The sequence below is a fragment of the Sus scrofa genome, chromosome 5 (assembly GCF_054392235.1).
Source record: "Sus scrofa isolate SSC_HxYL_T2T_F1_AM1 chromosome 5, Sscrofa_HxYL_maternal_Yorkshire_Landrace_v2.0, whole genome shotgun sequence".
NCBI classification, from domain to species: domain Eukaryota; kingdom Metazoa; phylum Chordata; class Mammalia; order Artiodactyla; family Suidae; genus Sus; species Sus scrofa.
This window is the reverse complement of record NC_139387.1, coordinates 84,679,599-84,929,582: the sequence shown is the minus strand read 5'-3', so window position 1 is coordinate 84,929,582 and position 249,984 is coordinate 84,679,599. Positions and strand designations below refer to the sequence as shown.

General features: G+C 42.2%; 2 protein-coding genes, 1 long non-coding RNA gene and 1 pseudogene across 13 annotated transcripts; 1 reads left to right on the top strand and 3 right to left on the bottom strand.

The window, feature by feature from the left end:
- Positions 1-36,037: 36,037 nt before the first annotated feature.
- On the bottom strand, positions 36,038-237,812 carry PCED1B (PC-esterase domain containing 1B). 10 transcript variants are annotated; one of them, XM_084957264.1, is made up of 5 exons: positions 237,708-237,812; positions 209,263-209,341; positions 207,061-207,133; positions 101,683-101,801; positions 88,720-90,353 (listed from the first exon to the last, which is right to left on the bottom strand). In XM_084957264.1, exon 5 carries the CDS (start codon positions 90,298-90,300, stop codon positions 89,002-89,004), a length of 1,299 nt encoding a protein of 432 aa, XP_084813390.1. In that variant the 5' UTR covers positions 90,301-90,353; positions 101,683-101,801; positions 207,061-207,133; positions 209,263-209,341; positions 237,708-237,812; the 3' UTR covers positions 88,720-89,001. The 10 variants fall into 10 exon arrangements, 8 of the variants coding, with proteins under 8 accessions (XP_084813390.1, XP_084813392.1, XP_084813391.1 ...); XM_084957266.1 differs by lacking the exon at positions 237,708-237,812 and adding an exon at positions 236,781-236,890; XM_084957265.1 differs by lacking the exon at positions 237,708-237,812 and adding an exon at positions 212,479-212,530.
- On the bottom strand, positions 114,074-246,775 carry LOC100626841 (uncharacterized). Of its 2 annotated transcripts, none has more exon segments than NR_045016.1 (4): positions 114,074-115,119; positions 207,061-207,133; positions 209,263-209,341; positions 246,694-246,775. It is a non-coding gene; the product is annotated as an uncharacterized LOC100626841 (long non-coding RNA).
- Positions 123,297-124,077, bottom strand: LOC146403495 (ribonuclease MRP subunit p24 pseudogene; annotated as a pseudogene).
- On the top strand, positions 237,571-240,836 carry AMIGO2 (adhesion molecule with Ig like domain 2). Its single transcript, XM_005664161.4, has 2 exons — positions 237,571-237,972; positions 238,321-240,836. Exon 2 carries the CDS (start codon positions 238,384-238,386, stop codon positions 239,947-239,949), a length of 1,566 nt encoding a protein of 521 aa, XP_005664218.3. The 5' UTR covers positions 237,571-237,972; positions 238,321-238,383; the 3' UTR covers positions 239,950-240,836.
- Positions 246,776-249,984: the final 3,209 nt, after the last annotated feature.

Below are 249,984 nucleotides of genomic sequence, written 5' to 3'. Positions count from 1 at the left end.
GCCTTAGGCTAGTTTCGATTATTTCACTGAATTCTCCCTGCAGCTCTATCTATGGTGCCAATGTTATTACCCCACCCCACCCACTTTTCCAAGGAAGGAAATGATCAGAGATGTAGAGCAGTTAATTAGCTTTAAGGACAGAGTGGGATATACGAACCATGTCTGATACACTGGCAGCTTATATTTCCACCTTACGCTGTATCTTGAAGGTGTGTCACTTCACCCCAAGTTGAAACAGTTTGAAAAAAGATTGCACTCTACCAGTATTCTTTTTACATAGGATGCAGATGGCTGCATCCATGGGCGTAATATCTAGTACGTGGCCTCAAAACAAAAGCCAGGAGAAAGGGAGAAACATGTATAGGGAGCCAGAGACAGAGGAAAGTGGATGGCAAAATAGTCTGTCTATTTGGTGTTAGATGAGGCATGAAAGTGAAATTTTTATATAATCATTGTGATATTTCTGGATATCCATCCCTAAAGGCCTGGTGAAAATATCCTGATGATATATGAGAATTCCCATTGTTTTCTGGGTGAAGGCTGTTCCAAAGATTCAGCCCCATCAAGGAAAGAAAGAAGAAAAGAAGGTAGACAAGTTAAATGAACAGGGTAGGGTGTCTCGACCTCAGCATTAATAATCTCTGGGGCTGTGTTATGGGTTGAATTCTCCCCTCAAAATTCACATGTTGACGTCCTAACCCTTAGGACTGAAGCATGTGACTTTATTTGGAGACAGGGTCTTTATAGAGGTAATCAAGTTAAAATGAGGTCATTAGGGTACCCTAATCCAACAGGACTGGTCACTCAGAAAAAGGGGAAATTTGAACCCAGAGATCCACAGAGAGGGAAGACAATTAAAGAGACCGAAGGTGGCCATTGGCAAGCCAAGGGCACATGCTTCCCTCACAGCTTCCAACGGAAGGAACGTTGCCATGTTTTTTTGTTTTGTTTCGTTTTTTTGTTTTTTTTTAGGACTTTTAGATTGCATTTATTTTTTAAATTTATTTTTTATTTTTTTTATTTTTTTATTTTCCCACTGTGCAGCAAGGGGATCAAGTTATCCTTACATGTATACATTACAATTACATTTTTTTCCCCACCCTTTGTTCTGTTGCAACATGAGTATCTAGACAAAGTTCTCAATGCTATTCAGCAGGATCTCCTTGTAAATCTATTCTAAGTTGTGTCTGATAAGCCCAAGCTCCCGATCCCTCCCACTCCCTCCCCCTCCCATCAGGCAGCCACAAGTCTCTTCTCCAAGTCTATGATTTTCTTTTCTGAGGAGATGTTCATTTGTGCTGCCATGTTTTCAGACTTCCAACCTCCCGAACTGAGAGAGGACGCATCTCTGCTGTTTAAGGCACCCAATCTGTGGCCCTTCAGTACTGCAGCCCCAGCAAAGGAACAGTGTCTGATAACTTTGTTGTGAGGGGCTGGCCTGTGTTTTGTAGGATGTTTAGCAACTCCCTGGCCTCTATCCGCTCGGTGCCACTAGCAACTCTTTCCCTCACTGGTGATGACCCAGACTGTCTACCACCACGACCAAATGTCCAAGGCGGGCGGGAGGGTGGCACAACCAGACTAGACTCGCTGGGCCTTGAGGCAGTTGTTGGTCTAAGACAGCAGAGGCACAGCCACTGTCGATGTCACATCGCTCTGCCAGCCCTGGTGATGTCCCAAGCAGAGCAATGTACTTCGTTTGGAACATTTAACTTCATCTGAACAAGGACCACTCCCAAAGTGTGCTATATAAGAGAGGAAAATTCTCGTCAGCTGGAGATCTAGAAAATATTTTTTTAATCCTTCAGTCATCCTTAAGGAAAACATGAGCTTTCCTGTTTTTTTTTTTTTTTTTAAGGGCCACACCTAAGGAAGTTCCCAAGCTGGGGGTTGAATCAGAGCTGCAGCTGCCGGCCTACACGACAGCCACAGCAACACAGGAGCCAAGCCATGTCTGCAATCCAGTGGCAACCCCGGATCCTTAACCCACTGAGCAAGGCCAGGGATGGAACCCGCATCCTCATGGATGCTAGTCAGGTTCTTAAACCCCCTGAGCTACAACAGGAACTCCTCCTATGGGATTTCCTTCTTAAATGTGGACAGTGTTTCTTCTGATGACGAGGAGTTTATAGATGTCCCTTTTTTGTAGAAGTGCGAAGCCTTGCCATTCTACGGGAGCAATCAAAGAAGGAAAAATGATGCTCTGGTGCTATCAAAAGAAAAAAAAAAAAATGCAGAATTCCTGTTGTGGCTCAGCTGGTTAAGGACCTGATGTTGTCTTTGTGAGGATGCAGGATCAATCCCTGGCCTCACTCACTGGGTTAAGGACCCAGCCTTCCAGTGTTGCCACAGATGCAGATCGGATTCAGTGTTGCTGGGGCTGTGGTGTAGGCTGAAGCTGCAGCGCTGATTCCACCCCTGGCCTAGGAATTCCATAAACCGAAGGTAGGGCTGTAAAAAGAAAAAAAAACAAGGAAACAAAAGAAGAAAGGAAGGGCAGCAGGGAGGGAGGAAGAAAAAAAGAAAGAAGAAGGAAGGAAGGAAGGAAAGAAAGAAAGAAAGGAAGGAAGGAAGGAAGGAAGGAAGGAAGGAAGGAAGGAAAGAAGAAAGAAAGAGAGAGAGAAAGAAAGAAAGAAAGAAAAGCCCTGTCTCAGTCTGAAGGCTATAGAAGAGGAGTCTAAGGGGGCAGTAGAAAGTTAACTAAGTATTTTAATAAACTAGCTCAGAGGCTTTGATTATGTCACTATTTATTCACATGTGAGTAGCTAGTTGTAATTAATGGAGTGGAACAAAAACCAATGGCAGCAGGCGTCCTGATGATGTGGCTAAATCCCTTTTACATCCTTTAATTCTAGAGGGATTCTAAAAGGGCACATCTTTAGAGCTGCCGTAATTATAGTTTTCTCACCGCCTGAACTGTTTGTGATGGCACTGCTGCAAGCTATATCCAGGTGATGAATTTTTTCCAACAGGTCAATGCATCATTTTAAACAACAGAAAACTCTTTCTCTTTTGCTAAGAGTTTAAGTGTGTTGACAAAGTCTCGATTAGAAATCTCTGAGAGAACCTTTCCAATAGGATTTCCACCTACAAATTTAATTAACTGCAAGACTTGCTGGATGGCACTAGTTCATAATTGATCAGGCATTATTTGGTTTTTCTTCCTTTTTCTTTTTGGCCGCATCTGTGGCAGGAGGAAGTTCCTGAGCCAGGAATTGAACCCACGCTGCAGCACTGACCCAGGCCAGAGCAGCAACAAGGTTGGATCCTTAACCCACTGAGATGCCAGGGAACTCCAGTTTTTCTTTTTTCTCATATTTTAAATGTCTTTGCTTCTTTCTCTCATCACATGTACACATACACTGTATTTCTCTACATCTGTGTAAATGTTTTATCATGACTTAAAACTGGAAGTAACTAAAAAGACAGAGCCATCTCAATTCCCTCTGGCTCTTTGGCTCCCATATGTGGCCTTGAGTGACCCTCAGCTTGTCGTCCCCATCACTTCTCCACTTGGTGAAAGCTAAGGGTCATTGGAGTAGGAGAGAGAAAACACGATTCAGTTTTTCTTTTTTGTCCTCCCAAGTTTATAGCAATGTTATTCACAGTAACCAAAGTGTGGAGGCAACCCACCGTCTATTGATGGACAAGTGGATAAACAAAATGTGCTGAAATACAATGGAATATTATTCAGCCATAAAAAGGAGGGGTTCTGGAACATTCTACAACATGGATGAACCTTGAGGACATAAGCTAAGTGAAATAAACAAGTCACAAAAGGACAGATGCCCAACAAGCACATGAAAAAATGCTCAGCATCACTGATTATTACAGAAATGCAAATCAAAACTACTATGAGGTACCACCTCACAATGGTCAGAGTGGCCATCATTAATAAGTCCACAAATAACAAATGCTGGAGAGGGGGTGGAGAAAAGGGAACCCTCCAGCGCTGTTGGTGGGAATGTAAATTGGCACAACCACTATGGAGAACAGTATGGAGGTACCTTAGAAAACTATATATCGAACTACCACATGACTCAGAAATCCCACTCCTGGGGATATATCCAGACAAAACTTTCCTTGAAAAAGACACAGGCAGAGTTCTCATCGTGGCTCAGTGGTTAACGAATCCAACTAGGAACCATGAGGTTGTGGGTTCGATCCCTGGCCTCAATAAGTGGGTTAAGGATCCGGCATTGCTGTGAGCTGTGGTGTAAGTCGCAGACGTGGCTCGGGTCCCGAGTTGCTGTGGCTGTGGCGTAGGCCAGTGGCTACAGCTCCGATTAGACTCCTAGCCTGGGAACCTCCATATGTTGCTGGTGCAGCCCTAGAAAAGACAAAAGACAAAAAAGACACATGCACTCTCATGTTTATTGCAGCACTATTCACAATAGCCAAGACATGGAAACCATCTAAATGTCCATTGACAGATGAATGGATTAGGACGATGTGGTATATATACACAATGGGATAGTACTCAGCCATTGAAAAAAAAAAACTGAAATAGTGCCATTTGTGGCAACATGGATGGAACTAGAGACTCTCATACTGAGTGAAGTAAGTCAGAAAGAGAAAGACAAATGCCATATGATATCACTTATATCTGGAATCTAATATATGGCACCAGTGAACCTTTCCACAGAAAAGAAAATCATGGACATGGAGAACAGACTTGTGGTTGCCAAGGGGGATGGGGAGGGAGTTGGATGGACTGGGAATCTGGGGTTAATAGATGCAAACTATTGCCTTTGGAATGGATAAGCAATGAGATCCTGCTGTATAGCACTGGGAACTATATCTAGTCACTTCTGATGGAGCATGATAATGTGAGAAAAAGAATGTATATATGTATGCGTGACTGGGTCACCTTGCTGCATAGTAGAAAATTGGCAGAACACTGTAAACCAGCTATAATGGAAAAAAGTAAAAATTATTTTAAAAAGGACAGATGCTATATGATTCCACTTGTATGAAGTGTCTAGAGTAGTCAAATTCATAAAACAGAAAGTAGATTGTGGTTGCCGGAGATGGGGGCAGGGGAAAGTGAGGAGTTCCATTTAATGGACATAGAGTTTCAGCTTTGTAAGATGAAAAAGTTTTGGAGACTAGGTTATACAACAATATGAATATACTTAATGTTACTTAATTGTACACTTAAAAATGATGAAGAGTACCTTTAATGTTATTTACACTTTAACCACAATTAAAAATGAAAATTAAAAAAAAAAAAAAAAGAAGACACTAGTGCAAAGTAGCCAAAGCTAAAAATATTTGTGTTCCACTTCTGACTCTGTAAAACTCTGTTGCACTACAAGGAAGTGAAAAATTCAAAAACCCCAAACTCAACAACAGCCAAAGGGGCGTACAGAGACCCCACCCTCTCCTTTTCCTCTTCATTTTCAAAATGGTGGAGTTCAGCATCTAGAGGCTTCTAGAATACAAGTCCTTTCGAAGGGGTGGGATGACAGGATTTTTCTTCTTGCCTTCGGGTTATTCTGTATTTTCTTATGTTTCCATGGTGATAATGGATGACCTTTATCAGTGGAGGGGGAAGGGCTGATTCTCTGCTAAAAAACCCATGGTATGCAAACCTCTGAGACGCCCGGTTATCATTGGTTCACACAGTTCCAGGAGGGTGACGTAGCCCTGTTGTTGTTTCCTCTGTGCCCTCAGCCAACCCCAGGAAGGATCTGGCCCCGCCACGTGGCTGCTCTGGTGCTAGGAAAATAAGAAGACCTAGAGAAGGCAAATGCCTTTCCCCAAGGTCCAAACCAGCCATCATCAGGTTAGGATGAAAAATTAGGTCTTGCCACCTGCATTCCAGTGCCCTGTGCCCCACTTCACTATGTCTCTGAATCTGAAGGGTTTGGTGTACAACTGGGGCCATGGTTATGTGTCACTCGGTGTCATTTACACCAGGGTTTCTCCAAAATCAGCACTACAGATATTTGGGGGCCAGATAATTCTTTGTGGAAGAGGGCTGTCCTATGTGTGTTGGACACTTAGCAGCATCCCTGGCCTCTTTCTACTGTTTGCCAGTAGCACCTCAGCGCCCCCCCCCCCCATGTGACAACCAAAAATGTCTCCAGACATTGCCAAATGTCCCCGCGGGGCGGGGAGGGAGCAGAGGAGGAGACACCGTCATCGGGTTGCTCAGCCTTATTCATACTGTGTTGCTGCTATTGACGAAAAGTCAAGGAACAACTGAAGTTAAGAAGAAAAAAAGGGGAATTTTATTGGAGCCAAACTGAGGATTATAACCCAGGAGACGGACTTTCAGAACGCTCTGAGAACTGTTCTGCCGGGTAGAGGGTCCAAGGCACAGTCAGACACATTTTTGAGACAAAGGATCGTATCAAAATGGGATGCTGAGGAAGTTCCCATTGCGGCTCAGTGGTAAGGAGCCCGACTAATATCCATGAGGATGCAGGTTCAATCCCTGGCCCGGCTCAGTGGGTTAAGGATCCAGCATTGCCGTGAGCTGTGGTATAGGCTGCAGACGTGGCTCGGATCCTGTGTTGCTGCGGGCTGTGGTGTAGGCCAGCAGCTGCAGCTCTGATTTAACCCCTAGCCTGGGAACTTCCATATGCTGCCGACGAGACCCTAAAAAGCCAAAAAAAGAAATACTGGTAGTTGCCATACAGGATACAGAGTCCAGGTAAACAGGTACAAAGCCAGCAGCAAGTCACCATGACCCCCGACAAAGATGGGGAAGAATACTGTTCTTTTAAGAAGTTACATTGCTAGTGTCAGAAGAAAGGGGACCAAAAGATAGTTCTAATTTTTTTTCTTTTTAAGGCTGAACCCACAGCACATGGAAGTTCCTGGGGTAGGGGTCGGATTCGAACGGGAGCTGCAGCTGCTGGACTACACCACAGCCACAGCAATGCCTACACCACAGCTGTTGCAACACTGAATCCTTAACCCGCTGATCAAGGCCAGGGATCAAATGCACATCCTCACGGACACTATGTAGGGTCCTTAACCCTCTGAGCCACGATGGGAACTCAGGAAAAAAGATCTTTATGGTCGAGCAGGCACTCTTGTCTTTGAGGAGCTTTGGTTACTGTGCAGATGCACGCTACACGTTCTGGGGTGGGGTGGCGGGGAGAAGGCCCCAATAGACCCGCAGAAAGAATTTTATGTTAAATTTTTCTTATCCTGCCTTAAAATACAAATTTTATTTCATTGCTGCTAAGAGAAATCCTGGGTGGCCGGGGTGGTTTTGCTTGTTTTACTGAAACCTGTCTCCAGCCTCATCCTTAGCCAAGCTTCTCAGTGACCCACTTGCTTTCCTGGTGCCTGTGCCTTGTCCTGAGTCCTTGCTGCCTTGCACGGGGCCTTGCCCATTTCTCTCTCCCCAGCTCAGAGCAGGTCCCCTATCTGGATGCCCCTTGTGTTGGAAGCAAAGATGGCCCCCTTGTGGGGCAGGGTGGGGTGGGGAGAGCGTAATGAGCAGCCGAGCCAGTGCTGCATTTGCACCAGAAAATCTGGGTGTGGAGTTCCCGCTGTGGCACAATGGGACTGGAGTCTCTGAAGCACCCAAGACACAGGTTCCACTCCTGGCCCAGCACAGTGGGTTAAAGGATCTGGTGTTGCCACAGCTGTGACGTAGGTCGCAACTTTGGCTGATTTGATCCCTGGCCTGGGAACTCCATATGCTACCCCGTGGCCAACAATGGAAAAAGGAAAAAAAATAAAAACAAAAAAACAAACCCAGGCTTGAACCCTTTCCTCCTCTGATGCATCCTACCTTGTAAGACTGTCGTGAGAACAAGATGTGAGGATGTATGTAAGGATCCGGCGTTGCCGTGAGCTGTGGTGTAGGTCGCAGACGCGGCTCAGATCCTGCATTGCTGTGGCTCTGGCGTAGGCTGGAGGCGACAGCTCCGATTCAACCCCTAGCCTGGGAACCTCCATATACCTCGGGAGCGGCCCAAGAAATAGTAAAAAGACAAAAAAAAAAAAAAAAAAAAAAAACCTGTAATCTCTTCACGCAGAAATAGCAGTTAACACTTTAACATAGATGCTGCGAGAACTCATTAAAAACGAAAGGCACTCATGATTGTAATTACAATTTTGTAAAAGCAGTTGTTGATGAGGTGGAGAAAGGGGAGAGTCTGAGGGCAGCAGGTTGACCTGGTGGGAGAGGGAGCTGAGGGGGGACAGTGGACCTATCTTCTCAGAAGCCTCCAATCTGGCAATGAGTTGAAAAATCAGTTAAAGCAGTCAGTTAAAGCAGGGAAACAGTGCAAATGGAAAACGCTTTGAATATTTTATTAAAGTAAGCTGTATTAAAAAAAAATTAAATGTACCCTCATTTGACGATTTGCCCAAGGCGCGCAAAAGTTCCCAGGGAGGGACTGAACCTGCACCACAGCAGTGACCCAAGCCAGAGCAGGATCCTTAACTGCTGGGCCACAAGGGAACTCTTCATTTGACAATATCTTGAAAGGACAAAGGCTCTTCTTTAAGGATGTGACAGCTGATGGGAGTTCTGTGCAGAATTTGAAAACGTAAAAACTGACACACTGGTCAGTGGTTTCCAGTCTGAACATCTTTAAAGTAAGAAGAGAACTCAGAGAGTTGGGAACCGCTCTGAGTTCAGAATTCGTCTGGATGAAACAAAATTTCCCAGCTTTTTATCATTTGTCTTGCCTATGCCAGACTTTAAGAGTTTGCTTTTGTTTTGTTTTTTTTTTTAAGCTACTTTCCCTTTATTGTTTATTAGAAGCATTCCGTTTGGATTTTATACAAAACAATTCTCTTCCTCCCTCCTATTTCCTTAGTTTACAAAAACAAGTGAAGCTGGCCAAACCGGTTTGGGGACAAACAGATCTGACTCATGGTGAACCTTATTTGTGGGGACGGAAGTGGCCCAATGATCCTGAGTCCTGCCTCCTGGACACAAGGGCTCACTGGCATCAGACAGAATGTTTAACGGAGGGAAAGGCACACACTGGCCAATGCAGCTTTGAAGATTTCGAATACACTGAAAATACCGAAAAATGATTCTGTCCGGGAGGAGGCTTTTGCTACAAGAAACAGAAACCCTGACTCAACTGCTTTTTTAAAAAATAAGGAGATTAATTATCTCAAATAACAGGAAGTTTTGGAGTAAGATGGGCTTCAAGGTTGGTTGATTCAGGGATTTAACGGTGTCCTGGGGGCCCCACATCATCCCCACCTCTCGGTACTGCTAGCCACAGCCTCAGCATCACAACTGGGGCCTGGTCAGCAGCTGGCGTTTCAGGTTTTCTTTCTTGCTCAGCGGGTGTTAGAAACGAGGAGTCCCCCAGAATCAGGCCCTTCCCTTCCATCCAACTGGCCCAACTTGAGCCCCACGCCCACCCCAGACTTCGTAATAACCATCATCAGAAGGATGGCATATGCTGGTTTAGAAGGTCAGCATCGCGTGCTGGAGCTGCAAATGGGTTCCGTTTCTCATTCCCGTGAATCCCAGGAGCTGGGCGAACACGTGAACAGAACTGGGTTCTGTTACGGAAGAGGAAGGAGGGAGGATACTGGAGAGCGGCAGTGATTGCTACGAGAAGCTTCCTCCTGAACCGGCTCACATCCAAGTTATCAAAGGCTTCCCTTTTGCCGAATCCAAGCACCTGCTTCTTTTCTCCGTCCCTCGGCACTTTTTTCAACCTGTCACGTTCTTCTCTCAGCCTTAGAGCACAATCTCTCCTGGGTGGATTTTCCTCCGAAAACACTCGTGTCTCCCATGCTCTTCTCTGAGCACGCTTGTGCTCGATTTGGGCCCTTATACTCTTCTTCTTCTTTTTTTTTTTTTTTAATAATTATTTATTTATTTTATAATTTTTTTTTTTATTTTCCCACTGTACAGCAAGGGAGTCAGGTTATCCTTACATGTATACATTACAATTACATTTTTTCCCCCACCCTTTCTTCTGTTGCAACATGAGTATCTAGACAAAGTTCTCAATGCTATTCAGCAGGATCTCCTTGTAAATCTATTCTAAGTTGTGGGCCCTTATACTCTTCTTCCTTTTCTTCTCTTCTTGTCTTTCCCCAACCTCCCCCTCTCTCTTCCATCCACATGCATTGGCTCCAGTGTACCTGTTCTCCCCAGTTTAATTTTTTTTTTTTTTTTTTTTTTTTTTTTTTTTTTTTTTTGTCTTTTTAGGGCCACACCCCAGGCACATGGAAGTTCTCAGGTTAGGGGTCCAATCAGAGCTGTAGCTGCCGGCCTACACCACAGCCACTGACAACACAGGATCCAAGCCTCGTCTGTGACCTATACCACAGCTCAGGCAACTGGGGATCCTTAACCCACAGAGCAAGATCAGGGATGGAACCTGCGTCCTCATGGAACCTGATACCAGTCAGGTTCATTTCCACAGAGCCTCAAGCGGAATTCCTCCCCACAATTTAAAAGTCAGTCATTGGCAGGTTATCCACAGGCTTGGAGCTTTGAGTCTGTGGTGCCCACTGGCTGCTTGCGCCCTCTATCCGTATGGATGTCTCATAGCATCTCCAATCCAATACACCCCGGGAAACAGAATGTTTGGTCCCTCCCCACCCTCTGTCTATCAAACCTGTTTCTCTTCTATTGGTCACCACCTTAGTGGGAGGAGCCATTTTAGTGAGAGGCACCTTCTTAGTGAGAGGGCTGTACACAGCTGCTACATTCTTAGTTCCTTTTGTCCCAGGCCACTCCCATCACATACTCCATCAGCAAGTCTTGTCATTTCTTCCCCAAGACAGTTTAAATCTGTCCTCTTTCCTCCATCTTCAGCTGCAACCATCTCATTGAACTACAATGATAATCTGATACTGCTTCTTTTGCCCTCTGCACAGAGGCCAGAGTAATCTTCTAAAAATGTTAAGTCAGATCATCTCATGCTCATGCATAAAACCCTTCAGTGGCTTCCTGTTGTGGGCAGAACAAAATCTAGATACCTTATCATGGTCTAAGTGGTCTTACTCAATCCGGTCTTGACCTCTCTCTGATTTCATCCCGGCTTTAGGCACCTGGACCCTTTTCTTGCCGGTGAAAGTGCAGACTCACTCCCTCTCAGGGTGCTTCAACTTGCTCTGCTCCCTGACTTTTGCATAATTGGATCTTTGCTGTCACTCAGGTCTCAGCTTAAAGTTCCTTGTCACAGAAGCCTTCCCTGATGGGACAGTCTGAATTAGCACATTGCTCCCCATCACTCTCTACTTTTAACCTTATTCCATTTTTGTTCTAGAATGTATGGCTAGTGACATTACCTTTTCCCTTGGTTGGTCGTTTTCTCTCTCCTTCCCATTCATACTAGCCTATTGCCATCCAGGAGCAGGGCACTTTGTCTTATTTGCTACAGTGGCCTCCACACCTAGAATAATAGAGCAAATAATAATAAGGACTTAAAGAGTGAATAACTTAAGTTATTTGATGTATACCCTACTTTCCAAAAGGAATAATCCCTTGGGAATGGTCAATAGAGGTCACAGGACGAGCAGCCCACTTTTCTTTGAGTTATCACTTAATTATTTAGCAAATATTTATTGCCAGATTGTGTCCTAAGTCCTGGAGGAAACCACATGAAGAAAGACTCAGACCTGCCTTCAAGAACTCATAGGTTAGTGGGTGGCGGCAGACTAAAAATTTAGAAAGTTGCAGTTTGACACATGCAAGGAGAGAGGGAAGCAAAGGATGGTATTGGAACCCAAGGAGAGCACCTAGTCCAGAAGGTTGAGGTCAAGGAAGGCTTCCTGGTAGAAATGCTGTCTCAGGTGAGTCTTAAGGATAGGAGTCAGCCAGGTGAAGAAGGGATGGAAGGTGGGAATGAACACTCTAGCAGAGGGTGAAACAGAGGTACAGAGGCCTGGGGACACCATGAGGGAAAGGGAAGAACGTTAGAAGGACTGGAGATTGAGTTTGAGGAGGGCCGGAGGAGGGCCTGCAAAGCTACCAGACTGGACAGGTAAGTGCCCATATCATAAAAGGCCTTGCAACAACAACCACAGCTGTGGACATTTAGTGAGAGCTTGCTGTGCGCTAGACGCAGAATGAAGTACAGCACACGTGTTATCTCATCTAATCTCCATGACAACCCTGTGTCATGGTCCTATCATGGCCTTCATTTCACTGATGGGGAATTAAGTTACTCTCCTGGGGACAAGCAGAGTAAATAGTGGAGTCAGCACTGAAGCCCGTGGAAGCATATTACAAATGCTTTCAACACGAGCCCTGGATCTCTTGTGATATCTCAATTTTTCTCTGGTTCTTAGTGTCCTCATTGGTAGAATGGAGCTGATGGCAGTGCCCCTACTGTGGCTGAAATTTGGCCTCTGTCTACTGGTGGCCGAATAGAGACACAGAAACAGAGTTTTCTGCAGAAGAGGAAAAAAACAAAAACAAAACAGCTTTCATTGTTTTGCCAGGCAAAGGAGACCACGGCAGGCTATGCCTTAAAGACTGTGCCCTCCATTGGGAAGAATTGCGGGGGAGTTTTATAGGAAAAAGGAGACAAACAGATTTTCAGATAGGAATCCGGATTGGGACAAACATGCATTCTTCTTTCTTTGGGGGAATCTTAGTCATCAAAGCTGACATCGGGAGATCTCGGCATGTTTACAACGGTGGTCTCCTGGGTTATTGCCCAGACTAATAGTACTTGTGAAAAGGGCATATTGATCGAAATTAGAACAAACTAGGAAAGTTCCTGAAAAACATCATGTGCTAATAATCTTTAACACACAGGCAATTGTGTCCTGGGCACCTAATCTCTAGTTTATAGGTGATTGTGTTTAGGGTTAAGCCAGGCAGAAGGAGGACAGACTCTAAGGTGTTCAATTTTAGAGTATTCATTTCTAAAAGAAGCACAAGGAATATAACTTTTCTCTTAGGTGTAACTTTCCTATTAGGTATAAGACGCCTACATCAAAATGCGTCTCCCTTGAGAGGGAACCAGGACCCTGCCCCAAGGCTGTGCTATTGTTTCTTGACTGTGCCTCCCTCGTCTTTGCGTCCCCTTCCTTCCCTGATCAGCGACTGTCTGAACCTGCCCCTTGGAACTTGGGGAAGGTCATGGAGGCTGAATGAGGCCCATTTTCTAAGAACAAGAAATGGGGGGCACAGAGAGGCTTTTGTGCCCAGGAGCCTCACAGGGCCCTGCTTGGTTACACTACCATGTGGAGTTTGTGAGGATTCAATGGGGAAATTCATGCACCGAATCTGACTTAGTAACAACTCAGTAAATATGAGCTCATACCATTCTTTCTTTTTGGAATGTTCATAGAGAAAGACTACTATTTAAATCTAGGTATTTTTCCCTGGCACTGGAATCAGGACTTGACATTTTCCGAATATGTGGCTCTCTTCTTTCTTTGTGATTGGTGACTAGTTTTACTCATTTGTACATTTTGTGAAGAATGTCTAACTTTGATCTTTTTTTTTTTTTGTATTTAATATTTTTCTCTCTCTCTTTTTTTTTCTTTGCCACTGCCAGCAGCATGTGGAAGTTTCTGCCATGGCAGTGACCCAAGGCACAGCAGTGACAATGCCAGCTCCTTAACCTGCTAAGCCACTAGGGAACTCCTCCAACATCTTTTTAGATTCAGGTCGACAGGTGAAAATATTTGACACTTGCATGAAAAAATTAATAGTTTAAATTTGGGGAGTTTTTTTAAATCATAAAGTAATGCATGCCCAAACTGAAAAAAAATTCTAACAAGACAATAGGGTGTAACATGAAATGTAAAGACCTTTTACCTACACCCTCATATATAATGTAATTTTAACTGAACATAATTACAGCTATTATTTCTCTTTTCCTGGAAATTTGTATGTATCTAAATCCATATATGTAAATATATAGAGATAAATATAGTTCTTGGAATTTTCACTTATGATATACTGTATTCTACCTTTTTTTCCCTTGAAATAATTTAGATATTTTTTATTGTATCATTTCAGATAACTGTATCAATTCCTCTGAACAGCTACGTAGTATTCCATTTTATAGGACCTCTGTAGTTTATTTAGTCCTCTCTTCATGTGTATTTAAATTTTATCTTTTTTATTATTATGACAAGCTATATTATTGTGCTGTCTTTGTTATATTAGCACAATATATATTTGTTTCTGTGGGAAAAATTCCTAGAAGGAGAATTGCTGAATTAAGAGAATGCACTTTTTAAATTGTAATAGTTATTGCCAAACTGCTTTCCAAAGAAGCTGCAGAAATTTACATTCCATTAGCAATATGTGAGAATTCGTGTTTCCTATACCCTGAGTACGAGCAAAAATTTATTTTTGCCACTAGACGAAGTGAAAAATGGTATCTTCTTTCAACTTACATTTCTTTGATTACTTAAGAAGCTGAAGAAACCTTTTTATGTTTATTGTCTAGTTGCTTTTTTTTTTTGCACATACTATCTTTTGACCCTTTTTCCATTGAATTATTCATTTTGTTCTTACTAATTCTTAGATCTCGTTGTATAACAAAGAGGTCAGCTCCCTTCCTGTTATGTATATTGCAAACATTTCTTTCCACCGTGTGGTTTGTCACTTGACTTTGGGTACAGTATTCTTTGTCTCACAGGTTTAACTTGCATGTAAATAGCTCGATCTTGTCTAATAGGACTCCTGACCTTCCTGCCATCAAAATTATGAAAAAAGGTTGCCACTGATTTTTCTAACCTTGTTACTATTTGCTTCACATTTAAGTTATTGATCTACTTAGATATTATTTGGGCATAAGAAGTGAGGTACTTCAGCCTTTCTTCCCCTAATGGCTTGTCTGCCACAATGACATTTCTGACTTATTCACGTTCTCACGTTGACCTAAAATACCATTTTATTTATATTCTAAATTCTCCAATGTACCTGGGTCTATCTATATGATCTCTCTTTTCCACTAACATCTTTGTTATTTCCTGTACTTTCTCTACAGTGTCTTTCTGTATTTCCTGTGATTTCTCTACCCATGAAATGTCTTCATGTTGGTTGGGTAAAGTGAGTTCTCACTCATTATACTGTTTACAGTGGTACTGGCTCTTCTTATGCCTTTATTATTCCGCTTTAGCTTTGTATCATGTTGTTGGATTCTCCAAAAAGTCCTCCTGTATTTTGATTGACGTTACAGTTGCTTCAGGGAGAGTAAGCTATGTTGTTTCATTTACACCATCTTCTTTTATGTCCCAATATTGATCAGGTTAGGCTGGACTATGCGGCAGGAATAGTCAAATCTCTAAATCTCAGGGGATTAATTCTACACAGTTTTGTTTCTTACTCATACAAATTCCAATGCAGATCAGCAGCTATCCAGGTTGGGGTCCTCCCTACAGCGACTTAACCGTCCAAGCTATTTTAAGCTCATAGCTTTGCTGTCTCAACCTGAGGCCTCCCTGGGCTGAGGAAGAGATGGTTAATGCTCCACCATTATCCATGTTCTCCCTCGAATTTCCAGCCCCCTGGTAAAGCTGGAGGACTGATTCCAGCTAATGGGAAATTGATCCCCGCAGTCTCCTTCCTTGCTGGCCAATTGCTGAGGCCGCAAGTTGAGGCGACAGAGCCCGAGACAGACCCCTTCTCAACAACTGAGTCACTTTATGGGAGGCGGTTGCCCTGGAGACTCACCTGGCTCGCATGAGACCCGGTGTGCCTTCCAAGTAACATGTATTGTATTTAGGTCACTGAGACTCTTCGGGTAAAGGGCTGCTCCAGTAAAACAAACAAAAGGTCTTGTCCTGACTGATACAGAAATGGATACCAAAAGGGATATGCAGCTGAAGGAAAAAAAAAAAAAAACCTTAAAATAAGGGCTTAGCAATCAGGTGGTAACAAGGAGGAAACTGATGTCAGAGGCTGGAAAGAAGGCAAAACATTTGGTAAGATGTGTCTTGGGATTCCCTTGAAGGCAGATCGTTTACCTTTTGAACTTGTAGTTCGGGGGGAAATGTTGGAAAACAGAACATTCATTCTTTTTTTTTCTCCCTTGCCACACCTGTGGCGTATGGAAGTTCCTGGGCCAAGGATTGAACCTGTGCCACAGATGTGACCTACACCACGACTGCAGTAACTCTGGATCCTTAACGCACTGTGCCACAGGGAATTTCCTGAACCTTAACTCTATATGTGGTTGCTACTTATTGTATATGGCAAAGTATTGAAAGAGGGTGAGATGGTGAGACAGAGTCAGAAAGGGTTGGCAAAAAAAAAAGAAAAAAGAAAAGCAAAGGCATGAAGCTCATATCAGAAGTCCCTCAAAGAGAATGTTAAATATCGTTCCTTTCTCATAGAAACATCTAGAAGCAGATGGATGGGGCTTACTGTGTGTTTGAGAGAGTTGTGAAGTAGTGACAAAGAAGCCATGAGCCTGAACTAAAAAACCTAAGACCTAAGGCCCCAACCTCCATTCTAGGCAGGAAATGGGCTATGAAAGCTGTACACTTGTGTCGAGGCAACACCCACAATACCCTCTTCAGGTGTGACTGAGAAGGTAATAGCACAGGAAGGACTGATCAGAGGAAGCCAAGTCCCCAGGAAGCTCTGGGGTTGCCCCACTCCTTGGAAAATGGCCCCGGAAGTTGAGTCTCTATCCATGGCCCTGTCACCTGTCAGAGGTGCTTGAGCCAGCATAGGGTGGTTGTCTTAAATTTCACTCATCAGAGTCGGTCAGGTGTTTGAGACTGGGACTGACGTGTTAATTCCAAGGTAATAAGAACTACGGCTAGTGTGGGGATGGCCGTCTCTCATCCATCCGGTGTGCCAAAGATTCTATAGAGAAATCCGATCCTTTTTTTTAAAGGAAAAAAAAAGGCTTCTTATGCAGAAGCAGAGATCAGCAAACAAACAAACCATATTTATAGGGCGAGAAGAGAAAGAGAGAGAGAGAAATATGCATCTGCTTGTGTTCTTGGGAGTTTCTAGTCTTCCTGGCCATCCCTGGTTCAAGTCCCCTTGAGGACCAGCTGCGTTTCAGTGGGTTCCCGAAGACAGCCCTATGTCATTACAGTCCCTCCCCTTTTCTTGTCCAAGTTTGATTGAATTGGTTTCTATTTCTTAAAATCAAAAAGGACTGTGACGGAGGAAGTTACCAAACCTCATCACAGAAAAACATCTCCAGGAAAGGACCGCCCCTTCCTTCCTGCTCTATTAGTTATAAGTGTGGTCACAGCCATGGCAGTGAGAGTTCTCAGCACGGTCAGATTTCAAAGTCATCATAAGAGAAGAAGGGGAGCTGGAAAATTGGCCTTTACTTCCACCCCCATCTACACTGGCTTTTTTTTTTTTTTCTTTCTTTTTAGGGCCGCACCTGTGGCACATGGAGGTTCCCAGGTTAGCGGTCCAATTGGAGCTGAAGCTGCCAGCCTACGCCACAGCCATAGCAACGTGGGATCCAAGCTGCGTCATCGACCTATACCACAGCCCACAGCAAAGCCAGGTCCCCGACCCACTGAGTGACGACAGGGGTCAAACCTACATCCTCATGGTTACTAGTCAGATTCGTTTCTACCGCACCACAATGGGAACTCCTATTCAGCAACTTTTAATCACACTCCAAAATCCAAAATCCTTATCACAGTGTACAAAGCCTTCTCTGATCTATTCCTTGGTCACCTCTGAATCATCTCACTTTTTTATCCTTATTCACAGCACGCCACCTACACTGCATCCTTACATTTCCTCCAGCAGGCTTCTCTTTCAGGAACTTTTTTTTCTTTTTCTTTTTAGGGCTGCACGCTTGGCATATGAAAGTTCCCAGTCTAGGGGTCAAATCAGAGCTGCTTCTGATCTGAATGCCAGATCCATGCCACATCTGCAACCTACAAAGCTTGCAGCAACAGATCCTTAACCCACTGAGTGAGCCCAGGGATTGAACCCATGTCCTCATGGATACTAGTTGGGTTCTTAACCCATTGAGCCACACGGGAATTCCTATTTCAGGGACTTTGCACTTGCTGTTCCCTCTGTCTAGAACTCTAGACTTACAGGTTTTCACAAGGCTTACTCCTCAGGTCACTTGAATGTCACCTCCCCAGGGAGACTGTCCCTGGATACCTTAGCATTTCAGAGTGACATCTGTCATTTTCTAGTAGAACTTTACTCTGCTTTATTTATTTGTTTCATGGGACTAAATACCTGGCCCTATGCTGTGTATCTATTTGTTTAGTAATTTGTGTCCACCGTTAAAATGTGGGCTTCACGAGGTAGGGAATCAAACTTTTTTTTACTCTAATGTCCTTAGCACCCAGAACATCATCTGGTAAATAGTTGCTGCTCAAACATTATACTTAAATTACTAAATACTGAATGAGTGAGTGAATTGATGAACAGAACAAAGTGAAAGCTTGAGCCAGTGTTTGCATTAGTATGAATAGGAAAAGTGAGTTCTGCAAGGCAAACCCAGGGAAGTGACTCAAATGCTGGCATGGATCCATTTCCCACGGGCAGCAAACTGTCCTGGGCAGCCAGAGGTGAGGCTCTGATTCATCATCTTCTTGGCTTCTTATGATAAACTTTTAGAAAAACACAAAGCAACTGGTTTCTTTGTTCTTTAATATAAAACCTGTCATGCTTAGTAGGCGACATGGAAATTCCTTTCTTCATCATGGATCATTTGAACTTTGCCAGAAAATCACTTATGCTGCTGCTATCTATGCTGGTACCATTCTATAACTAAGGATGGTAGATGATGTCAACTTCCCTGCTTTCCATTGGACAGAATTATGATACATCCTGTCCTTCCTTACCCAATAAACCAGCGGCGGTATTCAGTGATACGGTCAAGACAAGAACCCAGCAGTCCTGAAATGTAACTGAGCTCCATTGTCAGAGTATTCACAGTTGATGAAATCTCACAGATCCTGCAAGTATACTTAGTTATTAAATATTCTTTGTTAAGTATATGTATAGGTCTTGTTGACTGTTTGGTATGTCTTCTAAAATCCAGGGCAAACTATATTTTCGAAGGAAATTTCTATTCCTTTTGCAAATGAAATTTTATTTTTATTGTATAATATGTTTTAATTGTAGACATCTTAGAATATACAGTTAGACAAACAAAAGACCATTGAAAACACCTATAATTCTACTACACAATTAACATTTATTTGTATAGCTTCCAGTTCTGAGAATTCATCAAAGAGATGAGCTTCACCTTCTTTTTTCTTTTTTTTTTTTTTTTTGTCCTTCTCTCTTTTTAGGGCCGCACCTGAGGCATATGGAGGTTCCCAGGCTAGAGGTCGAATTGGAGCTGTAGCCACCAACCTATTCCAGGGCCACAGCAATGCGGGATCCAAGCCGCATCTGCAACTCACAGCACAGCTCATGGCAACGCCGGATCCTTAACCACTGAGTGAGGCCCGGGATTGAACCTGCATCCTCATGGATGACAGTCAGGTTCGTTAATGGCTGAGCCACGATGGGAACCCCGAGCTTCACCTTCTTGTACTGAGAAGATCTTCTTGAAAACATATGGGCTGTATGCAAAACTAATGCTATTGGATAAATGCCTTTTATCAGCATATTTCTTAGACAATAACATCAAATCTACCATTCACAAAAGTTCTGCCACTTGAAGGTTGTTTTAACCGTTTTTCTTTTTGAGACAACCAAAGAAAAAATTGATGTAGGTTGAAGCTTCAGCTCAGATTCAGTCCCTGGCTTGGGGAATTTCCATATGCCCTGGGTACGGCTGAAAAAGAAAATAAAATTAAAAAATAAAGGAGGAATTGGTGCTCCCTCCCCACCCCTTACCCCATCCTCTCCAGAACTTCCAGAAATATGCAAAAAGACATGCAAAGACTCAGAGGCAGCCAATCACCAAACCACAGGGAGACCTCTGTGACTAAAAAAAATGATAGAAAGAGAGTGAGTTCTTAGATTCGGTCTACTGATGCGTATAGAGACAGTTACAAACAGGGGTGGTGGATATATCGGAAGAGAATTATCAAACTGTGGTGTTCCAGTCACAGAACACAGAATTAATTCTGCAATTCTTCTTTCTGTAATTCTGATCCATCCTTTTTAGAGCCCTTCTTTGCTCACACTTTAAAGGTCAGCAATCTCCACAGTTCTTCTCTTGGTCTTGGCTCTCTTTTGTTCTTCCCAGAAGATCCTGCTGTTTCTCAAAGGGTCTGATCTGCCTCCACCCCTTTTCCCTCCACAGAGGACACTCCATCTCCTGTCTTCTCAGGGCTATGCTTTCTTCCATCAGGGTTCTGCTCAGACATAACCTCTTCAGAGGAGCTTTCTCTGATCCCTTACTCTCCTTCATTTTCTTTGAGAGCACTAATGGTATCTGGCATCGTGTGCTGTTTTATTTATTGTGGGTCTCCTTCCCACTAGGATGTACGTTCTGTGATGTGCAAAACTTTGTCTTCTGTTCACTGATGCATCAATATTCAGCCATCTAAGTAATGTTACCAGTATAAAGTAGATACTAAATATTAAGCTAATGGATAGCTAGGTGGATGAGTACATGAATTAATGATAGAATGAACTCATACTGTCCATGGATTCAGCTCTACCCAATGTGCTGATAACTCCAAAATCTGTACTTCCCGTCTTCACTCTCTTGAGTACGAGATCCACTTATGCAGCCTAGTGTGGGTCATCTGTGCTTGAGTGTGATCTAGACACACTCAAACTAAACATGACCCCAACAGAACTCATCAACTCTCCATAACCTAAACTTGCCATTCTTTTATGTTCCTTTTTTTATGAATGGCTCCAAGTTGCCCAAACCAGGAACCTAAGAATCATGCTCTATTGGTTCCTCTCTCTTATTCTCACATCCAATCATTAAATCCTTTTAATCCTACCCCTTTGTTTCAATGCCCATCCTGTGCAGCCCCACGAACATTGTACCATCCACAGGTTTATCCTTTATTTCCTGCATTATTGCCTAACTACTTGCCCTACCGCCAATCTTGTCTCCCCACCAATTCATACTCCACCCTGCTACCAGGGAAATCTTTCAATTGTACTCAATATTCTCCAGTGGCTCCTCTTTGCTGTGGAATAGTGCTCAAGCTTCTAGGCATGGCTTACAAAGCCATTTAAGAATCAGTCCTTCTCTAACTCCTAAAATTTATTTCTTGCCATTTCTTCTTTCATCTCCATCTTGCTCTGACACCGTCACTCACACTAACAATGTTGCACTTGCACAATGATCATGTGCAAAACATATTTGGAATAAATATTTCTGGTCACATTCTCAAAGAAGTATTTTTTCCTTGGTTATGCAGGGTCTTCATGTTTCTAGGTAAAGAGGGCGTCCTTAGAGACAGAATATCTGTCGATGACCTCACTTCTGGCTAAGACCTTTTCTGGAAAGGGTACAGTTGTATCTTCTGAAGGAGCCTCTACAGATGTGTGAAAGGAGAACTCGTTTTGTTTTCAAGTTCAATATTTCTAGATAAGAGGTAAGCCTTCAGTTTGTAGTCAGAGGATCCTCCTGACACTGAGAATTCCCCCAGTCACTGGGCCCGCCTCTGGAAGTGTTTCCATAAAGAGATGTCATGGGTATTTTTACAATGGTTTAAAGAACTTTTAAGTAGAATAGAGAATCTAATTATTCTTTACAAATTTCAACGGAATAACTAGAATCCATGCCTAGAAGCTACCATCATGCCTGCTCATTCCTTGGGCACAATGAAAGGGATATATTTCTGGAAATCCAAGCTGTCCAACAAAGGAATGGTCTGCTTGGACAGGTAATGATTTAGCCATCATCGAGGTCATTCAAATCTAGCATAACTATCCACTCTATGGTTATTAGACATTTCAAAGGAATCATACATCAGAGCAGGTGTTAAACCAAATGAGCATGGATGTCCCTTCCCTACTGATATTCTTATTTGTCTCTGAGTCAAAGGATAATTACACAATCTTCCATTTTGCTTTGGTTGTGTGGACCTAGACTTTGGATAACAGATGGGAAAACAGACTTTGAAACTAAAAGCCCAGGAATTATAGTGCCTATTTTTATTAGGTGGTTTTGTATAATCCTAAGATTAAAAAAAACTACTTTGAAGAAACTTGTTTGTGGAATAAATTTCATCACAGTGAGTATTGTCATGGTAAAATATTTTCATACCAGTATATTGTCAAACAAATGATGAGCCACTATTATGAACACTTTTCAATATGTTATCTAATTTAGATCCTTTCTTGAAGTTTTTTGGAATTTGATAAGAACACTTTTTTCCCCCGTGACATTCTGTTGGTTTGATTCTATGTAATGAGCAGTTGGTTGTGTCTAGATTTTTAAAGCTCCAAGTTTCAAAATACAGATTATAGAGCAGCTTTAAATTAATTTAAAGATTCAAGCACTGAAAAGTTATGTATAATATTAGTCAGGGTCCATTTAGGAAAAGAGAAATCATTTAGATAGTTCAAACAGAGGGCACATAACACAAATATTGGTTACAAGGACGTTGAAAAAGTTGGAGGAGTGAGAAAAAAGAATTGGGTTACTCAAAGATTAGTAATCACAGGAAACCAATTTCTCTCTGAACCAGTGCCACCATGACTCCAGAGCCTGGAGCAAAAATTCCAGAGCTGGCCTGCTGGGCTCTGTGAGGCCACTACCAGGAGCTGAAGCCACTGTCCCCTCACCCATGCTGTTGACACTGCTGCTATAGCTGCTGCCACTGTCATCCCAAACTGACACCCAAGAAGGGAAGAGTCACTCCCCGCCTCCTCTTCTCTGCTGAGTTCCCCTAGTACTGCCCATTGACTGAATCCAATGGGAAGCCAGGAAACACGGGGTCCTGGAAAGCACGGTTGGCAGGATCCCAGCCCTTTACAATCCAGAGCAGAGCAAAGCTGGCCCAAATAACCAGAGATGGATCAACATTGCCCTAATTTTCAAAGATGGGATAAAAGTGATTTATTTTATTTTATTTATTTTTTCCTTTTTTGGCTGCGTCTTCAGCATATGGAAGTTCCTGGGCCAGGGATCGAATCTAAGCCACATGGACAACCTATGCCACAGCTTCTGCAATGCCGGATCCTTAATTCATTGTGCCATAGCAGGAACTCCTAAGAGTGAAGAGCAAAGAAGTTAGATTGGCACCAACTTCTAGCAAGATTCTAGAATGGGTGGCCAAGTGATTGTTTATGAGTCTGTACATAGGGGAGGGATAGCTAATAAAAGCCCGTTGGGGACTACTGATCTATTGTATTCACTACCTCTGAAAACTAGATCATAGCAAGGGCCACATTTTAGCAATTCAGAAAATTGCAAATGTGAGCTTTATTAGGGTATAAACATCCAAGAAACTTGTCCCAAATCAGAAAGAACAAATATTTTAGATGAGCATATCGCTTGTTCTATTAAGGTCCATGCATTTGCTACATATCACAGATGGGGAAGACTTTATTGATCTGAAAGGACACAGAGATCTTTTAGTCTTGGTGAGGGCAGCTGGGATGCAGAACCACTGAGTGCTGGTCTGAGGTCACACAGCTGGTAAATTGCAGAAGGGGATCTGCAGTCCAGACCTCTCAGCTCATGGTCCATGCTTTCCTGGCACCACTCCCCAAAGAGGTCTAAATGCATTACACAGCTTCGTACCATATTTGCAAGGATGATTGTTACCATTCCTGTAGGGATGGAAGATTCACAAGGAATATTCCAAATGCTCATTCCCTGGATGCTATGTTTCCAAAGGCAAGAGTCTGTGAAGCACTGCAGGAGTGAGGAACAGGGCTGAGGAGTGTCCTTGACACTCCTGGGCCCAGTGTCCTGGGCACCCTTGAGACCACTGGGCTCCCTGGTCTGCATATCCTCTTTCTAGTTTAAGCTAGAAACTGTTTTGCTCTTGTTTTGTTTTGTTTTTTTTAGGGGTGCACCTGCTGCATATGGAAGCTCCCAGGCTAGTGGTTGGCTCAGATGGAGCTGCAGTGGCCAGCCTGCACCACAGCTACAGCAATATGGGATCTGAGCTGCATCTGCAACTTACACCACAGCTCACAGCAATGCTGGATCCTCAGCCAAGGCCAGAGATTGAACCCAAGTCCTCATGGATACTGGTCAGATTCTTAACCCACTGAGCCACAATGGGAACTCCTAGAAATTGTGTTTCAAAACTAACTTTGACAGTAAAAATACAGCTTCCCAGATTTATTAACTCTTACCTGACTACATTTAAGCATCCTCTGGCTCACCTCCAGGAAAATTTAATGAGATCAAAAAGAAATATGAAAAGAAAAATGACTCTGCCCACAGAATAACTATGTAAGGTGTGGCAGGTCTCATGGTCTCTGTTGCAAACTATCAGCACTGCCGTTGCAGCCTGAAATCAGCTTTAGCCAATAGGTAAAAGGAGGAGTGTGGCTGTGTTCCAATAAAACTTTATTTGCAAAATGAAGGGGGTGGGGAAGGAATGCGGTTGTAGTCTGCTCATCCCTGGGCTACAGGGTCTAAGGCACCAGATAATAAATATCACTTCTACTTAAATGCCCAACAGACTTTCAAACCAAAAAAGCCTGGTGACATTTATTAATTTTTTACGTCACTTTGAATATTGAGTCATTCAAAGCCAACATTGAATGCGACATTTCTTTAATGTGAATATTTATCATATTTGTTTTAAATGATGGATGAAATCTTTGCTGTTTGCTCATCTGCTGTCTTTCTTAGTGGCTCTGCATTACAATAGGAAAAAATCTAGATGCAAAAAGAGCCCTGGATGAGCCTCCCAGAGTCCAGAGTCACACAACTGATGGCAGTGCTAGGTCAATAGTTGACTCACAGATGATAAGTATCTTTCCAACTTAGATATTCTGCCATCTCTAAAACTGTGCAGATTAGTAGCAGGGTAATTTCACCTGAATAAATTACTGGAATATTTTATTATCTAAGTACTTGCTAAATCTTCTAAAGAATTATTTAAGATTAAGCAATTTTTTAATGAAAGAAAAAATTTTTTATTTTGGTGTGTGTGTTAGTATGTGTTTAACCACTGAATAGAAGTATCATTTCTTTAGATGGCCAATAATAACATATTCAATAAGCTTTCGAAGCTGATAAATTAACTCAATTACAGCTCTTTTTCTTAGAGATTTTTTTCAGAGTTGTGTTTCTTACAAAAGAAGATACCCACTTTATATATTTGTCTTAGTTATGATGATAAGGTAATTTGAAATTTTATCTCTAATGATAGAGGTATTACCTCTATGATAATATGCAAATTCATTATTATATCATTCCTTAGAGTCTTCGGCCCAATTTCTTTATGATGACATATCATATTAGATGTTGGAGCTCAACTTTAGAGAAGAGATAGCATTGACACCTTAAAAGTTATTTTGAACTCAAAGTCAGTTTCTGACTTTATTTAGTAATAATGGCAGTACTGTAGTACCTGCTATTATGGTGACAGCTAACATTTACTGAGCTCTAACTCATATAAAGACACCATGCTAAATACTACACATATCTTATCTCATTTAACCCCCAAAATAGCCTAATAATGGAGGTATAATTTTACAGGTGAGGAAACTGAAGTCAGAAGAGGCAATATAACTTACTTAAAGTTAAAGGGCTCGAACTCAGTTTGGCATGATAGCAAAGTCATGGCTTTTAACTACTGTGTCAGTGAGTCTTAAAGAATAGTTCCAGAGTTCCCTTCATGGCTCAGCAGTTAACAGACACGACTAGGACCCACGAGGTTGCGGGTTCAGTCCCTGGCCTTGCTCAGTGGGTTAAGGATCCGGCGTTGCCATGAGCCATGGTATAGATCACAGACATGGCTTGGATCCTGCGTTGCTGTGGTTGTGTTGTAGGCCAGCAGCTACAGCTCTGCTTGGACCCCTAGCCTGGGAACCTCCATATGCCAAGGGTGCAGCCCTAAGAAAACAAACAAACAAAAGAACCGTCCCTAGTGAGGTAGATAAATGTATCTTTCCCTCTCTCTCCCACTAAATGCCCCTGCAAACCCTGTACGGGGATATAAAACAAGCACAGGCAGCCTCTGAGAGGTGGCAAGAAGACTGCTAAGAGACCTCGAATCCAAGGAACAGTATAACAGTACGTTTCCTGGGTTTTCTTTTTTGCCTCATATATCTCAGACTTGGAGCTGAAGAAGTTGGCAACCCAGAAATGCCAATGAGTGTGGCCAAAAAAAGCCCCAGCAGATGCCCGCTCTCTCCAGCCAAAGGAACAGCCTAGCAAGATGGCAACCTTGGAGGCAATAACTGCTCTACTCCAGCCAAACACCAGAGCAAATCTGCGGCTCCACTTCCACCCACGCCAGTAGGCGGAGGAGGGAGCTAGACATCCACCCTGGAGAGGCTTTCCCCAGAAGCCCGGATCTCTGGGTCAGGGTGGTGTCCGAATGGAGGGGAAAGTCATTCATCCCCAAGGGTGGGGAGCAGGGCGGGAGGTAACGGGGCTCCTCCTGCGGTGACCATGGAGATGGGCACCGAGCCTGACCTTCCAGCTTCCTCTGGCAAGAATGAGGCCTCCCTTCCCATCCTCACGGGGAGTCTCCAAGGAGACTAGTGGAAGGGCAGGATTCTCCCACTGCCCAGCAGTAGTGAGACTCCCCACATCCCGCCACCATGTCACGGAGCTGTGAGAGGAGCAGTGAGGAAGACCCCTGGTGCTGCCCACCCAGAGAAGGACCGTCAGGCCTGGCCAATGAGGAGTCAAACTCCCATCTGCAGCCAGCGGTGAAGATGAGCCCCACTCCAGGGTCAACAAAGGACAAGTGGGACCCCGCCTGGCAGTGAGGAGGAGGTCCCCCTTCTTCCCCTGCCAAAGCCGTGCCCCAGGAAGCCAGAGCCAGCCAAGGCGTCACCAAGATCAGAGTCTCCTAACAGAACGCCCCAAATGTCCAGGATTCGATTGAAAAAATCCCTCCTCCTACCAAGAACGAGGAAATTTCATTTCAAAGTAAATGAAAAAAGACAATCAATAGATGCCCGACACCAAGATGACGGAGACGTTGGAATCATCTGGCAAAGATTTAAAGAAGTCATCATCATCATTTTTCTGTGGCTTGTTTCGCTCAACGAACTGCTCTCCAGGGAGGCCTTTCCCAGGAAGGAGAGTGAAAAGAAAACGAGGCCCATGTGCACACGTTTGTCCTTGTGTTTCCCTCGAATGTCTTGAAGAACTTGGACAACTGTCTGAAATACCGCATCCAAAATGGTCCCTAATGTAATGATCAGAATTTCTCTGAATCTATTAACTAACTCTCTTAATAACTTAGAATGTGTGTTATAGAGGCGGTGGTTGGAAGCTATTTCACGGTGTCCCATATACTGACTTTTACTTAATCGACACCTCATTTCACACAGTATTCCTTTCTTATTGCCGCCAATCTCTTCTTCTGATTTTTTTTAAAGCCAAAAGCAAAATTTAACTACACAGCCATACCCCTGAGATTTCCAATCATAGTGTCGACAAGTTTTCTTCCTCTGTTTTTATTTTTTTTGTTGTTGTTGCTTGTTTATTTTTTTGTCTATGCCTTCTACTTATAGAGATGAATTAATAAGAACTCTTTTATCTTTTAGGAATATTTATTATTATCACTAACAGTCTTTTCTTTTCCTTTCCGGTTTTGTATCTTTTCCCTACATCTTCCTTAATCTGTAATCTTGCTTTCTCTTTCTCTTTTCTTATTTCTGCCATGGGATTTGCTCACACTATTTTCCCGTCACCACCCTGGAAACCTATTATTATTTATTATTATTTTTATTTCTTGCCCTTGGGAATGAAAAAGATAGATTTCAACACCAAAGTAAACTTTTTCCTTTTTCTGAATTGCCCCAGAACTAGAGGTTTCACAGAGTTCCCATCATGGCTCAGCAGTTAACGAACCCAACCAGCATCCATGCAGACGCAGGTGGGATCCCTGGCCTTGCTCAGTGGGTTAAAGATCTGGTGTTGCCATGAGCTGTGGTGTAGGTCACAGATGCAGGTCAGATCCTGCAATTGCTGTGGCTGTGGCATGGGCCAGGAGCTACAGCTCTGATTCGACCCCTAGCCAGGGAACCGCAAAATAAATAAATAAATATTAAAAAAAAAAAAAAAAAAAAACTAGAAGTTCACATCAAGTGCCTTACAGGGTAGAAATTTCATTTTTTTTTAAACTGAATTGAAGGATGCTGGATTATACAGAACCTTCTTTCCTATTCTCAAGTACTTATTGAGAGGATCCTTCTGAACAGGAAGGCAATTTAGAAATATCCGGGGATACCATGAGGTCTCTAAGGAGTCGTGCAGCAGGGAGTCGGCTGTGTAACACGTGGGTCCAGCAACCACCATGGGCACTGAAGTGTGCTGGGCAGTGCTGGCTGCAGCTTAAGTGCTCTTGTCCTTCGTTTTCCTGACGAGGCAGCCTCAGCTCTGAGGCAGTCCTGGGCGACCCGTCCTCTCCCGGGCTGTGAGGGCTCTCCTGCTCTTGAGATCTGAATTTATTCCCTCCAATGCCAATCCAATCAGCCTAAGGAGAAGGAATCTCACTTTAGGATCTAGAGAGTTTCTGGAAACCTAGGGCAGGGTTAGAGCTCCTCCAGGATCGAGGCATCTCGCTCACCTAGGGGAGGGGCAGTGAGAAAGAGAAGATGAGCTGAAAAAAGATGGAGCGATTCTTTTAAAGTACTAGTGTTCTCTGAGGATATTCACTTGTTTGCTTGTTACATCCTGGCAATACTTTTCAATGAAGCTGAACATTTGCGGTGGAGGAAAAAGTGGCTCCCTCACAATTCAGCCTGAGCCAGATGGGGACTTTCTATTCTCCTCGCAGTAGAGTCTGTGGGAGCTGCTCTGGAATTGTAAGAATTATGGTATCTGGGGGCTTGAAAGAGCAATGGGGTGATGAGCGAGAACCCAAAGATTATGCCTCGGTTCCAACGTGACCCTAATTTACTTTGTGACATTAGGCAAATATGATCATTTTTTGGTCACTTTAAAATGTTTTGGTTGTTTGTAAAATGAAGGCATTGGTGTAAATTAGTGGTTCTCAGTTTGAGAGTATGAAATCTCTTTTTTTTTTTGCCTTTTAAAAAAAATTTTTTTTTTAAGGCCACACCTGTGGCAAATGGAGGTTCCCAGGCTAGGGGTCTACTTGGAGCTACAGCTGCTGGCCTACACCACAGCCATAGCAATGCCGGGTCCTTAGCCCACTGAGCGAGGCCAGGGATCAAACCCACAACCTCATGGTTCCTAGTCACATTTGTTTCTGCTGTACCATGATGGGACTCCTGAAATAGCTTCCTAATTTCAAAAAGTTATGGATATCATATGTTAAGGGTAGCAAATTTGTTGCCCATTGAAAGAAAAAAAAAAGAAAACAGAAGTATATTTTGGTTCCAAGACTTGGAATGACTCCAGTCTCTGGGTGCAAATGCTGCAGCCTAGAAGCAGTGGCCTAGCTGACTTTGAGGTCTCTTCTGGCTCTAATACTCTGGGATTCAGGTCAGGAGAGTTTGGACCCCTTTGAAAACATTCATTTATTCAAGAGGAAAGCTGACATTAAATATTACCGGACCCAAGGGCAGCACTAGAAGTTTTTGAGAGAGAGGAATGAAGGTAGATTTCAGGGTCTAAGACTCAAGAGTTGAGAGAGAAGGTGGAAGGAAGGATAGATACTAATAGGAGGCGCTGGGGAGCCCTGATGGGGAGCCGGGTTACATCATGTGGCTGTTACATGGCCATCTCAGCCTTTCGAAAGCCAATGTTGCGGTTGGAGCAGCCCTTGCAGCTCTTGCTGTGGTTGAAGATGCCCTTCAGCAACAGCCATTGGGAAACGGAAAGAATAAAAGCGTCTTACTCACAAGCCCGAGAAATCACGCAGCACACCTGAGGTCACATAGGGAGGTCACAGTAGGGAGAGAGTGCCCGAGGGCCTGGCGTTCTGCTTTTATTGGGGTTGAGGGTGGGGGGCCTAGAGTTTTGAAGGCTCACTCTTTACTGGTGAATTTATTTATTTCTTTAGTCTTTTTAGGGCTGCACCCACAGCATATGGAGGTTCCCAGGCTAGGGGTCTAATTGGAGCTGCAGCTGCTGGTCTACACCACAGCCACAGCAATGCCAGATCCCAGCTGTGTCTTTGACTTACACCACAGCTCATAGCAACACCGGATCCTTAACCCACTGAGCGGCAAGGCCAGAGATCAAACCTTTGTCCTTGGAGATCCTAGTTGGGCTCGTTAGCGCTGAGCCACAAGAATGCCATACTGGTGAATTGAAAACTCCTTAAGCACAGAATTTAAAGCAGGGGAAGAGAAGAAAAACAAAAACCAAAAAACAAGTAGCCCCAAACGGTCAGTTACTGAAATCAACCAAGATCTCTAAATCAAAGGAGGTTGGGAGGGGGAGGCAGCCAGGCTCTTTATCTAGCCAGTGGCTGGAAATGTATTTATTCAAGACAACCGCCTTTGGAGTGAATGCCTTTTAGAAATAGATGCCTTGGCAAACAAAGTTAAGTCAAACACTTGCATTGCAAAAAAGGAAAAAAACCCTAACTGTCAGGGCTCACCCTACAGGCTCATACCAGAAAGAGGGTCAGAAGCCAGGATCCCCAACAAAACGAAGCAGAGAAAGCAATCTTGACTCCCAGGCAAGATGGACCAACTTTACTGACCTTAAACAAATATGTAATAACATTAAAAAATAAAGTAATATAATAATGTAATATAATTAATTGTACATTCTATTAAATAGTATTTGCATATAAAATTATCAGGACAGTGCAGAGTATACGGCAGGCTCGTTTCTCCTTTCCTTAATCACAATAACTGTTGATGTGTTCCTTAAAGCCTGCTAGTTAAACTTCCCTAAAGATTAGTTCTGATTGAGTTGACATCAAGAATTTACTGGCAATGTTTGGGGATGAGTCCTGTGATGTATGTACAAGAGAGATGCCCGCAGAAAAATACATCCTTGTAGCTTGTCCTAACACTGTCCCTTTTTAGTATTTTCAATACTTTGTATGCTTCATATAAAAAAAGAGATTGATTCTCAAAGACATTCTGCCTTAGAGCACTCTTCCTGAAGTTTTAAGGAGCTCTGAACTTGACACTTTATATTTTCCAGAGCTAAACACAGATTTGGGTATTAGGTTGAGGGTATCAGGTCACATTGCTACCCAAAGAGTCATCGAACTGCAATGAGAAGCAAGCAGGCAAGTACGGAAAATTCTCGAGGGTGTTTAAACGTTATTAATTCTCAGGGTTTTTAAAGGTTATTAATATTTTAATTCCCATTTTCTAGCAAGCATTTCCTTAGAAGAATTAGAAATTCCCTCTATTCCTCTATCAAACTCAAGTAGCAGCTCTAAGGAAAACATACAGGAGTTCCCACTGAGGCTCAGCGGGTTAAGAATACAACTAGTCTCTGTGAAAATGTGGGTTGGATCCCTGGCCTTGCTCAGTGGGTTAAGGTTCCAGTGCTGCTGCAAGCTGTGGTGTAGGTCGCAGATGTGGCTCGAATCTGGTGTTGCTGTTGCTGTGGCTGTGGCGTAGGTCTCTGCTGCAGCTCGGATTCGACCCCTAGCCCAGGAACTTCCCTATAGCACAGGTGCAGCTGTTAAAAAAAAAAAAAAAGAAAAGAAAAGAAAGAAAGAAAACAGAAAAGAAAAGAAAAAAGAAAAACATAGAGCTTAGAAGAAAGTGTTGGCCCAAATTTGAATCCAACATAACAAATATATGGTAGTGTTTAGAGTAGCTCACACAACGTAAGGAAGACAAACCCTTTCCGGTTCTCCTTGAGGTTGGGGAAGGGTACTGACAGAGGCATTGTATTTCTTTTTAAAAATGAATCAAATTGCATCGCTTGATTCTTCGGTGAATAATGATCATATATTCATGTGTTGTGAGAAGTGTTCTGTTTTCGGTTTTCAGAATCAACCTCCAGACAAAGCATGTTTAAAGGACAAAATGCGCAGTGGCTCAGCAGAAATGAATCTGACTAGTATCTGCGAGGACTCAGGTTCCATCCCCGGCCTCGCTCAGTGGGTTAAGGATGTGGCGTTGCCGTGAGCTGTGGTGTAGGTTGCAGATGCGGCTCGGATCTGGCATTGCTATGGCTCTGGTGTAGGCTGGGGGCTGCAACTCCAATTCGACCCCTAGCCTGGGAACCTCTGTATGCTACAGGCGTGGCTCTTTAAAAAAAAGGACAAAAAAAAAAAAAAAAAAAAAAAAGTACAAAACGTAAATGTTTCGCTGAACCACAATGGGAATTCCACCTTTCCTTTGTGTCTTCTTCAATTTCTCTCACCAATGTTTTGTAGTTTTCAAGGTAGAGAGCGGCAAGTCTTGAAGCTTAGGTTTGGTGCTCAGACGTTGCCACTTCCACAATGTCCTATTGAAGGAAGTTCAAAGCCATCTCAGATTTAAGGGGACTGGATCACTTGGTCGGAAGAACGGCCCCTTATTATGTGTACTGTTTCAGTGGGAAAAACTGTAAGTAGGGAAGGAGAGTGGTAAGCAAGTTTCACCTTTCCTTTACACCATTCTGTTTTGTTTGAATTTTTAAAATCATGTACAAATACACATGACTTCTATACAATAATGATAATAATGACAATAATACTAAAATATGACTTCAGATTTTTTCCTGCGTTAAAGTTACACTCCAGGATAATAATCTGACATTTGGAAGGACCCATGATTTTGAATTATGATGCCTAATTCAGGGTAGGCCTTCAAATTTCATCTAACTGTAAGGCCAGATAAGGGCAGGTTTCATGAAACCCCCAGCATGGAGCTTGGCACATGATAAGTGCTTAATAAGTATTTATTGAATCTGAAACTAGATGAGAAAATGGGGGCAAAAGATGCATGTATCAGGGGAAAATAACCTTAAAATCTGTTCTATTAATTCATTGTATGTAATCAGCTTTTATCATGGCAACTTGGATCTTAATGGGCAAGAAAATGTATTTGATTTAATTCCCATGCACTCGCAGGCCTAGGCTGTTGGATGAAATAACAGCATGTCCATTGCTATAAGCAGCAGCATCTGGGAATTATAACCTAGGGCAGAATCAAGGGGATCCTTAAACTCTATTTCTACAAGACACCAGTTAATTAAAGAAATCATGTGTCTTTACAAATACCAAGGATGCTCCTGGACTCTTTCAAATGGGACCTTAGCGAAGCACCCAGAGGAGCTATTTAAACAAACAAACAAAAAATACCCTTTCTTTAGTATCTACAATACACATTAGTAAGAAACAGAAAGTCAGCTCTTAGTTTTGTTTAATAGGCCCCATACTCAGTTTTGACTGGCACTCTTACTGGTTCTTCTGTTTCCCCATATCAAAAACCTGATAAATAAAAAAGGGTAAGAATACCCTTGAGAAATTCTTGCAGATTCCTTGCTGGCTGATTTTCAGTCTAGAATGTATTTCTCTAAATCCTACTTATTAAGAAATTGTACAAAGAGGCTGATTATTTATTTAATGACCATTTTGAAAACATCTTGACCCTTCCCAGGAAGGTCAAAGAGTAGCCTATTATTTGGATGCCTAATTGAACTGGACAAAGGAAATTGCTTTCATCATTTTTACTTTGCCCTTCCTAATTGGATCGAATGTCAACTTTCCATGCAATGTTCCCTGACACACACTCAGGTTCCTTAATGCAACCAGATTAGATCAGTCTGCATCTGTCTCCCTGGTACCCTGGGACTGCATGCACTTTGGATACATATTTATTTTGTGAATTTCATTTCCATGTTAATTAGAATGTAGGTTCCTGGAATTTTCATTCTGCATCTGATAATCTTCTTACAGTCAGCATGATGGAAACAGCTGCATGCTGTTTACTTTATGAAAGATGATGTTCCTTGCTCAGATGACACTGGATATTTACTTTCTAGATCAAAGATTATGCCTCAGCTTCTTCTTACAGATTTATCAGAATATGTTAATTGATTGAGAACTTTCAATAATCCTTATTAGGTCATTGTAGTTTTCTGAAGGCATAATGAACAAAAATTATCGGGAAATCAAATTTAGTAACATGAAGCTCATTTCTTCTTCTGTTATAGACTCTGCTCTTTCTCCAAGCAGATTTTTTTTTTTTAAGATTAACGATTTTTCTAATTACAAAGGTTATACAGGTCAAGTGAAGAAAATCTGAAAAATAGACAATCCCACTCTTCTTAAACTTTGGCGGCTTTCTTTTCATATGCATATAGTAGATTTTTGTAAGATATTAGTACTCTGAATAGATATCAGTCCAAAAATGTTTTTTTTTTTTTTTTAACCAGCCTTCCTTCTAACTGAATCAAGAATTTATTACATTAAAAAAAAGCGACTTATTCAATCCAACATTAAACCTGTACTAAACAATTTACTATGTGCCACCTACTTGCCTCTCTCTGGGATGGGTGGGAAGGGCACATAAATAAAAATAAATAAATAAATAAGACACATCTTTGCTTTGAAAAAGCTTATAAACTGCAGGGAGAAAATGGTAAAAAAAATAATAATAATTATTATAAGGCCTAGTGTGATGACAATATTAAGCAATTGCTGAGCACTACTTGTGCAGCCAGTACCTTTTATTCCTCATACAGCTCTACCACGTAGGGACTAGTACTCGCCCCCTTTTATAGATGAGGACATTCAGGCTGAGACATGTTGTTAAGTACAGTGCTCTGAATCACACAGCTAGTCAGCGGCAGGACTGGGATTTGAATCCAACAATGTGGTTTCAGCTACGTTCTCCATCACTGTACCCTCCCATAGGAGAGTATTTCAATGATCACATTTCTTCCATTTATAGAAATGCATAAAACTCTCACATAGTTTTCTTGACGTGAGCTCCATAGCATCTGTCCAGTGTTCCTCACGCTAACCTTCTTAAGTGGAAGGACCACCAGTGGAAAATTCATTCTTGATCTTATAGGTCCATGAAAGAGGCCCTATCATTACGGCAATGGAAAGGATAAGAAAGTCAAATAGTTTGGTATTTTGCCACACTCAATGTCTGGGATAATTTTCTCTGAGATTATAGAGAGTGAGTGAAGCCCACGAGATAACTCCTTCAGTGTCTGAAGACTTAAAATCCAAAAGGTAGCTGATGCATTTGAATCTATATAAGTTGGAAGTCATGTTTGGGTGTATAACTAAAATTTCAGATAAGAGTGGCTTTTAAAATATGAATGTTTATTTATTTATATTTTGTTACATAATAAGGAGATTAAGGTGAGCATCCAGGGGTGGTCTGATGGTTCTTTGAAATTATCAAGGACTTGGCTTCCTCTATCCTTTCTCCTAGTCATCGTGTGCTTGTGGTCACAGGTGAGCTGCTAGAGCTCCAGCCATCACATTCAGGTTCCAGGTAGGAAGAAAAGGAAAGGCAAAGGAGAATAAAGGGCCTAAGACAAGTGATTGAGTTCCCTTTAAATAGCTGTCCCAGAAGTCCTAGTTTTAGAATATAAGTGGTTATTTGCACAGATGAATGAATGAATGTTCTATTTCTGGTCCTTTTTTTTTTTTTTCTTTCTTTTTTCTTTTAGAGCTGAACCCACGGTATATGGAGGTTCCCAGGCTAGAGTCCAATTGGAGCTGTAGCCTCTGGCCTATGCCACAGTCACAGCCTCAGCAACTTGGAGTCTGAGCTGTGTCTGCAACCTACACCACAGCTCACGGGTAATGCCAGATCCTTAACCCACTGAGCAAGACCAGGGATTGAACCCACATCCTCATGGATGCTAGTCGGGTTCATTAACCGCTGAGCCATGAAGGGAACTCATCCAGTCTCTTCTTTATGAAGGTTAGAGGAGTTCCCTTGGAGGAGCAGTGGAGACGAATCTGGCTAGGAACCATTAGGTTGCGGTTCCATTCCTGGTCTCGCTCAGTGGGTTAAGGATCTGGCATTGCTGTGGCTGTGGTGTAGGCCTGCAGCTGTAGCTCTGATTCGAACCCTAGCCTGGGAACCTCCACATACCACAAGTGCAGACCTAAAAAAAATGGTTAGAATGTGGTACCCTGGACAGATCCTGTGGAGTACTTGGCTCTGGAATAAGAGCTAGAGTCTTTCTTTTTCAAATGAGTGTATATATTCATAATATTGTTCCTAGAATTAAGACTCTGAGACAAATTTTATAATAATATTAAATGTTGAATAAAACATTGAACACATACAATAAATCAAGTAAATTCTATGAAGAAAATCAAGTAGGAGAGTTCCCAGTTGTGGCTCAGTGGAAAGGAACCCAGCCAGTATCCATGAGGTTGCAGGTTCTATCCCTGGCCTCGCTCAGTGGGTTAAGGATCCTGCATTGCCCTGAGGTGCAGTGCAGGATTCAAATGCCGCTTGGATCTGCCCTTGCTGTGGCTGTGGTGTAGGCCAGCATCTGCAACTCCGATTTTCCACTCCTAGCACGGCCCTAAAAAGACAAAAAGAAAAAGCAAAAAAAGAAAATCAAGCAGGGTTCAGGGTACCTAGTGCATTTGACATCCTGAGCAAATCATTTTTTTTTAACAATGCTCCTCCTTTACCTGTCAAAATTATTATAGGAAAAGTTACATTTAATGATCGAAAAATGACACATGCAGCAGGCAGCCTCTAAGGAGACCTGCCAGGCTGCCTGCCTTCTAGCTGGGTGATCCCCTCCCCTTGAGTTGGGCGGGGTTTGTGACTTGCTGCTAACCAATAGGATAAGGCAAAGGCGATGGGATGGGATTCCTGTATGTAAGATGACATTACCCATGGTAACCCATCTTGCTGGGGAGGCTCCCTCTCCTGTTAGCTTGGAGGAAGCAAGGGTTATGTTGGGAGGTCCACATGGCAAGGAGTGGAGGGCAACCTCCGGCCTGGCCAACATCCAGCAGGAGACTAAGACCCTCTGTCCAACATCGCATGAGGAAATGAAACGCCCACATGAGCAGGCATCCTTCCCAGCCTAACCTCAGCGGACACCTGGATTGCAGCCATGGGGGCCCTGAGCTGGAGAGCCCAGGCCAGCCATGCCCTCATTCCTAACCCGCGGACACTATGAGATAATAAATATGTGTTCCTGTAGGCTGCTCAGTTCATGGTAATATACTTATACTGCAATAGATAATACAAAACACATGTTATCAATAGTCGTAAAAGAGCAGGTGATGACATTTTTGCCTTGTCGAACTTCATATTTATAATCATGCTAGTAAAAAAGGATAAATACATAAAAGTAAAATAAACACCTAAAAGGTAAAAAAGGAAAATGGATTAAAAATGCAAAAATATTAATGTGTTTTTTCGAAAAATAGGAAATATTCGTCATCGGAGGAATGAATAGATAATTTTATTTCCGTTTTAAGCCTTAACTTCTGCAAATTTGTCAATGGCTTCCTCAAAATAGATCTCTTTTGCATATTCATGTTCGATACAGTCTAGCTGGATTTGTCAATTTATCAGGGCCCATAGTCGATCCTTCCAGAGGAATACATCCATATTGCAGGGGTTGGGATGGCTTGCTGCGAACCAGGGCCTCCTGAAGGGTGAGCAGCTTCTGTGAAGGAATGGACACAGAGCCAGCGTTTGTGTGGGACTGCTCGTTTATTGATTGAATCAACCAAGCTTATATACAATCTGTATTTTCCCTTGGCATACGTCATGCGCCATACATCTGGTGATATTTTTTAACTTTCCACTCGGTCAGATGTTACCTTTTGATCTGGTACATGACCAGGTACATTTGGGAACACAAACAATGCTCTTTTTTGTACTTTCCACTTGACTTTTCAGAATTAGATGTGCTCGTGTTAATGATTTAACTTTGTGGGTTACAAAAGCACGAACTTATTAACTTTATAATTAAAAATATTTTTGTGTGCCTAAAACCTAAGGCCAAACTATATTCTATTAGTAAAGGTTACTCAAACATACCAAAGGTTATTCTGATTCTTATAGAACTAGAAACCACAGCATTGACACTTGTTAGGGTTGGGCCGATAGGCCTGGCATAGCAAGATGCAATCGACTGAAGGTAGGTAATTTCCTGACCTGTGTTCAATTACATGGTGCAAACCGCACAAGTTTTTCTATAACTAAGGCCCAATATCTACCCTATTCATCAACTCGTCCCTAGCATGGAAAAGAACCACCTGCTGGAGCATGGAGAGACCTGTGCCTCCAGCCTCTATTATGCCTCCAGGATTCTTTCACAGGTTAAACAGTAACAGCCCAAACATGAAAGCTTTCTATTAGGGTCTCCATAGAAAAAAAGGGAGGGAACTCAGAAGTGAATGATGATCACAGGACAAGGGGACAGTAGGAATTTGTGGGTAAGCACCAGGCCTGACGTTTACCCCCCTGGGGTCTTTTTTTGGGGAACTTTATTGGACAGCAATTTCCCAGCTCTCGCAGTTTTTATTAACCGCATAAGCAGACAGAGAAGAAGAAGCAGGACTGTTGCTCTCCCGGACGTGCTGTGCAGTCTGGGGTCCTCAGTCTCCTGGACTTTGTTGGCAGGCAGACCTGCACAAACGGCTCCCAGCAGCTAGCTACACCCAAAGCAAGCTCGATGACTCTGAGCTATGACAAATTTACTTACAAGCAAGATGTATAGTCCTGTCTACTTGCGTCAGCAGACAACTGTATAGCTTAGAGTTCTCTGAATTAACTTCCAGGTAGAATACCACGTCCAAGTACTTTATTTATTTATTTATTTATTTAGTCTTTTTAGAGCCCCACCCTTAGCGTATGGAAGTTCCCAGGCTGGGGGTCGAATTGGAGCTATAGTTGCCAGCCTATGCCACAGCCACATGGGATCTGAGCCGCAACTGCAACCTACACCACAGCTCAAGACAATGCCGGATCCCCTACCCACTGAGCAAGGCCAAGGATCGAACACACGTCTTGGTGAATTTTAGTCGGGTTTGTTACCTCTGAGCCACAACAGGAACTCCGCCACGTCCAAGTACTTTAAAATGGAACACTATGTTTGTTAAAGAATAAGCAGTTAAGGAGTTTCTGCTGTGGCACAACGGGTTAAGGATCTGGCATTGCCGCAGCAGCCGCAGCTGTAGCTCAGATTTGATTCCTGGCCTGGGAACTTCCATATGCTGTGGGTACAACCCCCCCCAAAAAAAGTAACTAAAATGTGCTAATTTGAAGTGTGTATTACAGATTTTTATAACAGTAATTGTGGCCATTGTCTAGAATTTAGACCAAGGAAAGGTTTGTTTGTTTTTTTCTGGGAAGAGTAAACACAGACGTTTAGAATTCCTAGTACATTTAAAAATAAAAAGCAGATGGAATCTGAGTCCCTTTTATTATTGTTGGTCTGTGCTTGGGGCACACTTGGCCCCAAACTCAGGGCATCACAGTAAAGGAGATAAGGAAAAATGAAACTCCACTGTGTGGGGGGTTTCCAGGAAAAAGCCCTCCGATGGGGCTGAGCAGGCATCTAGGGAGGAGAGGGAGAAGCCCTGCTACTGAGGGGATTCCAGCAAGTACAAAAGTTCGGTGCCCGCAAGGCAGCTGGTGTATTCAAGGACCAGCGAGAGACCAGGGTACTGCAGCAGGAACGAGAGCTGGAAGAGGCGAGGGGTTAGAGAAGCAGCCGGTCCGCAGCAGGAAGGGACGGCAGGACTGCTTGGGACATCTGGGTGGGACCTGTTTCCTTCACAAGCCTTCACGTGGGGTGGTCTGAGCTCGGCCTGATGAAACTACGCTGGATTTCCAGTAGGAAAGCCTCATTTGCATCAAATATTTTCCACTTATAGAACTCCCTTTTGGTTGTGGCACAGTGGATATGAATCTGACTAGTATCCATGAGGATGTGAGTTCAGTTCCTGCCCTTGCTCAGTGGGTTAAGGATCCAGTGTTGCCGTGAGCTGTGGTGTAGGTCGCAGACGGGGCTCGGATCCCTCACTGCTGAGACTGGGGTGTAGGCCAGCAGTTGTAGCTCCAATTAGGCCCCTAGCCTGGGAATTTCCATAAGCCAAGGAGGCAGTCTTAAAAAGCAGCAACCACCACCACCACAAATCAAAAACAAAAATAAAAACAAAACCACCTCACGTTCCCAGCATAGAAAATGAGGATAATAAAACCAGTCTTGTAGGGCTAATGTACTTATTAAGTGAATTAAGATAACATCTGAGCAAGTCCTTTGTAATCTGTAATGCACCCTGATAGGGACCACTCTGGTATTTAAGCATTCAAGCATCAGGGATGCTTAGGGATGTTCTAAGCTGAGTGCCCTGGACCCTGCCCTCCTCTTTCTTAACTACCTTATCCACTGATTTCCCCCAGCAATTCCACACATCGGCTCCCCTTGAAGCAGGAGGCCTTGGTGAACAGAACCAGGCAGGCAGGCTTCTCGTCAGTGTGACAGGAGATGCATAACCGCCCACAGGGATAACGTTTAACCAAGCTAAACAGTAGAAGATAACCTTCATTTGCAAATCTGATGAGCTAAATTACAGGGTTCGGCTCTAACAGAGGTGGGGAACAAAGCTCAAGATCACTCTTGCCACAGCTAAGATTAGCAGCTGGAAAATAACGTGCATCTATAAAATGAGGGTGTCAAAGATACCCCAGTTTTGCATGGTGTATCTTCAGCCCGTAGAAAGGGAGATATTGTCCTCCCAGAGGTCAGGCCAGATGGACGTATCTGAGTGGTTGCCACATACCAGACCAGGCTACTGTGACAGCATTTGTTGAAATTACTGATAAAGGCCTTTGAAAAATATTTGCTTGCTCAAAGGAAAATGTGAGCCGTCTTTCCATTCTTTTCCTTTTCCATAGATCAGAAGAAAGTGTTCTTGCTTGAAGAAAGAGTCCCTTATAGAAAGCAAGTAGGGAAGATAGGGACAGAAGGAATAACTGTAGGAGTAAGAAGTTGTCCCAGGTTCCCTTCATGGCGCAGCGGAAACAAATCTGACTAGGAACCATGAGGTTTCGGGTTCGATCCCTGACCTCGCTCAGTGGGTTAAGGATGGGGTGTTGCTGTGAGCTATGGTGTATGTAGGTCGAAGACGTGGCTCGGATCCCGCCTTGCTATGGCTCTGGCATAGGCCAGCGGCTGTAGCTCTGATTTGACTCCTAGCCTGGGAACCTCCATATGCCTCAAGTGCAACCCTAAAAAGGGGAAAAAAAAAAAAAAAAAAAAAAAAGAGGCTGTCCCAGGAGAGAAGGAACAGCTTCTCCCTCATGTTTCCACGGGCTATTTACTTCTGCGTCATGGTCAATAATTTCTCAGGGTTCTTGGCTTCCAACAGACTTGTGTTTGAAACCTTGTATGCCATTGACTTGTGGGGGCCTGGGACCTGTTAAACTTAACGTGTCTGCCTTTCCGTCTTCTCATTTGGTAAGAAAAGATAACAAGAGAGTCTGCAGAGTTCCTGTGGTGGCTCAGTGGTTTAAGAACCAGACATCGTGTCCGTGAGGACGCGGGTTTGATCCCCGGCCCCGCTCAGTGGGTTAGGGATCCGGTGTTGCCATGAGCTGTGGTGCAGGTCGCAGATGTGGCTTGGATCCCAAGTTGCTGTGGCTGTGGCCAGCAGCTGCTGCTCTCCTTTGACCCCTAGCCTGGGAACTGCCATATGGCATATGAGTGGCTGGGGGAAAAAAAAAAAAAAAGTCTACTAGGTAGAACTGTGATGAGGACTAAATGAGAAAATGTATGTTGAGTGCAGTGCTGGGCATATTGTAGGTATTCAATCAATTCTGGCCATTTGCAATGTTATTGGAGGGAAATTACATGAAAGTTTTATCAGAGAGAAAAAGCGAAAGAATGAGGGAAAATGGTCAACTTTAAGAAACATGCTTAAGTTCCTAGGATTTGTCTAACATTCACCCGTTGTAATGCTTAATCTATGTGAACTGCTTTTTTTAAAGGAGCTTTTTTTTTTCTTTCTTTCTTTTTTGGCACATGGAAGTTCCCAGGCCAGGGATGTACACTGAGCCACAGCTGCAACCCATACCACAGCAGTGTCAACACCAGTTCCTTCACTTGCTAGGCCACCAGGGAACCCCCAAAGGAGCTCTTTCAGAATACACTTGATTTAAATGTCTTAATATGTTAAGAGTCAGTATAATGTGAATTATTATTTAATAATTTTATATCATGAAATTAAATCACAGTATTAATATTTTAATGCAAACGCTTTAAAATATTAACAATAGAAGTACTTATTTTCAGGACAGTAGAATCATCTTTATCTGGAACCATGAGTAAATGAAGCGTTCACACAACGTAAGTGAAATTTCCAAATTACTAAAACCAAACCCTGAAATGTCAAAACTTAAAAAATGTTTTCTAAATGTATATTATGTAATTTTATCGATTATGTATTAAATGTGTGCATATGCATGCATATATATAACATTTCAGATGGCCTTATTGACTGATTTTTCTTATTCCTGGTATTTCTTACTGACTTGGCTTCATTGATCTGAACATCATTGCTGCACCATATGCTAAAATATGAATTGCCCTCAGGAGCTAGCAAAGCTCATAAAATAGAAACTCACCAATCTAACTAGCTTTGCACTGAAAAAGTTTTTCAAAAATTACAGTTAGAGTTCCTTTTTTAATACTTTAGGGGAAGAAAAACTTTCCCTCTACCCTCTTTAGGTCCCTGACTGGGCCTGAAAATTAAACTGACAGATTAACAGGAGAAAAGCAGACAACTTTATTTAATGTAAATTTTAAGTGACATAGGGGCCTTCATAAGGAAATGAAGACCTGAAGAAAAGGTTAAGCTTGAGCATTTTTTAAAATTTTATTATTTTTTTCTTCTTATGGCTGCACCCATGGCATATGGAAGTTCCTGGGCCATGGCCAGGAATCTGAGCCGCAGCTGAAACCTATGCCACAGCTCTGGCAATGCTGGATCTTTAGCCCACTGTGCTGGGCTGGGGATCAAATTTGCACCTCTGCAGTGACCCGAGCCACTGCAGTTGGATTCTTAACCCACTGTGCCACAGCAGGAACTCCAGTGGGTTTTTTTTTTTTTTTTTTCCCCTTTCTTTTTTCTTTCTTTTTTTGCTCCCTAGTTCCCGAGCAATCCTGCAGCAGTGACAGGGATGGGGGCCTAAACTCTGAGGAATAGAGAATTGTCTTTCCAAGTGAAGGACCTAAGGTCTCAAAAAGTTGTTGTTTTTCTTCATTCTTTTTCTCTTTCCACTCCCCTCTCATCTGTGCCAAATCTGGTACGGTCATGGCAAGTGCATGGAAGAAGAGAGTAAACAAAGCCCCAGGTTTCTGGCCTAAAGACTGAAAGGGGGAAGCCTAAAGAACTTGAAAGCACCAGGAAGATTATAAAGAGAAGAGTTTGGGAATATAAGTCCATAAAAGTTCTTTATGAAATCCCAGGCTTACCTCTGAACATGCATCCAATCCTAAATACCACCAGAGACTTTGAGAACTGAACTAAGGGACAGACCTCTGTCCAGATCCTAGACTGGCTGCTACTTGGTGCATCTGCAGGATGTATCTGAACAGCACAGCAAAGGCTTTGAAAGGAAAACTGATTGTGAGACCTACACCAAAAGAACTTCCAGTCTTAACCATTTGAGTCAATTGTCTGACTAAAATAAAAATATTAACATAGGATTTTGGAGTTCCTGTTGTGGCTCAGTGGTAATGAACCCACTAGGATCCATGAGGATGTGGGTTCCATCCCTGGCCCCGTTCAGTGGGTTAAGGATCATGGCATTGCTGTGAACTGTGGTAAAGATTGCAGATGCCACCTCGGATCCACATTGCTGTGGCTGTGGCATAGCAGCTCCTATTTGACCCCTAGCCTGAGAATTTCCATATGCTGCCAGTGTATCCCTAAAAAGGCAAAAGCAAACAAATAAGCGAAACATAGGATTTAGGAAAGACACAGAGTCTCATAGCACAACATTCAAAAAGTCCAGCATACAATCCAAAATTACTAAGCATATGAAGTCAGGAAAATTTCAACTCACATGGGAAAAGTGAGTAGACATCAAAGTCAAGAAGGCCCAGATGTTGAAAGTATCTGACAAAGACTTGAAAGCATATATTTTAAAATGCTCCAAGCAATAAAGGCAAACGATCTTGAAATGAATGAAAACAGAAGGTCTCCCCAAAGAAACAGAAAATATTAATTACCAATTACCTGATGCATAGCACAGTGAACTATATATCTAGTCTCTTGGGAGAGACCATGATGGAAGATAATATAAGAAAGGGAATGTATATAACTATGTAAGATGGAGTCACTTTGCTTTGCAGCAGAAATTTGTACAACATTGTAACTGACTATCATTTTTTTAAAAAGACTAAAAAAAAAAAATTAAATGGAAATTCTAGAACAGAAAAATAGAATAAGCAGAAAAGAAAATCTCACTGGATAGATTTAATGTAATGGCAGCAACAGAAGAAAGAGCCAAAGAGTCAGTGGAATGGAAGATAGATCAATAGAAATGATCTATCTATTGCAGTTCTCTTGTGGTCCAGCAGATTAAGGGTCCAGTGCTGTCACTGTAGCAGCTTGGGTTGCTGCTGTTGTGCAGGTTTGATCCCTGGCCAGGGAACTTTCACATGTTGCAGGCTCGGCCAAAAAAATTTATCTATTTATACAACAGAAAAAAAAAAAAAAGAAAGAAAGAAAGAAAGAAAGAAAAAGAACAGAGGCTCAGGGACGTCACTGTCCTCAGAGACAATGCCAAAAGCTCTAACATTTATGTCATCAGAGTCCCAGAAGAACAGGAGAAAGAGTATGGCACAGAAAAAAAAGCTTGAAAAAAAAAAAAAATCAGAGCGGAAAACTTTCTAAATTTAGCAAATGACATAAATGGCATAGATTCAAAAAGCTCAGAGAATTCCAAGTGGAATAAATGCAATGAAGTCAATCGCACTGCCGAAAAATTAAGACAATGAAACAAAATGCTGAAAGTGAGCGGAGAAAAATAGAGGAACAACAATTTGAATGACTGTGGATTTCTCATCAGAAATCATAGAAGCTAAAAGGAAGTAGCACATTTTAAAAATGCTAAAAGGGGAAGTTCCTGCTATGGCGCAGTGGGTTAATGATCTGGCTTGACTCTCTAGTGGCACCAGTTTGATCCCGGACCCAGTGTAGTGGGTTAAGGATCTGGCAGTGTGCCGCTGTGGCATAGGTTACAGCTGTGGCTCAGATTCAGTCCCTGGCCTGGGAACTCCCATACGCCGTGGGTGTGGCTTGGGGTGTGAGTTGGGAAAGAACCTAGAAATCTATGTAGAGAAAATGTCCTCCAGAAAGGAAGGTGAAATAAAAACATTCTCAGATGAAGGAAAATTATAGAATGTATTGCTTAGCAGAGGGACTCTGATACCTGAAAGAAACTTGGAACTCCAGGACAAAAAAAGCACAACATAAATAAATACCTAGGTAAATATAATAAACTGAGTTCCTTAAAAAGTGTTTGAAATTTGAAAGTAAAAATTCTGAAACTGTCTGACTGATTTGAAGGTACACTGATATAATACATAAGAAAGTACCGATGAAAAAGGCAGGGACATAAAGGGACCTAAAAGATGGTAAGATTTCCACATTCCATGAGCAGTGATAAAATACTAATTCTTTTTTTTTTTGGTCAATTCTTGGGCCGCTCCCACGGCATATGGAGGTTCCCAGGCTAGGGGTCAAATTGGAGCTGTAACCGCCAGCCTACGACAGAGACACAGCAACACGGGATCTGAGCCGCATCTGCGACCTACACCACAGCTCACGGCAACGCCGGTTCGATAACCCACTGAGCAAGGCCAGGGATCGAACCCGCAACCTCATGGTTCCTAGTGGGATTCGTTAACCACTGCGCCACAACAGGAACTCCATTTTTTTTTTTAAAATACTAATTCTAAATAGACTGTCAAGGAAGTTCTCCTGTGGCACAGGAGGTTAAGGATCTGGCATTGTGGCAGCTGTGGCAAAGGTCACAACTGTGGTGCAAGTTCAAGTCCATATGCCATGGGCACGGCCGTAAATAAATACATAAATGAATAAACGGGCTGTCAAAACATAAGTATGTATATTGTAAGCCCTAACGCAACACTTAAGAAGCATACAAAGAAATATAGAAAAAAAATCAGAGTAGACAAATTAAAATGGAATACTGTAAAATATTCAAATAGCTCAAGAGAAGGCAGAAAAGAAGAAAAAGAGAAGCAAAAAACAGAAGGAATAAGTAGATAATAAATATTAAAATAGTTTGCCTAGGGAGCTCCCATTATGGCCCAGTGGTAATGAACCCAACAAGTATCCATGAGGATGCGGGTTCGATCCTTGGCCCCACTCGGTGGGTTAAGGATCCGGCATTGCCATGAACTGCAGTGCAGGTCTCAGACACAGCTTGGATCTGGCATTGCTGTGGCTGTGGAATAGGCCAGCATCTGTAGCTGTGATTTGACCCCTAGCCTGGGAAATTCCATATGCCGCAGGTGTGGCCAAACAAAACAAAACAAAAAAAACTGTACCTAAATTCAAACATATCAATATCTACATTAAATACAAAGGATCTAAATCAGAGGTTGGCAAACTTTTGCTGTAAAATGGAAGAATATATTTTAGCCTTTGTGGACCTGTTTGTCACAACTACTCAACTCTCCCATTGTAGCACAAAGGCAGCCATGGATGAAATGAGAATAAATGTTTTGTTGGTGTTCCAAATATACCTTATTTACAAAAAATCAAACAAACAAACAAAAAAACAGACAGTGGACTGCATTTGGTCCACGGACTGTAGTTTAGTTAACTCCTGTCTTAAACAGATCAATTAAAAGACAGAGGTTATGAAACTAATTAAATAATCATGGCCAGATTGTATGCTGTCTACAATAAACTCATTTCCAATATAATGGCATAGGTAGGCAAAAAGTAAGAGGATGGGGACAGTTATATCATGCAAATACTAGTCAAAAGGGAGCTGAGGTGGCTATATTAGTATCAAGCAAGCAACTTCAGAGCAAAAAATCTACCAGGGATAAATAGGGACCATAATGCTAAGTAGAACAACTCACCAAGAGATACAATGATCTTCGATGTATATGAATCTCACAACAGAGCTTCAAAGGACACGAAGCAAAGCCTTGGAGAACTGAAAGAACAGATCTATGAATGCACAATTATAGTCAGAGATTTAAACATATCTTTCCTAATAACTCGGGATTATTATAGAGAAATTACAAAGGATACAGAACACCTGAACAAAATTATCAACTAATTGTGTCGAATTGACATTTATAGAAGCACTACCTGACAGAAATATTAGCAACTCAGCAAACTGAATCCAGCAATACTGAAAAAGAACAACACACCAGGACCAAGCAGGGTTCATCAGAGGCATGCAAAGCTGATTCAGTATTAAATTGAATCATTATATTCCACTATCTTAACATTGTTTTCAAGGGTATTTGGTTTTGGGTTTGGTTTTGTCTTGGTGGAGAATGTGGGCAACGATGTTTTCAAGTGTCTTTGGAACATTCATGAAGACGGACGATAGTCTGAGTGACAAGAGACCACAACTACTTTTTAAAAACTGAAATCACAAAGAGTATGTTCTCTGACAATAATATAATAAAACTAGAAATAAATAGGAGAAAGATAACAAGAAAATCCCCAAATACTTGGAAGTTAAATAATACACTTAAAAATGAATCACAGGTCAAGAGAAAATCTTGAGGAAAATTAGGGACTATTTAAAACTGAACAAAAGTGGAGTTCCCCCGTGGCTCAGTGGGTTAACAATCTGGCATTGTCACTGCAGTGACTCAGATCGCTGCTGTGGTGCAGGTTCAATCCCTAGCCCGGGGAACTTCCACATGCCATGGGCGGAGCCAAAAAAATAAAAATAAATAAAAATGAAACTGAATAAAAGTAAAAATACAACATAACAAAAAGTGTGGGGTGAAGATTAAGCAGTACTTAGACGGGAGTTACAGCACTAAATGCTTATATCAAAAAAGAGATAACTTATTTCAATAATCTAAGCTTCCCCCTTAGGAAACTAAAAACGAGCAAAATGAACACAGAACAAGCAAAAGGAAGAAAATAATGACAATAGAGGCAGAAATCAATAAAACTGAAATAAAAAATAGAGAAAAAAATGAAACAAAAAGCCGACTCTTTGGAAAGATCAATAAAATTAATAAATGTCTATCAATATTATTAACCCCCCCAAAGAAAGAAGACACAAATTACCAGTGTTGACTAGTGAACTGGGTTGAATAGCATCCCTCCCGAATTGTGTGCACGCAGAATCTCAGAATATGGTCTTGTTTGGAAATAGAATCTTTGCAAATGTCATTATTTAGAGTAAATCAGTCACCACAGATTAGAATGGGTTCTAAATCCAATGACTGGTGTTCTGATAGGAAGGCCACGTGAACAACAGGGACACTCAGGGAAGATGCAAAGTGCGAACAGAGGCAGAGATTGGAGCGACACGTCTGCAAACTCAGACAGATGGAGGGTTGCCCGCAACCACCAGAAGCCTTGGGAGAGACATGGAATAGCTGTTCCTTTCATGCCTCCACCGCACCTGCTGACACCTTGGTTTCATACTTCTAGGCTTCTGACCTGGGAGAGAATAAATTTCAGTTTTAGGCCACCCAATTTGTGATCATTTGTTAAGGTAACCTTAGAAAACTACTCTAAGCCGGCAAGAGAAAATAGGAGTGAAGTTTAGAGAAAAAGCCTGCACTGGAGGTACAACCTCATGCATTGAAACCACGTAGATACTATTTGGAGCCATGAAATTCAATTTCAAGTAAAATGATATAAAGAGGCAGGAGAAGAGGACTGAATACTGAGCCCTTCATATTCTGAGTTTGAAAAGATGAAGAGGAACCAGGGAAGGAAAGTGACCCATGCAGCAGGAGGAAAAGCATGAGTGTGGTATCCTAACGTTAAAGAAAGTCTTTTTAGATGGAAAGCCATCAGCTGAATCAAGCAAGACGGAAAATCAAAATTTAGCATTAAATGGATTAATACAGTAGTCCTTTGGCACATTTCACCAAGAGAGTTTTGTTGGAGTGCTGGCAAAGAGAGCCTGATGTGGAGTGGATTTAGGGTAGAATGTGGGAAAGAAATCCCAAAGGGTGATTGTAAACAAGATAAGCAGCAAAACAATGTCATTTTGCTTTTCTTTAAAAAAAAAAAAAGTGTACAAAATAGGGCTTATGGAAGAATAACTGGGGTCATGAGAGGGTTATTTTAAAATGGGGAGAGGAGTTCCCGTTGTGGCACAATGGGGATCAGCATGTCTCTGTAGCGCCAGAACACAGGTTCGATCCCCTGCCCCGCACAATGGGTTAAAGGATCCTGTGCTGCCATATGGTCTATAAATTGAGTTTAATTAACGTATATTGAATTTATTTTGATATTGAATATAAAATAAGAATCTAAGTGGATTTTTCCCCCAGGAATTGACCATTTGTTCCACATGACTTATTGAGTAAGCTTTCTCCCCCTTCCTCTGCCTCATTTTTCACAATAAAAATTCTGTGATTTTTTTTCTGAGCTGTTTGTTCCATCAGTCTGAATAAGCTCAAATCCATCCTGTATTGATTTAATTATTGTGGCCATTGAAAGGGTTCAGACCATGCCACCCCAAAATATACTACTTTAGCACATTGATTATTATTATTATTATTATTTTTGCCTTTCATTCGGAGCTATAGCCACCAGCCTACCCCACAGCCACAGCAACGCGGGATCCGAGCTGCATCTGCGACCTACACCACAGCTCACAGCAACGCCAGATCCTTAACCCACTAAGGCCAGGGATCGAACCCGCGTCCTCATGGATGCTAGTTGGGTTCATTAACTGCTGAGCCACGACAGGAACTCTCCACATTGCTTATTTTGAGGAAAGGTACTCAAGAAAGGCAGATGCAGGAGGGGTTCTGTGCCAGCTCCCTTTCTACCTAAAAACAGGCCATAAAATTTCCCAGGAGAATGGTACCATCAGTGTACCAGGAAGAGAAGACCATTCTCCCAGGAGACAGAAAGCCAACACCAGAATGGATCTGTGGAAATACTCCCGATCTTCCATTAGTTTCCCCCATGTATTTTCTGGCTGCTTTTCTTTCTTTTTTTCTTAAATTGTACTTGCAGTATGCAGAAGTTCCCAGGCCAGGGATGGAAGCTGCACCACAGCAGTGACAATACCAGATCCTTAACCCTCTGAGCCACCAGGGAACTCTCTGGTCACTTTCTCACAGTTTACTGGCCCTAGCCCCAAACTCCTTTGTCTTGTCATTTACCCACAAATTCTTGTTTCTTCATTTAAAAGTCCATCAAGCCTCAGTCCTAATTGTTTCTTTTTTCTTATGAGACTCCCACATGCATGTAAAAATAGTAAATACGATTTGTATGGTTTTTTTCCTTTTTATGCCAGTTTAATTCTCAGGCCCAGGCACAGAACCTAAGAGGGTGGGTGAAAGTTTTTCCTCCCCTGTGCGCTGTAATATACTCTGTATGTTAGTTCCGACCATCCCTCCCTTCTCCTTTTCACAAATACTCTTTGCTGTACTTGCTTGGTATAGATCTAGATGAAATTTTAAGATAGTCCGTCAAGTTCAAAAATTGTAAAGTAGAGATTTGGCCTGGAATCACTCTAAATATATAACTTAATGTGGAAAAAATTGACATTTCTCCTATATCCTGTTTTGCCTTTCAGTACCTTAGTATACCTTTCAATTCTTTCACATCTGTATTCTCTCTCAACAGTTTTAGAGTTTTTCACATAACAGTGACACATAGTTCTTCATCTTTCTTGGGATTGTTGATGTGGGGCTCGTTACGATTATTACAAATGTATACTTTTTTTTCCTCTTGAGGGCCACACCCACAGCATATGGAGGTTCCCAGGCTAGGGGCTGAATCAGGGCTGTAGCTGCTGGTCTACACCACAGCCACAGCAACACAGGATCTGAACCTCATCTGCAACCTACCTCATGGCTCAGGGCAATGCCGGATCCCTGACCCACTGAGCGAGGTCAGGAATCAGACCGGCATCCTCATGGATACTAGTTGGATTCGTTTCTTTCTTTCTTTTTTTTTTTTTTTTTTGTCTTTCTGCCATTTCTTGGACCGCTCCCACAGCATATGGAGGTTCCCAGGCTAGGGGTTGAATTGGAGCTGCAGCTATCGGCCTACGCCAGAGCCACAGCAACGCGGGATCCGAGCCGCGTCTGCAACCTACACCACAGCTCACGGCAACACCGGATCCTTAACCCACTGAGCAAGGGCAGGGACCGAACCCGCAACCTCATGGTTCCTAGTCGGATTCGTTAACCACTGCGCCACGACGGGAACTCCTGGATTCGTTTCTGCAGCACCACAACGGGAATTCCCCAAGTGAATACTTTTCTGCCCATAACAATTTCTAATTGCTGAGTTCTGATGTACTAGAAAGCTCTGGACTTTTGTATTTAAAGCTTGTCTTTACTCTCTAGCACTTGTCAATAACCTACTAGGTTCCAAGTGGCATGCAAGTGCTAATCTTCATAACCATGAGGAAACTGAGATTCATGTGTCACTTTAATAGTGTTTTAGTTGATACCCTGAGGTTTTCTCTGTATGCAAATTAGTCATCAGCGCAAAATGATAACCCTGTCTCTATCTTGTCAACAATCACACCTTTTATTTCTTTCCTTTGCCTTCTTTCAGGGCAAATTGAACATCATTTAAACCTCTTTTAATGACTCAGGCACATCATTATGGAGACGAGCAATGTTGATGAATTAGGTTGGGCTGTTTTATTCCTACTTGAAATTGCTGCCGCTGCTGTTATTTTCCCAGGTATCGCATCTGTTTATGATCCCCCAGCTACTCTACCCACCTTATTCGGTAGTTTCTAATCTGATAAATAACAAACTGTTCAATCCATAGGCTTAATTTTAGATGCATCTGTGTGGTTGGAGGGTTCTACTGGAAAGTGGTGTCCCAGGCAGCTGTCTTATGCTCAGAGATACTTTCCTGCTTACTCTAAATAGTTGAAGTTATCAAAAGCGTGCCCTCAAGACAAAGGTATGCTCTTGTAGGACCATGTTTTATTAAAAAAATCACCAGCATTCGAGTTGGGAGACATGGTATTCCCAGTTCTATTAACTCGCATTATCTGTCACTTTTTTTTTTTTTTTTTTTTTAGGGTTGCCCCTGTGGCATGTGGAGGTTCCCAGGCTAGGGGCTGAATTGGAGCTGCAGCTGCTGGCCTATGCCACAGCAATGCCAGATCCACGCTGCATCTGTGACCTATACCAAAGCTCAGGGTAACACTGGATCCTTAACCCACTAGGCAAAGCCAGAGATGGAACCCACATCCTCAGGCATACTAGTCGAGGTTTGTTACCAACTGAGTCACAACGGGAACTCCTATCTGTCACTTCTGCCTTCCGGGTCTCTCATCTATAAAAGGGCTCAGAGTGGGACAACAATATGAATATTTTCCGTTTCTATAAATATTATGCCACAGGTTTCTAAACTTTTTCACACGCTTTAGTTCATGTGTTCCTTCTCATAACCTTTTGAAGTGATCAGGCCAGGGACTCTCATTCCCATTTCACAGATGGGAGAACTGAAGCACAGGAGATTGGGTTGTTCAGACTCAGAGAATTTTCTGGAGGTTGAGCCTGCGCTAGAAACTAGTATGGTGTTTTCCACTTCACGGTGTTCTCTTTGTGATCAGGTGCTTTCACATCCATCGGGGCCTTTCTTAGAAACCCATCAGCATTTCAGTTAGCTGGTAAACCTACCATGGATAGATTTTTGTCAGGCTCGGAGGCGGGTATGAAGAACACAGTTCCCCTGGCCCCCAGCACCCTAGACTGGGTCCTCCCAATCGCAGCATAGATCCGTTTCTAAGTACAAACAACGTCCTTATTCCCAGAGCTTGGGGTTGGTTTTACCAGGAGAGCACACGTGAGGGGTTAGGGCTAATTGCAGAGTTAGAGGGCGCCAACCCAAGACTGTCTTCACGTCTGTTGCCAACTGCAAAGCTCAAGTGGTTACCCAAACCCTGGTTTGGAATTCTCTAGAAAGACTCACAGAACTCACTGTACACAGGTATACGCGTAGTTACAGTAACTGGGAAAGGATCCAGGTTAAGATCAGCCAAAGAAAGAGACACAAAGTCCAGGAGTGTTTCGGATGCGGGGCTTGCGGGGTCTTCTTTTCTCCCAGAGGAGTCAGACTCCTGTGACCTCAATATGTGACACCAACACATGACCCTATGCACAGAGCATGGCCAACCAGGGAAGCTCATCCCAGCCTCAGGGTTCAGGTTTTTGTTGTTGTTGTTGCTCTTTATGGTCGCATTGGCAGCATATGGAGGTTCCTAGGCAGGGGTCAAATCGGAGTGACAGCTGCCAGCCTATATCACAGCTACAGCAACGCCAGATCTGAGCCACATCTGCGACCTACACCACAGCTCTCGGCAATGCCAGATCCTTAACCCACTGAGTGAGGCCAGGGATCAAACCCGAGTCCTCATGGAGGCTAGTTGGGTTTTTTACTGCTAAGCCACTACGGGGACTCCCTCAGTGTCCCATTTTTCACGTCCATTACGTGGATGTGATCCGATGGTCATGCGTGTGACTAATCTCAGTGTTCAGGCCCCAAGAGAGACCCAAAGCCCATCCTTCCGCCTTGAATAAGCACCATGTTCAGGCTCCGAGTCCTGTGGGGGGGTCTCTCTGGTGTGCCCGCCTCCCACCCTAAATCACCTGCTTAGACTACCCACTGCCCCCAGGAGAAGAAAGACCTCAGAAATTACCTCCCAGAAGCAGAGGACAAAGGTCCAGACCTCTTTTGATGGAGGTTAATGCTTCACTACATGGCCTGGCCGGCTGGCAGCTCTTTACTCCCAGTGTAGTTAAGAAGAGAGCTCAAGGGCTTCTTTGAAGAGAGAGTTGGCCTTGCCTGAAAGGCTCTGCTCTTTAGTTCTCTGAGGGAAAATGAGCTCACCCCATCTGGCAAACAGTCCTCAACCAATCAGTAGCACAGACAGCGTACTCGGGTGGCCTCGCTTCTTTAATCAGCCACTGAATCACGCTGAGGAAATTGCCCTTAAGGTGTCATCCAAATTGTATGGAGACCCAAATGTTTCATTTAAATGTAAAACAAAGAGGGTCTCTTCCAATCATGCTGCTCTCTCCTTAGCACTCAAAACTCAAATCCCACTGAGAAGTTACCCTACATCAGCTTCCCAGCCAGCAAAACTCCCATCAGAGAAAGCCAACTATTGTGAAATGTTTCTCCAGTGCATTTCAGACCCCAAGACTATCAGTTGATGGCCAAGAAGTTGCTTGGTGACGGGCACTAGAATAGCATCATAGAGAGTATAGGGGTGAATCAGCATCAGCGAGGCATCCTGCCCTCTGGGATCTTGATAGGGATGGAGCAGGATCGTTACATCAGTCGTTGCAGAAGCCCCAGTTGGGGACCACAGGTAGAGAGGGAAATCTAGGGACCTTTGGGAGACCACTGTAAGTTAATAATCCCTCAAGAAAGCCATCAGAATGCTGTGGTTCCATGAAGCAGGCTTGCTTAACTATAAGACCATAAATCAAGGTATGGTTTATGCCTCAGGTCATTAAGTGAAAGATAAAATGAGGCCTACATCCAAGTTCAGTGAGATAACGATTCCTCGGACCAAGGAGAGGAACTTAAGGGAAAGAGGCTACTCCCAAGTGCGAGAGCCATTGTATGGAAACCTGAGGTGATTCAACAGAGTTTAGCATATGTTACCATCCTTCTACTGACCTGAATAAGCACGAGGACAGTCCTAGTTTGACCTCATCAGGTCAAATACTCCTTACCCAATACAAAGGAGGCCCTAGTGACAGAAGGCTGATGTCTATTTGAAGAATGAGACAGAAGGTCATTCTTTCCCGCACTCCCCACTCTCCTTGGATTATAAAAATGTAGCACATCTAATTCTGGGGGCAGAGCCTCCTCACCTGACCCCTTGTATCCCTCCCAAGCGACCTATCTTAATAAATCTATTCCTTGCCTATCACTTTGTCCTTCGCCAGATTCCTTCTGCTCTGAGACACAAAAAACCTGTGCCTCAGTAAGTCCAAACACCAAGTGAGTGATTCTAATAAAACAAAACTGTGGGTTCAAGTCCCAATCTGGGTTTAGTCTGGGTTCAAGTCAGAGATTTCAGTCTGACAGTCTAGAAGGGCAGGGAAACATACATACAAATAATCTGAGGATGGAGGATGACAGGCTGGTGCCACACAGACTTATAGGGAAGGGCAAAGAGGAGTTACCCCTCAGAGCCTGGGACACAGGCCAGGCCTTGTCCTTTACGAGGCAGAGACGCCTTTATCTGTGACCTGGCCCAGGAACACTGATTTTCCTTTGAAACAGAAACAGAGCCCAGAACCTTGTAGGGCCCCCCTGGGTACAAAATCACCTCGGTGCCCTCTGTTTCTTCTTTGTAGAAAAAGACTTAGTCTCCTATGTCTTTCCTGAGTTCCAAAGAGCAGACTTAAGCAGTTACTAATTAGGGAAGTGAGGAATGCAGAAACAGAGGAAAGGCAGTCAAGAAACAAGAGTTCAGTGATACAACAAGTCCTAGTTCCTCCTCAAGGGATATAGATAACAATCTGACACATATCTGAGCTGTTCTTCAGGAACTAAGCCCCCTACCCAACCCCACCCCTCGCCCCACCTAGGTAGAGGATGGTGACTGCATGCTGGCCACAACACATAGACCCCAGACTAGTTGGAACCAGAGGGTTGATGATTAATATTCCCAAAACATCACCCTGTTACCTCACCAAGACCAACCAATCAGAAGAAAGTTACCCCACCCCCTGCATCCTTTACCCCAAATGTTGCTTTTAAAAGCCCTTCCCTGAAAACCTTCTGGGAGTCTTTTGAGCCTGAGCTGCCTGTTCTTGCTTGATGCCTGCAATAAATGCCATACTTTCCTTCACCACAACCTGGGGTCTGTAAATTGGCTTTCCTGTGCAGGATGTGAGTGGACCCAAGTTTGGTTTGGTAACAAAATCAGGCCTCTTTTTGGAAGTTCCAGCTGAAAGTTCCAAAATGGACCACTTCTATTCCATGGGATGTCTTTCCATGTGGGTCAAGTTCTCTTAGTTATGCCTTTCTTCTGGACTTTTCAGGGTGTCAACAACACCTGCGGTGGAGGGCTCAGTGCACAAATGCAGCAGGACTGGGGTTGAATGAAGCCCTGAATCTTTCTCAGTTGAGCTGCCTCACAGCTGTGATATTTGGGCAGCCATGAGAGACAGGTTCATGTTTCAGAAAAACAAGACCCAGCACTGAGCAGTTAGCAAAGATGCTCCCTTCTCTGCTGGCTTAACGGATGGTAAAATTAAGACCGAGGGTAAAGAAAGAATTGTTTTACTTATTAAATTCCTCATTGTAATTGTAACCAAGCAGGGCCCTGTGGGGCTCCTGGGCATACAAGACTTTCTGGGTCCTCCATTTCTTGTTTCTAGGGAGTAAGTTTCAGCCCCCAGGACCTTCCCTGAGTTCCAAAGGGCAGATTCAAACAGTTGCTAATCAGGGAAGTGAGGGGATGCAGAGATCAGGGAGGAGCCCTCAAGAGACGGGAGTGCAGCCTTGGGTCAGGGTCCTGGTTCCTCTTCAGGGAACACCCGTAAGAGTGTCTTTGAGCCCTTCTAAAGACCTAAAACCCCCAACAAATGAAAGTTGGAGCATTCTAATTTCCAGAAAGAAGGAAGACCACCAGGACCAGTCCTGGGGCCACTAAACACCAGCTTTGAGAAACAATGCAAGCTTGCCTCTAACTTGATCCTTACCTGCAGCCCTATTTTCCACTCCCTAAACTACAAAACCACCTCCTAACCTCTCCCAAAGGAAGGCACAGTCTTTAAGGCATTAGCCTGCTGTGGCCTCCTTTGCCTAGAAAAGCAATAAAGCAATTTTTTTTCTCTTTCAGTCCAAACTCTTTATATTCAGCACTGGTGGAAAGAGGCCGAGTTTTGGCAACAGAATTTGCACGGTAGACAACCATTTTTAAAAAACCAAAAAAATGGTTTCATTTTGCTAGTAACATAAAATGTGGTTAGAGTGGGTGTAAGTCTGTGAGGAGCTACTGTTAGTATTAAAAACGAGAGACCCAGAAGCCCTTGTCCATATGCAAATTGTAGGAAGTCACTTAGCTGCTGCCTCAGTTTTTCCCATCTGTGAAAAGCAGCCCTGAGCTCTGGCCACCTACCCCGCCCCCGCATCAACCAGCCCCATTGACTTTTTGATACCATCATTTCCTTTCAGATCAGTCTTTGTTCTTTGGTGCTTTTGTTCCTTGTGTTTTCTTTTGTCCGAGATTCAGGCTGCTTCGTTGTTGGGTTTTTTTCCCTATCTTTTTGTCAATTTGATCAATTTTTGTTCTTATCGGTCACTCTGCTAGCCAAGCTCCTCGCCATTGTTAAAGGAAATAGGTGTCCCCACAGCTCTTTTGGGGTGACTGGGCCAGGTTGAACTCATGGGCAGTCAAAACACTGTTTCACTATCCATGATATTCTGGCATGAAAAGCTGCTCCAAACGAGGATCTGTTGGCTTCAACACTAAGGGAAGGGAGCAGTTTGCAGTGAGAGTTGTTCAGATTATGTAAAAGAAAGAGGACTTGGAGTTGCCGTGTGGCTCCGTGGGTTAAGGATCTGGCATTGTCACTGCAGTGGCTCAGGTTGCTGCTGTGGTGCAGGTTTGATCCCTGGCCAGGGACCTTCCACATGCCGTGGGGGAGGCCAAAACAATGAATTAATTAAAAGAGGCCTTAACTATACTTCAATAAACACAAAAAGAAAGAAAAGAAGGAAGGAAGAGAGGGAGGGAGGGAGAAAGAAAAAGAGAGGAAGGAAGAAAGGCAGGCAGGCAGGCCTTGATGTTGAGCAGAGGCCATGAGGAGCCTGAGCAGGCTGAAGCTGCGCAGAATCAATGGACACACAGACTGTAAGAAAATACTGTGAGCAAAAGGTGGGAGAGGCGGTTGACATTGAAAGAGAATCAGAGATGCCTAGAGGGGCAAACCTGCAGAGACTAAGCAGAGTATGTTCCAGAAGACCCAGAAACTCCGCCACCTGAGCTCTCAGAATGCTCTTGGCATCTTGATGTTTCCCATTTCCAGGTTCCTTGAGCCTGGCTCTGACAGGCTCTACCCTTCCTGAAGCTGGAGTGTCCTGCTTTTCCTGGGTTCTCTGAGACTCGACCATAAGGCTAAGACCACTGTCTGCTCCTTTCTAAAGGACTAGATACAGCACATTCTTCATCACCTGAGGTGGCCTGAGCCTTATTCTTAGTATCTCGAGAGCAGGACTCGAATGGTCACCTTGCCGTGAGGGCTTTGCCTCAGCACGGAAGGTGGGATGGACACAGCTGAGCACCCTGGAAAAGGCAGCGTCTCCCAAGCACCCTGGTCTGACCTGCGGGCCAGGATCTCCCACACATGCGCTGAGACTTCCAGGCAATTTACCTACTTCTGAGACTCATCCTTCCCACCTCGAAATGCCTGTGGCTCATGATTGCTGCGGTGGCCAAGAATGGTTTATGTCAGCAGCTAGTGTGGTGCCTGACACAGCACTCAGTGCAAGTTCCCGCCCTTCCTTCTCTCAGGATGCTTCCTATCTTGTGCGATAAACCCTAACCCACCTAGCACCCTTCAGGGGCAGCCGTGGATAAAATCACCTGCTTCTTGTCTCCCTGGGTTCTGCTATTTAATTATTCTGTGCTCCACATTTAAAGAGTGAGAGTCAATCTGGTCCAAACTACAAACATGGATTTTGGGGTCAGAGTTTGGGCCCATTTCATTTGCTAGCTACTGAGAGTTTATTAGAAGAAAATGGTAAAAATCAACTTTAATTTTTTAACAAATGTTTAAAAAAGAATATTTATAAGAAAAAGCAAAATGTAATGGTTTACAAAAAGAAGAAAATAGTAAGAAGCCCATTACAATGCAACCAGTTGAGCAGGGCATTGGGGATGGGGAGTCATCTTTCTTATACCTACATCGTCACACTGCCATCAACAGATATTTACTGAACTGCTGTTCTGGCCAAGAGAGGACCACAGCACTGCATGTGATGAAATTGTGGCTCAAATCAATTGAATCATAGCAAGTTTATTTCGGGTTTCACTTATTCAGGATGTGCAAATGTATGCTGGTTATTTGAACAATGTACTTAAACACTGTAAAGATGGTACTTAACTCTTTAACCAGAGCTTAACCAGGACTAATTAAGACTTAGTCTAAAAGTGTCTCGTGTACAGGGAGGGCCATAGTGTCCTGCATCTAGACAGGGCTTATTAAGTATTTGTGGACAAGTGATTCAATAGCTGCTCTGTCTGCCACAGGAACCAACAAACATCTGTAAATCTTGCTGAGCTCAACTGGAGTATCACTATATAAAAAATATGTGGTGGTATTGCGATTATGGCAGGACCAAACTACCCTAAAATTGTACACTGAAAAGGCATCCAAACATGTATTTTTCCTAAGAAACTAATCTGACGATTTTCCCTGCTTGGACCTCTTTTTCCTGCAAGCCTTCAGACTATTTTTTAAAAAAGAGATCTGTATAAATCTCTCTGGAGCTTTTCTCTCTAAATTCTTTGTTTTCTAATAATCTTAGAGAAGTGGCTTTCTGTGCCCTGCTGACCTCCTTCTCCTAAAACAAAACAAAGCCAAAAAGCAAAATGAAAACACAGCCCAGAAAACTTAGCATCCCCTATAATCTAACTAGGCAATGGGAAATATGCACATTCCACAAGCATCCTCAATTTATTTCTTAGGCATAAAAGATAAATGCAAGTGTAATTATCCCACCAACTTTAAGATCTGCCTTAAAAAAAACCATAAACCATAGCATCAATTATTCTCTAAGGACAATGAAAAGTGTTTTATGAAAAATCAGTGAGAAAACTTGATAGATCATTCACCCTTCCTACCACACACAAATGCTCCCCCCACCCCAAATCTATGCTAACTAAGTCCATAAATGCCAAGTTGAATGAAGACTAACATACCTGCTGCTGGAAGTTCACTACGCCTCTAGGTTAGGTCCTGGAAAGTTAGACAAGGTAGAGATTGATGTAGAATCTAAAATAATATTTACATCCTCTGGGAGCCCTTGTCATCTGTCATGTCATATACACATAGGTTCTGCGCCCTTGTCTAGATAGTTTGGCAGAATCTGTTTAAATCATCAAAAATGTGGTTAATTTAAAGACGGACTTTTCAAATGGAAACCCTTCCTACGAGAAGCCCCACAGCAAGAGAACAATCCAAAATAGCCTGACTTAGGTGGCGTCCAAATGCCGGTGCACACGGGGAGAAAATGCCTCATCAAGAAAAGGTCACGTTAAACTGGAAGAATAAGACATGGCCTGTGATTACTCTCTCTCAACTTGACATTTAGTTGTCAGGTAAGTATCGCCAGACAAGCTAATGGATGGAAAGGAACATCTTAAAGCAGAAGAATCAAAGTTACTAAATGCATCCAAGAAAGAGAATGACTAGAACACTTCCGGTGGGATCTATACCGTGAATCTGTGAATCTGGTGTCCTTATACTGCTACATTAACTAAAATCCAGTTATTTCTCATGATTAAATGACTTGGGATGGGGACCAAGATGCACCAATTTTTCAGAATTTCGTTTTTGAGACATTTTTCTTCCATCATGATCACCATCAGCAGCCAACACTGAAGGGATAACTGTGTATTTCCTATGAACTGTGGCTTTCATATGACGAGGCGGTGTCCCTGCGAGCACATTTAGGCTCTGTCCCTGCTGCTTCATCTCCTGTTGCTCTTTCTTTTCTTTGGGAAAAGATCCATTCTGTTCCTTTTGGCAATCCATCCCATCCTGGCCTAGATTTGGTGTGCTTCGTGGCACCGTCATGCCTAACATGATTCCCGGGTCTTACACGTCATACTGCCTTCTTTTCTTCTTTCCTCTGGGACAGTGCTGAGCAGGTCACAGACTTTTGGCAGACATTGCTGGAAGTGAAATCAACCAAACACTTCTGTTCCTTAGGTTCTTTCCTTCCAAGAATCCTCACTCTTCCTTTTCTGTGCCTCAGGCAATGGTAACGCCATCTTTCCCATTAAGAATCCTTACAGGAAATGCCCCTGGTGGCTCAGCGGTGACGAACCCAACTAGTATCCATGAGGACATGAGTTCAATCCCTGGCCTTGCTCAGTGGGTTAACGATCCGGCGTTGCCGTGAGCTGTGGTGTGGGTTGCAGACGCGGCTCGGATCCAGTGTTGCTGTGGCTCTGGTGTAGGCTGGTGGCTACAGCTCCGATTGGACCCCTAGCCTGGGAATCTCCATATGCCGTGAGAGTGGCCGAAGAAATAGCAGAAAGACAAAAAAAAAAAAAAAAAAAGAATCCTTACAGGAAATGCCCCTTGTGGCTCAGCGGTGACGAACCCAACTAGTATCCGTGAGGACATGGGTTCAATCCCTGGCCTTGCTCAGTGGGTTAAAGGATCCAGCATTGTATGAGCTGTGGTGTAGGTCGCAGATGCAGTTTGGATCTGCTGTTGCTGTGACTGCAGCTCTGATTCGACCCCTAGCCTGGGAACTTCCATATGCCACAGGTGTAGCACTTAAAAAAAAAAAAAAAAAAAAGAATCCTTGCAATGAACCTTACCAATTTTTTTTTTGATGAGTCATGCTGGGTTTTTCCCTGAAGTCCCTTTGTTTTCTTAGAAATCTTTTGTGTTCCTCTGAGTACCCTTATATAACTGAACAGTGTGTGCACTTTTTCATTGTGCTGTCTCTATGGCACCCACTTCGCTTCCCCTAGGAGTGCTTTGGAGCTCAAAAGAGTCTCTCTTACAGAAAGAGTCATTGTGTGTGGACAGATACCCTCAGAAAAGGCAGCCTTTATTTTTTACTCAGAGATGAATCTTATTAATTACCGGGCCATCATTTTTAAAAACAGCCCCTGAAGGAGACAAGCAGAATGAAATAAGTCATGCTTTATGGAACTGTGGAGTTGCAAGACATAGTTATCACCTCCAGAGAACTCAAGTTCAGAAAGCAGTCCTCTTCCTCCCAGTCGCTGGATTTCCCCTCCATCAATCCATGTAGAACGTGCCTGTTCCCCCGAACTGTTCTCTGCAGATCCTCGTGTTCATGCCTCTCTGCCCAGGTCTGGTTACCGATTAACTAAGTAGTTTCCTGATTTATCCATTTATGTGCTCCATACCTGCTCCCAAACCCTGCTGCTGCATATTCCCATAAGGATTTAAGGTAGATTGGCATCCTTCTTGCAGAAAAGCAAAGGACTGTCCTGCTCCTCAGCATTTTTTTCACAAAGCCCTTTGTCCCCAAGCTGGACTTCTGCTCCTCATCTCTCTCCACCAAGAAGCAAGGCCCTTTCTTTGGAGATGGGTCCCACTTTTCTAGAGCAGCTTTGAAGGATCTGGTTGGAACACTGGCCAGGACAGCCCCTCCTCCCCCTCCGGTGCTTCCCTCTGAAGATAAATGGTTTGTCGGTATCTCCTTTGAGCTTGAAAACCACAAAATATATACGAAACATCTGATTAAAAAAAATAATAAAAGAAATTTCAGTTTCCGATGTGGCTCAGCAATAATGAACCCAATTAATATGCATGAGGATGCAGGTTCGATCCTTGGCCTCCCTCAGTGGGCCAAGGATCCAGCAAGGTTCTGACTTACAGTGTAGCTCGTAGATGTGGCTCCAATCTGGCATTGCTGTGGTTGTGGTGTAGGCCAGCAGCTGCCTCTCCAATTGGACCCCTAGCCTGGAAACTTGCTTATGCCATAGGTTCAGTCCTTAAAAAAAAAAAAAAAAAAAAAAAAAGAAAAGAAAAGAAATTTCAAGCAACTTCCCAGTGGCCTTGCCTAGAAACAGGAAGAGGGTCCGTGCACTTAAAATGAATCTAAATCATGACAAGTCATGGGTGCATGAGCACTTGTTCACAGAATCTGAAATGGATACATAAAAATGCATCCCGGCATTTCCCACATATGCTTGTTCATTTCACGTGGGATAATTCTAGAAGGGCTGCTCTTACAGCCTTGCAGGTCCTCTTGTCTGCTTTAGGGAAATGCCTCTCATTTTCCTGGGGATGTTTCTCCTATAGGAAGAATTCAAAGGAAGGAAATAACTCAGTTAATGAACGTGGCCACCTTCCACTTCTAAGTGGACATACTCTTTGCCATATGGCGGGCGTTATGGAGAGATGTTTTATCATCCATTATACTCAGCTGTTGTTTACTCTGCGTGAATTGAATGTTGACAATTATAGTTCGAGGGGTTTTATTTTTTTTAAGAGCATATGCTGAAGAAGATAAAATATTTAGCACAACTTCCTTTGGACTTAGTAATTATGCTGCATTCTTTCAGCCCATTTAGGACTAAATTAGAACATTTAGTAGTGTTTGGAGAGAACTCCCACACTTGGTAAGCACCGAGGGAAAAAAAATATAATTTATTTAATTGGTTTTCATTTGGAAGGGAAATAACCCCATTTCAAATGTCTTGGTGTTAGAAAAGGCACTGTGGCTTCCCCATGAAAATAGGCAGATGCTCATACATTTGGGAAATTAACATAGATCTTCCACAAGGAAACGTATGAGGGCCATTGCATTACATGGCAACCATTCACCCATGTATTTTTGCAGAATCATTTCCAGTCATCTTCTCTTCCCCTCACACAATCTTTAGAGAAGCCCTGAACGGAGATGAGGCTACTGAATTACTCTTAGTTTCCCGTGTCCCTACAGACAGGCATCATTCCCTTAATAAGCCCTTAAGGAATGCCTACTTTATTAGGCCAGGCCTGGGATTCTGGAATGAGCTAAATGTGGCCCCTTCTGAAGAAAAGGCACAATCACAACTCTGGAGTGGAGAGGGACCCCTAAATCAGCCAGATGGGAGGGAGTGGCCGCACGGAAGCTGAGACACACATATTACCCAGAGCCACCAATGTTGGAGTGAGTAAAGGGGAGAGAGGAGCTTCATGCAGTTATGTCCCCACTCAGAGGCTCAGCAGCAGGAGAAAGTGCCCTGAGTCAGGAATTACCACTGTCTCGTCCATTGGACAGCTCAGGGGAGGGGGGATCCAGACTCGAAAGTTAGGTGCAGGGCACATGGTGCTGGGCTTTGCACTTGAACTTTACCTTGAGGGCAGTGAGGTGCCTCAGAGGCTTCTGCATTCTCTCTGGTGTTCCACCTGGGAGGGAGGAGAGGCGCTGCTCAGAGGGGGGACTGGGCCGTGTGAACCTGCACCGGGACGGTAGCAAGGGGGTGCAGACTCGAGGGCGCTCTCAGGGTGGATCCCACAGGTTTGACAAGCAGGGAACCTTGTTTGCAGGAAAGCCTAGGCAGGAAAAAAGGAGGAAAAAACATGTTTTGTCCTTTTTCCATGCTGCTATGGCTGCGCTCCAGGACTAACACGGAGTGATGTATTTTGCTCTCATAATAGATGGTTATCCAGCACTTACGGCGACCAGACCTGGTGCTAAGCACTTTACAGTGAAGGGGGTCAGAAAATGCCACTTTGGCATAAGGATGACTCTGAGCTGAAAGCAAATGAGAAGCAAGAGAGGCAGAAAGGGTTCTCTACTCCCCCCTGTTTTCCTAAAAGCAGGGCATCAATTTCCCTTTAGGAAGGTGTCCCCCCCCCCGCGCCCCCCCCACCACCCCGACCAGGAAGGGAAGAGTAATTCTAATCTCTGGAGATGGAGAGCCAACACTGAGAGGATTCGGCATAAACAGACCTTAAGAAAATAACCCTTTTCTTCCATTGGTATCTCCATATATTTCTTAGTCACTTCCCCACCGTTTATCATCCTTTGAGGCCCAAACCTCCTTTCCTTGGTTAAAATGTTATAGAAGCTCCTGAGTCTAAGCCATTCTTTGAGTTTCACTCCTTTTCTGTGAGCTCCTGCACGTGTAAATACTCATGCAAATTGTCTGTCTTTTCTCCTTTTACTCTTATGTTAAGTTGGGGAGTTCCGGGGTGGCTCAGCAGTATCCGTGAAAAGGCAGATTCAGTTCCTGGCCCCACACAGTGAGTTAAGGATCCAGCATTGCCGGCAGCTGCCGTGTAGGTCGAGGATGCGGCTGTGGCGTAGGCTGGCAGCTGCCGCTCCAATTCGACCTCTAGCCTGGGAACTTCCATATGGTGCAGGTGTAGCCCTAAAAAGACAAAATATATGTATATAATTGTATGTTAAATATGTGGGGGCCCAGACAGTAAGCTTAAGAGGGTAAAGTTTTCCTCCTTGACAACATACATCATCATTTCACTGAATCCTCATCCCTCTCCGTAAAGAAGCTCCTACTGTTATCCCAGTGTGTAGATGCAGAGATGAAGGGATGTGAAGGAGCTGATCCAAGGTCAAGCAGCTCATAGGCAGCAGATCTGAGATTAGGACTCATGCCTATGTTGTTTCAGGAAGAGGGGACACCTTCCAGAGCCCAAGAATGGGCTCTTGTCTAACACTTGGAAATGAATTGTCCCAGGAGGCACAGGTGCTGACAAAGCAAAAGATGTTATTGGGAAGGGGCGCCCGGCCGGAGAGCAGCAGGGTAAGGGAACGCGGGAGAACGGCTCTGCCATGTGGCTCTCAGCCTCAGGTTTTATGGGAATGGGCTTCGTTTCCAGTTGTCTCTGGCCAATCATCTTCCTTGGCACATATTTGGTCTGACTTGGGGGGCCTTCCTAGGGGCCTGTGTATCTCTCAGCCAACATGGAGTCCAGCGCCAAGGGTTCTGGGAGACGGGTCATCTCCCCACTCTTTTTGGCCCTTCCCAAATTCGCCCAGTTCGTCTTCAGGGCAACGCCGCCTTCCTTATCGGGACTTCCTGTTGTGAGAAAACTCATGCAAGCAGTTATTATTGCGCCTGGCCAAGATGGGCAGTTTCAGGCAACAACACCGAAGTTCCTGGGCCAGGGATCAAATGCATGCCACAGCAGCGATGAGGCACAGCAGTGACAACCCAGGACCCTTAGCCGGCTGAGCCATCAGGGAACTCCTATGGTCAATTGCTTTAATTTGAAAGCTAAAGGCATGCAGCAGAGCTTGGCTGATGGTTTTATTTGTAGCAAGTGAATTCTCTCTCCCTGGTGGGTAACTCAGCTGCCTCTGGCTTAACCAAGTTGGCCCCATCACCACAATTTAACAAGCCCTGAATCACGGAGGGAGACCCCAAAGGGAGCCGTCTTTGCTACAGAAGGTAAACTAAACTCCCCAGCTTATGGACAAAGCTCACATGGAGAAATTCAGGAGAGAGTGATGGGACAGCAGGGGAGAGCCAGTGGGGTAGATAGAGCTGAGGTGGGAAGGAAAGATGATGACAGACACGGTCGCTGCTGTGGGAGGGAAATTTAAAGAAACGATGGGAGTTCCCATTGTGGTGTAGTGGTTAACGAATCTGACTAGGAACCATGAGGTTGCGGGTTCGATCCCTGGCCTTGCTCTGTGGGTTAAGGATCCGGCGTTGCTGTGAGCTGTGGTGTAGGTCACAGACGCGGCTTGGATCCCGTGTTGCTGAGGCTCTGGCTTAGGCCGGTGGCTACAGCTCTGATTGGACCCCTAGCCTGGGAACCTCCATATGCCACAGGAGCGGCCCTAGAAAAGGCAAATAATAATAATAAAGAAATGATGAAGTGACATTTAGAAAGGTTTGGGGTGTGTGACATGAGATATGGAGTCCTCTTTAATCTACCTACAAAAATATTGATGAAATTCTTCCTTGTTAAAAGTTGCACTGGCTACTTGCCTATTTGCTTTGGAACCACCTCTTGCCTGTGTTCTCTTTATCTGACTCTTGCAAGCTAAGACTCCCAGGCTCTTTTGACCACCAGCTCTGTGTTCGGGTGCCAGCATGAGGCACTGGAGAAGCCAGGGTATTTCTTGTCCTTCTTCGCTGCTTCAGGAGGCATGCCTAGCACCACCTGAGACTCCTGTCTGTTTCCAGCTTTGCCCAAATAGACCCTCTATGATACTAGGTGAGTGGCCCCAGCTCCTGGGCTCAGGTAACACCACCTTTTTTGGGGGGGATTAGGGGAGTTGGGAGGGTCAGGGCAGGTCGTGGTGTCCCAGTTGCTAATTTAGGGATGCCTCATCTACCAAGGTTATTCTTTCATCTCCTCTAATAGCTTTGTAACGAATCCCCTGTGTTTAATACCCTCTATTTAATAACCCTGGCGTGGATTTTGTTTTCCTGGCAGAGCTCGGATTGACACAAAGCAGAGGCATCTTTGCTCTTCTCCTGGTTGCCATAATGAGGATTTCCCTAAACATGGGCTTTGTCTCTCTTTGCTCCTTGACTTATTCCATCCTTGAAACTCTGGAGTGAGTAATCTGATTATAATTTTGGAAGACTCACTGGGCCCATTGGATTGGCTCTGCCTCTTCCTTTATGGAGTGAGCCTTCCGGGAGAGCACAATGTCTCTCTGTATTGAAAGTCTTGCCCAGGCAGGTCTGCTCTGGTCTAGCAAGTGCCTGCCTATGGGCACATCTGCCTAATTTCGGCTCATTTGACCTAAAGCCTAGTCTTCCAGCCTGCTCTTTAGCAGGAACAAAGGTGAGCCCATTTGCTCTACTTTTGTTTTGTTTCCTCAACTTGCTCAGAACCCTGAGGGAGAAGACGAGGGTTGTTTATTGCGGCTTCTTCAGAGACCTTAACATTATTCATCAATTCTTTTGGAACTGGATTTATGGGTTTTTTTTTCTTTCTCTTCTGTGTGTGTGTGTGCGCATGCACTACAACAGCAGAGAAAGGCTTAAATGCACAGATACCTGGCCTTAGTTCATTGGACAAATTTCCCCTTCTCGGCAATTTCTGGAACTCTCCAGTTGGGCCGTGTGTCCATGGCTTATACTTGCTTGTTGCTCACATCCCAACTTTGTGGTTCCTCACCATGGAGAGGTCTATAGTGGGGCTACTGAGCTAGAATATTGTCCCCAATGCCACGTTGATATGGCCAAAATTAATGTCTGTCCTTGAGGTCGGAATCCCACCATATGTGGTTGCTGTTAGAAGTCCTACTGTACTTGGGTATCAGTAAAGCTGATTTCTAGTGTAAGGCTCCTTCTGATTTCTGGAATCAACAGCACCCTAAACGTTCAAGGCCAGAGACGCTCCTCTCACATGGCATGTTCTCCTGTAGTGGCCCCCATTATGCTCCCTATAATCTGACTGACATGCTTTGAATACACACACACATAGACCTAATCTTCTGGGGTGTACACAGTTCAAGCCTTTTCCCTTGGAGGCTCCTCAGCTTCCATGTAAATCAAGGATTCAAACATATGTACCAGGGGACTGTTATCTCCAAACATCACTCTTCAGAAGCATCTGAATTTGGGCATGACCTTGTGCCCATGTATGCTTTTTTTTGGCTTGTTTGTTTTTTGTCTTTCGTCTTTTTAGGGGCACACCTGTGGCAAATGGAGGTTTCCAGGCTAGGGGTTGAATCAAAGCTGCAGCTGCCAGCCTACACCACAGCCACAGCAATGGAGGATTGAAGCTGTCTCTGAGGCCTATGCCATAGCTCATGGCAACAGCAGATCCTTAACCCACTGAGCAAGGCCGGGGATCGAACCCACATCCTCATGGATACTAGTCAGGTTCGTTAACCACTGAGCCATGATGGGAACTTCCGCTCATGTTTGTTTTAAAAGTTGAGCCCTAGGTGAAGAGTCCAGCCTTCTGGACACCACTGGGCTCTTTCTCCACGCTCCATTTTATTTGATCAATTCACATGAGTATAGTGGAAAAAACTGGAGCTCTTGGAATAAAGTCACTTATGTAAGAATATCCTACAAAAGAACATATATCTTCATAGTTCTCCTTAAGTCCCATGATGGGGCCAGGGTTCCAGGTCAAGAGGCAGTAGGAATAGCTTGTGAACTCTGCTGTAGGAGATGTATTTTGGTCCCCTACATGGCGAAACTGGCGATAAAATGAGGTCATCTGTGATAATTTTAGAGAAGCGCTACAGGCTGACTTGAAGCTCCTTGCATATTTAGAACATATCTATTCCAGTGATAAAGAACCATCAGAATGCGTACTGTTGATTTCTTATTGTATCTTTTCGCCCAGCACCAGTGTAGGAGGCATCCAGTAGGTGAGCAGTCAGTGATGGAGGAATAAATGATGTTCTAAAGAATTTTCAGACAGATTATAACACTCTGGTAGAGAAGACAGCCAACCCAGGGGCAGCAACCTAAGGTTATTTGTCTAAAAGAAAAAAAAATTAAAAAAAAATAAAAATGCTGATTTAGCCCTTTTCTTCCTATTTCTCAAACCCTAATTTTTTCCCCATGCTTTTTAATCTCTTCATTCTCTTATTTTACCTCATTTCTACCTTTGGACTCTTGTCTCTGGGCAATAAACTCCTTGTTATGTGATATGATTGGAGAAGAGGGAATTCTTCTCTGGTTAACAGACTACAGAAAGAGTGGAGCAACTCTTTCTGCCTCTACTCTTTCTCGCCCCACATCCTGGGCAAGTTGTTTAACCAAACTGGGACTCAGATTTCTCAGTAAGTAAGGTTAGTAAGAGTAGTTCTGTGAACCTCATTGGCAAAGCATGCGTGGAAATTTCAAGGACCGTTGAAAATACTTTGTTGAAAGTTAAAAGCCCTGTATTTTATGTGCTGATCCTTGTTCCCAGCGTAACCAAAAAGGGCCAAATGTGATTACAGATGCAGTGAGAGCCAGGAAAAATAAGGCTTCTCTCTCTGAAGAGGCTCCCAGAGGTCCTGTATGTATGCATTTGTCATCAGCATCTCATTCACTGAATGAAGAGACACAGAAAACTCATCCCCATAAAAGAAACGAGATGGGAAGAGGTGTGGTTCTGATAATGGCTCAGGAAAGGAACACCTTTCTTCCAATGTAAGTGGGGGTGACCTGGAAGCTAGAGAAATGTCTCCGAGTGTCCTCCATGATTTTTTGGGCAAGACTGGTAGTGTGGCTGCATCGATTGCCATAGTAGGTAGAGAATGAAAAACGAAAGCGATACATGAAAGCGGGGAAAATTCATAGTGTGATGATGATAGCGACAATACTGTTATCAACTAACTATGAAATGCCAGCTGCTTTACTCAGCTTTATACTATATTTACCTCCTATCTTCCCACAGCACTAAGAATTCAGTGTTACTATTCTTATTCTGCATATCAAGACATAAGCTCAGAGAGGGTTCTTAACTTGCTCAGTCATGTAACTACTAAATAGTAAAATCATGAATTGAGTCCAGATCAATTTTAACTCTTAAATGTATGAATTTTGGTTTTTATTTTCACTTGGCTAGACTAAATTTTCCACGTTCCTGGGAATACGAGAGCCATTCGTCTTTGAAAGGAAGTTAGAAGAGGAAAGGATGAAAGGATAGTAAGCATACCGGGAAATACACAAGTGGTCTCTAGGTATCAGTAGGGAAAAAACTATGCCTGTCTTTTCACTATTGTATTCACAGCATCTTTTTCTAGCACAAAATGTGTCAGTAAACATTTTTGGATGAATGAATGAGTAGATTAATGAAAAAATAAATAAGATATCACAGAATTTTTGAAGGGTACAGAGGAGAAAATGAGGAACGTTCAGTTGTTTCTGCCTTGTCTCTTCTATGTCTTGAGTGAAGATGTCAGGCTTGAAAAAAGTAGATAAAGTTCAGGGTAGCCATTGGGGAATGTGACAGAAAACGCAACAAAAGATGAAATCAAGAATGGCTGAGCAGTGATGACAATGCTCCAGGAATCTGTATGAATTTGTCAATTATTTCTGAGTAGAATTCTCTGGGGCAAGAGGTGATAGAAAAGTATTTGGAGCTTCTCTCTAATTGCACACAATCTGTTTTACTCTCAATGATTTTTTAAATAATTAAAAACCTGCCATATGCAAGGTATTTATAAAATGATAATGTGGAGATTGCGACTTCAGGTGCATGATTTTTTTTTTTTTTTTGTCTTTTTGCTATTTCTTGGGCCGCTCCCACAGCACATGGAGGTTCCCAGGCTAGGGGTCTAATCGGAGCTGTAGCCGCCGGCCTACGCCAAAGCCACAGCAATGCTGGATCCGAGCTGCGACTGCAACCTACACCACAGCTCACGGGAACGCCGGATCGTTAACCCACTGAGCAAGGGCAGGGACCGAACCCGCAACCTCATGGTTCCTAGTCGGATTCGTTAACCACTGCGCCACGACGGGAACTCCTCAGGTGCATGATTAAGGAAGCTCATAAGTAGTGCTGGATAGAGCCAAGAGTTAAATCATTTCTGCTTTAATGCATATCTTTAAATATCTATTTAAAATAGTAATTATTATTGTACACCCATAAATGTAATAAAATTCATGAAGTAATTTAAAAATAAAATAGTAATTATTGATGTATATTTTTCCATATCATCCATAAATATTTCAGTGTGTATATATAAATGGTATGGACATTTTATAAAAACATAACCACAAATAAACAACTTAGAAGAAATGGCAAGTTCCTAGAAATGTACACTCTCCTAAAATTGAACCAGGAAGAAATAAAAAATACAAACAGACCAATTACCAGTAATAAAATTGAATCAATAATTTAAAATTTTCCAACAAACAAAACTCAGGATGAGATGGTTTCGCAGGTGAATTCTACCGAACATTTAGAAAAGAGTTAACACCTATCCTTCTCAAACAATTTTTTTAAAATTGCAAAGGAAGAAAAGCCCCTGAACTCATTTTATAGGCTCAAAACACACTGATAGTAAAACCGGACAAAGATACTACAGAAAAATAAAATTACATGCCAATATCCCTGATAAGCATAGATGCAAACCTTCTCAACAAAGTAACAACAGACCGAACTCAAAAATACATTAAAAGGATTATATTATATTACAATAAGCCCACAGTTAACGCTTTACTCAATGGTGAAAAGCTGAAAAGCTGAAAGTATTCCCTCCAAAATCAGGAATAAGACCAGGATATCTACTCTTGCCACTTTTATTCAACATAGTATTAGAGGTCCTAGCCACAGCAATCAGGTGAAAAAAAGAAATGAAAGAAATCCAGAGTTCCCATCATGGCTCAGTGGTTAACGAATCCGACTAGGAACCATGCGGTTGCGGGTTCTATCCCTAGCCTTGCTCAGTGGGTTAAGGATCCTGCGTTGCTATGGCTGTGGTATAGGCCGGCGGCTACAGCTCTGATTAGACCCCTAGCCTAGGAACCTCCATATGCCGTGGGAGCGGTCTTAGAAAAGGCCAAAAGACCAAAAGAAAAAAAAAGAAAAACAGAAAAAAAAAAAAGAGAAAGAAAAGAAATCCAAACTGGAAAGGAAGACATAAAACTGTCACTGTTTGCAGATGACAGGATACTCTCCATAGAGAAATTTAAAGATGCCACCAGAAAACTACTGAACTCATCAATGAATTCAATGGAGTTGCAAGACCAAAAATTAAAATACAGAAATCCGTTGCATTTCTATACACTAGCAACAAAAAATCAGAAAGAGAAATTAAGAAACAATCTCATTTATAATGGAATATCACCCAGCTATAAAAAAAAAAAAAGGAAATTTTACCATTTGCGAAAACATGGATGAACCCAGAAAGTATAAGTCAGACAGACAGACAAATAATGTGTGATTTCACGTATACATGCAACCTAAAACATAAAACAAATGAGCAAACATAAGCAGTTACAAATGCAGAGAACAAACTTGTAGTTCATGAGAGGAGGGTAATGGGGGCACGAAAAACATGGGTGAGGGAGGTTAAGAGGCACACATTTCCAGTTGCAAAATCAATTGTTACTGGTATGAAATGTACAGTGTGGGGAATATAATAAGTATGTAATGTCTCTGTATGGTGAGGTACCTTAACGAGACTTATGGTGATGATTATGCTGAAATGTCTAGAAAGATCAAATTACTCTGCTGGGTGACAGGAACTAATACAGTGTTGTAGGTCATTTATACTTCAAAACAAACTGAAAAAAAAAAAGAGATCAGATTGGGGGGGAGAACGCAGGGGGATTGAATGAAGGCAGTCAAAAGATACAAACTCCCAGTTATAATATAAATTAGTCCTAGGAATGTAATGCACAACATGATAAATATAATCAACCCTGCTGCATGTTGTATATGAAAGTTTAGCAAGTAAATCTTAAGAGTTCTCATGACAAAGAAAAAAATCTTTTTCTATTTCAGTTTGGTATCTGTATGAGATGATGGATGTTCATGAACTTATTCTGATTTTCATTTCATGATGTGTGATGTGTCAAAAACTGTACCACAAACCACAATCTATATCCAGCTGACTATTTCTCTTCCTGCCTAGATGTGTTTCCCCGTAGAACTAGTTTGTTCGGCCTTTATACCACTTCTTTATTCAAATGAAAAAGTCAAGCCCTAAAATTTTTCGAAAAATACATTCCACACAAACAGCTATAGTATGCATGTTCAGTGCAATGAACAGCTGTATAAAATTTCAGGGCAGTAGTTCATAGTAGAACATTTTATTTTAAATGATATTTTAAAGGAGAGAATCTTCGAATTGGCTAAACACATAAATAAAGACCATTTGAACAGCTTGGTGCCCAAGTCCAGATGGATTTTTCCGTTATCTTATTTGTACTTCCTGCCTTATCAGATATTTCTTCCCCCTGTCGGTTGCACAGCTTTGAGACATTTGTTTTTGTTATCTATACACTATAAATTTGGGGCATTTCATCTGAGACACTGTGTGCTTTAAACGGAAGGTATTTTGTTTTCCCAATATCCTAATTTGTCATCCATAAAGACAGGAGACAAGATCATCTTTAAGAGACAGATGCTAAGGGATGAATTATTGATCAGACCGTAAACAAGTTGGAAAATGAAACGGATTTGCTAAATCTGTTTTATTTTAATCTTTTCCAAACTTTTCATCCTCCAACCCTGGAGATATGTCAGTAACAGGGGAAAAATGCCATATACACTGGTGGAGCCCACTGGAACAATCAGAGGCCATATTTTTTTAAGGCAGTGGTTTCCCAGTACTGAGATCCCCTTTTATGATTTCCCATCCCCATGGGCAGTGTGTTTTGAAAAAATGAACACACCAAACTACACTTATCAATATTTAATTTATCTTCTCATTTTTTATTAATCGAAGTCTTTCATCACTGCCAGTCAGAATATCCAATCGGTACGTTGCAACCTGGGTTACTACACTGAATTGCTAATAATTCCAGCTAAAAGCAACAAAATATTTGAACGGACATCATCCTTAACCTGAACACAGACACTGCGTTTTCTCCTCCATCAGGAAGACGGGGATGAAAATCTTGACATTCAGGGCCCTTTAGTCTTTGGTTCCAACGTTTGATGGGCGGAATGCCCCCCATCCCAAATGCCCATGTCCTATTCCTTGGAACTTGTGGATAGGTTAGATAGAGTTCATAACAAAGGAAAATTAAGGTTGCAGATGGAATTATGGTTGCTAATCAGCTGATTTTGAGATGGGGAGATTATCCAGGTAGGCCCAGTATAATCACAAGTGTCCTTAAACACGGAAGTAGGAGGCAGAAGAGTCAGTGGCAGAGTGACGGGATGCAATATGGTGCGAGAAAGACTCAATTGGCCATTGGTGGTTTTGCAGCTGCCTGGCCCCGGGAACCAAGGAATGTGAGCAACCTCTCATGGAAAAGGCCAGAAACTGGATTCGCCCTTCGAGGCTCCAAAAAGGAACTCAGCTTGCTGACACCTTGATTTTGCCCAGTGAGACCAAGTTCAGGCTTCTTGCCTCCAGAATTGTAAGATAATACCTTTATGTTATCTTACACCACTGGTTTGTGGCAATTTGTTACAGCAGCCAAGAAAACTGCTACATAATCTCTTTTCCCAAATTATTGACCACTGCCACCCCCCATCCCGGTCCCCTTATGCGCTGGGTGAAGTGACGTCCTCAGTGGTGTCTGGGCATGCTCTTCTCCCCCCTTCTGGATCCCATTTATGCTCTCCCTCATCAGGAGGTCATGTCCCTCTTTCAGGACAGAGCTCAGGTGCCTCCTGGACCACAGGCTCCTTTGTTCCTGCATCTGCCCGCCACCTCTCCCTCCTTCAAACTCCTGCTGTGCTGCAGCTGCCTCTCCCTCTCCTGGCCCTTACTGCACTTTCTCCTGAAATAGATTTATCCACGCTCTTATTACACCTTCTCTACTAGATTATCAGTTTCTTGATAAGTCCAGTGTTTGATTCATCTCTAAATCTTCTACAATGCCTGGCCCAATACATTTACTTCCTATGAACTTAAAATCAGAGTTCTTTATATGTGTGCATATGTACATAGAAGCACTGTGTGTGTACATACGCATAAGTCTGTCAAAGACATTATAAAACAATCATATATCCTCACAAGAATAAAAGAAGAAAACTAAGGGGGAGTTTCTTGTTTTGTTTTGTTTTGTTTAGGGCTGCATCTGTGGCATATGGAAGTTCCTAGGTTGAATTGGAGCTGCAGCTGCTGGCCTACGCCACAGCCATGGCAACACCAGATCCGAGCCACGTCTACGACCTATGCGGCAGCTTGTGGCAAGGATAGATCCTTAACCCAGGAGGAAGCCGGGATGGATACTGGTTGGGTTCTTGATCCACTAAGCCGCTACAGGAACTCCCCAAAACTAAGGTTTTTCACTAACTGCCACACAAATGTTAAGCATCGCAGGCACATTTATCTTTTAGGACCGGCCTGAGCATTTGCCCCTTTGCAAAACGACTATTGAAGGAGGGATGAGTACAGGCAGGGTTAACCTTTGATTGAAGAGCTGTGTAGCAAAGTGGAGAGCTGTACCTGAGACACCTCTGCTTTCATGTGAAGAATCTGAGCCAGCAGAGGAAGATGAGGTCCATTAGTGGCAGTAAGGTCTTGGGCCAATAGCCTCATCTTTTATTTTCTTTGGGATTGAGTTACCTACCAGAAAAGAATATGAAACATTTTTTTTTCATGCAGATGTTGATCAATAGCTTTCTTTCTTTCTTTTGGTGGCTCCCAAGGCATGTGGAAGTTCCCCAGCCAAGGATCAAACCTGTGCTGAAGCTATAACCAGAGCCACAGCAGTGACAATGCCAGATCCTTAACCCACTGAGCCACCAGGGAACTCCAATCAATATCTCTCTAGAAAGAAAGATACTAAGTATGAAACAAAAGAAGCCAGAACATCAAATAGCTGATGGCACACTTGGCTTGTACATCTGCAAAACAGGACCACTCTTTAAAAAGAAAATAAAACCAAAATGTTTTGTCTCCAAGACAAGCAGGCAGTTTTGTGGCACCATAATTTCCAGTTCCATCCATGAAAATAGAATGTTTTTGTTATTCATATTTTGCCTGTTAAAGCAATTACTTTAGCTTTTTTTTTTTTTTTTTTTTTTTGCTTTTTAAGGCCACACTGGCAGCATATGGAAGTTCCCAAGTTCTCTAGCTAGGGGTTGAATCGGAGCTACAGCTGCCAGCCTATGCCAGAGCCAGAGCAATGAGGGATCTGAGCTGCATCTGTGACCTACACCACAGCTCATGGCAACACCAAATCCTTAACCCACTGAGCGAGGCCGATTGAACCCGCATCCTCATGGATCCTAGTTGGGTTTGTTAACTGCTGAGCCATGAAGGGAACTCCTACTTTAGCTACTTTTTAGCTTTCATCCTTCTAAACGTTAGACCAAAGAATACACATCTCTTCAAAGACTATTCTATGCCTGGGGTATTTTTATTTCTTTTCCTCTCAGAATCAGCAAATGATAGATCACAAATGCACTTTTAATTGTTTGTATTTATTGACTATTACTATATGCCAGACATTATGCTAAGTGTTTATAGATATTCTTCCATTTAAAACTAACAATCCTCAGAGTTCCCACTGCAGTTCAGTGGCAACAAACCCGACTAGTATCCATGAGGATGTGGGTTTGATCCCCAGCCTAGGTCAGTGGGTTAAGTATTTTCCATTGCTGTGGCTGTCGCATAGGCTGGTGGCTCTGCTTTAACCCCCAGCCTGGGAACTTCCATATGCTGCACGTGTGGCCTAAAAAGGAAAAAAAAAAAACAAAAAAAAAAACAACTAACAATCCTCAATGTTCATAGCAGTATTATTTACCATTGCCAAGCTGTGGAAGCCACCTGAGTATCCATCAACAGATGAATGGATAAGGAAGATGTTTCTCTCTCTCTCACACACACACACACTGGAATACCACCTGACAATAAAAAAAGAATGAAATTTTGCCATTTGCAGCAACATAGGTGGACTTGGAGGACATACTGCTAAGTGAAATAAGTCAGACAGAGAAAGACAAATACTGTATGATATCACTTCTATGTGGAATCTAAAAAATACAACAGACTAGTGAATATAACAAAAAGGAAGCAGAATCACAGATATAGAGAACTACTAGTGGTTCCCGGTGGGAGAGGGAAGGGGGAGAAGGAAGATGGGGCAGAGGATTGAGAAGTATCAACTATTATGTGTAAAATAAGCCACAAGGATATACTGTACAACACAGAGAATATAGCCAATATTTTAGCATAACTATAAATGGAGTATCACCTTTAAAACTTGTATAAAAATTTAAAAAAACCTAAGAATCCTATGAGGTGACTATTATGATTTTTGTTTTAAAATTTAAGCAGCTGAGTCATAAAGAGTTGAGGTTGTTATACAAGCTCTCATCACCCATAAGGGGCACAGACTCCATGCACCCCAAGGTGTTTGCATCCCCAAGCCTGTGTTCTTGACCCCGGTGCCATCCGACGGCATTGTGTTCTTTTTTTTTTTTTTTTTTTTTTTTGTCTTTTTGTTGTTGCTATTTCTTGGGCCGCTCCCGAGGCATATGGAGGTTCCCAGGCTAGGGGTTGAATCGGAGCTGTAGCCACCGGCCTACGCCACAGCCACAGCAACGCGGGATCTGAGCCGCATCTGCAACCTACACCACAGCTCACGGCAACGCCGGATCATTAACCCACTGAGCAAGGGCAGGGACTGAACCCGCAACCTCATGGTTCCTAGTCGGATTCGTTAACCACTGCGCCACGACGGGAACTCCAAGGCATTGCGTTCTTGATTCCAATGCCATCTCCCTGTGGGCTACTTACCAAAAGGAGGAAGCAGTTACTTCCCTTCTCTATACAGATATTGGCCTCTAACCTTAGATATTACAATTTAAAGACACTCCAGGGCAGGACTTTCCAATTTTTTTTGACAAGAACCCATGATAATAATCACATTTAACATCTAGTCCCAGAGAGCACACCCACGCCCAGACACACAGACACACAGACACACACACACACACACACCGTGAAATGATACCGTGACGGCTCAATATACACTCCGATATGTTTTATTCTGCTCTATTTTATTTTTAAAAATTCTGGTCAGGAAGCACTCGATGGTTATCACAATGTGCTAACAGGTTATTATCTTTATTTTGAGAAACACAGCACTGGTATATATAGCTAGTTCTATCTTGCACGATTACCTTTTTGAAGAGAGGTCGACCATCTTAGGCATGTTATTTAATTTCTGAGTCCTCAGTTTCCCCATCTGCACAATGAGTATATTGAACCAGATCAGTGAGATATATATGTGTATATATATATGTGTGCGCGTGTGTATGTGTGTATATATATGTATGTGTATATATATATATATATATTTTTTTTTTTTGGATTGTCCACAGCATGTGAAAGTTCGCAGGCCATGGATCAAACACCTGCCACAGCAGTGACAATGCCAAATCCTTAACCCCCTACACCACAGGAGAACTCCAGATTAGGGATTCTTAATCCTGATTGTACCTTAGAAATATTTAAGAGGTTTTAAACACAGTTTTGTCCAGACTTTTGCCCCAGAATCTCTGATTTAATTTTTTGGTGGTAGGGTCTGTGTATCAGAGTTGTTGTTTTGTTTTGTTTTTTAATTCCCTCGGTTAAGCTAATGTGCCACCAGGGTTAGGATTAGATGATTGCTTAATATTCTTCTAGCCAAAAATTCTAAGCTATTTTGACTGGTGAGTGGATTATATATATTTTTTAATTATTTACAAATTTGGCATTCCCCTGTGGCACAGTGGGTTAAATATCTGGCATTGCTGCAGCTGCGGCTTGGGTCACAGCAGCAGCCTGGCCTAGGGACTTCCATGTGTTGTGAGCACAGCTAAAAAACAAAATAAAATAAAAATAAAATTTTTATTTTTGTGAGGAGAAAGGGCATTAGCCCTGAGCAATATCGTTTGCAGGAGTGACTTTCACAGTCTAGTTCCAGAGGAATTGGGTTTGTTTAAAGTCCTGTTCCCTGGGCCCACCCCCAGCAGCTCTGATTACACCTCTGGGAGGGACCACACACTCAGCAAGTTTAACAGACACCGTAGGTGACTCTGATGGAAGTGGCCTCAGAAACATTTTACCACGTCATCTCAGCAACCATTTATAGTTTCCTCAATCCTCAGTACTTAGCCCTGGGCCTATGGCCAGTGCTCTGAAATATTTGCTAAGTGGCTGCCCTCTGCCAGCTCCATGGCAAGGTGACAATTTCCCTCTGTTCTTTGATCCCCCCCTTTTTTTTCCTTCCTTTTTTTTTTTTTTTTTTGGCTTTTTAGGGCCACACCCATGACAAATGGAAGTTCCCAGCCTAGGGGGCGAATCGGAGCTACAGCAGCTGGCCTACACCACAGCCACAGCAACTCGGGATCCGAGAGGCATCTGCAACCTACACCCCAGCTCACGGCAATGCTGGACCCTTAACCCGTTGAGCGGTGCCGGGATCAAACCCACATCCTCGGGGATACTAGTCAGGTTTGTGACCCCTGAGCCACAACATGAACTCTGTCTTCGATCCCTCTTCTAACTGAGCCCAAGTAAACAATCACATTCTCCTATTTCTCCTTCTCCATCCATATATTAAACACACACTCAAACTAGGTTACTCATACCCTGAGGGTGATTATACAGTGGTGGCTAAAACAGCAGGATGTACTTGGAATAAATCTTTAATTTCATTTAACAAATATTTTTATAGGGCTAAGTGTCAATCACAGCTGTAGGGCTTTATAAATATTAACTTGGTTGGTGTCCATCCATAATAATCTCGTCAGGTTTTTTTACAAATTAGGACCCTGAATCCTGCTGTATTTTGTACCACTGATTCTACTCAGTGTTTTGAAGTACATTATTTTTTAATTGTACTGTGTAGAGCTGAACATAGAATTTCACGTACTTTATTCTTATTGAAGTATAATTTATTTACAATGCTGTGTTAGTTTCAGTTTTATATTTATATATATATATATATATATATATATATATATATCCTTTTTCAGAATCATTATTCTATCTTTTTACGAGATATTGAATATAGTTCCCTGTGCTATACAGTAGAGTCCTTGTTGGTTTTTTTACGTGATGTATAGTAGTGGTGAATCTGTTAATCTCAAATTCCTAATTCATCCCTGCCCCCGCCCCCCACCACACACACCTCTTCTTTCCCCTTTGGAAACCATAAGTTTGTGTTCTATATTTGTGAGTCCATTTCTATCTTGCAAATAAATTCATTTGTATCATGCTTTAATGAGTCCATCAGTTCATATTTTAATATGAGGCATGAAATAAATTGAATTGGGGGGTAGGCAGCTGCAGGAAGACCTTCTATAGATAAAGCTTCAGCTTCCTCTACTGTTAGATGTATTTCAGTGGAAAAGTGAGAACCTGGTATTAAGTGATTACTTAGTAAAGCATTCTAAAGTTAATAGACCCAAGTAGTAATTTCCTTGATAATCTTATATGATTTTCTTATCTATATTTTTATCTCCAGCATTGAAAATTTAAGATAGTGCCTAATGAATATTTTGAGTTAATAAATAGGTATTTGGCAATAAACTAATAAGAGACTAGCATATTGTTTGCTAATTGACATAGCATAAATTCTCTCACTCTGATTGTAATGTACTGGTCACATTAAGGAAGATATAATACCCAAACGAAGAGGACTTCACATGCAAAGGAGTTTTTCCTGTTTTTACTGTCTGTTTAATAACTAGCCCATTGGATTGGTTTTATAGACTTTTACCTAATCCTTTGCCTCCTTCCCATCTGCAAAACCAGGACCATTTGTCCACTATTTGCAGGCTCATCTCCACCTGGTCTATATCCTTGGTGTCATTCTAGCTCTGAGCTTATTTCCATGTTGATACTGGGACCCTTTATGGGATTGTTTCAAAGACCTGGCTTCTATCTAGAATCACATTTTAGCTAATCAGTGTTATGACTTTCTCCATGTGTCTGGGTCCTTGTCAGTAGAGCTGTGGCTGATTGATGGGAGGTGGGAGTAGGGGAGGGGGTCTGAGCATAGGGTCCTGTTGTATCCATGATCATCCCATAGTGACCAAGGCTTTTCTGTAGGAATGTACCTCAGAGTAAGCAAATACCTCCCATAGATGAAGAAAATCTCTTCTTTACAAAAGAATGCCAAGTTAAGAAATGTATAAGCAATAGTAAATCAGAAAATTGCCATTTTTCCACCCCCAATGAAATCTCCTTTTCAAGCAGGAATCACCAATGTGTGCTAAAACCATTGAGTGAAAAACTGACAAGGAACTGGAATATTGACGTGGTGCAATGGATCCCACAGGACACTTGCTGGTTGCAAGTAGAAAACCTAACTTTAAAATGTAAGCATCCATCACTTCTCGGCCTTTTGGCTAAGATCAAGTGTAAAATTTAAGCATCCAAATGTCACCCTTTACTTGGTGATCAATCTCGGCGCAGAATACTGGGAACCCGCTTATATGCCTCCTGCTGTGGTACAATTGAAGCTCACTGCCTTGCTTATGAAGTGTTCTACCCAAAATATTTAACTTGAGTTGGACTCAAAGATTGGGATCTAACATTCACTGTATAGGAAACACAGGGGATAAAGTAAAAGTTAAATGACATCATGCAGAGCTCATTAGACAAGCCCAGAAAGTGGAACATTCTGCAGGACAAATCTTTTGAGTCAACATCGTGAAAAAAAGAAGGAAGCATTTGGGGTTTTATTTTTGACAAAAAGAAATTTAGAGACATAATCTAGGCAATGTGTGATTCTTTAGTGGATCCCAATTTGAATAGACTGAGTATCTGTCTTAGTTCAGCTGCTATAACGAAGTCCAGCAGTTCCCCCCTTGTCTGCAGGTCATGTGTTCCAAGACTGCCAGTGGATACCTGAAACTATGGGGAGTATTGAACCCTATAAATACGATGTTTTTCCCTATACATACATATCCATGATGAGTATGGATTTAATTTATAAATTAGGCACAGTAAGAGAATATCCAAATTGCCAGCATCAGTACTCTCATGCTTTGGGCCACTATTACATAAAACAAGGGTTACTGGAACACAAGCACTGCCATAGGGCACAGTTGATCTGATAAACCAGATGCTGGACAAATGGACAATTCACACCCTGGGTGGGGTGGAGGGTGGGTGAGAGATGTCATTGTGCTACTCAGAGTGGTTCGCAATTTAAATCTCATGAATCATTTATTTCTGGAATTTTCCATTTAATATTTTTGGACCAAAATTGACTGCAAGTAACGGAAACAGTGGACAAGAGGAGACTACTATACCATAGACTGAGGAGCCTCTAAACAATAGAAATTTACTTCTCTCCGTTGTGAAGGCTGGCTGGCTGCGATCAGGATTTTGGAAAAGTGCCTCTTTTTTCAGCTTCTTATGTCCTCACAAGGCAGAAGGTGGAGAGAGGAAGCAAGCTCTGTGTGAATCCTATAAAGCTACTAATCCCATTCATGAGGGCTCCACCCTAATACCTCATCTAATCCTAATTATCTCCCCAAAGCCCCACCTCCTAATATCATTACAGAGTGGGATAGGTTTTCAGCATATGGTATGGAGACACCAACTTTCAGTCCATAACAGAATCAGATGATATCAACAAGTTATCATCAGTTTTATTAGATGATACTTATTTTGTGCTTACGTAGGAAAATGTCCTTATTTCCCACACATGAACTCTTTAGAAATATTTGCTTTACACTACTTCAGAAAGAAAATAAAGAAAATATTGCAAAATGTTGACAATGGTTATATATTTAGGTTACGGCTACAGGAGTGGAATTACATGCTTCTTTTTACATTTTCCCTTTGGTGATTTTAAAGTGTGACACTCACTGGAAATGCAAATTCTAGGGCCCCAGTCTGGACCTACCGAATCCGGAACTCTGGGGGTAGACAGCCGCAATGGCATTTTAACAAGCCCACCGGGATATTCTGCACTCCAAATAATCTGAGAACCACCGCTTCTGGGCATGGTGCAGTTAGAGGAGAGTGCATGGTAGGAAAGCTATGACTCTGACAGTGTGATGTAATTACTCACACTGAAATATAAGACCAAGAATGAGTCCACGGTATGTAGACACGGGAGTGAAAAGTGAAGATCAGGAACCAGGCTCAGCGAGCCAGGTACCCGCAGGCTTTGAGAGGTCCCTGTAGCATGATGGAAGGCACCTGTCCAGAGCCCAGACCAGACGTCACAGTCCACATGGCCTGGCTCTGTCTCTTCATCAGGAGTGTCTGGCTCTGCGGCAGCAGCTCCTGCTGATGCTCTTGTTCTTCTTTAGACTTTTTCCTAGAGATGCAGCCTGCTTCTAACCACCATGTGGGCAGAGGGTACTGTGTTGAATGACCATCTCTGCTCAGTTTCAGAATGCTGTTTCTTCTCCACTTTCCATCACCATGCTCCACTGGGATGTATCCTGGGATGTCCGGGGACACCGTGCCAGGCATCAAACACTGGGGTGGAATACCTCCACTCCACACCGTACTCCGCAGGCTGGCCTGGACCCGCCCCAGTACTTGTTAAGAAGGCAGGCTGACTCGGTGCCTCCTCTGTCTTAGGGAAAGAAGAGGGCAACCATTCCTGGTACGTTTCATCCCACGTCCTTTAACTAGCTAATCTTGGGACTTGTCTCAGGCTTATCTAATGGGTTTTAGCTCATATTGGGACACAGGTGATTATAGTGCTCTATTAAATGAGGGCTTCATATATAAAGTGTCACTAACAAAGTCTTTTCACTTGCCCCAACTGTCTTATCTGGCATTCTCTAGAACACTATTTCCCCCAAACATGTTTTTAAAGATGCTACGTATGAAAATCATCTGTGGTTATAAAAATCTTGGAAATACCAGGTTAAACATATTTATTTGTTTTGCTTTCTAGGGCCACAACCATGGCATATGGAGATTCTGAGGCTAGGGGTCAAATCCGAGCTACAACTGCCGGCCTACGTCACAGCCACAGCAATGCCAGATCCAAGCCACATCTGCAACCTACACCGTAGCTCATGGCAATGTGGGATCCTTGACCCACTGAGCAAGGCCAGGGATCGAACCTGCATCCTCATGAATACTAGTTGGGTTCGTTCACTACTGAGCCACGATGGGAACTCCAAGGTTAAACATATTTATATATTCTTTTTTTTTTGTCTTTTTAGGGCTGCATTTTGAGGCATATGGAGGTTCCCAGGCTAGGGGTGGAATCTGAGCTGTCTGTGTGACCTACACCACAGCTCACAGCAATGCCAGATCTTTAACCCACTGAGCAGGGCCAGGGACGGAACCTGTGTCCTTATGGATGCTAGTCAGATTCGTTTCCGCTGAGGCATGATGGGAACCCCAAGGTTAAACATATTTAATCAAGTTTATTTCATACAGAACTTCTCAGAACCTCTAGGCCATCAAAAGCCATTGTGACTCTCTATGGGGCCATTAAAGATTAAAGATTGAATCCTTTTGGAAGCATCCTTATCCACAGAATGCATGAGGAGTAAAGACTGTGGCCCAAAGGGACGTGTTTTAGAAAATGTTTCTTTAAAGATTAATGGGTAAAAAGTCGTGTGAAAAACTATATCTATACATTAAGCATGCAGTGATAAAGGCTGTTCTTAACATTGTGACGATGAGAATATTGTTTCTAGAGCATACTGAGCAACAAACACAGGACAGGTGAAAACCACGGTAAATCTCTTCTCCGACTTGACGTAGGTTTTCAGAACAACTCCCCTTTGTGGAATTCATGAACGGGAAAGCTCCAGAGATGGAGCTGCTGCTGCATACACCTCCATCTAGAATTTAACTTTAACGTTGAACATGACTAGCTGGGGTGGGGAGGGAAGGCACTGGGAGGGGAAGGATGGGGAGGGCAGCGAACCAGAGCTCTGTGGCTGACCGGCTGACCGGGGACGCAGATCCGGATCCTACCGCAGGATGTGAGGTTCCATTTGTTTTCAAATGTTGGGCTTTGCTTTGCTTGTACTTATGGCAAAATGTAGTTAACAGCTTTAAAGTTTTGGCTTTTAGTATAACACGGTATCCCTTCTTATAGATTCTTGTGCGAACTATGCTGCATGGATGATGTTAATTCAATCATTAATTTTCCTCAATTTTTCCCTACACTTTTTCCAGAAAACTGGAGACAAGACTCAAATACAAAGAGTTTTGAATGCCGTCATTGCTTGAGGCTGGAGAACAGGTCAAGTGAACCCTGAATTCTAAGTCTGAACAATGGAGCAATAATTTCTCTCACAAAGCTTGAATAATTTTGGCTCTTTTTACCAGACAATAGCTTGATTGCATTGTTAGGTTTCTTGACTTAGGAGCAAGAGGACAATAGCAAAAAATGGGCCAAGAGGAAAGCTCTAGGCTGGAAGATAAAGGCTAGGATTTGTATGAAATTAACTGCAAGCACCCACTGAAGGTACTTTCAGGTTCTAACTCCCCCTCTTCCCCTGGGGAAGGTCCTGGGGGTGTTAGCTTCCCAGGATGACCTTGGTCACTTTATGGGAGAGTTCTGTAGATAGTTTAGAAAGAAAAGTAACCAAATACAGCTTAATTCTGTTACAAATTGCATTCTTCCTTGAGAATACACTGTGAAGGAATTATGTTCTTGAACATTTCAGTAAAATAAATACACTTGAACACCTTCTTTGCCAGGCACCATGCTTGTAGGCACCATGCTTGTTGGCACTGGGAATTCAACTGCAAGGAAAACTTGTGGAGAGGCTAACAAACAAGCAATGATTGATGCCCCTGCTGAGTGGGATAAGCAACACAATGGAAACAGAGTGTGTTCCCATGATTCCAACAGCACTTGTAGATTAAATGACCATGGAGGGACCCTTAGGAGAGACTTGGAAGGTGTGGGTACAAGGATGAAGAGTTAGATATTCAAAGAACTGGCGGTAGAGGAGGTAGAACATTCCAAGCAGAGGGGATAACAAGTACCCAGGACCAAGAATAAAAGAATTTTACATGTCTAAATAGAAAGAAGTCCTGTGTGATTGGAGCTCCTGCTTGGGCTCACGGGGTTGAGAACCTGACATAGTGTCCTTGAGGATGCAGGTTCAGTGCCTGGCCTCACTCAGTTATGGATCCAGCAGTGCCTCAGGTTGTGATATAGGTCACAGATGCAGTTCAGATCTGGAGTTGCTGTGGCTGTGGCGTAGGCAGCAGCTGCATCCAGTTCAACCCCTAGCCCTACAACTCCCATGTGCTGCAGTTGTGTCCCCCCCCCCCAAAATCAATGCTTAAGATTAAAAAAAAGTCCTATATGGTTGAAACACAATGAAGAGAGTTCTCAAAAATAACATTGCTGATCACGCAGGACAGCACAAAGCTTAGTAACGACTGTACTCTGAGGTAATGGATTTGGACTTTTGAGCTCCAGAGGTGTATGAGGATAAATATGTATTGTTTTAAGCCACCAAGTCTGTAGTATTTGTTACAGCAGCCACAGGAAATTAATATACTTGGGAAGAAGATTATCTGTGTCAACCAGCACCCCTACCCATCTGAGACGGGACAGTGAAGTGATTGGTGCCGTTTACCACAATGGATTCATCATTGAGTCAGTGTCTGGTGCTCAGCACTGAGTATCTAAGAACTTATTCTCCTTGGTTCATATGGCATGATCAGATTAAGGAGGATGAATACATACTAACTTTACTCACGAGAGCTATAAACCTCCGCACCAATTCATTGATTGATTCATGGAAATAGAAATACTCAATGTGTCAGCTTCCTTGGATCATCAGTGAAAGGCTGCTTGATCTTACTTGGGAAACATAAAACCAGCATGATAGTAACTGGCTCATCTTGATAGCTAATGCTACCAAATCCCATAGCTGGCTGTGCTCACATCCACGGGATGAGAACCCTCCCATTGGTCAGACAGGTCTCCTCTCTCCTGACTGTGCTGGGATATTCTGGCAAGTTTTGACTTGTAGGCACTACCTTTCTAGAGTTTTCAAAGGTCATCATCATCATGCCGTTCGGGTAAGATTCCTCCCAAAGGGCTGCAAGGATTAAATGTCAATTTACATCATCTCCTTAGAGAACACAGTCTCATCAGGAGCACATCCTCCATCTCTTCATTCACTCACTGATTCATTCAAGAAACACGATTCAGTACTTACTAATTGCCAGACACATTGCACTAGGATTTGAGACACAAAGATCCGCAAGGTAAAGGCCCTATTTCCGGGGAATCATATGGTGTCTTAGTGGATTAAAAGCTTCTGCCTATTTCTTCTGTAACTAGCTGATCTCATCCGTCTCTTGTGATTTCACAACTTCACTTTTGCAGGATAACATTTCCTTACCCTCATTGCCAAATTTAGGGATAGTCCAGTTGAGGACCTATAAACCAGTCAAATCAATTCAAAGAAAAATCTTATTATCTGGACAATTTTATGTTCCATTTTGACTACTTTATCTAAGGATTAACATTTCACTAGTTCAGTGTGACAGAGCCTAACATTTTAAAAATATCAAGGATGTTAACATTCCTACAAAACAGAGAAAAGATGGCAGTGGCCACCCATCCAGTTTGCTAGGCAGGGATCTGTCCACTGAGTGGTCCCTTCTAACCTGTAGTTTAACTCTACAATGATTCACATTGTCATTGAGTGCAACTTACTTGAATTTTCTCAAGCCCCAAACTCAGGAGACTATTCAAGAAATCATAAAGTCACAAGCATGTCATCCATTCTAGTTTACATAAATAATTCATTTATACATTTAAGCAATAAACCTATAGTTATGAAGCTATAGGAGTTTTTCATCATCATGTCCATAAAATACCATGTTTGGTAAACATCCTTTCTTGATTTGCTGTGGTATAGATCAAGATTGAACCTAAACATAGAAACTAGTATAAACCACAAAAGACTAGTGGAAGGGTGATTTTTTTCTGTGTGACTTAGAACAAGTCACTCACCTCTTTTGGCCTTAGTTTCTGTTTGTAAATGTTAGTTAAATTCTGTCTTTAGTTTTCTCAGTTCTAAAATTCTATGATTCTTTGAGAATTTCTGGAAGATAACACCAAAAAAGTTAAAGTTCTTCTGTCTCTTTGCTTTTATGGAAGCCCTTTAGACAAATTTCATTTTGAGTAGTTTATCAAGAGCTTTACAGCAGATAGAGTCCCTGCTCTTATGAAGCTAAATGTTCGATGGAAGGGAGAAGCACTGTTGAAATACAGACACAAATCTCACAGCTACTTTTATGAAACAACTCTTTTTTTGGTCTTTTTAGGGCCATACCCACAGCATATGGAGGTTCCCAGGCTAGGAGTTGAATCAGAGCTGCAGCTGCCTGCCTACCCCACAGGCACAGCAATGCCAGATCTGAGCCGAATTTGTGATCTACACCACAGCTCAAGGCAACGCAGGATACTTAACCCACTGAGAGGGGCCAGGGATCAATCTCACATCCTCATGGATACTAGTCAGGTGTTAACTGCTGAGCCACGATGGGAACTCCTGAAACAACTTCTTTATTTCAATTTTATATTTACAAAAAGACAGAGGATAGGGCGTGGAAAGGCAGGAATAATGGTGGTCACCCCCAGAGAGTGGAGGAAGAGGCCATGGTCAACAATAACAGGTCAGACTGCTCTTCCTCTGCCATCACTGTCAACAGTAATGCACAAAAAGAGGTCCAAGCATGAACCAAAGGCTTCAGTTAACAAGGCCAGTCAGTGTGGGGAGTCAGGCGATCTGTCCAGTCCACGTGCACAAGGGGGAAGACGCTCAAGTCAGTCTATTGAGGCTTTGGCTCTGGATGGGCTGGGGCCCTTCTTCTGGAAGGCCTGGGCGGCCCTCTCCTGGGCATGTACGGACCACGGGGATGATACCGGGGAAAACCCCTATGGACCACGGGGGCGCACTGCTGACTGGGTAGGGGTAAGGGGGGCATGGGCGGCTGAGGACCAAACACAAAGTCAGCCTCGAAGGCAAATTCTGTCTGGGTGGATGGGGAGGCACCTGAATGGAAATGGTTTAAGGGAAACGGATCCTCCTGGAAATGATGGTCTGAAGAAAAACAGGCATCTTGGCGATAGGGCACAAACGGGGGCATCACCTGGCGACTGGGGAAGGGATGAGGTGGTGGGGGCGGGACTGGGAAACGGACTGAGTGGGGAGCTGGCAAGGGGAGCAGGGGGCCACGCCCCCGCAGAGGCAAAGGGCGGGGCGGAGGGAAGGCCTGGGGCTGTCTGTCCCATCTCCCGCCAGCTCTTCCCCTCGCGGGGCCACCCTTGATCCACTTGCTCACCGAGTTGCGCTGGGGCAGCTCCACCCCCCAGGCGTCAGCCACGTGGGCCAGCAGCAGCTGGGAGAGGTGCCGGTGAGCGCACTCATTCCAGTGCACGCCGTCTGGCTGCAGGTGCTTCTCCGTGTGGCGGCGGAAGTGGAAGTGCAAGTCCAGCACATCGAAGCCTTGCTTCTGGGCCTCAGCAGAGCTGTAGAAGTTGGCTTCAATCACCTGGATTTTCAGGTGGAGGGAGGCCGTGGCCCGGAGCTCAGGTGGAATGAAGCCGCTGGTGATGTTGTCGCCCACGGGCATGGCCGTGTTCCATACAAAGAGGCACGACTCCGGCAGCACATGGTGCAGGCGCCCAAACAGGCTCTCCAGGTTTCGCAGGTAGCTCGGCCAGGAGTCCTCCCCGTACCTGGTAAGGTCCCAGAGGCAGGAGTTCATGATGACCAAATCCGGGGCGTGCTCCCCTGACTGCAGCTCCTCCAGGATGTCTTCGAGGTAGTCGGAGTACACGCGTGTCAGGAAGTAGAAGCGCACCAGGTGGTGGTCGGAGCAAAACTGACGCACCTCGCGGTACTGGATGCCGTTGTGCATGCGGCCCTGCTGGCCTCCGGAGACCAGCCGATCCTGTTCGAAGCTGTGTTCCCCCTTGGCCTTGAGCTGGCTGAGAGTGAGCAGGTCATTCTTCTGCAGCAGGAGCACCAGGTCCTTGTACACAGCCCGCTGGACAGAGTCCCCCAGGATGACTACGAATTTGTTGTGGAGCAGCTGCTGCACGTCGGCCGTCCACAGGTGGACCATGACGCCCGGGGCGCACGGCCTCGCTCCTTTTTACTCCTTGAGCCTGCGGAGGGCTAGGACAGAAGGAGAGAGCGGATGGGAGGGACCCATCTCAGACGGGCCCTGTGGGGCAGGGCTCAGGTTCTAGGATAAAACTTTGGCCTGGGGCGCCTGCAGGGCGGGGCTCCGCTACCTCCAGCCCAGAAAAGTCTCCGCGGCTCCCGCCTGAGACTTGATTGACTCTGTCCTGGTACTCTAGGTGTCACTTGACCAGGAGAGGCCCCGCCCCGCTTTCTCCCCCCCCCTGCCCCCCATGCAACCCACCAGATACCCGACCATCTGCCTGGAGGCAGCCGGGATGTTTGATCACTGGAGAATGATGAGGCAACCTTAGCGGTGAGCAAATGAGGACGATGGTCAAGTAAGAACATGGAAAAATGTGACTTCCTCCAGTTGAAGAAGTTACATACCATATGAGTGCCGCATATTACTAAAACGATATAAAATAGATATACATAGATAACATCGAAAGAAAATATGCAAAAGCCATTTTTAACAGGATAGGAGAATTATGGATGACCTGCCCTCCCCTCTTTTTGGTAAACATGCTTTATATAGTCTATGGCAATTTTAATAACTTAAAAAGCCTTAATGACAAGCAACAGGCCACAGAGATGAAGAGTCCATATGCCAGCTCAGAAAACATTATAAAAACAGCTTTCTTTAACAAGGAGGCAGCTCTTCCTTATCAATGGAACTTGTGAGAAATACATAAAATTGGAAATAATTCTCCTGTATTTCAGCTATAGTAATCTGCTTTTCATTCGAAGGAGAGCAGAATATGCCACCCCAAATATGCTACTTTGCCATAAGAAATATTTTGAGCTGAAGGCCACTGAGAATCAATAGATACGGGAAGAGTTCTCTACCCTACCCCTATGTACCTAAAAGCAGGGCATAAATTTCCCTTTGAGGAAGGTGCCTCTTTCCCCACCAAGGAGAGACGAGTCAAGGAAGAAAACATGGAACTGTCGACTCTGAGATGAGTCTGCATAAACAGAGCTTACTAAATTAGCTCTTATTTTCTATTGGTTCCTCCCCCAATTTATCATCCCTTGAAACTCATACCGTTTGTTCTTTGTTAAAATGGTATATAAGCCCAAGTTGAACGGCTTCTTTGCATTTCATTCCTTTTCTGTGAAGTCTTGTGCACATAAATATTAATAAAAACTGTGTGCTTTTCCTCTTGTTAAGCCGTCTTTTGTTAGTTTATTCACAGGGCCCTGACACTGAACCTAAGAGTGTAGAGAAAAAGTTTTTTCTACCCCAGTACATTGAATACAATGTTAAAAGTTGTGAAACTCTTCCCCCTGTGGCTCAGCTTAACGAACCTGACTAGTATCCATGAAGATGCGGGTGTTCGATTCCTGGCCCTGCTCTGTGGGTTAAAGGATCCAGTGTGGCCGTGAGCTGGGATGTGGGATGCAGACACAGCTGGGATCCTGCATTGCTGTGGCTGTGGTGTAGGCCAGCAACTGCAGCTCCAATTTGACCCCTGGCCTGGAAACTTCTATATGCTGTGGGTGCAGCCCTAAAAAAAGACAAAAAAAAAAAAAAAAAAAAAAAGTTGTGAAACTCATCTTCAGAATTTCAGATGGGAGTTTATTTCAAGCTGCCATTTACAATCATATCCATCAATGAATAAAAGGTGGAAACAGGTTAAAAATCTAACAAATCTCACCCTAGAGGCAAGGAACACTGCACCTACTTCATACATTTACGAGAAATGGTTAAAATCGCTGTGGCCTGATATGTGCAGGCGTTCGTGCATTACTAAACATTTTAATTAAATTACATTTGGTTTTTAAAAGCTGTACTATTTGTGGTTTTAAATGAGTACAAGTACAAAAATTAAAACACAAAAATGGATAGAATACAAAAGCGTTCCCCTAAGAGAACAGTTGAAAATATTGGTTATTTGAATCTCCACTCAAATGTTTTTGTTATCAGATAAAAAGCTTAAAAATAGGATTTAGCTCATGGTGGTACAACAAAATAAAACATAATTAAAGCAAACTCCAAATCCCTTTGGGGCTCAGTCGTGTTTACTTGTTTACATTCTTGTTCATTTATCCAACTCACTTATTAAGCACCCACGAAATGCATCACATGGGGGATAAAAAAAAAAAAATGAGTAAAACTTGGTCTCAGCCTTTAGGAGCCGATTAGATATACTCACTGATAACTGGAATACTAAGTCGAGAGTGTTAAGTGCCATGAAAATAGAATGAAATAGGATGGACTTGCAGGGATCTTTTGTGAACAGGATTCCTCTACCCCAGAACCAAGTCTCCCAAGTGCAAAGCGAAGGGGGAAACGTTTGCCCAGCTCCATGTGCCCTCTCTGGGCTGGACTCTGGTCATGTTCTGTATCTAGTCCCCTAGAATCCCCATCCCCTTCTATTCGCATTCTCTCCCCTGGGTTGACAGATCTGATAACTGAGTGCTGTCACCCTCCGTGGTACCTTGTTTACATGGCCCAATGCATTCCCTTTCTGAGTGTGAAGCACCCCTGACTTGGACTCACAGATGTGCATCAAATCCAATACTTAAAAGGTGTGTGTGGAGTTCCCTTGTGGCTCACCAAGTTAAGGATCTGGTGTTGTCACTACAGTGGCTCAGGTTGCTCCTATGGGTTGGCTTTGATCCCTGGCCTGGGAACTTCCACATGCCATAGGTGCAGCCAAAAAAAAAGTGTGGGAAATGTTGGAACTTAAGTATCTTGGGGAAGAGCATTGCTTTTACAGCTGTATTATCTGGATTTGATACCCAACTCTTCTATTTGCTAGCTTGTCCTTGTCAAGTTATTTAACCTTTCTCTACCTTCATTTTCCTCATCTATAAAATGAGACTTTTAGCAGCCACTTCAGCGATTTGATGTGAGACTAAACATAAGGTGCTTAGAGCAATGGCCTGACAAAGAAGGGCAGGTATAAGTTATTATTATTGGGCAAGTTTTAGAATAGCATCCATAAAAGTGCGGTTATAATATTTATGCTGCTTGTCTAGTAGGGTTCTCATTTGTCTTGCATCAAATGAGAAGATGCAAGTGAACGACAGTGAATGAAACAAAATTACTGTTTACTAAACAACTGCCAGCTGCCACGTGCTTCACCAGTGTTCTATTTGTGAGATAATTCTTATTCTTTCCATGTTATAGGGAAGGATCTTGATGTGATGGAGCTAAGATTTCAAACCACTGATCCCAAAGTCTGTCCCTGTCAGAGACACCCCTGAGACCAGAATCCCCTATAGGCCAGTCAGAATCCAAAAACCTGGAGTTCTCATTGTGGCTCAGCAGTAATAAACTGGACTAGTTAGTATCCATGAGGATGCGGGTTTTAATCCCTGGCCTCTCTCAGTGGGTTAAAGGATCTGGCATTGCCAAGAGCTGTGGTGTAGGTGGCAGACACAGCTCAGATCTGGCATTGCTGTGGCTGTGGCGTAGGCCAGTAGCTGTAGCTCTGATTTGACCCCTAGCCTGGGAACTTCCATATGCTTCAGAAACAGACACCCCCGACTCAAAAAAATTCCAAAGGCTTGGCTCGGTCAGGGAGATACTTGGGGACAAGATGGGAGAAGGGTGTTTAGGTGTGCTTTTAAGCAGAGGCAGATAATTCTTTATCTGCTCAGGAGAGGTGATCCATGTGTACTTATAAAATATCTATGGGGTGAGGGTGGGGGCTGCAAGTGAGTACACACACACAAACACACACACACACACACAATCATTCCATACCTTAATCTCATGCAAGAGAAAGGCAGAAATGTCCTCCTAAGAATTTCTTATTGTTCTTCTGCAATGGAAAATGCAGATGGGACTACAGGAAAGAGGGGTGGGGGGGCAATGACTGGAAAACCCATACCAGTTAGAAGCTGAAACTGAAAGGAAATTCATGAAATTCTTGATAAAGAGCACCACAACTGTAACAAGATTAACAAATCTGACATCCTTACGACCGTCACCTATCATGGGGGGGGGGCATTGCGGAAGCTAAAATGAGAAGCATGAAAAGCAAAACCTAACAAAAAACAAAGTGGGGATGTGGTGGTGGTGAATGAAGAACAATTTGAGAGCAGAATCTTCCCTGGTCTTAAATAGTTTGGTAAATTCCATTTCTGAAGTTCTCTTTATAAAAATGAAACAAAAAGGGATTTGAAAACAGATCAGTGGACTTTTTAGCCTAAAGGTCTTTCTTTGCTTAAAGCTGGCAAAACTTACTTATTAGTTTTGGTAGCTATGTTATAAATCAATTGCTCATTCCTTGATTCCTGCATTCAATAAGGAATTCACTGAGAACTAGATATTGTGCTAGGTGCAAGGAGTAGGTATAAAAAGGCAGTCTCTTCTTTCAAGAGGATGGGTAAGAAAATGGACTCATAAAAATATCAAAGGAGCTAGTAGCGGGAACTAATGAGTGGAAATGAAATATCAAAACCAGTAGGAAGAGTCAAAGGGGAGGGAGGAAATATATGGATGATTAATTCAATCTGTGATTCCAACCTCAAATTAACATTGATTTTTAAAGGAGTTCCATGTTGATTTCTCAAATCGTAATTATAAGTAGCTCCATGTTTTTCTATTTTCAAAGTAAAATTTGGGCTCTGGCTAAAGCGCTGCCAGCCCATTAATAATGGCTACTACTATAATAAATTACTTTTAAGTATCTTGCTTAGATTTCTGTTTGGGGATAATTCATTTTCTAATAGCTTCATAAGCCATGACTTATAAATCATTGACTATTGCTTTAGTAACTATCACAAACCAAACACATAGCATTTGCTTAATCAATCAATGTGTTGTGGAAATTAGGTTACATTTTTTTCTTTTCTTAGTGGTATTTAGTCTCGAGGAGAGTAACAAAGATATAGACCAGAACCCCAGAGACCCTGCAGAGAAGCCTTAAATCACAGAGGTAATTACTAATAATTAGGATGTTAGTTTGACTAGTAGGAAGTACTTCTAACTAGTTTAGAAGTATCTTGCATATGACTAACGATCCTAATGCAATATTATACCAGGAATATAAATATAAATAGTTCATTTCCTGCCAGCTGACTATCTGGTGATCAAATTTATGTCTGAAATTTCTAAGATCCCCTCAAATGAATGGATGGTACAAAGAAGAAAATGCTTATTTGTCATGAACTCACCTCTAATGCTTATCCATTCTTGGCATCTGTTTAGTTTTCTAAGCGGAATTTAAACTTGTCAAAAATTAAATTACGCATCATGTAAAATTTCCAAAGGAAAAGAAAAGCAAAAGATCAAACTTCTCTATGGGAAGGCAAACTCTCTTTTCTGCGGACGGGGATTCTCAAGAAACCCATCTTTTGATTTGGGGCAAGTCAGTTAACATTCCACTCCTCCATAAACAGGAAAAACAGAGACAAAATGCAGCCCTATTCTTTCAAAAAGTGGATTTAGAAGAAAACTTTAAAGACACAAACAAGTACTGTGAGATATTATGGTAAAGAAATAGAAAGATGATTCCCAAATATTAGCCATTTTAATCCCCGACCCCCAATAACCTCACCTCTAAAATAGGCCTTAGCTCTGCAGCCCATTAAGTAATTTAGTAAAAATTTAGAAAACGCTCTGCATATCTGGAGCTGCACCAGTTGTCATTCTGCAAATCTGGTTCACTTTCCCCAACAACGATTATGCTTTCTCTACCCCGTCCCACCACTATTATGTGGGCCCTATTCGTCACTTGGCTATTTAGGCGGCTCTTTACCACCACATCTAAAATCTCAGAAACAGGTGACACAAATGGAAAACTGAAACTAGATGAATGCGCTTCAAACTTGGCTCCGTGTAACCACAGGACTTCCTTGTGGAGGCAGGAAATCTCTGCGGACATACTCAATTACACACATTTGAAGAGTCTGAAAATTGCCAAGTTGAAAAATCCTTAACGCCGCATACTTTTCCCATAGTAATAGTCTAATATAAAAATGTCCCACACAAAGACGTGCAGGGGACATCGTTTATGAATGAAGTGGGGGTTCATGATCCCTGATGTGCAGGTAACTTTCATAAAAATAAGAGAGAAACTCTGGAGCCTTTATTCAAATAACCCCCTTTAAAAAAAACAAACAGAAACCTTGTGCTTTACAAAAGGATCTCCTAAAGTAAAAAACAATGCAGTTCACACAAATATGATTTCAGTCACGTACAGGCTGTGACAAAAGTCCTCATTTTCGTCTGGAACCATTATTCCAACTACATTTGCTACCTCCCTCCCTATGACTCCTCTAAGCCCACTGCAAGGTACTAGAGGGCAGTGAGCTGGCTTTCACTTCCAGGAGACGGTGGAGTCAGCTGTGGACTCTGGCCCTGTGTGTGCTGCTGGACTGCCTGCCCACTGCCCTGAGGCTTCCGGGTTTTTTGTTGTTGTTGTTGTCCACCCCCCTCCCGTGTCAAACAGGGGTAAGAGCCTCCGCTTCACTGAGTAATGGTGCAAAGAAAAAGAGCTCCAAGTCAGTGTCCATCAGGGGCCTTGTCCAGTGCTGCTTGTCTTGCACCAGGCACCCTAAACCCCTGGCGCAGCAGCCCCTCCCTGCTGGGCTAGGGCTGAGCCCAAACACACCTTGCTCTGGTTCCCTCCCTCAAACTTAAACCCCACGGTTCCCCCTTCCTGCCCTCCACGGGGGCAGAGCTGTACCTCCTCAGGTGTCAGGGCGATCCCTCCACGCAGGTAGCTGGTCCTCCTACATCCTCAGGCACGTTGCTCCAGGATGTGTCCCTGGAGAGGGGAGAATTTGCCTTCTCCGTTGCCTTCCCTCTCCTTGGGCTGCCTCCCTTTTTTAAGTCTTAAACACGTTCTAGTGTCTTGCTTTCAAAAAGAAAGGAAACTTCTTTGACTCCACCTCCACGACAGTCCTATCTTTTGCTTCCCCTTCAAGGCCACTTTTGACAAAGTTGTTTGAAGGGCTGTGTCTGGGTCCTCGCCTCCCACTCACTCCTCCCTTTCCTTGAATTTGGCTTCCAGCTCCACCACAGCCAAGAAGCACGTTTGTCAGTAAATCCCCAACGATTTCCCCGTGGCTCCTTTCAGCGGCCACTTCTGGGTCCTTAACTCCTCTGTCGCATTGTTGGCTCTAAAACCCTGCAGGAGAGTCTGACACCCCAATCTCCGTCTCACGCCCCCTGTGTGCTTCGTTTCTTTCTCTGGCGATCCCCAAAGGTCAGTCTCTCTCCAGGCCCGCTCCGCGGCTCCTTCCTCTCTTCTCCAACACTCTTTCCCTCGGTGAACTCATCCACTCTCTCAGGCTCCATCAACACGGTGAACAACTGTCCCTATTTGCCCCCGAGGTTCTGGCTGCGTAGGAAAGCGACCCTTCCCCCAACTGCCCGGGTTGGGATGGAAACAAGCTCTGTGGTCCCCTTATCAATGACCATTTGTATGCAGATGACACCGAATGTAAGCCCTAAAGCTCGGTGGCTGAGAGGGTGGGCCCTGGGGTCTGCCCCCTGGGTTTATATCCTGTTCCGCCACCCACTAGCCTGAGACCCAGGGCGCCTGAGAATTCTCACTTAGAAAACAGAAGTGATACCCTGGATGTCTTAAGACGGGAGGGCTAAATGAACACAGGCAGAGTCCTTGACGTGAGGTCTCCCCTATTTTTAAGTGCTTGCTAAGTTTAGCTAGCCCAAACTTGTCTCCTGAGTCCTGACATACTCAGGTGAGTAGAATAAAGTTCCAAGGTGGGAGGGTGGGGGGTGGGGCACCCAGTAACTGTGTTGGTGTGAACCTTTTATCACTTCTGAATTCTCTAGACGCCCTTAGCTTCCCATCACACTGTGGCTGAATTCCTAACATAATTCTCTTGTGACCTTTGAACAGTCTTCCCGAAGGTAAATATTGATCGTCCATGGGAATGATGGCAGCATATCTTGCCATGCATTTTCAGAGAGCTGCTAGGTAATTTATGTTTTCAACATCGGCAGGGCATAACTAGGTGGAAATAAACTCTGCTTCTAAAATGCCTGGGTCCGGCCATTTTTATTTGTCATGACTGTGGCCATTTCCATTGTCTCTCCATCATCAAAATCCTTCCATGACAGCCTGGATATGGCTCAGTTCAACTATGTCTTGGCAATAATAAAAAAAAAAAATAAGATAACTTTTGAAAATAGACTTTAGGGAGGAGGGTGTTGCAATTCATTTGGGGAAGCTGAGCGTAGCGACCAATTTCACTGCTGTTTTAGAGTCTATGGTGGACTTTTCTACTTTTCATAGATTTTTCTTAATCTTTAAGGAAGCGGGTCTTACTTTGAAACATTTTCTAAAACGGGAGTTTTTATTTTACACGTGTTTTCTCATATTTCTCGATTTCATACCTCTACTTTCATCTGATAGGCTGGCATGACTCCAGCATTTTGCATTTTTCAACTTTGTTTTTTAACCTCGGGTCTCAGCCTTCCTTCCGTGCATCTCTATAATTCAGTCTGTGGATGAATTATAGAGCTTGTGTATAGCCAGAGGGCTTTTTCTTACCTCTTGATGTTTGCTCTGTGACTCAACATTGAGTGTTCCCTAACCCTTCCTCCACTGAAATTCTGTTCCCTCTCTAAGACTCAGTTTAAAACACGACTCTGTTTGAGCGCCTTCCCTATTTTCCCAGACAGAAAAATCTCCCCTTTCTCTGACAGATGCTTGATTTAGCACTTGGTTCTGTTTTAGCCTCTCACTAACTGGCCGTGTGTCCTTCTACCTCCGTACATCCCCAGGCCTGGGTGGCAGAAGCAGATCTCATCCGTCTTGCACCCCGGCCAAGGACCAGTGCCTGAGACAGAATAGTTAGTGTCCACTGAGGCTTTGCCCTATGCAAGGCCTATTCTATTCTCCCGACCTAGTGAGGTAGGAGCTATTATTCTCTCCATTCTATAGATAAGTAAATTGAGACTTAGAGAAATTATGCCAATCACCCAAGGTTGTACAGCTAGTAAGCAGAGGCAGCAGCGGTCCCTTACTGACAGTGACTATTCGGATTGATGAGCTAAGCTTAAGATTTTGTTTTGCTTCTTCTTCTTCTTTTTTTTTTTTTCCTCCTTTCTGGCCACACCCATGGAATAAGGAAGTTCCTGGGCCAGGAATCTGAGCCACTAAAGCTGCAGCCCACGCTATAGCAGTGGTCATGCTGGATCCTTAACCTGCTGGGCCACAGTGAGGAATTCCTTGTTTTGCTTCTTTAGGAGGAAATACAGCCCCAGAGCCTGAGCTTTTAACCTCTGCTATAAATATCTGCTGAAATCAAGGAGAAAAAATTATCTTGCCTAGAAAAAAATTTGCATGTTGTTTTCCTTTTTATTCTCTATTGAAAAACAAACAAAGCTATGTTTTAGCTTTAAATGTTTCCCTAAGAAAGCCGGGCAGGTATGAGGTCAGCCTGGTTCAGTCTTCGCCACTGAGAGTTCAGGAGTCCTCTGAGTAGGTCAGTGGGATACACAGTGCTGCACTAAAGCTACATTTGTGTTTCAAGTTTTTCTATACTTAGGTTGACTAATTGAGATGCCAACCTCTCTAGATTCAATGTTTCCATGGCTGAAAAGGGTGGGGGATGGAGATTGCTCATAATGACTAAATTGTTTTCAACTAATGAACTGGCTGGATTCTGAAAATTCTGTCTCCAGAAATGGCTACAAAAGGCCATTTAACCAGTGGTGGGAACACAGCTGAGTCAGCAGGCTGAAGGTTTCTGTCATCTCCAGGACTTACTTCTTTGTGTGTCAACCTTGAAATGGGAGAAAGAGCCCTGATTTTCCTCTAGGGGCTCTGGCTCAGAGAGCTTTTAAAATGAATATTATTTTACTATTGCTGTGGGTACCATTACTAACGATATTACCTAGTATTCAGATAGTAAGCACAATAATGTTTCTATGGGGAACAAAGTTTTTGAATTGAAAAAATGGGATTCTGGAAGTTCTCTGATGGCCAAGTGGGTTAAGGCGCCTGCGTTTTCACTGCTGTGGCTCCAGTTGTCATTGTGACACAGGTTCGATCCCTGACCTGGGGACTGACTTCTACGTGCTAAGGGCATGGCAAAAAACAAAAACAAAAACCATCAAACAAAACAACCAAGAGAGCACTTGAAATAAACATTGCAACTCTCATTAGAACAAAACAAAAAAGAAAAATGGTGTTCTAAGAGCCAGCCTCTGTCTGCCCTGCTCCCCCCAACACTCTTTAGTGAGGGATCTGGGTTCCCAGGGCTCTGTGTGTGGGTTTCCCCCCAACACTCTTTAGTGAGGGATCTGGGTTCCCAGGGCTCTGTGTGTGGGTTTCCCCCCAACACTCTTTAGTGAGGGATCTGGGTTCCCAGGGCTCTGTGTGTGGGTTTCCCCCCAACACTCTTTAGTGAGGGATCTGGGTTCCCAGGGCTCTGTGTGTGGGTTTCCCCAGGTTCAAGACTGCAAGAGGGGAGGGAGCTGAGGGAACAAGAATCCAGGCTGCAGAACTGAAGGCATCGACTGCCCTCTGACACCAGGCATTTCCCAAGTCCTGCTTTCCTCTCTTTGGATCTGAGTTTGGCCCTAAGAGTTACTTCCTACTGCATGTCCAGCAGAGCTCTCAGCTTCTCCCCTATCCCTCGGTAACAAAAACAAGCCAACAGCTCAGCGCTGCCTACCTTGGGTTAATTGTGGAATGAAATGAAATGCTCTTTAAACTCCAGGGGTGTTATCTGTTGTTATTCTGAGCCACCGCAGCATGTGTGGGGGTGGGACTTAGCAGTTATGGGAGCTTTCTGAGTTAATGAACTCTTTGTCTTATTTACTAACTTAACTTGTTATTTAGTCACGTTATTTAGTACCCACTTCGATAGCATCCTAAGTGTTTTACCTCCTTATCTGTTGACTCCTTTAAGACCTCTGTGAAACTGGTACTTTTTCTCCATTTTGCACATTTGAAAATTAAGTTTGAAAGACTGAGTCATCTGTCAAGGTCATCCATCTTATAAAAAACAGAGCTGGGAGTCATAACTGATGCCAAGGCTTTGCGGTCAAGCACAGCATACGAGATCGCACAGACAATAGAGGTTACACCTTCTTTTTCCAGTTCAGAACTGGCTGTTTCCTCACACTACTATGCTATTAGAGATTGAGTAGTTTATAAATCACAAATCCCTATTACCAAATGACAGTTGTCTCTTTAGGGCTCTTTAGTTAGGCAGGGATGGGGTGGACTGGGCTAGGATGCTGATTCCTTACTATGCTAAGTGCCCAAGAGATGAGGATCCCAAGAAAGGCTGGTCAGAAATGCGAAATGAATGCTAAAAATAAAATGGGAAAATTGGAAGGTACTTACTCATTAAAGTAACTGGTGATTAAAAAATGTACCTCTCAGACGATTCTCGATCTCTTCCCTGGACAGACTCCTTCGCTTCTTGCCGGGAGGTCGAAGTTCAGGTTGAAGAGCAAGGCAGCTAAGTTCACCTCTGGGTGCTGCTTACGGGCATCTGGGGAGAAGATGCCATTTCCGGTGGCATCGGGGGCAAATGACACAAGTCAGAGTCAGCATTTTACTTTTTGCCTTAGGAAACGGAAGACCAATGACCGAAGCTTTAAGAATTGCGCAAACATGAAGACAGAGCGGAAAGTAAATCGTCATAGAGCATCTTCCTGGAATTTGGCTCTGAGCTTGTTTTCATTTCACATTTCTCAGTAATTTGAAGGTAACCTCTATTGACTCTTGCTTCGTTTCCTTCTAACAATTCAGACCCTGGGCTCTGGTGACCCTGATGTGGGTGGTTTATTCCTGGCTGAGAAAGCTATTGGGGGTGCGGGAGGAAGGGAAGACATGAGGGGAAAGGAAGTGGAAGCAAGAAGAGAGTAACAGGAAAAAGGATAAGAGGAAGGCTGCCCCCTTTTCAATTCATTTTGTAAAGAAACAATCCTGCACTTTTGGGCAGCGGCGTCACAGTGTACAAACCACTTTCAAATCACTTCCCTTGCTCCTCCCACCCCTCCGTGGGTGGAAGACGAACCCATCGCACAGCTGTAGAAAACCACAGCCTGAGCTCCAGGTAAACACAGACAGTGGCAGAGCCACGGCGCCTCTCTGTTGCCTCCTCTACTGTTCTGCTTGAAACCAGCAGGTGACCAGGGGGAAAAGGAAGTGGTCCTCAGATCACATAAGCTCGGAGCTTTGTTTTCTTCTGTTGTCTAAGGACAGGATTTGGAAGAGGAGAAATACCACCTCCCGTACAGACGAAAGAGCTGGAGGACATACATCGAAAAAAAGAGGAAACGAAGTTTTAAGAAAGTTTTCCCCCCAACCACGAACCTTCTAGAGGTGTGTTCAACACTTTAGGATAGACTCTCTCTCCTTTACATTACATGGTATAAAATACCTAACAAACGAAAGTAACAGATTCCAAAACTGTCCTGAAATACATGCCCTTTGCACCTAGATTTTGCTTTTTTTTAATTCTAGACTTTAGGTAAGCTGGCCGATAAAAAGACACCGTTGTCTTTTCTTGAAAAATGTCCTTTTACTTTACTTGACTGACTGCTCAATGAATGGCTTAAAAATTAATCCCACACATGACCCATTGCTTTTATCCCCTCATCTATAGCCCCAAATCACACTATTTAGCATTTTTCCCCCATGAATCTTCAATCAATCGTTATTGTACCTCAAGGCAGGGCTGCATTCAGAACCCAAATGATAACTTTGGTATTTTAAAATTCAGAGTGGTCAGTGACAAAACTTTGCAAACGTGCCATTTACTTGATGCTAGCTCTTCTACAAATGAGTTGCAAATCTAACGTTAGTATTTTCAAATGCAGAGTAGGCCACGACATAGCTTTGAAAACGTGCCATTATTTGATTCTAGCAATTCTATAAACGAGTTGCAGATCTTTCCAGTTCTCTAGGTTTTAGCTAGTGTGTACATTGTGAGAATAAAAGAACATTCTAGAGGAGGATGACTAAAATTCACATAATCATCCTAAAACCAGAGAAGAGAGGAGCTGTAATAATGCAAATGGTAATCTTGCTTATACTCTTTAAATTTAAAACAAATTTGTTTGAGACCAAGCAACAGATTTTTCCGCTGATTTTCTTACTTCCAAGAACTTATTATGATAAATGGAGACAGTTACTATTGCTATTCTGGCCCCATTTCGTGTTCCGCAGCTCAATGAGGCTGGCTTTCTCATCCAACAAAACTTGGCTTTTTCCTAAAAGATAATGAGAACTCTGCATGTATAATGTTTTACACTTAGAATGTGCTAGCTCATGACAATCCCTGTTCATGAAGTAAGGCCAGCTCAAATTACTATTTTCACTTTGCAGATGGGGGTAACTGAGGCCCTGAGGGCTCAAGTCACCTTGTTGGATCAGGGCAGGGACCTGGAGCTCTTCTGACTGCGGAGGGCCCCTGTCACAGCCCTCTCCAGGGGGTGGGAGGCCAGACAGGGCACACTGCCCCCCTGTCATTCTTTAATCATTTTGGTTATTTCTAGAAGCTGTTTAATGCACATGGCACAAAACTTCAAAAGGTACAGGTGGTATGACTGAGAAGTCAGTTCCCCTCCCTTTCTTGTTCCCCAGTCCTTCATTTTTCTTTCGAGAAACAGTAGTGTCATTGGCTTCTTGTCTACCAGCAATATGCTATTTAGATAGCCTATATATTGCTCTGAAATATTTTGTTCTCTCTTTGTTTCTGAAAGCGTCAACTTCCCTTTTTACTGAAGGCCATTGTCTGGAAAGACACAAACACCACTTAGACGTTAAATAGACAGACTAGACATTATACTGCAGAAAGTCTTCGGTAAACTGATCATCCAGATAGTTCCTCTATGGTCAGGCCACTCAAGGTGGCTGTTCTCTCGCTCTTTGTATATCCTCCGCTTGACCAGTGCCTGTGTCACCTGTGTTCTATGCACGTGACTGACCTTCCTCTGGACTTGCCCCAGGCCCCAGCTATAGATAGTTTATCAAAGGGGCAGTGAGGGGCATGTCCCTTTGCTGGTTTCCCTGGTAACTAATGAGCCAATCTGTTTCCCCCTAATGGCAATCCCCCCCCCACCCCCCAGGAGCAAATACTGCCACCAAGATTTGCCCACCGTCCCCACACATGGTGGGATGTCATTCCAGGACCTTGCTTCACACATGTAAGCTCCCGCATCCATTAAAGCATTCATATCGCTGTTGCTAACTCTGGCTCTTTCTTTGGTCTTGAGGCTGGGCAAGCACAAGGCCTTGTAGGCCTGTGGGGTGCAGCCCAACAGTTCCAAATACTCAGACGTTTGAAATGGTGTAGGAAACTCAAGACTCACAATAGCCTGTAAAAGGAGAGGGGCCCACCAGTGCCTGTGGTGTAGCTTTGGTATTGCATCTGGGGACCACTCAACAACCTTGACATTGGTTTGTGCCATGATGACTGCATGACTGTTGATGGTAAGGGTTGGAACCAGAGCGATGATGGTTTTGGGGCTAAACAGCCTTGGGCTTGAAACCTGATTCTATCTCCTACATCTACATATCTTTGGTAGTCACTTAACTCCTTTGTTACTCCATTTTCTCATCTTGAAGTCGTGATAATAATAACCACGACACAGATGCAAGGGTGAAATGAGAAAAGAGACCTGAATACCAGCTACATGGCCGTGTATAATAAATATATCTATATCATGAACCCTGACTCTTCTATTCATTCCTTCGCTCATTCATTCAAAATACTTGTGGCAGGCACTGTTTGAGGTGCTAGGGGTATGACTAACACATGAAAAAAAGAAAAACCCTTGCCTTTATTGAGTTGGCATGTAGGTTGGGGGAGGCAGACAACTAAAAAGTAAATAAAATAACATGTTGGAGAAAAGAGAAGAGAAACATGACTGCTGGATGGGGAGGCTGGAGAGGCTGTGAGATGGAATTTTAAGTAGGCTGGTGACAGGGTTCAGGACACTCTACCCCAGAACACAGCACCTTGGTCAACTCAATATTGTCAGCTGAAAGAATGAGAACCAGCAGCTACTGGCAGGACTGTCTAACCTTCCCTGAACGTCCTAAGACTCTGTGTGGGAGGTGCCCTCTCTAGACCCCAAAAGAAAGGAGCATCCTTATCTCTAAAGACAAAGGTGCTCAGAGGAATTCCAACAAACAGGCCTTGCTTGGTTCACTGCCCTTAGCTCTTCCCTTTGTCCTATCACTCATCAGCAAACCCAGAATGAACACACTCAGGCTTAACCTCCCTTGGGTCCTCACTTCTTAGGAAGGCTAATTGGTAATGTTTCTCTCCTTATCTGTCTTCTGTTATAGAGACCCAGCTGAGAACCAGCAGATGAAGGCACCCAGAGTGGTCTGGAGGAGACCCCCCTGAGATAATGACCTGTGAGCAAAATCTGGAGGGAGGTGATGGAGCAAACCATGTGGGAATTTGGGGGAAGAAAGTGCCAAGTAGAGGACAATAAGGAGGCGAGTCTGACTAGACTGGAGGGCACAAGAGAAGGGGACACAGGAGATGGACTCAGAGGAGAAAGGAAGGCGGATCATGGACCATTGAAAGGACTTGGGCTTTTCCTTAGGGAGCCCTTGTGAGGGGGTTTGAGCAGTCAATACCACCTGACTGGGCTGAGTGGGCAAGCAGGGAGACCAATTAGGACATTACTGAGTGATGCAGGAGTTGAAGCTCGAATCAGAGGGACATTAGGCAAGGAAGGGGCAGTGGTCAGAGGCGGGATATATTTTGAACGCAGAGGATTTGCCTGTGGAGATAAGATGAGGAGAGAGAAGAGGAGGGAAGACAAGGGTAGCTCCATGGCTTTTGAGCAATAGGAGAATCATTACCAGATGAAGTTACTGGGATGGAGAAACAGGTTTGGGGGTAGAGGGTTGGCTCTGTTGCAGACTCCCTTTACGCATCTTGAGTTGAGATGCTGAGGCGCTCCCTGGTGGCTCAGGGGGTTAAAGACCTGGCATCATCACTGCTGTGACATGGGTTTGATCCCTGGCCCTGGAACTTCTGCATGCTGTGGGTGTGGCCAAAACAATGAAAAAATAAGTAAAGTGAGCTGTTGAATGGGGATATGGGACTGAGGGGAGAGGACCAGACTGGAGACTGAAGTTCTGTGTGAGTTTGGTTGCTGTTGCCAGTGGAGAAGGTGAGATTTGAGCCCTGGGGCCCTCTGGCTAGGAGGGCTGGAAGAGAAGGAGGAACTCATAAAGGCGATGGAGAAGGAAGAGTCGGTGAAGCGGGAGGAACTAGGAGAGGGTGAGGTCCTGGAAGCCAAGAAGAAGACGTGTATCAAGGGAGGACTCAGAGGAGGCATGGTTGGGTCAGAGAGAGGGGATCATCTAGTGGGATCTGGACCGTTGGCTGTAACATCGTGCAGGACATTGGTGACGGAGAGTGGCGGGGACCGCTGCTGATTAGAGCAGTGAAGAGAGAATGCGAGGTGGCCTTCTCCTGTGGTCCACAACCGGTTAGGGATCCCGTGTTGTCACTGTGGAGCTCGGGTCGCTGCTGCGGTGCAAGTACAGTCCCTGGCCTGGGAACGTCCACATGCCGTGGATGTGGCCAAAGAGAACCTTAAAACATCCAAGTTCCCACTGTGCCTCAATGGCATCGGCAGCAGCTCTGGAGCGCTGGAATGCAGATTTGATCCTCTGCCCAGCCGGGCACAGTGGGTTCAAGATCTGGTGCTGCCACAGATGCAGCATAGGTCGCAACTGTGGCTTGGATCTGATCCCTGGCCCAGAAACTCCGTATGCTGTAGGATGTCCAAAAAAGTGGGGAAAAAAAAAAAAAGAAAAAAGAAAAAACCAAAACCTTAAAAATCAAAAAAGAGGGGTTCCCGTTGTGGCTCAGCCGAATTGAATCTGACTGGTATCCATGTGGACACAGGTTCACTCCCTGACCTCGCTCAGTGGGTTAAAGATCCAGCGTTGCTGCGAGCTGTGGTGTAGGTCACAGATGGGGCTTGGATCTGGTGTTGCTGTGGCTGTGGTGTAGACTGGCAGCTGTGGCTCTGATTCGACCGCTAGCCTGGGAACCTCCATATGTTGCGGGTAAGGCCCTAAAAAAGATGACAAAAGAAAAAAGAAAAGACAATGGAAGGAGAATCGAAGACAGCGCCCCCCTTGAGGAGGAAGAGTTTTACTTATAAATAAAGGGCAGCCACCAAGAATGAGCAGCCAGCCGGAGGGGGAAATGCAGGTGAGACAGCTTTTGTTTCTTTTAAGAGGGGAGCAATAGTGGCTAGCGTGTTTGTAGGCTTACAGGAAAGATTCAGTAAATAGGGAAAAACAGATGCTGCAGGAAATGGGGTTGGATTCTGGAGCCACGTCCTTGATTGGCGAAAGGGATGGGATCTAGTGCCCAAGTGGAGGGGCTGGCCTTGGGTAGGAGGAGGGACAGTTCACCAGAGAAACGACAGGGAAGAGGCGTGAAGGGGTGGAGGTGCCCGTGGGTGGGGGTTTTCCCGATTGCTATTTTCTCAGTGAAATAGGCAGCAAGGTCAAGGTCACCAGTTGAGCGTGAACCTGGGGAGGGTGGTATTAGAGGTATGAGGTTCAAGGAGAAGTTATGAAATTGTCGCTGGGGAGATGGGAGGGCGTCATAACTGCGCATAGTGGAGGCCCACTTAAAGCTGGGGCTCTTGTATGGACTGAGGATGCCCAGCAGGGGTGGTTGGTTTGCTCTAGTCTCTTTTGGCCACCTGGGTGCAGGTGCAGAGTAGGCAAAAATGGTATTTAGTCCAGATTGAGGTTTCGCCTTTCAGTTACCATCGGTGTTTGTTAATATCCCATTACAAGTTTATCATGCATTCTAAACTATGATTTACTTAAAACCAAACTCATAAAAGCCAAATACGATAACTTCGTGAAAAAGTATTTTAAATATAAGGGCATAACATTCCTTTAATATGAACAACTTTTTGCGAAAAAGTATTCTAAATATGAGGACATAACATTCCTTAAATATGAACAACTTTTCCACAGTTCCAGCCACAGATTAATTTTTATATGAGCCATTATCATTTTATCCACATTTCAGTTTTAAGGAACACTTATTTTTCTTATTGTCTTGGAACAGAGTGTTTCAAGTGGGCTAAGAACCAGCCCACTAAATATTTACTTATAAATGCACTCATTCCAGCCAGCTGGTGTGTGTTTGTGTTCAGATCAATGCTGGGCTACCTTAAAGAGAGGACCAAATTTGGCAAATCACAAAACAATATGTGTTTTCTTTGCTTGTATAATTTGAGACAGTATATATTTTTGATCATTTCTTTTCAAAGCATTTGCATCAAGCACTTTCAAGCCCGTATGAATAATTTGTTTCCTTTGGGAGCCCAAAGTCTTCTCTGAGAGTAAATTAAGAATTTTGAGACTGGATCAAAACTTCTCTCCTGAGTCGAATACAGCAACTGAACTAACTTCTGCACGAATTCAGTACATGCAGTCGTTTGCGATGAGAGCAAGGCTACAGTTGCTGGGGTTTGGGATGTTAGAGGTGGACAAGAGCCAAGCTAGTGGTTCTACCATGATGAGCAGACTTGAGAGAGGTGAATTTATAAAGACCCCATTCTGCCAGGATTTCTGTAACTTTTCTGCAGACTTTCTTAGCGTTGTTGTGCAAGTTCTCTATTCTGCCTCAGTGTAGTGAAGCACACTTCACCCTGGTTCAGAGCAGGGCCTTTGTCGGCCAAAGAAATGAGTTCAGAGTCCAAAGTCTGCAACCTGTGAGCTGAGTGGCTCTGGGAAAGTTACTTAACGTCTCTGGCCCACTTCCACTTGCGCAGATCGACTGCGCCAAGTGCTAAGCAGAGTGTTTGGCACTTAGTCAATGTTTAATGTATTCTAGGAGTTAGTATGCAGACATCCAGGCTTGAGTGATATAAAATAATTACTAGATTACCTTAGTAATTAGCAGTAGAGAAGTAGACTTTAAATGACTCCTACCGAATAAAACATAAACACTGGCAAGTACCCCGTTTGATGGCACAGCTCTGTGGACGGGTGTGACCCTATCCCTGTGGGAACAGACTCTTAAAGTAGGCGGGGAGGACCCCTCAGGAGAGCATCCTTAGGCCAGGTTGAGGCTCTGGGAAGTCAAACTACTGTCCACGTCACAGCCAGGCTACCTACTGAGCTTGGACCAAAGAGGGGGGTCTCCTGAGTCTTGCTGCCATAGTTCTAGAGCCACGGTTCATGAATTTCAGGGGAAAAAAAGAAGGTTGTAAACCTTTTCACAAAGAATAATTTAATACAAAAGGAGAATTGGGCCTTGAATTATTTAGCAATGACCGTCACCTCTAAATAATATGAAATTTTATTAGAAGACTCCAGACTACTGGGCTGGTTTTCTGTTTCCAGTTTCTCTCTCTCTTTCTCTCTCTTAGCACCATTTTTTTTTTCATTTTTGAAAGTTTAATGGAAGTTTAGTTGATGTACAATGTCGTGATGATTTCTGCCGCACAATAAAGCGGCTTTTATTACCATCTTAATTAACCATTTGTAAGTGTACAGTTCAGCACTGATAAGTCTATTCCCTGTTGTCAACGGACCTCCAGAACTTTTTGGTCTTATAAATCCGAAAAATCATCTAATAAACAACAACTCCCTTTTTGCTGCTCCCCACAGCCTCCGGGAACTCCCATCTTCCATTTCTGTTTCTGAGAATCTGGCTGCTAGAGAGACACCTCATAGAAACAGAATCACACAGTATTTGCTTTCTTGTGTCTGGCTTCTTTCCCCTCTGTCTCCAAGGTTCATCTATGTTGTTTTCTTCAGACTGAATAATATTCTACGTGCAATTCTGTAAAGTTCCTCTGGTCACCACCAGCTTTGTCAACCCCCAGGCCCACGCTCGCAGACCCTCTGTTTGAGATGTTTTATATTATGAGTCAGTTGACTTAGTTATAACAAAATTGCCTTCCCTTGTTCCATGTTGGCATAAACTATGCCAATAAAGAAGCTCCATCCTAGACCTCCAACATGCTGGGAGCATGATCTCCCTCCCGGAGAAGCTGGCAGAGAATCTTCCTTTACCTTTTACCTTCATTATCTGTGTTGTAAAATTTTTTCTTTAAAATGCCTTTTAGGAATTCCCATTGTGGCGTAGTGGAAACGAATCCGACTAGGGATCATGAGGTTGCAGGTTCGATCCCTGGCCTCTCTCAGTGGGTTACGGATCCGGCATTGCCGTGAGCTGTGGTGTAGGTCATAGACGCAGCTCGAATCTGGCGTTGCTGTGGCTCTGGTGTAGGCCGGTGGCAACAGCTCCGATTAGACCCCAGCCTGGGAACCTCCATATGCCACATGTGTGGCCCTAAAAAAAGATGAAAGACAAAAAAAATGCTTTTTACTTTTCTTTTCAACTTGTTATATTGGAGGGGGCTATTCTCAACACTGTCAGTTTAAAAAATCTGGATTTTTTTTTTTTTGTCTTTCTAGGGCCCCACCCAAGGCACATGGAGGTTCCCAGGCTAGGGGTCAAATTGGAGCTGTAGCTCTCACCTGCACCACTGCTCACAGCAATGCTGGATCCTTAACCCACTGAGCAAGGCCAGGGATCGAACCTGCATCCTCATGGATGCTAGCTGGGTTTGTATAATTGGGTTCATTAACTGCTGAGCCACGATGGGGACTCCTTGAATATTTTTTAATAAGGCTGACAAGGGCTTAATTTCTAAAATATACAAATAGCTCGTAGAACACAATAACAAAAGACAAACAACCCAAAGAACCAAAAAATGAGCAGAAGACCGAAACAGACACTTCTCCAAAGAGGACATATAGATGGCCCAGAGGCACATGGAAAGATGCTCAACATTGCTAATTAATAGAGAACTGCAAATCAAAACTGAAATGAGGTACCATCTCACACTGGTCAGAAGGACCATGATTAAAAAGTCTACAAATAACAAATGCTGGAGAGGGTGTGACGAAAAAGGAACCCTCCTACACTCTTGGTGGGAATGTAAATTGGTGCAGCCACTTTCTTCAAAAAGCTAAATAGAGAGTTGCCATATGATCCTGCAATTCCACTCCTGGGCATATAGCTGAAGAAAACTATAATTCAAAAAGTTGCATGCACCCCAATATTCACAGCAGCACTCTTCACAATAGCCAAGACATGAAAACAACCTAAATGTCCATCAACAGATAAATGGATAAAGAAGATGTGGTACATTATACAATGGAATATTACTCAGTCATAAAAAAAGAATGAAATAATGCCATTTGCAACAACATACATGCAACTAGAGATTCTCATACTAAGTGAAGTCAGAATGAGAAAGGCAAATACCATATGATATCACTTATATGATATCTAAAATATGACACAAATGAATGTATCTATGAAACAGAAATAGACTTACAGACTTGTGGTTGCCAAAAGGGGGGAGCGATGGGTTAGGAGTTTGGGAATAGCAGGTTATATTATATATAGAATGGATAAACAACAAGGTCCTACTCTAGAGCTCAGGGAACTATATTTAGGATCCTGTCATAAACCATAATGGAAAAGCATATGAGAGAATATGAGAACGTATATACAAGTATAACTAAATCGCTTTGCTGTAGAGTAGAAATTAACATAACACTGTAAATCTGCTATACTTCAATGAAATAAAATTTTAAAAAATAGATATTTTTAAAAAATGTATGCTTTTAAGAGGCATTATACATTAATTCCAGCAGCGGTAATATTATTCTTTGCTAAAACCAACATGCTAACCCTTCCTCTATTTGCATATTAGGATTACAGATGCAGTAATTTCCTTTTTTTCAAAGTTATCTGAAACTTGGTCATACCACATTTTAAAAAAACTCTCTATTTTAAATGATGTTCACTGCAAAATTCTTGACCATGAAGTTGCTTTGTCCAGGAAGGGAGAAATTGCTTCATATTTCTGATGCATGCTACCCTTCCTTTCTCCCCTCCGTGGGTACATCTCCCTGGGTGCCTCCGGAGCCAGGCACAGTGCCTGACCGTGGGGTAGGAGGTTGAGCAGGATGCAGTCTATGTGTTCAGAAGCTCCCAGTCGGTGAGGGAGAAACACAGAAGCCGCTGATTATAATTCAGCGTTGAAAATGCAGTTATGACCTTATGTGAGGACATCACTTCTTTCACTGAAAAGGGATTTGAAAAACCTTACTGAAGATACGAAAATGACTGAAAATAGCACCGTGAAAGGTGCCTTCTGGTCAGACTCTCTTCACATGGATATTTGCTCTGTAAAGATAATGACTGACCCAACTGGCATCATTTCTTGTATAAATCCACAGTGTACCACGCTTCCATTTTACCAGGAAAATAGAAGACTTTTAAATGTTTTTCCAAATTATAAGTTACAAAAATAATGTTACTGGTTACTTCTCGTTGTCTTTCTCTTTTAGGACACTCCTCGCCTTAACACATTTTCTTGATGAATCTCTGAAATACATTTAAATAAATGAAGACGGAAAACTACAAATAACTTTCACTTCTCTGAATCTGGTGTTTACTGGTTTAATTAGCCTACGATTGTAAATTTTTGAATCATATGTCAATATTCTGTTTTCTTAGTCATGACTTCTAAGCGTTGCATAACTGCAGACTCAGTCTCCTGATATACTGGTATCAGAACAAAGACTGATTGTGTTTATGTTCCACATAGGTATTTTTTTTTTATAATTTTTTTAAATTTTCCCACTGTACAGCAAGGGGGTCAGGTTATCCTTACATGTATACATTACAATTACATTTTTCCCCCACCCTTTGTTCTGTTGCAACATGAGTATCTAGACAAAGTTCTCAATGCTATTCAGCAGGATCTCCTTGTAAATCTATTCTAAGTCCACATAGGTATTTATTCTTGGTGATGCTTGTTAGTTAAATCATGGAGTAGTTTAAAAATATGTGACAAAGGTTGCTAAGAAGAAAGAAATGTCTCTTTATGGTTGGTTAATAAACTGTGACTATGCAAGGATCCAGCTTAAAATAAATTCTAAACGAATGATCTTACTTTTTTTTGGCTCCACCCACAGCATACAGAAGCTCCAGGGCCAGGGATCAAACCTGCACCACAGCAGGGACCTGAGCCACAGCAGTGACAATGCCAGATCCTTAACCCACTGAGCCACCAGGGAACTCCTAAACTAATTAATCCTCTCAGTAAGAGAAGCCGACAGTCACTGAATTGCTCCACGACAGAACTTGTAAGGTCAAACGCTTACAAGTACTTCCTCCCTGGCCTTCATCCATCAGGAGTAGAGTAGATTCTACCTGCTCTGTGAACAGTGCCCTTCTCTCCCGACTGCCTCAACCTTAGCCCAGGTCCGCAGTCCTGCTGTGGCTTCCTGATTTATCTTCCCCACTTTTTCTTCCTCCATTCTCTGACCTATACAGTCTTTGCTCCTCCTAAGAATCAGATCATAAGATTTCACTTTCCTTTCATGGGCTGAATTTAACCTGCTGAATTGTGTCCAAATTCTTCTGAAAGTATCAAACCTCTGCCTTTTCTTAATCAGGCATGTTAGCCACATACACAGCATTACCTCAGTGAGGCTTGCAGATCCCAAAGTGATGAGGCATCTGCGTTTATTTAGAACACAAAAATAAATAATAACAAACACTGATACACTATTCTGAGCACTTAAAGTGTATTATCTCTTTTTACAAAATCAACAATAATACTTATTGCCATCATTTTCGGGGAGTCTACCTTCCATTCAACATTAGGTGTCTATTAGTTGTTGACTTTTATTTATTTTTAATTTAATTAAACTTTTTTTTTTTTTTTTTTTTTTGGCCATGGCATGCAGTGGCTTGATGTGGGACCTTAGTTCCCAGAGCAGGGATTGAACCCTGGCTGCAGAGGTGAATGTGCTGAATCCTAACCACTAGACCACCAGGGAACTCCCAGTTGCTACCTTTTAAAACCACCTTGCAGGATAAGTGTTTCTGTCTCCATGAGGAAGATGAAATGAGGGAAAAGGTTTCTTAGAGTGTCAGGTGGTGCCCAGGCCAGCCAGGTAGGAAGTAGCAAGGTCCAAGGCCAGCCCACATCCCACTGCCCCTGCTCCCTGCCCAGCCTCAATACCTGGTACCTCCCCACCTACATGCCTATCATGGTGCCACATCATGAAGGGTGATGGAAACGGACCTTAAAGTATCGTGGTAAAGTCAGGCAGAATATTTGGTCTTATTACCTGCCGGGAATAAGGGCTGGCACTAAGCTGACTTCACTAGGTCCACCACTTAGAGTGTCCTTGTTTCAGTTTGGGGCTTGTGTTTGGTGATAGCAGGCTCAGAAGTCCTGGACCTTGGGTGGAGTCACAGAATGTGAGCGCCCAGGCTGGACGAGAAACTGTCTCTTGCAGGAGTTAGATTAACCACAGGCAGACTCGAGGGGGAAGTAGGCTCAGAAAAATCTGCAAGCCTGGCCTGTCGTATGCTGAGTCTGTCAAATAAAACTAGACAGGGAGCTTATTATTTAAGTGAGAAAGGCCCCATTGGAAAGGGCCCCCAAATGTTTTGTCTGAATAACTTCTCTCAGTGGCTGTCTTAAGAACAGGTGATTGTAGCTTTGATAGCCCAGCTCGCCCGCCGGGGGGCAAGTCCTTTACCTCATGGCTGCATGTGTCTGATGACAAGGAATGCAAACTCACAGGTTCAGGCAAGGACCGTTTCCTTATTGTCTTGTGTCATCGCTTCGTCCAGAGGAGGAAGGAAGAGAGGTCGGGAGGCATGCCACACTGTCACCCGGGCTAAGAGAAGAAGGCAGTTGGGATCTCCTCTTGGCCACCTGCCAACCTGCGGGGTCATCCTCGGCATCCTATCAGGGGAGAGATAGCACTTCCATCAGCAGACCTGGGTGGGGGCAGCAGCCTCAGTTAGAGGGAGGGCATGGCCCTGTGGCCTCGGGCTGCTCCGAGAGGTGGCTCAGGACTTCCTCTTTCCTGGAGCTAATTACAGAGAGTCTCCACGCTTATCTCTGCTCCCAGATGAGCTGGCTGCTGGCTCCCCACTTCATCCCACACTCTGCTTCTTCATTCAGATCAACACTAGGGGTATCCCCATCATTTACTTTGCATTTGAGGGACAAAGATTTTAATGAATTTTCAGGCTTCAGTTTCATTTCTTGGTGCATTGACCTTGAGCTGCCACTTAGAACCAGAAAAGATTTCTCCCAGAAGGTCCTCAGCCAGAGACCACCAGGGTCACCTCGGTCTACCCCTTCCCCTAATGAGCTTTGGGTGCTCTGATGGGTCGCCGACACCCATGCAAAGCCCCTTCCATTCTGAGCAGTGAGACATTTTACCCTGATGTCAATGAAGTTCGCATCCAGACCCTTTTAGATGAGTCTGTCAATGTCCCTGGCCTTGCAGACAGCCATCTCTTTACGGGGAAGGGGACACTGGCTAAACTGTTCAGTCCTGGGGGAGAGGGAGAGAGCTGGGATTTGGGGCTGCAGAGTAGCAGGTGGATACAGAGCAGTACCCATGACAAAGATCTATTTCCTCACGTTCCTTTCCAACATAGCAAGTCCTTTAAAAACCTAAGTTGTTTGTTTGTTTGTTTGCTGCCCCCCGAGGCATGTGGAAGTTTCCGAGCCAGAGATCAAACCCGTGCCACAGCAATGACCCAAGCTGCTGCAGTGACAATGCGGGATCCTTAACCAGCTGCAACACAAGAAGACTCCAAAAACCTAGGATTTTTAAAATGATTAATTAATAGAAACAGAAATTGCAGAATATGGAAATACAGTTTTGCCTCAGCTCTGGTATGCTGAAGGAATTAACCAAGGAGAGAGGTTCATCAAGAACACACTAGACCTGATGCCAACTTCGATATTATGGTTCACACTTGCTGAGGGCTCTTTCTGTTCCTCTTCCTGTCTTGTCTGCTCCCTCCTCTCCCCTCCCTTTCCTTCTTTCTCAAAACCGCTCCCCCTGCAAAAAAAAACTATTTGCTAAATGAATTGCTGGTGTTAACAATCTATACATAACCCTAATTACAAGGAAGATGATGAAGATAACTGAAACAGGATATCCAGATTCTTTTACACTAAGAATCGATGAATATGTAGCACTGACTGCTAAATTAGAAGGAAGTGTTACGTCTCACTTATGCATTCGGCTCATTTGTGGACAATGAGGTAGGTAAATGTGGAGGAGAATTAGAGCCACCAGAACCTTTACTTTTAGATGTAGGACCTGCCTGTCCTGGTCTGTGGGGATTAAGGCAACCAGGCAGCAAGCTAGGATTGGGGATAATCCAGAGCCCAAAACATACTCCAGGGACCCCTAGATATCTGAGAACCAGACCAGGAGTTGCAGGCTCCAGGGGCTACAGGGACTAGATGTGAGATGGAATGAGCAGGGTCTGTTCTTTGTAGGTATGTGCACGTTGCATATTAAACATGTAGGAATGGTCTTGGGTTCCTCTAAGCATTGTACAGCTGACCATCTGTTTCTGTTGGTTCCACCTGCATCTGTGGATTCAACCAAATGGAAATTGAAAATATTTGAAAAAAAATTCCAGAAAGTTCCAGAAAGTAAAAATTTGAATTTGCAGCATGCTGGCAACTATTTGCAGAGCATTTACATTGTATTAGGTGTTATAAATAATCTAGAGATTATTTAAAATATATAGGAGGATGTGCACAGGTTATATGCAAACACTATGCCATTTTATATGAGACACTTGAGCATCCATGGACTTTGGTATCTTCCTAGGGGTCTTGGAAACAATTCCCTGTGGGTACCAAGGGATGGCTATATTTTACTTTTTTTTTTTTTTTTTTTTTTTAATTCTTAAAACTCTCAGAGCTCTTGCTTTGCCACTTCTGAAAAATTTATGGGAAATGAGAAATACCCCTCTACCATAAAGAAAAAATGGGAGTGAAAGTATAGTAGTAAATAAAAACTTAACACTCGGCTTCATTGTTGGAGACATTTAGGGAATAGTGGGGACTGTGGCAAACTGGGAAACACATGTATCACTTCCGTGGGCAGGAACTACTCTGCTCAGCAGATTGCTTCATGAGAGAATATGGATCCAGTACTCATTTTTCTTACTTCTGTCTAGATAGTGAAGGAATACAATTTAAGCAAATATCTGGGAATGGGGAACAACACAGAATCAGATCAAATGGGAGCAGTGGGTAGTGAGGATGGCAGAAGCTACAGAGATAGGCAATTCTGAAAGCATTCTTGCCTCGGGAACAGACACTTTCCCTTCTAGCTTTATCAGAAACCTGTAACAAGTTTCCCAGGCAACATCCAGTCTGGCATAGCCTGAAAAATGTGCTTCTGACACACAGCATAATTTCTTTACAGGCAAATTCTAGCACCAGTTCTCAGAGTCTTACCAACCCAAGAATGGAAGCTGAGATGGTGCAAATTTTAACCCTCCCATTAAGTACAGAATTCTTAATGAATTCTCATTTCTTTCTCTTTATAGTTCATTGAAATCAAGTTCTCAAAGTTCTTCTAAGGGTTGTTTTTATCTGTGGTGCTTAAAATAAATATAGATAATTGGATATTTGTGACACGGCTATGCTGGTATTGCAGCTGATCTGAATGGATTTTAATATTTCTTCACCGGTGTTCCTGCTGTGGCACAGTGTGTTAAGGATCCAGCATTGCCACAACTGTGGTGTTGGTCACAGCTGCAGCTCGGGTTCTATCCCTGGCCTGGGAACTTTCATATGCTGTGGGTGCAGCCAAAAAAAAAAAAAAAAAATTTTTTTTTCACAGTTGGGCCTGTTTTCAAAGAGGCTCAGGTTTACTCAAAGATGAACTTTAATAAAATACTGTCAATAACCATACTATTTAAGACTTTTGAAAGACTTCCAAATAACTTCAAACAAATCTCTACTTTGTTTGGGAAATAGAATGTAAATGAACAACTGTACCTTTTATGTGTTTTATTTTATATTTTTATTTTTGGCTGCTCCAAGGCATATGGAGCTCCTGGGCCAGGGATCAGATCTGAATTGCAGCCTCGAACTAAGCCACAGCAATGTTGGATCCACTGTGTTGGGCTGGGGATCGAACCAGGGTCTCAGTATTCCAAAGCAGCTGTCGATCCCATTGTACCACAGTGGGAACTGCCACTGTGCCTTTTAATCCACATCTCTCATGGGCCTTTGGCTGTTAATCTGTCTTTATTGTTTTTTCCATCTACTCTCTAATAAGCTAAACTAAGATTGATAAGAGTTATTGGTCTGACACAGCAGAGGAAAGCTATAGGCACATTGTATCCTGATACCAGCAAGGCATTTGACAATGCCTATCAATATAACATTGTAAATAAGATGAAGAAATACGTATGAACCAGATGACAGCACATTTTAGTGCATTCATAGCATCTACATTCCACATTCGACACAGCATTCAACATTGATTTAGCAGATATTTACTCGGAATTTACTATAGACGGGTGACTGCTCTAGGTTCTACAAGTATAGGAGTGAATACGGATTTTTTTTTTTGTACAGAGCACTGAGAAGCAATAGAGGTTTTAAAGAAGGCACACACATGTACACACACAATATGTACAAATACACATGTAATTTAAAAAACAGGTAACTCTATCCTCACCAACAGTGGATATTGCAATATAAAAATAATTTCAAAATGCCATAAGCAAAACATGTTATATTATTGAACATAATGATATATAAGATATATATTAATAGACTATTAAGCATAGAGTTCCCATACACAATCCTCCCACGCCCAGAGAGTCCCCTGTCATTAACTTTTGCCTTAGTGTGGTACATTTGCTACAACTGATGAACCAATCTTGATACATTATTTTAACTAAGGTTCTTAGTTCACATTCGGGTTCCCTCTGTTGTATATTCTATGGATAAATGTTTATTTGTACCCATCATGTTTTATGGTGTCATGTATTATCACATATCACCACATCGTGTATCCACCACTGCAGTATCATACATAGTAGTTTTCGCTGTCCTGAAAATTCTCTGTGCTTTATTTACTCATCCTCTTTTCTCCCAGAAGACTTATCAACTACTAATCTTTCTATTGTCTCTACAATCTGCCTTTTCCAAAATGCCATATAGTTATAATCTTTCAGTATATAGCCTTTTCTAATTGGCCTCTTCCACTTAGCAATATCCATTTAAGGTGCATCCACGTGTTTCCACAGCTTGACAGTTCATTTCATCACTGAATACTATTCCATTTCCTAAATGTATCACAGTTTGTTGTTTATCCATTTAGCCACTGAAGGACATCTTGGTTGCTTCCAAGTTCTGGAAATGATGATAGAGGTGTTATAAACATTCAAATGCAGGTTTTTGTGTGGCCATAATTTTCAACGTATTTGGGTAAATACCAAGGGGTACAGTTAATGGATCGCAGAGTAAGACTAAGTTCAGCTTTATAAGAAACTGCCAAACTGTCTTCTGAAGTGGCTGTACCATTTTGCATTCCCACCAGCAAGGAATGATAGTTTCTGTAGCTCCACATCCTCTCCAGCATTTGGTGTTGTCACTGTTTGGGATTTTGGCTATTCTAATAAGTGTCTTACTTTGTTTTAGTTTATCATTCCTTAATGATATATGAGATTGAGCATCTTTTCATATACGTATTTGCCATCTATACCTTCTTAGTTAAGGTGTCTATTTAGTTCTTTTGCCCATTAAAAAAAATAGGTTGTTTGATTATTTTTAAATTTTTTAAATTTATTTTTTCTTTTTTTGGCCATCCTGAAGCATATGGAGTTCCTGGGCCAAGGATCCAATCCAAGCCGCAGCTGTAACCTACACCACAGCTGTGGCAACACAGGATTTCTTAACCCACTGTGCCGGACCAGGGAGTGCACCTGCGTCTCGGCGCTCCAAGGATGACACCAAACTCATTGTGCCACAGTGGGAACTACTGTTTGTTTTCTTATTGTTGAGCTTTGACAACTCTTTGTACATTTTGGAGATAAGGGTTTTTTAAATTATTTTTTCAAGTTTTATTAAAGTATAGTTGATTTATAACATTGTGGATAACTTCTTAATGAGATACATACTTTGTAAATATTTTCTACTAATCTATGGCTTGTCTTTTCACCCATTTGACAGTGTCTTCTGTAGAGCAGAAGTTTTACATTTTAGTGAAGTTATACTTACCAGTTTTTCTTTCATGGATGGCACTTTTGGTGTTGAATCAATGGCAAAGCTCATTGCCAAACACAGATGACCTAGATTTTCTTTCTATATCTTCTTAGAGTTTTAAAGTTTGCCTTTTACATTTAGGTCTGTGATCCATTTTGAGTTAATTTTTGTGAAAGGTGTAAGGTCTGTCAATTCTTTCCTTTGCTTTTTGCCTATGGATGTCCAATTGTTCCAACACCATTTGATGAAAAGTTTATCCTTTCTCTACTGAATTGCTTTTGCTCCTTTGTCAAAGATGAATTGATTATACTTGTGTGGGTCTATTTCTGGACGATTTATTTTGTGTCATTGATATATTCGTCTCTTCTTTTGCCAATTTCACATCACTATAATTTTGGAGTAAGAATTAAAGCCAGATAATGTCAGTCCTCCGAATCTGTTTTTTTTTTTTTCAATATCACATTGGCTATTCTGGGTCTTTTGCTTCTCCATATACACTTTAGAATTAGTTTGTCAATAGCCACAAAATAACTTGCAGGAATTTTTATTAGGATTAAATTAAATCCGTAGATCAAACTGGAAAGAACTGACATCTTGACAATATTGACTCTTCTTATCCATGTATTTTGATCTTCTTTGATTTCTTTCATCAGAGTTTTATAATTTTCATCAGATTGATCTTGAATATATTTTAAAGATTTTTCCTTAACTATTTCTTTCTTTTTTTTTTAAATGATGCTAATGTAAATGGTATTTTAAATTTCAAATTCCAATAGTTTGATGCTGGAATACAGGAAAGCAATTACTTTGGTGTTAATAATCTAAATTTTGCAACCTGTCTATAATCACTTATTAGTTCCAGGAGGGTTTTTTTTTGTTGTTGTTGATTCTTTGGGATTTTGTTTTGCTTCTACATAATCATGTTATTTTGTGAGCAAAGAGTTTTATTTCTCCCTTCCCAATTTGTATACTTCCTCCTTTTCTTCTTCTTCTCTTTCTTCTTCATCTTATTTCCTTAGGACTTTCAGTACAATTTTGAAAAGGAGAGGTGAGAAGGGGCATCATGACTTTGTTCCTAATCTTAGGGAGAAAGCATCTAGTTTCTATTAAGTATGATGCTAGATGTAGGTATTTTGTCGATCTTTATTAGGTTGAGGAAGTTAGCCTCTATTCCTAGTTTGCTAAGTTTTTGTTTGTTTTAATTATGAATGGATATTAGATTTTTTCAAATGCTTTTTCTACATTTATTGATATAATCACACCTTTAGTCTGTTGATATGATGAATTACATTAATTGATCTTCAAATGTTGAATCAGCCTCATGTACCTGGAATAAAACCCATATCAAAAAAAAAAAAAAAATCCCAGAGTTCCCTTTGTGGCTTAGTGGAAACAAACCCAACTAGTATCCATGAGCATGTGGGTTTGATCCCTGGCCTCACTCAGTGGGTTAAGGATCCAGCCAGCATTGCCTTGAGCTGTGGTGTCAGTCACAGATGCAGCTTGGATCTGGTGTTGCTGTGGCTGTGGCATAGGCCAGTAGCTGCAGCTCCGATTCAGCCCCTAGCCTGGGGACTTCCACATGCTGTGGGTGCAGCCTTAAAAAGGAAAAAAAAAAAAAAAAAAAAAAAAAAAAAATCCCCCTTCATCATGGTGTATAATTCTTTTTATACATTGTTGGATTTAATTTGCTCATATTTTGTTGAGAATTTTCAGATCTATGTTAATGAGAGACACTGGCCTGTAGTTTTAACTTCTTTAATGTTTTTGTTTGGCTTTGCTGTTAGGGTGATGCTAGACTCATAGGATGAGTAGGAAGTATTCCCTCAGCTTCCATTCTGGAAGAGATTGTAGAGAAATGGTATCATTTTTTTCTTAAATATACGGTAGACTTCACCAGTGAATTCATCCGAACCTGGTACTTTCTCTTTTGGAAGATTATTAATTATTAATTCAATTTCCTTAGTAGATACAGGCTTATTCAGATTGTCTGTTTCTCCTTAGAATGAGTTTTTGTTGATTTTCTTTCAAAGAAATAATCCATTTCATCTAAGTTACTATATTTGTGGGCACAGAGTTGTTAATAATACTCTGTTAGGATTCTTTTAATGTCCATAGGATCAGTCATGATAGTCTGTCTTTCATCTCTGATATTAGCAATTTGTACCTTTCTTTTTTGTAGATCATTATATTTTAATATGCAATTTTTATTACAAGTGAAAGCACATGTCTTTTCTTTTTCTTTCTTTCTTTTTTTTTTTGTCTCTTTAGGGCCGCAGCCATGGCATATGGAGGTTCCCAGGCTAGGAGTCGAATCAGAGCTACAGCTGCCGGCCTGCCCCACAGCCACAACACTGCCAGATCCGAGCTGCATCTTAGACTACACCACAACTCATGGCAACATAGGATCCTTAACCCACTGATGATCCATGAGGCCAGGGATCGAACCTGCAACCTCATGGTTCCTAGTTGGATTCGTTTCCGCTGAACCACGACGGGAACTCCCACATGTGTTTTCATATAGCCAGTTTTATTTCATTAATAAACTAACAACTTATGTACTCTGCCTATTTATTTATTTATTTATATAGGAACACAAAGACACACATACTTTATTCTTTTTCTGAATTAGTATTAAGGCTGTAGACACCTAGAAAGGAGTGAGTAGACCCTCTCATAAAGGCCTCAAATTTCTTATGAAAGAAAATTATGTAAATAACAAAAACTTAATTAAAGGAGGAGAAAATAATAATATAGCCACTCAATGTCCATATATATCTTTACTACTTACAAGGACCATTTTTATATTTTTGATCCTCGCAATCACCCTAGAAGGCAGCCAGGTTTCAGTCTTTCATTCTAATGAAGTATTTTCTCCATAAACCCTGAAGAATGCCAAGAAAAGTTTGCTCTTGGACCCTAGATTCTGTGTATTTTAAGAATAAATAGAAGTTTTTTTAAAAAGCTGTTCTTCTTAGTTTCAGAAATTGTATTGAACTTTTTTTTTTCATAGTCCATCGTTTACAAAGAAGATACGAAATGTCTGAAGTCCACCTTTGATTCTTTTCGGATTCACTCTGACTAAGCAACATTTTTAGTTGAGAGAGTGCTTCTTTGTTTTGTTCACATTCTCTGAGAAACTAATAGGTGTTGACTGTCCAGATGTAGGTGTTCTGAAATTCAATGCTGGGCTCTTGCCCTTGGAACCAGACGTATGATTTAGGTTTGCAGAGCTTAGAGTCTTTCTCTCTGGGGTCTTCAGGCTGAGTTTACTTGCAGGAGTGGAAGGATTGCTCTTGAAGGCTGATAGGGAGCTTCTGCCTTTACCATGATGTTTAACTGTTCTGTTGCATGTTTTACAAGTAATCAGCAATACACGTTTGGATTCTTTGTATTTTTCCAGAATTTTTGCTTCTTTAAAACTGAGTGTATCATTTCTTGCTTCTTGATTAAGAAGCTTCTGCATTTTGGGTGTCAGTTTTGGGTGTCTAGACTTATCAGGGACCAGCAACTGGAAACAGTATGGACACGTTCCTTCAAAAGAGCTTTTATCATCGTGTGACGAACTGTGGGCCCAGAGAAGATAGCAGGCCTGGCCCGGGCAGCTCTCTTGTAGTTTCCATCCGCAGCCTCAAGGTAGTGCTTCTGCCTCATTGTCACTTCCAACTCCTATTTTTTAATTTTATCCAAGGCTTCTGATACAGGAAACTTTACCTTTTGTTCTGTCACACATGCTGTGAATATTTTTAGCCCAGATTATTATTGCCTCTTAATTTTGTTATTTTTTCACACATAAACTTTAGATGAAGTCTTTCAGTATTTCGAAATTATTTCTTCCTTTGCTATCATGTTAAATAACACCTAACATTCACTGAGTACTTACTATGCATCGGGTATTATATAAAGTGATTGACATATATTATCTAAGTTAAACTTCAAAGAATCCTCTTGGTAGGTACGATTATCCCCATTTTATGGATGAGGAAACTGAGGCACAAACTAGTATTTGTTTCAGGTGGGCACAGAGCCAGGGTTTGAAGCTGGCTCTAATGACAGACACTCAGCCCCTGAGTGTTACTGCCTCCCAGAGAAGTGCTGCCACTTGAAGATGGTAGGATTCATCTACATATTTTAATGGTTTACATATTTTTTTAAAGGACACTCATAAACACCCTACTTGTAAAAAGTTAAGATTTTCAAACTTTATAACATAGAGCTATGTGTCATAGCCCTAGCAAGTTTAAAAGAACTCATTTATTTTGGAATTGAAATTGATACATTAGTTATTTGATTGATCTTGTGGAAAACTGAACTAATAGAATATTAGAAAATGTGGGAGAAATTTTAAGAGACAAAGAAAACTAAGCAATTTTTTTTAAAGGCAATTTATTAACTACAGAAAAAAAAGCAAATGGTAAAACAAAAACATGAACATAGTGCACACAACATTAAGTTGTGAATACTATTTTCATGGGCATAGTAAAATGAAAAATGAATATTTACACAAAAAAGTGAACAAAGGGTGAGGCAGTAGAGAACAGAAAAAGAGCAAGAGACAGCTGTAATTCTGAGGTGTTGCTATTTCTAAATAAATTTATTTATTTACTTATTTTTGGCTGCGTCTGCAACATGTGGAAGTTCCCGATCAGGCATCGAACCCACACCACAGCTGTGACCTGAGCCACAGCAACGATAACGCTGGATCCGTAACCTGTTGAGCCACAAGGGAATTTCTCTAAATGAATTTAGAAGGACAATCAGAGGAGGAAGGTGGATCGGTAGAGGGAAATGGAATAATAGCCTTCCATCCATCAATTATTTGATGTTGTTGCAGGTAAACTTAGCGAATATGGGGAGTGGCCGTTTCATTTTCTCATGATCTCCATTTCCCCCCTTGAGACAGAGCTCAACTTTTAGAAATATTCCTAACACTACTGCAAAAAGACTAAAACAGGTTTCTTTTTCTCTCATTCGAAAACACATCTTCTCTTAACAAGTTAAATACACAATGTGAATAAATAATTCACAATACCCAAAAGGGAGATAAGAACTTTAAGTAGAATTACAAAACAGAATAAAGGGACAGTGTTATTTTTGAAGAGAACAATTTCATTTTCAAATTTTGCCACTCTGTAGCTTTCTCTGCCTCATTAAAACCCTGGCCATTTATTGCTGCTTTCCCATCTAAGGAACAACTGTACTTTAAATAGCACATGGAACTCCTACCAGGGTGACCTTTCTTCTTGGCAGGTCATCTGACAATATTAACTAGAATACTTTGTTCCATGGTTCCCAGAAGAGCAGGAGACCTTAATATTTGGAGAAGCTTCATCGTTGAAACAGTCTGAGCAGACTGCCAAGGATGATCAACTCCCTTTGCCTTGAAGATGTTTCTCTCGTGTTGGCAATAAGTAGATATCAAAGGGACATTTATGGGTCTAAACTAGTTCCAGGGCTTGTAAAGGAGCCCACCCCTGAGACGAGGCAGGCGGTGGGGAGACAGATCTGTTTCAGGGGCATGGGAGGAAGTTTTCTGAAGGATGCTGGCAGCAAAGGGCAAGCAGCCAGTACTGCAGGGAGGTCTTCACGCAACGTGAACACGTGTCCCTACAGGTGGCAGAGAGCGCATGGCAAAAGCACCTCAGGAACAGGACATCTTCAATGCTGAGGTAAGTAGGCAGGAAACCGGGAACCGAGTTTAGTGAGGGCAGGAGCAAGGCCCCAGCGGGGGAGAGACTGAGCAATGAAATGGGTTAAAAACAACAACTCGGGAAAACAAGTGCAGTCATCCCAATTGGGTCCCAGATGGCAGACTCTGAAATAAACTAGTGAATGCAATTGGCAAAGAAGCTTAGAAGCTTGGTTGCCTCATATGATTTACGGGACTTGAGAGGTGCGCTGATCTTCATACTGAAATTTATGTCAAAAGGTGAAAACACAGTTCTCACTCCCCAGTGAACCACGATTTAAATCACTCAGGGCTGAGTGTGTCCAAGGAGGTCTTTGTCTCTAAAGGAGATTTCAAAAAAAAATCCTTATAATTTATAAAAGTCACCCATAATTTGCATCTGTTCCTTTTGGCAGTTCGCCAAAATTCCCCATCTTCTGCACTAACCATCGCGGTAATCCAGGTGAGCGATGGCAGTGGTGATGGAAGGGATGATGGGACAAGGTCATGGATCGAACAAGGACTGGAGTGGAGTGGGGGATGGGCAAGAATCATGAGCAGAGAAGTATTGTACAGAATGGTTCCTTGATGTTAAAAGATACACTGGAGCATATTACAGTCTTTTAATTTCTTGGAGCAAAAATCAATTGGAAGAGAACAGAGCCTGATCAGAAGTGGTTAGGAGCCTGCCACCAATGGGATCTCTGAGAGAGGTTTTATAAAGGTGGAAGCAATGTAAGAAATTATTGGTTGGCTAGACCTTATAGCCTTGTTGGCTGTCTGGGGCTGGATGTGCTTAGGTTTGGATTTCGCACCCGTGAGGCATTTACAGGCTTCAATTTGGGTTTGCTTATGTGGGCTGCTGTGGCATGAGTGCCACTGGTCTTATATGGCTTCCGTAGTGAATTAAATCAACACTGGTTTCTGGTGGGGCTTGGACAACCGAATGGACAGTGACGTCAGCACAGTGATGTCAGGGGAGGGACCACCTGATGCCTGGGCTCACAGCCTGACTCCATTTTTTCCTTCCTGTGTAAACTTGAGCTAATTACTTAACCTCTCTCAGCTTTTATCTGTAAAAACAAGAATAATTCTACTCAGAACATTGTTGTGAGAATCAAATGAGAGTTCATGCCACTAACTTGACACATACATTGAGACAATACTAATTGCGAAACCCTGAATTCAAAGCCCAGTATGCTGGCAGAGACGTGAAAAACAATCAACACGCTACAATAGGACAAGTGATAAGAGCTAAAATATTAGTTTCTTTTTTTTTTTTTTTTTTTTTTTTTGCCTTTTTCTAGGGCTGCCCCCACGGCACATGGAGGTTCCCAGGCTAGGGGTTGAAGAGGAGCTGTAGCTGCCGGCCTACACCACAGCCACAGCAAAGTGGGATCCAAGCCTCCACTGCAACCTACACCACAGCCACAGCAAAGTGGGATCCAAGCCTCCACTGCGACCTACACCACAGCTCACAGCAATGCTGGATCTTTAACCCATCGAGCGAGGCCAGGAATCGAACCCGAAACCTCATGGTTTCTAGTAGGATTCGTTAACCACTGCACCATGATGGGAACTCCTAGCTTCTTATTTGAGGAGTCCAGAATCAGGCATTCTGCTTACAGGCGTGGGGAGAGAGGAAGGGGGATTTGAGCTAGGCTTGAATGAATACATTTCCACCAAAATGCATTCTCCCCGCGGACACATTAATCTCTGTGGGCCTCGGTTTCCTCAGTGAGGGATAATGACAGTAACCATCTCAAAGAGTGACTGTGAGGGTTAAATGAAATGATCCCTGAAGAATGCTCAGCACAATGCCTGGTATATACAGCAAGTATTCCATCAATATTAGCTATTTTTATTAACGTTATTACTATGGAGAACTTTAGGAGTCATGAGCGCCGATGGACTCAATGACATATCAAGGTTACTGCTAGTGAGTAGGAGAGACTAGACTAGAATCCACGCCACAATTTAATGCTTAAAATGAAAGGAGAGCTCTGGACTCAGCCATCCTACTTTTTCTGTGGGAGATTCTAGAGAGTTTTGAAGAGTTCCTACTGTGGCTCAGCAAGTTAAGGATCTGACGTTGTCTCTGTGAGGATGCAGGTTTGATCCCTGGCCAGTGGGTTAAGGATCTGGTGCTGCTATAAGCTGCAGTATAGGTTGAAGACGTGGCTGGGATCCAGTGTGGCTATTGCTGTGGCATAAGGTGCAGCTGTATCTCTGACCCCTGGCCCCTGTGCTGAATCCAGCTTCAGCAGCTTGGGTTGCTGTGGAGGCATGGGTTCCATCCCTGGCTCGGCACAGTGGTTTAAAAGATCCCTCGTTGCTGCATTTGCAGCTCCGATTCAGTCCCTGGCTTGGGAATGCCATATGCTACAGATGTGCTAAAAAAAAATAAAAATAAATTAAAAAAAAAAAAAAAAGAGTGGTGGATCTTTTTGTGCAACTCAGAGAGTTCAGACTTCAGCAAGTTTTCCCAAAGGGAAGTTCTGAATGAAATCATTTAACATTTGAATGAGCTCCTATATAAAAGTATTACCCACTTTGACAGGTAATCAGTCTGCAGTACACATCAATTCACTTTTTCTTACCGAACATCTTTGGTTTTGCTCTTTTTTTCCCCCCCAGGCTGCCTATTTCTCTTATTTCAGCCCTCTAAAACCCCATTCTCTGCAGCCTTTTTGATTTTCACATCAAAAGAAAATAAAAGCAAGAAGAATAGGCTCTACTTGTACTTGACACTCATTTACCATCTACTGTGGTTTAGAAGCTTTTGGCGGGAGCTATGGAAGGAGGCAGAGTGTATACGACAGCTTCCATCTTTGAGACAGTTGCTGTTTTGTTCGAGCAAACTGGATTCTATGTGCAATGAGAAAACAATGTAACTCTAGAAGAAAGGACAGCTATTCCAAGGAGATATTGGACAGAATGGATATATTCCCCCAGAGGAGACAAATAAACTGGGGTTGTGTGTAGCAGGAGCTAATGAGCATGAGAAGAGAGAAAAGAAGCATTTCTTTGGCCAGTGCTCTGCTAGGTGTTCCATACACTATCTGGATGATTCTGAGTCAGCTCTAAAAATGGTAAAGATTGGCAAAGAAAAAGGTGGCAGTTCTCATTAGAATCACCTAGTACTTAACAAGCAAACAAACAAAGCTGCACCCAGCCCCCACCCTCAGAGATTCTCCTTCCTTTATCCTGGGGCAGGGAGCCAAGTGTCCACATATTGAGAAAGATCCCAGATGATTCTAACCAAGGCTGAGAAGCACTGCTCTGGGGCAAAGACCAGATGACAAATATTGGCAAGTCAAATATGAGTAGAGAGCTAATACATAAGACAGTGTTTTCTACACAATATGTGGGACTAAAATGTTATCACTGTCTTTCTGTGTGGAGGTTGTACCTAGAGACTCCCTCCAATGGTCTTGAACGAATGTACTTCAAGCAGGATGCTGGGCACATTGTATTGAAGTGGGCATGTGGGTGTGTGGGGAGGAGGGTGAGGGTGAGCAAGAGAGGTGACGGGTGGGGCTGGAGGACCTGACCCACAGAGGTCTCTTCTGTGGATTCTCATGATGAAAATAAAGGTCTGGAGCAGCAGCAAGTGAGGCCCGGGGCTTGCCAAACATCTCGGGAGCCTTCCGTTTGGAAATTTCAAGGACGCCTATTTTGTCGTAGGACTGGTTGAAGTGAATGCCAAGCTGGAGAGGAACAAAAGATGGGATTCGAGAGTTTGACTCATAGTCCATGATCACTGATTATTTGCTGAAATGAAGACAAAATGTGGGATGGCGATGTGGCATCAAAAAGAAGCGATGACCCAGTGAATTAGTTCACTGTGTTTGGATTTGATGCTACTGGCAGCAGACAGCCACCATATAGCCTTGAGAAGTGTTTAAGGGCCTGTAAATGATTGAAAACTGAAGAAATAAGCATGTGTCCAAGGTTACGTATCCATTAAATGGACTTTATTTGCATCATGGGAATGATGGTCGCTACGATAGTTTATTTAAACAAGATTGTGGACTCTTCTTTTCTGAACAGGGTTGTACCATACGGTTCGGTAGGTTGCTCATGGCACAAGAATGCATAAATAGAGCTGGTTCTGAAATCAGTCTGTCCTGTGCTCCCTAAGCCATGCACCTGAGTCTGGGCAGCACCTGCCCAGGTGAAAGGATGCCTTTTCCCACCTCACACAAAGGCGCCCCAAGGAGTAGCAGCAGCCTATCTCTGAAGGTCTGAAGACACCGTGTCTTAGGTGGCTTCTCAAGATCACTTCCAGACTCAGTGGGTAGGAAACCAGGGATGTGAGCAATAAAGTGGGAGGAAGAAGAGAAGATAAAAATGATGGAAATGTAAGGCAGAAGAAACGAAAAAGAACAGCAGAGGGAGGTTCTGAGACAAGTGGAGTCTCCATACCCCATCCCCGCCTTCTCCACCCCCAGCATCTTTCTGATATTGTAAGTAAACATGGAGAGAAAGTTCACAGTGACCTAATGAATGGTGGAAATGAAAACTGGGCAAAATGCAACACGGAGGCATTTCAGCAATAAGAAGCAACATGAATCTGGCATCCAAATCCAGCGATTGTATAACCAGGGCTAGTAAAAGTCTGTTTGACCAGCAGCAAGTCTGTTTTCAGGGAGAACATGCAAAATGAGCATGTTTCCAATGGTTTCTGTGCTGCTCTTCACTTTCATCCAAATCCCTTCCTCTTCAGCCCACACCAGCACTATCGTGGAACCGGCTGGCTACTGCTTATGGATCCCATTTCAATTTGGATAATGAGAGTTCCCGTATTACCTTCATAGCTGCAAGGCTCTGCCACTCTCACCTCTAACTGCTCACTCTTCTGGTGCACAGTCAGAAAAAGAAGTCCTAAACTCTGACCAGCAGTTTGGTCTTGAAATTACCTAAGAAATGGCTGTCAAGTTCCTTATGATTTCTGAGGAGAGCATAATTTGCGCATTAGAAATGGAGCTCATGATACCTAAGCAAAGGATTTCATAGAAATACATCAGATTAGTTCAAAGAATATTTGCCTGCTGGCTCACAGTATATCCCATGCTTTTCCAAAGACCAGGAAGACCTGGGGTCAACCCTCTGGATGCTCATCCCCATAAGGCTTTTGTGCGGAACATTACCGACTCCTATGAATTCCAGCTGAGGAATTTATAACATGATCTGCTCCCCTTGGGATTAGCCTTTAAAAAATTTATTGATTCATCTAACATTTAATAGACTCCTAACTGTGTTAGCTGCTGGGAACAAAGATCACTGAGGCATGGCCCCTGCTTCCAAAGTCCTTATTCGGTAAGGGGAGACAGACATTTAATAAATGTCACAGAATGCTCTGGTGCTGTGACAGATGTGTGTCTGGGAACAGAGGGGACACAAAGGGTGAGTAGGTACTCCCAGGCTGAGCAACCTGTAGGAATAAGGCAGCCGTGGGTCAAAGAGCTTGGGATGGTCAGGAAGATGCAGGCAGATCCAGCTAACCAATTGCAATCTTGTTCTTGGAAGCAGGTGGGATCAAGGATACGTCGCAGAGGAGTTGGGAGCTGGGGGGCACATATAGAGAGATGTCAGTGGAAATGTAACCCCCAAAGCCACAGTCTTTACAAGACCTGGCCCCCATATGGTGAGTCTAGAGTTCCCAGATATGCCTTCAATGAAGCCAATGCAATGAACAAGAGGCATTCCAGAATGTGCAGAATTGCCTGGGAGATGGAATGTTCAGACAGTGACTCCCCCATCGCCTCTGGTCCTCGGAGCTGAATTCCTGAGCATGTTTAGTCTCTGTCTCAGCTGCGAAAAAATAGATTTTAAAACATTGATACGTTTACTGTTTAGTGCTGGGTTTGACCATTTAAGCCTGTCACTGAGAGAAGATGAAAAACATTTCTCACTGTACAGGGCTGCCTACGGGTAAAACAACATCCCTCTTTCTCTCTCTCCTTCTCCTTTATTCTTTCTTCCTTTTTTTTTTTTTTTTTGAAATTGGGTTAAAAATTGCCTTGGATTATAGGGAAGAGGTGATTTTCATCAGTCCTGGATCTTTTCCCCTGCCTTTTCTCCCTGAGATTGTCAGTTTCCTGACACTTGATTTTCTCTAAAATTTCCATCCCTCTCTTGGTTTTCCATGGTCTCTCCCTGTAAACAGGACTGCTCAGAAACCCTTACTTTTTGAACTTCTTACCTGGAACCATCTACCTGGATCCTTTACCTAAAATTTTCTTCCTTCCTCCCTCCCTTCCTTCCTTCCGTATTGAACTATAGTTGATATACAATATTATGTTAGTTTCAGGGTACAACATAGTGATGGGACATTTAAATAAATTACGAGGTGATCACCACATTAAGTCTAGTGACCATCTATTCCCATAAAAAGCTTTTATAGTACCATGGATGATATTCCCTCTGCTGTAAAATACATCCCCATGAGTTATTTATTTTCTATCTAAAAGTCTGCACCTCTTAATTCCTTTCACCTATTTAGTCCGTCCTCCCACCCTCATCTCCGCTGGCAACCACCATTTGCTCTTTTATTGTGTGTGCGAGTCTATTTTTGTTTTGTTTTTTAGATTCCCCATATAAGTGAGATCATATGGCATTTGTCATTCTCTGAGTTATTTCACTTAGCATAACATCCTCTAGATTCATCTATGTTGTCGCAAATGGCAAAATCTCATTCTTTTTCTGGCTGAGTAATATTCCAGTGTGTGTCTGTGTGTATCACATCTTCTTTATCGATTCATCTATCCATGGGTTCGCAGGGGGCTTCCATACCTTGGCTATTGTAAATGATGCTGCAGTGGGTACGAGGGTGCCAGCCCCAGAGCAGCAAAGCAGTCCATCCTCACAGAAGACGGCCTCCATCCACTGCCGTTTCTCCTTCTTCCACTATGTCCAGATAATGGGGAGAGATCCCTTTGATCACAGGGAGACTGGTCTTGACCTGGGGCCTGAGGATGAGTGAGGATAGGCCTAAGCCGGTCGTGGAAATCTCCTTCTCTTTGGCCATTGATTATTCTAAGTGTGGGCATCTGACCCAGCTCTGGCCGACTGAATATAAAGGGAAATCTGGAAACCTAAGACAGGGCTTTGTGATGAGGCTGGCGATGTGCTTCCTAAAGCTACTATCACAAAACGACACAAACTGGGCAGCTTGAAACAACATGTACATATCTTCTCGCTGTCCTGGAGCTTAGATGAATGGTTCTGGTCTGAAATCAAGGCTCTGGCCATCCATGCTCCCTTTGAGGGTACAGAGGGAGAATTCTTCCTGGTCTTTTTCTCATCTCTGACGGCTGCCATTCCTTGACTTGTAGCTTCTTCTGCCTCCATCTTCTGTGTGTTCTCATCGTTTCCACACGGCGTCTCCTCTCTGTCTCCGTCTCTGTTTTCTCTCCTTACCAGGACAACAGTTACTGAATTAAGGACCACCCTAATTCGGTGTGACCTCATCTTAATTAATTATATATGCAAAGGCCCTATTTCCAACTATGGTTACATTTCCAGATACCTGGGGTTAGGTTTTCCATATACCTTTTGGGAGGATACAATTCAACCCACAAGGCCTCTGGCCTTTTTTGTTTTATCTTCTTGGAAGTACAGCAGCCGTCTTATGCCTATGAGGCTACAGGCATGGAAAGAGTCTACAATCTAAAGATGGTGGAGGAGTTCCCACTGGGGCTCAGTGGGTTAAGAACCTGATGTAGTGTCTGTGAGGATGCCGATTCAATCCCTGGCCTTGCTCAGTGGGCTAAGGACCCTGAGTTGCTATAAGCTGTGTCCAAAGTCACAGATGTGGTTCAGATCTGGCATTGCTATGACTGTGGTTTAGGCCTGCAGCTACAGCTCCAATTTGACTCCTAGCCCAGAAACTTCCATATGCCACAGGTGTGGCCATAAAAAAATAAAAATAAAATAAATAAAGATAGTGGAAAGGAAGGCTAAGGAATTGGTGGGTACTTAATAGCATCACAGCACAAGGTAATGCCAGCAACTGCTTATCTCTAGACCTCTTGATACATCAGAAAATGACCCTGAGCTATTAAGCCATTGCCGGGTTTTCTGTCACTTGTACTCAAAAATATCCTCATGGGTACCCCAGAATTTCTCTAGTTCATAATAAAATTAGAAAAAATAAGTAAGGTGGAGTTCTCTGGTGGCTCAGTGGGTTAAGCATCCGGTGCTGTCACCGCTGTGGCACAGGACTGATCCCTGGCCCAGGAATGTGCACGTGCCATGGGCGTGGCCAAAAAAACCCCACAAAAAATAATAAGTAAGGTAATGAAATGTTCATAGATCTAGTGTCATTAAAGGATCATTTTTTTTAATTCTGAAATGATGCCATTTTCACTTTCTTGTTATTAAAATAGCCTTTCTTTTATGAAATGATGGTGATTGTAGATTGTCATTTTTTTTAGCATCCTTGGTGAAGGATGGAAGGTTGAAGTGAATGAAGGAAGGAGGGAGGAAAATTTTTAGAAAGTTGGTTTCTCTGATTTTCAAAAATTCTTTTCTTTTAGCTTGTGAATCCAGATGAGAAGAATGCTGTGGAACTTGCCTTGAAACTTAGACTTAGTGGAGCCCTGAAGCCTCGGGCCCCTGCTCATGAGAGCAGATGGTTAAATTTCCAGGAATTATCACCTTGGTAACTTGAAATCTGACAAGGTGGAAGTGCTTCCATCATGGACATCCGCAGTTGCTATAAATCCAATCCCCTCTGCCCCAGGGTGGTTTTTCAACACACCACGGCCCCCACGTACATCCTGTAGGTGTCCAGGGGGTAAGTGTGCAAGGGACAACTCACACCAATGAAAACACACATGAGCCTGAGATAGACCTAACTGACTAAGATTTCACAATATAAAATATTCCCTCTCCTTGCTTATTGACTTATCTGACAGTCCATTTCCCTCACAAAAATATCAGCTCTGCCTCAGCAGGAAGCACGTCTGTTCTATTCACACGGTGTCCTCACTGCCTGTCACAGTGGGCTCTGGGGTCCTCACTGTCCTAGGAGTTTGGGGCATCCGCAGTCATCAGGATGCTTAGGGAAGCAAAGTCATTGTAACATAAGAACATTTACCAGTGAAGGAAGTGTGTAGACAGACAAATCCCTGTCCTCACAGGGTGGACGTTCTAAGACGGCTGAGTGGAAGCTGCAAGTCACAAAAGTGCCCCGTGATTTCAAAGAGTGAACATAACGACGGTGTAAGTTTTAAACAATCCATTATAGGAGTTCCTGTGGTGGCTCAGGGGTAATAAACCTGACTGGTATCCACGGGTACTTGGGTTTGATCCCTGGCTTCGCTCAGTGAGTTGGGATCCGGTGTTGCTGTGAGCTGTGCTGTGGGTCGCAGAGGCGTCTCAGATCCCATGTCACTGTGGCTATGGTGTAGGCCAGCAGCTGTAGCTCCGATTTGACCCCTAGACTGGGCACTTCCACAGGCTGCAGGTGCGGCCCTGAAAAGATCAAAAAAAAAAAAAAAAAGATAATTCGTATAAAGAACTCAACATAGTATTACTATAACTTTACCCTCTCAGCACTTGCATAGAGTGACTCACTGCCACGCACCTTTGAAGGCTTCTAAGTCCTCTCTCTTACTCAACCAAGTCAAAGAAATAAATGCGGTCCCTCCAACAGCGCCTCACTAAGAGAATCTCCCAAGCTTTCAGCCATTTCAGCAGCTCTTTTTGGAATGGGTTCCAAGTTTCCCTGGCTCTCTTCAGTTTTAGGATTCCTAATTTTTCAGCTCAGCCCTCTGAAAAAGCCCTGCTTAAAGAAACAGAAACATTTGCGACTTCAAAAGTACATCAAACTGTTCTCTGAAAAGGTTTGTGAAGACTTCAGCTTTGTGGTTGTGGTGGGAGTGGACTATTATTAGCACCCAGTTCTGCACGGATCTTCCTGGATTCAGTTCTGATTCTGAAGGGAAATTTCAGGATGTTTCTTAGGACAGGACTCAGATCGCAGAAGGATTGGAATGGTTGGTAGTGACTGTCTGTCTTCTGTTTAGCAATGACAAGAAGTTGAGTTGGGTTTTTTTGTTTGTTTTTACTTTTTTTTTTTTTTTCCAGTAGAGGAGATAAATTAGACCGAGAAGGTAAAAATAGATTTTCTAGATTTAAACAAATTTAGAGACCCAGCATTCTTTCTACTATATATGGTTTTTTTTTTAATCTCGTTGTACTCAATCAAGAGAAAGAGTGGAAAATACCTTCACTAGCCAGAACCCAACTCCCTAGACCCCATGATTTAAACAGAGTAGAAATACAAACTTCATGAGAAAACATCAAATAACATCAAGCTAGTTGCCCTCAGTAATTAATCAAAAATCAGCTACAAGGGTATGTCCATATATAAGTTAAGTCAGCTCAACCTCCTATCCCTTATACATATAATATTGTATTAAATTTTAATCTCCATGGAAATAAAGTGTGTCTGTTTTGTTCTGTTATGCCCTCAGCCTCTAGAAAAATACTTGGCTCATAGTAGGCATTCAGTAGATATTTATCAAACGGACTACTGAATGAATGATAACAACATATTGTTACTGGGAAAATGAGACATGATAGTTCAGAATTGTGAAGCAGAGGCATTGTAAGGTCTATAATGATCAACACAGGATCAGTAACATCAGGATGGAATTGTACCTGTTCAGGCAGAGCCGCTGACTTGTAAAGTATTTAGACAGATACTGACAAAGTGCTGACTTTTTAAAAGAAATGGCTGACTAGAAATATTACTTCATCAGAATGGTCCACCAGTTCCAATTAGTTGAGGCTTCGAATTTACGAATAAAGGTGCAGCCTTTGCAATTAGTAAGAACACTTTATGAAACGCCATCCTTCAGCTAAGCATTCTCAGATGGTCTGATAAGCTTTGTTGGACCCCTGTTTCATCTTTGAGAAGAGGCCACCCCAATTTAAACTCCATATTAATTTTCTTCCACTTAATTGAGGCTAGCTAAAATTGGCACAGAAGGTCGTGTCACAGCCTTCCAGAGACAGAAAGGAGAAGCAAAGAAGGGAAGATGGTGATTAGGTGTTAGGATCTAAATTGTGGTTGCGACCTCATGGTAGGCGATTGGGCCCCTTCACAAAGCAAATTATGGCAATGCTTCCATTCGCAATTTGTATCATCTGCGTGCCCCTTTGTATCATAATCCTTCTTCACTTTTCAAAATTAAAAGTGATAGGCAATTGCCTCAGGGGTTTTTGTAAAGAGTGGCAATGCATTTTTATATCATTCAGCGTGAAGCAAGTCCATCTTACATTAACCTCATGAGTCTATTTGAGGGGCCTTCCCCCTTTCCTGTTTTTTCCTTTGTTTTTTGAGATGGCGGCAGAGCTATAGCGGATATTCGACGGTGGCCATTCCATTATTTGAAAGTAAACCCGATCTAATCTGGCCTCACCAGCCTGTGGATTTTCCTCCAGCTTCTCGAATAGCAGCTTAGTGTCCCCTCTCTCGAATTGCCCCTCTTTATTTTGGGGGCTCCCTGAAGACATGCTTCGCGCTCACCCATAGACCCATCCGTCCAACACAGTCACCAGGGGCATCCGCCATGTCCTGTGGGCAGCACTCTTGTGTCTTTGCTTGTCTGCTGTTTGATTTGCCTACCACTGCCAGGTGCCACTGCCTGACTTAAGAATGTCAGTATTCATGCCATATTCTTGGGGTGTGGTTGTGGTGCTGGGGTTTGCGCAGAGGAGGGGAGAAAACCCTTTCTCTAGTTCCCTGCAGCTTTCAGTCACTGCGCTCTTAGGCGGAGCTGATTACATGTGGCATCCTTTCTACTCTTCCAGCTTCCAGCCTCTACACCCTTGTTCAGAGTCTTACAAATTCTGCCATGACAATAATCCTCTCTGTATCCAGCACTCCTTCCTTGACTGTATCCTTACACCCCTACCCCCATCCCCTCCACTCCCTATTCCCGCCCCCCCACTCCCGTCCCTGGGCTGGAAGAGGGCATCAGCTGGGGCAAAGATGCCACAGTCCTCTCTGCTCTGGCTCTCCTCTGGCTCTCATTCCCCAACCAGACTCAGTCCCAAGTAGAAGCGCCCTGGACATCATTGGTCCAGAGAGGTTTAGAGTGAGTATGGGGAATGGGGGGGGATGAATGTGCTTGTTAATAGTTGGTTAAATGCTCTCTTGAAGAAGGAATCCCATCTCTCTTGTTTCTGAAGTCATGAAACAAAACCTAACTGCCTTGGGCTCCATACATCATTTCCTTCAGGGCACCTTTCAGGTGCCTGCCGCCAGCCCAAGAGCCCTTCCAGTGCCTGGGGGCATCTGCCCTTTGTTGAATATAAACTGGCCTTTGGGGAAATTTTCCGTAGGGACCTGGAGTTCTTCACATGCCCCTGGACTAGAATTTGTGTTTGTTGGGCTCCTCAAACTGATAGCATCCCTTTTCCTGGCCTCAGAGCTTTGATGAATAGGTGGTATAAGGGGATAACTCTGCTCTGAGGTTCTTCAGAGTTCACAGCTGACACTATGCCAAAGGGACAGTTTCTCTCTCTTTTTATTTTTTTTTATTTTGGCTGTTGCATGTGGAAGTTCTCCAGCCAGGGATCAAAGCCAAGCCACAGCAGTGATGAGGTTGGCCCTTAACCCGCTGCACCACCAGGGAACTCCCCTCCATCCCTTTCTTTACTCAGCTTCAATTCTATCTTCTTGCTGTCCTTCACAGGTTTGATGTTTCTCCCTCATGTTTTCCTGATTGTAGCTGCTCTGAAATCCAGATACTTATTAAGAAGGAAAAGTACTAAACACTAATATTATTTAAAGAACCACTGGCTGGGACACGCCAGTATTAAAAGGAACAAACAGAGAGGCTTCTGAATTCCCAAATGGAATTTCTATATATTAGAAAAGTCTGTGACATGACATTTAAAAACTATAATATTGTAGATAATGACCAAATAAAATTATTTATGAGGTTTGGTTCCTTTGGAAAAAAAAAGCCTTGAGCTAATTTAATTCATGGATATAAGGATACTGTGCAAGTTAATATTGATTTACTAACTCGAGTAATATGAGAATCCAAGAGCAAATAAATACTTTTTCATTGAACTTGGTTTTGTTGCCCAGATATTATGGGCACTTGGCCCACTTTGCTTCTGGGATAATGTAATGTAAAAAAAAGAAAAACCGAGTTTAACTTCTAAGATCATAGTTCTTATCTAAAGCCAGTACCATATGTTAACTGTAAATATTCCACTCAACCAGAAATTTAATTTTCCATAATTTGTGATTCAGTCTCCTATACGAAACACCAACAAGGCAGAACTGGCGATATCTGAAGAGGGACGTTAAAGGAGTATTTTAAAATATTTCTAAGAGTCATAATATCTAGATAAATATGTGTATAGCTATGAGGGTTATAAGCAACAATAAGTTTCATTTTTGAGGCTCACTATTGACCAGATACCTTGCGAGACTGTTACTCCCATTACCTTATTTAATCTATGCAGTAGATAGTTTTAATTCCCATTTTACAGATAAAGAAACTAATGCTCAGTGAAATTAAAAAAGTGCTCGAGTGAATACAATCTGTTAGGGCAGGCCCGGGATTCGAACCTACGCAGGTCTGACCCTAGAAACTAGGCATTTAACCCTTGTGCTATGAGGCAGGAAGGAGAAAGACATTAAAAAAAAAAAAAAGATGAAATCTCAGTGTGCAAAAGTGTATATAAGTTATTTTTCTATCCCCTCATAAAATGGTCACATTCACTCAAATTAGCGAAGGGTCTGAAAAAGTCAATGCTGGACAAGATGGGGAGCCAATAGCAAGAGGGCACCCCCAAGACTGGTGGTGGAGGCTCTCTCTAACAGAGAGCGCAGAGGAAGCAAAAGCTGAGTGAGCCAGGAATCAGAGCACACAGGTGAGCACGGCAGAAAGACAACGCCGTCAGATGGAGGAGAGGGCTACAGGGATGAGCCTGCAACAGAAGAATCCAGAGCAGAAGCACGGACCAAGGCCAGTGGATCATGGCTGTTTCTAGCACTGCTTCTACCTTTTCTAAGAATTCTTCAGGTCCATAGCCAGTCCCAACAGAATTCATCTAGGCTTATGGCACTGCAGTGGGTCAGGGAGCTGGAGGCACTAAGCTGAGGCAGGAAAATCCACAGCATCTGTGCTGGAGAAAATCCTGGCTAATGGCTGCATTTTATTTATTTATGTATTTGTTATGTATTTATGTATTTATTTATTTATCTATAGTGCTGCACCCAAGGCATATGGAAGTCATCAGGCTATGGGCTGAATCGGAGCTGCAGCTGCCGGCCTACGCCACTGCCACAGCCACACGAGATCCCCAGTTGTGAGCAATCTTACAGCACAGCTTGTGGCAATGCCGGATCCTTCACCCACTGAGTGAGGCCAGTGATGGAACCCATTCCGTCACGGGTACTCGTCAGGTTCTTAACCTGCTGAGCCACAGTGGGAACTCCTCCACCATTTTTAGATTGTAGACTCTTTTCATGTTTTAGCCTCATAGGCATAAGATGGCTGCTATATTTCCAAGAAGATAAGACAAAAAGGGCCAAAGGCCTTGTGGGTTGAATTGTATCTTCCAAAAAGGTATAACGAAAACCTAACCCCAGGTATCCTTGGCTCCAATGGCTGCATTTTAAATCCTCCAGGTAGACAGTTACCAGGAAGTATGACATTCAGTGGGCTTTGCTTCTTCAACCCCCTGATGCTTGCTCACCGCTCCTAACAGGGCTCTACTAGATTAAGGCCACATGTCCCCCAAGGACAGAAATCAGCTCCCAGAGACAGTTCAATCTGAACCCACAAAGAAACCAAAGCATTTTCTTAGTTACACGGCCAATGACAGGGCTCCTCGCACGCATTAAATTCAGTGAGTCACAAATTACTCAGAGCCATGTACATACCATGGGTTAAGCCTCATCTGTTCCCATCTTGCAGGACATGTACTAATGGCCAGTTCCCCCTTTAGAATGTAGAACTAGAAACTGCAAGTTTTGTTCTTGGCTTGACCAGCAGGGAGTACAATGAATGGACTCCTTGCTTAAACCGTACCCTAAGATTTTATTACTTGTCATTCAAACTGCACTAGCATTATATGTGGCCACATCACACTGGTGGCACTGAGTTCATAGCCATTGAAAACTTCCAGATCTTTTTCACTTAAATGAAGCCAGATATCCAGCTTATATTTATGAAAATCCAATGAAGGAGTTCCCTGATGGTCTAGTGGTTAAGGATTTAGCATTGTCACTACTGCGGCTTGGGTCTCTACTATGGCTCAAATCGTTGCTGTGGTTCAGGTTCAATCCCCGGCCTGGGAACTTCAGGTGCAGCCAAAGAAAGAAAGAAAGAAAGGAAACCCAGTGAAAAATAACTTTTATATGGGTCTTTGCCTGTATTCCTGTTCATTTCTTTCTGGTTTTAGTGGTCGAACATTCCAAATTGCTGAGATCAGGCTTGGTGCTGAAATACAGCCTGTCCTGTGTTTTGGCATTAGGTTGAATTCCAGCCGGTTTATGTCATTGAAATCAACAGTGTCAGCCCTTCAGCTCTGTGTTATCTGTGGATATAGTAAAATGCCATCTACGTCTTCAGTAGATTAAATAATTTTCAATCAAATTCAATAAATTTCACTGAACATATGTCTGAATTAGCCATTTTCTTTCTTCCTGTCTGTCTTTCTTTCTTTTTTTTTTTCTTTTTATGGCCATATCTGCTGCATATGGAAGTTCCCAAGCCAGGGGTCAAATTGGAGCTGCAGCTGAAGCCTACAGCACAGCCAGGGCAACACTGGATCCGAGTTGCATCTTCGACCTACACCACAGCTTGTGGCAATGCTGGATCCTTAATCCATTGAGTGAGGCCTGGATTGAACAAAGACTGAGTCATCTAATATACGCTGCCTCCTCTAGAATGCAAAGATATCTAAAAAGCACCGGAGAACACAGGAGCCTGTCCACCCCCAAGTGAGGAATGTAGTCAGGGTGGGCAGCTCACTATCCACTTTACAACCCCCCAAACTAGCTCAGATGTGCCACATCTCTGCATCTTGTAGCCAGCCACCAAGCACGACCACCCAATGTTTGGTAGCTGAAGCTTGAAGAATTATTTGAGTGGCTGACTAAAGGTTCCTTTACCTTACCTTCCAGACAGAAGGAGGAGGAGGAAATCTTTCTGCCCACGATTTTTACTGGGCTGCCAAATCTTCACTGGCCTTGCTCACATTGACTAATCTGAGTCTTAGCAAGAACAAGAGGTTACCTACTCAGACGTGGGGCTCTTGGTATTTTACACTCAAAACAATGACTCAAGTCTGAATGTAACTAAAAGGGGGGAGATGTCGTCCACAGTGTCTAGCCCCCATTCAGAGCTTTCTTTTCTCTCTTGACACCCTCCGCCCTAGGAGAGCCTTATGCAGCCTTCTTGGGGCTGTCCTGGTCCCTGGTCCCGAGGCAGGCACCTAACTACGCCCTTCCCAGCCCAGACCCCAGGATCAGACCTTCTCTTAAGCCTGGGCTGTGTGTGAGGCTGGTGTTGCCCCCGCCAGGAGGCATGCCAGGACCAGCAGCCCAAAGATCTTCAATTGATTTTCTGTTTGCTTTGCTTTTTACTTCCTTCCCTTTCAGTCCTTCAAGTATTTTATTACTCAAGTTCCCAACTCAGTTCTTGGCCAATGCAAGTATGAAATACAATTTTTGAAAGATGTAATAAAGATGAAATAAACTGTTAATAGAGAGCCAATGAAGCAAATGAAGTCAGGGAGTAGAAAAAATGGTGTTGGCACAGTTGGACATTCATATACCAAGAAAAAAGAACTTCAGCTATTCCTTAAATGATACATAAAAGTAAACTCAAAATGTATCACAGAGGCGATTTATATGACATTTTGTAGAAGGTAAAACAATAGCATCTGAGAACAGATTAGTGATTGCCATGGTCTCGGGGACAGTGAAGGACACTGACTACAAAAAGGCACCGGGGGACTTTCTGGATGGCAGAAACGTTTATATCTTTATTGGAGAGGTAGTTACATAGGTGTATACCTACATAAAAAGGCATCAAGCTGTATAGGAAGATTTGTGCATTTTACTGAAGGCAAATTGTTTCTCAATTAAAGCATTTAAGAAACCAAGGGGAAACAGAAACATTTTCAGATAAAGGGAAATGAACAAAATTTATTGCCAGAAGACCTGCACTTAAAAAATGTACTAGATGGGAACTCGGATCTTCAAGATGGGAACAAGTGCATTTGGAATGATGTATAATATAAATATATTTCCTCAGTTTTCCCTTCATTTATCTTTAGGTGGGGGCAGGTAGAATTTAAAACACCCACATGATAGAGGAAGATGGAAGGGGGCATTTTTTTAGGACACAAAGTCACCAATTAGGAATGCCTAGCTCCTGAAAATAAGGTTCTAGCTCAATGCCATGGTGTTAAGTAGATTCGAACTAGATCTTGACGAGGCCAAGTAATCTGGTGAATAAAATACATTTGAGTCCACTATTCCCAAATCATGCAAGTTGGGCATTTGATGTCCACGACTTGCTGTTAGCAGATATTAAAAAATGTCTGTTAGGTCATTATAACATCAACTTCCAATTCACATACTTTAAGAATTATACTACAAGAGATAAAATTATTGAGGCCCACGATGGGGAGGAAATGCCAAAGCCATGGGCCAAGACCTAAATTGAGGTAAGTCTAATTCTAAATTCTGCTTCATTATCAGCAGTGCACTGAATTTAATTCTCATATGTAAAATAAAGATGGTGACAGAACTTCTCACAACATTGTCATGAGGATTAAATGAGAAAATGTCACTCGTATTGTAAATGTAACACAGCACCAATGAATCTTTCCACAGAAAAGAAAGTCACGGACTTGGAGAATAGACCTGTAGCTGCCCAGGGGGAGGGGGAGGGAGGGGGAGGGATTGGGAGATTGGGGTTAACGGATGCCAACTATTGTTCTTGGAATGGATTTGCAATGAGATCCTGCTGTGTAGCACTGAGAACTATGTCTAGATACTTACAACGGAGCACGACCATGGGAGAAAAAATTATGTACACGTGTATGTGTAACTGGGTCGCCATGCTGTACAGTGGGGAAAAAAAATGTGTGGGGGGAAATAACAATAAAAAATAAATTAAAAAAAAGAAAATGTCTGCAAAGTACCTGGATATGATAAAAACTCAATAAATGGGAATGTGTCCATAATAATATATGATATATATATATATATGATCTCTAGTTAAGACATCTTCCATCTGGCCAAGACTTCAATGAGGAGAAGCATGTAGAATTCCCTCTTTTTTGGACTGATCACTGCACTGTCCCATGACCAGAAACACCATCTTGCTCCTGACAGCCTTCTCATTAATCATGTCTTCAAGTAACCATGGGGTTTACTTGAAGAAATTTTCTCCTTGTAACTCATTACACTACATATTGGAAAATGGAGTGAATTTTAAAGAATCCTCAGGTTGTCTCTGGGTACTTGGAATTAGCAATGGTTACCTTTGAGGTTTATCCCAGCCACAGTTTTGGACGCAAATCTGCTCTAAAGCAAAGGGTTATCTGATAGCACTTTGGATTAAACATGGATTAAAGGATTTCATTGGATTCCCCTAGCATTTGTTGTTTTGTCTTGTTTGCTGTACATCATGTTGGACACTTTCCCATATATATTTATTTAAACTTTGTAAAATCTTTTTTTCTCTTTTGGCCACCCCGTGGCATATGGAGTTCCTGTGCCAGGGATCAGACTTGAGCCACAGTTGTGACCTATGCTACAGCTGTAGCAACACTGGATCCTTCATCCACTGTGCCAGACCAGGGATTAAACCTGTGTCCCAGCACTCCAGAGATACCGTCAATCCTATTTTGCTGCTGTAGGAACTCCTATTTACTTACATTTATTTCAAGAAGAATACTCTGCTATATTTCCTGCAGTTGGTTTCCTTGGTATTTTAAAATACACGAAAAACCTGAGAAGTATTGGTGAGGCTCTTATGATCAATATTTAAACAACTGATGAAAATAGTGTATCTATTTGGGCATTACACTTCTCTGCTAGTATCTTAGAGATTAATCATATTCATCCTAAAATTAGTGATTGTGAATCTTCTTTGGCCGGATGGCTCAAATTCCATGATAAACACAGATATTCTGTTTCCCATCCCTTCACTATGTTCGGGGGGGGGGGGGGATTTATCTGTTTGTGTACAAAGCAAAATAAATAATAAATAATTCTGAACTTCCCAAAGGTACTGTAAGTTATATATTAGCTTTGGATGGAATCTATTTACAACTCTTCCCATGGTTTTTTCCTTCTGTGACTTGCCATAGTTTTTTGTTTGTTTGTTTTGTCTTTTTTAGGGCTGTACCTGTGGCATATGGAGGTTCCCAGGCTAGGGGTCCAATCGGAGCTGTAGCCACTGGCCTACGCCAGAGCCACAGCAACGCAGGATCTGAGCCACAACTGCAACCTATACCTCAGCTCATGGCAACGCCAGATCCTTAACCCACTGAGCGAGGCCAGGGATGGAACCCGCATCCTCATGGATACTAATCAGATTTATTTCTGCTGAGCCACGATGGGAACTCTATGTCTCACCATAGTTTAAATCATCTAGTTTTAATGCCTGATAGATCATTCTGAGCCACTTGCTCTGTCTTCCACATGGCTCACCCTGAGTCAGAAATGCAAAGGAAATTTTTAGTGTTCTCTTACTTTGTCCCTTACTTCCTTTCTTCTCTTTCCTGTCTTCCCCACTGCCTCTTTCAGCAACTTGTCTCCCCCCAGATTGCCCCGACAAACACACAAATACAACTTGGCACCTTTCCACCTTTGTCTGTTTCAAACGGATTTTCTTTTGCCACCTCCTCAATCATTTCACCCAGTGACACATCTGTGTCCGCTGGGGGCTCAGAGACAAGCTTCCCTTCTTCAATACCACCAGGAAAGGGAGGAGAAAAGTTCATCATGTGCCAGTTCTTACCTTTCCCGGACATGATCTCCTAGCAAGAGCCCTGGAAGAGGCACTGTCATCTCCGTGTTATAGGACCAGGGTCAGAGAGTGGACGCAATCTGCCCAAGTTCACAAAGCCAGCAACTGGGAGATGCGCGCCCAGGTCTTTCTGACCACCAAGGTCATGCTACCTCACCACGTAACCCTGTCCTCCATGACACACAGGGTTGCACTCAAAATTTATCAGAGAGCACGCACAAACTTCCTTGATCAGGATCCAATTTTATACAACCAGTTTTATATTAGCCCCCAACTTCCATTTAGGCTCTCCTGATTTATATCTTAGGGTAAGATGTACCTACTAGCCAGGAATACCCTTCTCTTCTTCTATCCTAAGCCTACGCCTTCCTCAAGACTCACTGTTCATTTTCCATGGGACCTTTCTGATGCCTTCGGTTCCAGCTTTTCTCCTCTTAAACACCTGAGGAGCTTGGAAGACTATGTTCCTTGTCTCTCCTCTACCACATCAATCCAAATGCCTCTCCTTCTGAGATGAGTGGTTTCTACAGCAGATGGGCAGGCTGAGCCTGGAGGATGGGAGCATGAGATCTGGGTTGGGCTGGAGGAGATATCTGGCAGCTTCTATAGGACTTCTGCCCTCTAGTCTAAACCAGAGCTTGGAGACCATGTGCTGAGAGCCCTGGGACTAGTATCAGTTGACCCCAGAGGAGATCCGTAGGCCTTTGAAGGGGGAAGGATGGCATCAGCACATGTAGGTGCTCCTGGGATGCCTACGGGTCCCCTTGGTCCTTTAGGAGAACTCATTAAAAGGCCCAAGTTTGCTCCATCCCTGAGGTTGAAAGGCCACTGGCATTTGCACTGAAGGAGATCACCAGGGTGGAGATAAGCTTCCTTTTGGTGCACTGGCAAAAGCCTGCAATTTGCTGGATTTGTACCCCAGCCCCTAGTTGGCAGAGCCAAGTATAGAACTACCACTGGCCAGATTGTCTGCACATAAGGAACCCCAATAGCTGGACCTGAATTCCATCTAGAGTGTGGCCCGTGGACCAGCAGCATCAGCATCACCTGGAAACTGGTTAGAAATGCAAATTTCCAGGTGCTACCCTAGACCCAGTCGGAAAACTCTGGGAGCAGAGAGAGCCGTCTGTTTTAACAAGTTCTCCAAGTGGTGCTGATACACGGGAAAGTCCGAGTAGCCATACTACTCAGAGCGTGGTCCATGGATCAGCAGTACTGACCTCACCTTGTTGGAAATGCAGACACTCAGGACACACTCCAGGCTGTCTGAGTGTGAACCTATGTTTTAAAAAGATCCCCAGAATTTAAATAAATAAAAAGAAACAAACAAAAGCTCCCCAAGTGATCCAAAGGTGTACTAAAGTCTGAGAAGCACTGATGTGGAAAAAAAAAAAAAATGGCCTAAGGTGTTCAAGCCACTGGAGGGTAAGATAACACGACCTTCACAGCAGGAGCTCCTAGGAAGACAGGAATGTGGGGGGAGGGGCAATAAGTTGAATTGGGAAAAAATAAGAGTGAATTTAAGAGTATCACTTACAATGCTTTAAAAACAACAACTATAAAATCACTGAATAATAAGCAAAAAAAGCAGCAGCAGCACATGATCTTTTTAACTAAACAAGTGAATGAGTGAAGAGGATGATTAGTGTTGAGCTCAAGTTAGCCTGGAGTATCCACTGAAAGAAGTATCTTAAAATACAGAACAAAATTCAAAGAGGGAGATACCAGAGTCCAGGGTGTTCCTGCGGGGATGGACAGTGTCGGCGGATGCACACAGAGACAGTGTCGGTGGTTGCCTTCTTTCAGGGCGCTGGACTGTTCAAATTTTATTGGTATAAGTGGTTGATTATATAGACAGTTTTTTACTACAGATTACATCATAGTGTTAAAAGTATATTGGTTAACTATTAGGCTTTGTTTTTTGATCACGGTACAGTAGCAATCCATCATGTTTTAAAATCTTTAGCCTAACTAAATTTAGTGAGTACGATTCAAGGACAAACAGGCACAACATATCAGGTGGGAAAGAGGAGACCCAGAACAAACCATCTCATGGCCAGCCAATTCCCACAAGCCGAAGAAGTTACAGACACAAAAAATCTTGTCTTGAGACTAGTGTCTATCTTCAAAGTGTCCTTGGCAGAGAGAGAGTGTGAGAAAATACAAATCAACTTAGCCAGCTATCACTAAATGCTTCTAAAATCAAGGACAGAACTCACAGCTAGGTTTCTTTAGATCATGAATAATATATGTCTAACTTCTATAAACTTTATTAAAATCCTAACTCTAAAGTTTACTGTATAACGGTTAGTAGAGAAACACTATGTTTTTAATTAAGTTGGATTTGAATAGGGAAAAGTCCTTCAGGATGAAATTCTTACTATATTATTGTTGTAATTATGTTAAATCACAAATCACCACAGGAAAATAAGAATGGAAAATAAGAATAATAAGTAAATAATCAGGAAAGACTGAGGAAAACTGAATAACAAATAAAGCAACAGGAAAGACTAGGTCACCCAAGAAACAATCCATGTTCTCCAGCACAAACATGGAAATTGTTTTCCCAGGAAAGCCCCAATTTTTTCCCATCAACATCAACATGAGAGCCATGTAACCTAAGGCCTGCCCTCAGATTGCACTGTACAGGCAGGCTTCATCCTGCCCTCGTTTTTTTTGTTTGTTTGTTTGTTTTGTCTTTTTGCCTTTTCTAGGGCCGCTCCTGTGGCATATGGAGGTTCCCAGGCTAGGGGTCAAATCGGAGCTGTAGCCACCGGCCTACACCACAGCTCATGGCAACGCTGGGTCCTTAACCCACTGAGCAAGGGCAGGGACCGAACCTGCAACCTCATGGTTCCTAGTCGGATTCGTTAACCACTGCGCCACAACAGGAACTCCCTGCCCTTGCTTTTTTACCATACAGACAGGCTTCTATCCTGACCAGAAGCCCATCCTCAGCTTGCACTGTTCAGGTGAGCTCCCTTCCTTGGCTCCTTGTATCTTCTCAGCTCCCCGCAGAGAGAAGTCATGAGCAAAAAGATAAGTGACTTGGAAGACAGACCCAGGAGACTAAATGCCAATGTTAGAAAAAAATACAGGACAGAATGAAAAGAGGCAAAATACATATTAAATATATCTGAGTCAGTAGATGGAAATGTAATACCAAGATTCACATACTTGGGCATATCCTGTAAGATCTCTGAACTTTGAGGATAAATTTAAAAAACTTATAAGGACAGAAAGAACAATTTTTTTTTTTTAAAGCAGCATTAGACTAATACAGGACTCTGTCATCTACAACTGTAGAATCTAAAAGTGTTAATAATATCAAAGAGAAAAGAACTACAATCCAGGAATTCTGTGTATCCAGGCAAGATAATATTATTTGCCAGGAGAAAAAAAAAAAGTGTTTTTGGCTATGCAAAGATTCAGGGAAAATATCATCTTATTCTGTCATAGGGAAGTCAGATCAGAGTAGAGGGTGAAGAGGAGAAACAAAAATGGCAAACAGTATATCCTGCGAGAAGTACAGTTTAAGGCAATAGATGCTAATAGAGTGAGACTATGTAATAGGGCAGCTAAATAAGTAGCCTTTAACGAGAGACTTTACTGCAAGGGAAACCTAATAATGGCCTGACACCCCAAATATTAAGGCATAGCAGTGAAAAAGGCATTTGGGAGTAAAATAGATTCTACTCTGTAGAATAAAAACATTTTAAAGATAACATGGTTAAAACAGTGGAGAAGTAAAGATATTCAGAAATTTCACTTATTGTAGAATAGTGAGAACAGAGTGATGTGGTTGGGAGGAAATAAATGTGTGGATTTCATATGAGAGTCTAGAAGCTTGTGTGTGATAAGGAACGGAAGAATTCTGTAAAACTTTCACTTAACAGGAAATACACAGAGGAATAAAGAGTAACCTTAACAAACCAGGAAAAATTAATTGGGAAAAAAAGAGGAAACATAAAAGTAAGATAAAAAGTAAATATTCATAAGATAGAATGAATAAAATAGTTGTTATACTTAATACGAATGGGCTAAATTTCTCTGTTAAAAAACAGATACTGGCAGGTTGGCTTAACTAACAGAACCCAGCAATATGCTATTTATTCGTTTTTTAATGCTTAAAACAAAATATTTTAAAAGAACGATTCACAAATAATGAGATAGATATCACAAAGAGAAATTAGCAATTAATATCAACACCAGATAAGGCAGGATTTACATTTAAAACACCAATGAAGATAAAGATGAGGATTATATAATGATAAGTATAATTTGCATAAAAGGATTATATAATAAGTATAATTTACATAAAATACTCATGATAACCCTGTATGTATTAGACAATACAGCAGCTAAATATACGAAGCAAATTATCACAACCACAAGGGAAATGTCACTAAACATACAATTACAATTAATCTGTATTTCTTTCAGTCATCCAGATCCAGTAGATACACAAATTCACATGCACACACAAATTAGTAGCAGTGATGAATGGAAATTAATTGGTAAATTAGTGTAATGGTATATCCCTTGGTAGAATGTACTGGTAGAAAACAGTAATTATTTTTATATGTTCATGAAGCATTTTATGGTATTTGGTCATGTTCTTGGTTACAGAAAAACCTTAACAATTTTTTTAAAAATGAGATTTTATAGTCTGCTTTCTCTGACAAAATTCAGAAATCATAAAAGATGACCAACAAATTCTAACTACTTAACAATAAAAAGAACCCACTTTAATAACTCTGGTTTAAAGAGTAACTAAAAGTGAAAATCAGAAATTATTTCCAAAGCCTGTGGGAGGGATGGACTTGGAGCTGGGGGTTAGCAGAGTCACAGCACAGGGAACTCTATTCAATAACCTGAGGCAAACCATAATGGAAAAGAATAAAGTCCGTGTCTCTGAATCACTTTGCTGTACAGCAGAAATTAACACAACACTGTAAATCAACTGTACTTCAATTAAAAAAAATAAAATAAAATAAAAAAGAAATTATTTCCAAAGCAATTACAAGGGGGTACTTAATAGTCATGTCAAAACAAGAAGACATGGAAATCTCTAAGAGAAATATTTATAGTTTTTGAATGCCTTTGCTATTAAAGATTAAAGACTGAAAAGTAAAATCATATTCATCTTTTTAAAAAACTAGGAAAAAAAACAAAAGTGGAAACATTAACATAGTAAATAATGAAAATAATGAACAAGAGAGCAAAGAAGCAAGTAGTAGAAAGGCCATCATAAACCTAATTAAGTAGATCAACAGAGGCTTGATTAAGGAAAGCACACAAGATAAGGAATGAGAAAGAGATAATCACAGTTAGGATATTAAAATATTATAGCAGAATATTAGATTCAATGGCAATATTAAAAAAAAAAAAAGCACCAAGGGGCAATAAATGATATAAACGAATAAAATTAACCCAAGAAGAAATACGAAGCTGGAATAGACCAAATGCCGTAGGAGAGACTGGAAGAGCCTAAAAAGACCTATTATTTAAAAATCACCAGGACAGGATGGATTCAGAGCTAAGTTCTAGCTCATCTTTACAGATAAAATAAATAAACCAGGAGATTCCAGTGTAGCCAGAACACAGGAAAAGAAATCTTTAGTATCCACTTACGTTACTTCATTATTTTTCCTTCTTTAAATTCAACACCCTCCCCCCAAAAATGCCCAAGAGAAATAAAAATTATCACCAACAGAAAAATGAACCCTTTTGATAGAGGAGATGATTTTATTTTTGACTACAGCTCATTTTGATTTGTTACTTGTTTGCCAAAAAAGACTTCTTTCTGGTAGTCTTTCATTTTATGGAAGGGATGATAGAGATGAGCAGGGCATTCTTTCAGATTCTCACTAGAATGGACTGCAAATCACCCACTGCCATGACCGTGAGGCCATCGGCCATTCTACTGCAGTTAATTCAGAAGCTACTGCTATGACATGTTTCTGAGTTCAGCTAAAAGTTTCTATGCATCCATATTCGAATTGGTTTTTGGTTTTCTTCGAGTTAATGACTTTTTTTTTTTTTTTTTTTTTTTGCCTGCCACATGCCAGAAACTTGGTGTGGGATCTCAGTTCTCAGACCAGGGATCAAACCCAGGATACAGCGGTGCTGTGAAAGAGCTATCCTAACCACTACACCACCAGGGAACTCCCCCTTCAAGCGTTTGTCTGTATGTTAAAGAAAAACAAAGCTGGACATTAGCTAAAGGTAGTCAAAACAGTACTTGCTTCAGTAACTACTGCAGTAGGGGAAAAGGACTTCTGTTATAAAACCAAAATTAAGTCCAGTCCACGTAGAGACTGAGTGGGGGCTTGAGCAAGGTCAGGGAAGTGGAAAATTACAAAAAGCAAGTAGCCAGGATTGGTCAATGTTATTGGGCCATCTGGGGTTGTGAACTGGCCCTTAGGGAAGAGAGGCTCTTATCCTCCCACAGACACCGGGAAAAAAGGGCACTATCTTCAGGTGTTGGCTGAACAAACAGTAAATTCTTCTGTCAGCCTTGAGGTTTCCCAGACGGGAAAGTAAGGGAGGGTTGGGTCATCCCAGGAGCATGGCCTTGAGCTGTCAGAAGCCCTGTTAGTGTTTGCTCAAGATCTGAGCGTGGGAGGTGGACAAAATCATCTGTGATAAGAGTAAACAACAGGAGTTCCCGTGTCGTGGCGCAGTGGTTAACGAATCCGACTAGGAACCATGAGGTTGCGGGTTCGGTCCCTGCCCTTGCTCAGTGGGTTGAGGATCCAGCGTTGCTGTGAGCTGTGGTGAAGGTCGCAGACGCGGCTCGGATCCTGCATTGCTGTGGCTCTGGTGTAGGCTGGTGGCTATAGCTCCGATTCGACCCCTAGCCTGGGAACCTCCACATGCCTCGGGAGCGGCCCTAGAAATGGCAAAAAGACAAAAAGACAAAAAAAAAAAAAAAAAGAGTAAAGAACAGTTCTCAGGGGCAACCGAAAGAAATCATGCGATCCATCTTAATCCACATAGCTGTCACCATGTGATTCCTCTTTGTCACGAAATTAGTATAATTTCATTTACTAATCTGAAGTCAAATGAATATACATTGAACTTTTTAATTCAGTACAAGGCTAATGGCCCTTTACGTCTCAACAGCCCCTGAAAACATTCCTAAGGAACAGCATTCTATGTACATCGCCAGCTCCAAGGATGTCAGCCATCTGGAACAATCTTTTTAAATGGAGGAGCAAGGTTTTGTGTGTTCACAACTCCAACAGTCAACTGCTAGCCCATCAACTCTAAGTAGGGATAGAAAATCAAGGAGTCAGCCATAAAAACCTACAAACAGGCACTTGAACAAGTCCGCACAGGATGGAACTCTTCTTTAGCCTCAGGAAACCTTTTGCTGTAGAAAAATTGTTGAAACAACGGACAATAATGATCTATGTTCTCTCTGGAGCTGTTAAAGGAGTATGTGCTGAGTTAGTTATCGGAATGTTTTCCTTACACTCTTTGGAAATATATTCATATATTTTACATATATAATATGAAAATGTGACAATCTTTATAAAGCTGACAAAAGTGAAAAGCAATTCTAGAAAAACTGCCCATCATTCACCCATTACTGGCTGCAAAATGGTCTTATCTTTGTAATAAGAAGTACTACAGGGGATCCTATGTTACGGGAAAATGGAATAAACGTGTCACTAAATCAGGTAGTTCCCTGGTAAGGCTGGTTCTGTACTGTTTGTTGGAGGTTCAACAGGAAAACAACAACACAACCCTCATCTTATGACAGATCATGTTTGGGCTTAGATGATGGCAGTGGATCTGGGTGAAACCTGAACAAAATAATTCTCGTTAGGAATTTGCAAACCTATCATCACTTAGGAGATAACTGTTAACTGGAGTTTTTAAAATGTGTATTTTGGCCACATGTAAATAAGATACTTAAAATATTGAGTAATATTTCCATTTCAAATGGACTGAATCGCCCCTGAGTAAGCATCTTTTTCAAAGGAATGACAAAGGGAAAGAAGCTCAGATTGTTCAGTTACAGAGAAGCCACACTATTAACGTCATCCTTTCTCACTGTTACACAGAAGCATTGACTTTAATTGGATACTCTGGGCACCAAATCTTTCCTCTAAGAAACATGGCTGAGACCAAACTAAGGAGCAAGAATGTCCTCTGAAGAGCCAAGCGAAGCTCCTGGAGTCAGAGCCAGCAAAAAAGCACATTTTCGGAGTTCCCATCATGGCGCAGTGGTTAACGAATCCGACTAGGAACCATGAGGTTGCAGGTTCGGTCCCTGCCCTTGCTCAGTGGGTTAACGATCTGGCATTGCCGTGAGCTGTGGTGTAGGTTGCAGACGCGGCTCGGATCCCGCGTTGCTGTGGCTCTGGCGTAGGCCGGTGGCTACAGCTCCGATTCGACCCCTAGCCTGGGAACCTCCATATGCCGCAGGAGCGGCCCAAGAAATAGCAATAACAACAACAACAACAAAAAAGACAAAAAAAAAAAAAAAAAGCACATTTTCCCTTATCACAGAAAAAGCACCCTGAGCCCCCAATCAGAGCTTATTGAATCTCATGCACAGGACTTACCTAATTTTGTTTATTTGATTTCTCTGTCCTAGGTTAAAGCATTTTAAACAATGTTAATTTCTTGGGATAGAAGTTTAGAGTCATCATGCTTTAAGAAATATTAGGTCCCACTTTAGAGCTTGTCTGTTTTTATCCTATTTCAGGACTTCTGCCTCTCTTCCCAGTGGACTCCTTTGTATAATTTTTTTTTTCTTTGTATAATTGTTTACCTCTCTATTTCTTCTTCTAGGGTAGGTACTTACTATGGGTAATGTTTATACTCCTCTTTCCTTTAAAACCTCTCCCCAAATCTTGACACTTGTGCATATACAGTAACTGCTCATTAAACACAATGGATCCAAAAGAGAGAATTAGTAGAGTTGCTGTCCCTTTGGAGGCAGCAAGAAGTCACATACGGTGGGTGACAATGCAGGAAGAAGCTAAAGTCAAAGGGCTGATGCATGGGGAAGCCCAGCCACTTAGGTGTTGATAAGAAGAGCTCTGTGCACCTCAGAAGCCCTGGGGAACTGCATGCAGATTCAGGGGTATGGAGGAATGCAGGACTTGGTACTCAGAATGACCTCACTGAGTCTTCATAAGGTTTACATGGGAGCCATGTGATTGGTTTACAGGGGCGAGGGGGAAAGACTTTCACATTGGCAAAGACTCTTTTTTGTTTTTGTTTTCTTTAAGGGCTAAACCCATGGCATATGGAAGTTCCCAGGCTAGGGGTTGAATCAGAGCCGTAGTCACCTGCCGACACCACAGCCACAGCAATGCCAGATCCAAGCCACGTCTTTGACCTACACCACAGCTCATGGCAATGCCAGATCTGTAACCCACTGAGTGAGGCCAGGGATAGAACCTGCATCCTCCTGGCTACTGGTCAGACTCGTTTCCGCTGAGCCACGATGGGAACTTCAAAGATGTTTTCTTAAGATCAAACCCAGTGCGGCTAAGGGCACAATAAAATGGGTATGCTTATAAGCTGCTGGATGGTGCCAACAGTTTTAAGTTTTAAGAAGTTGTAAACTATTTAAAAACAGTTTTAAGAAGTTTTAAGAACAATGCAAGATGCTTGCAAAAATGTATGACAGAAGGGTGTTCACTGCAGCATTAACACTCACTATGAAAACTGCCCATCAATAAAGAAATACTACAAAGATTTTTAAAAATTAAATGAGAATGTTTCAGTACAATACAAATGTATACATGTGCATAAAAAGTCTGCATGTGCATGTGAAAAGCTGCATATAATATAGAACATATTACAGTGGATGGTCACAGACAGTTTTTATTTTGTTCATTATAATTCCGTGGTTTCCAAATTTTCACCAATAGATATGAATTAATTTACTAATTAGAAATAAGAAGATTTTCTGTGTGTGTGTTCAGGGGCAAGCTTTAGATATATGGAAAATTCCTTTATGTAGAGAAACCCATTCCTTGACCACACGGATACAGACTCTTAGGAAATGCCTGTTATGTGCCTGATGTTTGTTAGGTCCTGAATATTCCAAGATAAGAGACATGGTCCCTGCCCTGATGGAGCTTAAACTCTATGAGGAGGTTTAAGTTTTCACTCTAAGATTTATTGAACATTCACTAGTGCTAGGCGTTTTGTGTAGATTATCTCATTTAATCTTCATAATAATTCTGAGAAGTAAATATTCTTCTTCTTCCCATGGGGCGAAACTGAGGCTTAGAATGGTCAAGGGACTAGCCCAAGATCACAGCTAAAATCATAAAGGAGAGCTTCAAACCCAGGCAGGCCCATTCTAGATGCTTTTCAAGGCTGTCTCAAACAGCTGTAATTAAGGAGATGTATGCTAAGGTGCAGATAAATACAGTGTTAATGGAGCACTTAGGACATGCTTCTAACCCAGAGTGAGTGGGCAAGAGGCTGAGGAAGGCTCCCAGGAGGAGGTGTCATTTTCACAGACTAGAATGTGAATAGGAGTTGGGGCCAGGACGGGTGCAAAAGGGGGTTCCAGGCCGAAGAAGCTACGTGTACCTGGGCTCAGAGGCCAGACCGAAGGGGGCACACTCAGGCAAGGCACATGGCTCCCTCTGGCTGGAGCAAGAGGGTGATGGGGTGGGGGCGGGAGGATCCAGGGAGCAAGGTTGGGACCTCAGAACAGAGGGATGTACTTGCCTCATCCCACACTATTTGTGCAAAAAGAAAATCTTTCTTTTGGTTTGGCACTAGCAGGTAAGCAAAAGGGTTAAGCAGGCTTTAAAAAAATCCCATCCTTGTCTGACTGATCACTGCCATGGTAACCCAGCAGCAGCCAACACTTGTCAAGGCCTCTTCTTTGGATACAGTAATAAACAGTGATAAAACATTACCCCAAGGCTTTATATTTTTGCCATCAGTTAAAATTCTGTTCTTACCCACAGTGAAGGCTTCTTCAAATCATAGCTAAAAATGAAAGAAAAGAAAAAAGAAAAAGAAAGAAAGAAAACATGTGCACGCACAATAGAGAGAGAGAGAGAGAGAAAGGTATAGTTTAAATAATACACTAGACATACTTTACGTATGTGCTTTAAGAATCCCAAACCCTTAACATTTTAGGCCCTCGGAAAGACCAACAACCTTATCAAGGCAGAGAGTTCTGAAAGCGCTTTCTCCCTCCTAAGAACAAAGACTTGACAGAGGTAAACAATGACACTGCATTTTGCAGCTTCACAAAGCATTAGCCCCATTATGTCTGTAATGACTTCTGCAGAGGTGAACAGCCACCCCCTGGCCCCTCCTTTCACTGTTAACTCTCACGGAAAAGAGAGGAGCCCAGGCTGACCAGCCTGCTGTGTGACAGCTGTGTGATGGGTGGGAACTTGTTTCTAAAACAATCCACAAATATTTAGATTTGGTACCATTCTGCGAGCTACTCTTAAGTCAGGCAGTTTCTTTCAATAGGCAATTCCTAAGAGTAACTGAAGGCTTCCCGGCGTGGAGAGGAGATGGAGCTGGGTCTGAAACTGGGCTCCTACTCTTTCTAACGTCTCTCCCTTCAACCCTTACCCAACCTGCAGGAGCTCAGTAGCCTCCTGCTGTGCAAAATGCAACTGATACCTCTTCTTTGCAGTAGAGCTGAAAGGACTGGGGAATAACAAATGCAAATGCAGTGGGCACACGTACACTAGGTGTTCTACAATTGGGAGCTATTATTGTTTACCCAGAGCCACCAACTCAAACAATGAGGCAGATAATAAAACGCTGTGAAAAAGCCTATGCAAAAAAAGTTTGCAACCTCCAATTTCTGTCTCATAGTTCATAAATTCTCTGACACTCTGTTTTTCATGTTTTAATTTCTCTGAAATTGGGATGTGTCTTAATATATGATGTGTCGGTCATTTAATTGGCAATGATTTTTCTTCCTTAGTAGATCATATAATAGTGGAGCATCCTACAGCGGAGGGAGTCTGAGATTAGATGAAACAGGGTAGTCCCTTTCAGCAAATGGAGGTTTGACTTTGGTTCCTGGCCAATAGATAAAAGAAGGAACCAAACCATAAATCTCCAACAGAAAAGATAAGACTCATGGCAAGTACCCATCTCATCTTCCTGAGCGGTTGCAACCTGGCAACACATCTGTTCCTAAGAGAAGACACATCAGAATGATCCATCTACTCAGTCTCCTCTGCGCTCCATACCATCTGGTGGCACCTTTCCGCATCTCCTCAACTGTCCTTCTTCTACCTTACGCGCTGCTGCTAAACAAAATAGAAAAAACTTAGTTGGGGATTTTCAAAGCTGTTTCTAAAATGAAACCAGGCAAGGATGGAATGAATGCCATTCTCCAGGCTTACAGAAACATGTTCATCACTGCAGGAAAGCTTACTATTGGGGAAGGAAGTAGGAAGATGCTCATGAAAACACACACACACACACATACACACACACACTCTGTCCCATACTATAGAGTTCTTAAGGCTTCACGTAACTCCCAAAACTAGAGCGCTAAGGGAATGTAGGTGAGTGGGACCCTAGAGTAGCTGGTGTCACCTGCTTGGGAACAGGAGATGTGCACACATACACACTCTTAGAGGTATGAGAACCAGACTATGAAGCAGGCTAGCAGGTGCTTTCTTGGGAAACCAATCTACGAGTGTGCTAAAATATTATCAGCATAAATCAGAACGAGGAGAACAGCTAACTCAGGTGTTTGAGACCAACTCTACCTGGTGGCTGAAACAAAGTTGGTTCTGTGTCCACTAAAGGAGACACTGACTTCTAGGATAAACAGTTAAAAAACAAAAACTCCCTACAGATGCTAAATCTGTTTGAAATGAGTGTTTTTGAGGTGCTTATGAGCAAGTCGCATAGTGCTGGGATGGGGTCGACCACCAATCCTAAAACCCACACCTGAAAGTGGTGCTTGTGGTCAGTAAGTTAAAACAACTGCCAACAACTGCCAAGGGCATGAGATTTCACCCTCCTTGCCATCTCACGGGTTAGCCTGCCACTGTTTCATGGATGCTAGTTGATGATACAAGTCTACTTGTGTCAGATGGTCTGAAACAAGGAGCAGTCAGCACCTTGCTTCCAAAAGGTGTATAAATGGGAGATACCCTGGAGAACTGTTTCTTAGCAACGACATAGTAATGTGACAGGGTGGAATATAGTACTGTCGTTCCCACCCCACTAAACAAACATAGCGAACAAGATATTAGAATAAACATAGGAAAACAATGGGGTCCTACTGTACAACACAGGGAACTACGTCCAATCTCTTGGGTTAGAACATGATGGAAGATAGTATGTGAATAAAAAAGAATATAGTGTGTGTGTGTGTATATATATACACACACACACACGTATACATGTGTGTATATATGTGTATAATATATGTATATGTGTATGTATGTATATATATATATATATATGAATGAATGGCTGGGTCACTTTGCTATGTAGCAGAAATCGAAGGAGCATTGTAAATCGACTATAATACTTAATATTATACAAATACAAATATACTTTAATAAAAAAATTTTTTAAAAAGAAAACACATACTGAAAGAATATCATGTGAAGAGCACAGAATGCAGACTGCCTGGGAAGTTCTCAAGGCCCAGGAGCAGTGCAGGGCAAGTCTTTTCATGGGAATGAACTTGAATGAAAAGGTCAAATTCACGGAGAAGGAAACAGGGCAAAGGAAACAGTTAACAGTTCTTTTCCCTTTTTATTCAGAGAATACCTATTATGTATTTCATAATTCAGAAGGAAGAATAAAACTGGATGCTTAAAAGTAGCTGGAAAAATTTTGGACTAAAGGCAATACAAGGGTTCACAATTCAGCTGTGGAGAGCTAACTTTTTTCCTCTTTCAGGGAGATGGCTTTTCCTTTCTTTTGACTCTTATCTAACAGTTCCTGGTCCTTACACTTAAAGGACTTGGTTTGGTAAAGACAGTTACCAGATTTAAGACGAATGGAACTCCAATCATTTTGAATTTATATGTCAAATTACACATAAAATACATATAGAGAGAACGTTTTCTATAGTTGCAAAGTGTGTAATTGAGCTATAACTTCAGTTTATAAACTCTAAGCATTTTTCTCCTCTTCCTAGAATTAGTACATTTGATTACAGTCCTCATTGTAATAACCATTTTCTTTCTAACTCTTACTAACTGGCAGCCTAATGCTATTTTAGAAGGAAGCATGGATATCATAGTCCTCCCTCAGTATCCACAAGGGATTGGTTCCTAGACTCCCCTGCCACACAGATGCTGAAGTCACGGATATAAAATGGTATAGTGTCTGCATATAACCTAAGCACATCCTCCTCATACCTAATACAATGTAACTGCTATGTAAATAATTGCTGGTGAATGGCAAATTCAAGTTTTGCTTTTTGGAACTTTCTGGGATTTTTTTCCCCCAACATTTTCAGTCCACAGTTGGTTGAATCCACAGATACAGAACCCCTGCCTATGGGGGTGACTGTATGAATAACTAAGCTTCAGGCCTTCAGGCCTTATTCCAGTTCCTCCAAGTGTTTCCTTTCAGGTCCCAAACTCCATTCTGGATGCCATGTTGCAAGTAGTTTTGATGTTTTCTTTGTCATTTCCAAGATGAAACAGTTTTTCAGTTTAAAAATTCTTTTCCATGACCTTGGCATATTGAAGAGCCCTTCCGTTTGAGTTGGTTTAATGTTTTTTCATGATTATACCGAGATTACCCATTTTTGTCAAGAAGACGATGGTGGTGATAACATGCCTTCCTAGTGCAGCACATGAGAAGGCCCATGATGCTAGTATGTCTCATAATTGGTGAGGCTGACTTTGATCCTTTGGTGAAGGTTTCCCCACTGTAAAGTTACGATTTTTTTCCCATGTGACTAATAAGTATCCTGTGGGGAGATACTTTGAGACTATGCAAATACCCTATTTCTCATCACAGTTTTGCCCACTAGTTTTGACCTCTGTCAATGCTGCTAACCTGCAACCTTCATTACCGTTTACTCTGGTTTTACCAAAGAATGAGTCCTTCTTTCCATTATTCTTTCAGCACTTATTAATTGGAATTTATTTAATTATTTAATTAGGGCATATGCATGGATATTTATTTTATTTTCGTGTTGGATTTGTCCCATATTTGGCCCTTGGCAGCTCCTTCAGATTGGCTCCTATATTCTAGGACATGCTCCCATTTTTTTTTTTTTTTTTTTTTTTTTTTAAGCATTGCTCTATTTTCTGAGGCCACAACATAGTCCAGGCTCACCTTTTACTTCTCTCCAACCCTGGAACTGGCCATATCCCCAAGGAGCCCAGACTCCTTTTATTAGAGAATGATGGTTAGAGACCAAAATCTGGTGGGTGCCAGGTATGTACATCATCACCGGGCTGTCAGCCCTTCTAGGCCCTTTCAGCAAACAAAACTAGGAAATACATGTATGTATACACACACATCTATCTACCTATCTATCTAAAATAATGATTCTCATTGATACCTCTTATTCCAATCCAACATGACAAGTTTTACTGCAGTCTTTCTTCTTTCCTTATTTGTAGCTTCTTTCTCCTCAATTAAGATACCTGACCTCTACAATCTAGTTAGTTATTTGCACAGCCCTATAATACACATAAAGTAGTTTCAGAGTTGCTAACTCATATCTCTGTGAAAAACAAACTTACTAATTCAAATAAAATATTTCTTTTTTTAGAAAGTTCTTTTTTTTTTAGCCTGATGGTATATGATGGTTAATTTTATGTGTCAACTTGACTGACCATGCATGAGGTGCCAAGATATGATTAAATGTTCTTTTTAGGTGTGTTTGTGAAAATACTTCTTTTTCTTTCTTTCTTTCTTTCTTTTTTTTTTTTTTTTTTTTTTTTTTTTTTTTTTTTTTTTTGACTCATGGTATGCAGAAGTTCCTGAGCCAGGGAATGAATACATGCCATAGCAGTGACCCAAGTCACTGCAGTGACAACACTGGATACTTAACCCACTGAGTCAAGAGGGCATTCCTTGTAAGGGAATTTCTGAAGGAGACCAACATTTGCATCAGTAGACTGGGCCAAGCAGACTGCTCTTCCCAATGTGGAGGTCAAGTGCAATCCACTGAAGGCTTAGAATAAAAAACTGAATAAGAAAGAATTCTTTCTTACTGTCTGCCTGTCAGTTTTCTCCTGCCTTTGTTCTTCTACTAGAACTTATATCATCAGCTCTCCTGTTTCTTAGGCCTTTGCACTCAGACTGGACCCATGCCATTGACTCTCCTGGGTCTACGATTTGTGGACTGAAGACCCTGGGACTTCTCAGCCTCCATAACCACGTGAGACAACTCCTTATAATAAAGCATACTTGGATAGAGAGACAGACAGACAGACAGCCCTCATGATATATATGTATATCTTTATATCTATCTCCTACTGGTTCTGTTTCTCTGGAGCCCTTAGACTACTAATATTCAGTATATTTTCTGGAACCGCTTAGATTAATGCTTTTCTTCTGTACTCCATTGTGTTTATATGGTTCATTTGTAACTGTACATTTCTTACCATGTATACTCCTTTTAAAAATCAAGGGAGTTCCCACTGTGGCTCCGTGGTGATGAACCCGACTAGTACCCATGACAATGCAGGTTTGATCCCTGGTCTTGCTCAGGGGTTAAGGTTTTGGCATTGATGTGAGCTGTGGTGTAGGTCTCAGATGCAGCTTGGATCCCATGTTGCTATGGCTGTGGTATAGGCCAGTAGCTACAGCTTCAATTCAACCCCAAGCCTGAGAACTTCCATATGCTGTGGGTATGGCCCTAAAAAGATAGATAAATAAATAAATAAATAAATATCAAGTGAGGACATATCTGAAAAAAATCTTCCAGAATTTTCTGTCCTACTCTAAATCAAATTAAAAGGCCTTCCATGGTGTAAGCTGTGCATGACCTGGCCTCCTTATGCCTCTCTGACCTCCTCTCTTTATCCCCCTGCCAATCCTTTGCTCACTCTAGTCCAGTCACCCTGGCCTCCTTTCTGTTCCCTCAACACCCGCCCCCCATGCTCCTGCCTCAGTGCCTTTGCACTTACTCTCGCCCAGGCATCAACATGGCTGAGCCCTCATCTCCTTCAGGCTTCTGCTCACCAAGACACCTTATCTACCGATTTCTTTGTCTGTTTTTGTTATGGGACTGTGAGTTCCACGAGGACTTTGCTCTGGTTGCTGCCTTACTTCCTGACCTAGAATGGTACCCAGAATTTGGTAGGAACATATATAAATATATATATGCATGTATGTATATTTGTGTTGAATGTGGAGGTAATCAGCTTCATGTTTCTTTAAGAGAATGTCTTCAGTGCTTTAGATGTCAATGATGAAGCTCAACTGATGATAAATTGCCATCATAAGGACGGCCAATCCTTATTTCTGCCTCAGATGCATATTACAGTAACTGGGTAAAGGCTGTATGTGCTTCGGTCTCATTCACGAGAATGTTTGCCTTCAATATCCTCCTCCACACTGCTTCTAATAGCCTATCCCTATATAAAGGAAATATATTTGTTTCCTCCTAAATTCTCTGCCATAAACACATATTATTTTAAAATCAGAAGAAAAAAAAAGCAAAAGCTATTCAAACCAGAAGCTCATAAGTCAGAGTGTAAGTCCTTGTCACAGAAACATCATGATGCTCTCCCTCCACCAGCTCCTGAGGAATCTTTCATGTTGACAGCCTCCAGAATCAACTCTTAAAGCATTTCTCTGAGAAAGTCATCATGAAGCATATTGGCTCCTACAGTTAAGCCATCTATTATGGTGCAAGCCAGCCTACAAAAAGAGAGTTATCCCAAATCACTGAACAGGGAGCAGCAGAAAAAGGAAATAATAACAGGTAGCAGAAAGTGTGAGGCCACTCAGGCCAGTTCTCAGGGAATCTGACAAAGGGGGAGAGAAGCACGAAGGAAAGGGAACTGAGCTCTAATAGGGGGTGAGGATGTCAACAGCTCTGCCTGCATTGAAACACAGCGACCTTGCAGGGGTCAGGTGGGGCACCCGCTCTGGAGAGGAAGCACTGAAGTGAAATGGATGGTCAATTCTAGGTTGACAGTGTGCAGAAGCTAGATATAAAATATCCAATTATGAAAGCAATGGCGTGTTGGCTAAACTGAGAAATAATAGCTAGAAAGTTGGTTCCATCATTTGAGATTGCAGATGTATTTCTGTAAACCGAAAAGACCAGGAATAGCCAAAGGGATGGTTAGATTAATGGAATCTTCCACTGAGTTCCACGGGGGAGGATTCTCAGCAACCCTATTTCCCGAAGGAATGTTACCAAACCTGAAGGCTTGGGGACCATGGAAACTGAGATGGGGACGGGGAAGAGAAAACGAGGGCAGAAAGTCCTAATTGTGGGAAATCTCGCAGGATCAGGAAAAGTCTCTCAGGTAACAGAGCTGTGTCTGAAATGTCAGGAACTCTTGCAGGCAGCACCAGAATCTGGTCGACAGCGGTGCCAGGTCTGGATTAATGACGAAGGGATCTGTGAAACAAAGGGCCTGTTTCCTTCTTAGGGAGCCTCCTTCATGGAGGACACTGTGAAGTGATTAGTTAGCTTCAAAGAGGTGGTTTTAGCCAGGAGGACATAAAGGGAAGCTGGTGAGGGAGGCTTCTGGGGAAGGTTTCTTAGCTCCTTAAAAGAGACACAAAGAAAAGTCCCATTTTTGTGTCTGTCTCATGGAGTGTGAAGATGTGATGCCTGACCCTGCTATAGCCATTTTTTGACCATAAGGAGAGCAAGGCTCAGAATGGGTTTTCTGGAGTTTTTTTGATCTTTTTTTTTAGAGCCACACCTGTGGCATATATGGAGGTTCCCAGGCTAGGGGTCAAGCCGTGCCGTGTCTGTGACCTGCACTACAGCTCATGGCAACACTGGATCCTTAACCCACTGAGCAGGGCCAGGGATCGAACCCACATCCTCAAGGATACTATTTGGGTTTTTAACCCACTGAGCCACAACAAGGAATTCCAGAACATGGGTTTGGGATGGTATTGTCAAGACTGTGCTCCCTTGGAGCTTCTCGTTATGCGAGAGGATGAATCCATTGGCTGTTTCAGCCATTCTGAGCTGAATTTTCTGTTGCCTGAGTCCTTACCTCTTTCATTGTCTTACCCTTATCATGAAAGTTTGAACGTGTTAGCAAGAAAACCCTTACTCAGAGTAGATCACTGAGGGATGTTACAGCCTCTCTCCCTTTCACTCTGTGGGAGGTCTTCCAGAGTGGGGACAGCGTGACACGTCCAGAATGCCACAGGACCCAAAGCAGAGGTAGGAGCTCCCAGCACGGCTAGCATCCAAGGCAGACTTTCTAGTTTCTGGTCACCCACTGCCATAGCTGGAAATGCCCCCTGGTTCAGAGAACTGATGCACGGGCCAAAGTCAGAAATTGGTTCTTAGGCTCACACGTGGGCTGAGCCTGCTGCGCTCTGGTATATTCAGGAGGCCCAGATACTCTGGGCAGCAGAGGACGGACTCAGCTGAGTCGAAGTGCTCAAACCTTGCACATTTTAAAGAAAGGAATGGTCTTAATTGGCTTCTGGGAGATAACGCCTGAGCCTTGAAGAGTATTCCTGATAAAAGTGGCTTTGTCTAACTTCGACCTAGAGCCATGCCAGATAATTTATGTCAACAAGGTGATATATGGTGAACACCTGCTTTGTGGACCCGCGGCCCTGGGCCACGAGGTATCAGGATGACCTGCAGAGGCCTGAACACTGAGCAGTTGAGGTCAGTCACTCAGGTGCTCCATGCCCACGTGACGGACCCTCAATAACAACCCTGGGCACCAAGGTTTAGGCGCCCCCCCACCCCCCGCCCCATCGGCACTAGTACATTGTGTGTCAGCACACATTGTTGCTGGAAGAATTCAGGGCTGCCTGTTCAATGGCCCTGGGAGAGGATGGCTGGAAGCTTGTGCCTGATTTCCCCTGGACTCTGCCCTTGGCTTTTACTAATTTTAATCTGTGTCCTTTCAGTGTAATAAACCATTACTGTGTGTCTAACAGTGTTTTGAGTTCTGTGAATCCTCCTAGTGAATCATGGAAACAGAGGGGGGATCTCGAGGAATCCCTCAAACTCCCACTACATCACGATTTAAAATTTCCTTTGGAAACTTTTATACTCTTTCCAGAGTCACATATCAATTCAATATTACACTGTGTTAACTGGTTTACTGGAAAGAGCACTGGCACATAGAAGACCTGGATATACACCCTGGTTCCATGACCTGGTGGTGGCGGGGCCCTGAGGAAGGCATAGGGCTTCTCTAACCTGCCCTCTTGTGCCAAACAGGACAATATCTGCTCTACAATAACGGACTGTTGTGTGGAACACAACACTTTGAAAATTGTATGGATTCTTAATCATTAAGTATAACATATACTTTTTAAAAAATGATGGTTGATTTACAATGTTATGCCAATTTCTGCAGTATAGCAAAGTGACTTAGTCATATATATGTGTGTGTGTGTGTGTGTGTGTATACACACACCACATACATTTTTTTTTTTCTTTCTGTTTTTCTAGGGCTGCACCTGCGGCATATGGAAGTTCCCAGGCTAGGGGTCTAATCAGAGCTGTGGCTGCAGGCCTATGCCACAGCCACAGCAATGCGGGATCTGAGCTGTGTCTGTGACCTACACCACAGCTCACAGCAATGACAGGTCCCTGACCCACTAAGCAAGGCTAGGGATTGAACCCTCATCCTCATGGATACAGGTCAGATTTGTTTCTGCTGCTCCACAGAGGGAACTCCCTATACATTCCTTTTTTAAAATATTCTTTAGATCATGGTCTATCCCAGGAGATTGGCTATAGTTCCCTGTGCTGTACGGGAAGACCCTGTTGTCTATCCACTCTAAATGTAATAGTTTGTATCTACTAACCCCAAACTCCCAGTCCATCCCACTCCCTTCCCATCCCAAAAGTCCATTTCTTCCTTCCTTCTCTCTCTCTCTCTCTTTCCTTCCTTCCTTCCTTCCTTCTCTCTCTCTCTCTTTCTTTCTTTCCTTCCTTCCTTCCTTCTCTCTCTCTCTCTCTTTTGGCCACACCAGTGGCATGCAAAAGTTCCCTGACCTGGGATCCAACCCACACCACAGCAGTGACAATGCTGAATCATTAACCGCTAGGCCACTAGGGAACGTCTGTACTTTTAACACTTGACACAAAAGTGAAATCTTAATAGCTACCACCGAGGGCTGAATTTGTGCTAGGTACTTTTCATGTAGTGGCTCATTTAATCCCCACTGTATCATCAGCCTCATGCTATATGTATAAGAAACTTTGTGAGGAAGAAATAACGCCACCTTCCCAAGGCTTTATAGCTGGTAAAGAGCAAAACAGGAACTTAAAAGATGGTCTTCTGTCTGATGGAAAAAATAAAAATCATTTAAAAAAAAACCTAAAACAAACACACACAAAAATAAAACACGGCCTCCTGCTTGCAGAGCTTCAGTGATCAAGCATTCTGCAGGGCAGTTCCATCCTTTCAAGTACCTTCTGTGAATTCAGCAATTCAGTCTCCTTAATATGAAACCCATTAGAGAGGTGTGGTCTGTCATGGCAAAGTACCAATAATGTCTTAGAAGCTGTCCTTAGATCGAGGTCACCTTAGGAAATATACCAGTCATACTTAAGAACATTCTGTTTTATTTTGTTTGGGGTAAGAATATTTAGCAAATAAACATATCTTGGCTTACTTAGGGACACACCGGCAAGAACACTACAGGAGAAGGGGTGCTTGCTGCCACTGCTCCCTTTTCCTGTTTAGCCGGGGTATCATGGGACAGATCTTTCTCTTTGCATACAACCGCCACAGTCATGGTGAGGGGAAAGCGCTGTTCTATCAGCTGTCAAATATGTGAAGCATTTCCCACCGTCTTCTGATATAACAACTGAAATCTCGGTTGGAAAGCACATCTTTCGTATTTCAATCCTGGTTGTGTTTTCTATGTGGGTTAAGATGGAGACCGTACATCGTTTCGTTTCATTGACGAAAAGAGGAAAGAGGTTCTAGGTACGAATATGAATGCATAAAACAAGGTTGAAAGTGACAACATATTTTGTTGTCCCTGACACGTTGATATACATTTCTTGGCAGCCCAAGATGCCAGAGGCATAAGAGACTAGATAATATAGGTCAAGAATCCTTAGGCTTTCAAACATGTTAACCAGAATTCAAAACAAATAGATCTTAAAACTCTGTACTTATGTAAAGTGTATCAAGGATTTGCTTTGGAATCTACGCTTTGCTGCATTCTATGTTGACAATGTTGTGAGGCATTAAATTTCAAGAATTATGATGATGAAGCAGAAACAACGCCGTGCTCCTCCTCAGAAAACACTGACGCACAATCAAAAATCTGGATGTTCAATCAGTAAAATTCCGTATTAGTATGCAGTAAGAGATGCACAGTGGTTTTTTAATCCTGTGAGCGCGTTCAGAAGGAAGTGATCAGAAAAGGAATGTTTCTTTCCTTTTCAAATCGAGGTTTTCAAACATCCTGGGAGGATGAGCTTTGATCAGCTTTTGTTGTAACAAAAGTAGTAACTTCAATACGTGTATGCACCACCACACACACGCACAGGCCCTCCACGTATACTCCCCTCTCACACCAAACACACATGCATACACAGCACACCACACACACACCACCCCACCCACGTGCATATACATGTACACACATATCACACAAGCCTTTCCACACATGCAACACACACACCACACCACATGGACATTCCCTCTCACACCAGGCACACACACCCCCTGCCACCTATTTCCGTATCCCACACAAACACTATCTGGCCAACCTAATTTCCAGCCCTCTCTACCTCATTGCCAGTACTTCAGCTACACCCTCCTCCTTGCCACTTGAACGCACCAAACATACTCTTATCTTTGAATAGGCAGTTTCTCTCTGCGGAATTTCTCTTTCCCAGACATGCATGCACACGGTTTTACTCAGCCTTCCTCAGAAACCCCTCCTTGACCCCGTACCCAGGGTAGCACAGAGATCTCTGGGTTGTCGGCTCCTCTCCATTGCTCTCCAGATGGGCCTCAGCTCTCTGTACTCTTAATCCCAACCACAAGATGCGAATGATCTTTAGAAACAATCGAATCTAGTCTAACACTTCCTTTTTCCAGACAACAAAATGAAAATCTCAAAAGAAGGAACGTGTCCAAAGTTACACAAATCATTTACTCATTCTTTCAGCAAATATTTAGTCATCTCCTATGTGCCTGCTTCTATTCTGGGTGCAAGATATCAGAGTGGGTACAAAAAGGTTGAGGAAACATATATTCTGTTCAGGGAGATGGGTGATAAACAAATAAATACATACTGTAATGTTAGGTAATGATTAGTGCTTAAAAAAAAAAAAAAAAAAAAAAGCTGGGAGGAAAAAGGAACCAGAACTAAGAAAGAGCCAGGAATAACTGAGAAACACTATCCCAAAGGCACAGGAAAATGTAGTCTGTTGGAAATTCTCCAGATGCTAAAACATCATCTATTCATTCAAGACGGTAGCCAGGTAGCAGGCTAACATGAATACAGGTTTAGCAGGGGTTCCTTCACATTTGAAAAGGAGGCACAGTTTCTGGACCTCAGCTCAAGGCAAGAAGAACGTAGAAGACTCTTAGAGGGCGTAATGACTTTCACTGTAGCAATAACCGCAATTAAGATAACGGCGGAATCTGGAGTGAATCCATTCAAAACATGATGCAGAAGGAGCCATTGCGGAGCTTAGCTACTCTTATTAACGTCACTTATTGATAGTGGCTCGAGCTGGCTTGAAATCCAGGAACACAAAATCTTCTGAGAAAATAATCAACAGCCTAAAAGTGGGATTGGACTACTGAAAGGCAGAGAGTCAAAGGTGGTCATGCAAGTGCAAGGCCAACATCAGACTGCTCTTCTGGGCAAGTCCCAATATACACTCATTCTGCAAAGACAGGTCCACTGACGCCGTCATCAGATGCGGCCAAGTAACATGGAGGCTGAGAATGGCAGACTAGATCTCAGCCGAAGAAGAGAGACCAAGAAGCAATGGCTCCTGAGAAAGTGACCTATCAGGTGCTCAGAGATGCTTTTTCTTTCCTCATGCTTGAGGTTCCATATAGGAGGCAGGCACCAAATAGAAAAGTCTGAGTGTGTAGGTGCACGTGTGTGTGTGTGTGTGTGTGTGTGTGTGTGTGTGAAGGAGAGGAAGGAATAGACCTATTTTAGAGGAGTCCCTTCGTATTTAATGATATGTCTGGTCTGTCATGTCTGGTACAATTAACCCAACTCACTCTCTTTTCTCTTTCTCTTTTTTTAAAAGAATAGTTAATGTACAATGTTATGTCAGGAGCTCTGTTGTGGCACAGCAGAAATGAATCCAACTCATAACCATGAGGATGAGGGTTTGATCCCTGGCCTCACGCAGTAGGTTAAGGATCCAGCGTGGCCCTGAGCTGTGGTGTAGGTCACAGATGTGGCTTGGATCTGGCATTGCTGTGGCTGTGGTGTAGGCTGGCAGCTGTAGCTCCAATTCGACCCCTAGCCTGGGAACTTCCATATGCCATGGGTGAGGGCTTAAAAAGACAAAAGACAAAAAACAAAACAAACAAAAAAAACCCCCCAATATTGTGCTAATTTCTGTTGTACAGCAAAGTGAGCCAGACATACATATACATTTACGTTCTTTTTCTCATATTCTCTTCCATCCTGGTCTATCCCAAGAGACTGGATATAGTTCCTCGTGCTGTGCAATAGGACCTCGTTGTTAATCCATCCTCATTATCTTTTTAAGGAAAGAACGGTAGCCTGGGCCTTTATGCTACATGAACCTCCAGAATGAAGGCTGCTTCTCAGATCATCAGAACAGTTCACTGGCAATTTCAACAAAATAGGCCATTTGCACTTAAATTACAGGGCCTTGTTCAAGTGACAAGCTTTGAGTGTTTGTGAATAAAGTTTCAAATCTCTCAAGTGGCTCAAACCTCTCGGGTTTCAGTATAAACATCTCTGGGTATAGTGTAGATTTTGGGACTGCATAATCTTTGTCATTTTAAGCATTGAAAATATTCTTTTTTTTTTTGAAAGACAAAAAAATCTTTCCCTAAATGTTTAGAAATTAGAATAGGAACATTTTAGAAAGACTTCATATAAAGAAATCTATCTAATAGCATTATTGTAGAGCTAACCTTATATATATTAAATGTTTTATTTCCTATAACAGAGAAATCATTTTTGCAAAGTTTTGTTTTGGATTTGTTGATGATTCCAATTCTGTTCATTTCTATATCTGAAGATATGTATTGAATGTGATAAAACAAGAGGCTGGAATGTGCACATTTAATTAAAATATGTTATGGTTTAAGTATGAAGGCAATGAAATTAAGTCTACGTTTATATCCACATCATGAAAAAAATTTACATTAGGTTTTGTAATTAGTGCCACAGTCTTTCACAAGTTGGAGAATAATAAGGAAGCTAATGAGACGTTGTAGAACTTAACCTACAGATATGTTACTTTCCAACAGTTAAAGTAATTCAGAGTGTTATATGGGTAACAAAATGCTTTGCCATGAGTTCTCTTAATTTGCAAAGTAACCTATTTGATAGGTAGAAAGTTATTATTTTCATCTTATAGATGACAAAACTGAGACACAGAGAACCTGAGGGAGTTACCCAAGGTTACACAGCAAGAAAGGTCCAAGTTGACTGATCCTAATCGGGACGGCTGTTCTTCAACCTGCCTCTCTTGCTGCACTATGCCTTATCTTCTAGTATAAGTTGATACCATTTTAACTTAAGGAGCTGCTTAATAATATTCCACCACGACGAGATGTTCAAAATGGAACTTAAAATTTGTCAGAGGAGTTCTCGTTGTGGCTCAGCAGTAACGAACCTGCCTAGTATCCATGAGGATGAGGATTCAATCCCTGGCCTCGCTCAATGGGTAAAGTATCCAGCATTGTAGTGAGCTGTGGTGTAGGTTTCAGGTGTGGCTGGGATCCTGCATTGCTGTGGCTGTGGTGTAGGTTGGCTGTTGAAGCTCCAATTGGACCCCTAGCCTGGGAACTTCTATAGGCTGTAGTGTGACCCTAAAAAAAAAAATTGCCAAGAACATTACTTAAAACTTGGAAGATTTAGGATTCTGAAAGATATTGAAGAGCTACATTAAAGACGCTCCTTGAAGTTCTGGTGGGTAAGTTTTATGCAGATTATAAAGGCATGAATATTGGTTGCTTTCCCAACTCTGATGGATCAAATTTCCCTTGGGTACATCATGCTGCTTTCTTGCTGTTTACTTATCCTTTAAAGTAAGTGATAGTTTGGCTTTTGTCATCGCCCATATCTCATTTTGAAATGGAATCAGGCTGAAATTCTTTTTTTAAGAGGGCTTAATAATTCCATCTGCTAAGATGAAGGAAGATAATTTATTTTTTACCATTAAAACTTTTCGACAGATGGACAGGCTAATCTTCTTGATTTACAAAGAGCTCATTCAAATAAATTAAATGGTGAGCAAACCAACAGAAAAATGGGCAAAAGATATGATCATGAATCTTATAGTACAAAAACTCAAATGGCCAATAAATATATGAAGGATGCTCATAATAAAAGAAATGAATAACAAAGCAATGAGGTACCTATCAACTTAGAAAATAAAAAGTTGGATGTTACTTAGTCCTAGTGAAGGTACAAGGGGAAAAAAAACTCTTGTATACTATTGGTGAAAGCATACCTTTGAATGCCCTTCGGGAGGGCAATTTGCCATTATCTATAAAAATTTTAACCACATATATCTTTTAAAGGAACAACCCCATTGCACGTATCTTATATGTAGATGTATTGATGGACATTCACCTAGATCTATGATCATCAAAATTCACTAATTACACTATTATTTGTAATGGGAAGAAACTCTAAACACCTAATTCCTTTCAGTAGGGAATTGGTGAAATAAAAACATATAAATCAAAAAAAAAAAAAAAAAGAAAGATAAATCCACAGATGTAAGTACTGTTGCCTAAAAGATAAGTAAACCTGTATACGGAATGATTTTCAATATTTAGTAATAAGTTAAAGAATCAAGTAAAGAGGTATGTAGAGGTGATCCCTATTCTATAGGTTAAAAAAGAAGAAAAGTAAATAGAAAAATACACCTGAACACAGGTACCTGTATATATGTGCATGTGTAGCCTTTTGTGTCATGGGTGACTCATAAGACACTATTCAGTGGCAGTTACCTTTGAAGTCAAAGATTGAGCGGGAAGAAGTCGATTGGGGGGGCAGATTTTCATCTTGTGTAGGTTTTGCCCTGTTTTGAATGTTCTATTTTTCTAACCAGATATACGTATTGTTTTCCATTTAGTTTGTTAATATGAGCTATTTTCTCTGTATTTCACAGAATTTAAAAAAAGAAAGAAAAAGAGAAATGAGAGAAGAAGTTCCATGTTGATAAGGAAAACAAACACAAAAACAGCCCTATCTACAAAGTAAATTCACAATATCTCCCATTCTAATCTAATTAAGGCCTTGCATTTTATAAATCTCCCTATTTCCCCATGTGGCACAAAATGCACATGGTGTTATGGACTACATCCTTGGTCACCTGAAGATGCTCTCATTTCTGGATTGAAAATTCACATCGTGAAGCAGTCAGGGATCTTGGTCACTGGAAATTGTATCTTAAAAATCACCACGGGATTCCTTTCTTTATCCTGCGCTGGCAAGTAAGATGCTTGTTGTGAGGGCATCATAGGTTGGAACTGTGATACTGGTCTTCAAGGAAGAGTGATGTACTTGCTACGCAACAGGATTTTATTAGTGTAAACTCTGAGCCATGACACAGACTCTCTCCTTGACCACCCTGTAGTCGGGCTCCTCTGAGCCCTCTTCTCAACTCGTTTGCAACTTTGGCATTTAACACCTGCAGCTCCCAGCACAAGTGATTTCATCACTCCCACCCTGCTCCCACCACCACCACCGAGACTTGGACAAACACTAGCACAGCTCAAGCCTGCACTCTTTCCTGAAGAGGTCCCAACGCTTCCAGGAGAACTTACTGTTTGTTCCCGGCCAACAAATGGTGATAGACAGACAGGCTCTGGCAAGTCCGCCTTCTTTGAGCAGATACTTTAGAAAGCTCGCAATTAGAAATCCCTTCTCTGTCCTTTGAGATGTAATTCTCCTGCCCCAAACTGCTTCTTCAAGGACCTGAGAGTCTTTGAAATGCAAACATTGGTAGAGCCGACTCTTCCACCCACCAGTGGGAGGACCAGGGCCTAACCTGGCAGGGACCTTGCTTTCATAGCCTCCACTGCTCCAGTCACTAGGATGGGAGACATCTGTAGGAGTTCCCATGATGGCCCAGTGGGTTAAGAACCCGACACAGGAGTTCCCGTCGTGGCGCAGTGGTTAACGAATCCGACTAGGAACCATGAGGTTGCGGGTTCGGTCCCTGCCCTTGCTCAGTGGGTTAACGATCCGGCGTTGCCGTGAGCTGTGGTGTAGGTTGCAGACGCGGCTCGGATCCCGCGTTGCTGTGGCTCTGGCGTAGGCTGGTGGCTACAGCTCCGATTCAACCCCTAGCCTGGGAATCTCCATATGCCGCGGGAGCGGCCCAAGAAATAGCAACGACAACAACAACAACAACCAAAAAAAAAAAAAAAAAAGAACCCGACACAGCATCCATGAGGATTCGGGTATGATCCTGACCTCACTCAGTGGGTTAAGGGTCCGGCATTGCTGCAAGTTGCAGCATAGGTCTTAGATGTGATTCGGATCTGGTGTTGCCCTGACTGTGGGAGAGACTGGCAGCTGCAGGTTTGATTTGACCCCTAGTCTGGGAACTTCCATATGCTGCAGGTGCAGCCTTAAAAAACAAAAAACAAACAAAAAGATAGATGTTTTTTTTCCCTTCTAGATAAGAACCAATGAACAAAGTCAGATGATCTAGTCACATGGCCCAACTCCCCAACACTCTCCAATGCCTTTCCCTTGGCTCCCTTCTGTCTTTAAAAAGCCTCCTGCTTTTTGTCTCAGCAAAGTTGAGTTCAGTTCATGCTGGACCCCCTTCCTTATTCCAATAGCGTATTATTGAATAGAATCGATCCTCACCATTTTATTTTATTTTTATTATTATTTAATGGCCACACCCATGGCATTTGCAAATTCCCAGGCCAGGGATTGAATCTGAGCCGCAGCTTTGACCTACACCATAGCTACTGCACCCTGGACCCTTTAACCCACTGCGCCACAGCAGGAACTCCAAGAGCTGACTTTCTTCTCTGACTACAATCCCTGCTACAGAAATCGTGGACCTGAGGTATTTGGAAGTTGTGTTTACTGATGTCATGTTGTCTTACTCAGTTTAGCTTATCAAGGATTGAATTCCAAACTTGTGCAGATCTATAAACAGGTGAAAACAGTCAGAAAACAGTATTTTTGTCTCAGTGATTTAAATTAACTTTGTACTGTGTTAAGGAACTACATGGAAAAAATATTCTCTAGAGCCTCCTTTATAAGAAAGAGGGGGGAATTACTTTTTACACTGTTTCTTAAGCTTTAAATATGAAAATATTTTACTTCATTTCTATTTATTTATTTATTTATTTTGCTTTTTAGGGCCACACTCAAGGCACATGAAAGTTCCCAGGCTAGGGGTCGAATCGGAGCTACAGCTGTTGGCCTACACCACAGCCACAGCAACACCAGATCCGAGCCCTGTCTGCGATCTACACCACAGCTCACAGCAATGCCGGATCCTTAACCCACTGAGCAAGGCCAGAGATCAAACTCGCAATCTCATGGTTCCTAGTTGGATTCGTTTTTTCCCTGAGCCAGGATGGGAACTCCCTGAGCCAGGACGGGAACTCCTAAATATGAAAAAAATTTAATTCCTACTCATCAGTGTTATGAGATTACCATATTGTCATATTTCCTTCATATTTCCCCCCCAAAGGTACTGTATTTCTAATCATAATCTTTAACAAAAGAACTTCTACCTAAAATTCACTGTGAACCAGCTGGGTGTGGTTCTCCTTTGGTAGTAATATTGTTATTATTTCAAGAGGATGTTAACTGCCAGCCTCAGGTCAGGGTTTGGATAACGCATTTGGGCTCCGAGTCAGATGCAGTGCCATTTCCAGTCTCCCTCTTAACTGACAGCACAGTTTCTGATGCAGTTGGAGGGGTTAAGAGTGTAGTTAGGTCCATCTGGAAAGGAACTCAGAACACACTGCAATGGCTGAACTGACTTCCCTGTCTCATAAAGCTTGCCCCTTAGCCTAATGGCCTCACATAGACCATGCACGGAAGTATTACTTTCCTGATAATGTAAAGGTGGCATTCAAGCCCTGAACTATAAAGCCAAGTGTAAGCCATTTCATTCTTCCTTTGCCCTGGGACATTTTTTCCGGGGCACTTATGTCAGAGGAAAAAGTCTTACTACAATTACATCAGGGCCTTATTTTTAGTGGATAAGCTGGTGTCCAAGCTCCAGACTTCAGGCTTAAAAATTAATTAGCACACTGTGTTTATGGCACGAGTCTTTTTCCCCATAATGATGTTTATGCATACGCATGTCAATAAATCAAGGCACCATCTCAACCGATTTGTTTAGAAGGAGTTCACATGCAAATAAGAGAGTTCACCAAAAAAAGGAAGGGGTGACTAATTATTTATTAATACAAGGACTGACAGCCAGGTATTGTTTTATTAAGAAGCAAAACACCTTGGAAAAATCTCCATGTTTCCGCTGTTGCTAGCGGTCCCTGACACTCATGACTTTCCATGTACAGTCCATCACTGCCCAGGACACTTACTTTCACCCCAGCATCCTTGTTTCTCATGTAAATAGGAAGGAAAACTATGTCAATAGTGTCAGCAAACTCAGGATGTTGGATAAAACTGGAAATGAGCCATAGAGCAAAAATGACGCATGCCTGGGTTGCTCCCTCCAACCTTCCTTCCATTTTGCTCCTGGTGGTGTCCACACGACTCCCCGGTGGAATCCCAGCCAGGACTCAGGAGGGACAGAACAATCGGGAGCCCAGCTTGGCGTTTTTTTTTTTTTTTTACACATTTACTCTAACAAGTGTCTAGGAAATAAGACGAATTGAATAGTTTTCTGCTCAACCAGAGATAGACTAAGATTCTGAGAGGAAGCAAAGGAAGGCTGTTGTCTTGCATGGATGAAAGAGGGCATCTGGGGGGACACATTCTGAAGAGAAGAATCTGGGGGTGTATTTGCTCAGCCTAACAAGTGGAAAGCTTAAAAGAGAGTTTTAGATCAGTACAACATTTCTTTTTCTTTTTCTTTTTTTCTTTTTTTTTTTTGCTTTTTAGGGCTGCACCTGTGACATTAGGAAGTTCCCAGGCAAGGGACAGAAACAGAGCTGCAGCTGCCAGCCTACACTACAGCCACAACTCATGGCAATGCCGGATCCTTAACCCACTTGGCGAGGCCAGGGGTCAAACCCACATCCTCATGGCTACTACTCCGGCGCGCTACCGCTAAGCCACAAAGGGAACTTCCAATCATTCTGTCATTTCAACAAGTAACAGTGGGTTGACATTTTTATTGGATGAGTCAGTCCTCTTTTAAGTAAATAACAGGTATTGGCAGGTCCCAAGTCAGGGAATAAGGATATGGTTCTTCTGTTATAAAAGTAATTCATATTGGGAGCTCTCGTCATGCCTCAGCGGTAACGAATCCAACTAGTATGCGTGAGGATGCAGGTTCAATCCCTGGCCTCGCTCAGAGGGTTAAGGGTCCAGCATTGCCGTGAGCTGTGGTGTAGGTTGCAAACGCAGCTCAGATCTGGCGTTGCTGTGGCTGTGGCATAGGCTGGCGGCTGCAGTTCCGATTTGACCCCTAGCCTGATAACCTCCATATGTTGTGGGTGCAGCCCTAAAAAGACAAAAAGAAAAGAAAAGAAAATTAATTCATATTTATAAAAACCATCGAGATGTCTTCAGTTTAAAAAAAATGTTCTTGGAAGATGACCATGTTAAGACTGAGCATGACAAATATAATTGTTATTATAAAATAAAATGTATGCATTGATCTAACAAAGAAGTAAGGTGTGTGAATGCTGTGATGTATCCTGTATGGCTCTGAGCATAACAGACACCATCTTGGGCCCTTCCAGTTCCTCCCGTCCTTCTGCTGACCCTGCCCAGGACTGTCCAGTGCAGTCGTCAAAGACTTTGCAGTTAATAAATACTGCTTAGTAGTCATTAGGATCAGTTGCCCTCTATGCTGTTCGTCCCCAAACAGTGATGGAAACCCTCCCTGACATATTCTTGGCATCTCTGAGACCAGCGACCCATTCATGAATCTTGACTTAGGAACATACACCCTGTTTCCAAGCATTTACTCCATACCCTAGGTTAACTATAAAATTGTCCTACTGGTCCCTTGGCTGCCTGGAGTGCAGCTGCCAATGCTTCCAATCGTTGTTGGAGCTTAATGCTACCTCATCAGAAAGTTACCCTATAATATACCAATCCATTCATTATATGGAGCTCCTTGTCTCCTTTTTTTTTTTTTTTTTTTGGTCTTAAAATGCCTTCTCAGTTCAGTGGGCACTTTTCATTGCCTCTGTCCTCCAACACACCCCATTGCATCAAAATAGGTAACTGTTACTGTAACTAGCAATTAATACAGACTTTACAGTTCTATTATCTATAAACTAAGTCAACCAAGACAGCTTTAATAATATATTATTTTAACCCTTTGAATTTTTATCAGCTTGTTGGTATCAAAACTTTTATCCTATTCATCAAATATATATTTACAGTCACAATTAACCACTTTCCCATGCTAATAACACCCAAGACAAAAGAACACCTGGGATGAAGAAAGTCATGTTAAATAATCTTGTTCTGTTTTCCTGCTTACACTTCTCAGAAGGATTTTATAGAAAATTGAGTAAAACACATTCAGTGACATTTTGTATTTCACTGTTCACTGTATATCTTTCTTTTTTTTTTTTTTTTTTTTGGCTGCACCCAAGGCATGCAGAAGGTCTGGAGCCAGGGATTGAACCCACACCATAGCAGTAACCCAAGCCACAGCAGTGACAACACTAGGTCCTTAACTGGCAGGGACAGGGGAGTGCTCTGTCACTGTATATCTTAATAACTCTTGTTCTTTAAAAATGAAAGCTTCACTACATCAAAAAAAAAAAATTATCCAAACAAAAGTTTTTCTTCTTCTATAGCTCACTGGCTCTCACTTCACTGTTTGTGAATAGAGGAATAGTAACTTCGAGTAAAATTTTATTTGAAAATCTAATATGTAAAAATGAACAGTAAGAAAATGCTCTGGTTGAGAAAGGGCATTGGGAGCTCAGGGTCCTACCTACTAAGTTTCTCCTTTGGGCAGAACTCAGGAATTCCTGCCAAGCACAGCTGGAAAACCGCTGCTTTGGCCCATCATAACGAAATATGTTCTTTGACACCAAGCGAGTCCAGAAGTGTAGACTTTGCTGTGGGACATGGCTATGAGGGACAGGCGTGTCTCATGCCTGCCAGGTACAGCGCCTCCTGCTGGGATTCTTTAGAAAGTTCCTGCCAGACACATGGTCCATTCTCCATCCTTTGTACCTTGTGATTCTTCCGTCTTAACCACAGGTGACTGGACAAGGAATAGACCCCTGATCTAAGAACAGCTACCTATAGGTTGCCCAGTGGCCTATGAGTAGCCCAGCATGAGAATGCAGTGCAAGGGCTCTCCATTCTGGAGAGTTATTCCTTGACCTGTCATTCTGGGGAATTTGAACTGGAGGTGCACAGAGGGGAATGTAGAAAGGAGATATACAGAAAGAAGGCAGAAAGCCGAAGCTTTGAAGCAAAAGGGAATTAGGGTTAGTGTGTTATGGCCGTACCAGTGAAAGAAAAGAAGGGAGCTGCTTAGTCAGAACGCTGGCAGAGCAGTGAGGAAGGGGGCAGCAGATCCCTGGCTCCAAGTCCACTTGACAGACCACCGGGACTTCTGATGTGCTATGAAGGAAATTCTGAGACGGCTTCCTGCGCTACATTGAGAATATTCCTGAGATATACTGTCCCGTGTATCCTTACACAAATCTTTATCCTGCAAGCTGACCTGTGCCTTCTCTGTTGATTTCAGTTTGGAAAAGCCTGATGGACATCACGACATAGTTTTCCTAATTTACCAGACAGAGTTACCACACTCAGGATTTTCCAGATTCATGTGAAGCCAGGTTGAGACACTAGATTTGTCTCTATCTCAAGACCAAGAATAGCAAATGCGTGGTGTGTACTCTTCCAGTTTCCACACTTACGCCCTTGGCAGAGATCAATGATTGACCATGACTTTTATGCTACTAATGAGCCAGAATCAATTTCAGAAATTTCTTCAGATAGTTCACTAGGCAGCTTACCAATTCCTGTTGTTGATGCAAGAGTTGACATTTATTTACCTTTTCACTTCAGTAAATATTTTGAATGAGATCACCTTTGGTCCCCCGCCCCTTGGTTAGCGGCCGGCGTATCTGGGTAGGTCACCTGTTCTCAGTATTCTCTGTGGTGTCTGAAGCCTTCAGCTGAGATACAAGAGGGGCTTCCTCTGGGGGAGGAGAGTGAATCCCAGAGTCATATAAAAGAAGAGCTATTTCACTTTCATAGCTGGATTGGAGTTCTGGAAAATTTTATTTGAGATAGGATTTCTACAACTGAGAAAAAAATTTTTGAAATCACTGAACTGTTGTAGCATCAGCATTTGGATCATAGTGTTCCTATTACTAAATCATTTCCTAGATCTATCTGACCAAAACTGTCAACATAATTAGCCAGCTATTAAAACTTATTTCGATATCTTACAGATATGAATGAAACATGAAAAAGTATCAACATGCAAAAAAGTACACGTGCTCTCTTAATAATTGACAAAATTATAAATACATAGAAGCCTTGACAACACTATCGGCCAATTTGATCTAATTGCAACTTACAGAACACTTCACCAAACAACAGCAGAATACACATTCTTTTCAGATACACACAGGAAATTTTCCAGGACAACCATAAAACATGTATAAATAAATTTAAAAGTATTTAGGAGTTCCCGTTGTGGCGCAGTGGTTAACAAATCCGACTAGGAACCATGAGGTTGCGGGTTCGATCCCTGCCCTTGCTCAGTGGGTTAATGATCCGGCATTGCCGTGAGCTGTGGTGTAGGTTGCAGACGCGGCTCGGATCCCACGTTGCTGTGGCTCTGGCGTAGGCCAGTAGCTACAGCTCCGATTCGACCCCTAGCCTGGGAACCTCCATATGCCGCGGGAGCGGCCCAAGAAATAGCAAAAAGACAAAAAAAAAAATAAAAATAAAAAAAAAATAAAAGTATTTAAGTCATGAAAAGTATTATCTTCTCTTACAACAGTGGGATTAAATTAGAAATCGCAAACAGAAAGGTAATCAGAAAGCCCCCAAATATTTGGAAACAAAATAACAGACTTCTAAATAACACCTGGGTAATAAAATAATCAAAGGGAAAATAGAAAGCATTTTGCACTAAATGTAAATGCAATCAAAACATCAAAATTTGTGGAATGAAGTGGGATTCAGTTGACGAAGTTCCTAAAGGATAGTTTCTAGAACTAAAATGCTTATATTTGAAAAGAAGTCTCTGAAATCAATAACCTCAGCTTCCACCTTAAGTATTAGAAAACAAATGACAGATAAAACCAAAAGTGAGCAGGAGAAATGAAATAATAAAGGTGAGAGTAAAAAAAAAAAAATCAATGAAATATAAAATAAAAATAACAGAAAATGAATGAAACCAAAAACTAGTTCTTTGAGAAAATCATTAAAATTGATAAAATTCTAGCTAGTTCAATCAAGGGGGAGAAAAAAGAGAGAATAAACAAGTTACTAACATCAGGAGTGGGAGAGATAATGACACTACCTACTCAATGTGTAGGAACAAAAATAATAAGCAGATATTAAAAAAAACTTTACACCAATAAATTTGATAACATAGATGAAATGGATGAATTCTTCGAAAGACAAACTATGAAAGCTCATTCTACAGGTAATAAATAATCTAAGTAATCCTATATTTATGATATAAATTGAATTAGAAATTAAAACTTTCCCACAAAGAAAACTTTAGGTTCACATGACTTCCCTGTTGAAGCTTAACAAATATTTAAGGAAGAAACAATACTACTTCCACCAAAAAATTCTCTAATAGAATTGCAGAGGCATGTTACTTCCCAACTCATTCTAGGAGGCCAGCATCACACGGATAACACAACCAAATCTACCTATAAACCAATACCCTTCATGAAACCTAGGGCCAAGACTTATAATAAAAGGTTCAGCAAATTGAAACCAACATTATATAAATAGAATGACACATCCTGACAAGTGGGGTTTATCTCAGGAATGCAAGGTTATTTTAACGTTAGAAAATCAATCAATGTAATGCAACATTATATAAATAGAATGATACATCCTGACAAGTGGAGTGTATCTCAGGAATGCAAGGTTATTTTAACATTAGAAAACCAATCAATATAATTCAACATATTAATAGACAGAAACGCAAACCATGATCATCTTAACAGATATGGAGAAAATGTCTGGCAAAATCCAACATACATCCTTTACTAAAAAAAAATCACAGAAAACCAGATATAGAAAGGAAAATTCTCAACCTTAAAAAAATTTTTTTTTACGAAAAGCTTTACAGTTAACATCATATGCAATGATGAGAGCCTGACAATGTTTTCGCTATAAGATTGAAAACAAGGCAAGGAAGTTTACTATCACTACTTCTAGTCAACATTGTACTAGAAGTTTGACCAATGCAGTAAGAAAAGAAAAAAAAATAGAAGGCATTTTTGGAAAAAAAAAAAAAAGATTGAAAGGGGAAAATAAAGCTGCCTTTATTTGCAGATGACATGATTATTTATGTAGAAAATCAGAGGGAATCTATTAAAAAAGCTACCAGAACTTAATAAGTAACTTAGTGAAATTGTGAGATACAAGACCAAAGTGCTAAAGCCAGCTGTCTTTCTATATACTAGACATATGCAATCAGAAATTGAAATTTAAAAAATGCAGTTCCATTTATGATAGTATCAAAAATTATGAACTACTCAGGGATAAATCTTACAAAAGATGTGTAAGGCCTGTACACTGAAAACTACAAAACACTGCTGAGAAAAATTAAAGACCTACATAGATGGAGAGATATACTACGTTTATGAATCAGAAGACTCAATATTAGTAAGATTTCAATTACCGTCAAATCCATCTTGTAGGTACAACACACAAAAACCAAAGCAGGATTTTTTTTGTCAATTGACAAGCTGATTCTAAATTTCATATGGAAATACAAAGGACCTAGAATAGCCAAAACAACTTAAAAGAGAACAAAAATGGAAGGTTAACATGACCTGATATTTAAGACATATGAAGCTATGGTAATTGAAAATGCATGCCATTGCCCATCAATTCAGACAAATAGATCAATAGAACAGAGTAGCAAGTCCAGAAAGTTCAGACCCACACATAATATGATCAACTAAATTTTTTTACAAAGATACAAAGGCAATTTACTACGGAAAGGGTAATATTTCATCAAATGATAATGAAAAAATTTGCAATCTAATTGTAAAGAAAAAGAATAAAAAAAACCCCACTTCCAAAGCTTTTACAGTATACAAAACTTAACCCCAAAAATTGGATCATTGACTTAAATTTAAAACAGTATTTTAAAACTTCTAAAAGATGAGTGAAATCCTTTGCGACCTTGAGTTGGCAAAGATTTCTCAAGTATGATATCAAAAAAATATAATCCATACTATAAAACCCGAGGAACTGGACTTCACTAAAATCAAGAATATCTGCTACTTAAAAGACTGTTTTGTTTGATTGAAAAGCCAAGTGAAAGACAGGGAGCAAACATTTGCAAATCATTTGTCTGATAAAGGATCTGTACCCAGAATATATAAAGAACTCACAAAACTCAATAATAAGAAAACAAACAATGCAAAAACATAGGAAACAAATCTGGACAGGCAAATTTAAATAATAATATCACCAAACCTTATTAGACCATTTAAAGTGAAAGACTGAATATAATAAGTATCAGTAAGCATGTGGAACAACTATAGGATTTATCAAAGAGCTAAATATGCACCTACCACATGCTTAGCCTCTTCTCTTCCATTTGTCTACCCACGAGAAAGAAAAGCATATATCCACACAAAGATTTGTACGTGAATGATCATAGGAGCTTTGAGGGTTTTTTGGTAATAGTCCCCAACTGGAAACAAACCAAATGTTCAAGAGTAGGTAACTGGATAAACACATTGTGGTATATTCAGACAGTGGAACAAGATTCAGCAATTAAAAGGAATAAACTCTTAATACTAAAACAAATGCTTCAATCACAAACTAATTATTACGCTGAGTGAAAAAAGCCAGACAAAAAGAGTACATACCACATGATTTAATCAATATAAAATTCTAGAAAATACAAACTAATCTATAGTGGCATAAAACAGATAAACGATTTCCTGGGGATGAGAGCAGGGAAGAAGGAGAGGTTTAGGGTTTGGGGGTGGTGAATAGGTTCATTGTCTTGATCACAGTGATAGATTTATGGGTGTGTACAAATGTGAAAATATCAACTTGTACGCTTTACGTCGTTTATTATGTCAATTCTACATTGGTAACTGTTCAAAATACGTGTATAAAGATGTTCATTACACACTTATTTACGATAGCCCCAAATGGAAACAACAAAATGCCTAACAGTCGGAGGGTGGGGGGAATGACTAAATAAAATGATAACATATTCATAAAATATAATTATCATACAACCACTAAAATATTTTCAGAAGAAACTTAAGCACATGAGAAAAGGTCAAGTTATAATGGAAATGTTTAAATAAAAAGAGAATTCAAAATTATAGATAAGTATGCTTCTGATGATGTAAGTTCAGATATAATGGAAACAAAATGGGAAGAAAAATGCTGCTTAACACCTGTAGTTCACTGGGTCTATGGCCTCTTACCACCTATATTCAACTTTTGTTCTTTTCTTATATTCAACTAGTTTTCATTTGAATATAAAATATATTAAGGAAGGGGAAAAGGAACTGCTACCCCTTTTTTTTCCCCTGGCTATTCTGGTGGACTTATCATAAAATTTTGGAGCATTGTTTTATTGATCCTAATGAAAGTATACGTATCTTAACTGCGGATCAAATAAGCTCTTTAAAGGGCAATGCCTTTGCAATCTCTGTTCTCCAAAGATTATTGATGTCATAAAAAGGAAGCACCTTTATTTGACCTCTGCCTAGAGCTCAAATAATGCTGTCAAATTTTATAAAATAACGTTGAAAGCCTTTTTTTACATAGCAAAAGTTGTAGGAAATCTTTTTGACCACTAATTATAATTGAATGTGTATCTTTTGAGAGTGACTACTGTCAAAGGCGGCACCTTGTTTTCTGGAAAACTAACAAGCTCCATATCTGGTCCAATAATCTAGGCTATGACATCCTGTGTCATTATCATGGAAAGTAAGAGTTCTCAGTTGGCACTGTTAAATTCCTCATTCTAATCTAATAACTTTATCTTCTACATTCTGCTTCCCATACTATGATAGGCTTCCCATGAAACTCAAATGTCCTCACTAGTGAGACAACTGCAAAAGGAAATGGGCATATGGTACTTGGTTTTGATTGAGGGGTTTATAACCTCCAGGAGGTCAGTGACTAATTCTTTTATGACTTCTCAAAAGTGGACAGGACATTGCAGCGCTCTTAATAAATCTGTAATCACTGAACAGGTCTTTGACAAGACTTGCTCTGGACAGCCAAGCTCTTACAAAGGGACAAGATACTCGTAAATCATTCATCCAGTTGTCAAGAAGTACGTTCACCTCCTGGTTCTCATTTTCCAGATCTGAGGCACTTAACAACGGCCTACAGAGAAGCTGCTTAATGCCTTGTAGAAAATGTTTGTTTTCTGAAGAAGAATGGCAGGTGTTGAGAGCAGAGGTTGGAAGGAGAGAGGGACCATCAATCTAGTTTTCTACATGACACATCTTGACTAAAAGATTAAGCAGCCGCAAGATGTTTAATGCCTTTCTATTACCAAGGACATAAGGAAAGCATTTGTTTTTCACACTTAACAAAATATGGTCTGAGCAATTATGATGTAAGTCACACCCTGACAAAATGAAATACAAAGTTCTGGAACCAAGTACGTGTGACTGGCTTTCTGCCCATCTTCAGGGAAACATCATGTTGGCTTCAATTACCAGGGAAGCACTTTCTCTGTGGTTGTAAACACTTAAGTCAGTGGCGAATCTGGGACAGTGCTTTAGAAGCAAAAAAAAGGAGGGCCAGTGTAAATCACTAGATTATACTCTTCCATATATTTACTTTTTTTGTTTGTATTTTTATGGCTGCACCAATGGCATATGGAAGTTCCCAGGCTAGGGGTTGAATTGGAGCTGTAGTTGCTGGCCTATGCTACAGCCACAGCAAGACAGGATCCGAGCCGTGTCTGTGACCCATGCCGAAGCATGCAGCAACGACAGATCCTTAACCCAAGGAGCAAGGCCAGGGATCGAACCTGCATCCTCATGGATACTAGTCAGGTTCTTAACCCACTGAGACACAACAGGAACTCCCTATACTCTTCCAATAGAAGGCTTATAGGTCAAATGATGAAAGCTTAATTAAAAATAAAAATGATAAGAAACATTAACAGTGATTACTACATGCAAAATGTATCCATTATTCTAAATAATCTAATTGATCCCTGGCCTCACTCAGTGGGTTAAGGATCTGGCATTGCCCTGAGCTGTGGTGTAGGTTGCAGACAAGGCTCAGATCCAGCATTGTTGTGCCTGTGGTGTAGGCAAGTGGCTATGGCTCCGATTCGATGCCTAGACTGGGAACTTCCATATGCCGTGGGTGTGACCCTAAAAAGACAAAATAAATAAATAAAATTGTACTAGAATATGTTAACGTGCATTTTTTTTTTTTCTTTTTATGTCTGTACCTGTGGCATATGGAAGTTCCCAGGCTAGGGGTCAAATTAGAGCTGTAGCTGCTGGTCTACACCGCAGCCACAGCGATACCAGATCTGAGCTCCATCTGTGACCTATGCCACAGTTTGCAGCAATACCAGCTCCTTAATTCACTAAGCAAGGCCAGGGATCAAACCTGCATCCTCATGGAGACTACTTTGGGTCTGTAACCCACTGAGCCACAATGGGAACTCCTTAACATGCATTCTTATTCTTGCATATTAAGTAAAAAATACAAAGGACGATTTCTTAAAAAAAAAACAAAAACTCCAATATTTTGCAGTAATTGAAAAACTCAACTTTCTAAGGGCTTCAATATACTTTTAATATTTATAAGATCTAGAAGTGATTTGGTTCCTAGAATCAGTGATTTTAAAGCAGGTTCCATTTTACAGGACAGTTAATAACCACCAATAATAGAACTTTGTAGCTGTAAAAGAAACTTGAGAAACCATGGTAGAGGTTCCTGCCTTTTGACACACCTCATCTGTAAACCATGTACCACTGTGATGTTTTTCTCCCCCATGTCTAAAGAATAAAAATTTTTTGCTCATTTTTTCATAGTTTTATTGAGATATAACTCATATAACATACAATTTATCCATTTAAATTGTACAATTCAATATGCAAACCTATTCATGGAATTTCCATTGTGGCTCAGCAGAGACGAACCCTACTAGGATCCGCAAGGATACAGGTTTGACCCCTGGCCTTGCTCAGCGGGTTAAGGATCTGGCGTTGCCATGCGCTGTGGTGTAGGTCACAGCTGTGGCTCAGATCTGGTGTGGCTATGGCTGTGGCATGGGCTGGCAGCTGTAGCTCCAATTCGGCCCCTAACATGGGAACTTCCATGTGCTGCAGATGTGGCCCTGAAAAAAAAAAAAAAAAAGCAAAACACAGACATGTGAAACCATCACCATAACTTTAGAACATTTTCATCCCTGGAAAAAGAAACCTGTATCCATTAGCATCAGAAAGAAACAATATCCCCATTTTCTCTAGCCCTAAGCAACTACTAATCAACCTTATGTCCTCATAGATTCATCTAATATGGACATTTCATATAAATGGAATCATACAATATGTGGTCTTTTTGGGCTGCCTTCTTTTACTTAGGATGTCAAGGTTCATCCAAGTTGTAGCATGTACCAGTACTTCATTCTTGTTAATGACCATATAATCCACTGTATGGCTACACCACTTTTTGTTTCTCCATTCATCAGTTGACGGGCATTTGGGTGGTTTCTGCCTTTGGGCTAGTATGCATAATGCTGTTATAAACATTCAATTCACAGCACACTTTTGTATGGATATATGTTTTCATTTTTCTTGGGTATATGCCTAGGAGGAGAATTACTGAGCCATGGCATACTCTAAAAGTTTGAGAAATGGCCAGGTTATTTTCTAAAGTGGCTGCACCATTTTATATTCTCATTAGACGTGTATGAATGTATTTCTCCACATCCTTGCTAACACTTATTATTTGACATATTTATACTCTAGCCGTTCTAGTGGGTGTGTCCAATTGTTGTTTGGATTTGCATTTCCCAGATGACTTGCTAATGATGCTGATCATCTTTTCATGTGCTTACTGGCCATTTGTATGTCCTCCTTGGAGAAACTGTATAAATGAGTTGTCTTTTTATTAGAGAGTTCTAAGAGTTTCTTTGTATAGTCTGGATACAAGTCTCTTATCAGATAAATGATTTGCAAATATTTTCTCCCATTCTGTCGGTTGTCTTTTCACTTCCTTGATGGTGTCCTTTGATGCACAAAAGTTTTTGGTTTTGATGAAGTCCAATTTATCTATTTTTTGTTTTGTTGCTTGTGGTTTTGGTGCTATACCTAAGAATCCATTGGTAAATATGAGGTCACAAAATTTTAACCCTATGTTTTCTTCTAAGAGTTTTACAGTTTTACCTTTTTAGCTTAGGTCTTCAATCAATTTTGAATTTATTTTTGTATATGCTAAGAGGTGAGGGTCCAAGTTCAGTCTTTTTCATGGGGCTATCCAGGTGTCCCAGTACCACTGTTTGAAAAGATTGCTCTTTCTTTGTTAATGTTTTTGGTACCCTTGCCAAAAATAGACTGATGATAGACACATTAGTTTATCTCTAGACCCCCAATTCTATTCCAATGATCTATATGTCTATTCTTATTCCAGTGCTAGTACTGTTGTTTTGCAAAGAATAAGATTTTACAAACATTCACGATTGAGAGTCCAGGACCTCATAATGCCAATATTTTAAATAAATGACTCCCTAGGTTTTAGACTGGCAAATAATTTGGCTCAAATAATCCAACTACCCATTAAAACTTACACTATATAAGTAGTTAATTATTATTAGGTTGCCTGCTATCTATCATGTTTAGGATGAAATTTATATGACAAAAATAAGTCACATTTTCTTCTCTGTCTGTGCTTTTTGAAAATCAAAATCTCAACAGAAAGAACATTATAAAACTAATAAGGGAAAAGATTCTGAAAAATCTCATATCTGATTTGCTGTGCTATGTACCTAAAACTAACATGATATTGTAAATTAACTATACTTCAATAACAATTTAAACAAATAATAAAGTAAAAAAATCAAAATAAGCTGCAATATACAATTTTGGAATTGAAAAAAATTAGACACCATCTAGGCCAATCTATTTGTTTTTATTTTATTTTTTTTACAGATGAAAAAAAACTTTGGCTCTTTTCATAATAAAGATGTCACCTCTCCCAAACTGTGACCTAAAAAGCATCTCCCATTAAATTTATTTGCAGACTAGAAATAATTCAGGTGTTCTGACAGACTGTGTACCTCTCTAATGGGAACAAACAATAATTGGTGTGGATAGGGCTTATCAACATCTCTTTTGTAGTCAAGACCCAACACATAGAGGTTGTGTCAGCAAATATTTAGATGATAGAATTTGTATTTGTCTTCTGGATACTTGGCATCATGTAGACCCAAGTAAAAAAACTTATTAATACAGATTATTTTAAAATAGAAACATACTGAGAGAACAACGCCCCATTTTGAAACAAAATGCTTTTGAAATATTACACAAATAAATCATGAAATGATTGATTCAAAAATATTTTTGTTCTATTAAATGTCCATTTTTATTAATTAATATAGATTTAATTATATTATTTCATTATATTAATTAGTATAGTGTATTAATTTCAAGGAACATCACTTTACTGATTTTTAATAAAAGTCAAGTGCTCCATTATGGACTGAATTGTGTCTCCTCCAAATTCATATGCTGAAACCCTAACCCCCAATGTGACTATATTTGATGACAGGGCCTGAGAGAAGGTGATAAAGGTTAATTGAGGTCATTAGGGTGGAGCCTTAATCCATTGAGGCTGGTGTCCTTGTAAGAAAAAGAACAGACACCAGTACTCTCTCCACCATGTGAAGACAGGTTAAGAAGCAGTCATTAGCAAGCTAGGAAGAAAGCCCTCACAGGAAACTAAGTCAGCCAGCAACAAGATCTGTTCTTCTCTGCCTCCAGACTGTGAGAAATCCATTTCTGCTGTTTAATCCCACTCAGTCCATGGCATTTTGCCCTGGCTGTCCAAGCTGACCAACATGTGCTTTTATTTTTTTATTTTATTTTATTTTATTTTTTGTCTTTTTGTCTTTTGTCGCTTGTTGTTGTTGTTGCCATTTCTTGGGCCGCTCCCGCGGCATATGGAGGTTCCCAGGCTAGGAGTTGAATCGGAGCTGTAGCCACCGGCCTACGCCAGAGCCACAGCAACGCGGGATCCGAGCCGCGTCTGCAACCTACACCACAGCTCACAGCAACGCCGGATCCTTAACCCACTGAGCAAGGGCATGGACCGAACCCACAACCTCATGGTTCCTAGTCGGATTCGTTAACCACTGCACCACGACGGGAACTCCAACATGTGCTTTTAGATGCTGAAAGCCGTTCTATATAATTTCTTAGGATTAGGACCTAGCATAGCAGTTCACACTATGTATATTATTTGTTTCATTGTAGTTACACCTAAAAGGATTAGGCGATGATGTAAGAGGTATAACTCTGGAAGGGTTCCTCCAATCTGCTCTAGATGGTCATCGCACCACTTTGGGAATGAATGGCTGCACATGAGATGAATATCAAACTTGATCTCTAAGACGAATAGAGATTCATCCCACACCACATTTTTAATAGCAAAGAAACACATGATTCCCTAATTGAAATCTTTCTAGAAGAAGCAGAGGAATAATAGTAGGACTAAGAAGAAGAAGAAAAATAAGAAGAATAGGAAGAGGAGGAGGAGGAGGAAGAGGAGGAGACCAGGAAGAGAAAGGGGAGAAAACAAGTAGAGCAATTTTTTTTTTTTCTCATGTGTTTGTAGGCCTCAGGTGGCCATGCCTTGGAAAAAGTTAAAAAGTACATTACGGTATGCAAGTAGAAATATAAAAAAGCTGGTTCAGGAATACAAATGCCATGTATACACTTAGGCTGCGAAAGTAAATGTTTCACATGAGCTCATGCGTGGTTGAAACAAAACATCCCAAGACTGAATATTTTTAAAGAAAATTAGTCAAGACTAAGAGAAAGAATTTTAATCTTAAAAAGGATGCTATTTCTGGAACTACAACAACGTACTTGAATTAATGCAAATCAAGGAAGAATCTTAATAATCAAAACTCTGAGAGCTAAAAGCCATTAGAAATTTTGTTAAAACATTAAAGATCTTAAATTCCCAGCCAAATTGTCAAAGGAGTGCAAGATTGTGCAGGCCACTGGAATAAAGCCATCCCATAGACCTTCCTTAACTGCTTAATTCATTTGCCTGTTAATCCATTCATTTACCAAGTGCTCTGACAGACTTCGGTTAAATTCCCCCTCATAGACCTGAAAAGACACCCAATGACTGATTATCTTTCCTCCAGTGAGAAACAACTGGGATTAATAAAGCGGACCATGTAATTGCATTAAAGTTTCATGAACACATTTCCGAAGGACATTAAAACTCACTGCAGCTTTTGTTAGAACTTGAGTTGCTGCCTTTAAAATTCCTGTGCAAACTCTTTTAGTGTCCAAGAGAGGGTCTTGCTCACTGAGCCAGTCTCCAGTGAGGCAGGAGAATTCTGACTGATGGACTTAGAGCTCATCATTCTGCTAAGAAGGGGGACTCAGTGTTTACCAGACCTTGCTGCTTTTTGAAGCAGTTCCTTAGGAGCATGACTATGGCTTCAAGACAAGCCCTTCTGTTTGTCCCCCAAAAAGTACAAACGGAAGGTCCAAAGAGTCACAGACATTGAAGAAAGGAAGAAGGATGGGGAGGGGGAAGAAACCACACCAGCAGAGGCAGGATGGAGGACAGGGGTCACAGGAAGGTAGTTTAATATTGGTTTTGGAGGAGAATAAAGGACCTAGAAGATTTGAACTGCTTTCTGATTCTTGTGCCTGAAATTACCTCCATCACTCTTACGCAGATTCCAAATTAGGCCTAATCCAGAGAAGTTGGCCCCCCTGGGTTTTCACAAGATCCTAAACCCACCATCCATTTATTCATTTATATAATCATGTGTTGATAACCTATGTGCCAAGCTTTATTATATAACCCTTCAGATACTTATATAAACTGGTAACATCACATTGTATTCAGACCACAGGGAATTAGACTTGAAATGACTTATTTTGCAGTATTTGTTTGCAATATATTGGTTTCTGAGGAAGATATCAACTTTGGAGTAATTCAGAGCTACAGTTTTCACTTGTGCACTCTAACTTCCCAAACCTTCTTCCCAACTGCATCTCCTCACTATGCTGTCAAAATTTGAGTAATGAACTTCAGGAAACAGGAAACAAGATTCTCTTAGAAACTTGCTATGTCTTGGAATAAGATGTTCCCAATGGAAAGCCAGATGCTGGCAGGATCCAGCTCTTGAAGCCTTACTCTTAGACCTGTCCCTTGGTGGCAGACCCTGTAATAGGAGCCTCCATTCCTGCTCCAGCTGCACAGCTGTGGCAGCAATCTTAAGCCTTCCGAGAGAGAGATCTTTGCTCTTCATTGAGGAAGTTCTACAGGTTACGTGACAGCAGGAGCAGTGGGGAGGCAGCCTCTGCTAACCCAGGGCAATGTCACTTTGAGCTAGGATTGAGATATGTGCATGTGTCCTGCGAGCTCGACACAGATCTGTCCCCAGGGGCAATGTTCTATCTCTTACCCACTGTGCTGAGGCAACAAACCGGGGTCTAGAGAAAGTTGCCTTTCCAGCTTTGATGGCTCAGACTGTAACTGTGATAGAGAAGAACAAATCTGACTCCATATTAGATTTGTTTCTTTTACTTTAACCTTCACCTTCTATTGCTTTTGTTTCCAGTTAAGCATGTTGCCTACAGCCTGAAACACACAGGATAGCCCATTCTCAAGGTTCTGACCTTTAAGGACATGACACTCTTCCATTCATATAGAGATAAAAAGCTGCCAAACAGAGATTAAGATTTGCCTTGTGGAAGGTTTTCAGGAACATCATGACCAGATCTACATGGACAGCAGCGAGAACAAAGGATTGCTCTACCAAGCAGTTTGCAACAACTAACCACACCCTTCCCTCACTTCACCTTTAAATGTGCTTTGCTGAACCCTTTCTGGGAGTTTGGCTTTGAAGCGGGCGGGGAATAAGCCACCCGTTCTCCTTGCATGGCTCTGCAATAAACCTTTCTTTGCTCCAAACTCCGATATTTTGGCATTGTTTGGCGACCCTGTGTGTTGGGCACACGAACTTGTCGTGTTCGGTCGCATAATTCACTGAAAAACTCCTGCCTAGTTTTTCAAAGCGGTCTGCTTCAAAGTCAGAAGGTACACTTGGAGGCAAGAGAGTCTGAGTTGGAATCCATGTTCAACCACTTACTATTCATCTGGGCCTCGGTTCCGTCATGTCATGTGTCAACGGGAGGAGATTAGCATCCAGGTCCCAGGTTTGCTATGAAGACAACATGGGAAAAGAGAAACCTCGAGTGTAGAGGTGTATGTAGATGCTCAGGAAGGTGTACAGAGTCTGAATTGTGCTAGCTGCTCTCTCGACAGAAGCACGCCCTTCTGTTTATCACAATGCCTTTGGGTCTCTTCCTACCCCCAGTAAATCTCCAGTAAATTACCAAAGTCTCAAACTTAGTTTTTCACTGGTCACTGGAATCACAGGAGGAAGAGTGGATTATGCAAACGTACAAAGAGCTTTTATTGTTTGGTTGGTTTTAATCTTCTTTTTATGGCCACACCTGAGGTATATGGAGGTTCCCAGGCTAGGGGTCAAATTGTTGCTGCATCTGTGACCTACACTGCAGCTTGTGGCGACACCAGATCCTTAACCCACTGAGTGAGGCCAGGGATTGAACCTGCATCCTCATAGATGCTAGTCTGGTTCTTAATCCACCGAGCCACAATGAGGAGCCTAAAGATATACAAAGAGCGTTTACCAGTGTGTTTCTCTAAATAAAATGTATGGCTCTAAAAACCACGTTCTCAAAAAAATTCCATTTTCGGCTCTCCTTTGAGCACATGCAATCCTTGCCTACATGGCCCACAGATTTCCGATGCCAACTAGAAGGCAGTTCGAATCTGATAAAAGTTGACTGTCTGCAGCCTTCCCATCTTTCTCCTTCTTTTCCAGGGGGTGGGATCAGAGGCAAGGCAGGACTTGGGGCAGGAAGTGCTCCCAGCACGGATTAGTGAAATGCAGGGCGAAAAGCTGAGCAAACAATCATACCTGGACAAACCTCCGTCTCTCCACCTCTAAACTGGGGGTAAAAATGCCTAATCATATGAGGGTTGTGAGGACTGAACGCAATAATCTTTGGAAGCTGCCTAACACAGTGCCTGATACATCACATGCGGTTAAGCTGGTTCTTTTCACTCCTCACCTGTGAATGCTAAGTCCAGAGGTTTGCCCTTCTTCCCACGGCCTTCTCTTATATGGCACCTTATGTCCTGACTTGCATTATAATAATGGATAGACATCCTCTCCCTAATCCTTCAGGGCAAGGACTCTGATTCCTCTTAGTACATTCCAGAGACCTCACCTGGTCATAAAAACATTCACTTATGGAATGAAGACACCCCATATAATGGGGAGGGGAACTGGATGTGGTTTGAAAGAAAGCTAGTTCTATTTGCCAGTTTTTGACCAAGGTACCCAACGTTGGGGGGATGCTCGTTAAGAGGAAGGGAAAGGAATTTCCACCTGATTCTGTACCCAGCAGGCAGAAGGATGTGCCAGGGTCAGACCAATGATTCTCTCTTGCCCAAGAGGCTCACTGAAGATGGAGGCTCTTTACCGTAGAAATAACACTTAAATCTCCAAGTTGAAGAGAGGAGGTGTTTGAATAGTCCAATACCACAGGAACCCCGGGGAGAAAGGGGAGTTTCTTAAAGGGCATAAGAGAAAAATACATATTATGTCTGATATGAATATTTGCAAATCATGGGACCTCACAAAGTTTCTGTTAAAGAATTACAACATTGGAAGATATTCTGATAAAGTAATGTACCTTGGAAGTGGCACGCCCATGAAGAAAACACAAATTTCTATTTGCTGTAGTCTAAGATATAGGTTGTGATTAAAATCACAAATAAACCTTCAGCCAAAATTACGCTGTTGTTGGTTTTTTTTTTTTTTAAGATTGGATCAATTTATTGTTAAAGTGAAATTGAGCACCATAAATCATCGATAATCAAAAATAAAAATGATAAACAAACATGACAACCTTAGCATCTCATCGTTCACCAGATAAGATGTCAGGGTTGAGACTGCCGCCCTCGGGGAAAGATACAGACACGCTGACTCCGTTGAACCTGTCAAGCTTTCCTAGCAAAGCGAGCGACATGGGACCAGACCTAATTACCTCACGTGTATGAATTTATTTCTATGATAACATTTTTATTTATTTATTTTTAATTCCCTAGTTATTTTCTTGCACACCTGTGTGGCATGAATATACACTCTGCCCTGGAAATGAATTCACTCCTATGCTGATCAACCACAGGCTGGTACATAAAACCCTCTGCCCCCTGAGATACTGGGTCAGGAGAGCCTTTAGGATTGGCTCATCTATCAATTCCTTTATTGACATTTTATCAATTAAGCTCATTCTTTTCAATACGTATTATTTTTTATCAATTTATTTGTATGCCCCTGCAACACTGGGTTGTTGTCTGGCTAGAGTTTGATCTCCAAACGCAGCTCTTAGAAACCTTAACAGGGATAGTGAGAAGAAACAGTTGCTTCATTTTCGGCACTAACACCATGGACTGTGGACGGATGTATTTTCCTCCAAGTCAGAAACCTAACGGAGTATATTGAAATGGGCCTCCAGACGTATTGAAATGGAACTTTACTTAGAAAAAAATTCTATAGCATAGGTTTTATTTACTTCTTTATTTCGTCTTTTTAGGGCTGCACCCGTGGCATATGGAGGTTCCCAGGCTAGGGGTCGAACTGGAGTTACAGCTGCCAGCCTACACGACAGCCACAGCAACTCGGGATCCGAGCTGCATCTGCAACCTATGCTACAGCTCATGGCAATGTCGGATCCTTAACCCACTGAGCAAGGCCAAGGATCCAACCCGCGTCCTCATGGATGCTAGTCGGGTTCATTAACCGCTGAGCCATGATGGGAACTCCCTAGCATAGCTTTTAGAATTTAAACAATCAAGACTGTATTTGAAAGGCTCTAGGAGGGAAGTTCCTGGTGCTCTCGTGGTTAGGACTTGGCGCTTTCACACCTGTGACCCAGATTTAATCCCTGTTCTCAGAATTAAGATCTGTACATAGAGGCAAAAAAAAAAAAAAAAAAAAAAAAAAAAAAAAAAAAAAAAAAAGGAAGGAAGGAAGAGAAATAAAAAGAAAGAAAGGCATTAGGGAATGAGGCTACTGTTTAGTGGACTGGAGGAATTGATCCCCTGTAGCAAGTTTGGTAGACGTACCCCTTGTATCCTAGACAGAGACTGCACTGCGTAATAGCAGGTTTATGCTGTGCTTGATGCAGTGCTGGCCACATAACAGGTGTTAAGTAAAATAATAGCAATGACATGGGAGCCTGATTTCCTCATTCTTACCGCTAAACCCACATACCAGATGGTTCTATACACCCGTAATCAAGTGCAGAGCCGTGTGGGCTGGGGGCTGGCACGGCAGCTCTGAGTCAGGCCGGCTGCCTTCTCCCTCCCTCTTGTGGAAGAGCCTCAGGACCTCCGTGAACAGTTAGCAGGAGCAGTGCCGGGGCTTGTGAGAGCTCACAGAGCCTTGGATGGGTTCAGACAACTCATGAGTGACATCAGTTTCCCTCAACGAGTCCCAGAATGACCCGCTCCCTTTACCACTGAGAGAAACAGCTTTCTAAGAGGATCTGTAAATGAATTGGGACACCTCAGCTAGAACAAGTTGTCTGTTTTACAGCTGATTGTTTATGAAGCTCTGGAAAGTATTAGCTCCTTCAAAAACAAAAACAAAAACAAAAAAATTGGAGGAATTGATTTTCCTCTACCTTGAGGACACCACGCTGCGTGACACAGTCCGTCATGAAAGGACAAATACGAGATGATTTGGCTGATACAAGGGCCCCAGAGAAGTCAAATTCATAGAGACAGAAAGTAGGATGGTGGCTGCCAGAAGCTGGGGAAGAGGGAATGGGAGTTTTGGCTGAATGGGTGCAGAGATCCAGTTTTGCAAGATGAAAAGTTTTGTGGACGGATAGTGGTGGTGATGGTAGCACAACTATGTGAGTGTCGTTAGTGCCACCAAACCACACACTTAAAATTGGTCAGGATGCTAAACTTCAGGTTATGTGTCTTTTACCACAACTGAAAAATGAATAAATAGACACAGAAATAAAAACAGAAATAGATTCACTGACATAGAAAACAAACTTAAGATAACCAAAGGGGGAAAGGGCAGGGGGCAGGTAGGGAGGGATAAATTAGGAATCTGTGGTTAACAGATACACACTACTAGGTAGGAAGTGGATAAGCAACAAGGCCCTACTGTATAGCACAGGGAACGATACCCAGTGTCTTGTAATAAACTGTAATGGAAAAGACTCTGAAAAAGAATATAAATCTATACACTGAATCACTTTGCTACATACCTGAAACATTGTAAATCAACTATACTTCGATAAAGAATAAACATAGATGTGCCCTTAGGGTGTAGCGGGTTGAGGATATGGCATTGTCGCAGTGGCTTAGGTCGTTGCTATGGTGCAGGTTTGATCCCTGGTCCAGGAACTTCAACATGCTGTGGACAGAGCCAATAAGTAAATATAATATAATATAATATAATATAATATAATATAATATAGAGACATATAAGTAAAAATCTAATAAGCAATTATTTCTTCTGAGGGTCAATGAACACCTTGAAGATGCTTCTTCTCCCATAAAATGACAGCAGGTGCATGCTGAAGCATTTACAAGGCAGGCAGTCCCCCACAACACTCTCCTGTGTGGGAGCCGGTTCTAGAGCAGGGTGATGCCATTTTCCTCTGTGTGTCCTTGTGGCTCAAAATAGGAGGTTCCCAGTGTCCCTGGGCTTGTATTACTAACATAAACCCAATGTTAAATAGAGTTTTCAGTTCTACCAAAAATTAATTTTTAAAAATCAGACTCCCTTTAAAGCAACTGAACACAGTGGAAGGAAAAATGTATTTCTCTCTGAAATTGGATGTTACATAAGCCAAACTTCAAAGAACCCCGGTACACTCTTTCATGCTGCACGTCTTTTGAACTGAAAAGCTCAAACCTTTGGTGCTCTGGCCTCATGTTTCCCAGGCATCTGTAGCCTGGGAAATCAAACTTCGCCTTGGATTAACCTCTGCTATGTGTTGGTTATTGAGTCAGCAGAGAACAATCTGATCAATAATTACCTGAAAGAAAAGGCTAGTTGATCTAAAAATGAAGCTCATGGTTTCATGATCAAAGAATGCATCTTGGGGAGTTGCATGCCCTTGCATTGATTATGCTTCCAGAAGGGGATACAGAGGGCTCCCAGGACATTTCTCACTTGCTGTTCAACGTGAGGCTGCTTCTCTTGCACTTCTGGTCTCTACCAGGCAATAAACAGCATTATGGAGTATCTTTGTGTCTTAAGGGTCTTGTCTGCCAGTAGTATGTCAACTTTCTTGTGCAGCAGAGATATCATATTTTGTTAGTAAAGTTGGGTCAGATCCAATGCTGGACACCTTATCCTTATCAACCACAAACTTACCCAACACTTCCTGGATGAAATGTACTTACAATTCACAATTAATTGATTGGTTGAATGTCTAGTGATTGAACAGAAAATTATTTATTGAAGTGGATCTTAATGCAACCACTGGACTTTTCATTGACAACCATGCCTGCAAAACTCACTTGACATACTCTAAACTCAACCTTTAAAAAAAAAAATTAAAGTAAATTAAAAAAAAATTAGAGTTGATTTACAGTGCTATGTCAATTTCTGCTATAAAGCATACTGAGCCAGTCGTATATATATATATATTCACATTCTTTTCCTCGTGCTGTCTTCCATGATGTTCTATCCCAAGAGACTGGCTGTTGTTCCCTGTGCTGTAGAGTAGGACCTCATTGCTTTTTAATCTCAAAGTGGGGACAGAAGAAGGGACTGTTCACTGTCCTCTGACTCAGGGATTTACACAACAGACTGTTCATTCATGTATCCTTCTTTGTTCATCTACTTAATGTTTTTTTCTTGTGGTAAAATTCACATATACATACAACTTACCATCTTAACCATTTTTAAGTGTACAGCTGAGATGTCTTAAACACATCCATAATATGGTGCAACCCACACTACCATCCACCCACAGAACTCTTCTCATCTTGCAAAACTGAAACTCTGCACTCATTAAGCACTAACTCCTCCTGCCCTCAACAGCCGCAGCCCCTGGCAACCACAATTCTACATTTTGTCTGAATGATCTCAACTATTCCAAGTACTTCATCTAAGTGGAATCACATTTTTCTTTTTGTGACTGACATTTCACATAGCATAATGTCTTCAAGGTGCATCCACACTGTTATATACATCAGAATCTCCTTCCTTTTTAAGGCTGGTATACCCATCAGATGTAACATCCCACATTTTGCTTATCTATTCATCTGTCGATGGACCTCTGGATGGTTTGCATGTTTTAGCTATTGTGAATAATATTGTTAGGAACATGAATATATGTTTATCCACTTGTCAGCTCAATAAAAGTCCGTAGTAATCATTAATTTAGAGACATGAACACCATAAGAGGAATGAGAAAAGCGAGAGGAATCATGAAAAATTTCAGCCACTAGCAAGTATCCTTCAAGCCATTTCTTTAAGCCAGTGCTAAACTCCATTGCATTATGTGGAAAAATAAAATCTTCATTTTACTAGGTTAGAAGTCACAGGGCCCAAACCTCAATGTGTTTTAGGATCAGAAAGATCAAGTTTAGTGATTCCCATTCTTGGCTGTGCATCAAAATGACCTGGGGCTCCCAATAAAAACACACATGCATAGATCTCACTGCCAGAGATTCCCATTTAACTGCCTAGGGATGAGCACAGGTAGTTTTCAAAGATTTTTCAGGTGGTTTTAATGTGTAGCCAGAGTTGAGAATCAAAGATATAGTTTAACCCCCCCCTTCTCCTCCTCATTCAAAGAGAGGAAAGGGAAATGATTTGCTGAACGTAACACAGAAATTGGTAGAAACTGGTTGACGCAAACAGGAATTTTGAAAATCCCAAATCTAGTACCCTTAAGGTCGTGAAACTTCTTTTCGCAGTACTCTGCCTCCAATTCTGTTCCTTCGAAAGTGCTAACACATAAAGTGCTATCAAGTCGGGGATTTTTTGTTCAGCCTAGAACAATCACAATTAAAAGCCAACTGGAAAGTTGATTTTAATTTTCGTTTCAATATCTGAAAGATGATGACTCCAAAATCTGAATGAATTCTATCTATTATTACAAATCTGCCAGAGGAAAACAAAGTCTGTGTGTGCCTTGAAATAGTATACACTTCTCAAATTAAATAGACTAATCAGAGGCACAAAGTTTAAAGAGAAGAAAACAGCAACGAAATAACAGGACTGATTCTAAAGATGATTCCATTCAGTTGTAAAAGTCTAGCAATGGAAACCTAAGAGGACATACAGGGGCCAAGAAATATGTGAAAAGAACCTCAGTGTCACCAGAGGTCAGGAAAATGGAAATTAAACCATAGCTTGATTTACCAGATTAGGAAAGAGTGAAAGATCAAGGAGTTTCCGTTGTGGCTCAGCAGTAACAAACCCGGCTAGTATCCATGTGGACTCAGGTTTGATCCCTGGTCTTGCTCAGCAGGTTAAGGATTCAGCATTGCTGTGAGCTGTGGTGTAGGTCTCAGATGCGGTTCGGATCTCATGTTGCTATGGCTGTGGCATGGGCCAGCAGCCACAGCTCCTATTCGACCCCCACCCTGGGAACTTTCATATAAAGAGAGTTTAGCACTAAAAAAAAAAAAAAAAGGAAAAAAATCGATAACATCCAAGTCTGGCAAAGATGTGGGGAAAAGGGCAATGCAATGCACATTTGGAAAATATGTTGCTTCCCAGCAGGAATGTGCAGAGGACAAAAGATCCTGGGAGAGGAAGTCTCTGGGAAAGGCCTTTTGTTCTTTATTCACCCTGTTATTTTGCCTTCCACTCAGATTCTTGACCTGAACACTCAGGCTCTTGTTGAGAGCATATGAACCAGCTCCTGAGAAACTCAGCTGTGTTAGGGCTACTCCTCCTCCCAGGGGCTCTTGCTCCCATCCAGAGCTCAGTGTTCTCAACTGGAGAAGGCCATGCTCACCCACCCCTCCGTCTTCAATTCCTCATCACCCTGCCAGCCTGCAAATGCTGTCCTCCCAGGTGGTAACCTTGGGTAACCTTGGCACCAGCTCAGGTGTTGGCTGTGCATCTCCCGCCACTGCCTGAGTGCTGGCTGGTATCAGGCATTGCCCTTCATTCTGTCATATTCTCATTTTGTCCTCCCACAATCCTATAAGGTAACTGCGATTTTCATTCCTCTTTACATACGAGAAAACCAAGGTTTAGAAAGTGTAAGTGTCTTTCGTGAGGACACCTAGCTTGGAATTAGCAGTAAATGCCCTATTTTTCTGGTTCAGGAGTGTCGCCTGCATGTAAAAGAGCTTTGAGGAATGAAAACATACTCTTCCGCCAATTTCCTCTTTTATTTATTTTATTTTATTTTTTGGCCGCATCCCTAGTATATGGAAGTTCCTGGGCCAGGGATGGAATCCAAGCCACAGCTGTGACCTACGCCAAGCTATGGCAACACTGGATCCTTACCTCGTTGTGCCACAGTGGTAACGCCCCAGTTTCCTCTTTTAGGGGACACAGTATCTGCACAAATCCCTGAGGATCCAGCCACTGTGTGGGATGCAAACCCCAGGCTGGTGACTCTAGTGCCTAAGCCTTATTCCCCGGCCACCTCTGTTGGAGGAAGAGGCCTCTGCTGCGATGGCTGCCACTGGCTGGCACCTGGTCTCTCTGCCCTTACTGATACCAGAGGCCATGCCACAACCCTCCCTGGTGTTCTAACTTTGATTCATTGCACCCTCTGCTTTTTGGAAAATGGTCAAAACCTCAACAAGTTTGCCCCGATATATCTTGTTAAATCGGGGCCCTGAGGGCTGCCACCCATCAGTTCCCCCTGTATCCCTTTGGGAAGAAGAGAGAGCGGCCTCCTTCCTCCTAGAGCAGAGGATATGCTAACCTGTGCCACAGACCTGCCCCAGGAAAGCAAGAGATGCTCCGAGGAAATGGGCAAGACTCTCCACCCACCAAGACCCCCTGCCTCTTCATACGATGCAGTCTGGTCCCCTTGACTTATGACCCCTGGAACATGACCTTCGGGAATCCCTCAGGCATATGAATCAATAACGAAGACTTGATTATCAAGACCAATGCCATCCCCTTCCTTCCACTGGTTTCCCACAAGGACTTAAGATACTTTGTGTACAGAAAATATGCTTAAAGGAGATTAAGGAAGAATATCAGAACTTCAGGGAATTCACTGGAAGACAGGCAGCCCAGCTACTCTTAAGAAGCTTTTATAACGTGAATACAGATTGCTTTCTCTATCAATGTGGACTCATCATTATCATGCAAGCAGCAGAAGTGGACTCCAGGTCACTTAAGCTGGAAACAGGAGTTTAAAGTCTACTGTTTCTGAACCAAGCCTGGGCGGATGCTAGCACTCCCCCTTTGGGATTCTCTTTGTCTCTAATCTCTGCCTCTCTCTGCAGGCGGGCTTCACTCTTGAGTTCAGAGGTGTTAGGGGAGCGTTTGAGGGGACCACAGCAGCCCTCACTCATGTCCCCTCCGCTCCACCCCCAACAAGGGGAAAACCTTGTTAATGGCTCCACTTAGAAAGTCCTGGGAAAGGATTTAAATAGGCCTCTTTGGGGTCATGTGACCATCTCTGGGTCCTAGAATGACTTTGTTACCATAAGAAAGAGGAAGAAGGGCTGGGCAGAAAATCAAACACAGCCATTACAGTTCTGTATATGGAATAAGTAAAAGATTTGCATTTTTTTTTCCTTTTTTTTGGACACTCCACAGCATATGGAGTTCTTGACCCAGCGATCAGATCCAAGCCACAGTTTCAACCTGCCCTGCAGCTGTGGCAATGCTGGATCCCTTAACCCACTGTGCTGGGCCAGGAATTGAACCTGTGTCCTGATGCTGCAGAGATGCCACCAATCCCGCTGTGCCACAGCGAGAACTCCACACGTATTTAATTTTCATCATCAATTTTGTTTGTTTAAAAAAACAGTTTAAAGAGATTTCCATGGAGAGAATCCCAAATGATAAAATCGTACCCATGAGTAATTAGGTCTTACTACCTGTATTTTTTTTTCCTTTATCCCATTTGACACTATTTTAATTATATGCTTATTATTTGATCATTTGATAATTGCTTGTCGGCTCGACGGGAGTGTAAACTCCATGAGGGCAGGGACCACAGGGACCACAGGGTATTTTATTCACCACGATTTCCTCAGCACCCAGAACAATCCGGGCACACAGCTGGCATCCAGCACATGCTGTGAATGATTGCGGAATCAATTCGACCTTTGCTAGAGTCAGTGGAAGGCAGCACCGGATGACTGCAAAGTCAGTAAGAGAATCATAAGCTGAGAAACACTGACAGAGGAAGTGCGATGAATGCCTAGAATTAGAAGATGCATTCATGGCCTGACAAGAAAGCCAAAGAAGAGACGCGGTAATACCAAAGAATAAGGGTCTGATGAGCAAAACGTCAAAAAGTTAAGGCAGTCATAAAAGAAAAAAGGTTCAGGAGTTCCCGTCGTGGCGCAGTGGTTAACGAATCTGACTAGGAACCATGAGGTTGCGGGTTCGGTCCCTGCCCTTGCTCAGTGGGTTAACGATCCGGCGTTGCCGTGAGCTGTGGTGTAGGTTGCAGACACGGCTCGGATCCCACTTTGCTGTGGCTCTGGTGTAGGCCTGTGGCTACAGCTCCGATTAGACCCCTAGCCTGGGAACTTCCATATGCTGCGGGAGCGGCCCAAGAAATAGCAAAAAGACACACACACAAAAAAAAGGTTCAAAGTTCTAGCTAATTCTGAACATTTCGAAGTTTACAGAAAACGCTGACATTCATACTATGTAAAGAACAGAATTTGGCTCAAGAAACCTACACCTATCACCGTATTTCTGCTTGACCCAGCTTTCCGACAGCAATATCGTCAAGCCGGCCAGCCAGCGAGATTTAAATCTCATCGCCCTGTGTTTATGGAGCAACAGGCTCATGAAAACACACTACCTGGGACCTTCACTGGGTGGTGCTAAATCTTATGGCCTTTCAAAGACTGTGATCACACACCCTCTCGCCCCGCGCACACTTTAATAAAACACAACTCTGAGTTTCTGTGAATTAAGCTTGAAGCTGCCTGTGACCAGGATTTCCTATGCCTGAGGCGGGGCCAGGGCACGGGCTCCCCAGCGTGGGTTCCCAATAGGCAGAGAGAAGCAGGTCTGGGGGAAAGGGTGCCACGCAGAGGAGGCTTCGAGCCCTGAAGTGCTCATGCCTCCGTGGGGAAATGCCATGTCACTTGCATGGGAGGTGGGGCCTGAGACACGTAAAAGATTGGAGGAAAAAGAAAAGAACGATGCTCTAACAGGAGGAAGCGATTTTCTTTCTTTAAATTTCTAGGTAAGATGAAGAATGAGGAACTGAAGCTAGTGGGTGCTGGAGGAAACTGAGATTTCGGTGAGGTCAGGGGAGGGGCACTGTGATACTGTGATTCATAATAAGAAATACACATTTGGGAGTTCCCATTGTGAGGCTGTGGAAGCGAATCTGACGAGGAACCATGAGGATGCAGGTTTGATCCCTGGCCTCACTCAGTGGGTTAAGGATCCGGCGTTGCTGTGAGCTGTGGTGTAGGTCACAGACACGGTTCGGATCCCGTGCTGCTGTGGCTGTGGTGTAGACTACTCCGATTAGACTCTTAGCCTGGGAACCTCCATATGCCTCGGGTGTGGCCCTAAAAAGAAAAGAAAAAAAGAAAGAAAGAAGGAAATATATATTTGGTCTTTGCCCCCAGTTCCTGACACAGGGCTCCTAAAAGCCCAGTAAATTCTCAAGCGATAAGAGCACTAGAAACATCTCTGTTTCTAATGAGGCAACACTGGGTGGGCTCCTGGATAGAGTTGGTCACCAGAAAGACCAAGCCATGAGGAGAAGCTTGGAATTTGGGGCCCCATCCTCCAGAGAGGGGCTGGAAGTGGCGTTCATTGTGCTAGGTGAGGAAGCCCCCATAATATGAAAGCCTACTCATCTGAAAATAAGTAGGGCGTTTGGATACCTTCCGTGTGGAGATCAGGGGAGAGTGGCACGTGGAGGGGGCCTGAAAACTGTGCTCTTTCCCCACAGCTTGCCCTAAGCATCTCTTCCGTCTGGCTGCTCCTGAGTCACATCCTTGCATAATAAATTGGTCATCTAGTAAGTAAAATTTTCCTGGAGTTCCTTGAACCCTGTAGCTTATTAACCCAACCCAAAGAGGGGTCGTGGGAACCCCCAATCTGTAGCCCGTGTGACAAGTGGGACCTGTGATTGGCGTCTAAGGTGGAGGAGAGAAGGCAGTCTTGTAGGTCTGAGCCCTCAACCTGTGGGATCTGACACCACCTCCAGGTAGACAGCGTGGGAACTGAGTTGAATCAGAGGAACCCCCAGGGTGGCTGAGAATGGCTTGATGGTGCAGGAAACCCTGCCCTATGATGGAATTGGTACTAGAACCATCTTAGCTCCCGCCCCCTTTCAGAGAACAGCGAGGAGGGCTCATACAGAGGGGAGGGGGTGGCAAGTGAGCCCTGCCTCTCCCTGGCAGGAAAGCCATGCCTCCTCTCAGGGGTCTAGGACGACAGTCAGCTTGGGTACAGGTGGTTCAGAGGCAGCGTTTTGCTGATGCTGCAGGAACTTGCCTTACCTCAAACACCAGCTGAGGGGATTGGACGGAGCAGCTTCCCATACACTGTCCTTCCCTCTGTGCAACTCACCCACCCCTGGGGGAAGGTATCTTCAACCCAAAGATGACCTTGCAGTTAAAGATTTAATTCCATAAGCAGGAAAAAAAATTATGCAAGAAGGAGAAATGTGAGGAGCTTATCTGATAAAACACTTCTTGACTTTAGAAAGAGAAAATGGCAAGCACCCACTTGCTACCTCGGCAATAAAATGGTCTTTAGGGATGCTTTCGGCAAAGCAGAAAGCTCAGACCAGGAGTCAAAGTAGTTACCTTGGGCAACGGGCCTGGCATACGCAGCTGGTGGCTTTCGGTGAGGGGTTCCTCTCTGGTCCTGCTTCCCCTTCTGTAAAAGGATGAAAGGATCTAAGTTCTCTTCCAGATTTAATTTTCTACCTTTCATATAAGTTTTTCAATTAAAAATGATAACACTTGGCTAACTGCATCATTGTTAGGCTATTTTTCAACTCTCTGTGGGAAGCTATAGAAAGTATTTTCCAATACTGACAAGGCAATGAAACAGCGACAAGATTGTTCTTGTCACATTAAGCATCAACTACGGTGTGTTCTTTCAAAAGACACCAGTACTTTGTCCCTCTTTCAATTACTCCTGCTCCACTCACTTTCCCCTGTGACCTTTATTCTTCCAGAAGCAGTTTTAAAGCTGCTTCCTACTAGAACCTTTTTAATATTTACGTATTTATTTATTCGCCTGCACCCAAGGCATGTGGAAGTTCCCAGGCTGGGGATCAAATCTGCACCACAGCAGTGACGATGCTGGGTCCTTAACCCACTAGGCTACCAGGGAACTCCCTAGAATTTTTTTTAAAGGAGCAACATGTTTTACCTTTTTCCTCAAGATCCAAACAGGATTTACTGAACGACAATTTGGGGTAAAGCACGGACCACAGACATTTTTTAAATTCAGTGCTGGGTAATGGTTTCCACCCCCTTATCTTATTTTCATAGTGTCTTATGTTCATGCATGCTTATTTTCAAGCATCTTATTTTCCCTTTTCCATTCCCAGGTCTCTATTACCTCAGGCCCCAGGCTCCTCCCACCAAGTCTAGCCCCACCCATTGCACCTGCACCTGCTTCCACCCTCCCATGTCTGTACTGACGGCAGGTTAAAGTCTAAGGCCTTGCCTCAACCCTTGCACCCTTGCTCAATGGTTCATGTCTATCTGAGCAGCTGAGCTACCATGAATCCCTTACACAGTCCGCAGTCCAGTCTCTGGGAAGATTCCCAGTTCTGGGCACATCCCAGACCTTTCCCACTTGGCTCATTGGCATATCTTCTCTCCTTTTCTCTGGCATTTGAATCCTATCAGTCTCTCAAAACCCAGCCAAGAACCCCCTTCCTCTAGGAAGGTCTCCCAGAACTCTTTTTTGTTTTGTTTTGTTTTTTAGAGTCACACCCAAAGCATATGGAGGTTCCCAGGCTAGGGGTTGAATCGGAGCTGCAGCTGCCAGCCTACACCACAGTCACAGCAATGTCGGATCCTTAACCCACTGAGCAAAGCCAGGGACAGAACCTGTGTCCTTATGGATACTAGCAGGGCTCGTTACCACCGAGCCACAATATGAACTCCCAGAACTCTGCATCTTGAAGGGCACCACCCTTACCTTGTATAGTCCACTGCCTGGCACAGCAAAATAAATGACCACATTAGACTGAAGAAGTATTCTTTCATGGGGCCAAAAATTCCTTAGCGGGGCTGAGTCCACTTACAGTCAGCCGGTAAGATCCCAAGGGCTGCTTAGAACATGGTCAGGTGAGACGGGAGTGAAAGCGTACAGGTGGCCCCCTGACTAGTCTCAACAGAACAAAACTGGGGGCCCAGGTAAGCCAGCCTCCAGTGAGATGGAGAAGCCAGAGGCACCTTCCCTCACCAGGTGTAGTCTTCTGGGTCCCATCTGCTGGGTCCTTCTATTTTCCACAACCACCTGCTCCCTCCAAACAATCTTCTTAGGGTAATCCGAAAAGGATGGACATAGTGGAATTCCCTAAGACCTGAGTTTGTTTGGTTTTTTTTTTTTTTTTTTTTCCTCCAGGGCTTAACACAATTCACCCTTAATCCTTGCCCCTGTGGGTCAAAGGGAACTTTGGGCCCAGGTCAAGCAAGGTCTCTGCAAAAGGCTGTTTGGCCGAGGCCTGATAACCACAACACTCAGAAGATGACTTGTCCAGGGTGACAATGACTGAGCTCTCACTCTGTGGCAGACGGGCTTATTCATACCTTCCACTCGTGCATTTGATGCTGACAATGATTCTCCAAGTTGGGTATTAGTCACTCCATTTTACCATGAGAAAACCTTTCATGCCAAAAGGTGAGCTGGCTTTCCTCAAGTCGCACAGCCAGGAAGTGCGCAGGCTGAGCCCAACAACTGTTTGCATTATCATTTTGTTTTTGTTTGGGGGAAGGACTTTAGCTGACCCTACTTTACCAGGAGAGCAAAGGAGAGACACTCACATGTTTGCAGGAAGTAGAAACCTCAACACTTTCTGGACTTCCTATACGGTACCTCTGGGATCTTAAGGCCTCTCATTACCTGCAATGGGAAAATGGCATAAGTTTAATTATTCATTCTCCATCACCCTTAATGAAGGGATGAACTGCCATGAGAAACAAAAGGAAATAGTCTGACCTTCAGGCTGTCAGGAAGTGATAATTAACTAAAACCCCAAGTCAGTGTAAATGGACAAATGAAAGTGTTCTACTGATCCTGATGCAAATGAGCTGTCCGGCTCACTAATTGAAGTCACCTAATGGAACAATGACAATGAAAAATAAACATATGCTAAAAATAGGCATTTTCTAAATTACAGTTTGTTTACAGGTGCTCTTCAGGACTTTCCAAAGCTCCCTGATGCATCTGATGTCTTAGGGTTTTAAGTTGGAAGGGGCACAGTTGCAGGGCAGTGGCGGGGAGGGGAGGCTTTGCGCATGGGGGTGGGAGTTGTCAATGAAAATAACTAATAAACGATCAATAATAAGAATAAAAAAGAGTTTTATTTGAGCCAAACTAACTGAAGACTAGCCCGGAAGCCTGCTTGCCAGATTACTCTGGGAAACTGCTCCGGAAAAGCAGGCTTTTCAGCACAGCTATGTATTTTGTTAGAACAAAGAACATTAAATAAGTCAGGGTTACATTTCTTCAAGGTTTGAACAACAACAAAAAGAACAGACCAGCACATACACAGCGAGTGAATACGGCCTTGGCACTTGGGAAGGGAGGCTTCCCACCAAAGGAGGACCGGCACTGGCATCTCAGGAAGAGGGGCATTTAATCTTTATTTTTAATACGGATATTCTTTACTTCTGGCCAATGTGCCCTTTTCTGTAATAATTAAAGTAGACAGACAATGTCTGTCTGATAGGCCACAAACAGGCTATTTTGGTTAGCCTAAAGTTTTTTTTTTTTTTTTGCTTTTTAGGGCCGCACCCATGGCATATGGAGGTTCCCAGGCTAGCCCCTGCCCTCTGCCTCCAAGGCTAGGGGTCCAATCGGAGCTACAGCTGCCAGCCTATGCCACGGCCACAGCAACTCGGGGTCCAAGCCACATCTGTGACCTCCACCACAGCTCACGGCAACTGCTGGATCCTTAACTCACTGAGTGAGGGCAGGGATCGAACCTGCAACTTCATGGTTCCTAGTCGGATTAGTAGCCTAAAGTTTACAATTACTCATGGATAAGCCAGAGTTCCCCAGACCTCAATGTGTGAACATGTCCTTTATCAGAGTCCATTCAGTCTCAGATTCGAGGGGCAGCAGGCATGTGGAGGCTAACTTGGAGACCTGGTCATTTCAGCTTCAGGACCAACTGGTTGGTTTTTTTGCTACTCAGTTGATGAGTCTGACCAAAAGTTACTGTGGGAATGATTCCTGGAACCATTCTGCTGCCCAGCATGTAAACACAGCCTCCTGATCTAGACCTTCGCTGTGAAAACGGTCATAAATAGCTGCGAATTACTACTGTTGTGTGCAACTGGTGACTTCATCACGGCTTCTGGCAGAGCAGATGGGAGCTTCGTTCCAGGCGGCGCCGCAGCGCCGGGCTCGTCCTCAGCCTTTAATGAGTGCAGCCTGGTGGGTGCTCCACAGATGAAAGAATGGCATCCTCTGCCCTGCTCCGGTCCAGAGTGACACATTTTTCAAAAGGTCATCAAGCCTTGAAAGCCTTACACTCGCTGCATGATATAAAAATATATAACTGCCCAAAATATGATAAAATGAGTCGCTATTAATAACTCAAAGAGCCATGGGGATTCAGGCAGTCCCGTTCCTCTGCCAAAAGTTAAGAATGTTTGCTCGGTGCTTTGATTTCTTTTTCTTTTTTCCCAACTGTGTTCTTGATTTGCTTCAGTACATTTTCTATTTGGATACTCTACGGAGTGTATGTCAGACTTTATCTGTGACCTTACTAGGACATAGCAGAGCATACAGAGCAGGAACGGAAGACCTTTTAAAGCTAGTGGGGCTTTCAAAGTCATGCTTGCCTAACAAACATTTTCCATTTCTTTCTGGCATAGCAACCGTTACCGTCGCCCTCTATGCAGAAATTGCTAAAGGGCAAGTGAAGAAACTCCCTAAGTCACTGACATTGATGATAACATTAACTGTCTCTTGAACATTTACTATTGCCGGACCCAGTGCTTCTACAGGTCATTACTAAGCTTAGCATCAACCCTACAAAGTAGGTGTTATTCCCACTTCATAAGACAAGGCTTGGAACTTAAGTAACTGCCCTGAGCTGACATGCAAGTGGCTTGCAGGGCTGGAATACAAACTCAAAGCTCCGTCATTTGAGCCATATGAAACTACCAGTGGGCCATCATTTCTGACTAACGATGGCGATTTTATGGTTCAACCTACTACAAGGTCTTATCCCTGAAAGGCCGTCTAGAATCTCCTCCTGACATCATAACCACTTGTTTGATTGGAAATTTTCCCAATGCCATCCTGGAAGGAGGGGGAAGGGAAGCAGTAAAATAAACTATTATCTTTCCGCCGATTAGTAATACTATCATCACAAGATATGATGTGAAAACACAGCAACAAATGGCAAAGCAAGTCAAAACCTCTGTATTCTATGCACGTTCCCGGATATCTTCTACCTGAAAATCTCCACGTGTAATCATGCTCATCAGACTTTTCTCAGCACTGAAATGAGTTCTAGTATTTAAAAGCTAATGATGTAAAGATAAAACTTTGATAGACCACTTGTGTCAATGAGCAGGTAGTCTATGACACAGATATATTAAAAAGATACCTTGGTAAGAGGAATTCAGTTTCTTGGGAATTCCTTGAAAGTCAGCAGCGTAGTGTCTTAGATAAGAGCTACTGGTGATGACAGATTATTTCTCTGCGTTCTCTTAGAAATAATGCATAACAAACCGTAACCTTCTTTTTAATTCCATTTTCTCCACTGATACAGTTAGCAGGGGAAATATTAAGGCAGCTACTAATAATTATTGCATTTAATGCATGATGGTTACTGAACACAGTAAGTTGTTAAATATACAATAATGGAGATGGTTTAGTGTCACAGGTTTGCATCAAAAGATAAATGATAAGAAAAGGGTCAATGAGTCTTATCGTGAGATTTCAGGGGAATAATCTCATTTTACTGAAGGGGAAACTGAGGCACCAGAAAACCAAGTAAATGAGAGAATCATTCAACTCACTGGTAATACTTCAGTGACCAGCGTTCAGTTCTCTTGACTTCTGAGCTATCGTTCCCCCCACCGCTAAAATCATAGTCTCACTCCATGTAATATTTTCATTTCTTCTTATCTAAATTTCTTTTCCTTGAAGACATCTGGAACAAATAAGAGATGTGTCTAACAAATATGAAAAGGAACTCAATATCGTAGGTGGGCTACACTGGATTTTTTAGATTTGTTGAAACAAGATGATGAAATAACTTTAAAAGTAAATTCCTATGGATCTGCTATCAGAATCCAAAGTCTGATTAGCTTTTCTTGGGGTCAGAAAAAATGTCCTTTTGAATCAGATCTTTCTGGACTCTCCAATTACCTCTTGCACAGGAGCCAAGAGATCTGAGGTTCTGAAGGATTACATGGGACTCCGGCTTCTGATTCAATATTATGAATAGCATTCTGAACCAACACAAAGTTTAGGCTAGCTTTACCGGATTACTTGTGAACCAAATGACACAGCTGAAGGGGAGGAGAACCCTGAATGAAAGAACATCTAATATCTTTTAGAATAATGATAAACAAATAGAGGGGAAAAAAAGGAAAACAAGTATATTCACTGATGGATGGATGATTCAGCTGGTTTCCACATTAACAATGACTCATTCTGCAAAAATTGGCATATTTACAAAATAAATCATACTATTGTACCGGAAAAGACAAGCGCATAATATGCTACAGAACCAACCATGCTCAAAACATATTTTTATTTTATTTCTTTATATGACCTTCTTCTTTTTTTTTTTTTTTTTTTTGTCTTATTGCTATTTCTAGGGCCGCTCCTGCGGCATATGGAGGTTCCCAGGCTAGGGGTCGAATCGGAGCTGTAGCTGCTGGCCTACGCCAGAGCCACAGCAGCGCAGGATCCGAGCCACGTCTGTGACCTACACCACAGCTCATGGCAACGCCGGATCCTTAACCCACTGAGCAAGGTGAGGGATCGAACCCGCAACCTCATGGTTCTTAGTCTGATTTGGTAACCACTGCGCCACGACGGGAACTCCTAGTGACCTTCTTGAGTGTCCTGAATGTTAGTCTGGGCTTTCACGACATGGAGAAGGAAAACAAAATGTTAACGATTGTCAGAAAAAGCGGTCCTTTCTGCATGAAAATAATTTTTTCCAAGAGAGTATTTATGAAGAATCCTGGATTCTGGAGTTTCTATTAATAGCCTTTCATTGGCCTTAGGTCAAGTCTGTGAGAATGGCCCCCTTTCCAAGGAAGTATTGGGGCACGCACAATGCAGGCCTTCCTTTGGGGCCACTGGGCTGATGAACTTTTACCTGCATTGATGAAAATGAGCCATATGTCCTCATCGGAAAGTCAGCCTTCAAATGCCTTTCAAATGCCTATATTGGCTCCTTTAATCACAACCTAGTGACTATGACGGGACCACCCTCTAAGTCTTCTCTTCCTGGGGATTAAGTAAAGGCTAATGCTGCTTTCCTGTCTTTCTCATGCTCTGCAAACCATTCCAGCAGAGCTCACAGAAGTCTAAGGACATGTGAAAGTCCAGAAGGAGGAGCAAAAGGGAAAAGGAAAGTTTCTGAAAAGGTCGTATTTGAATATTAGTTCCAACATTCTAAAAACATTCAAGAGAGGTGGAGAACGAATACTCACTCAATTTACACATATGGCACATATCCATCCAAATGAACACTCTAGGTGTTAGCCACGGTACTACATGGCTAAGTGTGTAAAGACGGTGGGGGCATTTTCCCATTTTCAGGCATTTACGATTTGATGTAAGAGGTGTGTGTGTGTGTCTGTGTGTCTGTGTCTGTGTGTGTGTGTGTGTGTATGTGCGGCAGGACAGGGAAATGTTTATGTGTAATGATAAGTAGCCCTTTTAGGCAGAGTAAGTGGTCCACTATTGAGATGATGGAAGGTACACTGGGAAGATTCCTAAAATATATTCCAAACGATGCTCAAAATAATATCATGAATCATTATTCCTTAGTGTTGAACATTGTCTTCTCCCTGCAGTATTTTTCTAAAAGGTTCCTGGAAAAGTCAATTTGATAGTGCGAGAGTTTTTCATATCACAGTCTTTCCTCACAGGAGGGAGAAGGGCTGCATCAAAGCCCTGGGGAGAAGGGAAACCCATTTGTCAAGAGATGGTTGGTTGCTGGAAATCAAATCTCATTTGAATCAGCTCAAATTAAAAAGAGGCGCTAAGGACCATTTGTAAACTGACTTGCTTTTGTTGGATATAAGTTGAAGATTTGGCATCATGACTTTGAGGTCTGTGGGTTTATTTGTAAACTTGCAATTACTATTTTTGCAAGGGCAAATGTATTTCTTTATTAAATAAAGTATAATAACAGTGAATGTAAAAAATAAATAAATAAATAAATAAATAATACAAAAAGAGGAGCTAAGTGTGAAGATAAAACCACAATCTTACAAATCTCCAGAACCAGGAAACAAAGTCCAGCTGGACTTTATAGCCACCTAAGCTGGGAACTAGAATCTCAGTGGGTCTCTGTTCTCTGATTCTTTCTCTCTCTTTACTCTTTCTCTTTTGATTCTTCTCCTCACTTTTTAAGCATACCTATATCTTCCCTCTAAAGACTGGGCTGCTTCTGATTATTTAAAATTTGGCTTTCAAGCAACTTTGGTTGTATTTGACTGTGCCGTGCACTGGTGCCAACTGCAGCCCTGCCTGGACATGAGTTCTGAGCGCGAGTCCACTATCACTGAGTGTCGTTTCTGTGACCTGGCTCACACTCTTGAGAGAGTGACTGTTGCTTTCCATGAGTCTGCTCCTGGTCTATTCATATCGAGGTGAGGTGGACATGGGGTAGGGGCAGGGCCACTCTGCTGCCCTTTATGGCAGACACCATGAGCAGCAGGAATTCTCAGAGATAGGATTTGCAGGGGGCAGAGACACAAGTGTCCCAAAGGATGTCAACCACGTCTCCAAACCAAATGTTTTCTCAAAATGTGGAGGTGGGCAAACTCTCTTGGAGAGGGGCAGAATATCCTGTCTGCTATGGCACAAATCCAAGTAGAAGAGTTTGCAGCATGGATAAAAATGGGGCTTCTGATTCTCCATCCCTTTTCTCTCACTACACATTGAACAGAAAATAAATGCTGCTTCAGTGGTGGCACTGCCATCACTGTGAATGGGGCCAAGAGAATCTTTGGATAAATGGAGGAGACAGAGCTAGATATGGAGGTACTTTTCATTGATTCATTCAGTTAGTTAACTTTATAAGCACCTACTCTGCCTTGTGCTAGATGAGTAGGAGAGCCTTATATACTCCACAAGTTTATTTTATTCATGGCTCTTTGGGGTCTATGTTTGTTGGTTTTCCACGGAATATAGCTAGAAGTTCCCTAAATACTCCTGGAATCTACTGTAACTAAAAATTTCTAAAAGTAGAGTATTAACAAATATAGATACCTAAACAATGTTCACTTCTGGTTCTGAACACTGAAGTTCAGTCCAATGCCTGGAAAGAAAAACTAAGCAAAAAGACCAAAATAAATCTAATATAACCCTCCTCACTTTCCCTTCCCCACTTCTGTGGGGCTTTAATGTGAGTTTCCAATTGTGAGGAAACTTAACTATGTTTGCTACAGGCTGGTGTTTATGTGTGTTTTGAGTTTTAAAGATCTAGGTAAGGCACTACAAAAAGACGGAAGAAGGTAATCATTTAAGGAGCTGTCTTTAAACGGCGTATTTTGAGGGATGCATTTTCCAGGGCCACACTTCTCTTTATCGACCTAAGAGTTATTTGATACACATAGAGGACTGAACTGGGCATCAGGGAACTTGGGTTCTATGCAAGGTGGGTAAATGCGGGCAACTCTCTTTCCTCCCATGATCCCTACTTGTCTTTTTGGCTTTTCCATCAACTTATTAACAGAATCAACTGTGAGCTGAATATTAATGCTCTCTGAAAACTGAAGAATGCCACCCAGTAAGTGTTTGAATTTGACTGAGTAAATTCAGTACTACATTGAAAAATCAATATTATTGCCTGACCTCGATACTCAAGTTGTCTTATACCAACTTACCATCTATTTTTGGTGATTATTTCATCAAAATTTCATCTTAAATATATTTAAACCAGCCAACCTAACGTCCATAGCGGCTGTGTTACAAGTTTATTTTTGAAAAAAATACAGGAAGAAATGAAAAACAGTGAAAAGGGTAAGTATATGGATATTTATAAATTACTATTGACTGTACAAAATGAATACTGTAAATTTTTGTAGAATAAAATCTACGTAGAACTAAAATGCAAAATAGGGGAGTTCCCGTCATGGTGCAGTGGTTAACGAATCCGACTAGGAACCATGAGGTTGCGGGTTCGATCCCTGCCCTTGCTCAGTGGGTTAACGATCCGGCGTTGCCGTGAGCTGTGGTGTAGGCTGCAGACGTGGCTCGGATCCCGCGTTGCTGTGGCTCTGGCGTAGGCCGGTGGCTACAGCTCCGATTCGACCCCTAGCCTGGGAACCTCCATATGCCGCGGGAGTGGCCCAAGAAATAGCAACAACAACAACAACAACAACAAAAAGACAAAAAAATAAATAAATAAATAAAATAAAATGCAAAACAGGAAGAACACAAAAGTCAGGAATGGTAAACAGTTTAAAAGGTTTAAGGGTCTAAAAAAAAAAAGAGAAAAAAAGGTTTAAGGGCCTAATAATACCAGAGGAGTGGTAAAAATAATAATTTGCATAATTCTGTAATAAATCAAGGATATATGTTGTAATGTCTAGGATAACTACTATCAGAATAAGAAATGAATAAACTGTTTGTAAGTCCCTGGAATAAAAACATTAAATAATTAAAAATTTGACCTAAAAAAGGCCAAAAAAGAGGGGGAAAGGAACATGAAATAAAAGGGAAAAAAGAATATAAAAGGGAAGAGCCTAATAGAAAATGAAAAATAAGATGATATCTAGAAATTGATATGTTAACGATTACACTGAATGCAAGTGAATTAAATTTTAAGTAAAAGATTATGATTGTCAGACAAGATAAAAAAACAAGTATATGTTTTAAACATAATAATACACAAATGCTTAATGCAAAAGGAAAGACAAATATACTATGCAAACACTAAAAATAACCAAAAAAAGCTTGTGTAACTCTATCAATATCAGGCAATGGGAACCTTAAAACAAGCAATATTTTTAGAGATAAAGAGAGACAGTTCATAATTGCAAATGGGTCAATCCGATAGGAAGACACTACAATCCTAAATCTCTACACAACCGATAGCATTGCTTCAAAAGAAATCAAACAAAAATGATCAGAGCAAAACAGAAAAATGTTCAAATCGACAATTACAGTGGAAGAAGTTAACATATCTTTCTCAATAGCTGGTAGAATAAGCCAAAAATCATCAGTAAGGATACAGAAGATATTAACAGTACAACTAACAAATCTAATTGCTACGTACGTAAAATTGCTCCTACTAAAGACCAATTCATATTCATTTCAAGCATATGTGGAACATTGAAATCAATGTATTAGAAAGCAAGTCCCAACAATTTCAAAATGTTGAAATATTTAAGAATATCTTCTCTAACCACCATGGGAATTGAACTAGAGGTCTATTATGAAAAAAGAAAAAAAAAAACTGCTTAAAAATTAAATAATACACTCTAAACAATCCATGGGATAAAGGAAAAAAATAAAAAGTAGAAAATATTTTAAACTGAGTAATTAAAAAATACATTTCTTTTTTTGGTTTGTTTTTTGCTTTTTAGGGCTGCATCCACGGCATATGGAAGTTCCCAGACTAGGAGTCCAATTGGAGCTACAGCTGCCAGCCTATGCCACAGCCACGGCAACGCAGGATCTGAGCCATGTCTGTGACCTACACCACAGCTCACAGCAACGCTGGATCCCTGACCCACTGAGAGGGGCCAGGGATAGAACCTGCATCCTCATGGTTATTAGTCGGGCTCTGTTTCCACTATGCCACAAAGGGAACTACCCTCCAAAAAATACGTTTTGAAGCTTATGGATAAAAACTAAAATGATGCTTAAAAGGAAACATATAGCCTTAAAAGCACACAGAAGAAAAAAGAAGTCTAAAAATCAACTATTTAAGTGTTTATCTCAAGAAACTAGAAAAAGAGCAGCAGTCAAACCTAAGGAAATAAATGACAGAGATTAAAAACTGAAATCAAGGAGATAATAAGCCAACATATCATAAAGAAAATCAACAAACCTCCAAAATTAGTTCTTTGAAAAGATTAACAAAATTTAAAAAACCAAGATTGATTTTTTAAAAAGTAGAAAAACCACAAATTAGCAAAAACAGCAATGAAAGGGAGAATACCACTATAGATTGCATGATAAAAGTATTCTAAAAACAATTTTATGCAGATAAACTTGATAATCTGGATGAAATAAAGAGATTCATCAAAAAACACGACTTACCAAAGCTGACAGAAGAAAAAATAGAAAATATGACTATTTCTGTATGTATGCTAAATTTTGAACCCAGTATTTAAAAACCTTTCCTCAAAGAAAAACCTAGGCCCAGAGAGCTTATCAATGAATTCTCCAAAGGTTAAGAAAAATAACACTTACACAATTCTTCAAGAAGCTAGAACCAGAAGCAGAACTTCCCAGACTTTTTTTTAAAAATGAAAACATCATAAACTTGATTTAAAAATTCTGACAAGCATTCTGTAAAATTGCAAACTCACCTTTCTCATAAACATTATTTTAAAATTCTTAAAATATTAGGAAATCAAATCCAGGAATATAGTGAACTGAGTGTAATTTAGTCTGCGTGTGCAAGTATGGTTTAAGATTCAAAAATCATAAACTCAAATTACCACATTCACAAGAAGGATTAAAATCACATTATCATCTTAAATGCAGAAAAAGTATTGGATAAATTTAACATTCACCTGTGATGAAAACTTTCAGCCAGCTAAGAACAGAACTTTCTTAATGTGACAAATTACCCACAGCAATCATCATTCCCATTGGTAGAATATCAAAACCTTCCAAATACTAGGACTGAGTCAAGAATGGCCCCTGTAACCACTTCTACTCCACACTGTCACTGGAGGTCTAGCCAGTGCTAAGGGCAAAAGAAGAAATAAAAATCATGGATATTGAAAAGGAAAAAATAAAACTATCACTTCTGGACAATGACTATGCATATGGAAAATTTTGAAGAATCTATAGGCAAATGTTTAGAATTAATACGAGAATATAAGAAGGACATTGGATATAAAGGCAACATACCAAAATTAGTCGCTATAGCCTGAATAATTGTGTCCCCTCCAAAACTCATATTTTGCAATCCAAAGACGTGGGTACTTTGGGTTCGGTTCCCATGAATAGGCTTAGTGCTCTTACCTTAGAGTCTCCAGAGAGATCCTAACCCTTTCCACCATGTGAGAACACAGCAAAAAGCCACGTGTTATGTATGAAGATGGCCCTCACCAGACACCAAATCTGCCAGCAGTCCTTGATCTTGGCCTTCCCAGCTTCCCGGACTGTGAGATATAAATTTATGTTGTCTATAAGCCACCCAGTTTATGGTGTTTTGTTATTGCAGTCTGAGCTATGACATGAGTCATATTTGTATATACTGGCAATACACAAATGGAAAATAAAACGTTTATAATAACATCCAAACACTCAAATACTTAGAAGTAAATCTAATTAAAGATGTGCAGAACCTCTAACTAAAAATTACAAAATATTATTGAGAAAAAAATAAGGGAGAGCCAAATAAGTGGAGTTGTTATGGATGAGATGAGTCCGTATTGTAAATATAACAAGTTCTCTCCAAATTCGTATATCCTTCTATACACTCTCAACCAAAATCCAAGCTGTGGTATAGTTTACAAAGTAATTCTAAAATCCATATGGAAATGTAAACGGCCAAGAAGAGCCAAGGCACTCTTAGAGAAGAACAAATATGAAGAATTTATATTAAGAGCTATCAGGAACTATAATTATAAAGCTATTGATGATCAGAACTGTGTGGTACTGGTACAAGAACAGATAATCATCAACAACAGGGTCCTACTATTAGCAAGAGAACTATATTCAATACCCTATAATAAGCCATAATGGAAAAGAATATGAAAAAGAATACAGATATACATCTATGGATATCTATACACATGTATAACTGAATCCCTTTGCTATGTACTAGAAATGAATACAACATACTTGTAAATCAACTATACTTCAAAACACAGAACAGAAAACTGTCCAATGGAACAGACCCACACATACAGGATCACAGATTAATGGCAAAAGTGACCATGTAATTCAGTAGGGAAAAGGGTAGTCTTTTCAGTAAATCATGCTGGGCCAACCAAATATCCATATTGAAAAAAAAAATGCATATTGACTGCCACAAGAATCAATTCCAGTTTTAGTCCATTGAGGCTGCTCTAACAAAAATACCATAAACTTTGGTATCTAGGGAGGTCCTGCTTCCTCATTCATAGATGGTACCTGTTGCTTTGTCCTCATGTGACATAAGGAGATAGGGATGACCCTGAAGCCTAATGCCATTCATAAGGCAGAACTAATCCACTCCCACAAATGCACAACCTCCTAATACTATTGCCTTGGGGTTAGGATTTCAACATGCGAACTTGGGGCAGAACACAGATATTCAGACCACAGCAAGATGGACTGGAGAAATAAACTGAAAGCTAAAACAATACAGCTTTTAGAGGGAAAGATCTTCATGACCCGGGGCTAGGCAATGCTTTTTCAAATAGGAATACCCACTGTGGCTCAGCGGTAACAAACCCAACTAGTATCCATGAAGATGCAAGTTTGATCCCTGGCCCCACTCAGTGGGTTAAGGATCCGGAGTTGCTGTGAGCTACAGTGTAGGTCGCAGATGCGGCTCAGATCCTGCATTGCTGTGGCTATTGTGTAGATGAGCAGCTACAGCTCTGATTTTCTGATTTGACTCCTAGCCTGGGAAACTCCATATGCCGGCACAAAAACAAATGTTAATCAGTGGATCAGGACAGAAAGCCCAGAAATAAGCCCATGCACTCATGGTAAATTAATTTATAACAAAGAAGGAAAGGATATACAAAGGCAAAATGACAGTCCAAGGAAAACTGGACAGTTACCTGTGAAGGAATGAAATTAGGACATTCTCTAATACCATATACAAAAATAAACTCAAAATGGATTAAAATTCTAAATGTAAGACTGGATACTATAAAACCACCAGGAAAACATAGGCAGAACACTTTGACATAAATTGCAGCAATATTTTTTTTTTGGATCCTTCTCCTAAAATAATGGAAATAAAAGCAAAAATAAACAAATGAGATCTAATTAAACTTAAGACCTTCTGCACAGCAAAATAAACCACAAACAGAATGAAAACACAACCTACAGACTGGAAGAAAATATTTACAAGTGATGCTATAGACAAGGAATTAATTTCCAAAATATACAAACAGCTCATACAGCTTAATATCAAAAAAAAAAAAAAAACCCAAACAACCCAATGAAAAAAATGGGCAAAAGACCTACATAGATATTTCTCCAACGAAGACATACATGGGGGCAATGGGCACATGAAAAGATGTTCAATATCACTAATTATTAGAAAAATGCAAATCAGAATTATAATGAGGTATCACCTCACACCAGTCCGAATGGCCATCATCAAAAAGTCTACAAATAATAAATGCTGGAGAGGGTGTGGAGAGAAAGAATCCCTCCTTCACTGTTGGTGGGAATATAAATTGGTGCAGCCACTATGGAAAACAGTATGGAGGCTCCTTATAAAACTAAAAAGAGAGTTATCATATGATCCAGAGGCCCCACTCATGGGCACATACCTAGAGAAAACTGCAATTCAAAAAGATCCATGCACCCCAATGTTCACAGCAGCATGATTTACAAAGCCAAGATATGGAAGCAACCTAAATGTCTACTGACAGATAAGTGGATAAAGAAGATGTGATAAACATACACAATGGAGTATTACCCAGCCATAAAAAGAATGAAATAATGCCATTTGCAGCAACATGGATGGACCTAGAGATTGTCATCCTAAATGAATTAAGTCAAAGATAAATACTGTGATATCACCCATCTGTAGAATCAAAAATATGACACAAATGAACTTTTCTATGAAATAGAAACAGACTCCAGATGTAGAAACAACTTTATGGTTACCAAAGGGATACTGGTGGTGGGGGGGGAATAAATTAGGAGTTTGGGATTAACATATACACACTACCATATATAAAATAGGTAAACAACAAGGACCTACTGTATAGCACAGGGAAATATACTAACTAAAGTATCTTAGTAAAGTATATTACAATATCTAAAATATATTGTAATAATCTGCAATAGAAAAGATTATTTGCAAAAGATGTGTGTATGTGTGTATAACTGAACCACTCTGCTGTACATCTGAAAGTAACTCAATATTGTAAACTAACTACAGGTCAATTAAAAATAAAATAAAGTAGGAAATAAAAAAGAACTTGACCACATTAAAACTAAGAACTTCTGTTCACCAAAAGTGAATTAAATAGCAACCTGTAGGGTGGGATAAAATATTAAACATATATTTATACACACTTATATATTATATATGATAAAAAAAAAAACCCCACAGATACAGGATTTTTTAAAAAGCTTCTAGGAGTTCCTGTTGTGGCTCAGCAATAATGAACCCGACTAGTATCCATGAGGACTTGGGTTTGATCCCTGGTCTTGCTCAGTGGGGTGGAGAATCTGGCATTGCCTGAGCTGAGGTGTAGGTTGCAGATGGGTCTCAAATCCCACATGGCTGTGTCTGTGGTATAGACGGGCAGCTATAGCTGTGATTCAACCCCTGGCCTGGGAACATCCAAGCACCATGGGTTTGGCCCTAAAAAGCAAAAACAAACAAACAAAAAACCCTTCTACAAACCAATAAGAAAAGCATGAACAGTTCAACAGCAAAATGGGCAAAAGAAAATAGATAAATGGCCAATCAACATGAAAAACTGCCCAAGTTTATTAGTCACCAGGGAAATGCACATTAAAAGCACAATGAAATACCATGACCTATCTACCAAAATGGCTGCGATGCAGAATAATAAGTGCTGACAGGGATGTAGAGGAACAGGAATTCTCACACAGTGCTTGTGGCAGAACACATCAGTTCAACCACTTTGGAAAATCGGCAGTTCCTACTAAATTGATATATGTGCATAACTTGTGATTCAGAAAACACATTTCCAGGTTATAACCAATAGAAATTTGTGCAGATGTTTATCCAAAGACACGTATTAGAATGTTCAAAGCAACAGTACTCAGACAAAAATTGGAAACCACCCATAGGTCCATCAAAAATAAAATGGTCAAATAAATTGTGACATAGTCACACAGTGGGAATACTATATAGCCGTGAGCATAATCTATAACTACATGCAAAAATACGGGTGAAATACTCAATCATGGAGTTGAGCAATTGAAGCCAGACAGGAAGAGCATATACTTCATGTGTATAATGTATCAAAACAGGTAGAACTAATCCAGAAGTCAGGAGAGTGGACACCACTGGGGGTTAGTTAGGAAGGGAACACAGGACCTAGTGGGTGCTCGTCCACGTTCTGTTCCTTGAGTTGGAGGACTTCGCCCTTGTTCTGTTCATCTTCTTCTTTACATGCTACTACGTGATACTTTTCTTTTTTTTTTTTAATGATTTTTATTTTTTCCATTACAGTTGGTTTACACGCCATGTGATTCTTATTTCATGACTGTCTTTGCTGGAACTTTTTTTTTTTCACCAAAATAGTCAGACAGAATTCAATTTGGCCTTATGTAATGATCTGGTTCACTTTCAATATACACATTTATCATTATGTTTTATTGAGGCTCTGCAAGATGCCTGCTTCTCAGGATTATTTCTGGAGACTGACTTTTCTGTCCAGATAGCTCTGCAGCTTTCTGAGAACTCTTTCTGATAACAGTTCTGTGTTGTTCATCTACCTGCCTCTCTCCTGCATCATCACCATCCTACTTTGGTTATGCTGTTGTTCTGCCTTTGCTACCTCTGCTATCATACTGGCGAAGAAAGAGGGAGAGACTGCCTTTAATAGAAAGAGTAATTTTACGATGGGGGCAGAATCATGATGCCACTGTATTTCTTGTATCACTTAAGATTTCACTGATTAACTGCTTTGCACCTTCTGCCCAAGGATGACAGTGCCATGTCCAGCCAACCTGAATATATGGTCTTGTTGGCAGACATACCTCTCTTGTGGCAATGGATTTGTCATGCTATCACAGCTTAATACCACTAAACTTTAAACCCATCACACTTACTCCTCTGTTCTTTCACACTCAGCAACTCTGTTTGTGATTATAAACTTGGCTTCCCAAAACCTTCTTATAGGCAGAGATATGATTTAGGACCATATCAAGTTCGGATCCACTTGATTTTTGCTTTAAATTCATAGGCAGGTATTCTTCTGGTATAGATTATAAATCATTCTCCACACATTAAATTAACTCTGTGACACCAAAAATACCAAGCTCAAACCTGCCGTCCTGTTGATGTTATCACGAGAGTGTATCTGTCTGGGAAGCCCACCACCAAGCTTCCCCCCGCCCCAGGCACACCCTACAAACAAGCAAACACATTTGGGTCAGTGCTATACTGCTTAGGAAAACAGAACCAAGTTTTTCAGTTCTTTCCCAGCAAGAGGGGATTTAAGAAAGAAGACTTCAGATGTCCAATAGTTCTAATAAATGTAACCGAACAAATGAAAATTTCTACTTTGAGATAAGTGTGGACAGCTACCACCATAGCATGCTTCCCATTATCCTGCTGTTTCTGGAAGGTAGGAAATGTCAGTGAGAAGACTCATCCTCCAGCAAATTATACAGATTGGCACCTGACCTCTTCTACACAACAGCTTCCAAGGAAACCTTCCTTGGTTTCCTACCATGCGTTTCGAGCACGAGGCAAGAGGCAAGTAGCAGCGCGTCAAAACTGCTTTCCCAAAAGAGTGATTGTTATTGTTATTATTATTTTAGGTTGGTTTTCCCTGGAGTTCAAAACTGCATGGGGTGCTCGCCAGTGTGTACAGAGACTGGCAATCATCTCTCCTAACTAAAGGTCTTCACCCAGGATGTTCCCCACAACCTGCCAGCTTCAAGTCCCCTGGGGCTTTGGGCAGCCCGGGCACACAGACTGGAGGCTCATCCCCACCTGCAGCAGCTGAGAGCACCACGGAGAGGAAGGCAGGGCTGAGGACCTGCTGTGCTCTGGTCCAGCCCAGCTCAGGGGAGCCACATAATTAGTACAAACAGCACTGCAGTGAGACACCTCTCCAGCTCTGTTTATTCTGTACATAAACCTAGCTTCGGTTCCATTAGGTTCAATAAACATTTGTTAAACATCTGTGCCGTGTCAGATCACGTCCAAGGCACAAGGGCAATAAGGATGAAGAACACATGAACAGGACCGGCTGTAATGCTCTTTTACAGCTTTATCGTTCCCCAAACACTTTTCACGTGGCTCATCTCCATCAACCTTGTGAGATCAAATAGAGCACACACGGGTACTGCATTTCCCCTTCACAACGGGGAAAGCTGAGCGTCCGAAAGACCGAGTCCCTCCCCTAAGATCACACGGTTAATAAATGTAAGTTCCGGCCCCAGAATCAGGGATTCGATTTTTCATTCAATGTTCAATACTCAATTTTTCCACATCGCCTTTTTTTTTTCTCTTTTTTCTACACATCGCCATGGCATACAACTTGAGGATGTTTCAGACCCTTTGCAATGGGCCAAGCCAGAGATGCTCCTTTCCCTTGCTCATAATTCTCCATGGTGGATGTCGTGGATGAAACGAGCCATTATTGTTGTTTAATTCTAAGAGATCATTTTCATCCCTGACGCTTCAAATGATTTCTCTCAAATGATGTTTTTATTTGCATCCAATTCACTTCACTCTGTTGAGCCAGCCACTTGGTCAACGAGAAATGAGTTAAGACCTAAAACTCTGCTTGTATTGGAATTTTTAATGCCCAAAGTACGTATCTTCTGTTGCAAATATTTTGGCTCATGGTGATATCCCATTTGAAATGAAATTATATACCATCTTGTATCCTAGAATTATTCTAACAACACTATAAATTCCTAGAGGAGAGCAACCATATCATGGCTCTGGGAATGTGGCCAGGACTAACAGTATTTGCTGAATGGAATTTAAAATATGGCTAACCCTTCTACGCCCTAATGGAAAGCTCTAGGACTAATGGTTGAGCATGAGATCAGAGTGAGACAGACTTGGAGGGGAGACCTGGTTCTACCAATAACCCTGGGCAAGTTGTATAAACCAACTAAGCCCCGTTGCCCTCATTAGAAAATGAGGATGTCACCAACCATCTCTTAGGCCCCTATAAGAATTAAATGAGAAACCTCATATACAGTGACAATGAATGTTGGGTCTTATTATCAAGGCCACTTTCGTGGATCTTTCCAGATGTCCTTCTGCCTTCTCTGATGTGAATGTGACATTTCTTTTCACACAAACTGAAAGGTCAAAGTTCCAAAGACAATTACTCATGCAGCATCCACCACAGAGGGCCTGTATTTGCTGAAAATAATTGAATAAGTATTTGCAACAGTTGCTGGTCGTATAATAAAGAGGATTTATTATTCTCTCTCTCAATTTTATTTTGCTCTATTTTGTGGAAATGTTGGCTAGCAGATAATGATTGCTTCAAATCAGACAGTCCTGAATAATCAGATATCACCTTTACAAAGAAGATAAATTAATTATTCTGACAGGAAATCTTTTTTTTTTTTAAAAAGGACATAAAAAAGGAGTCTGAACGCTTGAGTTCTCCAAACTGGATTTGTTAAAAATTATCCGTATTTTTCAGAGGGATAAAATTATCTTGAGAGATATAACAGCATTTAGGAATTCAATTAGATGATCCCTTCAGGCTAATAATAAGCAAAATGAACATTAGAGCAATCTATCACTTATGACCAAAATCACAAAAGGAACCATCATGCTAGATGCATGGCTTTAAGACTGAATTTTATAAAGCAAAATTTCATCTGTTTATTTCATTCCTAAGGCTGAGAGCTTCAGAGTATTAAAAAAGAAAAGAAAAAAAAAAAAAAAACAGGTCTGCTTGTTTCTTTCGTTACATAATTATGACAGTGAGGAAAACCATCCTTTGGCAACCTTCTCAGGTTCCTCACCACAGTGGATTTATTCTTTCAGCAGAAATACATTTACCAGTAAGATCGTAAATGGCATTTTCTGATTCTCTGCCCCCCCCTTTTTTTCCTGTGTCTTCCTTTTTTTTCTACAAGGACCTAGTAGTTTCAGGGTTGGGGGAAAAAAGGTTTTAGTTGTTCATTTTATTTTTGATTTTCATTGAAAAGCCAATGGTATGGGGCAGGAAACCACGCTACCTTCACAAAGGCTGGTCTAAGAAGGGATTGTGGGAGGGAAGGCGTCACAGATGCTGGGAGTTGATCCCAACCAAGGATGCTGAGTTGCAGACGTGGGAACGAGAGGTAAGTGACTCTATGTGCTTCACTCTAGTAAGACTTGGGAGCTACAGGCGCACTTAGCTGTTGCTCTCTCAGCCTGAAGAATCGCATCCGGCACATAGCAGATGCTCAGGAAATAAATGGACAAATAAAGAGACGGGTGTGCCAAGAGGGGACACCGATTACTGTACATCAAGTCAGGGGAAATCAGAGTTATTTCCTGCTTGAGAAGCCAGAAGGGGGCTTGTTCTCTGACACTACGGTTGTGCATCTTAAGCAGGAATCCCCATAAAGAAGAAACATGGATGCACATGACTTAGTCACGGTCACTTTAAATGCTAAGTTCTCACTGCGATTTTTTTTTTTTTTTATCACGAAAGCATTGCAGAAAAATAGAAAATGCAGATAAGAGAAGAAAAATTTTAAAACCACCATTATGATAGGCATCTACTCTTTTAGAGGATCTTCTCTGCCTACATATAATTCATACACATGTGTATTTTCTTTTACAAAAACTGGAGTAGCACTTTTTTGCAATGTTCTGCTATGTACCTAGATACTTCTCTGCCCCCTTACTTGTAAGGACAATAGAGCAGGATACATGATGAGCGCATACTCTTTTATTCACCCACATCCTTATTAATATATTAAGGATGTACCCTTTTTTTTCTTTGAGAAATGATGCTGCCCCACTGTGATCAAATAATAAATTAGAGCTATGTCTCAACCATAGAGAACTTGCCCTAAGTGACTTTTTCCGAAGCAGCAATGAGACTGACATCATCCAGGAGCGAGAGGAGAAGCTTGTGTCTGCCCAGGGCAGTGATAACTGACCCAGAGGAAGGAACTAACCCCGATCTGCCCTAACCTGTGCTCTAATTGTCTGTCTTCCTGAGGCCTGGGCAACGGCAGATGTATTGTCATTAGAATATCAGATTCACTTTTTGAAGTTAAAAGGAATTTAAGACATCATTAATTGTCATATCCTTAATTGATTCTTGAGGTTTACGAAGAGATAAAAAGCTTTTTTTTTTTTTTTTTTGCCCAAGGCTGAACTTAGATCTGCTCAGCTCGGAGGACTGCTAGGTTTCCTCACACAGGGCTTAATATTTTTACAAATGAAGATGCTAGGGAAATGGGATTTTAGGCCTCAAGGTTGACAACGGCGGGGAGAGATGTCCCGTACCTAAGCTCAAGGGTAACTAAATCAACAGCGCAAGATTTTCAAACGGATGATCTCAAACTTTAGCCAAAAATCCCCATTCAAACTTTGAAAACATTATGCTAAATGAAAGAAGCCAGACACAATAGGCCACATATTGTACAATTCCATGAACCTACATGAAATGTCCAGAATAGGCAAATCCATAGAGACAGAAAGCAAATTAGTGGTTGCTAGGGGCTGGGAGGAGGGGAAATAGAAATGACTGCTTAATGGGTACAGGGCTTCTTTGGGGGGGGATGATGAAATTATTCCGGAATTAGATAGTAGTGATGCACAATATTAAACACGGAATTGCATACTTTAAAATGGTCAAAATGATGAATTTTGTTTATGTGAATTCTATTTCAACTAAATTAAAAACAACAAAGATCCTATCCAGTCTATGTCCATAAAGACAAGAGATAGAGGAGTTCTCATTGTGGCTCAGCGATAACAAACCTGACTAGCACCATGAGGATGTGGGTTTGATCCCTGGCCTCACTCAGTGGGGTAAGGATCCCGCATTGCTGTGGCTGTGGCTCTGATTTGTCCTGAGAACCTCCATATGCCACGGGTGCAGCCCTAAAAAGACAACAGATAGAAAGAGCAGGTGGGTGATTGGGACTTTCTTCAAGAGTTGCCCCACTGTGGGCTCTCCCTGGGGAGGGCATGTGGGTACTTACTTGCATGACCCATCGCCCTCCTTTTCTTCCCTACCTCGCCTCATTTCTAGCCTAGGGAGCTTCCAGAGAACCCAGCCACAAGTTGACACATGCTTCCTAGAGTCCAGACAGCACAGGGGCTTGAGCTTGAATCTCCACCAGCCAGAGACTTAGTATTGGGTTCGAAATCTAGTTCTACCACAAATCTTGGCCAATTTACAAAAACCAACTGGAGCTGATCAAAAGGCTATTGCAAGGGTGGGGTGCATTTCCAGAGCTAGGGGGCAATGTCATGTGTTTCCTGTGAGCCTAGGTTCCAGTCACACTGCAAAAACCTTACCAAGAGTGTTGCCCCCAGAGTGGGCTTTCAGCAGAAAGCTTCTGTGTGCAACAATCAAGCACCCACAGGGCCAGATGTTCCTGAGCTGTCCCCGAAGAACACCCAATGTGCTCCCAGGTTAAAAAAGGGGGAAGCTGCTTGGGCGTTCCCTCTGTGGTGCAGCAGTCTAAGGATCTGGTATTGCACCAGCTGTGGTGCAGGTCCCAAATGCAGCTCTGATTTGATCCCTGACCCAGGAACTTCCATATGCCACAGGGGCAGTCAAAAACAAGGGGAGAAGCAGCTTATATGAAATAATGCTCAACATCACAAATGATTAGAGAAATGTAAATCAAAACCATAATGAGGTACCCACCTCACACAGGCCAGAAAGGCCATCATTAAAAAGTCTACAAATAATAAATGCTAGAGAGGGTGTAGAGAAAAGGGTACCCTTCTACACTGTTGGTGGGAATGTAAAATTGCTGCAGCCACTACAGAAAACAGCATGGAGATTCCTCAAACAACTAAATATAGATCCAGCAACCCCACTCCTGGGCATATATGTAGACAAAACCATAATTCAAAAAGATCCATGCACCCCAATGTTCATAGCAGCACTATTTAATAGCTGAGACATGGAAACAAAACCTAAATGTCCATCAATGGATGAATGCATAAAGTAGATGTGGCATATATACACAGTGGACTATTACTCAGTCATTAAAAAGAATGAAATAATGCCATTTGCAGTAACATAGATGCAAACAGAGATTATCATACTAAGTGAAGTCAGAAAAAAAGGCAAATACTGTATGATATCACTTATATGTGAAATCTAAAATACAACACAAATGATCTATGAAACAGAAACAGACTCACAGACATAGAGAATACACTTGTGGTTCTCCATGGGGAGGAATGGATTGGGAGTTTGAGATTCACAGATGCAAACTATTATATACAGAATACAGGATGGATAAACAGGTAGGATGGACAAACAGGCGTTCCCTGGTGGCCTAGTGGTTAAGGAGCAAGCATCGTCACTACTGTGGCATGGGTTCAATTCCTGGTCCAGTAACTCCCACATGCTGCAGGGGAGGCCCCCCCCCCAAAAAAATCGAATGGATAAACACAAGGTCCTCCTATATAGCACAGGGAACTATATTCAATATCCTATGATAAGCCATAGTGGAAAAGAATACGAAAAAGAATGTATATGTATATGTATAATTGCATCACTTTGTTGCACTGCAGAAATTAACATAACACTGTAAATCGATCATACCTGAATAAAATATTTTTTTAAAAAAGAGGCAACTTTAGATTGGTGTCCTAATTACACCTGATTATGGAACATGTGCTAGAATCAAATGTGACGCAGAATGTGAAAGTCCCTCATAGCCTATCAAGTGCTATTCAAGTGTTCATTATTAGTAACAACAACTTGAAATCATCAAACTCATGCTATAACAATTTCTTATCACATGTCTCTAATTCCTTAAGTCTTTGATGGCAAAGTGAGAAATCCTGGAAATCACAAGGCTAGAAGTTCTAAGAGTTCATCTACTCAAATCCCTGCCCCCAGGCAGAAGTTACTTTCGACCCTTGCCAGGCACAAAGGACCATACCTGCCCGAGCACATCAGACTCAGAATCACATCAAATGTCAATCCACTTTGTCTCATCTGTTGCTGCAGTCATTACTGAATGGTCAAAAAAAAAAAAAAAAAAAAGGAAAAAAAAAAAAAGAGTATGCCATGTGGAAAAGACCAGAGAAATATCTATCTGTCCTATTTTAAACTCCTGAGAAGGCAACTCAACCATCTGTCTTGGCAACCCATTCTAGGCTGGAACCACCCTGTCAAAAACATATCTCTTCTGTTTAATCTAAATCCTTCAAACGGAGCCTCAAGCTAATTTTGTCCCATTCCATTTTCAAATAATTTGGAACACAGTTATTTACCAGCTGGGTTATAAGATTATACAATGTCATAGGGTTTGGGTGAGCAGTAGATGAAATGAGGCAAGTCAATGAAATGAGGCAAGTCAAAGTTCAGGTCTGGCGCATAATAACAGCACAATACATATTTATTATTGCCACCCTTATATATACTAGGACTCTTTCAGTCACAAGTGACATCAATACAACTCAAAGTAATTTAAGCAAAGAAAAGAAAAGAAAGAAAGAAAGAAAGAAAGAAAGAAAGAAAGAAAGAAAGAAAGAAAGAAAGAAAGAAAGAAAGAAAAAGAAAAGAAGAAAAAAAGGGTTAGGGAAGAGAATGTAATAAGAAAGGAAGTGAAATTCTCAACAAAATTTTAGCCAGTCGAATTCAACAACATATAAAAAAGATCATACACCACGACCAGGTGGGATCATCCCTGGTTCACAAGGACGGTACAACATACACAAATCAATCAACATCATACACCACATTAACAAAAGAAAAGTCAAAAACCACATGATCATCTCAATAGATGCAGAAAAAGCATTTGACAAAAATGTATCCATTTTTTTTGGATGTTGTCCATTTATCAACATCCATTCATGATAAAAACTCTTACCAAAGTGGGTGTAGAGGGAACATACCTTAACATAATAAAAGCCATTTATGACAAACCCACAGCAAATATAATACTCAATGGAGAAAAGCTGAAAGCCTTCTTGCTAAAATCTGGAACAAGACAAGGATGCCCACCCTCTTCACTTTTATTCAACGTAGTATTGGAAGTCCTAGCCACAGCAATCAGACAAACAAAAGAAATAAAACTGGAAGAGAAGAGGTAAAATTGTCACTGCATGAAGATGACATAATACTGTATATAGAAAACCCTAAGGACTCCACACAAAATCTACTCGAACTGATCAACAAATTCAGCAAAATAGCAGGACACAAGACTAACATTCAGAAATTGGTTGCATTTCTTTATACTTATAATGAAATGTTAGAAAATGAATACAAAAATACAATACCTTTTCAAATCGCCCCATGAAAATGAAATACCTGGGAATAAACCTGACCAAGGAGGTGAAAGACTTATATGCTGAGAACTATAGAAAAAACTATAAAACTATAAAACATTAATCAAGGAAATTAAAGAGGATTCAAAGAAATGGAAAGATACTCCATGCTCCTGGGCTGGAAAAATTAATATTGTACAAAATGGCCATACCACCCAAGCAAACTACAGATTCAATGCAATCCCTGTCAAATCACCCATGACATTTTTCACAGAACTAGAACAACCAATCCAAAAATGTATATGGAACCACAAAAGACCCAGAATTGCCAAAGTAATCCTGAGGAACAGAAATTAAGCAGGAGGCATAACTCTCCCAGTCTTCAGGCAATGTAACAAAGACACAGTAATCCAGACAATGTGGTTCGGGTACCAAGATAGACATACAGACCAGTGGAACAGAATAGAGAACCCAGAAATAAACCCAGACACCTATGGTCAATTAATCTTCAACAACGAAAGCAAGAATACAAAATGGGGAAAAGACAGTCTTTTCAGCACGTGGTGCTGGGAAACTGGATGGCCGCATGTAAATCAATGAAACTGAACATACCCTCACTCTATGCACAGAAATAAACTCAAAATGGCTTAAAGACTTAAACATGAGAAAAGACACCAGCAAGACACCACCAAACTCCTGGAAGAGAACATAGGCAAAACATTCTCTGATATCAACCTTACAAAGGTTTTCTCAGGTCAGTTTTCTAAGGCAACAGAAATAAAAGCAAAAATAAACCAATGGGACCTAATCAAACCTAAGTTTTTGCATAGCAAAAGAAACCATAAAAAAACCACAAAAAGACAACTTACAGAATGGGAAAAAATAGTTTCGAATGATGCAACTGACAAGGGCTTAATCTCTAAAATATACAAACAATTTATACAACTCAACAGCAAAAAAAGCCAACAACCCAATGGAAAAATGGTCAAAAGACCTGAATAGACATTTCTCCAAAGAAGATACAGGGATGGCCAAAAAGCACATGAAAAAATGCTCCACATCACTGATTATTAGAGAAATGCAAATCAAAACTACTATGAGGTACTACTTCACACCAGTCAGAATGGCCATCATTTATAAGTCTACAAATAACAAATGCTGGAGAAGGTGTGGCGAAAAGGGAACCCTCCTGCACTGTTGGTGGGAATGTAAATTGGAACAACCACTATGGAAGACCGTATGGAGGCACCTCAGAAAACTAAACATAGAACTACCATATGACCCAGCCATCCCACTCTTGGGCATATATTCAGAAAAAAAATTTTCCTTGAAAAAGATACATGCACCCATATGTTCATTGCAGCACTATTCACAACAGCCAAGACATGGAAACAACCTAAATGTCCGTCAACAGATAACTGGATTAAGAAGATGTGGTATATATACACAATGGAATACTACTCAGCCATAAAAAATAACAAAATAATGCCATTTGCAGCAACATGGATAGAACTAGAGACTCTCATATTAAGTGAAATAAGTCATAAAGAGAAAGACCATATGATATCACTTATATCTGGAATCTAATAATACAGCACAAATGAACCTTTCTACAGAAAACAAAATCATGGACTTGGAGAACAGTCTTGTGGTTGCCAAGGGGGAGGGGGAGGAAGTGGGATAGACTGGGATTTGGGGTTAATAGATGCAAACTATTGCCTTTGGGATGGATAAGCAATGAGATCCTGCTGTATAGCACTGGAAACTATATCTAGTCACTTAGGATGGAGCATGATAATGTGAGAAAAAAGAATGTATATATGTATGTATGACTGGGTCATCTTGCTGTATAGTAGAAAATTGAAAGAACACTGTAAACCAGCTTATAATGGGGAAAAAAAATCATTTAAAATAAAGTTTAAAAAAATAAAAATCTGAATCTTAAAAAAAAGAGTAAAAACAGAATTATGTTGTATTAAAAAAAAAAGAAAGGAAGTGAAATAATGCAGTGGCCTTCAAGCCACTTCAAGTGGTTCCTCTTTCCCTCTCTTCTGTCTTTCAGACAAGCTTTTTGAGGTACAGAGAGCAGGATGGCAATCAGCCGATTCAGGTTGGGTAAGCCTGGAATAGGTTCCCCATTCATCATTTGATTTATCAAAAACTCATCCAATGACAAGGAAGTGTCTAACAGGATTCTAGAAGCTAACAATAGAGCAGCGTTCAGATCATAACATTTCACCCTTGTGGAACATACCATCTAGTGGAAAGAGTGAATCTGGCAAAATTACCTTCACAGAGTAAGGTCGGAACTTATACCACTATTAAGGTTGATTATTAGCTCTCTATTCACCAAGCCAAGGAAACCCATCCCTTTCAAAACTCTTTTCCTCTCGGCAAATGAGCAGAATCCTCAAAATTAGGTCTTCAAATAGATATATAAATGTGCCTGTGGATTTTGAGTGCATTTTTTTTATGCTGTGTAATCTTTGCATAATGTTGGAATGATGTGCCTGCTGCTCTTATTACAGAAGCTTCTGTTTCCATTTTTGAAAGTCACTTTTCTTTTTTGACTATTTTTGTTTTAAATAGAGGTCTTTCTGCCACATGCATGGTTTCCTTCGAACGTTAGTTACTTAGTAAATACTACAAATACCTAGTTATTTATTAGTCATTTAAAAGTATTCCTCTGAATACTTTTAAATCTATTTCTCTGTGTTAATCATTCTAACCGCAAAAATAAAGGCCTGGAGACCAAGTTTTTTTCTTTGAGAACCCCAAAACTTAGAAAACATCAACCTCTGCCTCTCCCCTGGGAACAGTAAGCAATGCTTTCCTGAAGCATTTCAGGCTGTATTCTTATGAGAAACTTCAACTTTTCATGAAACTGAAACTAATCTGAATCAAGCTGTTCTCAACTGAAAAATCTTGATTTACCAGTGCTATTGCACAGTCATTCCATAAAAAGCCTGACTGAATTAATGATGCATTAAATTTGGCACTTTCGCCTAACAGATCTACGCTACAACATGAATCCATTCATGGACAATGCAGGGGCCAACTCTCATTAACTTCAAGGTTGCTCAAGTGATGGGGGGAAGGAGCGAATGAGTTGTCTTCGTCATTATTCCTATTTTTTTAAAGTAATATTTTACTCAATTGTTTTTCTCAATTTGCTCCTCTTTTCAATGTCTTTCTCCCTCTGCTTTGGTTAGCATCTCTTGTCAAGGCAGTAATATAGCTCTTTTAAGCCGGATATAATGGATAAATGGGCCATTTGGCTCAGTCAAATCCCATCGTTAAAACTGATCTCGGAATTAAACAAAAATGGATTTTTAATCGGAAAGCTCATCAGCTCCACATCCCCCACCTAACTGTGCCCGGCCTTGCCCACCTGGCCTTGCCTCTTTCTTAACCTGCTTCTAGGGAAGGGATGAAGAACCTCCGCGCAGACACCCTCTCTGGGATCAGTCACTGTCCATTGCGAACACGATAAAAAAAAAAAAAAAAAAAAAAAAAGTCTGGCTCTGGGTCCCCCCCCCCCCCTTTAAGCTTAATACTCTTATCTTCGCCTCGACTCCAACCCTTTTTTCCTGCGCTTCTCCATCGCGAATGGGGCACCTTGAAGCTGCGTCCAGAGTTAGCAAAGGGATAGAACTTTCCCAAGGAGGTGCGGAGTGTCCCCGATGCGCTTTCCCGCTTCCTTCCCCCAAGCAGAGATCCTGTTGCATGGGAGGGAACGTGCCCGATTTCCCTTCCCCCTCAACCTCCACCCCCGAATGTGGGCGGAGACGGAGGCTGCTTCTGTGTTTATTTTGTAAACCTTTAAAACCTACCGCACTTAGCGCTGTGAGAGCCCCCGTGGCCTTTGCCCACTGAAAGCCGTATGAGGTCGGGGAGCTCAGCTGACTGGCTGGGAGAGAGACGCGACCTGCACAGTCGGGACGAAGTGGGTCTTCTAGGGAGCGACCTCTCCCTTCCGGGATGGGCGTGTCCCTTAACCTCCCCCACCCCATCACCCCGCAGATAGGGGCTGGGCGCACGGACGCAATCCTCAGAAGCGCGCGAGCGCGTCCACCGCTTGGGGGACGCCAGCCCTGGCCTCGGGTGTGGACCCCTGCCCCGCCTGCGCGGCCACCCTCCCGGGGCGCGGGAAGGAGCGCGGCAGAGGTGGCAGCAGTGCCGCCGGGTGGGGGCGAGGGGGGTACCAGCCGCCGCTCGGATTGGCTGCGCCGCCGCCCCCTCCCTGCGCCGCGCGCCCCCCGTCGCGCGCTCGGCCCGCTCTCGTCCGCAGCGAGGGAGCTGGTTCCCGCTGGAGGGAGGACGCGCAGGGGCGGGACCGGTCTTCCCGCCCCGCACCCGACCCCAGGCGCGCCGGGATAAAACCCGGCCAGTGCTGCGCGGGGAACTCGGGTCCCTGCAGCCTCCCAAGCACGGAGAGGCGGGGTCGCTCCGACCCCCTGCTCGCGCCCCCGCCGCTTGGGCCCGGCTCCGGGAGCCGGGCGCCTGGCGCGCGGGCACGCGACGGCTCGAGTGCCCAGGCGGTACCTTCAGCGGAGCAATGAAGAGAGCTCGGGAGAACCAACCGGAGCCGGCCGAGCTGTTTCCTGCGCTCGGGGTTGCTGCCGCCACTGCTATTGCTTGAAACTCTCCAAAGTTGCGAGCCAGCGAGAGGCTGCCGCCCGCCGGGAGCAAAAGGGAAAGGAACTCTTAAGATGCCAGAGTGACAGACATAGACAGACGGACGCACAGATCTGCAGAAGACACCACTGTGGGCGGCCTATTCCCGGTGCCCCTGAGGCTACCCAGCTCTGTGAGTTGCTTTCTGTACGGGTAGCTTGCTTGCTAAGTATTTCCTTATAATTGTTTATAAGATGCGTTTGTGTATTTCTGTGTTTCTTGGAGAGAGTTTTAAAAAAAGGGGGGGGGGGACAACGTATGATGCACCTTAAAAGAAATTGTTTCAGATATTGATACGGTTGTGTTGATAGAATGCATCCAACAGTAAAGAGGACACATAGGCTCCCCAGTGGGGAAAAAAAATAAAAAACCCTCGATTTCAAAAGTTATGGGAAAGAAAGCTAGCTATTACTCTTAAGGGTTAACTAGGGGTAGTTAACTTTGCTTTTTTACTCCTCTTTAAATATTGATTGTTTACCAGGTTGACTGGTGGGAGGCTGAGCTGGTGGCAAAGGCGCCCAGAAGAGACTTAGAGGCGACCATAATGTCTTTACGTTTACGCGCACTGCCCACCCTGCCTAGAGTTGTCAGACCGGGCTGCAGGGAACTGCTGTGTTTGTTGGTGATCACGGTGACTGTGAGTCGTGGCACCTCCGGGGTGTGCCCCACCGCTTGTATCTGTGCCACTGACATCGTGAGCTGCACCAACAAAAACCTGTCCAAGGTGCCTGGGAACCTTTTCAGGCTGATTAAGAGGCTGGATCTGAGTTACAACAGAATCGGGCTTCTGGATTCTGAGTGGCTGCCGGTTTCCTTTGTAAAGTTGAACACCCTCATTATTCGTCATAATAACATCACGAGCATTTCCACGGACAGTTTCTCCACAACTCCAAATCTGAAGTGTCTTGACTTATCATCCAACAAGCTAAAGACCGTGAAGAGTGCCGTGTTCCAGGAGTTGAAGGTTCTGGAAGTGCTCCTGCTTTACAATAATCACATTTCCTATCTTGATCCTTCAGCATTTGGAGGGCTCCCCCACTTGCAAAAACTCTACTTAAGTGGAAACTTCCTCACGCAGTTTCCCATGGACTTGTACCTCGGAAGGTTCAAGCTGGCAGAACTGATGTTTCTAGATGTTTCTTATAACCGGATCTCCTCCTTGCCAATGCATCATATAAATTTAGTGCCAGGAAAGCAGCTGAGAGGCATCTACCTTCATGGGAACCCATTTGTCTGTGACTGTTCTCTTTACTCATTGCTGATCTTTTGGTATCGTAGGCACTTTAGCTCAGTGATGGATTTTAAGAATGATTATACCTGTCGCCTGTGGTCTGACACCAGGCACTTCCATCAGGTGCTTCTGCTCCAGGATAGCTTTCTGAATTGCTCTGACAGTATCGTCAATGGTTCCTTCCGTGCACTTGGCTTTATTCACGAGGCTCAAGTGGGGGAAAGGCTAATTGTTCACTGTGACAGCAAGACTGGGAACTCCAATACTGATTTCATGTGGGTCGGTCCGGATAACAGAGTGCTGGAGCCCGAGAAAGAGGTGAAAAACTTTCACGTGTTTCCCAATGGGAGTCTGGTTATAGAGAGTCCTCGGTTTGAGGACGCCGGCGTGTATTCCTGTATTGCCATGAATCGGCAGCGGCTGTTAAATGAAACTGTGGACGTCACCATCAATGTGAGCAACTTCACCATGAACAGATCCCATGCCCACGAGGCGTTTAACACAGCTTTCACCACCCTGGCAGCCTGCGTGGCCAGCATTGTCTTAGTACTTCTGTACCTCTATCTGACACCGTGCCCGTGCAAGTGTAAACCCAAGAGACAAAAACATATGCTAAACCAAAGCAGTGTCCAGGCGTCTATTCTCGCGCCCGGCCCCGACAGCGATGCCCCGGCTGATGAACGGAAGGCAAGTGCTGGTAAAAGAGTGGTGTTTTTGGAACCCCTGAAGGATACTGCAGCAGGGCAGAATGGGAAAGTCAGGCTCTTTCCCAGTGAAACGGTTATAGCGGAGGGCATCTTAAAGTCCTCCAGGGTGAAATCTGACTCAGATTCCGTCAATTCAGTGTTTTCAGACACACCCTTTGTGGCGTCCACTTAATTTTGTGCCTGTATTTGTATGCTGCAGTGATTGACTCTCTTCATATTCAACTTTTGTGTGTGGTCTGCAAAACAAATATACAGCAGGGCAGAAACAGGTGGTTCTGTATTTTTGAAATACAGTCAGATGGATTTTAAGAATGAAATCACTGGTTAACAGGAAATGTGGTAAAGCACTTAGATTCGTGCCGGAGAAAGACAGGGTTGTTTTTCAGAGTTCAAGTTCTAGGTAGCATCTTAGTCCTTAGCACCACTGATAATTTCAAAGCCGGCCTGGAGGTGACATGACTGACGTTGTCTTTTCACTCAGGCGTGTTGAAAGAAAAAAATTAATTTCTCATATTAGGATTCCTGAAAAAGAGACTATACTAACTTACTGGGACCAAAGTTGAGTTACTTTAAAGACAAGCATTGTGTCCTATTTCATTTTTCAAACATGAAGGGGGAAGAACCAAGCAGCAGTTATCTTTAAAGCACAAAGTAAAGTTAGATTGGGGAAGAATCCAGTTCGTGTCATTCATCATTGCAGACCGTGTAAACGGACTACCCTGATCAAATTTCCTGAGCAATGCCCCGTCCCATATGGTGTTAGGTAAATAGTACAATAAAGGTACTTTTGACTGTCTTCTTTCCGTTCTGTACATTTCCTATCCTTGTACAAAAGATCTTAGTGAAAGTTTAAAGCCATCCTTATTTGTTGCCACAAATTATGTAGATGTCACTACCAAAATGTCTGAGTGCCTTCTCAGACCTTTGTTCTAGCAGACTTAATATTCGTTTATATGCTTGTGTGTGTGTAAATCCTAAATTATATCAACTATTAAAGCAATCCTACTGTACTGTGCTTTGGACATTTGAATTACTGTAAATACATGTGTTTGGAGACTTGATGGTCTATTTTATTTGGCTGTTTACAAACATAAATCTGAGTTGTTTTATGTGATCAGACTGTGCTACTTGGTGTTAAACAGCCCCTGTGGCAAATATCTCTGCAAATTTCTTGGACTTAACAATACAGAGGGGTTTTTTTGGTTATTATTGTTTGTGGCTGTACCCACCGCATGTAGAAGTTCCTGGGCCATGCCACAGTAGTGACCTGAGCCCCAGCAGTGATAACACTGGATCCTTAACCCACTGAGCCACCTGGGAACTCCCAGAGTTAATTTTTTAAAAGGGGGAAGAAGGCTCTAAAGTGTTCTACTGAATTTGTACCTTCTCTATCACATTTTACTCTGATCCCATGGTGCACTTCAGCCAGATTTGGAAGACCCCCTAAGCTCGGATTTGGGAACATGGGAGAGCCCCAGAGACTTCCTCCTTATTCCCATCCCTGCTGTGAGATAATCCAGTACCCGCTCTGGCCCTAGGCTTCCGAAGGTGTGAAATGAAAATTTCAGATTATATGATGTCTAAGGTCCCTTCCCACATAGGAAGTGATGACTTCCTGGTGGTCTTCACTCCATCACAGACTTGCACTGGCTTTCTGGACCTGTACCACCTAGTGATGGAGTTACAGGGATGGGGTTAGGACAGACTAGCGTCACACTGTGTAGCTCCGATAGGTGTTTTGGACTCTCCAGTCCAGCTCTTTCCCTTTCTCAGGGACGAGTGAAGCCTAGAGAGGCCAAACAGTGAATCAGTGATGGGGATTCAAAGAGAGTTCAGGTTCAGGATTCTTCCCGGTGAAGATTCAAGAGTCAAAAAATGGTTTTTAATGATGGGGATGGAGAAGGAGCCAAAGAATAAAACAGAATAGTCAGGAAGTGGCAAAAGTGACTCAGGGATGTGTTGTCACTGGGGCCAAAAGCGAAGAGGATTTTTAAAAGATGGAAGTAGGCAATAGGAATAATTATTTGGAGAACTTGAGCATAAGATGTGGGGGAAGTCTGACTTTGGCATTGGTGGTTTGAGGGGAGGGTGGATCCTTGGTGGATACAGGTGCCAAGCCAGGTTCCCAGGGGCAGACACTGGTCAGCTGGGGGTTAAGGAGTAGGTGAGCGGTCAGGATGTGTGCGTGGGGACTAGGACGTGAGCCAGGGCTCACTAGCACTGAAAATTCCTTATTGCATGCTGTTAAAAAATGACTGCCTCTGCCTTTTAAACACAGACCTCACCTGTTAGATAAGATCCTTTGGCCTTAAAGATATTACTGGAAAACATTGTATTCCAGTTCCTGCCGTCTAAGTAATTAGGAGGAATTTCGTGATGTGTGCGACCTTTGAAATCATTACTCCTTCTTTGTACTTGGAGAAGCTCAGACTCGGAAACACTGTAATTTGTTCGGGGGTCACACAGGGGATCGGGACACAAGGACAAACTCTAGAACCACTGACACCCTCCAGAGATAGGAAGGACTGCTGCCTCAAGGGCTGTGTTCATCCTGGCGCAGGAGTGTAAAAGCTGCACATCAGTTAGCAGGGAGGCTGCCGAAAATCTCTGAATTGAGCCTTTGCTGGACAGGAACTCTTTTTTTTTTTTGTAGCCTTTTCTAGGGCCGCTCCCGGGGCATGTGGAGGTTCCCAGGCTAGGGGTCCAGTCGGAGCCGCAGCCACTGGCCTACGCCACAGCCACAGTAACACGGGATCTGAGCCGAGTCTGCAACCTACACCACAGCTCGTGGCAACACCACTGAGCAAGGCCAGGGATCAAACCTACAACCTCGTGGTTCCTAGTCAGATTCGTTTGCGCCACGACGGGAACTCCTGGACAGGAACTGTTAAGATCCTTAAGCCCTCAAACCCTTGATCCCAGGAAACACTTTGGCAAGGAAACGTGGGCAGTGCGAGGCATGGGGAGTTTGTAAGACCTGACCTTGGCTGGTCCTGATACAGATGCTTGGTTAAAGGATAGGTTGAGCTGAGGTCAAAACTAACGTACAACCAAAACAAAACAAAATCCTGAGTACTGCAACGCAAAGCTGCATTTTGAACAGGAATAGGAAGGCTGGGTGATGAAAAAGCATAGATCTGAATGTTATGATGTGGAAATTTAAGTTCTTATGTGTATTTTTGGTGGGGGGATAGAAGCCAGTAGTCACGTGTATTTTAAATATAGGAACAGAACTAATTTGTACTTTACAAATTTGTCCCACTCAAAACTTTTATGTAATTTTCCTTCCAAGTGATAGTCTGAATTTATGTAACTAGGTTATTATTTTAAACTACTTAGTATTTTTTTTTCTTTTCTTTTCTTTTTTTCTTTTTTCTTTTCTGGCTACTCTGTGGCATATGGAAGTTCCCGAGCCAGGGATCGAATTCTGATGCAGGCGGCACCAGATCTTTAACCCACTGCGTCTGACCAGGGATGGAACCCACGCTGCCTCAGAGACAAGCCAGATCATTAACCCACTGCACCACAGCAAGAACTCCTAAGTCAGATCATTAACCCACTGCACCTAAAGAACTCCTAAAAACTGCATATTTTTATTATGCAGTTATAAGAGAGGTTGGATACACATTGGGAAAGTCAAGCAAAGATCATAGATGTGAAATTTTCCTGTAGCGAGAGTATATTTTCACTACAATTAGAAGATATTATGTTTATGATAATAGACTTCCTCTAGTTAATCATGCGTTACCTTTTTTTTTTTTTTTTTTTAGGGTCAAATCCACAGCATATGGAAGTTCCCAAGCTAGAGGTTGAAACAGAGTTGCACCTGCCAGCCTGTGCCACAGCAGCGCAGGATTCAAGCCTCGGCTGCAACCTACACCACAGCTCACGGCAATCCTGGATCCTTAACCCAGTGAGTGCGGCCAGGGACTGAACCCAAGTCCTTATGGATACTAGTTGGGTTCGTTACCCCTGAGCTACGATGGGAACTCCGTGAGTTATATTTTTTAAACACACTTTTATGATTTATAATCTGAATGAATGGCCTAAAACATTTTCTGATTTATAGTTGACTTCTGCATGAGTCCTCACTATTTGGCCCAGAGAGATTTAAGTATATTGATTTTTAGCTTTAATTGTTGGAATTATTTGCCCAGAATACATTTTTTTTTCCATTTTTCTCAATAAACATTTTTATGAAATGTTAATCAGAAGGGATGGGGGTGGAAACACAAAAAGGACAAGAAGACACATATGAGTCTAAATTGTAAAAAGACATTTGATTTAGACCATCCCGCTAAGCACCATTAAAACATGATACAGCCCAAACAACCTGCCATATGGCTGGCTTTTTCCTTCGCCACAACTGCTGCTCAATTATTGTCACCTTTTAGTGTCATCTGTCATCTGGTTTACCAAGTAATCTAGGAATAGGTTGAAACCCAGGTTTGTCCCTGGGATCAAAGGAAAAGTTAGATAAACTAGTGTTTCTAGGACTTCCCCTTGTGGCTCAGGGCTAACGAACCCGACCATTATCCATGAGGACGCAGGTTCGATCCCTGGCCTCACTCAATGAGTTAAGGATCCATCGTTGCCTCAGGCGGAGCCATAGGTCACAGATGTGGTATGGCTCGGATCTGGCATGGCTGTGGCTGTGGCATATGTAGGCCGGCAGCTTCAGCTCTGATTTGACCCCTAGACTGGGAAGTTCCATATGCCTCGGGATCAGCTCTAAAAAGAAAAAAAAAAAGTGTTTCTGGCAGCTTCCCTCTGTATACTCCCCAAACAGATATTCTGGTTCAGGCCGTCGAGGGTAAAGCCTACTTGTCAGATACCTTTTAAAATTTCCAGATAATTATGATTCTGCCTATTTTGTTGAAACACATCCAAAAAATGGGACCACGGCAAATTTTGTGTTTGGGGCTATGTCAAAATACATTATTATTACCTGCTAATGGACTTATTAATAAAAAGAAGAATTAGTGCTGGCTTAAAAAAATCCTAATATGTTGGAAAAACAACAGAGTTTGATGCTCTGATACTAAATAAGGTCCAGAGTAGCTTTTGGCCGTAATTAATGATGTATATTTTTCCAAATTATAATATATAGAATAATTACTTTGAGGTGACTAGATCTCTGATTCTTTCATGCTTTAGAAACTATTTTTGGCTTGAAAGCAGCGACAAGAGATCTGGTTTGTAACAATGAGCTTTGGGGCTTTCAAATTTGATTAGATCACAGTAAAGTGAGGGTGTATTTCAGAGATACTTGAATATAGATTTCAACTGCAGAGAACAAACTTCATTGTTTTATCAGCACATTAGAATAATATTTTTTAAAGAGAGCACTGAAATTCTTTTCACAGTTCTCTCATCCCTCCTTGCCCCTGAGCCAGCCCCTTAAGCCGTATTTTAAATTTTATTTATTTATTTATTTACTCTGTCATTTATTTATTTATTTTATTTTTAGGGCCACACCTGCGGCGGATGGAAGGGCCAGGGGTGGAATTGGAGCTGCAGATGCCGGCCTACGCCACAGTCATAGCAACACCAGATCCTTAACCCATTGAGCGAGGCTAGGGACTGAACCTGTATCCTTATGGACACTATGTCAGGTCATTAACCCACTGAGCCACAACGGGAAATCCTCCTTATTTTTTATGATATGAAGGTTAATGTGTAAAGATTATGAGTTTGCCCTGGCAGGTATTATTGAGTGGTAATGTATAAAAAGTAGAACCCTGAACACTTAGAATAGCCTCTTGAATGATCCAGGGATTGCTTATAGGACCACTGGTTTTTGTGAATAGATTCCAGGGAGGGGAATCCTTTTATAGTAGGGATCAGAGTAAACAGAAAATAGAAACACATACTTTTTACCTTTTATAAATTGTAAAATATATATGGTATATATTTTATTTATAAATACAGTATTAATATAATATAGTATAAATATAGTGTTTACACTGGCCTTCATAAAGGCCTGCTAAATGCCAGGCCCACAGTGAGAAGTGGTGTTTATTATTCTCCACCACAGAAGCCCTGAAAGATGGGAAATATTGCCTCCCTCTCCCCGCTTAGAGAGAGGAAAAAGAAGCTCAAATGAGATAAGTAATTTTCCCAGATGACTCAGCAACTAAGTTTTTAACATGAAACTAATTTAAAAAAATATATCTGCACAAAATAAAACTCTTACAGGTGGTCTACCAATGTATAGCACAGGCTTTAAGTCAACTTTTATATATGTAAAAAGGCGAATGAATTAATGCTTATAGCAAATCTAGGAGTAGAGGAATGGAGGGTTGGAATCAGAAGTCATTCAAACATAATGAAATTGGAAATTATTATTTTTTCCCCTTAAAACACCATGTGTCACAAGCAGCAAAATTAGAAATCTGCCTAAGAAGGTCAGGTTTAATAGATGAAGCTACTAGTCTGCTGGCTCTTTTCAGCTGCTTGCCCTTCACTCACAAAATTGCTTAATATGCAAAGCAAGTATCTGCTTCATCATTATAAACAGTATTGATTTAAATGAATCAATGGTTAAATGCAAATTTTTTTTAATTAAAAATGACCCAAATTTACAGGGTAAATAGTTCTATTGTTTTCAATGTCTAGAAGAGTGGTGGGGACAATTCCCAATGGGGAATTTTTTTTCCAACTAATTTTCAAAGTCGGTTTTTCAGAAGAGTTTAAATGTTATTGCTTCCTTAGCTTACCTGATTAGACTTCTCTCTTAGGTCATATGTCAGCAAAGAGTCAAACATCATACTCAGAGAATTTTGTGGTGTCGATAGGTATTGAAGGACGGAGGAAAGGAAAAGTGCCCGCTGAACTGAGAGGGTATCTTGAGACTGAAGAAAGAGGCAGGCAGTTCCATACAATCAATGGATCAGTGTATTATAGGGTGACTTACTCATGGGGTGAGATCGGGATCCAGCCGACAACCATCCAGAGGCATTCGCAGTGGCACTCTACACCGCCGAGGGGGCATGTGGTTTATTTTGTGGTTAACCTAGGTTATGAGGTGGGTGCTTGGAAGCAGGACATGCATTCCTAAGTCAAGATTCATGAATAGGTCACTGGTCTCATGGGCGCCAGGAATACGTCGGAAAAGGTTTCTATCATTGTTCGGGGACCAACAGAGCATAGAGGCCACCTGGTCCTGATGATTGTTAAACAATATATTTTGACTACAAAGCCCTTGACCACAGAGAAGCGATTTACTGCACATGACAGTCTTGGGCAGGGTCAGCCGAAGGACAGGAGAAACAGAAAGGGCCCAAGATGGCGTCAGTCATGCCAACAGCCATAGCCTAGGATCTTGGTGTCTTTTTTCTTTTTTTCTTCTTAGGGCTTCATGTGTGGCATATGGAAGTTCTCAGGCTAGGGGTTGAATCAGAGCTGCAGCTGCCGGCCTACACCACAGCCACAGCAATGAGGGATCCAAGCCGAGTCTTCGACCTACACCGAAGCTCATGGCAACCCACTGAGCAGGACCAGGAATCGAACCCGCATCCTCATGGATACTAGTTGTGTTCGTTACTGCTGAGTCACAACAGGAACTTCGGTCTTGGTGTCTTAGAGCCAAGTATCGTAAGATCTCAAGAGTCAAACCCTGGGCAATGTAACCAAGAGAAGATTATTAAACATGGCTAGATACTGTGGAGGCCATAAATGATGTATAGCAACTACTCCTTCCCTTAAGGGAAATTATAGTGCAACTGAGAGATGAAATAAAAAAAATCTGAAACAATTCAGGAGTAGGAGTTGATTTGTCTACTTGTGACCAAATTAGCAAATGGAAGATAAGAAAAGGAAGATATTTGGCAGAGACCTTGCTTTACCCAACTGGCTAAAGTGACATAGGCTTAAACACTAGACTGCCATCTCACAGATGCTCTAACTGTTACGGCAACTGGGATCCTTACCTTCAGAAAGCCAGTACTGTAAGGAGATTGTGCAAACTAGTCAATAGTGCCCGAAAATGAATTACTGCTGATGTCTTAATTTGTGGTCAAATTTGGAGAAGAAAGAGACCTCAACATTTCGCCCTGGCCCTGTATCTGCCCTCACAGCCCCAGACTGCACCTCCATCACAACTAGGACAAAGACTTCTGAATGTCTGGGGATTCAACCAGAGTGACTTCTAGGAAACACAGCACTGGTGCCCTCGGAACTGCCTTGCACGAGCCCTTTGGAACAGCAATAATAACAATAATAATACTATTTTTATATGTTAGCTCTATGCTAAGGGCTTTATATATTTTTGCCTCATATCTCAGAGGAAGTTACTATTTTTACGTCCATTTTGCAGGTGGGAGAGCTGAGGCTTAAAAATGTGGCATGATTTGTCTAAAGAGAAGAGTAAAAGAGTTAGGATTTCAATCTGGTTTTGTCTGGATCCATGCAGTACCCAGTACTTGATGTCTATACTGTAATATACTAAACTGTAATACCCGTTGGCTCTGTAAAAAGGCTTTGCCCATCCTGTCCCCTTTGTCCTCCTGCCTCCTTTTACCTGGCTTGGGGTGACCTTTCCTTCCGTGGTCTAGCTGCTTTCAAGACTCTATACCTTTGTTCTGCAGTGATTTCCCTCTCACCCTGGCGGCTCACTGCTGTGGCCCTCACTGCTTTGGCCCTTTGGAGACGTTTATTGCTTTCTCCAGCACCTAGCACCTAGTAGATGTTTGCATGTTTTAGCTTCCCAATTATGTTCATTCATTCATTCATTCATTCAACACATAGTATTGATTACCTAATATGGGCCAGTCCCTGAGCTCAACCTGGAGATCAACAATGACCCAGCTGCTCCCACTGTTTGAAGAGAGGCAGAAACACATTTTTTTTTTTTGAAATGATGTTTTTTATTAAAGTATAGTGGATTTACAGTGTTGTGTTAATTTCTTCTGTACAGCAGAAGAATACGTATATATACATTCTTTTTCTCATATTATCTTCCATTATGGTCTGTTCCCAAGAGACTGAACATAGTTCCCTGTGCTATGCAGTAGGACCTCATTGCTTATCCATTCTAAATGGAATGGTTTGCATCTACTAACCCCAAAATCCCTGTCCATCCCACTCTTTCCCTCCTCCCCCTTGGCAACCAAAAGCCTGTTCTCTATGTCTGCAAGTCTGTTTCTGTTCTACAGATAGGGTCATTTATGCCATATTTTAGATTTCACGTATAAATGATGTCATATGGTATTTGTCTTTTTCTAACTACTTAACTTAGTATGATAATTTCTAGTTGCATCCATGTTGCTGCAAATGGCATTATTTGTTCTTTTTTATGGCTGCATAGTATTCCATTGTATATAGGTACCATTCTTAATCCATTCATGCATCGATGGACATTTTGGTTGTTTCCATATCTGGGCCATGGTGAATAGTGCTGCTGTGAACATGTGGGTGCATATATCTTTTTGAATTGTAGTTTTGTCCAGATATATGCTCAGGAGTGGGATTATTGGATCATCTGGAGAAACACAGCTTTAATGAGGCAAGTGTGCTAGTACAGAAGTTCCCAAAGACGGGAAGGACAGAGAAGACTTCCTGGAAGAAAGGATGCCTGACCCGAAGCTTGAAGGAGGTCTCTATGTTTAGAGAGGTCTGGTTAGTTTTCCATAGCTGGACGTGCAGACATCATGGAAAGCAGGACCTTAAGTGTACACTGGGGTCCTGGGGATTCAACCAGAGCGACTTCTAGGAAACACAACACTGGTGTCCTTGGAACTGCCTTGCACGAGCCCTTTGGTTGCTTGATCTCTTGGCTTCTGGATGCAGTCCAGCATGAACCGCCTCAGCCCACATTCCACCCTCACTCAAATGTTGCTCTTTTCATAGCTCTTCAACGAGGACACCTACTAAGTTGGCTCATGTAGGGGCTTAAGGCATAGTTTTTCAGATGAAAAAGAGAAGTTCGGCTTGTCTTGTGCAACAGTGTGGGCTTAGTATGGTCATGATGAGATAATGATACCTAATTCAGTTATCACTCTATAGACCAAGAAATATCTTAGAGCTAATGTTTACCCAAGCTTCAGTGTAATTACATTTACATTGCTAGCCTAGATATTGATTTGACTCAACCGGTTTTATAAGAGTAAATGATTTGGATGGGAAGAGACAGAAAGATGTGACTTTTCAAGGGAAAAACAAACAAACACATCAGACTGACCTGCAGAATTGAAGTAAATAGTTCAGG

Excerpts from the sequence above, each read along its gene's own strand:
- AMIGO2 (XM_005664161.4), top strand. The coding sequence starts at position 238,384 with ATGTCTTTACGTTTACGCGCACTGCCCACCCTGCCTAGAGTTGTCAGA.
- PCED1B (XM_084957264.1), bottom strand. The coding sequence starts at position 90,300 with ATGGTCCACCTGTGGACGGCCGACGTGCAGCAGCTGCTCCACAACAAA.